General features: G+C 42.4%; 2 protein-coding genes and 1 long non-coding RNA gene across 17 annotated transcripts; 1 reads left to right on the top strand and 2 right to left on the bottom strand.

Annotated features, from left to right (window-relative positions):
- The first annotated feature begins 9025 nt into the window (after positions 1-9025).
- NR1D2 (nuclear receptor subfamily 1 group D member 2) lies at positions 9026-33603 on the top strand. Of its 2 annotated transcripts, XM_054191385.1 has the most exons (8): positions 9026-9281; positions 12490-12750; positions 14616-14704; positions 15659-15803; positions 17434-18050; positions 21671-21856; positions 25788-25998; positions 30496-33603. In XM_054191385.1, exons 1-8 carry the CDS (start codon positions 9266-9268, stop codon positions 30690-30692), a joined length of 1722 nt encoding a protein of 573 aa, XP_054047360.1. In that variant the 5' UTR covers positions 9026-9265; the 3' UTR covers positions 30693-33603. The 2 variants fall into 2 exon arrangements, with proteins under 2 accessions (XP_054047360.1, XP_054047358.1); XM_054191383.1 differs by lacking the exon at positions 9026-9281 and having other exon boundaries at positions 11888-12750.
- Positions 33604-70781: 37178 nt separating this feature from the next.
- Positions 70782-247961, bottom strand: THRB (thyroid hormone receptor beta). Of its 13 annotated transcripts, XM_054190827.1 has the most exons (11): positions 247889-247961; positions 243878-244003; positions 201858-201887; positions 183470-183578; positions 123150-123214; positions 92397-92497; positions 88345-88492; positions 86429-86634; positions 83065-83211; positions 78274-78532; positions 70782-76466 (listed from the first exon to the last, which is right to left on the bottom strand). In XM_054190827.1, the coding sequence occupies exons 5-11, from the start codon at positions 123154-123156 to the stop codon at positions 76225-76227; spliced, it is 1110 nt and encodes a 369-aa protein (XP_054046802.1). In that variant the 5' UTR covers positions 123157-123214; positions 183470-183578; positions 201858-201887; positions 243878-244003; positions 247889-247961; the 3' UTR covers positions 70782-76224. The 13 variants fall into 13 exon arrangements, with proteins under 13 accessions (XP_054046802.1, XP_054046805.1, XP_054046803.1 ...); XM_054190830.1 differs by lacking the exon at positions 183470-183578; XM_054190828.1 differs by lacking the exons at positions 243878-244003; positions 247889-247961 and adding an exon at positions 234758-234802.
- A 2615-nt stretch (positions 247962-250576) lies between these two features.
- On the bottom strand, positions 250577-287251 carry LOC128906185 (uncharacterized). 2 transcript variants are annotated; one of them, XR_008465090.1, is made up of 5 exons: positions 287086-287251; positions 284804-285005; positions 282353-282427; positions 256583-256737; positions 250577-251240 (listed from the first exon to the last, which is right to left on the bottom strand). It is a non-coding gene; the product is annotated as an uncharacterized LOC128906185 (long non-coding RNA). The 2 variants fall into 2 exon arrangements; XR_008465089.1 differs by lacking the exon at positions 250577-251240 and having other exon boundaries at positions 252981-256737.
- Positions 287252-288358: the final 1107 nt, after the last annotated feature.

Below are 288358 nucleotides of genomic sequence, written 5' to 3'. Positions count from 1 at the left end.
GCCTGCTCCTGGAAGCTCACCGAACCGGAGACTTTCCAGATGACTCAGAGCAGGACGGCTGTTCGCCCAGAACTGCTGTATCAAGGATTTAGCAGGATTATATAACAAGCAGTTGTCCTTCACCCCACTGGTAATGTGCCTTCTCCGCCAGATTTATGCTCACAATTGACCGGTTTTGAAGAACTGCAGTAAAACAAACTGGCAAGTGCCTGGAGGCATTTTTAGGATGCAGCTGAGCTCCTGCCCAGAAAATACCTATTATTTGTTTCTGGACATCGTGTTACAGTTCTTCAGGAAGAGACAATAAAATTTCACTGATAGCCTTATGATGCCACCCATTCCTTTGCAGTGGTTACATTTAAGCTGTGTTTAGCATCATAGAACCATAGAAAGGTTTAGGCTGGAAGGAACCTTAAAGATCATCTAGTTCCAACCCCCTTGCCATGGGCAGGGACACCTCCCACTAGACGTGGTTGCTCAAAGCCCCATCCAGCCTGGCCTTGAACACTTCCAGGGATGGGACATCCACAGCTTCTCTGGGCAACCTGTTCCAGTGCCTCACCACCCTCATAGTGAAAAATTTCTTCCTGATATCTAATCTAAATCTGCTCTCTTTCAGCTTGAAGTCATCGCCCCTCATCCTGTCGCTACATGCCCTTGTATGAAGTCCCTCTCCAGCTTTCTTGCAAGCCCCCATCAGGTACTATGATTCTATGGCGTATCTCGCTCTATTTAGTAAAAGCACTAAAAGTAGTGGTGGAGAATGTGCCTATTTCTTTACAGTTAAAATGGCTAAGGTGCAGAGAGTGAACTCTCTGCTTTATGGGAGTCGGAGCATAGCTGGCTTCTTTCGTGTGCTTGAATTTTGCTATATTTCTTTCAGTTCCCCTCCTGGAAAGTTTGTCCTGGATTGAACACCATTGAAAATTGTCAAGTGTTTGTAGCTGGCGGTTAAGAAGATTCTTTATATCCTCAAAATCAGTGTTTGCATTCTCCCAGTTCAGAAAAAAACAAAACAAAACACCAGAAGACAGAAATGCTCCTTTTTGTTAATGTCTGATGTGTTGTTTTGTATCACCTTTTGGAGAAGACAATTGATCATGGCAGGGAGTTCCAAGCGTATTTTCAGTCCTAGGAGCTGTGTTTGAGACCCTAGCTGGGCAACGCATGTATTCCCTGATGTTCATGTAACAATAGATGAAGTGACCGCGATGATTTTATTAAAACTGTAAGTGCCTCACCAGGAGGTTTTGTTGGTTCACCCATGATCACTAGAAGGAATGAGAGAATTTGCTTCTTTCCTTCTTGTTTGCAATGGTTTAGAGCAGAGCATTCTTACCCTGAGTTACTGTAGAGAGCCAGTTTTGCCATGCATGAAGCTGGTAGCTGAACCTGACTTAAACACGTGTCTGCCTTTATTCATGAGGCTGATCATATCCAGCTCCGTTTCCATCATGTCAAATATGAATGGTCCCTTAATAGGAATATCATTGTGTCAGGAGTAATCTGGGCAAGTCACTGAGGCATAACACAGACAGGCCCAGGATTCAGGACAGATGGAGAGGTCAGTATTTCCACCGCTTGTACAAGTGCCAAAACTACAAGTATAGATTAGTTTAGATCTGCAGCAACGTTGGTATCCAGAGATATCCCACAAACATATTTCTAAGACCCTACGAACATAATTTGGACCTTAACGCTGGCGTTACAGGGTTATAACCCTTTTGCTTTCAATAGAGTTATTCCACATTTATCTGGAATCCGAGTTATTTTAAGAAGCATTGTGTATTTGCAAAATAGTTTGAATACCTCAGGTTTGTTTCTGGTAAGCTTTCACTCTTGCTACCAGTGCCTTGCGTAGGATTTTATGAGAGAAACTACATTTGTTTTAACAGTTAAGTTTTTATAGCTGGAAGCAATTTTCTTTAGTGTAACATTTCAGAAGCCCTTTATGGCTAGCGATATTTCACTGAATGCCTGAAGATCGAGACCTACTGCATGACTTTATCATGTATAAAGCTTATTATCTGCCATAATTTGGTGCATAGCAGGCTTATTTATTTAAAAGGTCACACAATCATATTTCACCACTGGTAATGGCATTTTTATCCATTTAATGGGTTTATCCTAAAGCATATTTATTCCTAATGCATTTTATTCTGAACCAGTTAATAACTTTAACTCTTCAGGTTCTCAGCAGAATAGAGAAGCCAGCATTTTGGAACAAGAATTTGACTACTTGGACCTAGTACAGGAGGACACGAGGTCTGATACAGTGTTCCATGCATCGTCTCCTGATACAACCCAGCACCTTGAAGCATTAGGCCTTAAATCGCCTTTTGACCTCCAAGTTAGCCAGGGTGAGACAACGACTGGGGAAAAAACCACTGCGCTATATGGAGCTGCTGAAAGTCTGAAGCTGTCCTGGCCCTTAAACTGCCAGCTGTCCTTTGGGTTGTTACAGGTCATAATTCTTGGGGACAAAAATATGTTTTGGTTTCCTCCCCAGAGAAATTTTACTGATTTGAATATAGTTGCCTTTGTTTTGCCTGGATGTAAAAAGGCAGTCCTCTCTCTTGGGGCCAATGCACAGGGACCAATGGCACCTGTAATGAAAGGCTGTTTGTTTTCTACAATCTTGGGCTATTTAGGGCCCAGATGTGGGTGGCATTTACCTCTGTTCATGACTGGGCTTTGTTTTCTTTGGTTTTTTCCTTGTAAAATACGCCAGTAATTACATAAGCTTGTGCTGCTCCAGAGGAGAAAAGCAAGGGCGATATGCAAAACCTTGCAGGAGCTGTGGGTGGCACTTCTGACTTTGTGTCCCCTCCATACAACCTGCAGAGTTTTCCCAAGATGAGGAGAAGGCATCATTTGCGTCTCTGCTCTGCCCAGGACTCATCTCCAAGGATTAACATAGTTTACAAAGAGAAAAGGCACACTGGATTTATGTTTTGGTGGCCTGGAGGGTTCAGAAGGGGAATGGTGGAGCTGAGCTACGTGACTTCTGAAGCGGTTTTGATCCGGTGACAGCAGTGCCGCCACACTGGGGATGTCCTGGCCAGCATCTTGCCAGTGTCACGCAATGCCAACACGATCGCTGGCAGCCTGCAGCTTAGGCAACTTCCTAGTGACCATCAGTGCTTTGAAATAAGATGCTCTGCAGGACCCTGTGATACAAGAGGGTTTGGGAAAGGCAGAAGAAAAACCAGTCTTAGAAGGACATTTATTGCAAAAGACATCAGAGGGAGAAATGCAGTTGCCCCTGGAGAGGTTTGGGTGGTGGGGAGAAGGGACTGGCAACTCTTATGGCTCCTCTAAGTGAAAGGTGACAGTTGTCTGCTGACTGTGCGCCTTCCATACAGCCCCGTTGATGTTGTCCATGGGACAGTACAATGTGTCATTAGAAATCACCTGTAGTTAAGTCGCATAAGTCCCAGTATTTCAGTGAAAGTAAAGGGTAGCTCTTTGTGCATCCTTTGTACAATCCGTTCTGCTTCTCTCCCCCAAATCACGATTGGCCCAATCAAGCAATAAATATTCCCGTCTTTGTTTCATTAGCTGATGATTTTATTTCTGGATAAATAGACGATGTATTAGCAGGTGGAAAAAGCAATGGGTAATGGGTACAAGTTACTCCAGAGGCCATTCCAATTGGGCGCAAGAGGAAAATTTTTCACAAAGAGAACAATCAGGCATTGGAATAATCTCCCCAGGGAAGCAGAGGATTCCCCATTATTGGACATTTTGCTGCTGGGCCATCTTGTCTAAACTGTGCTTTTGCCAAGAAAGGTTGGACCAGATGATCCTTGAGGTCCCTTCCAACTGACATTCTATGATTCTATGGTTCAGATTAAGTAACTTATAGCACGAAAAGGAAAAGGTGAGTGGTGACATTACAGCCACATAATATAGGGTTAATTAATGCAAAATTAATGCTTTGTCTTTCTGGACTAAAGGTCCAAGTCCTCGCCTTCCATTAACATCTGCAGGGGCAACTAGCTGAGGCTAGTTGCAAGATGTCACTATTGCATGAGGTTATGTCCCATCGTTTTGACCAGCCTAGAAGGCCACGTGTATTATCAATTTATGTGAATAAAAAGCACACCTGCAATAACACTAGCTAAGAGAAAAAAGCAGAAATGTTACGTGCTTCAGGCCATAAACTGACTGCTAAAGAGCTGAATCAGGAAGAAAGTTACCCTATGGGCAAGTTAGTATGTAACTGTCTATTATGAGCTTTTATATCTTCCTCCGAGGCTCTGATACTTGGCACCGAGAGACAGGATGTGAGCGGGTGGGAACAATTTGTGAGCCAGTTCCTCTGTTTCGGTTATACTTAGCTCCCTGACTACACTGCTCCCGGTACCGAAGCTAGTTGCATTCGTGTCATGTAGGCATGCCCTTAATGGGTAGGCTTTAAATGATTCTATATTTAGCTTTTGCTTCTTCCTAAAGCGTTCTGCACACATTTCAGCCTATGAAGGGATGTGATGACAAGCTAAAGACCTCTGGGACCTCCTTATCCGGATTTCTCTTCAGCAGAGAGAAAAAAATGTGCAACAATCTGAAGAGTTAGATACACATGCGAAACAGAAATGGAGAATAAGTAGGGCAAGGGGTCAGAAAACGCTGTGTAGGGCTTGACCCAAGTCGTCTCTAATCGATAGAAAAATTTCCACTGGCTTCCAGAGGCTGAGATTAGTTAGGCGAGTTATTGCTATTTATATCATTTAATGTAGGAAAGAAGTCACGGTTATAGCTATCATTATAATGACTTTTAGAGGGAAATATTTAAGCTACTAACTGAAGATAGCAAGTAAATCTTTGCTTTAAAGGAGCTGGAAAGGCAAGGATGGCTTTGGTATCAGTTGCCTCGCCTACGAGAAGTGTACTTGTATGAACTAGTTCCACTTGCAGCTGTGGAGCACAAATTATTCAGGACAGACAGATTACCAGAGGTTTCAGAAGGGTCTCATCAAACAGACGGACCGGACAGAAAATAGTGGCAAAGTATTTTATATGGGGGAAAATAACTTTGTAAATGACTAGGGAAGAGAACTCGGACTCACTGTAGATCTGTGCAAATGTCAGCGTTGTTCTGAGCATCAGTCAAAAAGACAAATAAGAGGTTAGGAATTTTTTCCTGAGGTAATAAGGAACAAAGAAACAGAAAACATCAGGAGCTGTTGGGGCATGAAAAGATGCTGCTCCTTGGCACTCTTCGTGTAAACAATTTTTTACTATTTGCAAAATATATATTTGGGGAACAAATTAATATTACTGTAAATGTGCCAGGCACTGAAGAAATCCAACTCATCCAAAAGCAGACAAATGCCTGCTGATGGAAACTCCTACGTTCCTGGCTGGTGTGTGGATGTTTACTGGGATTAGGAGGGCCTCTCCACAGGGACAGAAATGCGCGGGCATTCTGTCCCGACCTGAGCAACCACCAGCATTTCAGGCCTGAGGAAAAGGAGTCATCAGCCTCCACATACCTCCGGTGAGGTGGCCAAAGTGCATCCTGTCCCACCATCCAGCTATCAACTGCACTTAACAGTTAAGTCAGCATTAGTTGCTGCAACACTGTTGTGCCGTCTCCCAGACAGAGATAGGAGAGTCCATAGCACAGGTGGGAGTCGCTCCGCAACCTCTGGAATTTAAACATGCAGTTTTAGCTGCTACACGAGTGTGGGGTGGGGGGCAAAAGGAAAAAATGTTTGTGTTCCTCCCCAGGGGTGGGAAGGGGGTTGTAGAAGCTTTCTGTCCCACCTTCTGTGCTTCTCTCCCTCCTCTGCCCTTCACGTGCCAATATCTCACTTCACTCTCCTGCCAGAACCACAAGACATCTGCAGAGAGCAGCACCCTTAGCAAATGGAGGCTGAAGGATTCAGAGGACTGACCAAACACAAGGACTCTCAATCTTCAGGTGGTCATCCTACTGCCCACCCGGCCTTCGGGTTGGAGAGGTGCCACACCACCGTGGATGCCAGCAGTAGACTGCCTCTCCATAATGCCAGGATTTGTTTTGCCCTTTGTGGAGGGGCGAACAACATGGAGGGAATCACGTCTCCTTGTGAGGATCAGGGAATATCCACGGAGCATCAGATCTTGAAGGGAAGTGGCACCTCAGCAAGTAATACTAGAGCTTTAGGGAACAAGCTAGGGTCAAAGAGAAGCCCCTCAAGAAGAGGCCCAGGCATCACGACTTGATCAGCACCCAGAGCCACAGGTGTTTGTTTATGTGAGGTTTGGAAGAGGTAGGTGGAAAGAGGGTCCAAGAAAAATTTGGCTCCCATATTGCAACCCATTGGCAGAGTGTTGTCTTCTCCCAGGTTACAGGGCAGAATAAAAACCTTGTTGCTCTCTAAAACAGTTTTCTCCTCCAAACACTGAAGCGCCTCTCATGGACTACTGTGGTAGTCCACACCTTTGGGCTGACCAGCAGACCTATATCATAGCAGTGGAGAGGGCCATTTATGAGACCTTCTCCATTAGGAACTCCAGGATGGGAGTTACACTGGTTGCACCATCCCGTGGCTATCCACAGCCAGCTCTACCTGCTGGACCTTCTCAGAAAAACACAGCTTTTGGCTTCCTCTGGTGTTGTGGACAAGGACAATGCCGGAGTGGAAGGCTGGGTGGTGGGCCTATTACTTGCTTTTGCCATACTCTGTCCCTAAGAGAACTGCTCAGCTCCTGCAACCCGTGTGTGTGTGGAGCCACCTCAGGGAAGGAACCAGAGAGGATGTATTATGGGAGCACAGGGAGCAGTCCAAGGTCATTAAGGAAGGGGCTGGTCTAAGATATGAGAGAGAAGCAAAATAAAGACATTCTTGAAGATGGGCGGGGGGTGGCTCCAGGACTGTAAAGTGCAGTGCCAGAGGCAAGAGCAGGCTGAAACTGCTATAATGATCCCCGGGAGTCTCAAAAGCAGATGATATTAGAGGCTGGAATCCCTTTGGGAGGGACAAAGTCCTATCCTGGTGGTAAATGGGAGAGATCAAGATTGGGAGCAATAGCGTGACAGCCTCTCCCTACAGTGTTCTACGAAGCTATGTATGTTGCCTTTCCCATTTGTCCCGCCAGGCAGGAGCAGCAGCATTTGTCCTTGCCCACAAAGGAAGTGGAGGAGCAGTCCTTCCCTTTACTGGCCACTCTCAGGAATGGAGTCCATGGACCCGAAAAACCTGGAGCCTCCCTTGAGCACCACAGACTGCTTGCAGGCCAGATGGGACCTTTGGTCTGAGTGCCAGTGCTTGCATACTCATCTCTGAGTGCTTCCACCACCACCTGCAAATTGAAGTCTCCTGCCTTATCCAACACCAAGAGTTCGAGTTCTGTAGTTTTTTCATTAGTCTCAGGGAACATCTAGGGTTGGTAACCCATTGGTTAGTAAATATTACACAAGCATCTGCTTTGCTAAAACCCAAAAATAACAAAAAAATTCCCAGAGACACAGAATGCATGGGCAGAGAAGACTTGTTCTGCTGTTTCTGGTGTTCAACTTGGTTTCCTAAGATATTTGATTTATACGCTATCTTCTCCTTTGAGTTTGTTGGCCAATTTCAGCCTTTGGGAGGTTTAACGTAGCAAGGTTGGGCTAATCTCAAGTACATCAAATTTGTTCCTGGTCTGTGAAGAGCAGCAGACAGGCAGAGGAGTGAGACAAAGACCCACCCAGGTGCCCTTACCATAGGAAGGGACATCATGTCCCATAGCTGGCTGTGCCCAGGACAGATAGCACAGCTTGATGGCCAGCCGAGCAGGCTGGGGCTGTGCGAGAGAGACAGAGGGTAACGTGGCAGGGCTTAGGAAACGTAGGTTGGAGTTGGTATGAGGAGGACACCTGTGAATATGAGGAGGAAATTGGGAATATGAGGACAAGAAGCCTTTGCTGTCAGAAATCAGGGCTGGGGGATGGAGGGCCCGGAGATGGCGGTGGGTTCTGTGTGTGGACCGAGAGGAAAGCTGGATGCCTCCCGGCCGCTGGGCCACAGGCGGAAAAAACGTGAAAACTCACCCGTTTACCTTATTCGAGAAGTGAGGAAGCTCGCCCAAACTGACCTGTTTACCTCATTTGAGAGGAAACTCACCCAAATTAGGAGGCGGCAAACTACATTTAGCTGCGTTTAACCTCCGCTTGTTAACCTCATTTAACCCCACCGCCTCCTGCTCAGCCTGGAAGTCAAAAATACACGGCAAAGTGCGCCACATCCATCTCCCTCCGCCTCCCGGGGGCCCGGGAAGGACAGAGCTTCATTTTGGGCTTTGCGTTCACTTAATGGCGACCCCCTCTCTGCCCCTCCCTCCATCCTCCTTAGTGTTGTAGTGGGGTTTTTTTTGGGAGGGGTCCCTTGTGGGAGGGTGCGGGTGGTCCATCCCCAGCGGGGACTTCCCTGGTTCACCGCCCAGGTGCGGTGTGTCCGCGGGGGTGCGTCCCTCCCCCCGGGGGGCGGTTGGGGGGAGCAGGCCGTGCCCGGACCCTTAATTGCATTTTTTTCGGCTGAAGGGGCGTGCACGCCAGGGGGTCTCTCCCCGGTTTTCCTTTCCCCCGCCCCGCACTGAGGCAAACCAGCGGCCGGCAGGGGACGGGAGCGCCGGCCAGCCAACGTGGTGGGGGAGAGGAGAGAGCTAATTAGCCGCGGCAATCAATCAGAGCAGTGGCATTTCCTGCCGGTGCCCGGCGGCGGAGCAGCCCGGCGGCGGATGCTGACACCGCCGCCCGTCACCCGGACCCGCGGGCCACTGCCAGCCGCGGTGGGCGAGCGAGCGCTGCGGAGGTGGCGAGTGGTGGAGAAGAGGCGGGGGGGGGGCGACGAACCCTCCGCACGCAACCCCCGTTCACGAGGAGGAGCCGCGCCACCGCGGCGAGCCCGGCCGCCGCCGCAGTGGCCCCGGCACGCGCCGGCCGCACGTGAGCCGCCGCTCGCCCGCCGCCCGGGCGGGCGCGGAAAGTGTGTCACTGGGTGAGGGGGGCGGCCGGGGGCGGGGCGGGGCGGACCGGCGGGGCGGGGCGGGGCGGGGCGGGCCGGCGGTGCCGCAACTCTGCGCGGCTCCCGATCGCTTTTGTTGTAAAGGGGAGGGCGCCGCGGCGGGCACTGGCAGCAGCCACCGCTCTTGACAGGCGACAGCGCGGCCACCTCTCCCTCCCGCATGTAGGGGGGGGGATTTCTGCGGCGGAGCTGGGGAAGACAGCGACCGAGCGGAACCGAGCCCAACCGCGCCGGGCCCGGCGCCGCCCCTGCCCCGACGGGAGGCCGCCATGGAAGTCAGCGCCGGTAAGGAGCGGAGCGGCCGCTGCGGGCCGGGGGTGGGGGGGGGGCTCCGCGGGGTGGTCCCGGCGGGCCGGGCGGGTGCGGGGACGCAGGCGGGGAGCGGCCGGGATCGCCGCGGGGCGGGGGAGCGCGGCGGGCGGCGGCGCTGTCCGTCCCTGTCCCCGCTGGTGGCCGGGAGGGCGGCGGGCTGCCTCACATGGACCCGCCGGCCGAGCCATGTGCGCCCTGTGTTTACGTTCCGCGCGGCGTGCCCGCTCATTGGCCGTGCGGGGCGGTGACGCGCGGATTGCATAATAGTGCCGGGGCGGCGGCGCGGGGCGGCGGGCGGCGCGGACACGTGAGGCGGGCGGGCGGCCGCTGTTTTGGTGACCTACATTCGGGGCGGCGGCGGGGGCGCGCCGGGGACACGTGGGGCCGCGCCGCTGCGGCGCCGCCGGCTCCGCCCCCGCCGTTACCGGCCCCGCCCCCGCCGCGACAGGCCCCGTGGGGAAGCCGGGGAGGGGGGGGAAATGGTGCGGAGCCGGCGGTGGCGGTGGGGAGGGGGGGGCCGCACGTGGACCGGCCCGGTGCGCGGGGGCGGCGTTGTGTAACGGGGAGGGGGCGGCCGGGGGCAGGGCCCGGCCGGGCCTCTGCGTCCCCGCGGCGGAGGGAGGGAGGGCGGGCGGGGTGACCCCGCTTTGCTTCTTTTGTCACTGGGGGTGGTTGGTGGCGGTGGCGGCCGGGGGAGCCCCTGCTGCGGCAGCATCCCCGGGGCCGGGTGGAACGGTCCCTAACGTCGTTACAACTTCACCATTCTCTGCGTCAATGAAATACCTGCACGTTACCGTGATCCACACCCCCACCCCCCCCCCAACTAAATCCCCGCCAGGCCGGACCCTTGCAGCTCCGCCCCAGCGCGGCTCCGCGGGGACAGAAGGACGCGTTTGACCCCCCACGCCACCCCCACCCGGCCCCGAGCACAGCCCCCCGCATCGGTTCGTGGGCCCCGGGCTCCCTTCTCGGCGCGGTCCCTTTCGGCGGGGCGCGGGTGCGCCCCTGGGCCAGTGGTCTCTGTTTCCAGTTATCACCCTGTACCGTCTATGAGGTTCAACTTTTAACTGCAGATGAAACAAAAATAGGCTTCGTGAGGAAATGCGACTTCTAAAATTACAAAAATACTAGAAACCTTGACCGTGGCATAGGCAGGCCCACCAGGCTCTCCAGGGTATGGGAGCAGCCCAGCTGTCTGGGTCTCCTTCAGAAGACGAGAGGTGAACCCCCGCCCAGACATGCTCTTTCCATGCCCCCCGATGACATTGGTGTTACCCTTGAAGGAGGAGAGCATCTCCCTTCACCAGGCAGGGTTTCAAACACAGTGGGGCAAGGTGGAGTTCCCTGCCGGGGCTGTGTCTGTGTCCTGCTCTGCCCCTCGCAGATAAGGATGGCGCCTGCTGAGGAACTCGGTGCCTCCCTTGGACTGGGTGGACTTGTGAGCTTTGACCTGGCACCTGGCAGAGGCACATGCAAGCGCCCAGGGGACAGCAGGACCTTTGTCACATAGGTGGTGTCCTACCACAGGCACAGGTGTTTGGCACTGTCTTTTTTTGCTCATGTCCTTGTGGGACCCCTGCGTCCATCGCAATCCTCCTTTCTCCAAAAACCTGATCCTGGACCGTGTGCTGCGTGGAGGATTTCTTTAAAATAAATAAATAAATAAATCCCTGTGGGAATGACGGCAGTGGTGGGGCTTAGGGTCACAGGTGTCCAGGAATGTGAGCAGCAGCCTGTGTGTAGCGCGCATGTCACACGGCCGCTTGGTCTGACTTCTGCTCGGTGGTGGCTCTGCCAGGGGCTTCTCGGGGCTCAGGGTCCCTCAGGGTGCTGGCGGTGGTTTCCTTGGTGGGGGGGGAAAATAAATAAATTAAATGTTAAAGAGGAAATGGGCCAGTAAAGCTGGCACAGAAATGCTGAGAGGACCGTTATAGCTGATAAAAGTCATGGAGGTTTGTAAGTCAGAATTTCTGCCTGCAAGCAGGGATATTCCCAGGGTTGTATAATACCACCGCCTCTGTCTGTGAGGAGGTGATGGCTGATGTAAGGGGCTGCAGCCCCCGCCTGCCATGCCGACCCGGTCGATGGAGGACTCTACAGACACCCCATGCTTTTTTTTCCTCCAAAGGAAGCCGGCGCGTGGCTGTTTTAAAGTTTTCTTAATTCTTTGGTGTGTGGAGTTCCTTGCTGCAACGTCCTGAGTCATCTGTGAAGGGACTCTGCAGAGCAATACGGGCATAAAACAGAAGATGCTGAGTGTGATTTATTTAAGCAGTTGCGTGGCTCCCACTGTTGAAATTTTTGTCAAGTGTTTTTTATACTGACTTTTGAAATGCCGAGTCTTGGAGACAAACTCGAGTGAAGCGAGAACAATGTCTCTTGCTTACGAGCAAGAAAAAGGAGCCTGCGAGAAGCCAGGGCTGCTCCCAGGGCTGCCCGAGGACAAAAAGCTGTTTCATCTGAGGGAGTCTCAAGTGTGTCAGGTTGCAAGATGCGGCAGGGCAGAGGCTGTTTGCAAACTGCAGCCTGGCAGTCGGGAGTTCAGCTGCTGCTAGAAACGCTGCAAAAAAAAAAAAAAAAAAAAGGCATTCGGTTTGGGTTCACCAGGCTGCAGCACTGCTCGTTCCCCTTGCCCCCGTTCCTTCTGCATCACCAGTACCTCCCAGCCCTTTTTTTTTTTTTTCTGTGCCTCTGGCACGCAGCCTGCACCAAGTCTTTCACCCTGCCCTATTTCTGTCCCTAACCTGTCTGGTTTGCATTCTGCCTCCGCAGCGCTGCGAGATCTCACCTTTGCTGTGTCTCCAGACCAGCTCCGCTCAGAGGGCGGATGGGGAAACCCTCCCTGGGCTACCCCGTGCCCTCTCCCCATCCCGCCAGCCACCATGGCTCGTTCCTTCACCTCTTGGCTCTGCCGTTTCATCCCGACCTGTGTTGAAGGAGGCTGGATGAGATGGGAGAAGGGGACGGGGCAGATTGGGAGGTCAGCTGTTGGGAATGGATGGAGAGAAGGGAGGGAGGGCAAGGCGTGCTCCCAGGAACACGTGATGGCTGGGTCTGGCGGTGCTGGGTCATGGCGTGGCTCACATGGCAGCGGTGCATGTCTGCTTGTTATGTCACTACATCCCGCCTTTTTTTTTCTTTTCTTTTTTTTTTTTTTTCTTTTTTTTCTTTCTTGCCTCAGGGGGTGTGATAGCTTACATCAGCTCTTCAAGCTCGGCATCTAGCCCAGCCTCATGTCACAGCGAGAGCTCAGACAGCGGTTTCCAGTCGTCCTCTTCGCCTGTACCGTCTTCTCCAAACAGTTCCTCCTCGGAAGGCGGCTGCAATGGCCGGAGCAGCGAGGGCTCGGATGGGGCACTCAAGAGCGATCGGCTCGAGGAGACTATTAAAACAAACCAGTCGAGTGTTGCTGGTTTGACAAAAGGCCATAATGGAGTCACAAGTATGTTTGGTGCTGGTTCCTGAAACCACCTTTTTTTTTTTTTTCCCCCGTGTGTATTACAACCAGGTTTTCCATGTGCCTTCCTTTGAAGGCACATAGCAAAGCCTCCATTTTTATCTTTTTCCATGGTATGTGTGGTAATACGTACGCTATTGCCATACAAATGCTAATAGATGGATGTCCTGTTGCTGCTAACTTCAGACAGTCCATAAATACAGTCCAGCTTTACTTCAGATTTTTCGCTAGTGAAAACTGATCTTAATAAAAATCAAGCATTTGGTTAGAAAGATGCAATGAAGTAAAGTTAATAGTAATCAGAAACTGCCTTCAGGAGTATTTATGGAGCTGTCTTGAAAATCTAGTTTCTCTGTTTTTTCATGCTCCCTCCCCTGCCCCTTCGCCTTCCATCCCCCCAACATGTCTTTGAGGAACAATAAATTGACGAAACTTTATATTATATTTACATAGCTGTAGCTGGGACCTTTACCTTTTTCATTCCAAGTCTTAATTTGTGGATGTAAAAAACCAAAGTACTCATAAGCTGGAACGAGAGGATAGCCTTTTAAAATGCATTTGACAATCCAGCTCCAGCTATTTGTTTCACGCTTTTTTTTTTGGTAATCAGAGAAGATTGATGATGAAGAACTATATTTAAACAGTTTTGGAAGGGCATGAATCAAACTGAGTGCTGGAATGAGCGTTTCAACAAACACTCAGCTCGAATTTAGTCTTTCAAAGGCTGAATTCTTTTATTGGCAGAATTTATCAAATTTATTAATTTGAGTTGTTGTGAAGCTAGAATAAGTATCTAACAGTTCTACCTTAAAAGTTTTGTGGTTGGTTGTTGGTTTTTTGGGGTTTTTTGGTTTTTTTTTTTTTGAAGTGTCCCTACCCTAAGTTCTTAGTAAGAACCTTCCTCTTAAAAATTCGCTAGCAACTAGATTTTTGATATCAGGTCAGAGGTTCCTGAAGATGAAACCTCTTGTAAACTGTTTAGATGTATAGATAGATAGGTAACATTTTTAGCTCAGTACTAGCTCTATTTAAAAAAACAAAACCAAAAAACACCCCCCCCCCCCCCAAAAAAAAGAGAAATTTTGTGGTTTGGTTCTTCTTCAAAACCTTTAGGAAAAAAAGTTTTAGTTCCTCTTTATAAATGAAACCCAAATGTCAAAATAAATTGCTTTTCTGGTAGAATATGGTTCTTTGGGTGTATTTCCAGCTGTCTGTGTTGCTCACGGTTAAGGTAACTTTGTGGTTACTGAAGTCACTGGTAAAATTCCCATTGGCTTCAGTGAAACCAATGTTAGACCAGCACTTAGGACTTGCAAAAAATCTTTATTGACAAGCTGAAATAAAACAGGTGGGGAAAACCTTAGAAAAACCCCAAACCATGAGCATATTTACAGGGCTGAGAAGGTATTTTCAAGTTCAAGTGTGCAAGCATGCCAGTCTGGATATGCACTCAAATGAGTAGTCTTTACATGCGTAGATGTGGCTGAGTTACCAGTCCTTAATTGTTATCACATGGGTAGACTGTATGGCTTGTTTACAATATATAATAAAATAAAGTGTCCTTTAATATTTCTGTTTTTTAAGAAAATATATTTATTCTTAGTTAGGGAACCTGTATCCTGTATATGGGCTTTTACATGTCCTGATGGAAAAACAGATTGAGCCTGAGCTTTGGTGGCGTAGTTAATTTAATGGTCCTTTTAAAAGTGCGTAAATGTAAGCAGACTTTCTGTTTCTACAGTTGAGTACAATGCTACTGTGACTAAAAGTCCAGGGAATACATGCTGGAAACAGGTTCCTGCAATTGTCATTGGTTTTCTATATCCTTGACTTTTCTGTTCTGATTCTAGAATTTAATGGCATGGTTCTTCTTTGCAAAGTCTGTGGAGATGTTGCTTCAGGATTTCATTACGGTGTTCACGCCTGTGAGGGCTGCAAGGTGAGCTATGTTTCTGCTTACCAACCTGCTGGTGAAATGTTCTAGTTCTCCCCACAAGGGGAAAGGGGCGGTTCTGATGAAAAAACACCTGTATGCTTCTTTGTTAAACTTAAGTCTGAGAAATTTCAGACAGTGTATAAGTTGTAGGAAAAGGCAAACCACTTAGCAATACACAGCATTTTCCAGACTCTGCACTACTTTCTGTTCTCGCCCCTTGTCTGATCCTGCCTGACCTGGAGTGCACGGCAGAGAAGAAGAACTGGAGACGGAGGTGGTGAGGACCATGTCACGCAAGACATGTGAATGTTAATTGCATTAAGAGATAGTGGGTGTGAGTTGTCACCTGGGCCAGGACACAGAACAAAACAGCTTTGGAAAAGCAATTCTTTACCACAGGGAAAGCCAGAACTGGGTGCTTGTGTGTGCACGCATCAGTAGATCTGTATTTTCTGATACTGTAACGCTCCAAACTTTATGTTCTGTGATAGAGTTTATCAACTTAAGGGTTATGTGAGAGAACTACCTTTGAAGGTCATGTGGTGCAACAGGATGGTTTTGTTGCCAAACTATGGAGACTGAAGTCAAGAGATCTGATTTTGACTTCCATCTTTGCACTTGATGTCATAGGAGACTGAGGGGATATCTTGTAAATGGTCAGTACAGTGATAGAAGTAATAGTGGAGATATTTTGCTCTTAGGTGCTGACTCTGCAGGGAACAACTTAGCATCTTCTATAATTAGAAATCATAACTAGTTTGTGTTTTACACAGATCACACACGAAGGGGAAGTAAGTGATGAAGAGTAGCATGTTCTTTAAAATCACCTGGGGCTGGTGGCTCTGAAGCAGCTGATGAGACAGTGGGGTTTTCTGTGCTTGCGGAGAGGTGAATCTTGGCAGGAGGATTTGACATGTGCTGTAATAATAGTTGTGGGGGTTGTTTGTTTGTTTACAGGGTTTTTTCAGAAGAAGCATTCAGCAAAACATCCAGTATAAGAAGTGCTTGAAGAATAATAACTGCTCTATAATGAGAATGAATAGGAACAGATGCCAGCAGTGTCGCTTCAAAAAATGCCTGTCTGTTGGGATGTCGAGAGATGGTACGTTCCTCTACCGAGCAGTGATCCCCTGAGAGGGAATCTGCTGCCCACCTCAAAAGCCGATTGCTGAGGGTCTCAATGGCAGAGAAGGCAGCCAGCCCTACAGTCAGGGACAGGTTCCCGGTCTGAGAGCATGTAGGTCAGCTTGCCTTGTTGCTCCGCGACTCTCCTGAACTGGTAACGCAATACCGGCCGCAGTGCTGTCCTCCTGTCTCTGGAGGCTCATGCGGTGGGATGTGCTGCAGTGGCCTGTTAAAGGGGACGGTTGTAACCAGAGTCTTAGTTTTGTTTTAATGACTTAATATTTATAGCTGTATCCTGCCTGAATCTGAACAAGACTTTTCTCTTTTTCTTTTTTCTTTTTTTTTTTTGTTTTGTTTTGTTACTGTTGCTTTTTCAATGAAAAGGAATTCTGCCTGAGCTGATAACCTTAGAGTAATCATTATAGAGCCTAAAGACGTAGGTTTGGGTGCGTGGGATGAGCATATATCTGCTCCTTTTTTTTCTTTTTTCTTGGAGGGAGGGGGAAGGCAAGGAGGAAAGGGTAACGTTGAGCTGTATCTCTGACCACCTTGCTGGCTGTCCACTCCTTGTGACTTTTCTTTAAAGTGCAATGCTGAAAGTGTAGTTCCTGAGTCTGCTACAACTTACACACTGTCACAAACCAGAACTCTTCCTTCTGTTTCACTTTTTAATTTTCTCTGGGTGTCTCTTTCACAAGAGCTAGGAATCTTAGGCTGTTAATAATTTAGTGGGTGGAGTGTTAAAACTTATTCCAAATAATTGTTCTGAGTTCTTGTCGTGCATAGGAGTTATTTCATCCCCTAGGCGCTTGTTTGCGCGTAAGGTTGCACCTGCTTTAATGAAAGAGATTTAGTTACATTAATGATGGACTACTGCATGAACATAATTACATCAGTCGAAACTGGTTATAAGCCCTTGTAAGGCTGTGGTTGGACAGGATGGTAAAGGCAGTTGTAGATTCCCTAGGACAGGGTCAAAAGTGCTGCAGCCACAATGATGCCCATCCCCTTGCCAGCAGAAAATGTCCTTGTCATGGCAAAGTTATCGGGAAAATATACCAAGGTAAGCTTCATTCAGCGTTGATTCTCTTAACTGTTTTGGCAAGTTGTATAATTGGTCCATGAGGAGCTGTCTTGTAGGACTTCTATTCAAATGTGATATGAACTGTGTTTAAATTCAGCTAATTGTCATCTCACAAAGTTATACTGATTTAATTGATCCAATCTTAAAGCCTGGCACTTAATTAACTAGCACAACTGTGTGTATAGTCCATAGCCAGGTTTGTTAGCAAAAGGGGAAAAGGCTTTAGAGATTGTGTGCTTTAGAGCCGCCTTCTCTTTGTATGTAAACAACAGCATACATTTCATATCTCACGCCTGTCCAATGCCCAGGAAGCTCCTTGACTTCAGTGGTAATAGACCTGCTGTAGTATTGGTGAGAGCAGTTAAAGTCTTCCCTTAAAACACAAGATTTTTGGTTGGGTTGTGTATTCTGTGGGTGTGCATGCTAACGCTTCCAGGATTGACCTTTTTTTATTTTTTTTTTTTTTTTTTTTTGGTTTCCGCCCCCCTCCTTCCCACCACTTTTTGTTTCTCCACCTCGGTAGCTGTTCGATTTGGCCGCATTCCCAAACGTGAAAAACAGAGGATGCTGATTGAAATGCAGAGTGCCATGAAAACCATGATGAACAGTCAGTTCAGCGGTCACTTACCCAATGAAGCGTTAACAGAACATCAGGATCAAGCACCTCAAGAAGACCTTTTGTCCAAGCCCAAACAAGAGCGGGAAACCATCAAAAGCCCTTCTCCCCCTCCTAGCGTTGACATGGCTAAGGAAGAAGTGATTGGTATGGTCACTAGGGCCCACAAAGACACTTTCATGTACAACCAAGAACAGTCCCAGAACCCAGCAGAGATGATGCAGTCCCAGAGTGGGGAGAGAGTGTCAAAGAACACGGAGCAGTACGTCTTGAGCAGCGAGCACTGTGTTAGTGGGCTGGGTGGCCCTCAGTACCCTGAAGGCGAGCAGCACCTTGGTGGACAGTACAAAGGGAGAAGCGCAATGCATTACCCGAGCGGGCACGCCATGTGTTTCCCAAATAGCCACTGCATGAACTTCAGCAGTGGTTATACTCAGCGACTGTGTGATAGGATCCCAGAAGACGGCTTTTCTCCAAACAAGAATACCGCTTACTCGTGCAGCACTGGAGGAAGAATGCATCTGGTATTTTGATATCAATTGTTTGATTTGACTTAGTGAAAGGCTTAGTGATGGGTGTGATCCCGCTGTGACCCCACTCCTTAATCAGTGGAGCTGCACACAATTGGCACAACTGCTGAAACTTAAAATAGTGGCGTGAGTTTGACAGCGCAAATCGTGATGAAGGAGAATAATGGCTCAAGTTGTGCGGGGGATTTGAAATCATACAAGTGATGGGGTTTCTTGGCTTGGTTTTTAGCAAACTGAAAGTAGGCTAATGTCAAAGAGCATTGGTTGCAAGAAAACTCAGGGGTTTCTTAACTGGCTTGACTTGAAAATAGATACTAGGAGCTTATAAATTTGCTTCTTCACTCAGTTCTCTTGAAGACTTCACTTTAAAATAATCTGCACAATCAGATATGCTGTATTTTTCTTAAAGGTACTCAGAGCAAATTTCTGGGGTGAAACCTCAGGGCTAGGATTTTGAACCAGTGCACGCCTTGCTAATGGGTTATAAAATCTCTCTTGTTTTGTTTCTTTTTTTTTTTTGGTTTGTGTTTTTTTTTTTTTAAGGGGGAGTTGTTTTGTTTTGTTTTAATGGGGATAGGCTGATTCTGTTACAGGCAGTGTAAAATACAGGCTCAATGGGACCCAGAGGCTGCGCATCTTTCTCACCTAGAACATCCTCAGGTCTGAACAGAGGCAGGGGAAGATGCACGGCTCAACTGCTTGAGAGAAGTCCAGGGTCTTTTCCATTGTACTTACACAAGTGAAGCTCTTAACATGCTTCCGGGTACCTTAGATGGTACCTTAGATGACCCCTTTGCTGGAGTGTTTTCTCACTGAATTCTTAACAAGGATGCTTCCTGTTTTCTAGCATATGGGTTTTCAGTTGGTTTGGGTTTTTTTTTCTTTCCTTTTTTTTTTTTTCCCCTTTCCATAACAGGTCCCTCTCGTTTGCCTTGCACCTGCTGTTTTTCTGCCATTCAGGCAACCAGTTCTGTAAGCCCCTTAAAATAGATTGTCCTTCTCTTTATCACTGGAACCGCCTGGGATGAGAGAACATAACATCCTCGTTCTCATCCTGCGCTCCCCTTGAGAAGCGTGAGCCCCTGACCTTTCTCAAGTGCCCGAGCTGCTGGTGTTTTTCTTCCTCCTAGTTTGTAAAGATTCTTCACAGGTTCTTGAAGGCCCCTGAGAGTCTCCATGCAGCGAAGGCTGTTTGTTTTGATGCTGGACTTCCTTTTTTTCTAAAATTTTTTTTTCTTTGTTTGTTTTTTGTCATCTTTGGCTACGGTGTAAGTGGACCATACCATCCCTAGCAGGCTCTGACCTTAATTGCAGACTCCGGGCACTACACTGTGGCAAATAATAATCATTCCCAACCTTTCTTCCTTGCAGGGAAAGTATGTGGAGTCACTGCCACGGCATTCTTGGCGCTCCTGAGGAGCAGAGGTTAAACCTGTCAGTACGGGCAGGCAGGGAGTGGTGCTGCCTGCAGAGGCCCGGCCAGTCGGTGTGACCTCTGCGTGGCAGCTGCAGGGAGGTTTAACGCAGCTGATGATGAGGAAACAAAACCGAATCCAACAGGGCACTGCAGCCTTCCGCCAGCATCCCTGGCATGAATGAGGGTTTTTGCCGGAGAGCTCAATGAGAGTGGATCCGACCGAAATGAGTCAGTAGCAGTAAGGGAGTGTAGTTAGACTCTGAACCAGTACGGAGACAGATGTTCAGGGGTCTGTTTTTTTTACTCAATACTCCCACAACTAGCAAAGCAGAACAGGTCGTTCTTGAAGAGGTTCCTCTAAGAGTGACTGTGCAAGCTGACATCTGCTTCCATAGGAAGCCCGTCAGAGTTCAGGGAGCGTCTGGATGACGCTCTTAGTCATATGGTTTAGTTTTTAGGTAGTCTTGTGAGGAGCAGGGAGTTGGACTCGATGATCCTCATGGGCCACTTCCAACTTGAGATACTCTGTGACGCTTGGGCAGAGGTCTCTCAAGACAGCTTAGACATATTACACGGATGGGGGGAAAGTGGCAGTTTCCCCTTGGGACCAAGTGCCTGGGGGTTAGGGTAAACCGTCGTAGGAGGAGAAGTTAAGGGGCTTTTTGTGTCCAAATCAGAGCGGGGTGCTGAACCAGAGGTTCCTTGTCCTCAGAGTACTGAATTTTCAATAATACCCACATCAACTGTTGCAACATCATGGACAGAGCAGTGGTTAGTGTGTGCTGTGCTTCTGGTTGTGTGCCTAGGGCTTTCATTTTGACAAAATATTCTGTGATTTTCAGTTTATGGAAAAGGTCCTCCTCCACCCGACAAGCAGTCATTTGGGTTTGGGCGTTTCCTCAGGCACACAAATGATGTTGTGATTCACAACTGAACCAAGAAATCTGCAATTCCGTTCCTTGTCTTTTGGGGAGAAAGAAAAGGGATGAGTTTTCTGCATATTGACTACCCAGTTAGTAACTGATATTTGGAGGAAAAAAAAAAAAAACAACCAGAAATGTATATCTAACTATTTCCATTGTGTTTTCCCTAGCTGTTGCCAAACATGCACACATGTGTATACCTGTTGAATATATCCCTGTAATGGAACTTGGGACCTTCCACACAAAAAATTGCTAGGCGATTATCAGATTCCAGATGCCCTGCAAAAGCAGCGTAGCTCTAAGGAATTACTGATGTATTTGACTGTTTTCTCTTTGGTTTGCTAACATTATGGAGGATTATATACACTGTGTAGTATACTTGTGAGACATACTTAAAGGAATTGATGTTCTTGACGATGACAGGTGAACTGAATATTAAAAGGTTTAAACTTCATTAAAAGATGTAAATTTTAGAAAGCAGAACTGTAAGTATCTCAGAGCGTCTGATTGGGTTTTACAGAGGGGATTTATTGGCAGTCAGCCTTGACTGATACGTCTGATCTCATTGTAACAGATTCAGACTTTCCTACAAACAAATCACTGTGTTTGTATAAAAGAAGGAGCATTTTGTCATTTTGTGACTGAGCAAAATTGGAATACCAGTTCCTTGGTCCGCCTTCAGTGATACAAATAAAAGCAAGCATGTAGGAGAGGAAGGTTGTCCTGGTAATGAGGGTGTAAACCTGTGACTCAGGAAACCAAGGATCGGTTCCTTGCTCTGGTGTTGACACCTTTGTCACCTTGACTGAATCACTTGAGGTGTCTGCAAAACAGAGATACATGAGAATGATTGTAGTAGAGATTATGAGATTACAATCAATTGATTGTGAAATCATGATTAATTGTGATATTACAGGGATAATACAAGTAAGAGAAATCCACATGTCAGGCATGAGTGACATCAGGGAAGAATAGCATAACCTGGGTTCTCTCAAGTCTCTGGCTGCAAACAATGTTGGCGTTTCCAGGTCAGCAAATTTAGAAACAGAGTGCTAATGGACTGCCATGGGGTTTTTATTGTTTGTTTGTTTTAAAGGGAGGGGGAGAAATCCAGTTGCTTTGGGACTTGACTGAGGAATACTGATGTTTTTTTCTCGATTAGTTGTTATTGCAAAGTTTTTCTTGAAGAATGAACCTGCTTCTTTCAAGTATTTGTCAGTATTTGGAATTATATCTTTAAGAGTTGTTTTCTGCCTATGTTTTGTAAACACCAGGTCTGCCCAATGAGTAAGACTCCCCATGTGGACCCAAACAAGTCTGGCCATGAAGTCTGGGAAGAGTTTTCCCTGAGTTTTACCCCTGCAGTGAAGGAAGTGGTGGAGTTTGCCAAGCGCATCCCAGGTTTCCGAGATCTCTCCCAACATGACCAGGTTAATCTTCTGAAGGCTGGGACCTTTGAGGTGAGACCACTGTGTGTATATTGCGGACCTGACAAGCTATGCATCAGTCTGACTCCCTTAGGACCAAAACCAAATAGAACTGGGTTATATCAGGCAAAACTAGCTTGTTTGTGGATGCTAGCTCTGAGCTTTCCTTAAGCTGGTGGTGTCCATGGCGTCCAGTGCTTCTGTTTGGTCAAATCGTGGTGAGCTGTCCCTCTTCCAAGTAGCTCTAAAGTGCTCATCCTTTTTACCCTTTCCTCTTCTCTGGGCATTAATAAAAGACTGAGGAGGAGATTCTTGGTTTTGTATAGCAGCGGTTACTTCGATAGCTACGTTTGCTTAGCCTGGAGAGAAGCAGACTGCATCTGGAAGGGTGGATAGTTTAGAAAGCTATCCACTGACTTCCTGGTTTTGTAGAGGAATGTGTTTATTGCTCTGTATATCTCTCCTTCTGCCACTGTGCTCCCTGCCAAAGTCAGAGCATCCACGCTGACCAGTCACCACTAGCCTTTGGAGGCACCTGGGGTTTGCTGAAGCCTCATCTCCAACGCAGTAACACTGATAACTAGCTGTACTGCTGTGGCTCTGTAGATACTGTGTGCCAGCTGCAGCCTGACTTACTCTAGACTAATCCCACCAGGTTCTTGTGGTTAATCTCACCTACTTGCGAGCGTGACATGTGTGTGAATTAGTGCTGTTAAATTGGGAAGTATACCAGAGGGCTTGGTGCTGTTTTATAATTAGTGGCCGTCACCAGGGGACCTTTACTTAAGGTTTTAGTTGCTCTTCCAGATTCTTGTGTCTGTTGGAGACCATGCACGTTTTACAAGTGTTCAAATACGAAGTTTAAACAGAGAGGGCCAGAGGAGCTGAATTCCCAAGTATTCAATGTTACTGTCCTTTTCTTGGGGGGGACAGCGTTGGTGATGCTTTTGGTCTTGTTTACTTGCTTTATTCTTTCAAAGAGGGGTGCTGGATTTTGTATTTACCTCAACTGAAGACATGTCTCAAGTAATGTGTTGGGTTTTTCATCTGCGTTTATACAGCCTGGTTCTAAAATGTGCAATTGTTGGGTTGGAAGGTACAAGTTACACTGGAAGACTTGGTGCCTGGAGCGTGTCAGTTTCTTTGTTTCTTCCAGTTTGCTGTCATGTATTTTTTTGCTGTTATACTTATTTTTGATCTTTTAATATTCATCTACAACTCCTGGAGCTAAGGGCTGTGTTTTCACTTCTTCAGCTACAGTCTCTTACGTTGCTGTTCACATTACACAAAAATGTTGGTTCCTTCCTCTGCAAAGTGGTATACTGTCCAGTGCCCTCAAGGAGGGCAGAAAATCAGGCTTGAACTGTTCCTATAACATAAAGCCAAACCTTCATGTCTTGCAAGTAAAATATTTTGTCGTGGCCTTTCTTCACCTCAGGCTTTTCTCAAGCCTCATTCCTGTGCCTTTTTTGCCGGTTACAAGCACTGCTGATAAGAAGGTTTCTATATCCAGGGGAATTAATAACAATGCATGGCTGCATGCTTATCCCTATTCACTTATTTATAAGAAATATTAGTGATTTCTGTTAGAGAGCTGGTACCTGCAGTTAAAGGCCTACGTGGCATCTTAACAACAGAAAAAAAAAAAACCCCAACGTAAATAATGCTGCAGGCCAGTGGGGAAAAAAACAAAACCAATCAGGATTAATGAAACCACTGCAACTGAGGCACAAGGCAGTGCTTGAAAGCCTGGTGCATATGAAGTCATTTCTGTCTTCTGGGTAACTAAACTAGGATGTCCCAACTTCTACATGTTAATAGAAGAACCTGAGTAAAAGTACTGCCTCTGAGCCTGTTTTGGCTCCCCTGGGTACCAGTGTGTGGCTGTTTTGGCACTGTGCTTACCAGCAGCTCATGTTCAAGAAGTGCTTGTTTGTCTGGGGCTAAGATGCATGGAGACAATGTTGGTGCAGAAGCAACATAGCTATGTGTCTTCGCACACATGTAAACCAAAAAGCCCTCTTAGAACTGGCAGTACTGGGGATCTCAGTATATTGTGGTGGCATTTGTATGGCTTTGTATGGGAGCCAGCTCAGAAACAGCAGTGAGCCTAAAATAAGGAACTCAACTGGATTTGAGCTGGTCCTCCCCCACCTCACCAAGCCCCCACTCCAAATGTAGTTGGTGGTAGAGCTAAGAAGCCCCTTGGGTCCACTCGGGTAGTGACTCAGTTCCTCCACAGACTCATAAACTTGGTAATTTGGCTGCAGGTGGTGGGGAAGTGAGCAAGAACTTGCCTGTGTGGAGGTTTTAGTGTGCTTATGTTGCTATGGTCAGGTGATAGGGTTGATCAGGTGTATCCTCAGCATGCAGAAATAGGAGACTATCTTGAAGTGAAACAGGATTAATCAGTGATGTGCTATACCATAGTCTAAACTGTTCTTCCTTGGAATAGAATGGTGACATTGAAATCTATGGGCGAGATCTTCACCTTAGTATAAATCAACACAGCTTCACGGGCTTCAGTTTTGAATACCAGCATTAGTAGTGGTTGCTCACTACTTAAAGTTCATGTTTCTAAAGCCCAGTTCTGTAAGGGGAATATCATTTTGAACTGGAGAGTTGTCGAGTATCTGGTGGGTCCCTGCTAATGCACAAGTTCAGCTTTGTCTGTCTACCCTTTGTCTCCTTTTGTTGTATTCTGAGGGCTTCTGCGCCTAGGTTTCTGCACTCTGTAGTTAATGTCATCAAAGGACAGATAGCTTAGGTGACAAAGGTGAATAATACATAGCGCCCATGTGTCCATCAAGATTGCTGCATGTCGTTTGGCTGTTTAAATTTAGGAGCAGGTCATGTAATGTGCATGAATGGTGTTTGAATTCTCAAACATTTTCTTTTTTTTTTTTTTTTCTTTTTTTTCCCCTGACCCCTCCTTTTTTACGCTTGTCAAAGGCACTAGTCTTTGCTGGAAACCTGGTTCTCCTCTTATCTGTAGTAAACATTTAAATTAATGCAGTTATGTAGGGTAAGTGAGAAGAGACAACTGTCACACCAAGAGATTACAGCAAGTCTGAAGTTTTAACCAGTGCCAGTTCGTTCATTTTCTCCAAATAAGAAGGCTGTTGTGTGCAACTTAAACCTTGAAAATGTAAATAAGGTTGTTGAACATGAGCAAATGAAACTTTACGAGCCATTCCAGAGGGAAACATTTCACAATACGCCTGAGAAACCACAAGAGAAATTTCGGCCCAGAGGGGTAAGTTCAGCACATGTCAACTGCTCCAGCCCAGGTGCTTATACCAAAAGGGTATTCCCAGCTGCAGCTACAGACCAGGTGCCGTTTCAAGCCCTGCTTCCCCAGCCTTTTGAAGGCCCTACATGTGGCACCTTTCTACCAGAGCTCATTAACATTCCTGTGGGAGCAGGGATGGGGGCATGGTACTTTCCCAAAGAATGCCTAGTGGGCCAGACCGTCAGGTGGTGTGAATCGGCAGTGTTGCAATGGAGCTGCTCCACTTTACGCCAGGCGAGAATCTGGTTCAATACCTTTGTTTTTCTCCTCATAAGTGTGGCCAAGAAAACATTTCTTTTTGATGCTCTGTATGCCTTTGGCTGTTCAGTGGCTTAAGCAAGTTGTCCTACTGGCGTATTTGTGAATGGCATTGTCTTCGTGGCTCAGGCTGTCTGAGGCTTAAATTTTAATTTTTCTTCCTTTCATGAGCTATAGCCCCTCCCCTGCATCCAGTTGCTAATTTTTTCACTTGTTTGTTTCTCTGGGACTACTGGGCCAGAGCTTGCACTGTTTTTTACAGCGCAGTAGCATGCTGACAGTTTGGTATAGAATGCTTGTACAGTGGCTAACGAGACAGTTTGAATGATGTTAAAAGGTTTAATTGTTTCTTTGGCTTTTCTAGAAACCCACCTGTATTTATCTGGTTTTGTTGTTCTCTCTTTCTTTCACCAGGTTTTAATGGTACGGTTTGCATCTTTGTTTGACGCAAAGGAGCGTACTGTCACCTTCCTGAGTGGAAAGAAGTACAGCGTGGATGACTTGCATTCAATGGGAGCTGGTGATCTGCTCAACTCAATGTTTGAATTTAGTGAGAAACTAAATGCCCTGCAACTTAGTGATGAGGAAATGAGTTTGTTTACAGCGGTTGTCCTGGTATCTGCTGGTAAGGAGAGAAAGTTAACTTACACCTTTGCCAAATTTGAATATGGCTCTCTATTAAAAGACTTCTGTAAAATGTATACCCTATTATTTCACGTCTAAGTGCAATTTAGTGGATTTTAAGCTACTAGCAGCCTGTAATTTACTTTTTTACATATCTGCTCTTTCTAATATTGCCTTTTGGAAAAATGTGGCAATGGGCTTGTATTTTCCTGCTACTTTTTCTATAGAATGCAAAAATACATGTCATAGCTGCCCGGTGGCTGTTTAGAAGCTATTTGTCTGACTCATCTGAGTTTCACAGGACAGCATCAGGGAAATTACTCCTGACTTGCACAGCCTAAGTCTTGGGATAAGGTGGTATTTTTACTTCCGAGTATCATCATTGAAGTCTATTGCGTATCTTAAGTCTAAATCCAAGTTTGATCTCTGCCTATGTCAGCAGGAAAGCCCTATTCATCTGCATCGTGACTTCTTACTGCTAAAGGTCTGCCAATCCACTAACATCTTCACCAGCCTCATATCTTGTTTCAGTCCCTGGATATACAGAACGCCCTGGCCCAGATTCAAAGAAGGATTAAGCACCTACTTCTGTAGTATTATCTAAAGCCTCAAATTAGGCACATTAGCTCTGCATATAATGCCTGGAATACAAGATGCAGAATAGCTGCTTGCTGGGTAAGGAGCTCTCTAGGGGTACCTTGCAGGAATGCTAGTAGTGCCCACTTCTACAACAAGCCAGCATTTGGGGGCCACTCACCTCTTGAGCAAGTGCACCTCTTCCACTCATTCCAGGAGTGATTTAGACCCACATCTCTCGGATCAGAGAGGGGCACCCCAGGCATGGTGATGGAGGCACGTGAAGCCTCTGTAGACATGGTAGGACAGTTCAGTCTAATAGCTTTATGCATGGCTTAAGCAAAGTACAATAGCACAGGATGGGCCCTCTGCAGTTTGTAAGTGGTGGTAATGAGCAGAGGGTGGTACAGAATCCGGAAGCTTCAAAACCCAGAAGGAATGGCAGCATGAAGGAAGTGTGTCACTGTACTCTGTCAGTGAAAATGTTCAAGTAGCAGAGAGAAACCTGGGCTTTTGTTGCTTTTCCAGACTCTGCTTTACATATTTTTATCTTTCAAAAACTTGAATTGATGAGAACTGGAGACAACCTTTAAAATAAGGACTGAGAGCCAGGCCTCTTGCCTCCTTGTGCAATGTCGTAACTAGGCTACAGCCACTCTTCTTGCTTGCTCAGCTGCTGAGCCCTTATTGCAGTCTCTGTGCCACCTGTTTTGTATGTAAGAGGCCATAGCTCTTCTGTAAAATGTGCTTCTAGCACAGAGCCTCCCTCAGCCTTTTAAGCACTGCTCCATGCTGTTGCCAGCGCCCAGCAGGTCTTAGCTTAGGGATGGTATGTAACATGTACAGCACATCACGTCAGAGCCGTGCAACAGGACAAAAAGAGGAGCTGTTTGGTATTCAGGCTGCTTGCAGCTGCTGGGGACTCTTCATAGCTTTGGATGTTGTCGCGCCCTATCTTAGCTGACTTGTGATCTCATCTGCTGTCTGATCACAGCCTTCCTGGACATCTTCACAAAATGTTTCTAGGGTTTTATAAAGCAAAACTTCACTGGTCTTTTAACTTTTGGGCCCAAACTTGCATTTGTACCATGTTCCAGACGCAATAGTAACCTTGACAGCCACTGTGAGTCCAGCAATTTTCATATCAACTTGACTCTGTAGCTTGCAACTCAGTTGAAATGCTGCAGTCATTACTTGCCCAAGCCAGTGAGTAAGTGAGCAGGCTTCACGCTTGAGCAACTACCGAAGAAGAACAGACATGTCCTCAGCGGAGCTCCTGGGGAAGATGCTTGCAGTGCAGGGGCTTGCCAGCAGGAAGAGGTGCCTGTAGAACTGAAGGATTGCGGGTATCTGTTGCTTAAACAGGTGTTGAAGGACAGATCCCCTGCACCCCATCCCTCAAGGAGGAGTGTGACCCAGGGAGTTATTTCCCATAAGGTGGAGGCAGAGCTGAATTAGATAAGGGGGAAGAGTTGAGGAACAGCATGAGAGAGAATGACATGGAGATGCGGGCAAAGGCAAAAGGTGGCGTAACTGGTAGAAGAACTGAAGGTGGAAGAATAAGGCTGTTAAGACTACTTCATCTCAGAATGAAAGTCACTCAAGAGAAGATTGAAAGAAAGATAGTAGAGAGTAGTCAAGATTCACATCAGTTCCCAAAGCAGACAGGAGAGCGTGACTGTCAAATCCTGATTAAGTGATCCAGAATACAAAATACCATGCTGCACTAGTTAAAAATCTTTTTAAAAGAATTCCATTTGTTTAAAATCTTAAAAAAAAAAAAAAAAAAAATACCAGTGGAAAAAAAAGAAATGTTCATAAGTCTCTAAACAGTGCTCGTGGGGAGAAGACTTGTCAGAAGCATCTCCACATACCAGTGGCTGAACAGTCACTCTTACAGGAATGTTTAGAACATGCAGCAAGAAGCAGCAGGGATAGTAGCAAGGAATAAGTGTAACTGTGTACATCCTCTTGTTTTGGTGTCATATGGCAAAGAAAGAAAAAGCAGGGCCATACAGGGAGGATGTGGAAGTGTTTCTGGTGGTGCTGAGGAATTACCTTGGTAGCATTCCAAAACTGAAAGAACGCTTCACGTCTGGCTTCAGTTAGCTGTGTTCAGATGTGTTGAAGATGGAGGGGAGATAGCAAGACGGATCATGGGCACTGAAGAAGGAAGAAGCAAGGTGGAAGCAAAGCTGAAAGAATGTGGTTTGTGCAGGTCTAGAGACCAAATAGCCTCTTAACTGAGGGTGATGCCTTGTGGTAGAAGAATATAAAATACACACCCTCTATTATTCCCGCTTACTGAGATGGTACTAACAAAAACTTCTGCTGGCCACTGGGAGCAACTGGAAGTAGACGGAGAGGGAGAAGAAAGACTTGGACTAATTGGAGAGAGGAGGCTCCAGTAACTCCCCCGAGGCAGCCAGGAAAGAATGGCCTGCATTCCTCTGCCTTCAGAGGCAAGGCAGTACTGCTGTCACTCTACAGAGCTCTTGAGAAACCTCATCTGGCGTATTCCGTGCAAATGTCATCATCCCTGCTCAGGATAGAGCAAACCTAAAGGTTTTGCGAAGCAGCGGGTGAGTGGAATAAGACAGCTTAACAAATAAAGGCAGGGAGGCATGTCTTCGCATGTGCTCTCTCGGAGTGCGGCTATCCAACCTAATGAACAGTCTTCACGGAAGAGTGGGATATGTGCTAATAAACATCGTTTGATATTAATCAAAATTCCCAATTGTTAGAGTAGAAGGTTCTGGAGCAATCTTTCTAAGGGAACAAAACACATTAACTTCTTCAAGATGGATCCCTAAGTGGATTGTACAATAGTTTTTCCCACAGCGGTAGGGACCTGCACTGAATAGTCCAGGAGGGCTTCTAGGGTCCGACTGGATCGACACTGACAGCATAAGGAAGGGATTCCCACTCTGACTGTACGATCTGACTCAGTGCTGCTCCGGAAAGCTGTTGTCATTCTATGTCCCAGTTCTGCAAAGTGCTTAAGTACATGTACACATCAAAGCGCATTTCTGCTTGTGTCCGTCACCCGTGTATGTATGTGCCCTGCTGAATTTATGTTGCGTTTAAGAGAGGCTACAGGTTGGGGGAAAAAAACAGCTACTGTGCGTGGTTATTAGGTGAGATGTTTTGCTTAAAAATCCATGCTTTTCAGCTGCTTGCTTAGGTTCGACCTAAGGACAACGGGCACGTTCTTAAATACAGCTCTCTTGAAAGAGATGTTTTGGGTGTGGGGCGAGTGCAGTATGTGAAAGCATAATATTTTTTCTTGATGTTGAAATTCTTCTTTTCTTCCTCAGCTGGGAATTTTCGGGTGCGTCATGTTTCATTTTGTAAGTGCTTCAGAACGCACTCAGAAACGGTGCCCCAGTCATGTCAAGGCTTGTACTCCCTTTGCCCCTGGGGATCCCATTGTGCAGAAGAGTGTGGCTTGTCCTGAGTGGGATTCCCTCCTCAAACATGAGCCTCCAGTTTCAGCGTAGGGTTCTATGTCCAGCCTTGAAAAACGTTTGAAATGTTTACTTCCATGTGCCCTGTCTCTCTCCTTGCGTTGAAAGTTGTGATTCAGCAAAATATTTAAGCGTGTGTTTCAGTCGGCCCTTTTCTGGTAACGTGGGTAAGTGATTACAGAAAAGGTGATGGAATGCTGCCCATTCAGCACGAGCTTCATACTGTTGTACAAAGTTGATGCTAAATAGTATTTCAGAGACGTTTTTGTTTGAAACTTCTGGCGTAAGTGTTTATTTTTTCTTGTGTTTGATAATTTAGTAAGTGATTCTTGCAGTGGCTTTATTTTGCAAACTACATGTGTTCAGTCTCTCTTTCCCCCCCTCCTCCCCCCATCCTGTTTTTTTGTTTTTTTTTTTCTTTCTCTCTCTTCCCCTCCCCACCCCCTTCTCTTTAGATCGCTCTGGAATAGAAAATGTCAATTCTGTGGAGGCACTTCAGGAAACGCTAATCCGTGCATTAAGGACCTTAATCATGAAAAACCACCCCAATGAAGCCTCTATTTTCACAAAACTTCTTTTGAAATTACCTGACTTGCGTTCCTTAAACAACATGCACTCTGAAGAACTCTTGGCCTTTAAAGTTCACCCATAGGCCTTTAGGTCTCGTTTGTACTTGGACTTGCCTCGTGTTAAAACTGTTTTGTGCTAAAATATGTATTTATACAGTTGTACCACTTGTCGGAGAGAGTTCACGGACTGTGAACAATTGATAGCTGTCCCATAACCATGCAATAACGCTTCAGCAGGTGCTTTCAGCTAAGGGCGGCGCAGCATTCGGAGTCCCCCAAGACGTCCAGACCCAGCTGTGCCCCACTTCTGCAGAAGAGGTCGCAATGAGCCCGAGTAAATAGGGACTGTTCTTTCACTTAGAGAAAAAGAACCACCACTGCCCTCTCATGTAAACTGAATGCAAAATAGCTGTGTTATGTGCATATGGAGCATGGAATGGGGTGGGAACAATCCTGCGCTAATAGGAAGAGCTGATTTAATTGGTCTTTCACTTATCTAATAGATGTACGTCTGTGTCTCTTGATAACTCACTCATGGTTTCACTGTTGTTGTTCCATTAAACCCGATGGAATGATTTCAGCCCTCGTCAACTCTTCACTGAGCGTGTGTTCATGCCATGTGTATATAATATAAATAGTTAAGTAATGGGTGTTTATCGCTATATAAAGTACAGAGTTGTGTGTATATATGTGTATGTATATAAATAGTTCTATACATAAAGTATACATATAATTTCTTCACAATATTTTAAACTGTGAAGGAATTTAAACTTACAACAGAAGGTGATCTATGGAAAGAACCAAATAGATGCACTTTGCATATTGCTGAGCTAATTATCTGAGCATTTCTAATTTTTAGAAAACATCAAATTTGCATTAATATGCTGTGTTTGTTAATTTAAAAAAAAAAAAAAAACACACAACAGAGTGGTACCAAAGGGGCAGAGTCAGGTTCAACTTGTGGAAGGGGTTCGTAGAGAATCTCAAGTGGAGAGGGTTGGTTGTGGCACTGATGAGATTGATTGTCCGTTGCCACTGAGGTTCTTGCGTTCTGCTAAAGGTTAAAGAAGCACCAGATGCTCTTCAAAAACTTCAGCACAGCCAGAAAGAAACGATCAGATGAGTAACAGCATCTATCAGAGAAAAAAAAAAGGGGGGGTGGGGGAATGTATCCATGGTTGCGTTTGGGTGTATGTGTGTTCTGTGACCATTTATTTCTTGCAATACATCATTTTGCTGCTGCATTGCTAAATGCGTATTGAACACAGAATTGTGAGATTCCCCATGTTTTTTCACAATTTGGGCTTTGCAGTTCCCATGCCTGTTCTTCTGGAGCTCTCCATTGGTGCGTGTGCTTGTGCGTGTGTGTGTGTATGTGCAAAGAAGGTGCGCTGGATGGTCTGGATTTTTTTCTTAAAAAAAAACAAAAACAAAAAACCATCACAAAAAACTAAGAAACAAATGGGACTTTTTTTTTTCGTTGTTTATGCCAGTAGCAAATTACAAAGCAGATCCTCAAGGCTTAAAATTCTGCCGCTTTTCCTTCTAGGAAAAGTGGTTCTCTGTGGGTTTTCTCCATTTGTAGCAGGACCTGGCACCAGAAAAGAGAGATTAAAAAAAGTCAAAGCACTTGTGTTAATTAGTTATGTTTATATTTTGCTAATGTGGGAAGAAGATGCTCCATTACCCTTGTGTTTAGTCAGCTTCCCTCAGAGGTAGCCCTCCAGGGCTCTAGCGTTTGGTAACACTACGCTGCGGAGGGAGAGACCTCTCCGTTTTTGTTACTGCATTTAGATGCATGCGGTGGTTGAGGTCGGGAGGCAGGAAGCCACCGGACTGCAGAGCCTCCTCCTCCCTGTGCAGGAGCATCTCCGGGGCAGCAGCGGGTCCGTGGGAGCCCTCGTCCCTGCTGCGGAGCGGGAGCAGAGGCAGACCTCTGCCTGCCTCTGAGCAGCGGGAGGTGCCCCAGCAGAGGAGGGGAGGTTTGGGCTGGGGATTTCCCTTGGGAAAGCGGTAAAGAGTGCTGATCAGGGAGTAAAAGCTGGGGAAAATTTGGCTTTAGCCTTGTCTAAAGAGCAGAAGAGCCCACCCATTCCCCTCCTCTGCAGCTGCTACAGGGAGAGCCATCCTCTTGCCTGAAACTGCTTTAACCACTGGATAATGGCCCTTTAATACGTACAGTTTTGCTATCCAAATGTGGTATCGGGGCATATTGTCCTCATTTCTGTTAACAGTCTTCATCCTACCAGTATTACTTGTTTGAGAGCTTCACCGAATTACGCATTGAACCATTCAGACTTTAGAAAGGACACAGTCACATGTTTTGTATTATTTAGGAGCTGAAATGACTTCTTTGTAGACCCCATTTCACATGTGGAAAGTACAGTTAACCCTTGGTTGTTTTGGGAGGGAAGAAGGCTTCTTACAAAGATTGCCACCCTACAACTGTGTTTTGTTGTGTTTTGTTTGGTTTTTTTTTTTTCCTTCTTAAAACTGTATTATTAAGCCTTTAGGAATGTATAACCAGGACTGAGTAATTACTGCTTATTAAATTTTTAGTTAGATTGACTGTGTATACCTATAGATAGATATTCTAACGTGTGCAATTTCATTTGAAATAATCTTCCTGTACATAACGGAAAAACTTGTATAACAGAAAAAAAAAAGCCCCAAACGGATTGACTGAACAAAAAAGTTGATTAAAGTGCAGTTCAAAAGTGACCCACGTATTAAAAACCCTAGCTGGACTCTTAGAAGAAAATCTAAACTCATCGTGTTAGCTGTGTATTGTGAGCTCTTCTTTTACTGTGTCACTGGTTATACACTTGTTAAACGCTGAGATAATAGACTTCATGCCAGGCATTTGAGTACTGTAGATTGGGTCATTGCTGAAAGATTAATGTACTGTATGACTTAAATGAAATTTTTATTCTTGATTTTATTCTTGATTTTGTTCTTGTTTTAAAAGATTAAATATGGGCATTATGTCAGCAAGCTACACCGTGTTTCCGTGTTCTTTGTATTTTTCCATACGAAATCTGGAAGGGAGGACAACACGCCGAGATGAACAAAGCAGCAGTAATGGATGAGAACATCAGCTGCTGTAAGGCCGTGGCAGCTACAGGGTGGCTGGGAGCCCGTATCTGGGTCCACCCGTGATACTGGTCTGCCTTGCCAGATGGTTGGATGGGGTTTTCTGGTGCACTTCGCTTAGTGCAGTTAACAAACTTTTTGGGTAGCTTCATTAAAATAGATAGTAATTTTAAACACCTTCACTATGTCTCAAGAAGATAACCTTGCAACTGAAAAAACGTAGATGGTTTCATTTTTTGTGAAGAGTCTTTAAGCTGGGTTATAAGAAAGGTAGATGGAAAATAGCACACAAAGGGCAAAGATAAGTCTGGTTTTTTCCAACTTGATTTCCTAGTTTGAAGTGTTTACTGTTCTAGCAGATAAGCTTCTCCAGGAAATGTTGTATCTATTAGTGTTTAAAAAACCCCCAAGCCCCAAAATTAAAACAGAAACAAAACTATGACTGCCAGCACTGGAAAAAAATAACAGCACAAAAACTCTTTCTTTTTTCTTGGCATGTATTCTCTGGTGCCATGTTTGCATATGGCTTCCCTTGTTGCCGCCAAGTCTGCGCCCCTGCAAGCGGGACTGCGAGCCACAGTGGTCCCAGGGCCTGGGAGGTCCTTGGGAAGAGCTCTTCCCTGCTTTTGCTGGGATGCTCCAGATGGGGCATGAGTAATATTTCCCTGTTTTGCTGTGAGAGCCTTACCACAGCAAACGGGGAGATGGGGCAGGGGAAGCTTCCTGGTAAAAACACGATTCCTTTCCCCCTCTCCCACCCCCCCTCGTTTGTCAAGATGCTCTGGGGATGGGACACGAAGCGTTGGTGCTTGTTGGTGGGAAACTTGCTGGACTTGGGAGTTGACGGTGCCGATGCAAGCGCAAACACGCCTGCAGCAAGCCTGTCCCTGTCTCTGTCCTCCCTCCACGAGGAAATAGTGAATGTTGCAAGGAAAACGAAGGTATGAGTGTCACTGCGTGAAAGTACAAGCTGAGGAGGGTGCGGGCAGCCATCTGCCTCCCGCCCAGGCTCGAGACCCACGGGTGTGCATGGGGTGGGAGGCAGTCGGCATTCACCCCTGAACCGCAGAGTGCTTTGACTGCAGAAACACTTTGTACAAGGAAATAATTGGCACTTCCTTTTCTTTGATGAGTACAGTGAGCAGTTGCCAGAGCCTCCATCAGCGAATACCTTTTTTTTTTTTTTTTCTTTAAAAAGTTTTTTTTTTTTCAAGGTTGAAATTTGGAATCGGGAAGGAGAAACATCCAGGTGTGGGGAGAGGCCGGAGACACCCACCCCCGAGAGCCGACTGAACTGCCACGGGCAGGTTGGAAAAACCCATCGCGGAGGCTGTGCTCACTGGGCGGGAAAGTTGGTCAAGGACACGGCCGCGTTGCCAGTGAGAGAGCGCGGAGCTGAGCAGGTGCGCATGGAGGCTGCAAGGCTGCAGATTCCCAGTTATCGGGAACAAACAGGTCCATCCATGTCAGCAAAGCCCCCGAGTTGTACAAACACTGCACCAGGCCCCTTCACAGAGCAGTTTGTATCTGCTGCAAATGCACGCCTTAGCACTTCTGTTTGAAGGCAGAGCTTGCAATGGCAGAGGGCTGAACTCTGCCATCTCCTGTAGCCATAGAAGCAAACAGCCTGAATCCCCAAGGCAGGATGGATGGGTTATCCATCCCCTGCATTGCTCTTCAGAGGAGTCTTTGGCTGGAGGAGGACCTTCAGGGGGTTACTTGGAAAGCTACGTGCTTCAAACTGGGGGAAATGTCTTCTCAAAGGGCTCTTCTCTCTGCTTCAGTCCTTGTACCTCAGCTTGAGAAGATTGTGGTTCAAATTGTTTCATGGAACAGCATTGGGTGCTACTTACATGGTGGTAGAAAGGCAGAAGCAAATATGTCGTGTTAAAAGCCCACCTGGCCCAGAAGTTGCAGCTTGAAATGAAGCACATGTAGGGAGGCCTGCTGGGTTACCGCTGTACGACAGCTCTTCTCGTTCATGGTTGATGCTCCGGAGACCTCATGCCTGGAATTAGCCTCACGGCTAGATGATTGCCACCTTGATTTTCATTTACTTAACGCAGATAGTCAAAGCTGTGTGATTCATAAGCAGTGGTGATGGTGATGAGGCTGACACTAATGCCCCTTTTTATGCCACTTTGGCAGGTCCAATTGCCAACACACAGCTGAAGATTGCCTCTGACCTGGGATGACTTGGTTCCCATATAGTCCCAGAATATGGGAGGATCTTGAGCAGAACCTCAGGTACCCCTCAGTCCCCTTCCCTCTGCTCGTTTGGCTCAAATGCGGATGCAGAAGCCCCAGGAAGCAACCCAGATTTGCGCACAGTAGAGACATCCTGATAGCTGACTTCTTTGCTGCACAACACTTCAGGACAGAGAAAACACATGGATAAATGGCCAGCTAACATGTGCGCCTGGGTCCCCAGTGGCAGATGACACAAATTATTTAACAGTGCTGCATTTCCACAACGTCTAACCTCGTACCTCTTAGGGTGGTTTGCGGTACAGAGATCGGTCCATGCTGCACGGAGGACTTTTTTTTTTTTTTTCCTTTGGCCTTTTTATCCTTGCCCAATAGCAACCTCTCTGGCCTCCTCTCATGCTGCTTGATGGTGTGTGTGCGGCTTGGCAGCCCCGTTTCCTACTGTGGAGTGTGCGTTGGCCCTCCGCGTGCCCACGCACAGGCTTCCCCTTGTTGGTAGTTTGGCGCCAGGCCAGAGCGACCCCCCCTGACATCTGCAGGGGAGCATCTGCCCTGTTGGTCCCTTGATAAGAGTATAAGCAAAAAACGCGGGGTTAACGCACCAGAAAACAAAAGTGCTGGTTCTTACATTTCACCCGGGAAATTTAGTCGTAATTTACAGTCATTTGCTGCGTGCTGAGCGGAGGAGCTGTGCTAAAATAGCGACGTACCGGGGAACCCTCTTCTGTCACTCAGTGGCTGCTTTCTTTTTGCTTATCTGCGCACAGTAAATTCTGTGATAAACCTGGGCAGAAAAGTCCTGGTTTTCGTATAGGAGAGGTTCCTCCATGGCTTTCTAAGTCAAAGTGGGGATGTCACTTTTTAACTTCACTGTAAATAAAACTTTCTGGGTAGCTAACTCCACGTAAGCCCCGCCACGGGGTTGTTCTTGCACAGCAGCCTTGTGTGAACGTGGGTGGGCTGAATTAAAGTGCTGCTGCGAATAGCCAGGGGGATCGCCTGCCAGCGTTACCAGGAATTACCTGGCACCTGCAGCCAAAAATTCCTTGGCATAAATGAGCAGGCTGCGGGCTCAGCCTTTGCTCCTGTGCTGGAGGTGCGTCAGCCTCCTCCTGCTGCCCCACCGGTACCACAGCTCCTGGGCCACACTCAGACCGTACGTCTGGCCCTGAGAAGCCTCCTGATGTGCTGAAGCCAAGAAGAGAGAGTGTCACGTTCGCAGGGCTGTGTGAGAAGACAAACATGGGATGGGTGGGGATGATAAGGCTCAGTGACTACATCCACAGCTAGTAATTATTTTCAAATCACGAAGTTCCTTGTATTTGCTCCTTCCCACCCACCAGGTTTCTGCAGGTCTGCAACCAGGTCAGGTTCTTTAAAAATAGTTCTGGAGCTGAAGAGCAAAGTGCTCTCATGTTCTGATGTCCCTAGGTGTCTCTGGTGTGGCTGTCCAGTCATGGCTTGGCCTTCAAACACACTCGGCACAAGCCCCAGATGGCTGCTGCAGTAAGCATTTGCTTTGCCTCTTTACCCATTTTACCCCCAAAATGTCCAGAAACAGTGCTGTCGGAGTTATGACAGAGCTAAGTTTGCCTTAGTGCCGCAAGAGTTTCCTGGTTTAGTCCTAGTATTTCATTAGAAATAAAATAAAACTACAGGATCCCCAGAACCAGGGCACAGCTTTGCCCGACAGTTCACACGTCTGCAGCCATGCATACGTACCCTGGCGATCATGTAGTCACTGATAGCAGTGGCTGCCTCTTGGCCTACAGACTGGCGTAATTTAGGCTCAGTTGCTAGTTCAGCCCAGAGACCGAACCACAGGACTTCCCGCCTTACAAACCACCTGATGCCTACCAACCGCTGAGGTTTCCACGGAGGAGAGATCATCTTTAGCGTCGTCCTGCTGGGGTGCAGCTGTATTTCCGTGCCGGTGCGCTCCCAGCTCAGGACCTGTGCATTCGGGCATGCTCAGGCTTGGCAGTCTCACGGCTGGCTTGAGAACGGTGGGAAGGTGGCCTCAGGAGTGCGCATGGCCACCTGAGGATGCGGCGAGAGCCTCTCGGAGCCTGCGGTGCTGCCCTGGCTGGCCAGACTTGCTGTGGACAAACCCGAACGAGGGTGACCACACAGCCATGGGTTGCATTCCCGGTGTTGCTATGGCCTAAAATGATAAACTGGTCTAGTAAAAGCGAAGCCTCGACACGAACAGCTGGGTTTCAGTCTCCAATCTGTTCATCCCTTGCTATGTGCTCTTGGACACGTCAAGTACCTACCCTTGCTCTGCCCGAGCTGCCCTTGCTGCATGACACAGCTCTTGCCACGTGTGAATACCGTGGGCTTTCATTCCACGGCATTAGCTGACTGCTGGGAGAGCCCCCACAGGAACCTTTGTGTTTCCCAAAGTGCTGAAGAGCTGCCACGTATTAGGAAGGGACTTTCCTGCACTTAAAAACAGCTTATAAACAAGTGTCTGCCAGGGTGGGTTTTCTCTCCTCTGGAGAGTGTTAAAAGACTTAAGAGAGAGCAAGACTCCGGTGGCTCAACTCATTAATACACTAGGACTTTAATATAAAGTTTAAAAGGAATGCCTTGAAGGAAAATGGTGTTTCTCATATATGAATAAAGTCTAATAACAATAAGAACAACATTTTAAAAGGATTGCGTAATGTTGTTAACTTCACCTTAAACCTAGTGTTATGGTTATGAGTGAACCATATGGGTTCATACCTCCCTCGAGTGAGTCACGGACAGCGTGTTCCCTTCATGTTTCCTCTTGTTGCAGGTATGACCACAGCCTCCCCTGTGCTGAGAGTAGTTTTAATGCAAAGATGTGGCTCAGTGTTCTAGCTTTGAATGGCCAAAAATCTCCAACGCTAGCTAGCACTTTAGAAAGGGCTGTATACGTCAAACCACAGCTCAAGGTCTCGGTCGTTTTGTTGGTACAGGAACCAAACCACTTGTGAGGACCTTGCTGCAGAGAGTGGTGACAAGGTAAGCACTACTCAGCCCCAAAAAAGGCCGGTTAGGAGAGTCTCGTACGCCTCTGTCCCCTTCACCTCTCCACCCAGCAGCTATCCATCCTGCATCTCCCCTGGATGCTGCTGCCCCCGCAGCAGATAAACTGGGCTCTGGTGCCTGGCTGTGCCCCCCCTGCTTCTGCACAAAGGCCAATGACTTCCCCAAAACCCATCTTCATCGACCCCTTTAAATTGAGCTGCCAGGTGCTGCCCGCAGCAGCCAAAGCTGTGGTCCATGAGCCGCCCCACGCGTGCCACCCTGCTGGCGCTCCCTCCATGAGCAGGCGGACTGGCCAGCAGCCCGGAACGGTCTCTAACCACAGAGCAAGATTTGTCTGCGCCTGCCAAAGCCCAAAGTCTTGACCAAACAGAAACTAGGCTGCTCGGGGTAGAATCGGCTGTTGCAAAGGAAAAAAAAGTGCTTTCCCTCAGGAGTACCACCTCCCCACACACAGCGCGAGCGAGCAGGAGCAGAGCCCCTTCCCCAGCCCACCGCCGGGCTCCCTGCCCAGGGCAGCCCTTGCCTGGGAGCTTTTGGCTGGAAGGGTCAAAAAGGGAGTGTGACAGAGGGAAGTGCAAGCACCTCAGGCAGAGAGAGAAATGCAAAACCCAGCAGGTAAAGGGCATTCCCTCAACCTCAAATAGAATCATAGGATCGTTTTTGTTGGAAGAGACCTTTAAGATCATCACATCCACCCATTAACCTAGCACTGCCAAGTTACCACTAAACCATGTCCCTCGGCACCACATCTACCCGCCTTTTAAATACCTTCAGAGGCGGTGACTCACCCACTTCCCTGGGCAGCCTGTTCCAACGCTTGGCAAGCCTTTAAGTGTAAAAATTTTTCCTAATATCTAATCTAAACCTCCCCTGGTGCAACTTAAGGCCATTCCCTCTTGCCCTATCACTCGCTACTTGGGAGAAGAGACCGACCCCCACCTGGCTACAGCCTCCTTTCAGGTACTTGTAGGGAGTGATAAAGTCTCCCCTCAGCCTCCTTTTCTCCAGGCTAAACATCCCCAGTTCCCTCAGCCTCTCCTCATAAGACTTGTGCTCTAGACCCCTCACCAGCTTCATTGCCCTTCTCTGGACACACTCCACCACCTCAGTGTCCCTCCTGTAGTGAGGGGCCTGAAACTGGACGCAGTATCCGAGGTGTGGCCTCACCAGTGAAGAGTACAGGGGGACGATCACTTTCCTAGTCCCACTGGCCACACTATTTCCGATACAGGCCAGGGTGCTATCGGCCGCCTTGGCCACAGTTTTTCACAGCCTGAAAATGTATTCCAAAAGCCGCCATTTCCTTACACACCGTTTGCACCAGCATCCTTTTAGCTCGCCTCATCTGAGTGCCTGGACATTAACCTACAGCCAGACACTGAGCTGCAGAGCCCTGCCTGGTTTTCCTTCCTCCCCTGAGGAAGAGGAGCCGTGTCATTCCCCAGTATTTCTGGAAGGGGGCACTCTGGCACCACGATTGCAGCGCAGCAGGCTGCTGTCTGCGGCAGGGCTGCTCTCTGCTGCTGTTTGCTCCTCAGCCCAAAAGGGAAGCTGTTAGGAAAAAAATAAACAGTTTCTATCCAGCTTTGAGACAGAGCCACTAGAAGAGAAGGATAAACTGCAGCTCTAGGGACAAAGATAATGTAGCAGTGAATTTATTGAAATGTCAGGGCAAATGGGAATGACATAACCAAATAATCAAAAGGGGAAAAGAAAAGAAAGTAACCGAGATGATAAAAAATTAAAATGGCAAACACAGCACGACAAGGAGCAATTACCGCGGGCTGGAAGCAAAGAAAATGTGCAGCACAGAGATATACAGAGAGTAGTGGTAGAGCGCAGCTCGAAATGAAAACAATAAAACAAAAATATAATTAAGAACAATTCAAGCCACCCAGATGCATTCATAGTTCAGCTTGGATGCCAAATTCGGTTAATAACTGCTTCCAGCTGCTAGCGATGCACAGACATTTCTCACTGCAGCCTCTGCGGTGGAGCCAGGAGAGCATCAGCCCCGCAAACAGGCACCGCGGTGACGGCACAGGCCCTGGAAGAGTGCGAGGGAGCAGGAGGGAATTGAAAGAGGGAAAGAGCCCTAAATCACTGCTGAGCGTAATCAGGACTACAACATAGTCTACCGAACCCCTCTCGGGGCTGGGCATTTGGGGCAGGGGAGGGGATGCTGCAGCTTCAGAGCCCGCGTATCGGAGTAATTCTGTACCGTCTCTGCCTTCGTCCGCCATTCCTGCCCCACATCTCCCCTCCTGGACACAGTTTCTTCCAGGGAGAGAAAGATGAGGGCAAGAGCCTTAAGAGCAAGCAGTCCTTTACAGAATCAGCCTGCACACTGCCTGTCAGTCTGGGGCTTGATAATAATAATAATAACAGGTACCATTAATTTTCCTCCTGTTTTGGTTGTTGATTTTTTTTTTAGCTGTGTATTAGGATCCACCTTTTTCTGAGTTTCTTTTTTTTTTTTTCTTCCCCCCCCCCCCCCCCGCCAGAGTCTAACATGCTTCCAGCACCTGGGACTTGATGGAGACCATCAGCTGTGCGCATGCAGGCATGCACTGGCAGTGTTAGTAACTCCTAAGTTTCCCAGGGGATGATGTTTGTCCCGTAAGGCAAACCAGTCCTAATAGAATCATATACCCTTTCTCTCACTGCTGGGAGACAGGCCATGAAGAATGTCAGCAAGAAAAGGAGAATAAAGACAGAGAAGAAGCACTGGGGGGAGATGGATAACATTTTTTTTTTCCTTCTCCATCTCCTTCTTTAATTAACAGTGAGTCTAGTCTGTGATGCCTGTGTTTGTTAATCACAGCTCATTTGGTTGTGTAGGAAGATATAAACAGAGCTCCGTGTGTGACTGATCGGAGCTGCGGATCCAGCCCCCTGGATTATTTTCTCTGCTCCCATGCACAGCAGCTCTTAATGTGTTTATGCCAAGCCGCAGCTCCAGAGGGTGCTGCTGGAGTCTGCTGTGGTTGGGCTTTAGCTGAGAGAAAAGAGGAATTCAGCTGTGCTGTGCCTGGCCTCAAGTCCCTGCTACGCAGTGCCACATCCAGCAATACCTCTCATCCTTGCCAGATGAGGTAACGACGTTTGCATTGTGCCTTCTACAGCTTACTTTGTTCCGGCTCTACCCGCTTGCTGGTCAAAGAGCAGAGATCTCTGCTCTGATCTTCCAGCACCTCTGGTCATCTACCCACTCCTTTCCTGAGCAGCTCCGTACAGCCCCCTCCTCATTTGCCTGCCAAAAACCACCCAGTAGCCAGCTGGCAGGTGTGCAACCAGCTTCAGCCCCCCCCGGCCCCGGCTCCGGCCCCGATCCCATTACGTCCTGCCTGTTTGGCCACCTTCTTCAGTTTGTGTTGCCTGACTTGGGGCTGTTGGGATCTTTCTCCCTCCTACTCGCGCTTGCTTGCTTATTGCTGATTGGCTTCACTTCCCCCTCCTTAATGAACGCGTTCCCCTGCAGCATCTCCCATCCCACCACCCCGGCAAGAGTTAGCAACAGAGACAGCTCTTGTGTTTATACTGTGTCCAACTTGTGTCTGGGAAGCCCAAGAGCAATGGATAGTATTTTGTTAAAGACGAAGTGATCAAGGAGGGGAAAAGAATCAAGGGTTGACTTTTGACAAGATGAAGAAAAATGAGGTACCAAGAACTGAACAGTGTATGTGACTGACAGCTCCGTAATGCCATAGGCCCAGCTGTTTCAGGTACAGCTTTTAAGCTATTTAAGATCAGTTAACCATTGCAAGTATCTTGGTTTCTCTACCTATTGTCTTAAGACCAGACTTACTGTACTAGAGATGTCTGAGATCATCTGTTCAGGTGGGAGGGCAAGAATCCAGTTTTGCTCCATGTAACTCATGCCAAGACAGCATCTCTGAACGATGGCAAACTTTTAAAGAGAGTTTTAAGTGGTTCTTCAGGACCAGTCTTGCATTTAAAATTTTCAGGCTACATTGATCTGCTGCTGCCAGGGAGAGCCAGTTTACTTTCTTCCTTGTTTACATCTAATCCTGATTCAGCTTTGAGATGAATAGTATCAGTGGATAGGAAAGTCTGTCCTTCAGACACCCTGTGACTCCAATATTGCCCCCTGGTCTGCAGTTCAGAAATGGCTTCCATGGCAATACACCATGTGTCTGTCACAGAGCTGTGCTGGTGCTGCTGGATAACCACAGCCTTTTCCTTCAGCTGGGAAAGAAAGCTGAGAGGCTTTCAATCTAGACCTCTCTGAGATGCTGCCATGCTTTCTGCCCTCCTTCACTCCACATACAGGGAGCTGCTGCCATCTCCCCCTCTTTCTGGCTCTCTGTGGTACATCTCCTGTGGCTTTTGGCCACCCGAAGACTTTTGGTATGTGTATCACAAGATCAAGAGGATTGACCCCCAACCTTCCCAGCCTTGGACGTTCAGAGGGCTATTTCTAGCTGCATATAAAGATGATTCAAAAGCTCCAAGAGGGTTTGCAAAGACCCGAAAAGTTAATACTTAGCTAGTTTGATCTAAATTGCCATAATCACCCCACCCCCCCTGCAAGAGGTGGTTTATTCAGTAGCTGTGAGAATCATTCTTCTTCTTAGGAGAAGAGCTATGTGTCCCTGCTAAGCAAGTTGCATTGCTTCGCTGCTGGTGGTCAGTGAGCCAGATGATACAACATTTTCATCTTCTCTCAGCCGAAGACGGAGAAAGAACTGAATAAACTCTGGTGGTAAATTTTCTGTTTCTCTTTCACTGTCGGATCTATGCCCACAAGAAAATGTTTGACTGGTATGGGAGAGTTGGGAAGCAACCACTGAATGACCGATTATGATTTTGATGATTATGATGATTATGAATTTAATGAAACGCAAGGCAGCCTTCACTGAGAGCATTGCTAGTTGCTCCCTCCTCTGCTGAGGTGGGCAATCTACATGCTGCACTGGTGTCTACTTGTGACTGAAGAAGACTCATGTGTTCTTAAAACCTGGGCTGCTGGTGTGTGGCCAAGTGGACAGCATCCCACAGTGAGCAACGTGAGTTGCTATCTGAGGTTATGAAGAGGGGTATTTAAATTCATACTCATTGGATGATTGCAGATGAGTATGAGAAGTCACAAAAGGTTTTGAAATTACGGCTTCTCCAGCTGTGCTGTGGTGATTCACAGCATCATGCCCTAATTTTGTGCCTGACAGATTTTTACATCAACAGGAGGGGTTTCTTCTCCATCATGCTAAAGCTATTGTGGACTACCTCAGACATTTCAACGCTCTCAGTGATAGATGGCCAAGTCAAGGAGATGATGTTCAGCTATTTAGCAATATGTGTATGTGGCAATATAGTTGTACAAGGCTAAGAATTTCTGCCATGTACTTTTCATCACTGTAATAGAAAGAAATATCAAGTCAATTAAGTCTAATAGTGATTATGCATCTAATTTTTGTTCAGCCAAAACAATGTCAAGGACAAGTTTTTCAAGAGCTTTTGACTATAGGAAAGAAGTCCAAGCTCCTTTTTTTTTTTTTTTTGGCTGTTACTCTCATTAATTAACATGATTTGTGCTCCCATTGTGATAAGAAGCACTTCAGAAAGACGCCAAATATAAATATAAAAATTAACAGCACAGTGAGATCAAACCAGAAGATGCTGGCTGAGGGAGACAGCTAAGCTTTCCCACACCATCACTTTTTTGTATCCCTTTCTTTAGCTGGCCCTTCTCTAAGGAGATCATAAATCCCTCAGAGAAGAGTAAGCCTTACTGTTGAGGCTGCAGATGTGCATAAAGATTGCTGAATCATCCCCCTGGCCTTCTTACCTATCTGCAGAATATCTAGATCACTTTGAGGGCTGGGGTAAATGATGAAAAAAATACACCTGACTGTTTGGTTTTAAAGCTCTTCAAAGGTAAACCGTTCCTCTGAACTTTCTGAAACCGCAAAACTGTTCGGGAATAATATTTAGATAGAGTTCAAAAGCATCCAAATCCCTCTTCAGACTCCAAAGTCTACCACTTGGATGCCACACATCCCTCAAAACCACTACACAGCTGCATGGGCCCATAGATCACATGCCCTTTAGCATATCCTACAGCTAATAGTTTGAACCTCTGGAGGTGCAGTTCATCCATGAAGCCCTCTTTTTCTAAACCTTCTTGGCAGCCCTTGTAACACCAGGGTGCGGCATCCCTCAGTAATGTAAACAGCTCACATCATCCTTATCAAGAAAGAACGTAAATAACAAATTTATTATGAGGCCTAAAGTCTTAAAATAACTTGTTAACCTCTTTTTCCTCTTCACATTTTCTTCCCCATCCAGAAGATTATCTTGTCAGTCCAGCAGCCTTGGAACACAATTATGTATGTTTTATAGGACCTTATTAATTGCTGCTAAAGAATATATTCCATGCTTGCTAATAAGAATATATCATGGGCTGCAAAAAGTGTTGAGCACGTTGATAATAATTAACTGTGACTTTATGTAATCTTTAACTGAAGCACTTCTGCAATCTGGACAGTCATTCACTCTCTCCCTTTTTCTCTCCCTCCCACGTGGAAGCCTTTCTGTTGAATAAGCACTGAACTTCTCTTTTACAGGGCCTCTCCTTTACCTTGACACCTCTTGACAGGCACTCTTGAGATCTCAGTTCCTCCAGAAAACACCAAGAGTCAAAAGTTATTGATGGGAGGGGAGGGCAAAATCAACAGAGGTACACAAGGACAGAGCGAGCAAGTGAGAGTGCGTGACTGCAGGCTTCTTAAGAACCTGGCATAAAAAATACAATATTTTCTAGCTCCTGTGTGTTTCATTTCCCTTCTTCATTTATTCATGATGCCTGTGCTTCCCCCATCTTCCTGGCACTTGCAGGGCAGAATTAGTTTTGCTGTCCTTTGCAGGATACCAGTAGAGATCAGGGAACTGCTCCACACTGCCACACATTCAATTCCCATCCACACTCACCCTGTGTGCCTTCCTCCAACTCCACGTGTTATGCCTCACATCAAATACGAAGATGCCAGTCTCTTGAGGAGGCTAGTGTTTTCCTGAGCTAAAACCAGTGACAACAATTTATCCAAGCTCCTGAATGGCAGAATTAATGAACTCATTCTGAGACTGAACTGTAGATCTTACCCTGCCAGCACCGTCAGCCATCAATTACTATAGTAAGTACATCCTGAACCTGAAACTCCTACTATAAGCATTTCTTCCTCAGCATTAATACGTGGTCATTAATGCGACAGCCCAAGAAATCACAGGGAAAATATTGGTGGAATTCATGTTACTTGGCCTGTGAAAGAAAAACACCAAGTGTCGCAGAGGCAGGAGCAAACTTTCTGTTCCACATGGCTCATTCCTGGCAGTAAGACATGCCAGTAAGACTGGAGCATACTGAGATGGCAGGGCTGGACGGGTTCCAGACACTTCTGTCTGCTGCAGACTTGACAAAGTGGCTGAAGAAAAAGACCAGTGTCTGCCTGGAAACCAACAGCCTTTTTTACTTCGTTGCTCCTGTTCCCCTGTCAGAACAGCACATCTCACTTGCAGAATACCTGTCCTTGCCAGAAGGAAAGGTCTTGCCCTCTCTGAGATTCTATTCACTTTGTTCAATTAATTTTATTAACACCCTATAGACTCAGTCCTCAGGTCTTCAGAAGAAAATGGTTCATTATTGCAACTGTTTCACCATAAGAGCCACGCAAAACCTACTAATGCTTTGCGTGTATTGCTATTAATTACCCTGCCAGAAAGCCTAGGAAAACGTGATAAAATGAGCTGTATTTAATCCACCATCCAGAAGAATTCGTTTGAAGACGATTGGATACAACATTGTTAGCAAAATTCCCTGCAAAGGGTGACATTCAATGATGTCATGCATATGCAAGAGACCAGGGTGCCCTACACTGCTCTTAGAGGTGTAAATATGGCCCTAATTATTGTGCTATTTCTGTATCGTCAGTGCCCCAGGAAGGCAGGGATATTTTACTTCCATTTTGCAGACAGTTTAGCTAAAGATCCATGCCCAAGATCACAAAAAGAATCCCTGGCTAAGGTGGGAATGACCTTTGGACCTCCTGAATTCCAGTTCCCATCATCATCAACCCCTTTCTTATCTCAGTCTCCATTAATGCTGAACAGGATCTATACCCAAACAGCATCCGGAACCCAGGCCAGAATGCAAAGGGAGACAAGGGACAGGTGGGTAGGAGGGGGTGTGGGCTTCACCTCCTGGTGTGCCTCAAGAGCTGCAGGCAGAGAAGCTGGAGCTCTGGGAGCAGAATTCACTCGGGCCGATTGAGGCCCAGGAGCTAAACGAGAAACTCCTGAAGACACACCTATTCAAGAAACATCTCACTGAACTACGCTCTTAGAGTCCCATTTACAAACAATATATTGGAGACAGGAAGGTGCCGTCCTCCCCCTTCAGTGCTCATTTTGTGACAAACAGGTGAGCGAGACAATGAACAGGATCCACTCTCCAGACATGGAGTCTTGTAAGTAGAATGCATGATACGGTAATGAACATGTACCAAGCACATGATATGCTGTATGACCAAAGAGCTCAGCTGAAGTTCAAAATCTTTGTGGTGCTGGACTTTGAATTTTTTATAGCTCTCTGGTACTTTTTACTACTGGCTTGGGAAAAACTTCTCTATTTAATCTAGAAAAACTTGTGAAGTCAAAAGATTGCTGAGGGGAAGCAGAAGGGTGAATGTGAACAGGTTATTTCTGAATCCTGTTCATCATATAGTCTGGCAAGCCCCTTGTTCTGGGGTTTGCTGAAGTCACGAAGATCCAAAGTAAACCAAATAAAAACTATGCGAGCTCCTCGGTGCATTTCTGTGTCTGGAGTCCTCAAAGGGACAACTGCAGGCTTCATCCTACAGACCCTGGCTGGAGACGGTCATTGCTCTCCCCATTATAGCTTGGCTCAGTAACAAGAAACTTTCCAAGATGAGTCAGTAAAGCACACAGAGCATTTTGAAGCAGGGCAATCAACCTGTTATGAAGTACGTAATGAACATTTGTATCATGAATACTGATGTTAGTCTGATAGGGAGCTGTTGATACTATCAGGCCTGGAACAGATACCAACATGGTGATGCTGGGATGCTCAACTTGTCCATCTTGGGTGTTCTCAACTGAATGCACCCTGGACCTCCTGACTCTGGAAACAAGTTAGACATGCATGGTATGATCAGAACAACAGGTTTGGCTAATTGTCCTGCTCCAGGCTTTAGTGATAAAGGGCAGGTATTCATGGACAGCTGTGATTACATCATTTACATCTATTAGCTCTTTTCCCATCTTTCGATCCTCCTTTCTCCACCCTAGTCTCCTCCCAAATAAACAGCCACCCCTAATTACTTTTTCCCCGTCAATCCAAATTTGACTACGTCCATACCCAAATTCTGTACTACTGATAACGATACATAGATAAACTTGACCTTATATGACATTACTGGTACTCTTTACATAGGCACTGTAGGCCTTGCAAGATTCCACCCCCTAGAAGGTCCCCAACTCTCCCTTACAGTTATCTGTGAAGTCTGGTTATTCCTCACAGACATCACTTTTAACCATCTGTGAAGTCTGTCCATTCCTCATGGTGCTATATGTAACTTCCATTGGCTTCTCACGTTGGGAGCTGTCATGTCTGGCAATTGCTCACGTTGTGCCCAGCAGTTTCTCATGTCCCATTCGGTTAGCTCAAAGGCAGGTCAGGACACAGCCATCTGCCTGCAGCCTTAAAAAATACTACATGATTTTCAGGCAGCCCACGATATCCCCACCAGCTGTGTGGTGCAAGAACCATGGAATGTTATGAGAAAATCTGGACAGGATCGGACTAAGATCATCCTGGACCTTACAGAAGCTCGGACAGGAACCCAGGTGCATCAGGACTCACAGCTGGGCTGTATTTCTCAGCAGAGAGATTTTTGATGATAAATGGTACCCTGCATCAGTGTGGTGTTATGTCTGTCACAAAAGGTATTGTTTATGCTACGTAGGTGCACAACCAACATTCACAGCATAATGCACCAACCATTTCATGTGAGAAGAACATTTTGAGCAACAGAGGTGTAAACGCTCTGCCCCACAGCTGCCATGGTCTGATCAAGCACCCAGATCCCTGGTCACGAATCACAGCCTTGCGCCAAGGGCAAAGTCAGGCTTCACCGGCATCCGTACTTTTACTTCCTGTGGCTTTTTGTAAAAGCAGCAGACAAACTGTACTTGGCTGGTGAAAAACATAAATTTTTGCAAGTGTAGTACTTTTAAAGTGAGGATTCTGTGGAGAGCACTGGCATACACACAGAATAGCCTCCTCTCTTACAAAACCTTGGCACATAACCTCCCATCCAAATATGGGATCTACTACCCCTCGCTAAGAAAGCAAATGCCCAGGAGTCAGAGTACGCATGTGCGTAAGATGTAGGGATGAAGGCGAAATGGTCAGTGTGGAAAAGTGTCTCCCCTACAGGTAGGGGATCTGCATAATATCCACATTAAGCAGGAGGAAAGCGTTCCATCTGCAGCAGATACACCACAAAAAGGGATTCCTCCCTTCCCAGTGCTGACTGTTACAAATCTCAAGAGCTGAGAGGGGCTCACCAGTGGAAGTCAACATCCCCTAAGTCTCTTCTGAAGCCCAGAAAAAGGAAAAAAAAAAATCTTCTTTACTTCCTTAGTAAAATCATGGGAATTGCAAAAATAGTCCTGAAATAATTCCTGAGCTTGGCTTGCTGCACTAGTTGAGTATAAGTCCAGCACTGCAGTTGTTGGCTCATGAAAGCAATTCTGAAACCTGACTTATTGCCCAGCCTCTTGTCCTGTCCTAGACCCCTGTCTTGTCTTGACATCTCCTGGTTAAAATCCTTATTACCACCTTCTTTCCTTCCAAAAAAAGAAAAAATTGGGAAGATTGTTAGCTTTGTTCTGAAGCTGAAAACACTGTCATCATGCCCGGTTCAGGAAAAAAACACATGCGTGGGAATAATGGAGCGTGTAGGTGCGTTCAACAGTCTGAAGCCAAGGCTAGAGGCAAATCAGATCAGATCCGATCAGCACGGCTAGAAATGCGACAAGGTATAATTAACATTGGATGATTACTTAATTTCACTATTGATTCTTTTAATATAACTTTAAATAAAAGTGAAATGAAGAAGAACCCCACACCTCGCGCACCCCAGTGGTCTCCGTGTGCCCTTTCCACCCTGTGCTCAGCCCAGCAGCCAAGCCCCGGTGCCGGTGCCGGAGGGCACCTCTGAGGGCTCCAGGGTCAGCGGGCTGCGTGCCCACGGGCTGCTGGAAGCACGTGGCCATTTCGCCACGGCTATTCCCAGCCCGATGTGTTCCCTCGCCCCTGCTGCAGGGCACCCCGGGACTTGAAGTTGTCCTTGGCTCCCAGAATGAACAGTCGGCCCCAGAAGAGCTTCGATTCAAAGGGGAATCAGAAAAAGTCTGGGATGTTAGTTACTTCTAGCCAAACCACCGTCAGGTCATTAGCTGCCCACTGCGTCCCTCTGCTCTCTGCTTCATTGACTAACCCAGGCTTTGAAATGTCCCAAGCCTCACAGTACTTCCTGATGTCCCAGATCAAAGAGTACATTTGGCTCCCTGGGGAGCTCGGCAATGCATTTGCCCTGCACAGCCTCATGGCCAAAATGTGTTTGGTGAGGGGGATTTGGGTCACGGGGAGGAAATGCCCAGACTTATGGAAAAAACCACAGCCAGGCTTCAGATGGGACTACCAGAGTCATCCCGAGTGCAGAGAAGGACTTCACTCTTTGCACTGAAGTGATGGCGTCAGCCTCCCATGCCTCTGGATCTGACCATGGAGAGATGGCTGCCAAAGCACCTGATGGCTGGGGATCATCAGTTCCTTCCCACCGGCTTCAAATGTCACCACAGAGCAGTGACTTACACTTCCAGCACCAACTTTTCCGTTTGAGAGACAACCTGGTCATCATGGAGACAAGAAAATGATACTTGGCAGTTGTAGCAGGAGCCTCCAGCGCACCAGCAGCCACTGCTTTGCCTGACACCAGGCTCCTGCAGCTCAGCCAGAGCAGCTCTTGCCCTTGTGGTCAGCAGAGTCCGGCTGGGACAGGACTGTTTAACTCCACTGTACAAACCTGCCATGCACAACCCAAGTGCTGGCTGTAGACCTTTCCCCACACTTCTTGCCATCCATCTCAAGTGCTTTTTTGCTGGACACTGGTCTTGCAGGGCAACTCCTGGAAGCCCCTGAACATCCCCATGCTGTTTTCTTGAGAGACACAGATTTCAGCACTGCAAAGGAAGCCTGAAAACGCCACAGCCCATGCACTGGGGTCTGTGGTACCAGGATTATTTCTTCACACCGAGTAAACAAGTTGTTGTTATGCAGCAGATCGGTTCCTCGCTCCAGAGCTGGTCCTGGGGAGCCCGAGCAGCCCACAGCACTGCTCACTCAGCGCAGACCCACCAGAGGCTTGGGCAAGACTTCCTCCCTCGGGCGCCTCATCTGAAGCGCTCAAAGGCATTTAATTTAAGGGACAGCATGGATTTCATGCTTTCCCTTAGGCTCTTTACATGGAGCTTCTGCCTTTGAAGGCGGGCCCTATTCCCACAGGCAACAGTGGGAACAAACCCTTGAAGTGCCGGCACGGCGCTCCCCAGGGACACCAAGCCTGGTGTGGGGAAGGAGCTCCCACCGACGCCAGGCAGAGGGAGGTCAGGGAGCTCAACGTCCATCTGAAGGCTCCCAGCGCCTCAGGTGGAAGGGGAGCAGGGGCAGGGGCTGGCAGTCAGCTGGCAAATGCCTGTGGCAACCACCGTGAAGCAACAGCCTTAAATAGGTTTCCCACCTGGGAGAGGTCAAGAAGCAAATTTGGATCCAGGCTCTAGGTCTCGCTTTTCTTCCTGAGGGGAATGAAAGACTTGGAGTAGAAACGAAAACTGCAAAGGAATATGAGAACAGAGATAACATCTGCATGAGGAGACTTTCTCCAACAGGTAGTAGACCGTGAAATAAAACGTTTGGCAATCCAGGAAGTCTGTTTCTGCTTGAACTCTTTTGTATTGCTATTACCCAATCCTTCTGTAAATGTTTTAATTAAGAATGTATTTTTCATATTTAAATATCTCTCCCTCCGAGCCTGTATTTAAAGATAGTTTGATGCACTTACTTTTCAGCCTAATTTCACTAAGATAGCTTCCTTTCAATACTTTCCTCTTGAGAGGTGGTAAGGGCACAATTCAGATGCCTATTGGAGCTGCTGGGTCTTCACTTTCTGAGACAATTTTGTACATTCACAGTGCTGCAGTGATGAAGCACTTTTGAAAGCACCAGAAAGTATCTCAGAGGTTTTGCCTGTTCAAAAATGTAAAGTATGCTGTGTCATTATGCACTTAGGATGATTCAGGCAAATGTGGCTTTTAAAAGACAATGTCTGTGAAGGTGCCAGACAGGAACTCCTAGCTGTAGGTCATAGAGGCAACTTGCAAGTAAGATTAAATAAATATTTACACCAATCCTTTTAAGATCTCTAAATCTGTACTTTCAATTGCTTAATCCTGGATATATCTTGGAAAAATACTGGAATTGTATTTCCTACAGTGTGCTTTTCTAGACTTTCAAGTCCAATTGCCCCTCAGTTAGAAAACCGTCTTGTTGATTCAGGTGTCTCCGAGCGGTCCAAGTCACACGTACAAAGTACATCCTGAGTTCTTGTCTTTAAATAGTAATGCCCAGTGGATGTGCTTTTTGGTAACTTGCTATAAAATGGCCTCTCTTCTTCACTTGAAAAAAGCATCTTCCAGCTCTGACACTACTTTGTCCAGAAGAAAATCTGATATATGGCTTTATAATTGAAAACAAAAAAAAACCCACAACAATTTGGAGTTTTGTTCATATTTGGAACCTGTAAACAGTTAGACTGATAGGAATTTCTAGAAAGACTCATATGAACATGTAGGTAGTAACCAAGATAATCTTTGTTTAAGGCATCCTCCAGAAAGCAACTCGTAAATGGACTACTGATTGAGAATTCCTCTAAACTGCTTCAGTTTGGGAAATTTAGCTGCAGGCCACATCTGGTTTTCTAAATAGGTTTTCTAAATCTTTTACTTTGTAACAGCTGTTGATTACATAAATACTAATTGCACCACTGAACAATAGTTGTCTCTATTGAACTGCTCGGTAGATAATGAAAATAGACTGCAGATATCAGAAAGCCCATCTTCAAGTTCCTCTATTCTGCTAGGCATCTCCATTCAAAAGGTTTATCCTTTACTGACATTAATGTACTCTTTTTATGATAATAAGTGAAAATGACTTCACAATTACTTCAAAAGCAGTAATTATGTTTTAGAAACAATGCCTAATTTCTACTTAGATTTGTTTACCTTTGTCTGGAGCCATTTTCATTAAGGAAATGGCGCTGTCAGGCTGCGGGCAGACCTCTGAAATAAAATGAGAAGGCTCATTTCTGTTACTATCAGCTGCCATTTCACTTCCAAGTATTTCACCATCTCCAGCAGCATTTTGTGGAAGTTCTTCAAGGAAAAAAGGTAGAATTTAATGAATAACAACATTTTTAGGACAGCAAACAATTCCTAGTGCATTGGGCTCCTTCGCTTTTCCAATCAGAAAAATAAGTGTACTGTATAGAATTTTCAAATATAAATACAGGTTAAGAAAAGGTACTTACAAGAAAAGATACTTACCCAGAACATCGGTTTATGGAATCGTAGAACGGTTTATGTTGGAAGGGACCTTTAAAAATCATCTAATCCAACCCCTTGCCATGGGCAAGGACATCTTTCAAACTGGAAAAGCCTTTTATGGATTGAGAATGGGAACTGTGGTCACACTATGTATCCACTTATGCATATCAACTCCTTGGAAGATTCTGTATTTTTCATTTCTTCAGCTCAAAATTTCTGGATTTGTCTGCATAGCTTTTACAGTGGTGTAAGTCTTTTTATTTAATGTATTTAACTTATTCTTGATTTGCACTGAAAAAGCTGGGATTCACTTTCCTTCTATCAAATAAGTTGCTGTGGGAGCACGTTTCATTATCCAGTGTGAAGATCCCTTTTTGAGATATGAGATGATAACATAAAGAGTCACGACTCTTAGGCTTCAGATGAGAAATGATGAGCAAATTAGATAATAAGAGCCTCTGAGTTCATAATGTCACAGAAGCCAAACGAGCATTTTAGTTTCTCTTCACTTCGCCCACCCCCTTTCTGTCCCCCGATCATTCTTCTTAGCTCCTACAAACATCTACCGACCTCCTTCCAAACAAACCTCCAAAAGCCCCCCAAGGCTCCACAAGCTTGGGGGAAAAAAGGACCTTACTGGGTCTTAAGGAACGAGTACTCAACACAGTATTGGCTTTATGGTACTGTACAATTAGCTTCATTCTAACACCCTAGTGGTTCGGCATATCTCTCCGTACTATAGCACTAACGTCTTTACATGTCCCCTTGCAAACAGCTGCCTCTAAAATTATCTAGCTATTTAATTATTCAATTAGACTAAGCTTCCCAGTGTTTCCAGCCAAATAGCATCTGGTCTAACCAAATTAATACTTTTCCCTGTAAACTTTGCCTCATTTATGGCTAACATATTTTGCATTTGGCCAACTGGAAATTAGTGGTTTCTAACAGTGCTGATAAGGTCTTTTAGCCATTAGTCAGCCATTTGCTTGACACGAATACACTGACTAGAATTAAGTGAATGGTGTTTGATTGCTTTCCTTTTGGCTATCCAAAGGCAGTCCCAGTTACCCTTTTATTTTCCCGAAGTGTACTTACCAAGAAAAAATAATTTCTGATCACTTTTCTCTTACTTCTGGTATTAGTGGTACTGACAAATTGTTACCAAATTTTGCTCGTTTCTAGATTGCTTAAAACATTTGTATTTCTTTGTTACTGTATTAGCTAATCTTCAAGCTACCTCCTCTGTATTATTTGGTGCTTTGGTAATGAATCTTCCCAAGAAGTCAATAGTTCTAGCTCAAGTGACTCTGTTGTAAGTGGATTAGTGTTTTTCTCTATGAAGATGATGCTACATCACGCATGGATTAGATTATTGCAGGTAGGTGTATTCATATGGCAAAAGAGGTGTTACAGTGACCGGAGTCAGTGGAGGATTAAAAGATATAACCTCAGCTCAGGTTTGATCTCACTTTACTAAGTCAGGTGGCTAGAGTTACGTCGTATAGTTATGTTAAATTAAAGGAATGGGGGCTGTGATTCTGGGAGCGTTCCGGACACTTCTCATCAGAGCGTGAAACTGATGCTACATGCCATGTGCTTCTGGAGGTCCAAGTAAAGTGCTTTTAAGTCAGAAACTTGCTTTTCCCATCTAAGCAAGAAGTTGGATCTGAAATGTCCTATGCAATGTTAATTAGTTGTTTTGGTTGCTTCCCTGATGAAAGTCTTTGAATAAGTGGAATGATAACATTTCTATTGGATGTTTGTAAGATAAATTGATAATACAGTTCTTGGTAGAAAGTCATTTAAAAACTTCTACTAATTTCAGTAACAGGAGCGACTTCAATGGCTTTGTCAGGTCAAATGATTAGACTCACCTTATTTGGTTCTGTCAACTCATTTTTGCTGATGCCATTGATCACGTAGGGAATGACCAGGGAATGGCAGAAGGGCCACCATGCACGGGTGACTCATGGCAAGCTTTTGTTGATGCAGGCAGCAGTATATCCTCCAGAAATTCAGCTAAGGTACCCAGGCAACTAAGCTAAGCTAACTCAGGTAACCACAATGATGGTGGGAACCATCGGGGTAGCTCAGCTTGGCCAGGACTTTTTTTCTTTTTTTTTTTTTTTTTACTTTTTATGTTTCATCTTTAAATGATATACTTTAGCATATTCACAGCTGAAACAGCACATACACAATAACAGCAAACAAGCATGAGTTAATTTAATATGATACAACATATGTCTCATTAAGATAAAATGCATATGCTCTAAATCATCATAGCCACGTTAATTGTATCACTGTCTTCTTGATGTACAGATTTATTCTAAAATGCTTCCAGTTATTCACCAGTTTAGTGTAAATAAGTAAGTAGAAGATGAATTAACATTTTGGTCTATTTATGGGAGAATTCCAAAGAAGAAAAAGTACACGGGGGTTATTAGATAGCTCAGACACAGTCTCTTCTACTACAAACATAATTTATTATTAATACTTTAACATATACTGGTCTAAATTCAGATAAAATCTAGAATGCCAAAAGGGATATCCTAATCCCATGGCACCGTTACAAAAATACATATACCAATTTGTAACATTGATATTGTTAGTAATACAATAGTAATGTGTATAACGTTAGTGTATATATAGTGAGAAGAGAGGGAAACAGAAGTCAATAAAATGCATATTAGCACTTAACTTTTCTGAATTCCTCCACTGAGTGCGTATCTTTAAATCATCCATCGGTTCACTAGACCTCTCGCTTTCTCCATTACACAGCAGTAATAAAACACGCAGCCAGAAGCAAGCAAACACAAAATTCCCAGAACCTTCAACTCAAAGCATGCCCCACCCCCCGGCACACATATGCACATAAAGTTACACGCACACACTACACGGCGTGACTGAAGTAAGGCTTCAGTAACTAAATGGCCAAAAGGCTTGTATTATTTCTTCCCCCTACCCCTCGGTAATTGTTGAACAGGATATTAATTGTAAAAACTTTTTTCTTTATAGTTTTTTAAAAATACTTTTCTAAGTTATTTTAAATTTAAAAAAAATAATTAAAGATATGTGGCTGTCCGCTAATTATTCCCCATTTTACCTAGTGATTAAGTGGCTCAAAGTAGAACAGTGGTATAATGAGACAAAAATGTCTCTGATGGGTACAGTGGGTCTCGACGATAGTGATACCTGACGTGACAGAAAGCAACTCACCCGTAGGTAAAGCAAAATACCCTAGTGTAGAGCTGTTGTTGTAATACCTGTCGCAACCCGAGAGATGAATATTGACCATATAATGAACACACGCAGAAACCTGGATGCTGGTGGAGCAGAGTGTAACACAATGACGGACAGGAACATTAGCAATCTGTTTCCCTCTCTTCTCATTATATATACACATATGCACACTGGCGCTGTATGAGGAAAAAAACAGCTCTGCTGTTCTACCTTTTCTTTCAAAAGAATAGGAGAACAGGTATGAGAGCATCGTGCCTCAGGGCTGCGTGTCAGCAGGATTCTCCACTTCACTCGCATCTTCCAATGAATCATCTTTCAGATCTTTGCATGCTAAAGGCCACACAGAATGGTCATTTCTACACTTCCCTCAGGTTTCCATCACTTTTCTAGAGGTAAGTACCTCACCCAGCATCTGGAAGTCTGTGAAATTAGTCTGTGGGAAATTGCTTTTCTGCAATCCTTCTACCCAACAATAATTTGTTCCATAGGTATTAGAGTGAAATAATCTAAGGGGCACGGAACACTTGAGTTGAAAGCTCTTAGCATGGTTTTGGCTGGGATAAAGTTGGCTGTCTTATTAGCAGCTGGTTTAGTGCTGTGTTTTGGATTTGGGGTGAGAATGCTGTTGGTAAAACATTGACGTTTTCGGTTGTTGCTAGGCAGTCAAGGCCTTTTCTGCTCTTCATGCCGCCCCGCCAGCGAGTAGGCTGGGGGTGCACAAAAACTAGGGAGGAGACACAGCTGGGACAACTGACCCCAACTGATGAAAGGGATATTGAATGCCATGTGACATCATGCTCAGTGCATAAATCTGTGGGAAGAAGAAGGAAAGGGGATATTCGGAGTGATGGTGTTTGTCTTCCCAAGTAACCATTACACCTGATGGAGCCCTGCTTCCCTGGAGATGGCTGAGCGCCTGCCTGCCAATGCGAAGCAGTAAATTAATTCCTTGTTTTGCTTTCCTTATGCGCACGGCTTTTGCTTTACTTATTACAGTCTTTAACTCAACCCACGAATTCTCCTTATTTTTCCTGATTCTTTTCCCCATCCCGCTGAGCGGGGCGGTAGAAGTGAGCGAGCGGCTGCGTGGTCCTAGTTGCAGGCTGGGGTTAAACCACGACGGCTCTCCAATGAAATTCTGATTTTAGTGGCTTGTAGTGGTACCTAGTGCCAGATTCGTATTATCTGAGCTGCAGGCATTAGACGAGCAATCACAACAATTGTCACTTGGTGGAGCCAGAATACTCTGCAAATGGAATATGCCTTATGAGTGGCTTGTGAAAAAGGTCTCAAAGTCAGGATTTTTAAATAGCACATTGGAGAAAGCAAGTCAGGGGACTTAAATCTTTTGAGAAATCTGAATTTTTACAATTTCGCTTTTAGTTACTCTGGCATAGGAGAAGTAAAGGTCTTGCCAGCTGAGGGAACAGCTGTTACCTTTTGTTGGAATAGGACAGAAGTGCAGTAGAGGTGCATTTGGTAATTAATGTGCAAATGTGTGAGATGTAACCAAAAGCTCTCACTTTCTGGTTTTGCACAGTTCAAAGAAGTTCAGACTGGTGATGGTATGGTTTTTAAAAATAGCTGCCATTTTCTCCATCTCTCTCTTGAATTCTCTTAATACAAGTGAGAAAGGACCTAATGTATTTACAGTGTAAAACACAGACCATCCTAAGAGGAAAAAATGAGAGGGTGCCAAACTATAAACACCTTCTCTATACTGTGTTGAGATTAGCAACTCGTTCCCCACAGTATGTTTCTTTCCTTTCCTGTCTATATGTATGGGACGTTTTAATTAAAGAAGTGTTATTAGTAAAAGCTCCTAAGTCTGTGTTATATTTATTGTAATTGCTGTAACAGAGCTCAGGGAACTTGCATCACTCCCTGCCATCTTGATCTTCAATGATCAGGAGTTATTATTGAGAGTATATGTGCCATCTGGCATTTTATTTCTAGCACCATACAGCTAGACCACAGCTCTACTTTTGAGGACAGATCCTGACTGGCATCTAAACAGTCTTACCAGTTCTTTCCATATATTTTTTAGGCCTGTCACATTTGGAACAGACTATCAATTGGCTCCAGCCTACTATTTTTCTTCAAAGTATATTGTAAAGAAGGAGAAGAGAGCTCTTTTTTTGGTCAGTGACACCACATGCTGGAACAGGCTGGTTGTCTGCAGTCTCTCAACGGCTATATCTTAAAAGCAAGGCAGAGGATAGGAGAGAAGCCAGACCACTGGTAGACTGCAGTACTAAAGTGACTCTGCCCACCTGGAAGGACATCTCCTTCCACGACACACTGGATCAGATGACGGTTGTGATTTTCGTTTTCTTGAGATACTGGCAACCCTGGCACAGGGTTTGGCTGGAACAGGTTCTATCCTACCACACAGAAAGGTGAGAAAGAACAGGAACTGCTGATGTTACAGCCTTGAAGATTTAAAGTTTAAGTACGAAAGCATATTAAGGAGATTATTAAGTTCTACCTAAGATTTCCTAGATAGTTAATTTACTCAATTATTTCTGCATAAATCCCACTCTTTCAAGTTGGATGAGCACATCATCATAAAAGCAAATCATATGTGAGGAACAATTTAATTTACTACTATGGGTAGCAATGGGACTTTTATGAATAATTGAAACCCACAGTATTACCCCTCCCAAGGAAAGCTAATAGAAGAAGTGAAAGTTATACCTGCCTGTAAAGAACACACCACGCTTTATAGAAAAGCAGAATGAAGTTAGCGATAAAAATCAACACAGATCAAATGGGACTAAGTGAAATAAAAAAGACAGCATGGTCTTTCTTAATGCTAGAAGACAGAGTAGGGGTGGGATGAAAATGGATCATTGGTTTTGCATGCCATTTCTGATGGAAAGAGTCCCTGTGATGACACGGGCCAGGTAGGAATTAGTATTTTCAACTATCAAGTTGATGGTTTTCCTCTCTCTCATGAGTGGCTGGAGCTGAGGAGAGGGTTGGGGGATCTATGCCCAGCATGGGAAGAACAGCCCCACAATTGGATGGAGTCAGTGGTGTCAGGCCATGCAGAGTATTGAGCTCGGCATTCAGGTCAGGTGGGGTCACCAAAGCGCAGGAGAGCTCAGGAATGCTTGTCCCCGCCAGCCTTCAACTTTACTTTGAAAGTCTTCTAAAACCCAGGAAGGAGTGAAATGTGGCCACCGCTCCTTTCCCTAACCCTCCCGCAACTCCTGACCATACTAGTCGTCTTGAGCAAGTGGGCCAAGTGCAAACCTTGTTGGCCCCAGGAGGAGGATGAAGGTGTTCCTCTGAGTCAACTGTGCCTCCAGGCTGTGAAAAAACTGATCAGAAGCCTCTGCTCATGGAAACATGAGCCCTCACCCTGACCGGTGGCCAGCCTCCTGCTGAGCAGCAAGGTGGGCACTGACCTGGGGCTGAAGGAAGACCTCGCTGCTGACCACCACAAACACCATCCCTCAACTTAGCTCTGAGGGCTGTCCAGAGAGGAGGCAGCAAAGACTGAGGCTGTGACAGGTATTTGAGGCCTGTTCTCATTTCTGGAGGGTCTGCCTGGTACTTGGAAGAAAGTAAATGGACATTTTCTTGCCTTAATGGCATGGCTTCACCATCCCTTTTCAAACTTTAAAGGCCGCACAAAGTTTAGTATTCAATGGAGTTCCTCAGCCCATGAAATCTTAAGCACTTATCCCAGGGTTTTTTTGTAGTCCCAGAATTTTAGATTTCCCCCTCCCGAAGGGCAAAACATGCTTTTTAGCTGGACTGCCTCCTCTTTTTCTTTTTTTAAAATTGATCTCATGTCCTCTTTTCTGAACATTTCTCCTTATTGCTCTCAAGTCAATATTTATCATTTTCCAATCAGCGAATCCTCTCTAAACTGAACATTCAGGATTCCTGTGGCGTAGAAGTTTCCTGTTTTTCACTTTAAGCTCTCCAGTACTTTTTGCTACTGGTTTGGGCAAAGATCCTCTATTTAAACTACAATCTCCCTAGCAAAACTTGTGAAATCAAACGACTGTGGAGAGGAGGCAGAAGGATAAATTGAAGTAGGTAATTTCGAAATCCTGTTTATCGTATAGTCTGGCACGCTCCTTGTCCTGGGGTTTGCTGGAGTTTAGATTAGTTGGATTTTTTTTTTTTTCTTTCTGTGACTTTTGCAGTTTTGGCAAAAAATACTTTTGGGAAAGAAGGTAGTTGAAAGAAAAGCTTTGAGTTGCCCTCCCTCCTACAGTTATTTTATCAGGAATGTCAGAGGTGCTTTCTAGCAGCCCATGGTGTGGGTACTACGTGTCCCCATCCTCCTGCACAGGCTGGGGTCATGGGGGCTTAGAGCTCCTTTGAGAGTTTCTGTCGTTGTGCAGAGGCCAGATGATAAGGACCGAGAAAGGCAGGCCGGACAGGGAGGTAGTTAACAACAAGCTTCATAATATCCTCTGGTCATATTTCCAAAACCATTTTTTGCTTTGTTTCAGCTGAAGGTGTTTGTCTCCCAGTTTTCATGCCCATGCTACAGTCCCAGGATAAACCGCAACGTTTTATCTGAAGAAGAATGCCTGAGTTGCAGAATTAAGTTGCTGGAAAGAAGGATGTTTTTATAAAACATCTAATTTAGCTGGAAAACCAGCTTTCTCTCTAACCCAGTTTGAAACATGAGCTTCCAACCCGCCCGATGTGCAGTCACAGATGAAGTTCCAAAGGAAACAATTACCTGAGTTCCTCAGTGCTCTTCTCTGCCTGGACTCTTCACAAGGACAAGCTCAGCCTGTCTGTGGCGCCCAGCTACAAAAGCGAGAAACTGACATTTCTATCGTGAATATGATACAGTTTTCAGGCAGCCAAAATTCCTACCCATGCCCACACCATCTGCGTGCTGCAAGAACCATGGGCGGGTTCAAAAAAATCCATGCAGAATCAGACTAAAATCACCCCGGCCCTTATAGATGCTCTGCCAGCAATCTTGGTGCATCAAGACTTGTAGCCAGGCTGGGTTTCTCAGCAGAGATATTTTAGATGCTAAGTGGCTCCCTACATCTACTTATTGGTGCTCCTGTCACAAAAGCTACCACGTAACTGCCTAGGCGCGAAATCAACATTCCCAGCACGATGAACCGTCCTTTCCATGTGGGAAGACTCCCAACATTTTAAACAACTGAGGTGCAAACACTTTTTGCCCAGCTTTACAACCGGCAGGGTCTCACCTGGCACCCAGCATCCTGAGCGGGCATTATAGGCCACCAAATCAGGGCTCATAAAACCCACTTTATTCTGTTTCTGTTGGAGCTTTGTTTGTAACTGTGCATGGGGCTGGTGGGAACACGGCATTTCAAACCAGGGTTAGCTAGAAAGTTGGCTTTCCAACCAAATCAGACCCGGTTGCTTTGGGTTTCGCTCCCTTACGCAGGCACCGTGCAGAGGGGGTGGGTGGTGCGGAGTGCTGTGACTCAAAGCAGCAGCAGTCTCTGCTCAGGTGCACGTCGTGGCAGGGAAGACCTCATGAATCACCAGCAGGGACCACAAGCAGCCTCCAGTTGCTGCCGTTTCCTTTGTTTTTCCAGCATGTGTCATTTTCAGTCTTCTCTAGCTCTTTTTCTTAAAGGTGGTGTTGTATATGCTTGACTTTTCATGCTATTTGAGCATCTTTGTATGTAAAACTTCTGTTTATAAAACATTCTGAGATGTTTCTCCTCATTGCCTTTTTTTTTCGCCTCCAGGAATTATCATCTTTGAAATACCACAGTAGGGCCGGATTCATTTCTTCGCAACGCTCTGCGAGTATCCGACCGCCTCAGTGGCTCTACTGATGGCAATGGGACTCTCTGGGGAGGCCAGGATGAGGGGCTTGGAGGCAGGAGCCATGCAGCAAGGTGCAACACAAGCACCCCTGGGGCCTGTACCCGCCGTCCGGGTGAAGCAGACGTCACCACGCACAGGCATACAAGCATCACTTCTTCACCAACACTTGAGACAGCTCTCCTCCCAGTCCGCAGAGCTGTATAATTTGATATGCTTTGAGGTGAATGATGCCAACGTTGTAACACTGTTCTTCCCTGCTAGCACTTCAGAAACCCATTTTGTGGGTGCAAATAACCACTTCAACCAGGCTGAGATCTGTCTCTGTTCCTTAGGCTTTCGCTGGTTTCATTCAGTCAGCACGGCCAAGCAGAGGTGACCGCGGAAAAGACATGTTCTTGTTTTAATTTAGCTTAAACTGGTACCCAGTTCATGAATGTAAGCTGGCTCGAACCACAGGCAGAATCTCCACACAGCTGTTAGCACCCGTTCAACGAAGTTTAACCCATACACAAGATGCAACAGGTTCAACTTTGCCAAAGACAAGTTCTTGCTGTGATGGGTGAGCCCAGCTCCAGGGGTGGAGGTTCAACAAGGCTGGGCCTTTAAACCTTTCCTTGTCTTTGCTGCGCTTTGTAAAACCGGTGAAAAAGGCCAAAATTCTCTCATTGATCGTTAGGTAAACATATCACTTCTCAATGGTGTTAAGCCCACTTTAAGAAAAAAATTAAAATGACATTTTACTCAGAAAGATCGCCACTGACACAAACAATGGGGATGGCTGACTCATACGCAAGTAAGATATTTTTCTACAGCCACCTGATTTCTGAGCAGTTTTTAGGCCTGAACCCAACCCCATCATCATCAGTTAGGTGACCTCTTTAAACTAGACAAGCCTTAAGCTATCATTTATCTCTTTGTTTACGCGTTGCAGGCTGTAGTTTTCATCTGTTAGTTACCGTATTTGCACTTAAAAATCATTAAAATACTGATGCTGCAATGCAGAAGCAGAAGGATACATTTCTGGTTAGATAAGGCATTTTACGCACAGACATACACAGAGGAGGGAAATGGAGATTTTTTTTTTTTTTTCCAACCTCTTCTTTCAAGAAGGGGAATTAAGAAAACAGTTTCAAGTCTTGGGTCTTATTATTAATTGTCAGTTACTCTGCATTATACAAAAATTATTCCTGGCACCCTCCGTCCAGTGGGCCTGAAGTGACAGAGGAAAAAAAAAATGGGAAAATTCAATACAAACCACTCAGTACCCATTTCAGGGACGTGATGGAAGCTCAGAGGGAAGGCAACAAGCAGATTTCTTAATACAATTTCTAAAATTAGGGCCAGGCAAACTAAAGCTCAGAATATGCTCTTATGTTCAGTGCTAGACTACTTCAAACCTGGTCCAAGAATAATGCGGTCCTGAGCCATCCCACAGCTTGCAACAGCAGAGAAGAGCGAGGTTTTCATAACTGATCCTTTAACTCATGCAATAGGAAAAAATCTGCTCCCTTTCACAAAGAATATAAGTTTTTTGCAGTACTTCTAGAGCGATGGCAGTTTCCATTCTATGGAGACCGCTGGCATCCACCCAGAATAGTCCTCCTTCTTACAAGACCTTGGCACCTGGCACCTGGTCCAAGGGCAGGAGCTACTACTGCATGCTGGAAAAGAAAATGCCTGGGAGCCAGTGTGTGCCTATGTGTGACATGTGGGAGCGAAGGCCAAATAGTGCAGACAAGGATTCCCTCTTACCGCTCAGCCTCTCTGCTTAAAATACACATCGCACAGGAGAGCTTCATCTGCACCAGACGCAAATCGTCAACAGCTGAGAGGGACTCACTTGACTTTGCAGAAATCAAACATCTTGACTCGGAGGAAGTCAATCATCTCCTAGGTCTATTCTGAAGCCCAGAAAAAAGGGGGAAAAAATAATCTTATTCATTTCCTTGATGAAAATATTACTGGGATCGGCCTCCTTGAGCTGTGGAGGGATAAAAGTGCAGCATCGCAGCTCGTGAAAGTGATCCTAAAACCTGGCTTATTAGTCTAGCCTCTTGTCCTGTCCTAGACCCCTGTCTTGTCTTGACATCTCCTGGTTAAAATCCTTACTACCACCTTCTTTCCCACCATAAAAAAGAAATGGAGAGCGTGAGCTTTATTTTGAAGTTGAAACACTGTCATCATCCCCAGTTCAGGAAAAAACATGTGTGGGAAAAATAGCATGTAGGTGCGTTCAACTGTCTGAAGCCAAGGCTAGAGGCAAATCAGATCAGCACGGCTGGAAATGTGACAAGGTATAATTAACATTAGGTGATTAATTAATTTCATTTTTTAAACTTTAAATAAAAGTGAAATGAAGAAGAACCCCACGCCTCGCGCACACGAGTGGTCTCCGTGTGCCCTTTCCACCCTGTGCTCAGCCCAGCAGCCAAGCCCCGGTGCCGGAGGGCACCTCTGAGGGCTCCAGGCTCAGTGGGCTGCGTGCCCACGGGCTGCTGGAAGCACGTGGCCATTTCGCCACAGCTATTCCCAGCCCGATGTGTTCCCTCGCCCCTGCTGCAGGGCAGCCCAGGACTTGAAGTTGTCCTTGGCTCCCAGAATGAACAGTCGGCCCCAGAAGAGCTTCGATTCAAAGGGGAATCAGCACCTATGTTTCAGCATAGTGTTTTGGGGATGTAGACTGGAAGTGGATGAGCCCAGTTTGGGGTTTTAGCCTTGTGCTGAGTCTAAAGTTGTGGAAACACAAAATCTGCAGGGAGCTCAAACCCTTCTCCTCCTGGCCAGGACAGCTTCTCCCACAGACTCTCATTTCTCCCATGGGTCTTGGCAACAATATTATTCACAACTTGCAAGCTCTGGTGACAGGATACTTCTGAGGAGAACAGACAAGTGAATGCTGGGGTTTTATAACAACGAGATGCCCATTTTAGTACTACAGAGTCGTAACAAAGACTACTTTGCTCCTCAGCTTTGTACACAGGCTTCAGAGGCAGCAGATCTGTCCCTGTTGTCACCACCCGTTTCCTCCAGGCAGACCTTTGTGACCGTCTCTCCAGCTCTGAAGTTCTTGACTTGAGTAGAAGTCTGGTCTGGTGCCCCTCATCTGGTGCCAGCAGGACTTCCAGGGAAGGCTCATGCCTCTGGGGTACATTTCTTCTGCACACATGCAGCATTGAAATGCATGACTGATGTCAGGACCTGCCTTCAAAGGACACGTATGGGAGCTGAGGGCCTGTTTGTCCTGCCACAATGCAAAGGCTGGGGATATGAAAGGAGCAGGATTTACTGGGCAGAGAAAAGCATTCCCTCTGAGAGTTGAAGGCTGCCATGTCTCCTGCAAAGCATCAGATGGAGCCTGGTGCTGCCACACACATCAGCTTGGTGGGCTCTCCAGGGCTACCTGGTAGAGACTCTACCTAGGCGCCCCTTGTTGGATGCTCTCTCACCATGCTGAAAGACAGGCAGTGACCTGGCAGCGGCAGAGAAACCCTCCCCTCCTGACATGATTTAACTCCGGAAGAGAACAGTCTTTAGGCCCGAGATGGTCTCCACCTGATATATAAAGAAGCTGCTGACCGAATGGAAAAGCACCTTGTTCACCCTCCAGGCAGACACAAAGATGGGTTTCCCCTCTGAGGGAACCGGCTGTGCCAGAGCAGAGCGTGCTCAGCTGCTCCATCCCGCGGGGGAGCCTCAGGGATACACCCAGGAGTGTGGACACAGGGTGCAAAGATCTCGCTTTGGGAAGGAGGAGAAGCCAGTAGCTTTGGTGCGTGCTCCGGGACTCAGGAGCCCAAGCTCTCCTCCTTAGGCCACCACTTTTTTCCAGTACTAAGACCTAAGTCAGACCCGCTGAGGACAGCCTGAAGTGCTTAACCATGAGCTGTAGCTCTCAGCACCCTGGCAAAGCCCGTTGCTCATCCCCTTGTGCTCAGACTCTTCTGAAACATTTGGGGCATGGGCTACTCCTCCACCTCAGATATCTACCAAGAAGGCGCCTATAAATTTTATTTGCCATCCGTAGACACTCTCTTGGAGCTGGTGGCCCGTTCCCTCTTCCTGCTCCTCTGGCAACAGCAGCTTGGACACCTCTGTTTAGCCCCTCCTGCTGTAGGTTGGGATCTCCACCTTCGTGCCTGGCTGGGAGTAAGTCAGCCGGTCTCTGTCGGCTGCTGCTAGCCAAACCGCCGGCGGGCACAGCTACTGGGCAAGGTGCTGCACAACAGTTATTAGCTGCCCACTGTGTCCCTCTGCTCTCTGCTTGGTCAAACAGCTTGAGGTTGGCGTTTCCTTCCCACAGGAGGGCTTGCCCTGGCTTTTTTTGGACCTGCAGCAGCTGTGGCAGCTTCACTGGCACACCTCTTGGAGAGGCTCACCATCTATTACATGCCCAAAGTCTCCTGCTCCTCAAGGCACACACAGAGAAAATGGCCCAATTCTTACCCATCGGCACAGCACAGCCAAACGCAGGTTGTGTCCTGCTCTCTGGGGTCAAGCTGGAGAACCCCAGGCTACATCTGTACGGGCAAGAGCAAAAGAACAAAATACATTTCTTTCCCCGGGGAGCTCAGTGTCTTGGAGGCTCTCCACTGCCCACATCCATTGACTCTGACCAGCTTCACCAGGACGTGCTGTTTTCAAATCATGGGTTAGGTTTTTGCGTCATAGTTGACAAACACATGGTTCTGAAAGCAACCAACAGTACCTGTGGTCTCTTCTACACTTCACAGGAGGAGCAAGGAACAACTTCACCAAGACCACAGCCTGGCTCTCAGTCTTTGCCATTACCTATAGCTCTGACGTCAGGGGACACAAGGTTTGGCCTCTCAGACCCATTAATTATTTCCAGCTTTGTTTTTTAAATTTGACTACACGGGAACTCAACACAATTCACTCTTCATCAAGTAAGGGTCCCCGCTTGAAGGATGCTAGCCTGTAATTTAGCAGTGCGAAAGCAGGGGATGACATTTGACCCTTCAGCCTCTCTCCGTATCTTCCTTACAGCTTTGACACCACCGGTCCCCACGGCGCCCTGGCTACGCACGTCCTGGTGCAACACACGGCCAGAGCCATGCTCTTCGACAAAGCTGCAAAGCCCATCGCCTGCAGCTGTCACAGCTGGTCTCGTGCACCTTCGTAGACACTGACCCACGGTGCAAGGTTAGCTTACAGTGCCATTTCCGACGAAGACTAGTTCTGGAGAGAGAGAGAGAACAATAGCCTAAAGCCAGCATGCGTGTTTTCATCATGAGCAAACAAATCTAGGATTGTCTGGACCATGTGAAGTCCCTGTGCATGTTGAATTACTCACCCCTGGGCAGGCATTTCGTTATGATTTTTGGTTCTTCTAATAGTGCTGTTTCCTCTTTCTTTCATCAGTCTCCATTTTTTCAGTGCTTTATCCACTTGCCAGGAATTGTCTCATCCTCAGATATTGCTGTATTTGTGGTTCTTTCAGGTCTTTGACTTTATAACTTTTTATTTTCCTGGGCTCACACTCTTTAGAGTGGAGAATATGTCTTTGAGATTTCACTTTGGACGCTTTTTCAGCCCTAGCCAACACCTACTGCAACTTTATATACACATTCAGTTACGCCCAAGCTTTCATTTACATTTTAAACATTACATCAGCAGTGAAGCTTTCCGTTTCTACAGTTTTTCCAGCGAAGACAACATCTTACCTTTTTTTTTCTCTTACCTCTGAGCAGGGACATATCAAAGACCTCGCAGGTCCATGTAACACTTTTTCCCCCTTTAAATACTGATTTCCTTTGGATTTTGCAAAACTGCTTTTATTTCTTGCAACTAGAGCATTTCTGTTCAGAGGGACGCTGCTTACAGCTGCCCCCATACCCACTTGGACAGCAAATTCAAATTCCAATGGCATTTGCGGAATGACTCGCTGGTGGTTTTGCTATTGATTTGCTGATGTCCTTTTCTACTTTTTTACACTGAGTTTTCCAAACACAATCCACTATAGATTGTCTTGTTTTCCCTGTAGGCGGCCACACTGGTTCTGCACAGCAGGGCACTGAACTTGTACTACTTTTCCAAATCTGTACTTTTCCAAGGCATCACAAGGTCAGCCTGACCTAGGAGCCTTTTTTCTCCCTTCAGGACCTCTGACTCCAGGATCCCCTAAATCTCTCAGTATTCCTTGACCTCAGAAGTCTCAAAGTTCTCATAAATGATTCAAAAGAGCTCCCCCATTTTTTTTTTTTTTTAAATTCTTCTTGAAATCTGCTCCTTGGCCCTGGCAAATGGTGATCTGTTTTCCGGCACATTTTCTTTGTGCCTGCCAAAGCCGCTTCAGTCAGTACCTGCGGGGCCAGTGCTCCACCCAGACACAGGCGTGAGAGAGAATGAGAGACAGACGCTCTGTGATCCAATCTGGAAAGGAGTCTTCCTACCTGGTAAACTGTAAATGAGTATGCAATGCAATATGATTAGAGTGGAGGGACTTTTGCACTAACCCTTTGCTTATTTCAAAGGTGGTGTACCCACAGTCACTCTTAAGATGAACATGCTTCATTTTGAAACCATAGATGCTATTGGGAATACCACACAGCACACATGCCCATGGGTGTAAGAGACGTGGCTGTTTGATGTCAGACTCCTAAGTTCACACTGAGAAAATCCTTCAGAGGTGGCTCAGTTTTCAAGGGGAGAAAGCCTTGATCCCCTGCCACTAAGAGGAAGGACAGCCTGCAGCTATACGGTCAACAACAGGCTCCGGACGCACGAGGCAGCTCACAACATATGGAGACCACGCTCCTGCTGGCAGTGCCAGAGCTCAGGGGGCAGAACTCACCACCTTTTATGTCCTTCTCTGCAACGATAGAAATACACCGAACCAAACACGTCGCTGCCACAACACTGCTCCTCTCCACAGCCCTCACATTATTTTTTGAGAAACACAGATTTCACCACTACAGACAATGAATGAAGCCTGAAAACGCCACAGCCCATGCACTGGGGTCTGTGGTACCAGGATTATTTCTTCACACCGAGTAAACAAGTTGTTGTTATGCAGCAGATCGGTTCCTCGCTCCAGAGCTGGTCCTGGGGAGCCCGAGCAGCCCACAGCACTGCTCACTCAGCGCAGACCCACCAGAGGCTTGGGCAAGACTTCCTCCCTCGGGCGCCTCATCTGAAGCGCTCAAAGGGATTTAAGTTAAGGGACAGCATGGATTTCATGCTTTCCCTTAGGCTCTTTACATGGAGCTTCTGCCTTTGAAGGCGGGCCCTATTCCCACAGGCAACAGTGGGAACAAACCCTTGAAGTGCCGGCACGGCGCTCCCCAGGGACACCAAGCCTGGTGTGGGGAAGGAGCTCCCACCGACGCCAGGCAGAGGGAGGTCAGGGAGCTCAATGTCCATCTGAAGGCTCCCAGCGCCTCAGGTGGAAGGGGAGCAGGGGCAGGGGCTGGCAGTCAGCTGGTAAATGCCTGTGGCAACCACCGTGAAGCAACAGCCTTAAATAGGTTTCCCACCTGGGAGAGGTCAAGAAGCGAATTTGGATCCAGGCTCTAGGTCTCGCTTTTCTTCCTGAGGGGAATGAAAGACTTGGAGTATAAATGAAAACTGCAAAGGAACATGAGAACAGAGAGACCAGCTGAACAAGGAGACCTTCTCCAAAGGTAGGAGACTGAGGTATGGGAAGTGCGAAGAGAGGGGAAGCCTATTGCTCCTGTCACACCATCCCTGTCTAGACTGGGAACGGAGAAGGAAAGAAAGGGCGTTCCCATAAAAAATGTAATTGAGCGAGACATAAATCAAGAGCCAGTTCACTGGAGGGAATGAAGTTTGGCTGATGTGAACAGTGGGGAAGTGAAAACCTTTGGCTGGGTGCCCAAGGGAGGGGAGGAGAGGAGATAAGATATGAAGTGGGTGATGAAAGGGATTAGAAGGAGGGTAGAAATGTGAACAGGTTAGAGCTGATACAACATTGTGCTCGGGGTCCTACTTTTCCCATTCCAGCAGCTTGGAAGTGTGCGACAGAGCTGCCAAAAAGAGCCTGCGAGAAAAGAGAAGGAGACACCAGGACCATTTTTTCAGTTATAAGCTTTTTCTTTTTTAGAAGTCAAGCTTACACAGTTATCTATGCCCACTATATTCATAATTACATTTTAATATCTGCATACAAAAGCTATGTAAAAATTATTTTCTTCCCCAAATATACAAATTTTCTCTTTAGATAGTTTAAAACATTTGTGATCACAGATTTTTTTTTTTTTAATATATTTCAGGCTGAAAAAATATTACCAATCTAGCATAACTCTTAACACTGTTTGCAAAAAAATACATCATCCAAGGTACTTTGTTTTTTACTGTACGGTGTAATGTTTGCCTTACCCTCAGGGCACGAAACTGATATAAAAAAATAAGCCAAATAAGCAAAACCCACAAACCTCATAGACAAAGTAAGAAGTCCTCCCAACCAACTTCATAAAAACAAATAAACACCCCAAACACCACCCTTCTCTTAAAAAAAAAAATTATGAACGCCTAATTTGATGTATTTATGAGCAAACTAAAACTGAAGAGTGCTAAGGAAGTAGGAAAAGAGAAAAAGAAATTACAGTATGTCAGCTAGTTCATGCCCTGATACTATCTTTACCAACATTAAATGTGTAATTAAATAAAGTGTCTTTTAATGTTTTACATTGTGCTCAGTAATTTACATAAATTTAATCTACACCCGGGTGCTGATGTAGATTTACATTTGATTGTCTTGTGCATAAACAAGGTTAGCTTTTGAAGAAGGTAAACTGTGCAATGGACAGTCACAAACAACTTATTACCTGCACAATATTGCTTTTTGAAGGCGACATCAGTCAATGTGGATACACACAAATAATGCTTACTCTTTGCATTTGCTAACATCTATACGACACACTAAAACTTTGTGATAAGGCCAAACCTTTTTTTTTTTGTTTGTTTTTAATTTTAAAGCAAAAATATACCATAGTAAAAAAATGTGCTCACACCGCTTCGAGTCTTTTAAGTGGAAAATAAATCTCTATCACACTAGAATAAAATTCTCTCTATAAAATTTAAATATGGATCACTTCATTGCTGTATCAAAAGGAAACGTCTGGCAATCATTTCCAGATGATCACGATAACAAGACACATTAAGAGGTCCTGTCGCCTCTTCCTTTGTGAAAATGCTGAACACTTTCAATCGCTCTCACAGTGAGAGGAATACGTTCCTTGGTTGTGGATTTTGATTCTGTCAATGAAAAAGGTTTAGCCTTAGGAATGCTGGCTACATCTCAAAACCGTAAGACTGATTTTTATAATTTATGATTCATGCAGCAAAAAGTCAATATGACACATACAGGTTAGAGTTCCATAGCATAAAAATACATCACTAGCAACGACATGCTCCGCTTGTGATCAACAGCCCTGTCTTGGCAGATTTCTGATATAAATGGTCTCTCTGGACAGTTTTTTTCCTCTTCCTGATGCCTGCCTCTGAAGAAGCAAGCAGTCTGCTCAAGGATGATTTTGGACCTTGGAGGTCTAACTCTAACGTCTACATTTTGGCAGAATGTAAACAAAAATCATTATCACGCACTATATATGTCATTATAAATATCATAACTTAACTGAGATTACACATGAAATGAGTATCTAAATGCACGTGTTACTCAGGGCAAAACCATGGACGGTGACAATCGGGTTTGACAGGAAGAACCTTCTACGCAAGACCCACGCATAGACCACAAAGGAAACGTGAGAGTTACATGGCACCATCAGAAACGAGACTCTGGACTGCACTGGAAAGTGCACGTTCGTTATTTCACTCAAAAGGCCAGTTACCCCAAAGGGTGCTGACTGCAGCACTGATGTCTGCCACTCAGATGGTCAATCCAGTGGCTCAACCCCTTGAGACCACCAATATTTAAAAGCAAGTCTGTCTTTGTAGGACTGAGGTCAGTATCCACTGGTAAGAGTCTACAAGAGCACCCTCGTGTGTTCTGGTTTTGCTCTCGTGATCATATAAATCAGGAGTCGTACTGAGGGAGTCAATGAAATCACACAAAGTAAGACTGACAGGAGATCAGAGGCCATTAGATGTCAGTACATCAAATGTGTCAAACTAAGAGCTTGGTCTTAGTTTTCAATTGAGGAATACTACTAATCCCCCTCTGTTAATCAGTGCCAGATTCCAACTTACCTAAAAAGCTAGAAAAGTATGTTGACATATGTCCTTTCTGCTTAAAGCACTGCCAAACCTGTCAAAGTCGTTGCCTGATTTTAGGCACTTCAGTCCATCTGCAGTCACCTAAGGAAAGAGGCCTGATTTTTCTGAACCCTGATGAACCACAACTCCAAACGGCATCAGCATCTTGGGAAGCCAGACCATTAGCTCGGATGCCTAAATGCAGCTTACCTGCCCGAATTCAGACAACTATTTATGCAGGCTGTGTTTGAAAACTTTGTAACTTGCCAGGTAGACCTTGGGGACAAGTTGCTGTATGAGCAATGATTTTTACAGCAGCCAGTGTGCAAAGTGTTAATTCTCAGCACTGTCTCAAACTGCAGTTCTGTTCAGAGCACTTCAAGTTCTTTCATCTCTTGCTGCTTCCCCAAGTCAATCCAGTAACTAACTTTTTTCCTAACCTCTGATCTTTATTTATTTTTTTATTAATGTAGTCCTAACAATCCCAAGTGTTCAAAAGCCAGTTGTGAGGGCCTCAGTAGTTACAAGCTAAATCCCTGTTGGATAGTGACTTCCCATCTGAATAATTAACGTTTAGGCTACTGATTTTTTTGGTCGCCCAAAGGATAAGAATTGTTGACCTTAATGACAGACTGAACCTCTCAAGCAGCAGCACAACTCCAGGAACTGAAGCTCTGAAAAATACATGAAGCATCATGGACCTTGTAGTAGTGAGATCACCGGGAATATTACTAAGAGAAATGTCATGTTTTTTCTCCCGGGTCTCATCTGCAGCACAGTCAAAACTTGTACGCTAACTCAAGCTCACGTTTAGCAACCAGGTGAGATATGTGGACTGGCTTCAGGAGGAACGCCATCCTCAGATCTCTAGCAGAACAGAACTCCAAAAGACGCGCACATTTCTTTTCTCTTTGCAAGCCATTGTGGGTATAGATGCAAGTAACGGATTAGCTGTTTTTTTGCTTTCCATATATGCTATCAGTTCCCTACCAAGCCAGCGCCAAATCAGGTATTTAGCACTCTTCACTGCTCTGACTGACTGATTATGGATGCTGCTCATCTGAGATTCTGCATGAGTACACGCGAGTTCATCACATTGTCTGGCCTCTCGTTCCAAAAAGCTAGAAAGTTTCTAACTCCTTGTCCCCAGGACGCAGTGCTCTACAAGGATTTTGGATAGAGACTGATGTTGTTAAGACATATGCTTTGAAATGGAGCAAACACAGCCCACAACAGAGGTTCTTCAACTTCAGCAAACATTTAGGAACAAATTTCCAATGGTCTGTCTTCCTTTCTACCTGCAAAAAAACCATCCCTATACATCCCATTTTGTTTTATATTCTCACAAAATGATGGGTACAAACCCCTAAGTGATAACATCAGCGCTCACAACTGATCACAGGTGCATCAAGAACAGGGAGAACAAGATTCCACGTCCCTGAAAACATAGCCAATAGCACTCCAGATGTTTTATCGATGATGTAGGGAAAGAGAGGAGGAAAGAATTTAACCCCTGACACACACACATTGTGTTCCACCTACAAGGTAAGTTTTCCTGAGTATCATACTTTCATGAGGGGATAAACACATAACATATGGGTTTAGATATGGGCCATGAACTTTCCAAGTCAAAACATCCACCCTAACAATGCCCACTGACTTGCCAGGCAAATGTATCAATAAATAGCAGAGAAAGAAACTGGTACAAATGAATGCACAACACAAAAGAACGTGGGGTATGAGGAAGTGCGAAATACGTGAACTAAGACTCTGGTTCCCAGGAAGAACAGAAGGATGCTTTTGATGTATCATACAAATTCAGAGAATGGTTTAATATCAAGTTTAAAAAAAACCCAGGGACAACACCCCTGCATGGAGATGGATGACAGAGAGGAACCTCTTCCTATAATGCCCTCATCACCGGCCCCCAAACATTCCAGGATTGTGAGTACTGGCTTGCAGATTTCGGCAGCAGGACATCCTGTCATTGCTCCGTTCAGTTCCTGCTAGTGCAGTTAGTGGAAATAAATTAAAGGAATCAAGAGAGAATCTAGCCAAACGGAACACACGCAGACACCAAAGAGAGAGAACCTAGCCGATCAACACATATAAATGCACACACGCACAGGAGAGGGTGAGAGACGGAGAGAGGGAGAAGATAAAAATATGGGAAAATGTTTAAGACATCTGCTGAAGATTTGTAGTTATATATATATAAAATTATATATATACGTGCATATAAACTTTATATATATATATAAAACAAAAGATTACTGCCAAGCAACACTACTTGTATTACTGGGATAAAGCTGTACAGTCTTGAGTGTTGTTACTAACACAGCCGGTTTCTGTCCCATCTGAAGGTTACCCCGTATGTTTCGTTCTCCTTGTCCTCATTCTGTGATCATTCACATCCCTGAATGACTCCGAGGAAAGCCTGCTATTCTGACAGAGAGCCTTCTCCTTTAGAGTGACGAATTTTCCATGCACCTCATGAAAAGCAGACCTCTCCACTTGCAGGAAAAGCACCTCAGAGGATCAAATTCCCCTCCTGACCGCAACAGACCTTCCAGTGAAGTTACCTGGAGTTCAAATGTAGTAAGAACCGAAGGATCTTACTTTCTTATACACATGGAAAAAAAAGAGTCAGTCCCTTCTAACACTCTGCATTATTTTAAGTACTTGATTTATGGGGCACAGTTAAGCCGTGTCTGCTGGAACAATCCTCAGATAATGATGGGATCTTGATGATGATGAAGATCCTAGACCATAATGGTGATAGTTACAATAGAAACAACCGCGAAGACTAGAAATTTCATCTCATGAATTGCTCTCTTGTGCCCTGCAAAATGAGGTAATACTAGACAGAATTGCCAGGGTCAAATTAACAATAGCTGTTTTAACTTGGAGGCCAATTTATTTTCTGCCATTTCAATTTCTCTCCCATATCTTCCAAGCAATGATGTGTGTGAGCTGGTGACCACGCAAGTGCTGGTGAATGAGACTGGTCTGTTTGTATTTTCACTGTTAAGCTGTCAAAGCATTCACATCAAAGGACTGAAGAACAAATTGCAATAGTCACAAGTACCCGCATTAAAAGGATGTTTTCATCCATGTGTATACAACGGCCCCCCAGCAATCCCAAACAAAAACCCAAACAAAAACCCAACCCCGCCTCAAGAAACAAGAGAATGAAAGAAGAAGAAGAAGAAGAAGGAGTAGGAGAAGAAGAAGAAGAAGAAGAAGAAGAAGAAGAAGAAGAAGAAGAAGAAGAAGAAGAAACAGAGGTGAGAAGAGCCGGGCAATGGGATGAAATGACAGCCAGTAGTGCGACGGGGGATGCGGAGAACCGCTCCAGTCTCTCTAATCCTCAAACACTTCCAGGAACAACGGAGGGAAGAGTTCTGTGGGGCACTCCACCTTCATGTGCAGGAAGCGGCTGGCATGGCAGGCTCCGATCATTCGCAGGTCTGTCACTTTCATCAGCAGTTTTGGCCAAAAGTGTGAAACATGGTGTTTTCTGTAATTAATGTAGTGTTCGAATGCCAGGAGGAAACCCTCTTGACACTTTTCTATCCTCTCGACGCAAACAAGGCCTGGGCGATCTGTAGATACAAAGAAGCGGAATTATTGTTATTACTTATTTACTTTAATGAATTCCTGATCATAAATCAGGAAAAATAGGACAATTCTATTGTTAGGAAAGAAAGGATGGAGACCAAGGACATCTGTCTCTGCCACAAACAACTTCTTTGACTCTGGACGCCTCACTTATCAGTACTATCCGTGTTAAGATGAGGAGATTATCCTTCCTTTCTTCATCCTTTGCCTGCTTTGCCTATTTAGAGTATAGCTGTTTGGGAAGTGTTTCCTTACAGTGACTAAAGCAACAGATCCTTGATCTCAGCTAAGGCTTCTATCTATACCTTTCTGTAAAACAACTAATAAAGAACTAAAAAAAATTCCTTGTCAGATATCTAAATTATAGTTCTTTCCTATCTGTTTCTCTGCAGTCTGACCAATGCTTTGATCAAGATTTGATCCATAGGTGAGCTGCAAAGGAAACTGTTATGGAGCACCAAGGAACAGCAAAGGCCAAAAGTCTGGCCGATGGTCTGAATCGGCACCCAGATGGGCGCTGGGAAAGCTCCTTTCACAAGTCCCTCTTCAGGAGACACTTCTGGAAAAGCAGGTCCTCTGAACTGCCTTCTGAAACCCCTACTCGTGTATCACTGTGTAGGGAACTAAAAAGAAATCAAAATGTTTTGATTGGGAAGGTCAGGTGCTGTGATTGATGTGGAAACCTTTCTGTCTCAGACACAGTTAATGCTTGTAAATCACTGTCTATGTATTGTTATTCAGTGCCCAATCTTCAAAGTGGTCTTAAAACAAAACCTTGCCAAATCTGCCACTGCCCAAGGATGGAATTTCCTCTTTGGGCTGGCACAGTCAGTGGAAGCATATTTGAAAACATACTCGATCTAAGAAGGCATGAAACTCTGGAAATCCTATGAAATGGTCTGTGCGGCTTCTGTGTGACACCACCAAGAGATCAGCTGCAAATGGTCCCAGTGTGGGGAAACAGCACAGCTCTCAAATGCCCATTAGCAAGTGGTGGTGGTGTTAAGTAGGGAAACAAGAAGGCAGGTCAAGCTAAGCATATGAGACTGATGGAAATGTGTACGAACTTCCCACCCAGTGCTTGACAGTACCTAGGGGAAAAGGGAACTTATTTTAAGGACAGCTGGTTCTAAATTATCAGATTTTCATTCAAGGCAAATTGGCTCAGAGCCACATCTGGTTTTTTTCCTGATGATCATCCCTGCCTCCTTTCTGAGATCTAAAACGAGCAAGGTGTGTTACCAAAGCCACTTTCATGCCCATCTTTCTGTACACCCTGATTTTTTTTTCCTAGGGCTTACCAAACCAGTTCTAAGCTGCATTGGGATTTTGAGAGAGAATTTCTTCCACATTACTCTGGTCAGCACCACAAGGGGCCTAAAGGAAAGATGGGGAGGGACTCTTTATCAGGGAGTGGAGCGATAGGACAAGGGGTAACGGTTTTAAACTGAAAGAGGGGAGATTTGGATTAGATATTAGGAAGAAATTCTTTCCTGTGAGGGTGGTGAGGCACTGGAACAGGTTGCCCAGGGAAGCTGTGGATGCCCCATCCCTGGAAGTGTTCAAGGCCAGGCTGGATGGGGCTTTGAGCAGCCTGGTCTAGTGGGAGGTGTCCCTGACCACGGCAGGTGGGTTAGAACTACATGATCTTTAAGGTCGCTTCTAACCCAAACCATTCTATGATTCTATAATTCTATGATCTAACATACCCATTTCTTTTAAAAAGAGGCTTGTGACAAAAGGCTAAAGAGTTTCAAATTGGTTGGAGTCCCAACAGATTTCTGTTCTCACCTGATGACATGAGCAGAACAGCCTGAAGAAGGGCAACCTCGGTGTCATCCAGGTTAAATGAAGAAAGAGACATGCCCAGGTCAAAAATGGCATCAGACACTACGCCAAGACCCCCATTTTTCAGCTGGCCCCTTGTCACCGCCATCTCCCCATTTAGTGTTAAAGTCTCACTCTCGGGGTCATAGCGAACTGCTGCTCGGAGGGACATTATCTCCATACAGCAGCCTTTCAGAAGGATGATCTGGTCTTCACATGGCAGCTGCAGAAATTATAAACAGTAAAGAAAAAACATGTGCTTTTCAAACTGAGTTGGTCTTACAACTACATTAAATCCATGAGCATGAAGTTGCAGTTCACACCACAGGACACTACCCTCCAAACACACTGCTGACCGACTAGTTCCAGTGCACCGCAGAAACCTCCAAGACTCACATTCCTGTGTCCAGAAACTGACGGCAGGTTAACATCCACACACACTCTTAGGAAATCTAGTGATGACACAGCAGTAGCCAAGTGGTCCTGGGCAAAAGACTCAAAGCAAACCAAGCTGGTTCAGATGCTGAAATGAAGTGACCCAACTTGCAGAAGTGCTGCTCTCCATGGGATCACTCAGTTTGTGGGAGCATTATAAAGTTAAGTCCAATAAACCCTAAGAACGTAGCTTTCCATTTTGAATAACATTTCACAAAGTGTGGAAGGTGAAGCAGACCTGTCAGGTGCCAGGTTGGTGGTGACATATACTGTTAGCTTTGTCTCCCACCAGGGGTGGATCTAACTGAGATGGCTGAAGTGGTCACTGTTCTCAGCTGCTCACCCTTCTCTCTTCTACTCCCTCAGCTTACAATTTAGCAAACAGAATAAACTATAATTGGGGTTGGTACAGACCTCAGCCATCCCAGTTAAACTCACCGCCAGCCATGCTTATTTCCTACCTGACCAGAGGAAAAGAAAAACATTTGGGAAGGTCCATAGGAGTGAACTGCTTTTTAAATAAAAAGAATGAAATAAATTTTTGTAGCTAGAAGAGATACCCTTGATCAATAGGGCGTGTGCTCTTAATTCTCACTGCTCATTTAAACAACAGAGCATTTACTAAGCTATACTTAGCCTACGAAGGCTGATCTGCCTAGACTCCCTAGATTATGGCTGGACAGACAGAAAATCTATGGTACAGGTCCAGCTTTTATGCTGGTGCATAAGCCGTGATCTTCAGGGCATGTGGCTAGACCTGTCTTTTCTACAACGTTAAAAAAAGTTAAGCTGTCTGAATTGGTGAACGTAGGTTCTGTATTTATAGAGTGTCACCAGGATGCTGACACATGAGGAGAATGTGCTCTGTGAAGCACAGAAGCATGTCTTTATATTTTCATACGTAATTCAATGATAGCAAAAACCACCAAGACTATTTTGAGACTGTCACTAAATGAACAAAGTGGTCACGTATATGAAAAAGCAACTCATTACTACTTGGATTGAAAGAAAGCAAAAATCCAACAATTTCTGATTCATATAAAGTTATATTTACCTGATTTGCAATTCAAAATGAACACAGAAAACCTACCAACTACAGATTTACATGGCAACTGTGTACTCACAAAGTATACTGATTTGGTGTAAAATGATGTAGAGTGGATGCCAGCTACCTCATGCAAGTAGAAAGCAGTTGCCTGTTAGAGAAGAGTTTTAAGCACAAAGCCAGCCCCAGACAGAAAAATGATTTGAATCATGCAACTATTTTCCCAGCAATGCCAACTTCAGGTGTAAAGTATTTGATACAGAAGAAAAATGACTCATCCTGTTCAGGGCAAATCACTTTCTCTGCGGATCACACTCAGCTCAGCAGCAGCACGGGGAAGGCTGCACAGGCACAGTGGTAGTCTCGCTATCTAACAATGACGCCACTGTTGGGCTGCTGAGACTGAAGTAGGGAAAGACACAGAGTAAGAAATAAAAATAATTAAAAAAAAAAAAAAGAAAAAGATGTGTGGCAGCAACCACAAAGAAATATTGGAATAGGTAACTGCAGAGAAAAAAGGGACATGAAAGAAAGGAAGGGAGAAGGGAAAAGAGAAATGAAGAAAAAAAGACTAAGGAGAAGGAAGAATGGTGAATGAGAAACAGACAGGTAACAGTAGGGAAGATATTTCATGACGCTTCAGCTGTTTTATTAGTGAGCCATTAAACTCATGAGCATTTCTCTTCCTACTTGCACCTCCTTAAAACTTCCTTAAGGTAGTGGTGATCTGACTATGTCCATCCTTCATCTGCTTTCCTAATTCTGAAGGACACATAGGACACCTGTTTCACGGATGCCAGGCCACAGGTCTTATCTGCCAGTAGCAGCAGTTACCAAAGACAAGGGTCTTGAATGTCAGTCCTGCTCCTGACTATGCAGGTTTCAATACTAGATTCATCACCTGAGTGTTGCTACCAGAGCACCTTCCAGGACTGAGGTCAACAAATGTGACTGATTATGTGCCACGTGTTGTCCTTTCCTTCTCTCTCTGCAGGGAGAAAAAGCAAAAGGCGGGAACCTGAGGTGCTCACCTTGGTGGGAGACACTGGCAGCCATCACATGTGTAACGCAGCACCATGCAGCTGAGGTGAGCTGAGATACCTAGAAGGGTATTTACACAGCCTTACCCAAGAACCACTGATGCCTGTGACACCTAAACTCACATCAGACTCATTAAGTGTCCCTCAATCTTCATTTTCTAAGCAGAAGGGAATGCAAGAAGGAAACAACAGCAGAAATGCTGAGAAGGAAATGAGTTTTTCTTGTACTTCAATTACTCCAGGGCTAGATTCTTGCTTTGAGGCACAGGCCAATGGATGCACGTGAACTAAGCTGGGCACTCAAACTGCTCTGCTGTCTTGTGCATGTGTCCAAAGGAGAGAGAAAGAAGGAAAAGGGGCTGTGGATATGTGAGAGGCCCTGCCCCTCCTACATTGAGATTTACTGCGCTCTCAGCCTGAGAATCTGTGGAAATTAAAAACCAGGATAATGTTTAAATGCTCTGCAGGTCCGATGGGAGAAAGGAGGGCTTTTTCCCATAAACAAACACACAGCCCACACAGTGTTGCTTCTGAGAAAAGATATGGGTTAAAAAACATAAATGAAATAAAGTTAAGAAGACAGCGCCCTTCAAAAAGGGGAAGCATTTGTCATTTTCTTTATGCTACAGCAGGAGCTATATGACAGCTCGGAGGACAGTTGTCCTATACCTTTGCATTCAGGAGTTGTCCCTCACTCTGCCATCAGACCTTGCTGTATACAGGTGTCAGGTTTACACAGTGGCTCAGCTGAAAACAAAGCATGTCCTAGCTGAGCTGCATAACCTACAGAGGTCATGCCCAACGACGCCTTGAGTTCTTCATCCATGCTTCCTGCCCGGCTCTGACACAAGTGGGCCCATGGTAGCCAGGAGGGGTAGGAGATGTCAGATGGGCACTGCAGTCTGTGTGTGACTGGCAAAGCTTTCTAAATTAAAAAGGCTACCTTGGTATGTCACTGCGACTTCCCACCAACAAACGCCAAATCAGAGGAGACAGATTCTGTCAGACACTGAATGCTGCGGGGGCCTCTTGATCTATGGACACATTCCTTGTATTTTATAATCTTCATGCTTGACCACTATTTCATGCTTTCTTGGCTGATGGAGCCAATGCTGAGGTTAGCCAGGGAGAGCTATTTACACTATGCCAACTATTGGTATTTACTTCTTGTTCTGTAGGTGCCAGAGGACATAAATAGCTCTCCTTGACTGACCTTAAAGAAAAGCTGCCAGCCACACAAGAGTAAAATGCTATGGCTGCCTTAAACGTCCTTCCTCACTGGTGCTTAGTTATTAGGAGGAAACACTGCTCCCGAGTTAGGGAGCCTGATGAACTCGTTGATAATGGTCACTCCTATTTTGAATGTCATTCACTTGGCATTTCACCAGCAGAGTCAAGTGCTGCTCTGCAGCGTGGGCGAGCAGGCAGGCATCCTTCCATGGCTGGATGTGGGATATTTTCATACTAAAAATCCCACGGTTGTGGATCCGAAGGGACTCGCAAGACTTAAAATGAGTAAGATTATTAAGACTGAAACATTGTATCAGGCTGCCATTCTGATAACATTTTTTAAATTAGGAAAAAAATATCATGAGCCATTGCATCTGGTCCTGCAATAAAAATGACACCTCAGTGCAAATGAGATCAGCCTAGGGTCTCTGTATTCCTTATGTGCAACCAAGTCTATTTACTGTATATTTTACATGTGAGTATCGACCTGGAGTGATAGTCCATTACTTTTACAGACTCTTTTATGCACAACCTCCCCGTTAGGAAAAGCATGCCTCGGGAACATAATGAGGCAAGTGCCATTCCTGGAAAGGGATGCTTTCCTGAACTGGAAGAATTAGTTACTGCATAGACCCAACTCCACGATACTGCACCTGCCAAGGGGCCAGAAAGCACAGAGGGAACTGTGTGCTGGAAGATCTAATTAAATGTATCAAAGATGCTTCTAGACAGTCTCTTTTTGCCCATTTGCTTTGTTCAAGGCCACCTCTAAAGACATATTCGAGTCCCTAACGAACCATGAGGACTTCCAGATGAACAAAATCGGGATTTCAGTATTCACAGGAAAATGAAAACTCATAAAAATCCAGATGATTCTAGTCCCTTTGAGTCTCTTTAATTTTTCTGATTTTAAACATAGTGAATTTTTTAGTTCCATGCCAGGAGTGCTTTGAATAGTTTTTAACAACAGGCATATAAATGAGGACTGCAAGGAAGTTTTCTTACCTCACAAAACATAGGCAACTTTTTGGCAAAATCCACCACTCTTGTAATCGCTGGTGTGATGATTTTTGTAAACTGGCTGAAGGCTTCTAAATCCACTTTCCCACCTTCTGGGGCGTTAACTATTGGTGCCTGTCCAATGTCTTCTGGCTAAGGATATGAAGAAAGATATTTAAAGGAATAATCTATCTTAGAGCAAGTATTTTATACTCCAAAAAGTCCTGCTTGGCAAAGGAAGATATGCTAAAATAAAAAATAACGCTATTCACTTTGTAAGTAATGCCCATTACACCACAAAATGTGAATTTGCTTGCAAGGCATTTGTGAAAGAGGTGACTGCACAGAGAAATGGATGACTGGCACGTTGCTACCCATCCTGTGTGGGCAGCTGCATTTTTTTGCACATATAATTTCTTCCTTGTGCCCGTATCTGAATATTTTATGGGTGTAGCCTATGCATTTTTTTCTTAAAACTACAGGCACTTTCTTATTTCTTACAGGTGCTGAGAACTCTCAGGTTTCTCTAAAAGTGAAGGGAGTTGAGGTGACTTGTCACCCCTGAGAAGATGCTCAGAACGTTGCAGAATTGGGCTCTTTCACCTACTCAAAATTCTGAAATCTTCCCAAGAACAGATTGCCTGGTATCACAGAGCTCCAGGCAACTGCCAAGGCCTCTTTCCAAAACTAGGCTAAACCAACTGATGACTAAGAATGGGCTAACCCAGAGCTAGTCTGCACAAAATGACTAGAATTTGAACTTGTCTGGGTAAAATTTTGGATGAAAATCACCTTCTGCGTGACTTCAGCCCAACACTTCTCCAAGAGAGAAAAAAAATAATATTTTGAGTATTTCAAGAGGGATATACAATGAAGTAGACTCAAGCAGAATCTGCGAGCAGTGGTTTTTTTTATTCCAACTGCACTTCAACTTGTTCACCTGATTTTATGACAGCTCATCAATGTTACCATGTATTTTAAAATCAGGTCTATCAAAGCTGTTCTGTTTGCTGAGCATGGCTCTACAGTTATAGAAGACCTGCCAACCACCATGCAGAGGTTCCACTTTGTTAGAGAGACAAAAACTGGATAAAACCCAGAGAAGAAGGCCTTTAAGACTGATGGACTTAATGACATTTACACAAGGGCACTTAAAGAGGGATGGTGCTGAAAGTGCTGTCTATAATAAAAACTTGTGCTCACCCGTTTTTTAGAGCAACACATCATAAAAGATCCTTCCACAGCTCTGTCACAAATCTGAATCCAAATCTAACTTCTTTCAAGAAAAAGCTCAGCAATGCGTTAATAAAGCAAGCACCAATTGTAAAGGAACAATGAAGAGGACTGGGCTCAATTATCTGACGGTTCCTACTAAAACACTTAAGTAATCCCAGTTCTAGGATCCCTCCCTCCCTGAATCTTGGGAAACTAAACCACATTGTCTGTGTGCTCATGATAAACAACCTTCATCACTTCCAAGCAAGAAGACCAAATGCTTAAAACCACACATAACATTGTTAGGGAGAAAAAGAGAGAACATTATTTTCTTGGGAAAGCCAAAAGAAGTCAGGATCGCTAGCTAAAGCTAACGCGCTCCAGAAGGACATGCAACTGGAGAGCCCTTGCCACCTAACTCACCTCAATAGGAAAAGAGATCCAGACCTCAAAGGAGCTCCTGCTGTTGAAGAACCAGCCTCAGCTGCCTAAGGACTGACTCACAGCTCCTGGGGCGTGCAGTCAGCTCCTCTTGCTCTTCAACAGCTTCTGGCAGAGGCTTTCAAAGCCCTTCCACCTGGGGTTGGCAGGTCATCCTGGGCTTTCCCTTCTGCGCTCATGCAAGGTGTCAGTGTGCTCCCTATGCTTGCCTTGAAACCACTGGGCTTCAGCATGTGAGGACTGCAAAGAACCAGGAGGCCCTGCATCAAGGGCTGCACTGAGAGCAGCTTGGTCTGGCCTAGGAACCAGCTGTGGAAGTCAGAGCTGGTTTCTGAACCATCCGTTACAGCCGCCACCCCTGCCTCTGCCCCATCCCTCCCCTCTCCCAATAGCCCTGTCATTACACCACCTCATGTCCTGCCTCTGGGCACCCTTTGTTGGAGGGTCCCCCTCTGCTGTGACTGTCTCCAGAGCCTGAAGTCCCTCAATGACCACGTTTTATGCAGCCCAGTCCCTACCAGCTTTCTGCCTGTGTCCTCATTCCCAGTCTGAACCTCAAGCTCCCCGTACTTTATCCCAAATGAGGAGATACTGGAAGAACCGCACTCCTGCCCAAGTAACCAAACGCACTATTGCAGCTGCTTCTTGGTCTGCCAAAACCAGCGCCGCAAACCTTGCTGTGCAGCACCACTGGGAAGTGCTCTGCTGCTTCTTGCCAGTGATCACTGACTGTGGTTTCCCGACTGCACGCTACCACGAACATGCAGCCATTCACACAGAAAGTTAGACAGTGCCACTGGAATTAAGAAAACACTACAAAAGGGATCAGCTGGTTTGAATATATAATTTCTCTTAGCGATTTAACAGTGGGACGAGATTCCCATGGTGAATTAGGCAGCAGGAGCCTAGACTGGCAAAAAAATGAACATTCTCTATCTGATTTGGTATACACGAACTGTTACGACCCCTGTGTATTCCTGACATGCAGTCTATAAACCCTCTTTCTTGCCATATAAGCATTTTGTATTCTGTACTTATTTCCTTTAAAAATTTAGAAAAATCAAATAAATCATTTTCTAAGGCTGAGCATCATAAATCACCATTTATTTTCTGATCCTTGGCTATAGGCTGAAAACTTAAGTCATTTTGTAGTCTGCAATCCCAGTGCTATTATGTATGTATCATCCTGCTTTCACTGAAATTAACTTTTCTTTGCCAAATTTATTTTAATTAATGTATTCACTTTGGAACAAGGGAGCAAAAAACACGAGTTATTAATAAAAAGTATCTGCTTTCAGCTAAAACTTCACATTGTTTTAACACTTACAATATGTTGTATGCTAGTCCCTAATAAAGACAACTATCCTTAGATACAATATATAAAAAAAGATATGGTACGCATTATAGACTGCCACTACTGTTAATCAGGAGTGAAATGATTTTTCTACTTTTCCTGATCATAGCACATTAAAAGTATCCAGCTGGGTGAGCCTTAACTCAGCAACACGCTGTTTATCTTTTGAAATACATCGTCTGATCAAACACTGAGCTTCAGGCAAGAATAAGCAAGTAGCAATTTTAAAAATAATCCATTTTTCACTTATGTCAATACACTGGCAGATAGATCCTCTTTGGGGTTGCAATGTTGGGAAGGGACTTCAGAAGAAAAAAGGAACCTGGCTCCAAGAGCAGTGTAAAAGGCTACAGTCCTTACCAGAAATTTCCTTTTCTGCTTCCAGTGGCTTCCTTGTGCATTGGTGGCCACATGTGCTTCGGTAACAATTTTGATGAGCTCCCATTCCTCATCTGTTGGCTCTGGTTTGTGCCCAATTGTTTTCTGCAGCTCTTCCCGACGTCTCTTCTCTCGATTTTCTTCTATCAGCTTCCTCTTTGCCAACCGCTTGCTGTCATCCAACACCACTAGCAGGGGGAAAAGCATATAAAAATGACAGGAAGTTCTTTAAGGTTGACTAAACTTTGGTATTTTCTATGCCTGAGGTACTAATTCATTACAAACACCTTAACTAATCAGTAAAGAAGTACTTTGGTAGGACACACAGTTGACAGAGTTCTCTGATTTCTCTCTCCAAACTTCATTTTCTCAGAAGCCTGGATTGCAAAGAACGACTTATCCTTCTGGTAACATAATGGATACTACTGTTGCCTTCAGTGTTATAGTCCGTCAATAAAACATAAAAGCTTTGTAAGGACTCAGACAAAGCACTCCTCTAATGGACTTGGAGTAGTCCATGTTGGGAAAGACGCACTTTTGTTTTCTTTAAAGCAGTATTGGCACACTCACTGCTCTGAATTGTGTAGAATGTGTTCTTGTAAGCCAGCAGAAGGTAGCGTGGATTTAACAGAGTTGGAGTCCTTATTCACAGGAGGCTCAACTAGCTGTTGTAAGACACGCTTAGAAACAATTTCCCTTCGGCTCTTTCCATAAGCCCTACAAATGGTGCCGTTCTGTAGCATTCCCCAAGAGCTGACAGTTTATCCTGTTTGCCGTACAAACGTGAACAGGCTGGCCCGCTTTAGCGGAGGAGGACCGTTCTGATCCGCAGCTGGTGGCAGGCAGGTAGGTGCACCGAAAGCCCTGCTTGCACACTTCTGTTCACACATTTTCACCCAAAGATGTGAAAAAGCCTTCTTGAGCCTTCTCTGCCATGCTCAGCCACAGCGCCTTTGGCACGTACGTAGGTGCAGCCCACACAGTCCATACCAGCGTCACGGTATCGGCACCTGATGGTCAGAACCAGACCCAGAGAAACTTCTGGCTCTGCACAGCCGCTGCGGGGCTGACGCTCACCAGTGCCTGCCGCACCAGGCTAGGCTGGGGCAAACTGGTGACCCAGAGGCATCCAGCCCCTCTCCTGAAGGTCTACCTGGCTAAAATGAAATTGTGTCTTTTCATCTATTTCCCTCCAGACAGAAGATGTTGTTATACATTACATTACCAACGAAAAATACCAAGTTAGAGTATTTTTCTGTTGTTTATTGGGCCTGTTTTCCTGTCAGTTTTTCTGCAGAGGATTATGCTGGCAACAACCATTAACATTAACGCACAGGGGGATTTATGTGACTTCCTCCCATTTGCACTAATTGACGTTATCAGTGTAAATCCTTGTGCAACGGCAAGAAAAGAAGACCCCTAAGGGTTAATCTTACAGCCATATGTTCTAGTTCTTTAGAATGAGAGTCGAATTCTTTGCAGTAGATAACTTCTTCAGGGCTAAAAATAAAACAAACAACTGCAGGATGACTCATACAATGACATTCAATTTCACATCCTCCAGAATTTTCTAAACAAGATGTTTTTTTCTAAAGCAAACTGTCCATCCAGATGCATTTCTCCCTCCTCTCCTGCAAAGAGTGAACATTCTTACTGTTACTCAGCCTGGTAAAGCCGGGAGAAGGTGCAGTCTGGCAAAGGATAAACAAAAAATTACAGCCCTATGAAAGTGGTTTGATGTAATAAACATAATTCTCCGGTACAAGTTATTAAAAACAAGAAAGTTCTGGTAATTGTGCTCTACTTCAACAATCTTCACCAATCAACATACTTTAAGCAAACAAACACATTAAAAAAGAAAAAAGAGAAAAGAAAGAAAAACAGAAAAATATACTTACAATCTGTTGCCATGCCAACAAAGATACATTTTTTGAAGCGACATTCCTGGCACTGATTTCTTGTTACTTTGTCTATCACACATTTTCCTTCATATTTACAGGAATAGGTTGGATGGAGGTTTTTCTGAATGGTTCTTCTAAAAAAACCCTAAGTGCAATAAATCAATACATTGGAAAACATTAGCATTGTGCAATTTTTTAAAATTGGGAGCCACTTTGCTTGGTAAGAATGTACCTAAGTATGCAAGATAACATACCTCATGCCATGAAACTCACAAAGAGAAAAAGAACAAACTAGTTTTATAGTGTATGGCGTTTCTTTTCTGAGTTTCACAAAACATTTCCTCCCTAAAAACTGAAAGCATATAGACATCTGAGGGAAGTAAAGGCATAAGTAATGCTGTCTTGAGGGACGAATGCTGTCTACGTGTCTTCTTGAAGTCTTATGTTTCTGTGTGTTAAATTCCTTTTTTATTTGAACTAGAGAGTTTATTTTGAACTCGTTTCTAAATTGCATAATCATTTTGAGGGATATTAAGAGGCATATACATACTTTTAATTAAAGAGCAGCTTCTGCAAATAGTAAGAATGGTGGTGTGTATGAGTGACTAAAGAGTTAAGAACAAACAGTTCTGTTCCTTTCTTTCCATCAAAGACAAATAACAAACCAACAAAATCTGGGAAAGACTAAGAATTTTGCAAACACAATTTACACAATCTTTTGAGTTTTGCTCCAAGTAATGGATCCATAATTTTAAAATTATCTGTATTTCCGAGAAGAGGATTCAATTTGTATTTACCACAGACCTCTGTATTCAAAGCAAACATGACCAATAAAAATCCCTCTATATACAAATTCATTCTTTCTTTCTTTCTTTCTTTCTTTCTTTCTATCTATCTAATACAGATCAATATTGCAATTGCAACATGGATATGGGGTCAGATCCTAAGCTCATGTGAACCAACGTAGCTCCACTGAATTCACTGATTTATACAACACATAGACCCTGCCTTAGGTAAAAAACTAAGAATTTATCTCTGAACACTACAGACCTAATCCTGGTACGAATTCAACATGACTTTTCTCATTGACTTGCGCAAGAGCTGGATAAACTTCCCAAGACTGCAAGATATGGACAAGATAGGCCGTAAAGCAAGAAATTTAGACTTCCCTTTAATTTCAAGTTTCACCATTCTTTGCGACCGTCTACATTCAGCAATGCAGCTTGGGACCACCTCAACACAGAGAACACGCTGGGACCCTGGTGAATGGCTTTGATTTCAGTGAAAACAACTGCAAAATTCAAGTGAGATTTTACCTAATGAATACTCTCTTCAGCTGAGATGTTATCTAATGAATAGTCTCTTCACTTCACTAGACGAAATGTCTGGTTTTAATCATGTTAAATAACACCCGGTAAAATCTTATAGCAGTGTGTAATTTCTTTTAACACAGAATGTTGAATTAAGAAGTACTAATAAGTCTGTATTTCAGCTTGAGCTCCCAACTGCAGTGAAGACAATAAACAGCCTTGTCCTCATTAGGGTTTTATCTAACAAGATCCAGCTCGAGCTAAGAGTACAACTCTCTCTTCCTTGATAATGGAAAAACCTGAAATATCAGTTAAACTGAGTTGCATAAAGCATGCGTGTGAGTCTTTGCAAGACAGGAACCTGTTAAGTTGAGCCAAAATCCAAGAAAACAGAGGCAAGATGTTCTTATGTAAGGTTTGGATCAGGTCTCAAACTCTCATCTACCCAACAACTGGATTTGGATCCACTCTCAACCCTGTGACGAATTCCTAGAGACAGGACCTGCCCCTCTCCTCCCTGAACATCAAAGACAGCTCTGGACAACCAAGGACACGGGGTAATCTCTAGTTACAGCAAGAGACAGAAAAATCTCTGATGAATCTCAGGAAGAGGCACTGAACTTCTGTTTTCCAAACCTTGCATGGGTCTTAACGAAGCTCTAGCTTTACAATGGCAAGGCTCTTCACCACCTGTTGTTGGGACCAGCACTTTTCATCTTCCCATTTCTTCACATTTCTCAGAAACTTTTTGCAAAAATCCTCTTTGATCATCTCTGGATACAATGTGATAAGGAAGTTGCTCTCGATATTTGTCCAAACACTTCATCAATAAAAGAAAGCATATTTTATTGTAAGGCAACTACTCCTTTCCTAAATTCCTTTACTATGCACCTATATAGCAATAGTTGCAATGGCTACCGTCTCAAGAAATATTTCAGCGATGTCAGAACTCACTGACGGTTTATTTGTGTTTAAATTCCTTACAATTTACTCTTCAGAAATCATGTGCGAGAGGATGCTTTGTTCATGAAAGCACTTGCCAAAGCAAATTTTTGGCTGTCAGCCCTGATTAAAGTGATTTTGAGTGGAAGCAACTAGTTAATGTCAAATTCATTGAGAATTGATTACATATAACTTTGCTGATAAATCATACAACTTGAAATATCTATGCAGATCCTCCAAGGCATGGATTGAAATTGTCCACACAAAACAACCCCATCTTTTACAATGGATACATTTGCAAGAACAATAAACCAAAACAAAATGGTCTGTTTGTAAGCCAACTCTAAGTAGGAGAATTAAATTAATTACTTCTTGCAAATTGTTAGCTCAGTTCTTTGTGCACATAAGCATTATTTTAAATTGTACATCAGACAAAAGAACTGTATCTGAAGATAAAAGTAGATTTTGTATGCTGTATCTTTAAAATAGCTGGTAGGCATAAAAAGAAATACATCAGTTGGAGTAACAAAAACCTTAGTAGGAAAGCTGGTGAGAGATATAGCTGTTCAGCTGGGAGCAAAAAGATATTTCATAATGCCACAGTGACGCTTACTTCTCATTATATATGAATTAAGTCATAATAATACATTTTATGTATTGTTATTATCTGGTATATGGGACGCAAATGTGTAAGAATCTCTTGTTCAGATCCATTTTTTTTCAGATATAAATATTTTTTCATACATATTATGTGTGTATGTCTACAAAACCATTATGGATATTACCGCAAACCTGCTATACATGGGATATTTAGGTCTGTGTGCATTTCATAAATGTAACTCAGGGCAAAGATGTACAACTGATGGAGCTACTTCAACACAAGAGTTACTGTGATGTGGGGCTCTAAAGCTAGTCCAAACCTTAAATCTCAGATCCAAATATTCCAGACTTTGGGGATGAACAGAATACAGCTTTTGTGGCTTAGTCCCATGACACTAGTCCATGACGTGTGTGGTCCCACTTCTTTAGAAAAACATAATCATTTTTTATTTTCTGCAGCAAAGAATAGCTTTCTTAAAGGAACACAAGCTACTCAGGCAAATTTATGGCAGTGAAATCATGTAAGATGTGCCTGATTGTGTTACTCAATCTTTTTTTTTTATTTATTTACTTGCCCAAAGCAATCTCCTTTTTAATTTTGCATGTAGCTTTGGAGATGCGATTTAGGGCTGAAAGCACATTTCAATATGCTTAAGTTAAAGAAGTCACAATTTTTTTGAAACTGTTTTAACTGGGTGTCAATGCTTCCCAAAGTGATGGATGCTACTGTTGTATGAGCATGTGGAAGGGATTTTGATTTTTGCTTCTTCGTGGAGACGATGAGAGGCACTGGAACACTGTTAATCGCTACAGACTCTTCATGGCCATAGGCAGAATCTCAGCTGTTGCATAAACAGCTTCACTGGAGTTGCTGGGAGTATGCTGATATACCCTGTCTGAGAACATGGCCAAAGAAACATTAAAAAATGGAAATGTAAAAGCTAACAGTTAAAAAGCAACAACAAAAATCTAAATTTCTTGTTTTCTTTTCAGAAGCAAACACTGCAAAAATCAACTATATTCCTTATGCATATGAAGAGTGGTGGGATAGCCAGATACGGCTTATCGTCAGTACTGGATGTTCTTATTCGCTTCTAATCTGTCTTTGTTTTATTTGACAGCGCAGTTCAGGAAGTCTGTATAATGGAGGAGCTGGAGAGCTATTTCTGATTCCCACTTCCCCACTGTGCCATTTACCTTGCAACCTTCGCAAGTGATGCAGCGATAATGATATCCGGTGGCTTTGTCCCCACATACTACACATAGCTCATCCTTGTCTAAGTAACTGGGTATATACCCTGTAAAGAAAAAGAGGATGTGGCATGTAAACTCAATATAAAATGATAAGATACATTTGATATAAAAATACTATACTGAAATCCACTTGTCTATCTGAACTCACCAAATTTCCTGAATAAAAAGCCCATACTAACAATGTTACAGAACTATTTAAACATCATCTATAATATCTTCTACGTTTCACACTGTTTCAGCGCCTGCTGGTCAAGAGGGAGAAGCTGGAACACAATTGCTCTCTATTGAAATACTACCTCAGAAAAAATAAGTATATTTATTTTTACCTCGAAGGCTTTGATGTGAATAAAAAAATAACTGCGAGACATACAGTATATTCCTCTATTCTGTTTCACAAAAAACCCGATATACTTATACATTGAAGATGAGATCCCAGGTTGCAGGTGACTCAGGGACCTGGTCAAAAGAAGTATTTACTGAGAGATCGTTTGTTTCAAAACAGCTCTGCAGGTGTGGTAGGAGAAGTACCAGCAACAGATAGCCCAAGCTGTATTGATCATACCTCACCTGGGCGTGTTCTGCAGGAGTATTTAATATAGCCTGAATTTAGGGCAAAATACGTGGGCATTCAAATATGTGTGTGTGTACGTGCATGGGTTAGAATGACATTGTCTCTTCTGAAGTGGTTTACCAGACACCCAACAAGTGAAATAAAACATTACTGCTACGAAAAACATTGGCAATGCTTCGTTCTCTTCCCACAATGACATTTGTTTTGATAACATAAACATATTTCCAACGTAAGCAAAAAGCCAAAACAATTCTGATGGCAACCAAAAAGTAATTCGAAATTAAAGAGAACTTTGAAATAGGGTAAAATACAAACCTTTCAAAATACGTGTTCCCATGATTCATAATTAATGGAGGTATGGTACGTTACTTTTCCTTCTGAAAAATCCCTCTATAAAGATGTAACACAGAGATCTCAGATTCACTTTGAAGGGAGAGAGGAAAGTGCAGCTATTTGCGTAACCATGTAAGATTATTAAAGTGTAGTAAATATTTCACAGAATCCCAGAATAGCTGAGGTTGGAAGGCACTTCTGGAGGTCATCTGGTCCAACCTCCCTGCTCAAGCAAGGCCACCTAGAGCCAGCTGCCCAGGACTATGTCCAGACGGCTTTTGAATATCTCCAAGGATGGAGTCTCCACAGCCTTCCTGGGCAACCTGTGCTCGCTCATCCTTATAGTGAAAAGAAAAGATTATTTTACTGTCTCCAAAAGGAATTCCCTGCTTTTCTATTTGCACTCATTACCTCTTGTCTTGTCACCGGGCACCACTGAGAAGAGGGTGGCTCTGTCTTCTATGTAATGGGTAATCATGTATTCACACGCATCAATAAGACCCCGTTCGAGCCTTCTCTGCTCTAGGCTGAACAATCCCAGCTCTCTCAGTCTCTCCTCATAGAACTCCAGTCCCTTCATCATCTTTGTGGCCCTTTGCTGGATTCGTTCCAGTATGTCCATTCCTTCTTGTACTGAGGAGCCCAGAACCGGACCCAATGCTGCAGATATGTTTCACCAGAGCTGAGCAGAGGGGAACGATCACACTTCCCTCAACCTGCTGGTTATGATCTTCCTAATGCACATCAAGATGCTGTTGACCTTTCTTGACTCAAGGACACACTGCTGGCTCATGTTCAATTTGCTGCCCACCAAAACCCCCAAGTACTTCCATGCAAAGCGCTTTTCAGCTGGTCGGGACCCAGCCCGTACTGCTGCATTTGTTATTCCTCCCCCAGTGCAAGATTTGGCATTTCCCTTTGATGAACTTCAAGAGATTCCTCTCATCTCATTTCTCCAGCCTGCCTAGGTTGCTCTGAATGGCAGCACACCCATCTGGTGTACCAGCCACTCCTCCCAGTTTTGCATCATCTGCCAACTGCCTGAGTGCAATTTACGAGTGCAATGAGGGAGACTCCTTTGGGTGCGGCTGCCTGTAACATTATCCCTTGCCAGTGGCTTGCTGAACCCATCTGTAGCACCACATGTTAGAGTAGACTCCAAGCTTGCTGTCTTTGTGCAGCCCCCACACCTGTACGGCTCAGTAAAGCTTGGGGACTCAGCACACCACAGTGACATGGAAGGCTACCAGTAACAAGACTCAGGGCAGCAGAAGGCTACTGGAGGATGCTGGAGGGGTGGCTGTCATCTTCCCGTGACTAATGTGACAGAGGGCCAGCTCAGTAACAGACAGCTTAAATGAAAAGTGTCTACATAAGGCTACACTTGTCAGAGGTTCTCCAGAACGAACAGCCCAAATCAGAAAGAAAATACTTGAAATTGATTGAGCTTAAAATACTTTAACTTTCTGCGGGCTGGTGAGTGGACTAGGAAAAAGCAAAGAAGGAAGAAGGCATGAAGAATTTGTATGGTCTACCTCATATTTCTACTTTGAGCATAACTATGAGAACCTCAAATTACAGAGGAACACGCATCCCTCTTCTGTAATGCAAAGAAACAGGCGCACTTTGAAGCTGTGCCCAGGTACCTGCATCTCAGGTTTGCCAATACTCCTGCTGGCATCTGAAAGGGGAGTGGGGGAAGGAGCTGAGATCTTACTGGTGTAGCATACCAGTCTACAATATAGCAAAAGATCGGATTTACATTCAGGTTACATTTCTCCACGGTGAACAAGTTGTGCTTGGATAAAGACTGGTGGACACATGGAGCTAGTTCCGTGAGCTTGAGGGAAGAGAGACGGCAGGGTTTTGTCTCCAATTTACATCACTGACTCCTAACAGACATGATGCCAGTGGGGGATTAGCAGAGGCTATTATCTCCATCCTGCCCCCCTTTTGCTCACACCTGCCTCTGCACATGCAACACATACACAACACGGAGCTGATACAGGAGGCAGCAGAGTCAGCAAAGGGATGCAGAATTTTCCACTAAATTTCTCATAAAGACTAATGGCTTCTTGTTACCGCTTGTTACTGCTATTCATGAAACGCAGACTTAGCGTAGCATAGACTATGTCCTCTAAAATTCAGTCTCCCTGGTTTGCTTCCTCAAGAATTACTGCTGAATTAAATGCCCTGGTGTTTCATTAAGTATATAATCTGGTTAGCACTGCTCATGTAATGGCAGCTTTGTTCTATTGGAGGAGCAGGAGACCACTCGTCTAAACCGCTTCCTTAAATATATACAGTAGCTTGCGCATGTGACCATTGGTGTCCATCTCCTTCTTGGAGTTTCATGACTTCATCCAACTCAGGAAAAGCTTCCAATCTGGCAGAACAGATAAATCTCCTACAGGCACTCCTAGTCAGACATTAAAAATGGCATCCTTATATGCAACCACATTCACAATTTTGCTGCATGGTAAGTGTGAAGTGCCAGCTATTTAAGCTACTTAAATGTTAAATATTACGTTCATCACTTTTTCAGGATTGTTCCCATGTCACAAGGTAAGCACACACTTTGAACTCTTCTACTGATTCAACAAGAAACATGGAAAAAATGTCTTATCCCAAGAAATCACTGGCAATAAAAGTGTGCAATAAACAACTTTTTTCTTTCTATTACAAATCTGAGGGTGATATCCCCACTTTTGTGTATTTGCAACCCTCCTTCCAACAGTTAATGGGGTCATAAACTGCTAGAAAGTAAGAAAATTGGACCTTCAGTAGTATTTCAAAAAGATGTAATTCAGACAAACAGACATCAGGCCAAGAGGAACAAGGGGACTTACATTCAGTTCTTACAAACCATAATGCCCACTGTAACTTCTAGTAGTTGCAAATATCCAGTCTGACCTCTGTATAAATTCAACGCAATTTCATTTGTAAGATGTGCAGATAAGCAGCCTCAGTGCATTTTTGGTGCTACTTAGAGTTAGAAAAAATATCATCAGGAGGAAATTCAATGGTGTCTTTCTAAACTTGGTACCACCACGGAAGCTATGAATAGTGCAATGGAGATTCTTGGGGAAGATGTGGATGGCAGCAGAGTCATGCGTTGGATGGTTTGAGGAAGCAGCAGAGCAACAGAATTCTCTCACTCCTTGCAGCACTTGGGGGAAAAAAGAGGAGGGGCAGACTAATAGGGACTTGTCTCTCACATCAAGTACTTTGCCATCTTATGTGTTTAATAACCCTGAAGCAAAAATAAAAGCTCCTGTGCGGAAGAAGCAGATGCTGCCTGGACAGAGTAACGCAGGTGCTCTCTTACGGAAGAAGAATGTCTGATGACAAATTTCATGGGAACATCAGGTATGTTCCTATTTCTGGTGTTCTTACTTCATCCTTTAATTCTTGGTCAAAACCTACTAAGTAAATAGCTAAGAGGAAGAGTTCAAAAGCAACACCAATGTCACTGAACTGTACAACAATAACCAACATCTTTCCTTGGTCTTTCAAGGCTCTGTCTGCTGTACTCCAGCACCCTCATGGACTATCATTTGGTGCATCCCACATGGACCTCGAAGTTAACTATCTGTCAACTATGACTTCACATTGTTCATCCCAACGCCCACCTTGGATCTTTGCTTTGAGTGGATAACACCAATGAATGGCCTTGATCTGCTGTGTCTGGCGTTTCCCCTGAAGCAGGGGAAGCAGCCTGAAGTAACTCCTTTGCTCCTCAGACTCCCACCTGCCAGTTCACCTAATCTTACTGTCTTGGCAAGGCAAAATACTCAGCAGGGCCAGTTGCCCCTATCTAGAAGAATATGTCTTTTAGTCCATTATAACCAATCTTGACAGTGATTTACAATATCTTTTAAATGGCAACTGTAGCTCTGTAGAGGTATGGCAAGAAACAATTCCCTTCGACAGGAAAATGCGCAATGAGTCTGCCCCAGCAGCCGTAAGGACAGAACGAGATCTGCTAACCTATGCAGTCATCTGAGGTACTCTGTTTCATTAATACTGTATGACTACACTCTCGAATTACCATTTGCAGGAATGATACCTTAAAGCAGTATATGTGACCCTGCACAGCATAACAGATTGCAGTGACACAAACAAGACACTCCGTGGCTATTCTTGCCCCCCCCGGCAAAGAAAGTCTATTTAAATGAAAACAACAAAACAACCGCTGAAAAATGATACTGTTTTTTAACTCTCTACCTGGCACACATTAAAAAAAAACAAAACATGTTTTGAGAAAAGTAAAGAACCGATTTCAGTTTTGTTAAAGAGCTGTTGCACAGAGTTTACATCTCCAGGTCTCTGTCTGTGCAGATAATGTAATATTGGCTTAGGGATTAAACCACACCTTAAAAAATTTCTAGGACCCAAACCTATTTGACTACCAAACAGGGATATGAGTGACACCGATACAAACAATTTCTGTCTGTATACCAGATGTTCCTTATTAGCTTGTTCCTGGTCCACCATAGGCTTATAACTTGCAAGCAGGAAAAGCCATTTTTTTGCTATTGCACAGGGACACTTGTGTTTTAAGGCCATTATTCAGTATTTTGATTTTCACTGTACACTGGCAGAGTCATGTATTAAATACATTCCCTGAAATCTTTCTTTCACCCATCTGGTATGGTTTGCATGACCACAGACCACTCACTAAAATGAGGAGTTTAGGACCTACCAGTAAGCTCGTATTCACTTACTAGACACTGCAGTATGAAAATGAGAAAGATGAAATTAATTACTACCTTGAGAATCCCCAACTGTATTAGAGCTGAAAAGAAAATTCATACTGCTGTTCTACTGAAACTCTTTGCAGTTTATACAAAATTGCAAGAACCATCCAGGTATCATCCTTGATACACTTGTGTAGTAAAAGCTTAAAGAGTGTTTATCGGAGAAAGCATAGAGCCGAGTGAGAAAAAGCATACTCCATTCTTGTTTGTGCTATTATCAGTATTGATCTGAAAGGCTGGGCTGATACACTGATCCTTGTTTCCCGATTTCTTTAAATTACTCCCACTGAGCAAACCTGTTTATTTCTCCATCGAGCTTGGAAGCACCGAGAATGTTGCTAAACAGATTCACACATTTCTTCCTAGTTAACTGGCTCGCTTATCTGCAATTTTGATCTTTGTTGACATTCTGTGATTTATGGAATTACTAAAATTTGGCAAGAGACTCTGCAAAGATCGAACTTGGAACATTTTTTATAGTCTCTTTTCCCTCGATGACATTTCTACGTATGAACCCTGTTCTTTGGGCTGAGTCAGAAACCTCATCAACAGTAGCGCATTTTGCACAGATGTGCCAAAAACATTTTAGCCCAAACTGTGTTATTACTTAAAACTGCTGTGATCAGTACTGTACTTGCACCCATTAACAACTACAGGTACAAAATGCATTACTGTATGAGTGAGACCATGCAAATTTTTTTCCCCAAAATTACTGAAATGTTTTTAGAGACCGTAACTTAGTATTGCAAGTAGCTTATTTAGAAATCTAAGCCTCGCTGAACATCAGTTTTACTACCGATGCAAAAGCAAAGTATGACTTGGTTCACTTTCCCATCCTTCATTTGGCTGTGGGAAGGGTACAGTAAAGGAGCTGAAAACACTTTTGCCACTGACATTTTTAGTAAAAAAGAAACAGATATAATTCCAAATGCATAACGATTTGCTGAATAAGATGCAATTTTTCTTATCAGTGCTATCTCCTTAGATGGGTGGTCAAGAGCAAAATTAATCAATTTAAAGCCCAAAATAATTGTCAACATGCTCTCCTGCAAAGGCCAAGATGACAAATGCTCAGCGTTTTTGTAAATCGCTTATATGCACACATACTCCCTGCACTGATAAGAAGACATCTTGACATAAACTCCATGTTGTATTTTCTTAGCTATTCAGAAAGTACCCTAATGTTTCCACACGGCTGAGAACTCAGTTTGGACTAATTCAGTCGCATACTCCAGCAGCCGTACAGTACGTATTCTCAGCTGCATGCAAATTGCTTGAGAAAATATAAAGGGAAATAATAGTAATTATAATAACAACAACAACAATAACTTTCAAAGCCCCATTCTCCCAGCATACCAAGAGCCCTTAAAAAGACAGCATTAACCTCACTTTGCGTCTGGGAAGCAAGGTGAGATGCAGGGCTGAGGAGCCACCACTGCTACAGCCCAACTCAAGAATTCCCGATCGTAAACCCTTGGATTTGGGGGGCAGCCTCTGGTTACTTCTGGTCTGCCCCCACTGAGCCTGAAGTTAAAGTCTAACTTCATAGACACCTGTGGGCATCTGTCGTTAACTTTGTCCGTGAAATGCCTGTGTAAAGGGAAGTGAAAGCCAACTCTTATCCCAGTTTTAACTTTGCACACCTATTTCCCACGTTGTCCGAACGGCCAAAACCACTGCGCGCAGACCATACATGGGGATGCTGAGGTTTACAGACTCTGTACACCTTTCTTTTGCATCTTCCTGCCTGTGCTACCTCTACCCTGTCACTGGGTACTCCTCCTCTGTATGGACGGTGTGAGGAGATCCAGAGACATTTTTGCCTATCTGCTCAGCCTCTGTGTTAGGGTAGGGTGGCACGGGCTCCCCCGGAGCATCATCTGCCCAGCGTGAAGTACTGCGAGCTCTCACCGCGGCCGGCGGCACCGTAAGAGGGGAAAAATGTTCCAGTTTAAGCTCGCTGGGACAGAACTGGGAACTCACAATGACGAGCCCTGTTCTGCTCATCCGATTTCACAGCCTCATGTAGAAAACAAAGTGTATCTGGTTGCCTGTCTCCTGTGGTAGGATCAGGTCTAAAAGCACCTCCTTAATAAAACAGCAAGTTCTTGCACAAAGATTGTGCTGCTGCCTTTTAAGAGTGTAGACTACAGCACAACAGATAACAAACGGAGCAACAAGCAGACACAAAACTAAAACCACACCTCCCTCTCTTGATTTTCTGGAGTGCAATTTTTTCCTTTAAAATTCAAGACTTTCATCTGAATTTGTGACAGATAATCAGGAAATAATAGTTTTTAATGTACTGTAATAGCTGAAGCAGCTTAAGTGCTTTCTTGTATTTTAGAATAACTGGCCATACTTTCTAAATACTTTTTTTTTTCCTCTAGTGACACATTGTTGGGGTCTTTGGTTGTTGCTTTTTGAAGTTATTTTCTGAATTATTTTAAAGTGACATAATTTTTTCACCGTATAAAATGTTGATGTCTTTTTTTCTTCCCACAGGGAAAAGACTTCAACCATTTAATAACTAGCAGAAGTTTTGATACGAAAAGCCTCCATGTGCTACTGTAAATTACAATCTGATTTGGATAGCATATTACTGAGATTACTACAGATTTCAGGGGACTAACAGAAATACCAACTGCAACAATCAAGACTCCTTATGAACACCTGCTTAGGGACTTAATTTTGCTTTAATGGGTTATTACCAAAGCTTCTCTAACAAACTCGCTTGTCCCCCCCAAAATCAATTCTGGATCAATACAGACACACATGCCCTGTGTAGAGCCTTCTGTTCTTAGGACAGGATTAAAAGATTCGTTAGTTTTATGATAGCTTGGTTAAAAGATGGAAATTAAAAAAAAAAAAAAAAAAAAGAGAGAGAGAAGATGCACATGTCCCACACAGTTTCGATCTCTTGTGCTTAACAAACTCAGCATTTGCAAAGGTTTGACAGAAGGGAGGCAACTTTTTATTGATTATCACACTAATAAGGCTCTAAAGAATCCCAAAGCACGTTGCTCAGGCTCCGTGAATGATCAATTAAAAGCCTGCTTGAGAGCCGGCTTCCACCAAAATTCACTGCCATTTCTTAGTGAAACTGAGGCAGTAGAAAACAAGGGCAGACAAGCAGTTTTTAAAAACAACTCTGTATTTTTTCAACCAAACAAGTACCAAAACTTTAAACCAAGCAAATGACAGGTGTCTGAATACTGAAATAACTTACTTAAAGCTCTGATCAAGGTATATCTATTATTATTTATAACCTTTAACATTATGAAAAATGTATTCCTTCACTGAATTTGCAATAGCAAGTCTTTATTTTTTCTAAGTTACTCCAGAGCACTATTTTTCTTTAACCAAAAATAAGACATGGCAAAAGTCTATAAAGAGTTGTAAATTCATTAGTTAAAACGCAAAAGCAGATAAATAGCCTTAAAAGGCATTTAAAATGCTGCACAATACAAAACCATGCATTACTCACAACTGCATTTAGTCTACAATTTGATCATGTTCTTACAGCTTCCTAGAACAGGATTTTAAAAAGTATTTCCTTTATTAAGAAATATAAAGTATAAAATTAAGACATTTTTCTACCGAACATACAGATTTGTTGCACCAAGTGCTAATGAATATTGCCTGCAAAAAGGAAAATATTTTGGTTTTCCATGTAGTTAATAAGATTAAACAGTCTTTTTACTACGAAGCCACTTTAAAAGTAGTAAATTGTGTTTTCTCTATCTACCTAGTTACATCCGATTCATCTGGGGTTTGGCTAACTGCATACAGAAAATCTGGTCTTAATAGAAAAAGGACCTTATGTTCATACAACAGACTGCGCATTTTTATTTTTTAATAATGTGATTTTAAAGAAACACTGAGAACGTATACTCTGCATGCATCGGTTTGCTTGTCTGAGTTCAAAACAAGTAACACCGAAAACATTTCCAAGTGTTTGTTGGTATTTTGGGCTCTTTTTTGAATCTGCTTTGCTTACTTGAAAGTAAAAGAAGAAATTCTAAAAACAGGCAATGATTTAACCCCAAGGGAGCAGATACCGCGCTCTGATTATCTCTCACAAACGTATTGCTTAGATCAACTTTCTGGGTGCAGAAGAGTCCTTCTTGCATCGATATACCCTTGAATTTTCAGGGTTTTTTTGCTTTGCCTAATCAGAAACTACATGATTTTCACTTATAAGACAGTAACTCTATTAAACGTAATCGCTTTCCCGTACATATTTACAGTTCCATTTTCAAAATATTTTGCCCGAGTTGCTGAGTAAACAGAATTCACATTTACTGATAACGAGCACTCACACAAATTGTTTGTATGTAACCAGAAACACAGCTTTAAGATGCAGAACATAGAATGACGACATTTCAGAAGAGAAACTTTCTTATCTAGCTCACTGGTGAACAGCAAATGAACTTAATAGCCCCAGAAAGCAGAAAACAAGCACTATATTTGCAAATGTCTTTTATAGATTAAGAAAAAGTGCTTGGAAATCCTCATTGCTCACAGAAAAACCTTACAATCACCTAGCAACCTATGTTACTGCTGCTTTCAATTTTGAACAGGCAGCCTTCACATTCAAAGATGTATCTGAGCCAACTGATGCCACTGTAAGTTTAAAGCAAAACAAAAACAAAAACAGAGATAATTTTTTGCTGTTATTTAAATAAATTGCCCCTACCTTTCTTCTGAGAGTACGATGGCGACTGCACTTGAGAAAAAGTAGGTTTTTCTTCGGTGAAATATTCAGGTTGGTTGTACTGATTCAGGGCCATGTCCATGTCAGAGTACTCGCTTTTAAACACGTTTCCAGGGTAACTACAGGTATAAGGCTGATTCACCGCCCAGGCCTGTTCCATATATATGTTGTTACTGTGCAGGACCTGAGCATCACAACTGCTGTAACCCTGATTATCTTCGATATATGTGCAATAATCAGTGGACTGCATGTAGCAATTGCTACCAGCAGCTGGGTGCACTTCATATATTTCTTGCATACAGTAGTTCATTTTGTTACCCTATCTCAGCTTCTACTTTACGTACACACACACATGCATACACACGCAGGCATGCATACACATGGACCGGGAGAGGAGCAATGAATATACACCAACAAAGTCGACTGCAAAACAGCCCGTTTTACTTTGGAGTGGCACCTGATGTGCTAAAATCCTATTTATACTGGGACGGCTTGTGAACTCCCCTGCCAGTCAAACATATTGGGAAGCAGATTTATGACAGTCAAAGGTCTTAATCTGTGACTGTAAGTTAATTCCAAGGGAAGATGGCAGGCAGGTAGCAATGACCACCAGACAAAGAAGCGACGGCCCAACAATCCTCCTGTTCCCTCGTTTGTCTGGAATAATCGTTTTATAAACCATTTCCAGCCTTTTCCAATATGATTAGAAAATGATTACTAAGGCGAGGACACAGTTATGTCACTGTAGTTGTCAACTTAAGTGTGAAGCATTATAAAGACTGCTTAAGAACTCCCAGAGGGGATACGCTGAAAATCCTAAAATCAATAATCCTGTTTTTCAGCATTAAACCATAGAAAATCCAATAGTGCTGTGCTGATGACCCAAACAGTAGTCTAGTTTTACGAAATTTAGCAACTTAATCTGTCATCAGCTTTATTGATTTTGTGTTACAAAATTACATGCATGAATCTCCCCAGCCTTCCACACATACACAATCCTCCCCACTGCCTGCTAATGCATTTACGGGAAAGCAGCTTTTCTAAACTTCAGTGATTTGGGGAGGTAATTTCTATTGAGTTCAACAGGTGGGAAACTTCAAAATAATATAATCAGCAAAAAGAACACTGCTTAAATATTATCAATAAGCTAATTGCTTTGCTATTCTGCTTTATTATCTTTTATGTTTCGGTAATGAAGTACTTTTAGAAATGTATCTTTTTCGACAACAGACTGAGTAGCGTAAGGAGGGTTTTTTGCTCATTTTGGCTCACCTACGAGCTATGAATGTGTCAAAGCCACTACAACAAAAACTATATGATCTTACAATTGCTTAACACACCCCAAACCTCAAAACGGTTAATATACCTTGTTTAACCAGCCATTCTTTTTGATCTAGAAGTTGTTATTTTATTTTTTATTTCTATTAGCTGCTATTTGTTTTTTACTAGACATGTTTTTTCTTTACAGCACAGCTAAAATATGGAAAAACTTGTGAAGTCAGTAACAAGACGGTATCCCTCTTTAATGTCTGTTCTTATTATTAGGAAGCAGAATTATTACTGATTTGATAATGAGGTCTCAGTTTTCTTATTTCACTCATTTTAACCAATCTACGCGACTGCCAAAATTATCACGTAGGTTGGACCTTTTCATCTAGGATCTTAAGTAGACATCTAACAACCTTGACGAACATACACCTAAAGGGTCCTCAAAAGTTCAGTGAAATAAGTAAGAACTGGGCATGACATGTACGTATCTCTCCCTACCTGATATTGTTTAATGTTTCACTCTAAGAGCCGAGAAGGAAACATTCTCCCTTCCAACACACAACCATAACTAACCTATCTAAATAAGAACCGTTGCCAATTACTATCTAATGTGCAGGCTAACAGAAAAGTTAAAGCTCATGCTTGGATTTTTAATTTTTTTCCCTCTAACTAGAAAAGAAGCATCTTTACCACACATTTCTTACTAACCTGCTCAGAAAATAATAATGCATTTGGTAAGTCAAGATGAACTCTTATCAAGATCAATTCTACTGAAGTCAATGGAGTTGCTTCCAAAATTAACTTATTCTGATAAAACTCTGATAATTTAACATCTTACTTCATTAAGAGCACAAATAGCTACTGAAATCCCAGAAGTAAAACACAAATGAACCTTCATTCTCCATGCTGTTTTTACCAAAGGTCTAACTCAACAAATAGCATTGTGAAACACAATGTGAAAGAGCGCACAAAGAAAGTTAATTTTCATTTTAGGTCAGGATCATGATCTAGTTTTTACAAGCAGTGATTTTGGCTATGATAAAAAGCATGTCTTAGGTAAAATCCAATTTTTCAAGAATGGATAGATGTTCATCACTTCATAAAAACATGCCCACGTTTCCTAAGAAACTCTGCAATAGCAGTTTACACAGAAACCCCCAAACCATTCCCATTTATGTCATCGGTTGGTAATAGTGTAGTACATACAAATGCAGCACATACAACCTGCCAAGCTTACTTCTCCACATTCCCCAGAAAGAAAACATTCCACAAGTGCAATACGTGGGTTGTTCATTTACCACAAAATGATCTCCTGTACAGCTAACAGGAATTTATGTGAGGGCTTGCACAGAGGGGAGGTTGTACTTCACAGGTTAGCAGAGCAGAATACCTAGATACTTTTAGACTACCCAGAAAAGCTTTGGAGAACTAGGCTTTACATTCTTAGTGGGAATTTTTCCCCATGTGTATTTGTTTTGCTAGATGAGACAAAATTCTTACATATTTTCTTTTCTCCCCAATTTCATTTAGGTTTGTTACTGAAAAACTAAACAGAATTGAGACCGTGTGTAGACAGAGCCGTCCGAGCCAGGATGGCACCTGAGGATATGGTATCTCGACATGGCACAGCCTATGACTTACTTTCTCTTCCAATCCCTTGAACATTTTTTATTTTCTATTGCTATGTCAATAATGCTTAGAAATGTGTCATATGTACTATTGTCAGAATTACTGTCATACTGCAAGGAAGTTAAATTACATGAAACTGTGAAGAATGAGGAGAAAAACAGATGAGAGCCTTTTCCGGGGGGGGAGAAAAAAGAATTATAAACACTGCCAGGGAATGGGGGCTCCTTACCTGTTAATGTGCTAACATTAAAGAGGTTTATAGCACTGCAGATTGTTGTTCCCTTGGAAACAAATCAGTTCAAAAAACACCGCAAAGATTTAACACCCCTATTAAAAATGAAATATTCCTAAAATATTTTCATTTTAATCTCTCAGGGTCCACTCCTGCAGGTCCCTTTCATGTATCACTTTGAATTTAATGATCTGATAGAAGACAGTCAGATGGAGTCTTTATCAAAAGCCTGAAAGTGGAGTAGAAAATAATATTAACAACTTTTCTTTGTCTTGTATTCTGACTTGAATATTACAGTCTTCAAATCATGTCATGTTGAGCTTTCATTGGCTTCAGCAATGTAGTATCGCACTTGGAATTTTATTAGTTCACAAGGGTATGATTATGCGAACACATGGAAATTAATCACTAGCAGAATAAAACCTCTGGTGCGAGCAAAGAGGCCAGTGATAAAACAGAAACTTTGATACTGTGGCAGAAGAGGATCCAAAGTTTGAAGCCTTCACAGTCTGAGGTATCAGTTTATTGTATTAAAAAAGGTAGAAATTAACTTGCAGAACATGAGTCTTGAATGCCGCAAAGGTTTTGAAACGCTCACCCTGGTGTAAATTAGAAGTAAATGTAATGCAGTCAGTGATGTTACACTGGGTGGCACAAGTCAGGTCGAGAATGCCTCAAAGGAGATGTCTGCAGGAGAGACTGCCTTAGACTAGACCATGCCGCTCTTTATCAACTCCTGTTTTTAAAACTCTAAAACTTTCAATTATGAACAATCAAATGCCCTATTAAGCTGCACTTCTCTTGTGACTTAACCCAGTTACAAAAAACCACCAAAATGGACCCACAGAAATTTCAAGACAAGACAGTATTCCTGTGGATCATCCTCCCGACGGAACACCCCAACCAACCGAGACCCCCGGCACACAAAAAAAAGTGTGTCATTCAGCGCAATCCACTCCTGTTGTCTACCTCTATTACCTGGGGGAACGTGCAGATGCATTACCCACAAAAGTCATATTTTCCTGACTGTTCCCAAACTGTGCACCCCTGGTGTAGAGTCCTGGCTGTCTCAGTGTTGCAGGCAGGGCCCCTGTGCGCTGCTTCTAAAAAATTCGGGCACTGTCAGTATGTGGGAAGTATTGCAGAGCATTCAAAGTAGTCGGGGCAAACAGAAGGATCTTACGTTGGTTGTGTTCACACTTTATGCATACAGATGAATAAAAATCCAGCATTTGGTCAAAAAGGTTTGCACATTTGAACATGTAGTTGCAAGGATTAAACATACCTTTCTAAACTCTTAACAGTTATGTACGCCTGTTTTCCAGCTCCCGGTTTTATAACACTTACTTTTACCTGTTACAAAATAACTGTTACATGTCCTGTTTATAGATTTTCTTGTTGCCTCCATTCTCTCAGCCACCCCTGATGAAGGTTACGGGGGAAAAATACCCTAGAACACTGCTCTTCAAGAACACAAATCTGCATTTTCAGGACTCACACCACATAACATGGGGCACATCCCAGACAGTCCCTATCTTTTCATATCATAAAAAAATATACTGAAAACTATAAGAACCTTGAGCAGAAGTACTAACGTGGCTTTTGCAACACACATCATTTGTCAAATACAGCTATCTCCGTGCCCACATGAGTTACCACCTCTCTTTAATGTATACATTTGCACAACCTTATTCGTTCACGTTACATACTATGATCAGAGACTCAAAACGGGCCCTCAAAAATATGACTATGCAAACTTATTGTTTGAGGAATCCAAGTATCAGCCTATCACATCAGTTCTGACCCTCATGGGCCTTAGTGTTATAGATTAAACTACGAAAAAGCTCAAACATCAGAATCCAAAATAGCACCGAGCACTTACAAGAACAGAAAATTAACTCTATATAGGATTTATCTTATTTTGAAAACTCTACTTGTGAATAAAGTATGTAGAATTATGGAGTTCTAGTGCTGTAAAGTTGCAATAGCATTCCACAAAGTATGTCTCAGTGGAATAAAAGACATTAAAATTTGTCACTTTGTCTACACTATCTATATTATGGCAAGCGATACAGTTGAGGGAAAAGAGCTAAAGCTTTCTGGCACAGAATCATGTCTTTGGGTTTGCAACAGATGCAACAAGCTTCAAACTAGCTGCCCTTGGTTTAAACCTGAGGAAAATCTTACACAACAGCACACCTCTTTTCTCAACATGTATTAACTTAGTTCCTTCTCTAGAACTGCCTCTCTCACAAAACCCGCTGTACCTCGGTTGTGACATGCCACTAAATTTGTATGTGACTCATAAAATGCCAGTGTGATGTGCCTTTTATTGAAACACTTCAGGCTCATTAGTCTGTTTGGATAACAAAGAATGTCATAGCTTATATTTAAATGTTCAGATTCCCTACAAATCCAGTTCTCCCTGAAAATATTTGACACCTTGAATAAATTTGATTAAAAGAGAATGGCGCTTGCTCTTTCATGATCAAGACTCTTCCAGGGGTCGTGCTTGTTTTCTTGCACGAGTTCCTTGCACAATTGGTGACACGTGGGTAGCACACGGTCTTGCCAGAAAGCATTTGCTCCTTGGGAGGTTTTGCCAACAAACTGGCCAACAAAATTCTTGAATAGTGTTTGACAAGTTTTAAGATGGTCTCTCAGCAAATATTGCTAAGAGTGATTATAGACCTGTGACCCAGACAACCCAATTTGTTAAGTCTCCCCATATCTCGTAATTGGAAGACCCTGTTAGCAGACATCAGTTAATTACACAGCTAATCTCTTGAGAAAGTAACCACCAACACTTAAAACATGTACCTCTTCTGAGTCATCCCCTACCCCAACTCCACATGAAAACTTCAACGTAAAAAGTTCCATTTGTTCAAAAATAAAACTCAGCAGAAAGCCAGCTAATGTAGTTTGACACAACGTAATTAAGAGACTCTGGGGTGGGACTGTCTGGGTTTGGCAGCCTCCTGACAGCCCTTAGTAAGACGTTAAAGCGATCAACACCTGACATCTGTTAGCAAAGAGGCATTCTGAGGTAAAGAGCAACTAAATCTAAAGAAATCAGGTACTTAGACCAGTTTAACTTTTTCATGAGGTGATATCCTGCCTGACACTGTAATCTTTCTTCCTGGAGTGATGCAAGACTTAAGTAAAAGAAAACAACTTATAGTCCCTCCCTCTCAATATGCAGCAATTATTTTTTAGGCAAAGAACAATGAAGAACTATTTATCCCACTTTAAAAAGGAATAAAAATAACTTTCACACTAAATTTGTGCTAATACCTAAGCAACTGTGATTCTTAAAAGGAATTCCTTCAATGCTGCACTGATGTGAACAAAAAAGGCTACCTGAAAGAAACCAGTTAATTTTCCTGACTACTGAGGCAAAGAACATTCACAACAAGAAGTTCTATTTATTTCAGTTCTGTATGTGCACTTACTGAAGCTTTGGGGATGGTTAAGAAAGAAGAAAAGGCAAACAACAGTCACAGGTGAGAGATGAACATCCTGAAAGTAGTAAAAAAATGCTTTTGTTTGCCTTTGCATTTTTAATGTATCAAAGATATGCTTTATTTAAAAAGGCCAGGTTCAGAAAATATTTTTGATCAGCTAATCAAGACCATAGAGACAAATTTTTAAAGGGATAAAGGAATAGATACTATTTTATATTAGTTATCACACAGAAAACCCCAGTAAGTACTCATGGCATTTTCATCAGAGCTCTACACAAAGCTACTAAATTGAATAAAAAGGAATACTAAAAATCACAATTGGAAAATTTCCAACAATCACTGTTGGGAAAAAAAAATTAAAATAAAAAAAATGGTAACAAGAAAACACCCCCCACATAACAATGCTTTTACCAATGGCCAAACTCCTGACCACAAACACAGATACAACAACCTGGTTTTGTTTGTTTTTTTAAATACAGCATTTGCTGTGCTCTGCATAATAATGTCAGTTACCTTTAAACTTTTTTTCTTCTTTTTGGTATTCCTGGGCACTTGACAGTACTTGAAAGTTTGCTTTTGTATGGCCTGGCTGTAAAATAGTGCTAGTCCAAGTTGAAGCATGTCGACACTGCGAAAGCTGCTGTCCATTCCTCTGGAAATCATAATTTTTGGAGTGTCTTTTCCTACACAAACGGTTTTCCTCTATGCCCACTACATTCCATTTCTGATTTCTGTCAGGAAGGTGAATCAGTCTGTCCCATGACAGGAGGCCACGTCCTGGATGTTTGGCAAATACTGCAGGGCTACAAACTGTTGGCATCGCCAAAATCTTGCTCAGGTGTGGAGTTTTGGAAAGCAAGTGGTTCCCCGGCTCTCCTGATGCCGTGGTATTCCCGTGCATCTCCACTTGACCGCACTGATACGATACAGAGCCTTTCAGCCATGCCCATTCAGCCACCATAGTTCCCCTTCGGTAAATATAAAATTTTCCCGTCTGTGAAGCCTGAACAAGTAGGTAGATCTATGTGGACAGGCTAACACCAGCTGTAACTTTCACGACATCACAACTACAGCACAGGCCTCAGGGCAAGTTACCACCAATTTATTGCCTTGCTCATATGATCATTTGAGGTCTTGTAGGTCGAGGCTGGTCGAGAACAATTTTCAGATACTTAAAACACAAAACATCAAGGATTCAGCCTTGTTTGACTTTGCTCTTATCGTAGGCTGACCTGAGGGACACTCTGTTACCTAAGTGTGACATTCTTATGTGGGCATGCTTAGCAGTTCTGCTGTTGCTACCTACTGCCTTTCTCTAGCTGTGGTCACAGTGGAGTATCAGAGACACAAATTTTATCACAGGAGTTTGGACATTTGTGTCCAGTGTAGATAATGAACAACACTAAAGCTGCATGATTTGATCTAATTAGTCATAATAGTTAGGCAAATTTATTTATTTATTCTTTGATATAGAAGACACTGAGATATCACTAGTTGATAAATCTGTAAAACTAAATATAGCCCATATTCTATTTTTGGGTAGCAAAACTAAATGCTATAGAAATGACACATCAGAGATGATATTCCACATTTTAAAAATTGTTTTATTGTATATTATATGTATCAAAATTCATATACAAAATAGCTTTCTAACTTGCATATAGGAAATCGCAAATTCCAGAAATTCAGTGACTGATATCCGCTGTGGTCTTAATCATAGTAAGCTTCTGCTATCTTAATGGACCCAAGAGTTAATTTTACATACAGTTCACTCAGAAAAATCTTTCATATACGTATTAGTAAATAAGTGCATACCAAGTCAGTAATTTCCTAATAAAAATGTTTTTAAATAATTTTGGATTTCAGTTACCAGATCTATCATACTATTGCCGTTTCTGAAAATTTTGTCTTAAGACTTCTGTTAAGTGGAACATTGCTAATATAGCACATATTCATGAGACTTAACTATGGTTAGTATTAAATACTGGTATCCTCATAATACATGCAGCTTTCCTCAATACCTTATTTAATTTTAAATGTAAATGCATACTGTTTTTTTCTCCCGGCATTGTAAGATCACCTGATATTTGAAGTTAAAAGTCCATTCTTTCTACTCACTGTATCTCAGCTGGACATCAATAACATGAATTTGTCTAAGAAATTATCTGGCATCACATACTTCAATACATAAGGCAGGTGAGTTAACTACAGAATTTGCACTTACCTACTTCTGGCTTTACAGATCTCCTCTTAGTTCAGACTTGGTTTTCTTAGTAGAATTAAAAATTAACTCTAAATGCAGGTAATATGGCAAGAGAATATCACTTGTAGGAGGATAATCAGATTTAAAATAGAATAGTGAAAGTAACCCAGAAGATACTAGGCAATTTTAAAAAAATAAAAGAACAGAATATAAAACTTTTTTTTCATAATTTGAACGCTTTTCTGTCTTCTAGACTTCCTAATAAATTTAAGTTGAGAGGGACAGACTGGATTGTTCTGGTAAGACCCTCTGGGAGCTGCACGGAACTTCCCTGTAAGATCTGAACCGAACGTGTCTATTTCACTCTCCTTGGCACAGAGAGGAACCGTACACTATAACCCACCCTTCCACCAGGCGTTGTGTAACCTCAGACAACATACCCTTCAGTACAAGGCTACTCTCCTCTTCCTCGTCTTCCCTCACATTCTTGTTATCTCCCTGCATGGATAATATTGCATCTTTATACAAATGCGAGAGTCAGGCATGTGAGACAGATAGATAGATTAGGTAGATAGATAGATAGATAGACAGACAGACAGATAGATATAAGGAGTAAAATCTGGCATTTCTATTATTGAATCATAACTAGATATTTCTACGCTTTATGAATCTCTTGAGAAGACCACTGACCCCACATAATTCTCCACCTTGTTTAGAAAAGTCAGTTATAAGCTCAGTTACTCAGTTCTTGCTATTAGTCCTGGAAATGACATCAGTGATTCATAAGCAGGCTGTTCATTCTTCTTAGGCAAAAATTTCCACATCTTTTTCCCAACTTTAATCTTTGATATTAAAGGCCATCTTTGCTGCCTTTTAGCCTAAGAGGATTTGCTTTACTTCTAATTTTAATTAAAAAACACGCATTCGTTGCAATAGTAAAACTTCTGTTCTGCAAGGATTCAGAGAGGATGTCACACAAGGCTTACAGATTTTTTAGCAAGGAAGTCTAAAGGCCTCCTTAACTTAAAGGATAAAATGAAAACATATTTTCCAATTTCTGTGTTTGCAAAACATATTTAGGATTTTTAAATATGATTCTAGACACACTTAAACTATGAGAATAAACTGATGCCATTACAGCTTCCATCATCTGGAATTTTCCCAGGCAGAGTTTACAAAGGCTAACCCAACATCAAGCAGCTTTATCCTTTCTTTTCCTTTAGTTACCTCTGAAATTTGTCTCTCTATTTTGACTCCTATATGTTAGCTACAGTTTATTTAATTCTACAAGCTTCCATTTTATTTCACAAATTCTATTCAGTCACCAGGGACATTTTGAATTCAAATTTTGCCAAACAGGGATTAAGTTGTAAGGAACTACCACTGAGGAAGTCTCATGATTTGTCTCCCTTTCCTAGACTTCCTATACTGTGGTGCAGCAGACATATACGTCTGAAATTACCATTAAGGTTATAAAAAAGTTAAATTACAATTTCACTACAGGACTACGTTATTTACTCTATTACTTTTGTTTTAACATATCTTGCTTGAATTTGTCAAAAGCTTTTCTCTTTTCCTTTTTTTTTTTTTTTTTCATCAGAGAATGAAGTTTAAATCTCCTGCATCTGCTCTTGGTTTTGTCAAACCAAAACCCTTGATAAAGGATAATAATGTACTTTTGCCTGAGCTCCCTAATTGTAAGAGAAGCATCTCTCTCTCCCTCTAGCTACTGTTGAAATGGCTATAATCAAGGCAGAAAGGAGTACAGCCTACTGGGATGAATCACAACTAAAACTACAGGCCCCATTTCAGAGTAAAGAGGGACTAATAAGAAGGGCCTAGAGCTCTTCTTGTCAACATAAGTAAAAGAATCACCAAGTAATTTCAGAGATATAAAACCAGCATATCGTAGCAATAACTGGCATCTGAGCAGTCAACAGTTCAAAAGACTTCCTCAGGTTCCCATCAGAGTGTCTTTAAGGTGAGTTCGTTTTACAGAAGCAGCAAAGTTTTAGGAGATGAAGGGCCCATCAAGCCAAACTAAAAGGACAGATGAGGAGAATCCCTCAAAAATTGTTTATTGCAGGCCAAAACAAAGACTCCTAATGGGTGAATGTAAAGGTTGGGCTGCTCTCAGGTATGCAAGTGTTATCTGAATGGCAGTATATAACGGACTATAAAAAACAATAGAACAATAACTTTGTTTTCACCTCAAACAGATATATGCTTTTTTTCCTTTTCTCTATTAGTATCTGCCAACAGTGATAAAGGAAGAGATACAAAAAGCCTCTCCATGCTTTACTACATCTCAAGAGAAGGGAGTCATAACTTCCTTCTTCCAGAAAGACAGGAGGTGGCAGCCAGCCAGCCAATTTCTTGTTGGAATGAGCTAAGCACCTATCCTGAACTTTGACCCTGACAAAAACTCAGGGTGCACAGCATCGGACCAAAAAGCACACTGAAAAGACTGCTTGTTCCCTGCGCTCACCACAACCACCCTAGAGGCACCGCATTAAACCCTCCCTGCTGTGCCCTGAGAGATGCACCCATTTTTCCTAACTCGGGATCTGCCCTGTTACACCCAAGGCTGGCATTTGTATTACCGTTATTACCATTATTGCTTTATACCGCAGTAGCTGCAGTTGACAGCTAGATCCACTGGTGATGAAAGCTGCTGTGTGACCACGCAGGCAATCAGTCCCTGCTCCTCAGAGACTACATTGTTCACACTTTTTTAAGGAGTACAAACATTTATTTTTCACCCACAGCACCAGTCTATCAGTTTCAAAGCAAAAGGTAAATCAACAGTTCTGGGACGTCAGAAGATTGCTATTTTTACAGTCACAAAGACACTTCCTCTCACAACAAAAAGTTATTTTACATTCCAAAAACAGCTCACAGCCTGTAAGAATTTCAGCTTGTATCAGTAGGTGAATATATTAGCAGTCTCTGAATTGTCATTACCTTACTTGATTGCAAAACAAAAGATTGACTAAAGCGATTCTTCTATTAAGTTTTGCTCATTCTCATATTTAAAGTTTACTGAAAACAGAGCAGCAAGGGCAACAGCACTTTACTGTTTTTTTTTTTTTTTTTTTTAAACATTGAAGTATGCAAGCATCTAAGGACACTGAAGTGGGCTGGCTTCAGAGGGATCAACTAAGGCAAATGTAATCAGGATTAGAACTGAGGGGTGCAGAGTAGGTTGATCAAGCAGCCTAGCTTTGTATGGACCCAGTCCAATAACACTAGATGATTTTTACCTAATGACTTGAGGAAAAACAAAGCAAGCAAACTACAATTAAAGGACATTTCCCCAGCGAAATTAAAACTCGACCCATGTTTTGTACAAGCATTTTCAAGCACAGAAAGTAACTATAAGTAACAGCATGTAAAGCTTCCATGTGTGTTTGTGCTGTGAATGGTAAAAGCATTTGTGCCTGACAAGGCTAAGGTTTCATTTTTTCTCACTAATGTTGCAGTCAGTTCACAGCATTTCATTTTTTTTCCTTTATCTTCCTTCTGCTCTCCTTTTCTCCTCTCATCTTTCTCTTCCTTTCCTTTTCTCCCAAAAAACACCATAGCATTTTCTTCTTACATGGAAACACTTTAAAATGGAGTCTCCCAACTTCTAAACTAGGTTTGTGTGATCCTTGAATAAGCAGGACGGAGCACAGCTAATACAGACTAGCCAGATTCTTCTTTATAAATATGCAAACCGTGCTTTCATATAATGTGCTAAATAAAACCTTTGAGAACATATGATTCCTTTCCTAAAATGTAAAAACGACAGTGACTGTAACAAAAAAAGTATACAATGAAAGAAAGGGACTGTAATTAGCAGGTGGAACTAGTGATGTCTGCTGAAACCACTAGGTGGTTTCCAGTATTTCCAAAACATGTGTGCGTATGTGTATGCTTATGGAAGCAAACAGTGACAGGATTATTTAATCCAGGCCTGTTGTGCTGTTACTTGCTTTAACAGTGGCAATATTATAAAATATTTAAATATTATTTTTTAAGAATATGGCTTTCAATATAAATTAAATGTCAATATTTTCAAACAATCTTTTGGACAAAGATTACATGACCGTGAAAGATGACTGTGCAGATATTATAATGAACTGTGTAAAGAGTTTTTAATGTCTAAGAAAAGGTAACATTAAGAAACTTGTAATATACAGTGTAATCGCTTTATCCTTGTTCTTGCCGACAGGTACCTCAGTGAGCTCCTCAGTGTGAACCAGTGTAATCGCTTTTTAAAAACACGTTGAATTTCTATTTACTATTAAAGTAACACTACACATATACTTATCTCATCAAGAACCTGGGCTTGACATTATGCTCAAATTTCTAAACATAAGAAAAAAATTAATCAGAGGAAAAGAATATCCAGAAGAATGTGACAACTCCTCTGTAAGTTAATCAGAGGCAGGTTTTGACCACAGAGAAGCAAATGGTCCAGGGTTTTGGTATGTGAAGAGCTGTCTGAAACTCTCTCCTTAAGAGAAACTAACAGGAGTTGTGTAGCCTAATATGGAATCTTGTGTTATACAGATAATATAGATATAATATAGATAATATCTATACAGATAGAATAAAAATACTGAAAGGAATGACCAAAGCTATATGGGGAAAAGCAGTAAGATACCGGGATACACAACGGAACTAGAAAGGTGATATTAACCAATACAGTCAGATAGATGCTAAATGCATTTGACCCTCTCATAGTTCTGTACAACACATGGGGAGAGAGTTTTTCTGAGAACAAGGTATATCTGAGCACAGAAGCTCTGGTCAAACCACGGGGCTTGCCTGGTTACTGTTCTCCAACGGCAGCCATAAGTGGATACCCGGGAAAGAGTAAGAACAAAGCAAGCATATAATGAAAGCTTGCCAACAACAATCTCCCAATCCCCAGCTCCTGTCAGCCCAAGGGATTGCCTGAGCCCCTGTAGCCTATCTGAACTGTAGTAACACCCAAGGGATCTCTCTGAAGCACAGCCCAGCCTCCTTTTGTACACTCCTTGCATTCACAACACCCTTTGGCAGGGAGTTCCAGTATCTGTCTCTCCTTTATGTGCAGAACCACCTCCATCTTAAAACCAAGGTTAATTCGATGCTCAACAGGCAGCAATCCACCTCTCCAGGACCCATTTTGCAGACCACTCCTTGCGTGAATATAAGAATGTTAACGGATTTTTACTCTCTTCATATTATGCTAGGTAATTCTTTTAATGCCGGGAACCTACTACAATAAAAGTGAGAAGCCAAAACACCATTTCCGGATTATGGCTCAAAATACCATAAAATAGATCTTCAAAAATGTGTAAGTTACAGTGAAACAATTTGGGAAATCACTTCAAATCACTACCACTGTTTTGTAAAATCCTGATTCTGAGCACTGCTTTTGCCATGAGCTTTCAAATCAATTCACATGGTCTTTCCTCAATCCCACATTGGACCTTCAACCCCTTCCGACGAGGAATGGACAGTATATTTGGCCACTGTTTATTAATAGCACATCCTGGGGATATCTGCATATATCTTGAAATAACACCTCCTGTTCAAAGACCAAAGTTTGAGCAATGGCCAGGTAAAAAAAGACTACTAAAACTAGCAGGCTTGACAATTATGTAATTTGTGGAAGACAAAACCCAGCAACTAATAAAGTTTGCCCAAATAATGCAGTCAAAAGCTTCTTCAGAAAGACAGACAAACTGGGATGTGAAGAGAAAATGCTTCAAAACTTGAAATAATCTGAATCTTGGTACAGGTCTAAGTAGTTTTCAGACGTGCGATCATATATGTAACAAAGCAGATCTGAAAGTCTGGCCTTTATGTTTTGCAAGATTTAAACACTTCCTTAAACATCTTCTCTTATGATAAATGCTGTAGCAAATCTGATGCTTTTAAAGAACATCATCAGAAATGCATTTAGGGAATGTAAAAGGTATTTTGTTTATATGGAAATAACTGGAAAATACCTGATTGGATAGTAGCTTTCCTGTAGTTCATCAACAGCTTTCCATTTGTCACAAAAAAAATTACAGTCCTCTCTACATATAGAACTGTATATCAAGCACAAGTAGTGTAAGTTCATTGCTCTGATATACAGCCATCCGAAGAACTGAGCAGCAGCCTGTGGTCAGGCTTGTGAAGACCACAAAATGGCAGGCTGCAACTCCCATGGCAAGCACAGCAAAGTGTTGTGTTTTGTTTTATAGGCTAGTGGAGAAGACTTAGAAAAAACACAGGGACCTTTGGTGTCTTTTAAATGAACTATTTTAAAAGGTTATGAACAAGTATGTTTTATATTGATAACACTATGTACTCCTAACTGATGGCAGCAGTGAAACACAGCATTACACAGTGTAAGAATGATACTCAAAATTTCAAACGCAGCAGTCTGCTCCTATCAGAAGGATGACTGAACAAAAAGAAGTGCCTCTGGTTTAAAGTGACTACAGAAAGGGACTAAGTATACTGATGGATTATTGAAAAAAAAATAGAAAAGGAAAAAATATCATCACTAACATAATGAAACGCACTTAAGAAAATGGCTAGCAGATGTTGCAAAGCTAAAAAAAATACATGCTTGGTTTCTCTATTCTTTGTGAAATCTAAACAGATCCAAATTTTTTGAAAAATATGTGTGTCTTATGCGGAAAATATAGAAGGTATCCATGAGTTGTAAATACCAAACTTAAACACCTTTAGAAACACATAAGATCTTCATGTTTCTCCCAAAGAAAAACACTCTTTAGAAAGCCTTTTTTTTCCCCCCATGATGGGAAAGAAAAACCTCAACATATTATTAGATAATTGCATAAAAAAATGAAACATTACAAAATTTTACACAGACTACTTGCCTTTTGAGACTTTTGTATTTATATAGCTCTTTTTGAAAGCACTTTTAAAAACATTAAAGTTTAAAACAAAAAAGTTAAAATTAAACCAGAATGTCTGTAACCTAGAACTTAACAAGTGTGATATTTTTAACTGCATATTCAAAAATACACTTCTAAGTAATAAGAGCCATCATGGAGTGATTCATAGCTTCATGCAAAAACATCCCACAATATAAATCTTGTTAACCTTTTGAAAATCCCCAAAAGCTCATTACAAAGCTGCTGAATCCTGGCATAACAAAACCTTATATTAAAGTATTTACTGTCCTTCTAAAAAGTCCATTACTTAAAAGAAATAATACACTGGAGTTAGTCGGATTTTATCATGGTCTGGCGGACAAGAAGTGTCAGACAGTGATGTATGTCTAATTAAATCACATCCCAGGAAAATCATTATAGAAATTCAGGAGAAATAACTTCTCAACTCATGTTACACAATAAACTATTCTCCATCTGAATTAATGACAAGTTTACAGGTTAATGAGGATTACAGTGAAAAGACTCATGAAGAAAAGGTGGTACCTTTCCTATCCTATTCCTTTTCCCAGTTCTTGGAAACTACATGCAACACCCCTGGAGACACTGGTTTTCAAATGGATTTGTTGCACAAAAGCTGATTAATTTTCTTCTCCAAATGAGTGACCTGTTACAAGAAATGCTGCATATTAAATTCTACTTACTGAAAATATGCATTTATGACATTTAAATTATATTCCCTAATGTAAGCACTTAATTTTAGTGCAATTCCTATCTTGATCTAACTTTACAGTCATTACCACATAGAACAATGTGAATATTTGAGACAAGAAGCACAATATCGGAGTCGATTATGAAACTCCAAATAAAAGCAGAGTAAAATCCTGGCCTTACTAAAGTCAGTGAAAGAACTGCTGCAGACTTCACTGACACCGCTATTACATTCTTTATATTCTATCTTCATTTGACATGAAGGTGAAATTAATGAGATTTACTTTATTCTACAAATACTATTTTATGGTTTTTAGAACACATTCTTGAATTCTTTCTTCAGTTCTCACTCCTGTAAATGAAGTAAGACGAAGATCTGTCTGAGGCTTGTCCTGCATTTTGGGAAAAAATGTGCAGAAGGAAGCTTTCAGTGACAGATTATTGCCAATGAATAATGACTATATTGCCAGTCAATAGTGATGCTAAAGCCAGAAGATTCACAAGAGTATTTAAACAGCAAGAATTTTTTTATGATGAACTATGTTACATACGTGTTTATTTGAAAATACTATCTTCTCAATGAGAAAATATTACTTTCCAACTTGTTAATTTTTCTATTCTATTGTGCAAATATATGGCAGAAAGACTTAAAGCTATTGCTAAGATAGTACTAGTTTTAAAAATTCTTACATTTTTTCTCCCCAGGTATTACTGTGTGGACAATAATTGCTGGTGCCAACTGTAAAGCTGCTGTTGAACTATGGGAGGAGCATCGAATCAGTCATTTTCCACTTATTTCTATTTAAAAAAACCCCAAACATACTTTACTTACATTCCCTAAATGCATTTTTGATGCTGTTCTTTAAAAACATTAGATCTGCTGCAGCATTCATCATAAAAGACAACGAACATTTAAAAAAAAAATCAGTTCCAAAACAGGAAAACTAAACTTTCAGATTTGCTTTGTTACTCTTATCTTTGTGATCACTCATCTGAAAACTATTTATTTTAGGGATGTACCGAGCTTCAGTTTATGAGAACAGAATGTGTCTGTCTCAGACTTAATAGTCGACTGCAAGACGTATTATGTCCAGCTCTCCCCCTCCAGAAGCATCCCTTTATCTCATTGTTTGGTCATCATCTGAGTTATGTGTTCATAAAACTTGTCAGGCAAGTTTTGACACTTAGAGCTGGCATAGTTGCAAAAGTATACTGACAAGCAGAGTGTTTACAAAATCTGTAGGTCCAGCTTTTCACTTGTCAGCTTCTAATGTCATTATGTACCCAATATTAGGTGTTCATTAACTCCATCTGTACTGCTGAGTGAACTCTATTTTGACTGTATTCTAAGAAAAAGGAAGAGTAGTTTGGACTTTATTATCTCAACATTTGACTTTCAGTTTATCTTTTTGCATGCTTTCATTTTGCTTTTTATTTTTCATTTTATTCACTTTTACACAAGGGCTACTACGCTTCGGAAATCCTTCCATGTTACCCATAACTTTGAAGTTCCCCAAATAATTTTGGAAAACTAACTTTCTCTTTATTAAAAGCTATGTACCTATCTATCTATCTATCCACACACACACAATTACAGATGTGTGTCATAAAATAATCACACCAGTATGTGTTTTTAAAGCTGTCAAAATATTAAAAATATTTTTCCTATGGTAACTACAAAATGTAGTAAAGCTTAGCTTTACTGCCAAAGACCAAATTCTGCAATCTTCTGTCAGAAAGACTTCTCTAGATTGCACCAAGAACTGGGGGCTTTTGGGCAGTGCCTGCAAGAGGAAAATTCTTACTGCAGTAAAAATGGGCAGAGAAATTATCTGTCAAAAAATCAGAGTAATACAGTCTATTATTTTAGGCAACTGGCTTGGGTTTGGATTAGATTCTGCTCTCATATTCCAGTGACTTGGTAACAGAATCTAAGCTTTCATTTTCATTCATTAGGAAAGGAGCCTTGTCTGGCTCTGGATGGTGGTATTTATGCAGTTTTTATAGAGTTTGAAAGATTTTTATTTCATCCATGCTTCTTTTCACATTCACACTCATGTAGGGAATTTAATTCCTATAATGAGAAACAGAAAATATAAACTGCTCATAATGAAAAATGCTGGTCATCTACAGCTGTACCAACAGTCATCTGCAACGAACCTTATTTTTCACCTGGCGATTATTTTCTTTGCACATACTTGTTCTGCCCACTCCTTTCAAAAGAAATGCAGAAAATGTAGGTCCTTCCAATTAGGCTTTGTGTTTCACTGAGCTTAATAGAACTGCCCTGGCAGGGGGAAGTCCAGGGAAACCGGTCTGGTTAGAGTGCTAGTGGGAATTCTCCATCAAACTCCCCTTCATAGGAAGCTACACCCTGAAAAGATAAGGTGAGGATACAGGGGGTACACTGCATTTCCTTCCCCATCTCTTGCCATCACATAGCACAAGCTACCAATTGGTCCCTCCAAAACCACAGCAAAATCAAGCCCTGTAGTAAAAGGTCAAAACCCCATGTTTAACATGAGACAGGAGAGAGCACATCAGAGAGCTGGAAAGACTGAGTTACATGTCAATACTTTAAATTCTTCCAAAACAAGTACTTCTAAATGTAATTATCATGCCTAGAACGCCTACAGAAGAATGCAAGAACACTCTAGTGGGCCCTGCCAATGTAGCCTAAGGATAATAACTCCTTCCCGATCCTCATGTGGCAGTGATGCTAATCCAGAAGCTGACACAGCAACCAAGGGTCAGGTATTCCACTTTATCCCATGAGAAGCCTCGATGCCCTCTGCCTCCATCTTATATTCATCTATGCCTAAACTCCGCTTCAACAGACAGCAAAGAAACCACAGAAACAGAAGTCAAATGACACATCTTTGCATACTATCAAATAATACATCTTACTATGAAAGCATGCATTTAAATAATACTCTGTTTCTCCCCCCGAGAGTCCCTCATATCGAGGACCCTAAACTTAAAAGACCAGCTTTGCTGGTGAATGCAGCTGTTACCCTTTGCTAGTCAATACAAAAGGATGGGAGTCTTCCAGGGGAAAGGAAAGAATATTTGATCTGCCCAGCCAGTAAAAATAAACTGTCCCTTGAGCATACCAGGAATTCAGTCTTGTTTGTTATGATTTCCCCTATGTAGCACATGCTGAATTTTACAAACAGGCTTTTAAAAGGTCCCATTTATGGCATTTGGTTCTTGAAATATGCACTGAAAAACACTATCAGCAGAACGCTTTCCTTTAAGTAATTTGATGAATACTAAAACAAATTCTGGAAGTCTGGAACTCTCCAGCTTTCTGTATCATCTTCACATAATAAGCACATCTTTTTAGACACCCTGTTCTGGGATTAGAATATGTGGGGGTTTTGACACAGCTAATTTATGTATAGCCTTCAAATGCTCTGCAACTGGCAGGGATAAGATGGTTAAGCAGACTTAAAATGGTTAATGGCCATTTCAACTCTGGATCTTAAGCCCACCTGCAGACCTAGTCAATTATTACCTGAAGAGTACTCGGTAATCTATGTAAAATGAATTTGACTGTCTCACTTTGAACCACAGGGGATACGTCCACGTTACAAAATAACTTAGGCTAACGTACTCAGCAGAAACTGTCACTGTACTGGCAGTTTCAGCAGAAATGCGGAAGTTGGAATATGCATTTAGAACACAATACAACTTTGTTTCTGAAGGAAAACCAAGGAGGATGAGAGTTGGTGGAAAAACACTGGGGAAGATTACTATGTGTCCCACACCTCTATGTTCTGGGTAGAGGAAAGATTTCAATTCCCAGCACCCAACGCATTCAGAACTTGTTAAAGCAGTATTTTGCAGTGAACATTTAATAACAATCATTACAGCAAAGCAAGGAATATTACATAGATGGTCTTATGAAATATGATTACCTGACATACTGCTGGGAGTTATGGATATGTAATCATTCTCGTTCTTCTTCCGTCACCAATGTCACCTGCCAAAAAAAAGGAAAAAATCCCATGTGATATGTCCATAAATGCAAATCTGCAGAATTTCATTAACAGTTAAACAGGATGGAACATTTTGGATTTTGAATGCCATGATACATGTTTGATGACTTAACACATTAAATTCAATGCACCTTGCTTAACCACATGAGTCAATGAATGGAAGTCGGGTCCAAAACCTGGTGGACTGGAGGAGCTGTGGGTAACAGGGATTTGGAAGCAAGGTCAAAAAGCTGGTGGCTACTGATGCAGAAAAAAACACGCTTCTGCCCACTTCAGGGAACGCTTTCCCTTAATTTTTTGTAGAAGAGAAGTTCCTTTAGGTCTAATATGTAACTTTAGGAGCTAATTATTTTTTACTTTCCAGTTTCTAATGATACATGACCATTACTCTTAGGTTCAGTAAGAATAGAGGATTCAAAGGAATTAGAAATTCTCTGTCTAGAGTTACACTGATTCTTCTTCAATCATCTGAAACTCAGAAGTCCATAAATTTATACAAAGTTTTGAGATGTAAATAGTAATTTTACTCACTTTGTAGAAAACTGATTCATATGTACTTATTACTTAACTTTTGAACAATGGCCTCCTCTGTTTTATTAAGGAAATAACTGCAGCTGTGAGGAACTGGATTTGGCATCCTGAAGTTGTGGTTTTAATATTTAGATTACCTCTCCCACTCTTATGTCCACACATACACATCAACATATTAACTATACTCCTTTTCTGTTTGGTAGCAAAGACTGAAGCCCTGCAACCTAATTTTGTGTCAGGAGAAAAAGTCACAAATAGCAGTTATGGCATCATCCTCCAGCAGTATCTGTATTTATACTAGCTACAACAGTTTTCAAACAGAGGTATCACAGGCAGCATGCCCTTGTTCAGCCATCCCGACCCGAAACATGGTGCCGAGCTGGATGATCCCAGCTCGATCCCTAGTTTAAGCATCAACAATCCAATCCGAGTGGAGACAATCCTAAAGGCATTACTCCAGAATAGAGACAAGATCTCATTAGAATTTTTGAATAAGAAATCCCAGGCCTACAACTGACCCCACTAATGCCAGTGGAAAACTAGCCCAGGACCAGAGTCACACTCTCTCGATCATCAGGAAACAAATATCTTGTAATGTCAGCATGCAAGTGATATTTTATGAGGGAAGCAGAACCTCTCCCAGACTGTCCTGATCGACATTTTATGTTACGAAACTGCCCTTTGGTCTTTATTTTGTTAACAATCTTTTGCTTTCTGTTTCTCCCCATCCACCCAGCACCAGAGCCCAGCCTGTATTTCTCCACAGCCGCCGTCTCCTCACATGGGGAGCGTTCCCCTTCCTTGCCCTTGAAATAAACACCCTCCACCAACGCCAGGCTGAAAGGACATCAAGCGCATCTGCTCTATTTAGGCACAGACAACCACACCAGAATGAGAAAGAACTGCAGCAATCGCATGTACCGTGTAATTAATGTATCTGGGACGCAGCCTCGCAGTTTCACCTAAGCTCTTCGATCCCCCCCTCCGCTACGCCGGCGGGGGCCGAAAACCCTCCCGTCAACTCTGACACCTGAGGCTTCGCAGCCCCCGCTTCAAGGCCTCCACAAGATGGCGGCGGGACGCCCCCGCCGTGCCCTGCGGGCCCCGCACCGCCCCGGCCCCTCGCCCCAGGCGCCACTTCGCGTCCCGCTACTCGAGACCGGGGTAGAGACCGGCGCCTTCCCCGGTACCCGGGAAAGGCCGGCTGCCCGCCGGCGAGGCACAGGGAAGAGCCGCGGCCCCCCCGCCTTCCCCGAACGTTTTCCTCACGGACGCCCCCGCGCCCCCCCCGCCCGCGACGCGACGCGGCGCGGTGTGAGGGCGCCCCCTGGCGGCCGCCCGGCAGCAGCCCGGAGGGGAGCGGCGGAGCCCGAAGCGCCGGGTCCCCCCCGGACCCCACTGCGCTTGTGACGGCGCCGCAAAGTCAAACCTGCTAGAGGTTTTACAGCGGGAACGGGTAAAATATCCGCCGGCATGTATGTTACAATGTGTTTTTATCTCCTTGTCTCTTCTTCCAAGAAAATCACTCTCTCTGGGCTCTTCTCGGAAGAGACGCTGTCATAGAACCATAGAATGGTTCAGGTTGGAAGGAACCTTAAAGATAACTAGTTCCAGTCCCCTGCCACGGGCAGGGACACCTCCCACTAGACCAGGCTGCTCAAAGCCCCATCCAGCCTGGCCTTGGACACTTCCAGGGATGGGGCATCCACAGCTTCTCTAGGCAGCCTGTTCCAGTGCCTCTCCACCCTCACAGGAAAGAATTTCCTCCTAGTATCTAATATACATCTACCCTCTCCCAGCTTAAAACCCTTACCTCCCATCCTATCACTACACTCCCTGATAAACAGTCCCTCCCCATCTTTCCTGTAGCCCCCTTCAGGTACTGGTAGGCCAGTATAAGGTTTCCCCGGAGCCTTCTCTTCTCCAGGCTGAACAACCCCAACTCTCTCAGCCTGTCCTCACAGGAGAGGTGCTTCAGCCCTCTGACCATCTTTGTGGTCCTCCTCTGGACCTGCTCCAACAGGTCCATGTCCTTCTTATGCTAGGGGCTCCAGAGCTGGATGCAGTACGCCAGGTAGGGTCTCCCCAGCGTGCAGTAGAGGGCCAGAATCACCCCCCTCAACCTTTAAGTATCTCCTTAAACTCTTAAGGAAAAGCAAATACTCCACTTCATATTTGCCATGCACAAACACCACAACCAGAGGTGATGATACAAGAGCTTTCTTTTGCTACCGACGTCTTGTGGGCCTTCAAAAATCCTTCACAGTCTGTCAATCAAAAGATTAAAGAGGATACAAACTCCGATCAGGCCTCCAATTAAAATCAGACTCTGACCCATCCCACCATGTCATGGGACCCCGTGAACCTCAACAATAAGCCATTTCCCAGAATTTAATTGTGGTTTGGTGACTCAGTGACACACAAGTGCTCTTGAAGTAAACAATTGAGTGATTTAAATAAAAATTCTGCCCCTCCTGTAAATAATTAGTTACTAATCCCAAAATTATTGTTTTTGCGCCAATCTATTAAAAAGGAGGGGAGGGGAAAGGAGAAATACAAAGTTCTTCAATGAATTCTGTATAAAGAGAAAAATTCTAGCTATCCTGGGAGTTTTGCCATTTTCCCTGATGAGACCAGGACTTGGCATGAAGGCAGCTGCTACTTGTGTAAAAAAAATAATTATGAAATGACTGTAGGAAAAGATAGCCTTTTGTTTACAGCGTTACGCTAACATATCTGGCTTTGGCACAATCTTCCTGTGTCCCACAGTTTAAAATGGAGAGTGTGTGTGCATCCTCCTTTTTTCCTCGTACCCACCTAGAGAAAAAACGTTTCTCGGAGCAGGTCTTGGTGTTGCTGTGTCAATGTACAGCATCTCGCCCATCCGGCATCTCCACTAGGTTGATTTCGCAGCTGCCAAAACATACATCGTAAATGAGCCCATCTGTAATACCTGCTTTGCACCTGGTGGTGATTTTAATAATCTTTCCAAATGTATCAGAAATGTCTTCTAAAGAATGTTTTTATCCTGCACTCTATATGCCAGAAGTAATTTCCTGTTTTTCCTGCTAAGGAATGTGGCACATGGATGGAAATGTTGTGGAAGTACAGAACCATTTATCCATTCTGGCACCCAAAACCTTGACTGTCTTCTACACGCCCAACACTGTTGCTACTTTACATGGACAAGAAGAGTAAGCAGCTTTCTCTCCAAGGCATAGATGCAGAAGATGCTGGAATCTGATTCTTTTTCAGTGTCTACAACTAAAAAGTACGTGAACAGGCACAAATGGAAAGGAGGCGGATGAGTCACAGGCAAGGCTCCACCACATCAGGCCAATAATGTCTGGGAGCCTTCACCGACATTGCAGAATAAGTTTCTTTCTTGCCAAAAGCGACACAATTTTTATGGTTAAGCTTTGCTAACATCACAGGGAACAGGCTTCATTAGATTATCTTTTGTGTGTTGAGCGCTCCTTTGCCCACAAAGAGCTAGCTGGGGTCTCATGGCTCTGAGTCACAAGCCCTGAGCACGCAGCACTAACTTCAGAGGTTGCTATCTCTGCATCCCACATGATCTCCCCACTGGAGAGCCGAGGCTGCAGACTGGGCAGTGTGCTCTTTCTCCATCACTCAAGTTCAACACTACTCTTTCTTTTTTATTTTTTTTTTTTTCACAAGGTAGTCCTCAAATTCATACTGGATACCTCAAACAAAAGTAGCAAAATGCTCATTCTGTTCTGATACTGAGTTGTGTTTCAGGCCTACAGACCTGCATCAGGAAAAGAATATCCCTATTTTGCCCCAAATCAAAAAAGACATCTTTGCAATCTTCAACTGCTCAGGCCTGAAAAGGTTGTATTTGGCATGAATTCTCAGGCTTTGGTCTCCACTCTATAAACACTGTCAAGCCATATTGCCAATTACTGCACTTACTTTCTATTCCCATAATGGAAGGCGATTAACCAATTAACATTATTCAATGTGGTTAAGCGTTCTCCCACTCTCACCAAGTGCCTCCTCCTTCACACAACTGCATCAAATTACCCAATAGGTATAGAAAATGGTTGCACTGCTCAGGGGATGAGGATGTTTTCTGACCTTAGTTTTTTGGTTTGGGTTTATGCGGTGGCTACTGCTCTCCTCCAGGCTAGGGGCGTGGTAATTTTGTGGTTTGAATCCTGGTCCCTGTCTATATCGTGAGCTGCATGTTTCCTGGCGAGCCAGGCTTTTCTTCCCGCTCAGCAGTCAGTTGCCCCAAGCAGCGTGGGGGACCGGCACTGCTGCCTCATGTCCCTGCTCAAGGCAGGAATGGGTGGGGGAAAAAGGACTTTGTGCCTTTCAGAAGCACTGACAAGCCACCCGGCTCCTTGCTCTTCACTGGACTGTCCCTTGGCTGCCCTTTAAAAGTTTGAGGCAGGGCCATGGGGTGACCTGGCTCATCCCAACAAGTCCCTCCTGTAACCCTACCTGCAGCACCCAGTACCTCTGTCTCATCCCCAGTACCCTTATACAACACTCTTACACAACGCTCCCTGTTTCTGGCTCTCCGGGAGCTGGGGGCTGCCTCCAGGGAGAGAAGCCTTGTGCTGGGAGGAGGGGAGGACTGCTGGCAGGGCTGGGAGCAGGCGGGAGCCTGCCCAGGTCCTGGGATGCAGCAGGGAGCAGGCGAGGATGCGGAGCAGGGTAGCAGAACACATCAGTTCTGCAATAGTGCACAGGGGAAACCTCCAGCACAAGTCAGACAAAACGCCCCAGGGATGGCAGCCCCACACACTCTGCTCTAGCACATGTTATGGCACTTCTGTTTTTCTTGGGGGCTACCTTGGCTTGGAGGTGATGGATGTGTCACCTGAACATTTTGTTCTGGAACCTCCCTCTGCGAAAGTTGCTCTCACTTTTCACTTCATCTTGAGTGAAAAAACCAAAGCAGCAACTCCGCATCAGGAAAAATGACAAGGTAGCCTAAAAATGACAAGGCTGTATTAATGCCTAACTGAACTTTTAAATTTGTTTCAATATTTAATATTTCAATATTTAACAGCAAAATAAAATTAGTATTTTAGAGCAGAGTTACACAGAGGATTTTATACTAATACATTTTCAGTGAAAAATGGCTATGGCTTACAATGAACGATACCTATGTAATGAGCAAGCAGCATTCTCTCCCTTATAGAACATACAAAACAACTGCGCACCGTATGAGATACAAAAATCTGTCTAGTTTTCTAGATAGGTTTAATGAAAAGCCCCCATCAGAACTGGCTTGTAGGCACAAGCTCAGAAGTGGACTCTGACTCGTGCTTTTTACTGCTGGTCTAGCTTAACTCATAAGGACACAAAAATGTGCAATAAAGCATAAAATCAAAACTACAGTGCGCTATCTGTATAAACATTTGCTGTCTATCCTGAAACACTTGGTTGAAAGGCAAGGAGCTACTCAGCTTTCTAATACGGATGTCCAGTAGTTCTGTGTAATCCTGTTCTTTCCCTCTCACAGAGACTAGACTCTCAACGTGTGCTCTTCAGAATAGGGCACTGGGTTTATATTCTAGGCTCAGAATTTCCTATTTTAACTTGCTTCTTAAATACTTTAAAAATTGCTAAGCACTAACAAGTCAAGATTATGGATGCCCTGCATCAGTCAGGATCAGACCAAAATAAGTCATGTGCTCGGCTCTGTGCAGGCATCAGCAGCTATTTTACAGCTAGGAAATTATTATATTCAGACAATAAGCCTGATAAATTATAACAGTAAACTCACTGCATTACAGGTTATTGAAAGCACTTGTGTTTCAATAAGCAGAACTACAGGATGAACAGTGTTAATTTAGATGGACGAACTAATTCCTCCTGTAGTCCCTCACTGGTGAGACTTCTGTTCCGGCATACAGTTTGCAGGACAGGCTGAAAGACAAAGCTGTTGTGTTGAACACAGTATCTACGGAAAATAGACACAGCACCACAAAATGTAATATTGCAAGATAAAAACAAGATGAAAGTTGGTTTTGTGATTTCATCAGAACTTAATGTCTTACTGTATTTGGGTAAATGTATCCTTTTAGAAGCTAATGGAAAATATAATAATTGACTTCATCGTAACAAAAAAGAAAAGAGTTTTAGTATTTCTGTCTGTTTCCCAGTAGCCTGAACATGCTAGAAAGGCAGTCTCATAGGTATCATCGAAAGTACACAGGGGAAGACTGTAACATTAGCTTTAAACCACCGGGGCATCAGCAGTAATCTGAATACATCTCTCTCTGTACTTACATAAATGAATAACATTATCTCACTTAGAGAGTATCTCAAATCACTTATTATCACGGTGCGGAACTGTTAACTGGCGCTAAAATGTAAAGGCGCTAGGAAATCTGCTTACATTCAGCTTAAAACTCTGCCAGCGCAGTGGGCTGCAGCCTCCTCTTTGCTCTACTTCATCCCCTTTGCAGCAACGTCAGCTCTCTAGCGCTTCGCTTTGGCCTTCTACATGTGTACACAGGAGGGCACGAGAGGAGCACAGAACTGGAAGCAGCCCTGCTTAGCCACTATTTTGATACGCAGTGGTTTATTCCCTGCAGGGGACTTTCTTAACATGAAGCGTGACAGTGCAAGCTAGCCAGATTTGCCACAGAGGAGCTGATCTGTAACTGTGCGTTAAGAGATGTTTCTATCGTTAGAGGTTTGGGCCTTAATTCAGAAAGACTGCTACCTACTTGCATAAATATCCAGTTCAGCAAGGATCCTGGAGAGCCAAGGATGATAGAAAAGCAAAAGGGATAATAGAAAAGACCCCGTATTTAAGAGATTTTCCCCGTGTTTTTTGAAGGGCCTTTGAGACACTTCGTGGCTTATGTGTCCATTCTCCAGCTTCTGTGAGTTTCATTCAGACAACAGCTTTGACGTAAAACTTTTCTTGTTTGTCTGTTTTGTTCTGTCAACTCAGGAAACATTATCTCTCCCTGAAATTTCAACAAGGGACAGTTTATCTTTGACGCTAATTTCTCTTATTACTCACTGCGAAGCTTGTATTAGACGAAGGCTGTCTTGTATTACCCAGTAAATCTCTACAACTGACTAACATGAGATAATCCTGAAGATACTAAATTTCAACGACTTTTATTGAAACTGGTGATTTTCCACCCTCATGATGAAATGACTTAAGAAAAAGAATGTTTTCTAAATGTCAGGAGGGGAGGTAACTAGATGAATCTGTTAAGAAAAATGAATTTTGTCAATGCATCTTATATGCGCTGTGCCTAAAAAATCAGCGAAGCAGAAATGAGTATGTTCTAAACTACAAATGTCACTCTGAATAGGGGTAAGCATTACCCTAAAGATTGGTACTGGCATTTGTTTGGGCTATATTCAGGGATTCAGATATGAACAGCAAAATTAATGCAGCTTTAGGCTTTCTGTTTTTCTTAACCAGAGCTTGGGAGTCACCACTTAGTTTAAAAATTAAATTCTAAATACTGAATAATCATCGTCTAGATTGCACGCCTGGAGTTACAGTGTGTAAATATACAGAACTTTGCAGAATCCCTTGGAAAAGAAAAACAAGAGATGCTGTTACAGCTATGGATTCAGCCTCATCGGTTTTTGCATATTGTGTGACTTGATGAGTTTCCAAACCTGAATCTATTTGTCCTAAAAACTGATAGCTGAACTGCAAAACCACTGAATTCTGAAATGTTCAACACAAATTCCAGACCTGACATCTATGGCTTAAATTCAATGATAACTGAGGGAAATTTTTGAAGAGACTTATTTTCAACAAAATTAAGGTAACAGACCAGAACAAGAATTTGTTTTCTGGGCTGGAGCACCTCTGCTTTGAGGACAGGCTGAGAGAGTTGGCGTTGTTCAGCCTGGAGAGGAGAAGGCTCCAGGGAGACCTTATAGTGGCCTTCCAGTACCTGAAGGGGGCCTACAGGGGAGACGGGGAGGGACTCGGGGAGTGTAATAATTGGACAAGGGGTAACGGTTTCAAACTGAAAGAGGGGAGATTTAGACTAGGTATTATGAAGAAATTCTTTCCTGTGAGGGTGGTGAGGCACTGGAACAGGTTGCCCAGGGAAGCTGTGGATGCCCCATCCCTGGAAGTGTTCAAGGCCAGGCTGGATGAGGCTTTGAGCAGCCTGGTCTAGTGGGAGGTGTCCCTGACCAGGGCAGGGGGGTCCGAACTAGATGATCTTTAAGGTCCCTTCCAACCCTAATCATTCCATGATTCTATTCTATGATTCTGAAATCTAAATCCCTAGCCAGCAAAATCTACGGCAGGGGGATAAAGACTAGCTAAAAATCTGTGCAGATCCTTCCTACAAGTTGAACTGGTGGTCCTGGAGCATTCATTTGCCACTGCAGAAGCGGCTCAAGGGCAACGGGCATCAGACAGATGTTGACAGCGCGATATGCAGCAGAAGGGGACAGTGCATTTATGGACGTGTAGGTTCTGGCCTTGCGTCAAGCAGTAAGGCAGGTAATATCCCTGGAGGCACGATGAAGGCACACCAGAGACACACAAAAGCATGAATTAATAGAAAAGGAGTGACAGACAAGTAAAGTTAAACGATTAAGGGGCTGGACTGACATGTATCAGTTGAGAGCTGACTATGGCTTGGCAAAGTGACAGGGAAGTGAGCATGCGATAACCATGCTCAAAAGAGAGCATGGAAGAATGTGACTGTTATGGGAAATTTGGTTAAATTATGCTAATGGTTACCGGTGGATATGTAATTAGGTTAGAGGGCAGCTATATTTAAAAAGGAGAATTCCTGCCTGGTTTTAATTGATATTTTGAAATGGAGCAGCCCATATTGCTATTTCTGAGGTTTACCCAAAAGCTTGTTTTTCAAAAGAAAAAATTCAATGACTTCAGGAACAATTAAGCTCAAGTTGGAGAAAGCTTTCTGTACACATCCCCTCTGATATTTCAAAATACAAACCACATGTTTTATAGATACATAAATATATTTATAATTATTATAAATAAATAAAGAGTTTCAAGTTACCTGGCAATAAGCTAGTGGTCATAAAATATGACTGTATTAAAACGATCTAAACGCCCATTTGATTATGGTTTTGGGCAGACAGGAGTCATGGACAGAAGGAATAATACTTGTGAAAATGAAGCAGATGCTCTTATTTTGCTTATTTTAACAGAAAATTGCTTGCACCCTCTGTAATGGCTCTGCCTATATGACCAGCACTGCATGAAGTAAACTGGATTTCAGCTGAGGATTTTCACAGCTCAGAGGTTACCCTATTCAAAGCCCTATTCCTTTTTAACCTCATTTTTTGGAAAACTAACACATTATGGCATATTCCAAACTAAATAATTCACTGATTTATTCTTTAAGGCAGGCAGAGTTTCCTAAGAGGTGGGCTCTAACCTCTGTCACTCCTTATACCCTTTTTCCTGACCTCACTGTGGCCCCAGTGCGGACAGTGGAGACAACGACTACTTTTACTCCAAAAAGGCAACTATCCTAACCTTAAGTAGAAACGTTATAGATGCAAACCTACTTTTGGGTGCAGACTGGAAAGAAATCGCATAGCCCCACTGTTAACAATGGCCTTTCAGTATGTTCGATAAAGCAGTAATTTCCTTTTTTTTTTTTTTATAAACCTCTCCTCTTGTTTGCTGCCTCATTTACAGCTAACAATAATAGAATCAGGCCCAGAAATCAAAAGAAAAAGTTTAATCACTGATGATTTTGCTATCTCTCCCAAGCAAACAACAAAAGTCTACAACCTTTTAACCTTTTCCATCCTATTTGCTAATTACTTATTTTGTAATTAACCCATTATGCATCTGTCATTGTGTTTTAAATTAAATCACTTTAATTGCTAGTAAGTAGGGTTTATTTAGTTCCTGGTATGGCTGTATGGGGTCACGAGTGGGGAGCTGTTGAACCACTCTCGAGTTACAGGTGGCTCTCTGCAAAAACTGCTGAAGCTGCTGAAGACAAAGAAGAGTTAAGCTGCTTTCCTTAGGTGATTTAACGTCTAATGGAATATTTTTAACGGACGAAAGTTTACTGCAAACATGGGAGGCCATTTTTTCTTCCTTGTATACAGATCACATTGGGCATTTTTTTCTTTATTGAAGTAAGTTTTAATAAAGGAATAATTATGTCAATAGTTCTAGAAAACGCCTATCACTGCAATGCTTACTTTGCCGTACACTAAAATTCCATGAAATGCAACACAGCTTTATGAACAGCTGAACTTCAAACAAAGATAATGGAGAAAATCTAACATGTGGGACACCAGGAGTTTTAAGTGTGGGGCTAACAGTCAACACACTTTAGTATCTCCATATAAAACACCATAAAAAATGAGAATAGACATAAAAGATTTTATTCTCTGTAGCACAGCCCCCTTCTTCCCCTTGCGAGACCTGACTCGCTTCACTGACCCTGCAGAAAATACCCACATTTTTGCGGGGTTAGTTTTGGGCTGGGTTAGTGAGTTGAAGCAGCCCCGTGTGGTGGCTGGCGAGCCCCGCGGCCAGCACAGAGTTAAGAGTCAGGAGCCCACGGCTGCACAGAGGGCAGGGGAGGGAGATGGGGTTCACCCTCTCTCATAAAATGGCACCATGGAGGAACACTGCATGGGTTTATGCCTTCCGTAATAAACTAGGGTATTTATGGTTCTGTGCATTGAAATCACCTTTTAATTCTTAAAATAATTTCTGAAGGTTTCTAAAACACCTTTAAAGATTATAAATCTTGTACTGCGGGGGGAAAAAACCAACCCTAAAGACAACGCAATTCATTCTAACTTTTTTTTTTTTTTTGCATTTAGACCCTTATATGCTGAAGAATGGCACTAAAAAGTGCTTGCTTTATGTTCTAGAGAATAGCAATACCAATTGGTAGGGTCAGTCTTCCCTTTAGTGGTAAATGAAGCCAAGACTCTAGTACTGATGAGACATGAGAATAAATTTCCAGCAAGAACCCAAGTCCACATCTTCGCTAAGTTACCTAAACGTATGGGTGAAATAAACAATAAATAGAGACCAAACATATGAAAGCCAGCATATTTAGCAAGGTGAACTTCCCACATAGACTTTGTTCTGAGAATTCATTAACAATGCTAAAATCCAGGACTAGTCTAAATGTTAAATTTTTTTTTTCCTTGCTCCTATCAGAAAAAAGTGTATAAAATGACAGGGGTTTACGGAGAACACCTTAATAAGAACCTATGCAACCCTTCCAAAAGACAGTCTTTCTGTCCAGTGAGGAAGCCGTAATTAACCTTTTCAGCTTGTTATGCCATCTGTGCATTGCACCTTTGGGTATGGGCTACCAAGACATGGTGCAGGGCTAGAAGATCCTGGAGCAGCATTTTGTTGCTGCCAAATTCTACCACTGCATTCATCCTAACGCCTTCCTTGCCCATCTCAGTAACTCCACACCTCCTCCTGGGGAGCTCACCTTGCCAGCCCCATCTTTGTCCATCTTTGCACCGTACTTAATTAGAAGCATCCATCTCTGCATTTGCTTTGCCAGCACTTGGGACTGCAAGACAAGGCTTACAGGTGCAGAGGAAGAAGATGAGGGATTGCAGAACGATGCAAAGGAGAACAGAAGACAAAGTGGTGACTTAAATTTTTAATAAGGAGCCTACGGATGGCCTTCAGGGACAGCGTGGCCTGTTGAAGAGAAGCCATCAAAGGCTCAATAATGGATACATCTGTTGTATAGAGAGGAAAGATGCAAGCTTTTTTACATTTGCTTAGGAAAGAGGAAGGGGGCAAAGACACAGCAATGGAACTGAATTAAGACTCAGAAAGATATTCCTATCAGCTGTATTCTGAATATGCTTTAATATTGTACATCCCATGTTAATACAAACCATCTTTAGATGATGAGGCTCTGAGCAGGCATTCTAGAAGCTTAGACTCATAAAGAAAACCAAACTACTGGAAGAGCTTTGAGGGTAGCCTGTGCGTAGGAGGACAGAGGCAGAAATCCACACTGGAGACTACACACAAGAAGCCCAAGCCCCTGGGGAGAATGGTAGGGAAAGAACGAGCAGGGAAAATTCAATTGTAAAGCCTTGTTCTGCATTGCCTCCTTCGTTTGAGGTCTGAATTGGACTTCTGAAACTCTCTTGCTTTCCCTGGTTGGCCAGTTGTTGACTTGGTACCGTCAGATCTTTCCAGTTTCACCATTGCCTGCATTCAACTCCTAACAGAGGTAAAGCAGTGGGACCTAAGGCGTGTGCTTATCAAAGCAATAATGTTAGGTAAGTATGGAAGCAGCATCCTCCCAGTGTCCTAAGCAAAACCCCAGTATGAGCAGACACACTTTCCCCAGAGAGCACACCAAAAATTACATGGCGGAATCTTGTCCACTCCCTTTATTAAGTTCTTTAAACTCTCAATGCCGTACTACCCGAGTGCTTCATGATGGCTACGTGACCAAGGTAACACCAGGGTATCAATCTGAGTTTCTTTGCTCTCCTGAGTTACCAAGATTGGCCAGGCATTTCTTTTAAAACATAATTCTCTCCTGCTCCAATTTTCCAATTAATCTCTCTTTCTGTTCTAGTTTCTAATTTTGTTTGTATGAATGTGTAACAGGAAAACTGGATGCTGCGTTTCATTCCTGAGGATGTTAGATCTGGGGACTCCATCACCAAACCCCAAAGCCGCAGCCCTAATGAGTCAATCTTTGTCTTCTGCTCCCGTGTGTCTGCCATGTGAAGAACAGATCCTTGAGAAACGTAGCTGCGAGCAGGGACGATCACCATTCAAAGAAAACTTTGCTTTAAGACACCCAGCACAGACGACTTCAAAGGTTAACAGGAAGATACTGCATCTGACCCGATACGGAGCCCCAGGGGCAAGACAGCGATAAAATGGGGTGTGCCCCCAGCGCTGCGGCGTATTGCACAGATTCAAAGAATTTGAGAGTTTTCTGTTCTAAAGCTCTATGCAAATGCACTGCACAAGTAAGGGATGGAAGGCACAAATGTGAGGATTACCCAAGCCAAGTTACCCGATGAGCTCTCTCGGTTTATCTCAGGAAAAATTGCCCTGAAAATGCAGACAACAAAGAAGCCAAAGAGAGCCAAGGGCAAAGTCACAAGCAAAATGACTCCCAAACACAAGACAAGATGGAAATTGCTCCTTTTTCAGTGGATTTCATTCCTCCATTTAGCGTCATCTCTGTTTAACTAATATGCAGTTTGATTTTAGCCAGACACGCAGGGACAGCTTTTATGCCACTCCCATCAGGAGAAGCAGAATGGGATGTCATCTCTGCGCTGCTGATACTGAGGCTTCCCGTGATTTATCTCAGCAGCATCACATGGATATTGAAAAGGACAGTGGAAATACACGATCCCACAAGTAATATTCTGTGTACTTCCCACCAGGCTTATCTGAAAACATGCTAAAAAAGCATCTGAGACATCCTTTTCCTGTTGCCTTCCATAGCGTCTTGCGCAGTAAAACATTAAAAGTGTTAAAAGCGACACAGCGATCTAAATTAAGGATGTAGCCATCTTCCCATCCAGTGATGGGAAGGAGCTAATCTATCAGAGAAATTTTAGAATTAGTAAGTTTCGTAAGTATTAATATATGGATCTAATCTACATTCAGTGTTATCCAAATTACCTTGTGCTGAAAGAACAAGTTCTGTGTAATGAAGAGAAACAAACGAAGCTCACGGAAAAAACAATTATAGCTGGGAGTTGCAATGGGAATTGGAGTCGGCACTACCTCATGTTCCATGTTGAAAAATTATTCTTACGGTAACCCAGCTTCCTCATCCATAAAGTGGAGATGATAATGATAATACTCATCTCAGCTCCAACAGTATGCCAGTAAGATCTACAGATAAGCCATCAGAATAGCTATTATTAATATTATGTATGCTTGGCATGCATTTTTTACTTCAAAACAGGCTTACAGATTGCATTTCTGGTCTGTTCTCAGTGTTTTGGGGATGACTTTTTTAAGCTTCAGAAAAGTTATTCTCAATTTATTTATTACATTGGGGCATATTATTTGCCATTGACTTTAATTCTCTTTTACAGCTTATTAGTTTTATGGGATTTTGTTCTCTGTATGATGTGGGAACACAGTAGCACAATGATTCAACAAACACCAGTTTTACCAACCAGCCAGATTTAACAGGCTATTTCTTGTTGTATCCTATAAACACAGTGAGCAGCCAATCTGATATTTAATGATGCAAACCATAAGCAGAGGTAGTGTTTTGTGCCAAGATACAATATGTGGAGATTGCAAAAGCTCACGGTGAAATTTCTATCGAAAAAAAAACCAGCATGGAGGTTTCTGAGTTGTTCTTTTGTGGGAATCAAAACTGAGTGTCTTTACTGTGCAAAGCAGATAAATAGATTAATTGGAAAAACCCCGAAGATATTGACAGAATGAGAGAACATCTCATATTGTCTATGGAAACTATTCACAACGAACTGTGCTTTTTATGGGAAAACTTCATCAGAACAGGATTCCCAGATTATTTTCATGTTCTGCCATCCACTAACAAAGAGACTTTGGTCTGAACAACAAAGCAGTTTGATTATAAGGGAAGCACAAAATGTACTAGCTTCTAAAGAGGGCTTAGTTTTTAGTATCTGTGAAGTTGTTGGAGAATCTTACATAACAAGCTATTTATAATGACTTAAAATCAGAATTTTCTTTGAGGTATCCTAACCAAATTATAGAAAAAAAAAGATTTGTGAAACAGGATGAGGTATGTTTTAAAACCAGCTGCTTGTTTTTTTAAAAAACATCTTTGTAGATCTCTCAAAAGTGAGACTGGTATACTCTTAGGATTTTCTGAACAGGCACAAAAACTACAGCTTTATAGTCCAGGGTACAGTGGATTATAAAATGCTGTCCTTGCTCACAGTCAGACAATAAAATGAAACAAAAAAAAGAGCCTTAAAAATTCAGAATGAAAAAGCAGAGTTGCCAGTAATGACCTGACTCACAGTTCCCAAGTGCTTGAAGTTGACAGTACTGGATCATTGGAAATGCTTTAGTAACACAGACATCTCTTCTCTCCTGAACAAACTGACATCACTACAATCCATCAGTTTGCTGGAATTCACAACTACGCTGGGCTTTATTTCTGAGCTATTGTGGTCAACAGCAATAGCCAAAATATGTGTCTCTCTTTTAGTTCTCTTTTTTAAATCATACATCCTTTTACTACATTTTACATGTATTTCTTCCTTTTGGTTTTATTCAGCCTTACACGTTTTTTGTACAGTTATGGGCTACCATTCATGACAACCCCACGCAGCTGTAGAAATAAATATTCTGTTCGATCCTCCAGGACAGATTTAAGATGTCATTGTCAGCATTAGGATATCCATCTGTATTGGTCATTCTGCCAGCATTAAGATAGTAAGAGAAAAGATAAGGGTCTGCTGTAAGACCCACTGAAGCCGAGGGAGTTTTTTCTGTTGACGTCAGCTATTTTGTACCACGTTCCTCTAGCATGGATTAGGACACAAAGACGAGCTTCTCACGCCAAATTCTGTACTTAATTCTTCATGTGCGCTCATTTTTTTTGAGCAGGCTCAATAAAGTCTACTGGGACCGTCATTCCTGCAACCTTTATATAAGTTTTACCTTAGTTTATGCAGTCTGTCTGGGCGAGGCGCCAGGCCTTCATAGTTTACAAGGGAAAGTCTTTTTCTCTGCCTATCTGAGTTTATTCCTTCACTTCACCCTCTTATTTACTCTACTTCCTACACCAAGTTCAAAGAGATTGGTCCTTTGTTGGACATTTACCCTTTGGAAGCAATAACACCAGCAACGAGATGGCTTTTTCAAAATCTGGCCCAAAATATTGGCCCATGGGAATACATCATTTAGGGACATTACCTTTAGGGACAAAACAGTCTGCCTGCTGAGTGCTGGAGCCCAGCTCCCCTTTGACATCTTGCCATTCTGGCGATGCTCCAGCCACCGCTCTCCTGCTCCCACGGCAGTGCCCAAAGTCTGCTTTTTCTCCCATGCTTAAAGATTTCTGTAGGATCTGAGATGTTGATCCCAACCCACCTGTGGAGTCTGGGTGGGAATCCCTACCCCTGCCCTACCCCAAGCGGGCAGAGTGATGCTGCCAACGTTGCCAACAAAAGCTTTCACAGATGGGTGAAGAGGAGCTTGGTGAGAAACGGCCGAGTCTCACACACGAGGGAAGGGGAGGGCAGAGGACCTGCTGGGGAGTACAAGGCGAGGATTACCTAGGTAATGGTATATGAAATAACATGTTGGGATGGATGTGGAAAAAATAGGATCAAGGGGGGAAAAGCAAGGGTGGGTTGTTTATTTGGGAGGAGGATGGGGTGTAGAAAAAAGGCACAAGGGCAGCAAAAAGGAGAGTCAAGAAACGAGATTGCAGGAGATGCAAATAACATCAACCGAGGCTGCTTGTGGGTATCTGTCCAGCAGCACACCCTTGACCCCTGCAGCCTATTGTCCCAAATCATAGACTTATACAACAGCTAGAATTGGAAGGGACCTTAAAGATCATCTAGTTCCAAACCCCCTGCCATGGGCAGGGACGTCTACTAGGCCAGGTTGCTCAAAATCAGAACAAGCCTGTTGTTCTAAGCACACTGTGTGTGCCGACCTGCTGGCATGGTCAGGAGGACCAGGTGGGATGGGTGGAGGGGAACATCCGAGAGGATGGATCGAGCATCGGGTGTTGCCATGGTGGTGCCCATGCCAGGCCTGACAGCCTCAGCCTCTTCCTGACCTCCTCCTCCTCCTCATGTGGACACCAGCAGAAGGAAACCCTCTCCCACCAACGCGGCGTCATCTCCCCAAATGGTTTTAGCTGAACCAACAGAGGCAATGGCACTTGTTCGTCAGCATAGTTTCATGTGTACTAGGGGCTTTGCCAGGATAATTTCACTGGCTAGGAGTGGGTGATTATTTTTATATGCCCCTACACAACATATGTATGCTGGCAAAATCATCCGAAGTCACTTCACTGCTTGCCTAGTCCCAAAGAAGGAGTTAACACCTTCAAATTCAATGAGCGACAGAGTGGGTAACGAAACTGAATTTTTCTTCAGAAAAATGCTAAATAAATTGCTGTGTTTTTACATTGAAAGCATCATTTTTGTGACAATAGGGACTAGGTGAAAACAGAAGTCTCTTCCTTTCAAATTGTTTTTTCCACTGTCACTTTTCTAAAATAACCCTTAGATCTTTTTTCAGTTAGTTTCACGCAGAGTTTTCCTTGTAAATATTACCGCCTTTAGATAGCGCACAAATTATCCTTAAAAAGAGTATGTAGCGTATTATTCTCAGTGATACACCCCCACTCAGACTACTGATGCTGATGGGTGAAATAACTAAGGCTTAGTTTTCCAGCAGACAGATGTGCTGCCTTCGGGTGCTGGCTGCGCTTCTGAAGTTTGCTTCAAATATGAAGTGAGGTACCAGAGAGGAAAAAGAATTCGTCTACGAGAGTCAATATCCTCAAAAATAAAAAGGAGGAGTCCTACAACTCTCAACTGGAGACAGACAAGGAGAAGAAAAAGGGGCTTGTTCATTAAGGAGAAGACTTAATAAAATCCAGAGACCAGCTGGCAGAAAGAAATCTGACTGGCTCCACACCAAGACATCTACAATGGATATAAACCCAGAAACTTCACTAAGTATATTACCTCTTACTCCCTACAAGAGTTTTTTAACAAAAAAATGTTCCATTTTCTCAGAAACAGGGACTGAATCTCCACTGAATAGCACCTCCTGCGTTCATAGCACATTTACAGCTGAGCAAGGCACCGTTAAATGCTACAAATGAAAGGAGCTGCACAAAGCATTGTAACACTGAAGAATCCATGCACTCCTAGGAAGAATCTAGGATTTGGGATGTTAGCCCTTGCCAGCATTTTTCTTGTTTGGTTTAGCAGCCCACTAGAATATTTAACAGCACCATACATTCTTTTTTAAAGCTCTTTCATGAAGAGGGATACTTTACACATAGTGTATTTTTTTACAGGAATAGGATTTTAAGCTGCTGAAGAAAAAACTCTATTTGTTGGGATCTGTGCAGCACTGAGATAGCCAATAGTTTGGAAATAGATCAATGTACATGCGATGTCAAAAATCACATTTACAAGCTAAATAACATAAAATAACCTGCATGCTTTTTCTGTTTCTTTGTTTTGTTACTGCACTGTGGGGTGTGGGCAAACTTGTGACATGCAGGTAAAATTATTTTTGTTTCTTATTAGAAAATATTGAATTCCCAACAGATTTTTAAATTAATGAAATCAGATGGAAAGAACTTGGACTGATTTCATTTTAAAAAAAGCAAGATGAATATATGGGCAAATGCCCCTTGATAATTCTTAGCAGCAGTAATCACACTGCTCCAGGTTTTTGATGTAAAACTCAGAATTTATTTGGGACCCAGATATAACATTTGGTAGCTGTACAGAAGAATGATCACAAGTGAAGCTCCTCTTTACATTGACCACCATTCCCTGTTTCAGAAGGGTTGGATAAAGATGAGATTCCCAACTGAAATACTTGGACTTCACAAATGCAAAAAAAACCCCAACAGTCTGATCCTGAATCATAGCCTGATCCTGTTCCCATTTAACTCAAGAGAACTTCTACCCACTGCTTATATTCTTTCACGGAAGAGCAGAGACAGCTCAAGGCAGCAGGCAAGGTGGGCAGCAGCCTGGAGCAGAAAGCTGCCTACACCGCCCAGGAGAAGATGGAGCATGGTGCTCATTTGCAATTCCACAGCCCTCACCAGCACATCGTCTCCCAACTCCAATGCACTGGCCGAGACCAAGGGCTTCAGCTGAAATTTTACCAGACTATGAGTACACACCGTTTATAAGTCTCAGCTGCTCTGGAACTGGAGAGCTGATTCCTGAAATATTCTTCTGTCTTACAAAATTTGTATTACCATGTAATTCAGCTCCCGAAGAAATACACGTTTCTATGTATTCACCAAATAAACCCTCACTTGATGCTGGGGAATATTTGTTTCTCTCAGTATTCTCTCACAGCTGATGGGATATTTTGTTTTGTTTTGTTCTGTTTTTTAAAATCCATGTAAAACAACTCCAGGCTGATTTCAGTTCTGCGCTGCACAGATTTATCTCAGAAGAGACTGACATTTTTTCTTTCTGTGGTTTCAGGGAATATTTAAATATTTTATATATAAGGAAGAACAGCTTCAGCAGGGATACTGAGACCGCCACCGTGACCAATGCTACCTACCTAGCAAAGAGGCGCAGAGCCAGAAATCAAATCAGAGAAGATGAGAGACAGGAATAGGAAAGCCTCAGTGCTGCAAACCTGATCTGTTGTGCATAGGGCATTTCCTCCTGCTTTTGGGAGGCAGGGACGGATCTAATGTGCCTGGCTCCAGAAGTGAGCGCTGCCAGCCCAAATTCACTAGCTTAGGGGTGGGATTTAGCTTCCACCGCCCTCCAAGGCATCTCTCACTATGGGCAGCTGGAGAGGGTTCATACATAAGTTCCATAAGGAACCCCAAGAAGTAAGCCTGAAATGACCTTCAGACTCTGAGAAATAGGTGACACAAAGCAAAACCTTCATGCATTTTCCTTCAAAGGACTCCCCTACTGTTCTTAGCATTTTGATGTCCAAACAAATTCATTAGTCCCTCCAGTGTGCAGGTGCTCGGCTCCTTGAAGGAACGTAAGATAAAGCCCATATTCTGTTTGTTAGGCTTCTTTCATTCCCCCTTCATATAGACTCCTAAAGTTTCATCTTTCTGGTCTTCCTTAAGAGTGAGGAAATATAAAGAAATCAGTGGGTGTTTTTAAGCACTTTAGTTGCCAAAGTATGACTTGAATGGTTATAATATGTGATTCAACTCAAATGAATCTCTCTGTGTCCTCACCATTTAAAGATTACCCAAAAGATTACCCTTCCTTAGAGCTGTTTGTATCGTCAAATCAGAAACTTCAAATGAAAATCTGGTATTTGCAAATTCTTAGTCAGAAACCATAGCAAGTGTCATTAGCTTTCCAAAGAAGAGCATGTAGAAAACAATTTCACCAATAAGGAGGAAAACTTAGCGGGAATCCATTGATCAGAAGACATCAGAATTATCATTATTCAATTCAGGGTTTTTATGCGATAATAACTTCTTGTTAAAAAATGAGGGGGGCTGTTAAAGACGTCACAAAAGTACTGTCAGGGACTTTAACTAAGAAAAAATATCCTTGGATGTTGCCAAGAGAACTGTTTTCCTGAACGGGAATACTTTCCCAAAATAAGGTCAATAGCAGATTCTCCCTTTAGGGCTTCAGTCTTTCAGCAATGGTCAGTCCACAACCACTTGCATGAATTCTGGATTTGCAAATATAAACCTTAGATTTTTTGCCTATTTCTGTAGCTGGTTGCAAAGGATTTTCATTTCAGTATAACGCTACGTTACCTGTGCTAACACTCTCACTCCTTCTCTATATTCCTATTACAAGTCAGTCTGCTGGTAAGGAAATGTGGGTTCGTTAATCTTGCCAATACTCTGCACTGTGTCATGCACTGCTCATTAGGAACCACGGGCAGCCAGGCTGTCTCAGCTCATCAGTTATAAAAGTTACAGGAGCCTTTCCCATCTCGCTGGTAGTAAAGACATGAAGTCTGCCACTCTCACAATCCTCTTCAGCAGAAGAAAAGCAGCAAGTGCTAATTAAAGAAGGTGCCACGGTAGGCTGTACAGCAACCGGCATTCAGAATGAACCTTGGAGTGTGAAGGACGGAAAGCTTGCTTCCTCTTTCCAAGAAACACAGCAGAAAGTTAAATGCCGAATAACCTCTCTGATATAGAACAATCTGCATGTATTTTCCCAATTTGTGTATAGCAACGGCAATGAAGCATCCTTAAGCCTCGCGTTAAGAACTTAATTGCAGCTTTCAACGGGCTTGTAGCATTTCAACAACTCCGAAGTTCATTTTCCCAATGCAGGCATCAGCTCCCATCCAGCGGTGGATTTACTTTGTCCGTATGGACACACCAGCAGGGCGGGTGCTGCTGTAATTCATGAGCAGGGCTTGCGCTAAGTGCAGGGCGAAGTAGCGAAGGACAGAAAAGACTGAAAGGGTTTTCACCTTACAGGATTTTATATAAATTCTGGCATAGGACAGGTCACCTGTTGGGACTACTACAGCGTGTCTTGCGTGAGACAGAGCATACACCTCACCACATGAGACCAAGGAAGATTTGCGAGTTGGTCTATGTCTCTTGTAAATCCAGGCCCATTTATGTGAGCTTCAAACACCACACCTACCCTAAGCAGCCTCTTCTATTGCTCATCTCTTACTTTAATTAGAGTGGTTTTCCCAATACAGAGTCCTCTTCCTGTAAATTCAGCTCACAGTGTCCTGCTATATCCACAAGCAATGCTGTCTTTCCCTCTTCTTCACAGCTCATTTTTATGCATTTAATGAGAAGTATTACCATGGTGTTCCCAATCATCTTTTTGCAAAACTGAACAGCTGTGCTTCGCTAAACCTTTACTTAGAACTCAAGCTTCCTAAGCCTTTAATATTTCTTGATACTCTTGCCTAGACTCTTTCCGGTTGCTCGTTATCTCTCCTACAATGCAAAACTGGAGCGGGTCCTCCACCTGGGATCTCAGCAGGACAACGCAGTTACGTACGTATTTTTCAGTCATTACTTTGGGGAACTTACACATTAACTATTCCAGATTACTTCCTCTGGAGTAAGTCTGCTTTCAGTTTAAATTAAAGTATGTAAAGATCATGTTAGAAGAGAAATAAAAGCATCCATTTATGTAGCTCACTTGGAGTAGCTACTCCGTCTCAGGTTTTTTAGCTGACATTTTTCCAAATTAATGTTGTCAGCGTGTGCACACATGCAAATGTATGCGCATTCCCTCGTTTCAGACCAAACGTCCAGATCTGTCCTGCATGAGATCGTTAAACTTTCAACAGTTCTGCACTTCACTGACAGCTACCAAAGACAGAGGGAGAATGTCACCATTTCTGAAAATAAGACTTCGCTTTGCAAGACCACCTTTTTCAGCTATCCGGAGTCTATCTAGAACTACTTTTATTATTATAAAGGACATTTTTATTCTTGTAATGGATTAAATGTCATTATTGTTCACCTAAGAATATATTTAAATGAAGTCTTAAATGTTATTTTACGGGATTAATCAACAAATCACAGCACCAATTTTCATTCACAGTGCAAAAAAGGTCAGCATGCAAATGCAATATGCTAAAAATGGACCTGCTCTGAGTAATGCCCAATGAAGTTAATGAAACTACATTCTGAAGACAAAGTTCGGCTTTTTGTTTTACCTCTGATATTTCGAATCTGTTCTACAAACTAATGCTTGATTCAAAATGTCAGGGAGAAAAATGAGAAATTAAGTAATGCAGAAATAACATTTTCTTTCATTATGCACGATCTATTTATACAGGGGCAATCTTTGCATTACTTTTTCCATGAAAAAACACACTGATTATCAATCAAAGTTTATTCTGCTTTTCTTCAAGTTCAATGTTTTTCTATTTAAATTGGAGTATATATGTAAATTGTAAACTTACTTATTACTTCTGTACATATATTAAATGAACATTAGAACAATATTAGCATAACCTATCTTTTTTTTTTTTTATCAGGGAAGCAATAATAATCTTTTAAGCTATCTGAATGCAACTACATAATTCTGAAGAGCAGTCTGGTCAGTATGATCTCAAGCCTTTTGTAGGTGACAAAGAATTTTGCAATTTTTTTTTTTTGTTAGGAATCGGGAACTTTTAAGATCATAAAAAACCATGAGCGAAATGATTCAAAGACCTTTGAATCATGAACACAATTAGATTTTCTTCTATTAAATATCTGAAACCTTCAGATGGATGGGGAGGGGAAAGTGGAAATCATTAAGTGCAGTATGCGTACCACACAATGTGCGAGTTTGTAACTATGAGAACAACTGAAATATATACAAAATATGCAAGTTATTGTACCTGCGAAGTAGCTATGGCAAACTGGTTAATTTTATGTATTTATGGACATGATACTGGTGCTTAATACCTACAGGCACAAGTTTTGCTAGGTAAAATTGCTCAGGAATAAATACAGGATTTGACAGGTATAACAGTTGTACGCACATACATCTGAATCCGCCCATTCAGAAAGTCCTTTGGGACTAACACATCCTGGAATAAAACACAACGGAAGACAGGCACACTACAGCAAAGTACGCATAACTTTCTCCAGATGAACTATCCTTTTTTATTCAGAGTCTATCTTCATTTGTCCTTCAGTATTACAGGGTTTCTCGATCATGTCTATGTGCAGAAAATATTGTGCTGTTTCATGAGCTCTAACACTACAGACATGAAAATCTCACCGATGGGAACAAAGATTGCATCACTTGGATGCAGTCCTATGTAGAGTGAAACATGGAGAATATGGCTTTTTTCTCTGTGCCTTTCCCAAAAATTCCCAATGTTTTGGTTTTGACATCTGATGGGCATTCAGCTGTTATCTTCATAAAAGCATCTATTAAACACTTTTTTCCTAAGTGATCACAAGTCCAGTATGACTGCAGTTGTTCTCCTTCTAAAATAACATTTACTGCCACTGAATTCCCTCTGCCAGTCTTTTTACTTGGTCACTCTCAGTACTGTCAGATCCTTCTACAACTCTTCCCAGTTGACTCCAGCACTGTCAGCAGGCTTTATTACTTCAATATTTCCCTCCTTTTCCATATGTTGAACCACCCAGACGCTTGGACTGAAGCCTACCGGACTTCATTGGTGACTTCCCTCCATTGTAAAACTTGACCATTTACTCCCCGTTGCTTCCTAACTTTTAACCTGCTATTAATTCACAACAGGAGTTTCCCTTTCATTGCACGGCAGCTTTAATTTATAAGCCTTCAGGAAAGAACCCTATTGAAAACTTTTGGAAATCCAAGCAGATTATAACCAGATCACTTTTTTTCCCCAAATCATTGCCTCCCTTGGACAACCGGGTAGACTTGTGAATTTTGACCTCTCCCTAATCAAGCATGCTGTTTAGCCTGCACAATGAACAAACAATCCTAAATTATAATTGACTCCCTCTTCCCATTCAGTCCACACTGCCGCTCTGAGCTGTAGCTGTGGTTTGACAGCACTCATCATCCCAACCAGCTCTTTACGCACGTGTGACAGAGTCTGGCTGTCAGAATTATGGAAAAAAATTTTTTTACAAGACTGTTATTTCCCATATCCGTTTTCTCTTTCCTTCTTTCTCCAATGCAATAAAAACGAGTGGAAGTGTGGGAGAGGGGAGAAAGTTCTCGAAAGGGTGGAGGTAGTTTTCTTAAGAGTTCATTGCAAAGGAAACCAGCAAGCCTAATACCAACCGAGTAGCCCAAAATGAAGGCTTACAAGCTCACAGGTGACTTCAAAGCTTCACGGGACAGAGGAGAAGGACATTTCCAATGCAATTTCCTAAGGAAATGAGGTTTATCAGAGTGGCTGTGCACTACTCCACCACCACCTTCCCTCCCACCTTCTGCCTGCCAGGCGGCTTCAACCCAGCTCGACAAGGACATGGAAATCCAAAAACCCTGCAGGTTCTGGCAATTACCACTGGCAAGGCAGGAGCTGGGCGTTGGGAAGAGAGGCCAGCAGCACCTCCCTCAAGCGGGAAGATGGGAGTCAGGCTCCCAGAGGAGGAGGAGGAGGAGGAGGAGGAGGAGGAGGAGGAAGGCCCCGCGGCAGCACCCAGCTGGGGTTACCCACAGCGCAGGTAGGAGGGAACGGGGCGTAGTGCACCATTTGCTGGTTTTGTGCACGGTTTCTCTCCACATCTGACACAAATCCTTCCTGCTGATGTTGTATTTGTTGCTGATGTCTCATTAGCCAAAGTTTAAACAAAAAACAGTTTGGGCAACTGCGGTCATGCACCCTGGACCTCTCAGAGCAGCTGGAACATAGGTTCAGCTGGGGATTCCAGGACATCCAGGCACAGCCGAGGGGTGCAGGGCCACTGGCTGCCCGTGGTCAGGGAGCGTGTCCCACCCGCTGGCTTAGTCAATGCCAGGCATCTTGCTACGGAGCAGACTGCCAGGACGAAAACAGGGTCATCAGGCAACTGTCCCCTGGGTCCAGCCCAGGCTTACCTAACCCAAAAGGTTTTGAATTGAACTTTCCGTTCAGAAAATTGTAATTTTCCATTTAAAATTTCATTGTGCCACTGTGTTAACAGAGCTCTAATGTATCTCACTGCGTGCTCCTGCACAGCAATAAAGCGGTTTTGTCACACTGTACCCAACACTGGAGCCGTAGGTATAGGCTGATGATTTAATATTGCACTTCTACTGTCACGTCCAAAGAATTTTGGCTGGCTGGTAAAGTGGATAGCAGACAAAGGCCAAAGTACAGTTATTCACACCCATTTTTATGGTTTGGTTTTTCTCATGTTATGACATGAGATGTGAGGAACACAACACAAAGGTTTCTATCTGCTGGAACAGAGAAATGCAAGATTCCTGATACAGAAGAAAAATCCATGGTGATATTCCCCTAAGGATGACAGAGCTTATCTTTTTGAGATACTTACAGCTATTTGAATATATTCATAGATACAGATAAATATATCTATGGCACATAGAGAAAACCAGAGAAAGTTTATTCTAGATAACAACTAAAACATACTGAAAATGGTTCACTTGTAACATACTATATGCAACTAGGATGTCCTTTTATAAGCGACTATATTGTTAAAGATTCATGTTCATCCAAAGAAATTAAATACAAATCAGCCAGTGCTTACAAGAAGGGGTATTTTACCTTGTTTTTATGGTTAGAATTTTACAAAACAATTCTTATGGATCATTCCTGGTAAAAATACTTGAAAACAGGGATATATGAGCCACTGCCACTGTTCCTAAAGATGTTTTCCAAGCAAGATCCAGGTTCCAGTTCCCTGGATTCTAATGCTGGCAGCCAACACTTTTCCTGTAACAGTCTGAACAAGATCCCAAATCTGAAAAAATAACAAGCTCTAAGAATATTCAGATCTAGAAATGCATGTTCTACGAGAACTTTTCCTCTAAAGTAACGTTCTTCGATGGTATATACATTTTTCAAGAAAGTGAAGGCAAGGTCTGAGCAAATCACAGCGCAAAACTGGAAGCGGGGGGGAGGAAAGAGCTTCCACAAATTAAACTATTATACACTACAGAATTTTGCATAGACCCACAAATAGGTAGGTCAGAAAACAAAGACACATGAAAGAGTTGAAAAGCAAAACAATGTAGGTTTTAAGAGCCAAGATTAATCGTCTCCCTTTCCTTTGAAAAAAAGCATTCCAAAAAAGCATCACCAAAATGCAAGTAAGACGCCACAATAAAAAGATGTATTATGTACCAACAAATACTTAGGGTTTGAAGAGACATCACAAAAACTGCATCACAGCCTTGAAATAGATATTTAATCCCACAGACAATCCTTAGTTTAACTGGGTACAAAGAAAAGTGGCTTACATGTCAATTACTCTACATCGAGCTCACAAAAATAGGCATTTGCCTTAATTTTTTTTTTTTTTTCCCCTGCTGGTAGCAAATCCAGAAGAAATAGGGGTTTGCCCTTTTTGTACATGAAGGCATATCTTCGGTACGTTAACCTGAAAGGATTTTTCATCCCGTATCTTTGAGCTCCACACATACATATCAGAAAGGTAAATATCATAGATAAAAACGAACCTGGTACAGAAACAGGCTTTCTGCCATGACATATCACAAGCAGAGAGTTAACTTTTCACTTTCCAAATGACAAAATATTAAATACTGAAACATTCTTTGAAATGTTAACATTTAATTCTTTAATAGCATCTTCAGAGGCTTCACAACTCTCACCTAATTTGAGGATAATAGGTTACAGCAACTTTTATTGCTGCACTGGACATAATTCTTTTTTTGTGTGCTTTAATGTTATGCCAAAATTGCCTCAGTGCGTATGAATAAGTTTAGTGGGGGGGTGTTGGGTTGGTTTGGTTTTGTTTTTTTTTTTAAGAATGTGCATACATTTAAATGAATGCTTTTGCTTTCTGCTTTGGTTTTCAACGAGCAGCATTTCTGACCACGCAGCATCTCGCTATTGTTCCTGCCCGTACCCACCACATCTGCTCCACAGAACTTCCCAATTTTATTTTTTTTCTTTTCCGTAAATCACATTGTATTTTGTATGCAAGCCTTACACAGAACTGAAAAAAACTTAATGAAATGTCCTCGACAGCCCATCACAGAGCCCTGCTCAGCATGTGAGAAGGTGTCAGTGATCTGACCCGGGCCGGGCTCCGCGTTTGCCTCTCCCCGCCTTGCTCTGGCAGAGGAGAGCCCACCAGAAAACTGCTGGCTCCTCTCTTTCCAAAAAGCTCTCTAAACGCCACATCTTGAAAAGCATGAAGAGGAAACATACATTTAGAAATCGATCCGCTGGCTGCAGCAGAGCCTGCAAAGCAGCAACGGAGAAAAAGGAAAGAGAGGACTCACCAAGATACATCCTGACGTAGGGAGAACAGTTTTGGTAGCAACCCTCAACAGTCTGGAAGTTAATACTCTGCTTCTCTCCTCTTTTCCTTTCTCAGTCCCCCCCACTCCTAATTTCCCCATTTAAGGGAGAAAATAACAAGGCAGAAGACGCCAAGAGACTTTCATGACATAAACAATAAGGCCTTCCTGTGCCAACATTTCCTTTAAAAACACTTGCCAATAAAGCTCCTGGAGGCCAGCAAGAGAAAGAAATGCCGCAACAGCCGTGACATGAACTTGGCATATTTTCTGACTCACTCACTTCCCTTGAGACAATCCCTCCAAGAGAATGCTGAAGGATAATGGGAAAAGAGAATTTCTTCCAGTGAGAAGGACTTCAGCTGCCCGTGCTATACAAGAAAACTGCCAATTAACTTTATTTCTGTTTACCTACAGACTCGCTCACGCAGCCACCTCCGCTGGCATGTTTCCTGACTCACACACTCATGTTTGCACATTCATCTTGTAGTCCTGATGTCTGAAAAAGGCAAGGAGGCTTTTTTAAAAAAGAAATAAAATACTCAGAATCCCCGACTCCGGATGATTTCTGAACAGCAGAGAGAATGATCAATAATCGATAAAGGGTAGCCAAACACTTGGCTGCTTCACATATTAAATGCAGATTTCCTTTTTCCTTATCCCTGCTATTTATACTTCTTTTGGAATTTTTTAGTGCCAGACAGGCTAGTCTACACAACATTAAGGATACTCATATATCTTGTGTTATCTGTAATTAAAGATTGTCAAGATTATTTTGTCTTGTCAATCCATCTCATTTTGAGCAACACCATGTTTTGAAAACTAAATGGCATGTTAGGAACCAGAAATTGAAATCTCTTTGGAAATCAGCGTCTTTACACGCACCAACACGTGTTCACTCACTCACTCACTCACTCACTCCTGGGGTACGGCCGGCCCCTGCCTGAAGACCCTTGTGGGCAGGAACATGGAGGGGGTTCAGCTGTCTCCTCTCATCCGTGCCTTCATCTTCACCTCCAGCACAGGGGCACCCTCCCAGGAGGCTGGAGCCCAGCTCCCGAGGCAGGGGACAGACTGGAGACAGGCCAGTGCCATCCTGATGGCAGGGCCAACGTGGCTGCTCCTCCACCGTGTGGTCACAGCGGCTCCTGCCCATCTGAGGGCAAGGGCAAGCAGGCCAAAGGGAGATCTCACCAGGCTTTGCTCCAGGGCTGCCACCCTGCTGCACCCCCTTCTAACGCCAGCCCAGGTAGCAAACCCCCACCTTATCCGAAGACAGACCAAGTAGAAATTTTTGTCGCTTTTGGGGAGGGGGGAGCTGTTTGATTACCAGTCTCGGTCTTGCGATGCGGAGACACCGCCTCTTCATTCCACACGTACCCAGCTGAGGGGACCGCGTAAAGATCCGTCCATCCCTCGTGGCGACACTTGCACCCCGTCACTGAGCGAGCTCATGCTCTCTCTCCCTTTCTGAGAAGGCAGTGAGCGCTGCCAAGTGCTTCTCACTCGGCTAAGGGTTGTTATTGTTGCTGGGGTTTCTCTGGGTTTGCATTCAACTTCTGAGATTAGCATCAGGGTATCGCATATCAAAATAACCACTAGTGACGATTTGCTGGCCTCCTCAGAAGTGAGGGTTCACCATACCTACAGCTGCATAACTTTACCGTAATGTAGTCTGGTATCATACGCCCCTGGTTTCTACTTTCTAATACCTTGCTTTAGCTGCTTTAGCACTTGGGCTTATGTGACACTCAGCAAGTCTCCTGCCTCTCCTCTAAGAGCCTGCCTACCCCCGAAGACCCTCAGCAATCATATCTAAGCCAGTGCCACCGGAGTGCACCATTTTGTCTTGGTTTTTTGTGGATTTTTTTTTTTTGGCATTCCCAGAGAGTATGTCTCTGCTGGCAAAATACTGTAGTACGCTGTTAACGTATATAATCTTACATCAGGAGTTATCTACTAGCTCACCTTTAGTCCATCGTGACTGCTGGGCACCTTGTCAAGTCACACATACACCCCCCCTCACCCCCCACCCCGTGCAAGCTTCTTTTTTTTCTTAACCGTCTTTTCCTGCCCACTCGCAAAGCTAACGCTGGCTTGTTTTTAGGTTTGTTTTCGTCAAAACCTGAGAAAAGATGTGGTTTTTTGTAACACCACCAGGGCAAGCTATCTGTGGTTGGCTGGCAAACTCTGAAATTCAGGGCTGGGGCAGAAATATTTAGGAGTCAAAAAAAGCTGACTTGCTCAAGAAAATTAAAGCCCTTCTGACAATCTTCCAGAGAGCCCCTGAGGAAAAGGGAGGGAACCAGAGAGACTCAAGGAAAATGGATGGGAGCCCAGCGTGGAGATTCACGCCAGAACGGTTCCTGGCCAAGAAGGAAGGTTGGCAAGTAGACAAATACAGGCTTTCATAGGCAGCATTGTAAACAAGACATTAAAAATATTAATCCATTTAGATTTCAAGCACCAAGATGAGATTTACTTAAGAAGCAGAATTATGCTGGTAATGGCTCCTCAAACATTTCAGCTGAATGTCAAAACTTTTGCTCAACTGTATCAAGTGAAAATACAAGGAGCTGTTGACACTACAATATTCAACATTCAGTCATATTGCAGGCCTGGAAAAACACAGAGGAAGGCAAAGGAATGCTTGAGCCTTGGGCAGAAACTCAAGCCCTCGCAAGGAAACTGCATTCACAAATTATTTTTACCTTCATTTCTACACCAAAATAATAAATTGAAGAGGCGAAATGGTTTCTTAAAACCAAGCTTCCTTTCAGAAGTCTTTTCAAATAAAACGTAAATTACCTCTACCAAAATACTTTGTTTTCAAGTAGAAACAGTCATCTAGAACAGAACGTCTTTTCGTGTGAAAGAAAGTTTAAGTAAACTTTGAACACCTAGGACTTTTCAAAAAGTTTCTTCTATCCTACAGGAACCAGCATGTCTCTCCTCTTCCTCTTAGAAAACACACACTTATTCTAAATGATTGAATATTTTATTTTTTAAAAATGCATTAGAAAAGTCATCTCTCCCCAAAGCAAACAGGCATTAAGGACAATCCTGAATACATGCTGGCCACTGAAGTACAGAAACACAGAAGAAACACATGGGGGGGTTTTTTTTAGTGAAGATGGTAAGTGTCAGGTCACCTCAAGCCTGCCATGGCCAGGACACTCACAGGTCTTCTACATGCTGGTGAGTAGGGTTCACAAGCTGGTTTACTGAGGGGCAAGCGTGTCAGGGGAGGCCCACAGGGAAAACCAAGTGCCTTCAGCAATGAGAAAAATATGGTCTGCAGTCACTATACAAGATTCAGGAACTGAGAGAGTTCAGAAGATTCCTCTATTGGGTTAAAGGAAAGACTTATATTTTTGAATCAACCAGGTTGTCCCTCACAGAAGCCCACATGCACAGCCTGGGCTTTTTCCCCCCCTCTCATCTCAGTAGCACTGACAATCATTGTAAAATGCCACGCGCAGAGGGATTGTGATATCTCCATTCAAAGCACTAGAAGCATTCTAAAGAAAAGGCTAACGTTCTCCATTATCCTTAGCCACTTAAAAAAAAGCATTAACTTAGTAAAAAGGATAGAACAGCATCCCATCTCTTGCAGCCTAGGATATACTATACACTCCTCGGAATCATATTTCTTATCAGCTTCCTTAAAAAAAGAACAAAAATGAAAAAGATAAAAAAAAACCACTGAGCTCTTTTCTTTGTTTCTATCTGCAACCATTCATAAACTTATATTAAGCTTTCCACAGTATCTGAAATGGAATATCTGAGCAAAGGAATACCTCAAAACACAGACTTAGAGTAGAAATAACTTCATTCTGCTTAGGACTTAAAAAATAAGATTCAAGTTTAAAGGATGTGAAATTTTATAACAGTTTAAACATTTGAATGCAAAAGCAAGTAGCAACACATGAATTACAGAAATCCTGTAGCACTCCTGATCTTATGAATCATACTATGAAATTCGCTTTCTGCACTCACAATGTAACCAGAATGAAATGCTGGCATCTCAGATATTTTGAAATGATACACAAGCAGCACATTTAATAGCATTAATTTCAATAAGTTAGCATTCTATCTCAAGACGCATCCGTTTCAAAATGTTCTAGCTGAAGGTATTTTTATGAAAGCTATTTGCCCATTACATACCACAACCAGTGCAACTTCACAATCCAGAGAGGCATTTTCATCACACGAAAGGAGAAGCCATTAGCGAAAACGCTGCTTGGCAAACAGTAGCTCACACACTGAAGCTGCAATGTTATCCTGGCTTTCCTACATATTAAGCATAGGACTATGTTCAAAATAAACATGTGGCCATAATTAAATAATAATTATGACTAACATTTGTGTAACACCATTCATCCACATAGTTTAAAGCATTAGGTAAATCTGTAAACAATGGCTCTAATCCTGCACCCTTTACTCACATAATACCATGCAGTTCAAACGGACTATGTAGATCTTGTCTACACACAGACTTAATTGTTCTCAATTAACTCCATGTGTCAGCACTCATTCCAGTGTGTCTTGTTTCTGTTTCGGAGAGAATTAGCTTAATTCTCTCACTGCTTACTACAGGTGAATGTACTGTTTCTACACTCTCACTGATTTAACATCAATTTTACGGACACTTTCCTACATGGATCCCACAGGGCTTTTCAAATCCCAATGCAGCCTCACTCCTCCTACACGCTTCCAATAAGACAAATATTCTTTTACAGCTGAGGAAGCTCACTTGTTGTTGGTATGCTTAAGGGACTGACCATCACATCTGACTTGCATCTGTAAACCTAAGACATGTAATTTCTATTCTCATACCTTAATCACACAAATAGCCTTCTTCATCCATCACGCTCCAAAGTAAAACCACAGGAAATGGTAAGAAGAGGGGAAAATTCTGCAGTTTCTAAAAATAAAATATATTTGGAAGCAGACATGCTCGAACCACTTTTATGCATCTGTGGTACAAACGACGTCTGTTACAGAGAACGAAAGTTGCTAAATGAGGTAAAAAAAAATATCAAGAAGAATTTGTAGACCTTCCTGACATTTTGGTGTCAGTCTGCTTTGACAGTCAAGCAACCAGAGGCTGGGAATACCTGAGTCAGATTTCATTTTGGCTCTGCTATGGACAGTTACTTAACTTCTTTACTTCGGCTGCAGTATCTGTAAGTCAAGCCAAATCACCCCTTCCTCTTACAGAGCTTTTGAAATTAATGAAAATCCCCATGGCGCTTTGAAGACAAATACTGTTTACTAGTGCTAGCTATTATTTAGCTTTTAGGATTTTTCACCTTCTATCTTCAATTTTGCATGGAAGAAAGTCACTGTAACATCGCACTCACACAGCAATTTAGTATATTTTCCTTCCAATTTTAATTTTCCTTTGCAAGAGGTATGCTTAATTTTAGCTCTTATATGTATTCCATGCAACTTTGGCATACATCAGAAAGCTTTTTTTAGCACCAGACAAAAGCACTGTAAAATATCATCCACTGCTGAATTGTCAGCAAAACTCACACCAGTGCGGCAAGGTGGGGTTTTCCCCTTTAAATCTAATGGGTTCAGGCATTTCTCTGACGTGTTCATTCAGAAAAGAATTAAAATAATTGCCTCCCCTAAGCACAGTTGGGTCGAACCTGAAAAGAATCTAGTGTCACAACAGCAATCCCTACTATAGAAGAAATCCTGCAAAAATCACTGCAACTGCTTACACACTGTGGAATGGTTTCTCCAGAATTCAGGAGAAGCAGCTGCCCGGCTGCTATCTAGTAAGGACACAGCTCTCCTTGTTCACTGATAATACCTGTGGCTACGTACTCTTAAACCCGTATACAGATAGTGTTTGCGGACCCTATTTGAGTGAAAATGTGGATGTTGCTGGTTCAATCCACAACATGTCGACAGCTTAGTTTTAATATGCAATGAAAAGGACGTGTTATATGAGGATGCATTGCCTTCGCATGCGAGGGTGAGGATGGAGAGGTTTGCTTCATCTCATCAGTTTTACAGGCAGCATCTGTCAGCAGCACGAATGGGCAGCGGGTAGAGGAGCTCTCTTGTCCTGTCCAGCCCAAAAATCAGCAGAGGTGCTATGCTGTCTCCTGGCAGGACACCCAGAGCAGCGCTCCTGCTCAACAGCACCTCTTCATTTATTTTTGCGGTGCCTAGGACGGGAGTGCAGCTGTAAAAGCCAAGCAGTCTCTCTCCCTTCCCATGGACCAGGTCTTGACAGCGCTGCCGAGACCATGGCTAAACATTGAGCCAAGGCAGCGAAACCAACAGCAACTCCATTCAAAACCAGGCTGCAGCCTCCTCTGCTCCTTATCTGTGCCCTTGTTTTGGGGTCAGGCCAGAAACAGCCCATAACCCTGCTGGCAAGAGCACCTCTGGCACCGCTCCACATCAGCACACAGCCCAGACAGGGAAGGCATCCTGGGGGGTGAATGGGTGTCGCACTGCCGGGCACCACAGAGCTGCCTATAAATACAGAAACTCTCAGCACTACCTCTTAGCCAATCTATAATCCTGGAGAATTTGTTCACAGCAAGCTGTAAGTCACGCCACACGGGATACAATTCACTGATGCACCCCTTAGCACAGCACTGGAACAATTCCTGCAAGGCTTTGATAGCGTCTTCTTGGGGCACCGAATTTCAGCCAGGAGGGCTGAGAAACTACCTGAAGTGAAAATGAACAGCACATTAAATGAAAGCACACAGGACAAACAGGCTTGGTCATTTGGATTTCTAGAGCTGCTTATGAGTAAAAAGCAATTATCAGATTTGACACAATGGCAGGCTGGTCCGTGCTTTCAATTCGCCAGCAGTGGTAACTGGCATTTGCTTAGAAAGCTTTTATGTTTAATGCTAGAAATACAGAATCAAATCTGCCTGAGATACAAGGTATGTTAGTCAAAATAGCCAAAAGTTTTAGCTGACGTTATGGTAGGTTATAAACTGCAATAGCTCAGGATTGTTCCCGATAGGAAAAGCAGCAGCTCCAGAGGATAATAGCTACTTCAGGCATCTTAGCTAAATGCTCCTGAGTCAGAGTTGGCTCTAAGTGCATCTATAGAAGACACGAAAAAATGTTCAGGGGCAGAAAAAAGTCAAAACTTTTTTCTGAATCTAATTAGGACAAACAAAAGTACAAACTTCAGTTTTTCTTTCATTTTAAAACAGTCATTTCTTATTGCTATAACTGCATCTCGCTATTACTCCCATAATTTATTTATCACACGATTCACTTATAAACAGGCCCTGGTACTATCCGAGTATCATACCACTTATTTTAAAATTTCATATGCTGCTATTTTGGGGCTCTTGCATCCCTGAAGATGTAGTACTCCAAATCTCTGTGAGCACAACGGATTCTGCACATCCCCACGGTACATCTTGCTGACATGGAAGTAAATCCAGTGCACTGCAAATACGCAACTAATATCAAAACACTTCTCCAGACCTGACCAAAGTGCTGGTTGCATTTAACACTGAATAATGAACAGGTAGAAGCCACTCTTTTAAGAGACATGACAGTTTTTGAGAGTAAAACGTGGGATTCTGATGAGATCCTTATGTTGGCCTAATTTCATTGGCTTTCATAGATTTTCTCTAGGCTGAAATTGTGCTGTGATAGAGACAAAGACTAGGTAAGAGTTCAGTTCAGTTGTCCACACATGACCTCAGTATCCTGCCTGGCCTCCACCAGCTGCTCAAGACCCCATATAAGTCTGAATAGGTGAAGTGTAGCATCAGCCAAGCTAGATGCCTACCGTTAGTCATCACTCCATAAACTGATGGCTGTTTCTAAAACATCTGAAACCTGGACAATTGTTTCCCTTCAGTTTCTGGTGGGCTGGGTGTTTGGACCCTTGAGGATCCTGGACATATCCCTCCTCCAGGATCTGGAGCACCACAAACAAGATAACTACAGTGATTTCTACACATCTCACACCTGAGCAGAGCATATTCCATATTTTTCTCAAAGGAAGCTTTGAGATCCCCCGTCTCCTGGGCTGCACACATGCAGCAATCAAGAAAAAATCCACCAGCGTCCTCAGGCAATTTCCACCTCATTAGAATGTAGCAGGGGCCACTGGCCATACAGAAGTGACAATTCTTTGCTATTTGTCTTTGAAATGCTGCATATTGTGACACCTCAAACCTTCAAATGGAAAACTTTTATGAGGGATATCAGCCTCTTTCTCATTGGATGAGTATACTTCATTTTGAAACTAATAATAAACTTTCCTTCCATTGAGATTTCTTTTTAAGAAAACAAGCAAGTAGCCTAAAAAGGAAACCTGAAAATAAGGCTAAATTTTAAAATAAAATATAAAATGTGATGTTCCTACCTTATACCTGCATCACCTTCTAATAAATGTAATGCAGCTGTGGAAGGGCATTTTCAGAAGGGAGGAAAGTCCTAGGAAACAAAATGCTTTTAGTAGCATGCTGAATGGTTTCATTGAGTATTTTTAGCCTGGCCTCTTGAGATGCACTGCAAACATTTACAAGACTCTAAAACAGAGCCAGGGTTATGTCACTATCTTTGGTACAAATAATTTGTTAGGAACTATTTTGTCCTGGCACAGGGATATATCAAGAGAGGATGCGTGAACTGGCTTGTTTTCTTTTGGATTAATGTTGTTTGTCAACTGAAGGCTGTCTTTATGAGGCAAGCGCGAGGTGCCAAGAAGTACATTTCACCATGCCAAAATAAAAGGGAGGAGTTCAGAAGCAGTCTTTTATTACCTAATTAGTTTTATCAAATGACACAGATCAACTAACAGGAGATAACTAATAAGAAAAAGGGGTCTAATGAAAAAGTAAGTTACCGGCTGGATGCTCTCCAGAAAACAATTATCTCTTTAGGTAAACAAGTACTACTGTTGGGAGGTCAGACACAAAGCGCAAGGAATGGAGGTCTTCTCAGGATACAAGCCCTCAGCGGAGTTGAAAAGGAAGAAAAAAAGTAGTGGGATAAACTACACTGAGAAGAAGGGATGACTTGTTATTAAAGGAGCTAGTATCTTTAGATAAAATTATTCCTATCTGGCCTATAGATATCCCACCAGTTGGGTTTTTTTGGAAACACAAATCAAGTACAGCTTGCCAGATTAGTATCTCTATTCAAAATGAAAATTAAGACTACAATAAGAACAGCCACATTCACCTGCTCAAGAACAAATTACCAGAATAACTTTTTTACAGCTAGCGGGATAAATGGCAGCTTACAGATCTTATTTTATCTTGATTGCCCTCCTAAGACTGGAAAGGATGATCACAAAAAGAAATACAGAATTTTAGATAATATTCTGCTTCATCCAGAATAACCAAATGTAGTTATCTGGAAGGTACTTAGGTTTTCTTTTTGTTATTTTCCCAATTGCATGACCTAAACTAGTCAGACAACTCAGACTCCTGTGGCTCACATCCAGATTACATCAATTTTTAATTCCTAATTTCAACAATACTTTAATGCTTCCCATTATTATTTGCTTATCTAGTATATACGTAAAACACACGAAACTTGTCTGATTATTTTAGCTAGTAAAATGACGCCAGAGAGACGTAACAGCACAAAGACATTTAAGAAGCCTTCACAGAGAAAAAAACAAAACCAAAAATGAGGTTTTGATTGCCTAAAGACTTGTTCCCTCCAGCAGCTTGAAGAAAAGCAACACTGATTTTTAAAAACATTCTTTGAGAATTGTAACTGATGCAACAGAAGAGTTTTATTATGCTATTCTTTCCCTCCATCCTCCCCTCTCCTCCATCATCAGTTAATTTGAAAACAGATGGGGCAAAGAATTGATGGGAAAATGCTCCATCTCTTGGGGTGGACAGTTCTACCTTTACTGCAGAGCTGTGGGGACCACAGCAGAGTTTCGTATTTATTTACAATAAAATGTAGCAAGGAATGCCAGATGCAGAACCTAAAAATCAGTCACTCCAAAGGGAAATACCAACCACTGCTATCCCAGAGCTATGTTAAGAATGACATGAGATGTTTATAAGGCCTTGGCACATCCTGAGCAGGGCTGCGTAACGCTGCTGGGAAATAGCAAGCCGTTTGGTTCCTGTTAGCACGCCTTTCCCTGCACGGAAAGGCTGAGCTAGGGACGAAGTCCTAGTTCAGATAAGGCATCTCGACAACGCTGCATCCAGCTGAGAGCACCTGCAGGGATAGAGGCTTCAGCCTAGACCTAAATCACTGATCCAGACTGTCATGACGCCTTCCATGGGAGCGACAACGTTCCCAGCAGCCTGCACATGGAACAGGTTATCACCACTCCTCTGCGTCTGAGTGGACTTAGAAGTCTGATGCTGGTTTTTGGGGTCTTGATAATAAAATAGTCCAGGAAAAATAAAAGAAAAAGAAAGAGAGAGCACAGTATGGGAATGCAAATGAGTGAGCTCACACACGCACAAATAGAAAGCAGGTTTAGTTGCGGAATGAAATAACCAGAGGATGAACTTATTCCATCTGCCATCCACCCTTAAAGCCCTGCCACGGAAAAGACTGTAAGATTCATGGTCTTCACAAGACTCCAACTGACTCCGCAAAGAGCAGGGATTCTCTGCCAAAACCAGTCCTCCAGAGAGTCAGTCCTTGGCTGGCAAACCTCAACCACTGCGATATCCAGATCCACGCAGGGATGAGGTCACTGGCCACGATCAGCACATCAGCACGTGTGGTGCAGATCTCAACACACACGAGAACCAGCTTCTCCCCTAACCTATGATCCTTCACTCCCACAAAAGAGCACAGTACCACTGTGCTCTCCCTTCTTCTCTCCCTGCCCCGGCATGGGCTTCTCCTTCTTTTTTCTTCCATCATTTCCTCTTACGCTAGGACTGACTGCAAGGCACGGTGCCATCATACTGGGGCAAAATGATCCTGGGCTCTTCCCACCTTGAAAAGACTAGTGGAGGAGGAAAAACTTGGCTAAATCAGGATCGTGTGCCAGGACAGCGCGCAAAACCAGAAAAGTAACCATGACCATCTGAAGATTCAGTGAACCCCCTTCCCTCTCCCAAAAGCACCTGTCCAAACAACAAACTGCCACTTTAGCTGCACATCTTTTCTCTGACAAAGGGTTTCTAGCAGGCTTTGATCATATATGCCATGCACAGATACCGCATTTTCAAATGCTTTGCTTACTTTTTTTCATCTAATCCTTTCCCTCCTGTGACCCCTAAGCAGCACGTGTCTACTGCGTCTACCAAAGAACTACGTAGTAGAGGTTCCTGCGCTCAAAGTCCCAAATCAAACTGTTCAATGCTGGGCAATGATTTTCCGGGTTTAGTTAGGCCACCCAGATTTATACACTTCTACCTATAATATTGTGAGAAGAATCTTCCCATAAGTGGGTATACAACCCAGGGTGCAGTCGAAGCGATCTCCTGAGATTATCATTCCTCCACGCCTACGGCATTCCTGCAGACAGCTCCTCTGAAAATTATAAACATTAAGGGGGTGTTCTCTGCATGCCACCTTCCTTCTCCCCATTTCCTCAGGAAGTTTCAGCCTTCCTGACCCGGCATCCCCGACACCAGACTTGTCCCGGTGGCACAACGTGAACCCATCAGCACAAACAAGCTGAAGGGAAGGCGTTCATGCTTACTGCTGCTTTTGCCATAGCACCCTGGCATTTTCAGTCTGGTCCTAGGAGTACTAAGGCTAGATGCAACGCATCGCCAGCCCGTGGCTACAGTAAATACTGAGACCTCTCCACAAAGATTGTGTTGGTTTGGGAAGCATACCTGAATATAGGAAAAAAAATTATTATAAGGAAGATGGGCAAGAGTGGCCATCCAAACAGAAGAAGCCTCACTTGATGAGATCCCTGACCTTACCTAGGAATGCAGGCAACATACGCAGGAGGGAAGTTATCTGTGCTCAAGATGCCGTTAACACCCAGATTCATATGCTGTTTTCCACATGGAAAAGCTGTGGGTAAGGTCAGAAGGCAATAAATCATGTTTTGTTTTGGATCAGCTTATTGTTTAGGGGACACACACAAACACAAAAATATCAAAGCCTTTTTGAAATTAACAGTGAGTGATTATGTGAGGCAAACGTAATGAAAACACAACAGAGTCTCTTAGCTAGGGGTAGAGAATATTCAGCCAAAGCCTTCCTCTGACTCCCACCGAGAACAACGCAATATGGAAATAACCAAAATTATGTATTAGAAGAATGAAGACTGAAGGCTTTCCGCTAACTTATTGTTTTCCTGAATCATTAATTGCAAGACAGTTTTCTATGTCACAATAGAATTTCAATTACTGACCTTTTATATGATAAATTTACTGTACATTTTTGAGGATGGACAAAAATTTTATAATTATTCAAATATGTCTAGTATTAATAGTTATAAAGGACGCTGAGCATTTGATCCTCCGTTTGCTGTTATAAAACTCAAACTAGGCAAATAGATGATCAGCAATTAACAGGTTTAACAATACATGCAATTAGCTGCAGTCATATTAAGATAGAGTGATTTTTATGCACATTAACTGGATTATTTAATTAAGTGATATGCCTTTTAGCAGAATGCACTGGATCAGAGTGTGTGCAAGTTGCATGCGTGCACGTTGAAAAGAAAGTGTTCTTGCAAATTCAGTGCTGTGACACAGCCTGTTACTAAGGATTATCCAATACTTCCCATAAGATTTGATTTTCACTTGCTTATAATTTTGCCAGACTAATTGTTTGGGCTGAAACTTTCCATGTTGGATGTGTGCCTCAGGCTATTTTTTTCTTACATCAGCCAAAATTGTTCAATGATTTCCAAGATAAAAGCCAGGAAAAAAGACATTGTTTTACAATGAGAAAATATTATCTGGTAGCTCCTCCTTCAAGAATTCAAATATGCTTCTTGTTTTAAACAGGCAGAAGGTGCTTTTTAGTCAGGGAAGTGGTTTTTGCCAGGCCAGTTAAAACCAGTTTAAATCTGATGACACTTCAAACCTCCGCAAACTTGGTGAGAGGTGCTGGATAGGGTTAACTGGGTACCACTGACAAAGCATCATCACCACAGGAGGAGAGGAAGGTGAGATGCCTTCCCTGCCATCGTTGCTGCCTGTGCCATAGCCTGGGATGGACATCAGGACGGGCCAAGAGCAGGACCAGGCTGACCCACCATCCCGGGGAAAAACCTGGTGAAAAGCGGAGGAGAAAGAACGTACGCGTGGCCCAGATGGACCACTTCTGCAGAAAACAGTTGAGTAGGATCCACTGAAGAACGGGTTAAAAAGAAGAGGATTTAATTAGCTGATTGAAGTGACTTGGATAATGAGTTTACGATGAAAACAAACAGCCAGCCAGACTCACGGGTGGGGTACAGTGCTTGCCTTTGCGAAGTCTGTGTGTTGTGTGTGTACAGCACTGAACTCAAAAGTAAAATACGCTTAAAAGGATATCATCACATGATAACTCAGAAAGGGACAACGCAAAGCTAACGTTCTCAGATATAACATCCTGCTCCTAAATATTTAGGCACCTCCATGCAGGTATCCTGTTATTTAGACTCTAAGCATTCTCATAACTGCAGTCAGAAATAAACTTCTCTTTATCAGAAGAAGATCCCTCTTTTTAAACGATATATAAACTTACCCCCCTGTTTCCACGATTAGAAACCTATCTATAAAAAATGAGAAAGAAGATTTGAAGTACCTCAAACAGCAATCAGGCGGATAGCTCGAACTGAGTTTTTTACGGAAATTTATGCCTTTGAAAATCTTCCCTGTTTCCTTACAAATCCACCTATAGACAACTTCACAGTCAGCAGTCGTGGGGAGAGGATGCTGGAGCTACCAATCACGACTGAGGACAAAACATTAAACAAAAACCCTTTGGAAAGGCAAACAGTGTGTTTACTCTGCGGCTGCTGTGTAGCCCAGCTCACACCTCCTTAGCCACCGGCTACCCAGACGTAGTAGCAGCACAGAGCCGCCGCAGGCAAAATCCCCGTGTCCCTGCCTTCAGAACAGCCACCGCTCAGACTCAGCTCCAGCGTCTTTGTCCCACCACGGCTGGGAGATGCCGGTACAGCCAAGGTCACCCTGCCAGACGGCAGGGGCAAAGGCAGGGAGGTCCTGGACTGCTGTCCTCTGCAGGCAGGCAAGCGGGACGAGTGCTCTGCCTCAGCACGGGAGAATTTCTGAAGGTTTCCACCCACATCTGCAGTGATTTTTGAGCAATGGCCAGAAAGGAACCGCAATCATCGGTTAATCATTTACCCCTTCTTGCGCTGGTTGCTTAACACAGAGCAGGCATGGCTCACGCAACTACAGCACGGTCCGGAGTCGAAATGGAATGAAATAAGGCAAAAAACTTTCTGTGACTGGAGGTTCAAGCTTGTACCCAGAAATTATACTTGGAAATATACATAGAAATGTATTAATTTAAATTACCGCTTAGAATCTTTTTTTTCCCCAATTTTCATCTCACTTTCTACGTTGTTCACCTGTTCTCCTTTCAGCAGTGAATTCCACTTTCCACAACCAGCTGGTTATACGATGAATTAGTCTAAAGGGCAGAAGATGAAAAGGAATGCTGGCTGTTCACTTGGACCTTGCTTTTCTTCCTACGCTGTACAATACCATTTATTCCCACAGATATAAACTTCAATACCCATTATGACAACGCTATTTTCATTGATTATGTGCTTATTAATGCCAACTTTCCTTCAGCGAAGAAAATCACCTTCTCCCAGGAGAGAGATGATTTGCAATTTCATAATAATTGCGGTGCCTCTTAAGTAGTTCTAATTTTAACAGGACAAAGTACATCTTGTTTTACAAGGACGACAGAACCATTACACAGTGCTACAACCTTTTCAGAATGCAAGCATTTCTTTAGACGTAGAAAAAACCAGATCTAATTCTCTGTGAATTATTATTGTTCGTATTATTTAAAAACAGAAACATATTGGGACTTCGCATACCATGCATTTAAGAAGACAAAGCCATAAAACCAAGAGATTCAGAGAAGTTAGGACCTTGAATAATTTTCTTCCATCATTTTAACTCTTAGATAACATTTGAAGAATTTTGGTGATGAAGAGGAACACAACTGAAACTTCACAAGAGATGTATTTGTCAAAGACAGATCGTCTACTCCCCAGTCCCATTTCCCCATTGCATAAAACTATCCCAATAAGTGCTCGCTGATGTGGCATATGCTCCCAATAATGTGGCAGAAGAGTGGCCTCGGCGGATACATAACTTCTCCTCCCCCTCAATTCCGGATGCATTCAGTCTTACTTCTTGTCACGGTCATCTATTTCTTCCCTACAAAAATTAACTCTAGAGCTAGCAGGGGAATCAAATAAAATATACTTATAAAATAACTTGTGCTGCAACTCATTGATTTATATTTGATGTAATTGCTAAATAGTCTACGAGAGACTTGCTAGATCTGGCCCGAAAGTTACCATCAACAAATTATGACAAAATGTGTGTTGATGCACTTAAAGTGAAAAGAATTGCCTCAGAAAAGCAACACAAAGCACCAAGTGAATTGGAAACGGACTGTGAAAGGCAGAGGGCATGCACTGTAGCTCTTTCATGCTCTGGTTGGTTTTTGCGGGCTTGATTTATGTATAATTAACCATTTTTTCTCCCTGCAAATAATTTCATTCGAAGCTGTGCTATCATTTTTACCCCCCCATCCTCCTGCCACAGCCACATAAAGCAGTCCAGCTTAAAATGGTGACAACTGAAACACGTTGCCACAGCAAGAGTCCAAACTCTCTACGTTAGCATGAGATCCCACTCTCTTGTCTCCCTCCTGCCCCTCCTATCATCACAAGAATGAAAGAAATTAATAAACTGTAACCCTCAGTCTAATAGAGCCTTGGCCAAAATTCAAGCTCGATAATTAATTACATTCTGCCTCTCCAAATTCCCACACTAGGCTGACTACGAGAAATAACTCTTCCCCTCCTAGACAACAAGTTTTTATATGGCTAATGGACACAGCATTCCGCCTCTGAGGGAGCTGGGAGGTTAACTGGAGAGAAATAAGAGATATTTATAATACTTAGATAAGAAGACAGCAGCAGATGAAAAGAGAAGAGTATTGTAATAAGTCTGAAGTGTATGTCAACCCAAAAGCTAAATCATTGTTCTCTAATTACACTTTCCATCAGGGAATAAAAGCACAAATGATCATACAGGACAGGCAGCTGTCAGGATTTGGTGTCTGAGGGACTATAACACAGACTGAATGATGTGGGATAGGAGAGCATTTGAGCCAGTTCAGATATGCTTATGAAAAGCTGATAAATCAGTAAGGTAAAACACATTTAAATATAGCACTAGACCTCGATAAAACACAGAAGGCATCCAAACCATTTCAGTCTGAAGAATATGGGGCATTAACACTATACTATGTTCTCAGACACCCATAAAACAAATCAGTGCCTCATGCCACTATTCAGTAAATTACCAATATATCAAGAGAAGGAAGACTATGATGATACCTGTGCTACACACATAACATAAACCACTCATCGTGCTGGGATTATAATTGGAATTTTCTTTTGAGGCTGACAGATGAACACTATAACCTTAAGCAGCACTCTCACAAGATTTTATTTATTGCATATTTCATGTGTATTTGTAAAGGACTTAATTAGCTTCTTTCCCTTCTGGTACCAAAGCGTATGCATCATCACTGAAAAAAAATCACAAGGCAAGGGTCTTGCTAGTATTGCATGTATTTCACGGTGACAAAAAAATGGTGCAATTCTTTCTGAATACTGGAGATATCATCAATAAAACCCGGTTTGTTCCTTCCTTAATCTGGTCTGTGTCATATTTGCTGTCTGTGTCACTGTTTTACAGATGCCATGTACCTGTAGCCTGTACCTGTCAAGATTACAAGACATCATTAATATATGGTGACAAACTATTTTTACACTGATCAGATTGCTGTGGAGAATATATGCATTGGATGTTGCCAAAAGCATAGGATTGTTCTCCATGATGGTAACTTTGGATCCTGTTTCTGTTTAATTTTGGTTTCTAAAAACCCTTCCAATTCTAAATCAGAAGCGGGGTAATTTCAATCCAGCCTCACTTGAAAGCTGGTGTTGGAAAAATTAATTCAGTTCTGGTCCAGTTCTTCATTCACTTCACTCATTTTCAATCTGTAAGGTGTAAAGTCTCCACATTTTCATTCAAATTAGGTCCAAGATACTACATGCATAACATCCACTACGTACTGCGCCCATGTCCTGATGCACCCTGTAAATCTTGAGATGTACAGCGAGAAGTTCAGGCACCTACAGCTTGGTCACCTAACCCCATCTCAACACAACACTGACTGGGCAGAGACTCAGGAAAACAGCTCAGGTAGATTAATTAGTATCATCAGCTTTTGCACAAGAAATCAGTCTTCTTCAGCAGTGGAAATGCTGGGTCATTATACATTGGCCAAGAAAGGCAATAAAAACTCACAGTTTTCTGAGCATAGAAATGGTAAGCAGAATGCTTTGACTAATGCTTCCTTTATTCTACATGAAGTTTAATATTAATTCTGCAAGAAAAAAAAAAGTTAAAATCGTTTTATATCTTGGTACTTCTTCAGATGTCACAAAAAAACCCAAGAACATATACACAAAATTCTACATTATTTGATTTACACATATTTTATATACAAAAGTGTAAATTATCCTGTGCATGCAAACATACATAAAAACTATGACAAATAACTGCCTGTCTAAATATACTACTTTCTGCTACGTGTGAAAGGATCAGACAACGATTACTATGCCAGTGTTTGCTTTAAACTGGAACCTGTTCTCAGAACTACCACCCACGTATGTCCAAAGCCCTGGTAACCCTCCAGCCCCCTGTGCAAGAACCCAGTTCACATGAACTCTCTTCCTCCTGATCAGATCTGTAACTCATTGCTATATAAACACTCTCTATTCATTTCAATTTCTTAGCTATTCACATCAGTGCCAGATATGGTGACACCATAACACATAATGACTTCAAAATGTGAACTCAAACTTTTCATGTCTCCAGTAAACAAGTAGCAGGAGATAATTCCCATCTTTTGTTGAGCTGTAATATAATTCCACTGACTGGTGCAATTATTTTCAATTTATACATATGACAACCAAGGGAAATGCAGTATCACGGAATGGGTATTTTACTTTTATTTTCACCCAAGTGCTAGACATCCCAATGCTTTCTTCTTTGTGGTAGGTGCTTGTTTATTGTACATCATCATTTGATTTAGAATGGATTATCACACAACTCTCTTATAAGCATGGTCATCAATATCGTGGTTTTCCTGCTTTCATCCTTATTACTCTCATCGGGGAAAGATTTGCAGTACACAATAAAAGAGCCCCAATACCATTGCAACGCCAAAACGCATGAAAAACATCACAAATCACAACACTGTAAATCATGCTTCCTTCCTCCTCTTGGTCACAAAATGTAATTACAGCTGAACCTAAGCATAGTGCACTGCTTGTTCTCACAGTATTTTGCATGCATGTCGAGCCTTTTATCTGCAGCTCCTAATGCTCTTTAGAAGTTTGAATTAGATCTGCAGACTCCCCAAAACACACAGCTAAGAGAACTAGATTCTATGATTAACTGACTATCAGTGCATCAGGACACATGAAAGAAGTGCTTTACTTGAAACCGTATTCCCAGTTTGAAGAGGATTCATCTGTCTGCTTTTTCAGACTATGCACTGAACAACCCCCTCACTCTCAACCGGCAGCTCAGACAGACTCCAAGGGGAATTTATGCTCCTAAACTCAGGATGATCAAAACAGTCTCAAAATAAAGTGAAAAAGCTGTTAATTCACCTAAGCTACCCTTAGCTTTAGCTGGGTATCCTGAGCAGGAGGAAGGGAGACAACAGGGGCAATGTGTGCGCGCTCTGTCCAAAGGCACTTGGAAAGGTCTGCTCAGACAGGTCAGACACATTCTCAGGGCTCATGTCCAAGGACAAACCATCCTACAGAGGGGAAAAGAGCCTGCTGCAATCCCGTTTTTCAGCGCACATCCAGGCCTCTTCAGGATGTTGGACTTTTCCTAATTTAGCGTTTAAAGGAAGGAGGGACTGGATTATCCTTTAATGTGCTATGCAGGCCACACCTCTTAAATCATCAACTCATATATAGATCCTCAATATACAGATACAACATAGATGTGCTATATAGATACAGTTATACTGTATAGATACTCATCTACAGATCCTGACTAACTGACCTTCAGCTTCAGCATGCATTCTCCTTAAGGAAAACCCCAAAGCAACAGAGAATCACGGGCTTTCTGCGGTGGTTCTCTCTGCATCTTGGAAATTTTTGGTCACGGCTGCTAGTTCTTCCCAGAGTTGGAGGCAACCCTTGAGTGCCTCAGGCACTTAAGGAACAGAGTCCAAACTACAGCATACCCTTTGGGTCTTAGAAGAACTTCTGCTAAGTGGAAAATGCAATATAACGGTCTCCTTGTAAAGCCCTGTTTTTTTTAAACTCAGTAACAGTAATCATGGAGGTTATAGCACTTGAGCTTCGTTTTCTTTCAGCTCTTCATGAGCTTCACAAAATGCTGAAGACCTTTCTCTGGAGGTCATCTGATTCCAAATGAGTACAGGGATAATTAGCTCAATCCTACAGAGCATTAATCTGAAATAAAGGCCTAAGACTTTAAAAATTTGGAAGAAAAATGTGTAAAAAAAATCCCCAAAACTCACAATGCTAATGACTGAGCTCATTGCAGTAAAATGGCCAGTCCGATTCTCTAAGATTTCCAGAACACCTGAGACATTGCTGAATTTTAATAACTTAACTAGCAACAGTCTGATGTAAGCGATACAGGTAGGATTAAAAAGCTTTCTTGATTTCAAAGAACAGACTGGAACATCATCTGGAAAAGTGACTCTTTGGTAATGCAACCCTACTGACAATTTTACTTTACTACATATATTTTTCATGTGTATGATTTAGCTCTCCATTTCCTCCTTAATTTTATACCTTTTGTCAGGGACTGTTGCTGGTGAACCTGACTGGCTGATACCACTGTAAGAAGATGAGAATCAGTTTTGCAGATTTTAACTGAAAGAGGACTAGTGATAAAATAAAATACATAAACATCTGCATTAAGAACATCTTGAACCAGAATTTAAAAATGGCTCACACAATGGAGCCGTTACATTACAGAATTACTGTACATTACACACATTAGAGAAATGCTGCTTATATTTTGTTTTATTGACATGGTAAATTACCAGCCTTGTTCACTGTAACACATACTTTTAAACTATCTGCTCAGATTTATCAGCATAACTAGATTTATTACACACATGTAGACACCTGCTTAAAACACACCAACTGTGCCAGAACGACCGTGCTGGAATCCTCTGGCTCTCGGCCAAGAGGAAATGCATTGCACGCTTCCCTGAACTGTCCTAAGAAGTCTTCGATTTTGTAATGAGGAGATCACCAGCCAGAGTAGAAGAGATTTTACGAGTGGCTAATCTCCATGCCAAAAAAATAAAGAAAAAATACTAAGTTTTGGTCATTTGGCCATTATTACATAAGATGAAGACCAAGACTAACGCTTCTTTTCTTGTGAGAAGTGGCTGACATCTTTGCTGTCAATCTGGTCCCCTTTTACATAAACATTTAAGTCTTATTTATAACAGAGGAAAAAGTCAAAGGCAAAAGGATGAAAATGGAGAAAACCCCAAATTCTCAGGTGGATTTAAATAACACCGGGCTTTCCACATTCTACCACCTGTTTCCAGGTACAACCCCAACATTAGGGGGTATCTCCCCTTCTAGAGCCACTGCTGGAGGCCAAGTGGGACACCCCACCCTCTGCGACATCTCAGGTATCACTGGGCATCAGCGTGTTGGCAGCTGAAACAAGAAGTTAGTTACATTCCCAAACACGAGACTGCAATCAATCAAAGGAATGCTTCATGATTCAGGTTTGGTGTTGAAAAGCCTTCTCCGTTAGGAACCTCGTGGGAGTAGTTAATGACAGTTACCTCTGGGGGATTCCACACACACCGTACCACTAGATGAAAGGATGCTTCCAAAAGGTTTCTGTGACTCTGCCTACCAAGATATCTGCCTTGATCAATGCACAATTTGGTGCTGTTGGCCAGTATCCTTCCAAGTACAGTAGTTTAATAAAATAAATCAAGACTAAAAGTTCAAAAAACTGGGTTCAATTTGCTTTTACTTGTTGTTCTGAAACCTTGTGAGGCAAGGTTTTGATTCCGGCCATCTCTACAGTGTACAAAAGATAATCCACCATATGTCAAGCTCTTCTTCAGCTTCGATGGTCAGCTACTCCACCTCTACAGTGAAGCTATCGCACTAAGCCAAAAATTCCTTATGAAATCTTCAGTGATTAAGAAGGGTGTGTACATGCAGAAGACTTAATAATGTTGTCTCCTGGCCAAACTAGTTGGAACAGCCTGTCTTCACATTTGCAACTGTTTAAATATTTCACCAGTATTGCACAGAAGTACACGGTACCATCCCTTGTTCAAAGTCAGAATTGTTCAGATAGAGGAAAAATAGCCTTATTATGCTATAGTGCAATGGCCTTTACCACATGCGTTCCAAATTCTTCTTGCAATGGCAAACAATGATGCTAGGTATCCAGAAATTGTGTCACCAATATTGTTATATTGAAGACTGAGCAAATGGACGTCTCTGTAGAAGTTCATGAGCATGGAAATACATTTCCATTCCTACTAAGCAAGAAGATGTTTTGTTTATTTAGTGTTAAGTGGAACAATGGACCAATTCAGTCTCAGGGCAAGACTGATTTCCAGAGGTCTTGAGAACAAACACTTCAGTAAACAAGTATTTTGATGTCTCTGTGTATGGGAGGAATATCCCCAAACACAGGAGAAGACAGGAAGGAAGTGAAGACACCCTTGAGGTATAGTTCTTGTGGGACGTTGACAAAAAATGAGAGGAATGCAAAAGATGCTTTTGGGTAAAGCATTGCTAAAAGCGTGCGCATAAGGAAGCTCTTTTAGAAGTATATTTAAAAAGTTGTAGTGGTAGTGCTTTTTTTTTTTTTAATTCCACCACATTAAAAAAATGCATTTGTGAAGATCTTAAGGAACAAATTTTGATAAACTGACCACTATAAAGAATAAGATGATTGTTACATGTTGACCACTGAATGGTCCACAGATAGCAGTGACGCATCTCTAGTAAAGATATGCTTCAACCTTAGGCAAATAATTCCAGATTTTCTTTTTTTACAGCGCTCACAGAGGAAATCATTGCCACGCTGATTTAGATAAATATTTCAAAGTTCAGTGAAGACCTTTCCTTAGATTTTAGACTTCATTTTGCCTTTTGCTTTTAGGGCTAATTTATCTCATTCTCCTCCTTACACTTCCCTAGTAAGGCTGTGTATTAAGGATCATGTCCTTTTCTATACGTTAATTAAAAAAAAAAAAAAAAGCACGCTGTGATTGTAAAAGAGAAAACCTGAGCAAGCTCCCTTGCAATACATAGGTTTTTGTGAAGAGCTACAATAAGAGAATAAAATAGTAGCATTATTAATAAACTTAGCAATGAATAATCACAGGTCTCAGAAGTATCATTATCTGGTAGTGCTTGAGCTAACAACTAGGATAACAAACCACCTCATTTTTGAATGGCACTGTCAAACAATTTTAAGAGAATATTTTCATGTGACTGCTTGCTTTTAAGAGTTTTGTGGAAACTGGAAAGGGGAAACTGTTTTCTTTTCAAAATTTTTGCTCAGTTGTGAACACACAGTAATTGTGTTAGTGCTCCTGCTGAAAAGAGTTTAAAATCTGGTATTTGCTGTAAAACTGCAAATGCAAATCTGTGAACTTCTCAAAACATAAGAAGAAATAAGACAACCCAAATTTGGTACTTAGTATCTCCACTTACTTAGTAACTCCAAAGAGATCTTTTCCTATCTCTACAATTACAGCTTACACATATAACTATAGTCACAATATAATTATTGCTCATTTTGCACTTTTACAAATGGGGCACAATGTCAGAAGTCAGTACCCCGGACTCCCAATGTATTTTTTGACCTTCATAATGCTTACAACCAACATAAGATTCTTCGGGCTTCCTCAAGCATAGCATAGTGAAAAATAAATTAATACCTATTAAACTTGGTAACAAGTTCTGATCACAAAAACAAAGGTTTGACGCACTTTCATAGAAATAATTTCTCCTGAAATATATCAGAATTTTTTTTTTTTGGTAAATAAAACTATCATATCAAGGAGTTCACTGAGAACAGGATCCTGTAGCTTAAATTTTTTTGCCTTTCATTAAAAAATAATCCTTTGCACTAAATAACAAGGTAACACTATATTAAACTGCATGTCGTGGTTTAGAGTCGTGCACAATCTTGACAACTAGGAATGGTGAATCCACTCTCCAAAATACTGGAAAAAACAGCAAGAAGCGCCGCATTTGCAACAACATCTAAGAAACTTCATGTAGTTGTAGCAAGGTCAAATACACTCACTCTCCAAATCTAGATGAAAGTCCGCAATTTAAACAGCCCTGATCCAGATGTATGGAAAAGGTGATCAGTAAACACTGGCCTTTTAACTGTTTAGGACAAATTTAAGTCATGTTCCCATTTAATCTCATTTGTAAATAAGTAAGTCTCAAAAAATTGATCTCTGTTTCAGTGAAAGCTTTTTTGCCGGCTGCAAATGACATGGCTAAAATCTGAATACTTTCAGAGATCACCAAAACCTTTAGCAAAAAATTCAATTTTTATATTCAATTACCTGGCAGGTATCTCAAGAGCAACAATAGTCTACATCTTGCTGTAGGACGCAGAAAATGTAGACCCGTATAACAATATACAAAATCATATGTGTATAGTTATTACTATATGTATATAAAAGGGGCTTTCAGATCACTGTAAGTTTTTATTAAAATAATGAAATTGCTTGTAGAAGTGCAGACAGATAAAACATAATGTAATGTTACGTTGCTGATGTATAATTTGAATGCTGCACAATCAAAAGAAATCTGTCATAACGCCCCACACAATACAGAATAGTCAAATGCTTTATTCTTCCTGTCAAACAATTAACTGCTGCTTTTTTATCGCTGAAAGTGAGTGTATAAATATTAGGTGAACTTGCAACAAAATGACCTGGAATTCAAATTTACACCGGGGCTGAAAATTCATAGCTAACATAGATAACCTAAACAATCCTCTCCTGTAGAACACATCAAGTAAATAATTGGGGGGAAAAAATTAAAAATCACATGCCCAAGCACAGGACAGAGTCCCTGCAATGCTCGCACTGTATTTATTTTAAGCCGTGTTCATCTTGCATGAAGTAGTGCAGTTTCAAATGAAAACATCAGGAAATCTCTGAGCTCCAAGGATAAAATCTGGCATCAAAGAACGAAAAACAAAGGGACTGTTTTAGTTTCAGATGTGCTTTTCAGGAACTGAGCTTGCTCTGTGTTTTCGTTACAAGCTGCTGACACCCTCCATGGGAAACACGGTTATTTTAGACCTTTACTGCAGCAAACGGTGCCGGTGATTCCCTCTGAAGTGCTGGCCCAACGCTGGGATGGCCTCTCCCTTTTCCCGAAGGGAAGCAGAAATACTGCGTACAGCCATCATCACTGACTCATCATCATCTTTCCAGCGGTGCAGAGGTTGCCTCCTCTCCACGCAGCCACCAGTCCTGCCTGCAAACTTTGTGGGATGCCACGAGAGGAGGAAGACTCTGGTACCACCTGCTTCCCACTTTTCCTCGCCAGGGATGAGCGCCCCGGCCGCTTTGCACGCCGGGCAGAGGGAGATCACACAGGGATGCTCCCCTCGGGAGAAAGGTCTGGAGGTCAAATCTTAGCCAGAAGCTAATAGAAAACACTCCCTAAGCCTAAAGCACTCTGGTCACGGTTCCACCACAAAGTGTAATCACCTTGCGGTGGGAGATAATCACCTTGTAATGCAGGGACTTGACAGCAGTTATTTTATGGAAACAAGCATAATTTTATAAAAAACCCTAAGGTTACACTAAAACACTGAAGAAATGCTGGGTTTTTCTTCCTTTCCTTAAACAAAATTGTGTGTACGTAAAGGATCATCACCATAAAAAGAGAACAGCTCTTACATGGTCATGAGTAACGAAATGCTTTTGGCAGTATTTACTCAGTTCTAATCAGCAGATAGAGTTAAAAAAAAAAGAAACCTAATAAAAAAAAAAAAGACAACACACCAAAAAACCAAATAAAAATCCAACCTCAGGAACAATAGGAAGCAGTATCATCTCAATGAAAGTCATGATTAAAGCTTTTAACCCAACTATGAGTCTTCCCAATTATTTCCAGCACTGAGTAACATCCTGAATTTAGCAGCACTGACCTTCACTTTCAGTTCCCTGCTGCAATGCTGTTTTCTAGCAGAGAAGCAATCTGCAAATCGGAAGTCTAACACATATGCAATGCAGACTTCAAACAAAGGACCATTGTCACAACGAGGAGCCTACCACGAATAATCTCGTTACTGCAGTCATGAATGATCTGACTCACGAAGCATCTGAAGCAATGTTTCAGGCTACAATCGCTCGCTTGGACACAAAGCACACCTGGCTATCTCACCCAGCAAACAGATGCTTAGTAATGCTACGTGGTTTTATAAAGAGAAACGCTTGAGACAGTACAGCCAGTGCTGCAGAGGTAAGACGAAATTAGTTCTTCTATCATTATGTGTTTATTTTTCCCTTCTGTGGAAAAGGGGGAGACATTCCCACTCCTCCCTAGCATACTGTGCTTTTCACATTAGGATAAAACACTTCAAAAAATTCGGGATACAACTTTACGCGGTACTCAATGCTCAACTAGCGCTGACCCGTGCCCTGAGGAACCCAGGCCGGGTGGCCAGCATGGAGGAGTCGCCCGCACCTGCCCCAGCACACGAGTACCCACCAGCGCATCAGCATCACGGGCACCGCGACACCTGCCTTCCTGAGCAAGGCACCGGGATGCAGTGACACAGGCAGTGAGAGCCAAGAGCCCTCGCGGTCCCTCAAAACGATCCTGCTTAAAATAAATGCTATCGACCCGGCGCTGCAGAGGTACAACGGTGGGTGAGCCCCACTGGGGTAACGCCAGTTTGGGTGGTTCTACAGGTTATAGAGGGAGAAGGTGTCTGGCATTGTCAAGCCACTAAGGATTAATACTAGAAAACAAACATCCAGTTACAGAAAATATTCGCAGAAGTGGGGGGAAGAAAAGTGCAAGGGAGTCCAACGGCACCCTTCATAAACAAGAAACTCAATTTAACTGCAGAACTCAGCAGCACCGTAACTACCAAACCTTCGCCAGCCTCGCTGGGCAGGCAGCAGTCCAGAAAGTGATAAAATGATGATTTAAAAAAAAATATAATAAGTATCTGAAACTTAAGAGAACACAGAAGTCTTTCTTAATAAGGTAAACGAAGTTTCTTTAGGAACATATTCCCAAGCTGAACACACATCCTAACTTGAAATAGAGGGAGTGTTTTGCAAAAGCATTATGTAGATGTGAAGCTGCTTTTATGTAACTCAACTTATCAGAGGAACACGTTGCATCATGTTTGTAAAATATTACAGAGATAAAAGTATAATCATTGAAGTATTTGCATATTTTGTAGTACAAAGAAATAATGTATGCTAACAGACTATTTGTTGTCATATTAGCTTCAAACAAATAAGGAAATAAGGGTTGATTTATTACTGTGTGTCTCGGGCTGCAGGATGGTAAAATTCCACTGGCTGCAGTTTAAATAGAAGTCTAGTAAAAGTAATGGAAAAAATCCTATCAATTTCATAATTCAGAACATAAAGTGGTACGACATAAGGTGCTTAACTTTATTAAAATAACTTGAAAATTTACCTTATTCATTTACACTTTTCAAAAGACTGACTTCTAAACTGCAGTTTCTTAAATCTGCACTTTAAAGAAGTGCTGACATGTTGAGGGTGGCGCACCGCGTCCTTCATAAATAACAAACCGATGGAAGTCGTTTTAACTGCAAAACTCAGCGGTGGCGCCCCTGCCTCAGGACGCCGGTCACCAGCCGCCCGCCCCTGCTCCTGCAGCCACCCACGTCTCCTCGTACTTTGCAGTTTGCTTTTTGACCCCGCCATTCCCACCAGGACACTCTCCAGAAAGCTGACAGTTCTAATTGTTTCTCCCAGCTTCCATCTTTAATAAACTGCAGATCGGTTGGTCGATCCTCCCGTGGCGATGCTGGCCTGGGTCAGCTAAAAGAGTTCTCTCCCCTCCCTTGTGCCTCGCCTGCAGCAAGCAAAGAGGGGAAAAACAGGAGGAGGAAGGGGAAAATAAACTTCAGCGTGCGCTTACACACGTATCTTTACACATACGTGCAGACATGTGCATATGAAGATGCATTCACGTGTATATAGTATACCTAAAATCAGGTTTACAAATATGGGAGATATATATATAATTAGAACTGAAAGGTGGAGTCCTGAATCCACAGAGTCATCAGCTGCTTTGGTTAATGACTCCAAGTTTTGCTCCCCGTTCACATGAGGCAATTTTGGAGCAAAGCAGCATACACTGAAGCTCACTGGCAAACCAAATCCAACAGCTGTGGTTTGACTCAGTATGTTGGTCGCATCCAAAAAAGCCTCATGAAAATTCTCTCTGTATAACCCGATGCCCACGAAGGGCATCAGGAAGGGGTGCTCACACCACTGCAGGGCTGGGTTTAGTGCTAGGCAGCAAATAAAATGATACATAAAAAAAGCGTCATATACCCTTGACCGCATCCAGCAGTAGGATCCCGTTTAGAGAACTACAGAGATTTAATAAATCAGTTTTAAAACAGTTTCAGCTTTTTCAGAGATGGCAGGTAGATTAGTACAGTGTTTATTTCACGTAGTATAGCTAAGGCCATACAACTCCATGTGTAGATATCCCTCAGAGTAAGAATGTCCTGTTCTAGTTAAAATCAATCTACTGTAAACTGAGATCAAGTTAAACCAAAAGAAGGCATTCTCAATGCAGTACGAGACTGTCAGCATATTCCATCATAATTCCACAGGTATTTTGGAATGGCACGGACCAACCACAGATTAAAAAAAAAAAAAAAAGAACCATCCCCAACTTCCCAACTATGTATTTGTATCTATTTTTTCACTCCCTCCCCATAATAAAGTATTCTCCCATAAATGCTGTGGAATTGTAGCATCTTGGATTTCATCTTACAAATAATAGGGATGTTTCTGTGTAGTAGTAATCCTTGTGGATGTATTAGCAGGTTATAATTCCATTTATGTGTAACTTGAAAATAAAAATTTTACAGTGTTGTAGAAGTTTTGGACTAATGTTTCTTTATGTCGTGCTACTAAGAAAAAATTCTACAGTAGAGGCATAACCCTCAAAAACAAAATTGCTGACAAAGTCTTAAATACCAAAAAAGCAGCAAAAAGTCCTCAATCTAAATTTCTTAAAATTTTTTTTAAAAAATCAAGTTATGATGAGATTTTCTAACCCAGGTCATTAGCTTTGTTAACATTTCCAGCATATTATGGGTATTAAGCAGAACACATTTTTATTGGAGTGTAAAAGTTTGGGACTTTCCTCATATGACCTTCCTGGCACAGTGCCAAGGCTCAGCTCTGGCTGACATTTAATCTGAACATAATCCCTGAAATCTCTGTGCCATTGCTGGGTTGCATGGGAATGATTCCCCGACAACACACACGGAATTGTGCTGTAATTTTTACTTTCAGATCATGGCTGTTCCCTTATCGTTCCAGCTGTTGCAAATTATTTGTTTGAATAAGTATAAATAATCTATACCTTTTATTTGTTATAGAACCATATAGTACCGAAAAAAGAAAACAAGTCCGACACTTCTTATTTCAGTTGTTTTTCTACTGATGGCTACCATATTTTTAAGGAAGCACACTCCAGAAAACAAATAAAATTCAGCAGCTGATGAAAACCCTGGGTAATGAACTGCAGTGGCTCAAACAGCCCCATCAACTCTAAATGGGAGCAAGACCACACTGCAGCAGAGGGACGAGGGTTCCAGCTGAGGGTACTTGCACTTTTCTGGGGCCTTCTGAATGAGCGATTGCCTTTACAAGATGAAGCATACACTTACAGAGTTTTTTCACATTCACAGATGCCTCTGATCTCTCAAGCCAACTGCCTTTGTGTCATGAACACTGTGAAAAATCACAGCGTCCGAGATTTCCACATCTGTGATTTTTGGCACTTGTGCAAGGGTAGAGACTGAATAACTGATGTCTGAACAACACTAATGAAACTGAGGCAACACAGCCATTTGCTCGGCAGGGAAACGTTGCCGTGATTTTGGGGGTTTCTCTGCAAGATGAGTGTGGGTCTCTCGCTGTTTTCTGTGTGCTCAGGATTTCAGAAGTATTTTTCCCCTCCACTCAGGAAGGAGCTAGGTAGGCAAAGCAGCACTGACTTTAATCTTGCCTAATGCAGATCCTAAAAGCCGTAAATCATGCAGCAGTATGAGCTCCAGTATGGGATGAAGAGACCTACCCATTGACCTGCATACTTAGTTCAGCAACAGTTTAAGTGTCATTATAGTTCATGGGAGCTACCACCAGTCTACCTGTATTTGCTGTGGTCCGATTTCTGCCTAAAGCAGAGAATGGCTCTTATTGAGACTTATTTCCTAACTGATCCCAACATTTTCCCCTTCCTATGTAAAGTAAGTAAATAAACAAACAAGAAAGATTAATTATTCTCTGTGACTGATGAACTCAATTTAAGAAAGTGTAAAAGGATGACAGATAAAGTAATTCTAAATTTTCTGAATTCTTAATGTGCAGCAGAAAGCTTGCTTTGTTCAGCAGACTCTTCTCCCTGTGCATTAACCCCTTCCCACAAAGACACTTCCTACACAGAGCTGACCAAGCTACCAAGGACCATAATTCCATGGGAAAACAGAAAGTGCTCTGAAGCATTCATAAAGGCTTAATTTATTACCTCTAAGGTACTTCTAAAGCTTATCTCTTCATACATGTAAACACATATCCTATTTCAAAGGTATTCCTTTAGGTTGGGGTGCAGAAGACCTTTCAGTTCTCCTCCTCCTGTTCTTTACAAAAGCTAAACTCCGAGGAAAAATAGGAGCTACCGCTCCAGTCCTCTGTTTCCTACAACAGAGTGGCTTGATCCAACCAACAGCCACTTAAGTCAAAGGAGAGCTGTTAGTGTTTGGTTTTAGGCCATATAAGAGCGAGAAACTGAGAAACATGTTTTTACCTGGCCTTCAGCCAGGTACGGTGCCACCACTAATGAGTGGCTGCTATAACGAGACCTTTTGAAAGAGTCATTTGTGAGATACGAATCAATGAACACAATGCAAACCCCATCCCCATCTCAAAGAGAGGAAAAAAAAAAATCATTCCAGCTTTATCATAAATATTTTTAGGTGTTCTGGTGCCAGCCTACTGCCAAAGGAATTCACCGATAGGGAAGGGCAAGGTCTGTTTGCAATGCAGTCCTCCCCAGGGAGATGCATTTCACGGCTCCCAGCCAAAGCCTCCAAAACACCTCCAGGGTAGCAGTTGGGCTGGAGCTGCCCCATCACGCCCTTCCACTGCAGCCGGATTTGCCTATTTTTGCAGCTGGCACCACCAAAGGCTACAGAAACTTGTAGTCAGCACAATCTCTTCCAGATTGACTTTTCAGCCTCTTCAGCTAATAAATACTGAGAGCAGCGCATAGCGTGGCAACAACGGTAAACACAGCTTACACAGGAGGCTCTGCACCTCTCTCTGCCTTTTCTTTTTCGTAACAATTTCTGTGCGACTGTTACCATCTAGCCTCAAAAGAAAACTGCCCACCAAGCCAGCATGTAAAAACATCATTCCACCTAGCACTGACACAACAAAATCCTATTTGCTCAGTGTTTCTAATCCCCACGATAACAGCGCAGTACACAGGGTGTCATGAAGAAGGGAAGGTACACTGGTTAGTCAGATGACTCCAGGTTGTTTCTTCCTTTGCTGCTTCAAGAATCATCAAGAACTGTCTCAGGGGCTTAAGTCTTGGTGCTAAATACATGATCACTGTGCAGCCAATCCTATTGTTTTCAAGACAAAAAAAACACAAGTCTGTGCAGCCTACAGCTACTAGTGATGTACGTCCTACTAGTACACCACATACTACCTAAATGAAAAAATACTTTCAATGGTGAGTGAGTGAGACTATGGTTTTAATAACGTCTTCATTCGCAACTAAAAATTCAGACAACAGAAAACTATGTCAGAGCAATCAAGGATTATAAAGAATACTGCATATATAGGTATATCTTATACAATTTTTGAAAGAACACATTCAGCCAAAGCATCAGCAGTGCTCAGGAATTCAATGATCCTTTCCAACAGAGAAATGCAGAGGGCTTTACAAAGTAGAAATCCCACAGAGGCAAGTAAACACTGCCTATTTGCACGTAAAGTGTTACAAATGAAGCCTGAAGATTGAACTGTAGGTGTGAAGTTCAAAAAAAAAAAAATAAATCCATGCGTGCATGCAAATGTGTGACCTGTACGTGCAATTACTGTGTCCCTGTGTGATAAGTAAATATATACATACCACAACAGCAATTATTTACCCAACTTGCTGTTGTGGGCCTGTGACAACACTGGCTGGTGAGCTGCTGTTGTACCTCTGCTGGCAAATGAGCTGCACGATGGAAGACCGCTCTCTAGACAGCTCGCTGAAGCTCACAGGGTTTCTTTTCATTGTGTTGCTAGCTCGACGTGAAACTTGAGTTGTGCCCCCAGCCTGACTCTTATTCAAAGAGAAAAAATCCTAGTGCTGTGGAAGTGGGGCTGTAAGCCCCACACGGATGGCCCATGGAGAGGAAGAGGAGGTGGCTTGATATTTTTGCGGGTAACAGCGCTAGCAATGCAGTTAGGAAGCAAAAGCTTGTATTTCAGCATCCTCATCTAAGGATGCTCATCTCAGCTAAGCCCGAGAGAGGCCGGTCTAGTGTATAAAATACACCAGGATCCAGAGGCTCGGAGGGAAATGGCACATCCAGCTCAAATCCGCATCTCTACACTCTTCTCCCCTGCAAAACACGGGTTACCTTTTCAATAACGCCTGCCGAGAACAGTCCCTCTCCCACGCCATCCTGCCACAGGTGTCATCTGGGAGTGTGCTAGTTGGCACGGGCCAAAACCATGTCACGGAACGTGCTAGAAATTAAACAATACGGACAATCATAAGATACAAATCCTGGCCCCGATTAATTTACCAACGCAGACAAAGCAATGGTGAAGCAAAGTGGAAGTGGAGTCTTTCAAGCCCATCGCCACAGTTGAAATAGAAGCATTGGAAACCGGGCGGTACAGCAGGACTGAGGACTAAGACTCCAGAGTTTAGTCCCGTAGCCACAACGCGATCATGTTAGCACCACAAGAAAGCAGGAAGCACAAATAACTTCTAAACACAAAATCAACTATTTCTCTGAAAATAAAGAGGCTAGAAGATGAGTGCTACAATAGATATCAGGGCGCTGGCAAAGGCGAAGTGTGAAATGGATGCTTTCCAGCATTCAGTTTAGGAAGACAAACATTGTTTCACAAATTCACTGTGGCCCTGCTTATTTTCCAAGCTCCTCAACTCATGCCAAAGGGCTTGGACTTTCTGAACATCCTGTTCTGCTTCCTCCACCGCTAGTCTGAGTCCTCAGTGCTAAATGTCTTTATTTCAGAGCCCCATTTTCTATCATTTTATTCCAAACTCCTCACTCTGTAGGCTTTGTATTTTACCTCTGGGTACGAGTGAAGACAAGCAGATTAATGAGAAGTCTGAACAGCACATTAAGTTACGCCTATTTTAAGAGCCTTCTACAGTAAGCATCCCAAGGCACTGTATAAAAATAAAACTACACAAATTGCATTTAAAACTAACAAAAAGCTCGCAGACGCTGGCATGCCTTGAAGCCTAAATATAAAGATCGATGATTAAATGATTCCACGATTCCCCGAAGTCTCAGAGCTGGATGAACACAGACCATTTTACCTGTCATTGCCTGGATGCATTAGCAATCTGCTCAGATGTAAAGCCGAGGCACCTCCACGACAGCCTACTGGCAGGGAAAATATTCCCCCCTGATGAGGGCAGGAAAACAGCTTCAGTCTACGAGCAGCCGCTGGCCATTTCAGGGACTTCCTAACCCACTAAAGGCAATGCCTCCTGCACTTCTCAAAGGCAGCTGCAGAACACATTCCTGCTCCTTTCTCTGCCTCTCCACAGCTGCAAGAGGATCAAGCTACAAGCGGTCTCGTGGGGGTGACTACAGTAGCAAAGGTTCGGGCAGAGACAGGAACGTCACCTCTCATCCCAAAGACTTTTTGCTCCCAGATCCACTGCTCTTGGGACTCCACCAACACCGCAAGAAAGAGAAGCAAAGACCTTGGCATGGCTGAGGTTCACACTGGGCACGGCTCATCCACCCGTACAGACGTACCTCCTGGCTGCTGGGGTAAGGTGAGGCGGGAGAAGGCATTTCTCTTGGTACGAGAGGGAACCGCTGCTGCCACTGAAGTGCCAGTGAACCTGTTGGCTGCCGGTGGTGTGGACACAAACCGGTCCACTTGCTTCCTACTTCTCTGCCATAAGACTTGCCATCTTGCTTCCTTCCTCTTCCTTCTCATGGCAGCGCTTCAGGCTGAGACCAAAGCATGCAGTCAGAGATACAAGGAACCAACAGTGGCTCAAATAACTGCATTTGTACACCATCCAGTCACAGTGTCCAAGCAGCCACGGGGCACAGCGGATGCTCCCGTGGCAACCTTAGACCCCAATGACACCTCCAAAGCACCCCAGTAAGGAATCTGGGTGACCCTGCACTTGGTCTCATGCTCATCAGGAGCTGCTGCTGGCTCAGTCCCTATGTCCTGAGACCGTGCAGCAGAGCTACGAGCAGCAGGCACAGTCCTGCTGTGCTCCAAGATCCCAATGTCCTTCATACCTCCCTCTTCTAGGAATGCTCCAGCGTGGATCCTCACTCCCAGCTACTGGGCTGAACCCCACTGCTGTCTGGTAAACATCACTCGTGTGTGAAGCTCCCACATAACTCCTTCATCTTGCCCTGCCATTTTGAGGCAGAAATGGCTAAAGCAATGTATAGATAACCAGCTGGTCCTTGCTGAGACTTATTCGCCTTTTTTGAAATAATTTAGGAGAAAACAAGCAAGTGATGCATTTGCGGCCTCTTCAAGCAAGTAGTGTTGGAAGATCAGCATTGGCCTGCAAACCCTTCCGAATAGCAGTGTGGCTCGTGCTATATTCAACCCTACTTTAAATTTATTTATTTATTTATTAACACACACAAAAGAGGAAAAAGATGTAACAACACAACTGATAAGTGGAAAGTAGGCTGTGGTTGCAACAGCGAAGACAAGCTAAGGCTCAAGGGTCATCAAAACTTTAACCTGTTCACATTACTTGATGTGCAGCTGAGGTGATCACTAGCATACGCACATTCTAGAATTTGTGGGACTAAAAAAACAGTTTTTAAAAAATGTTGTGGCTGCCAATGTAGTACATTAGTGAAGAGTATTGACTCCTGTAAATTAGCTAAAACCAGAGCTACAAACTCTGGGGGACATGGAATAACACCAGTGTAAGAAGAACTGGATGTCCCAAACAATGCTGGAATAACTTTTTGAAACCGACTCAAAAATATGTACGTGAAATCAACCAAACAGACAAAGCTGGGGTGAAATGTGTTTCACTTTATGCTGATGCTTCAGTAAAGAAGGCCTGGACAGAGAAGACTTCAAGCTCACACTGCTCAAGTAAGGAACACTCTCCTCACCACGTGGCTGAGAAATCCCTTGGATTCCAGAGTGGCCTTCTAATCTCCAACAGGAAAGCAGGGAAACTATTTTAAGTAAGCATCACTAAAAATAAAATGAGAGATGCAACGAAAGGAAAAAAGAAAGTGGTCAGTGATAAATACAGTATAGAGATCTTGCTATTTATACTTTTAAGGCTATTTATATTTGAAAACGTTCCCTTTGAGACGCTGACAGGCAGGCTTCCACATTCATTGGTCTGGTATTCATTCAACTACACAGTATTTATAGAAACATGTAAAGGCCAACAGAAATAAAAAAGACATTAAAACTAATTTATGTCACAATCTGGGGTTATTATTATCACCTCACATTCAAGTCCAGCCACGTATAAACAAAATATTTCCCAACATCACACTGATACACGTTTTGAATGCTCTCCATGAAATTCTGCTCAAGCAACGCAGCACACCACGAAAAATCTAATGCAACAGTTTGACACAGTCTGACACAACTTACATTGCCTGGAGATAAGCTCTTTCAGCTAAACTTCTGTGTGTGCCTGATCTCCCAGAGAGCTGAACACTTGATCTCATTCAGGACACCAGCGCGGCACCTGTGATGGCAGGGCCATGAAGAACTTCCACAACATCAACTCACGACAGAGCAAATCTAAATAAAGGGCAGAACTGAAGAGGAAAGGATCCCTGAGTGGGATAACTGATGAAAGACTGGCAACATGCTGGAGGAGAACCGCTGAAATACCCTTCACCATCCTTTCAAAAAATGTTGCATTTGGCTCTTCAGAGGCTAAGGCTTTTGAAAGGAAAGCGCAACTCCTCTTGTACATCTCTGAAGTTCCTCAGAAAACACCGACTGCACGCCTGGTTAAGAACAGATCACATTCATGAACCCATTTAGAAAACGCGGGTTAAGATGCATGCTGCTTCTTTGGTAACCTGGATGATCTAACGTAGTTTCAGAGTCAATTGACTGCTTTCTGCTAAAATTGAAATCCGTTATTAGCTTTGTTCATGTGTCAACACTGTTTGGCTTAATTAGCTAGCCTTCCTCTCTAGCAGTCCCTTCCCTGATGTATTTATTAAGAACTATCTTATCATGCCCCAGGTTTTACTTTGCTAGCCTATTCTGGTAAAATATAGGCTCTCAGAAATGCTTTTCTTTCTTGTCCTGTTCTAGTTCAAATTGTTCTTGAATTCAAACCCCAGAATTACATACAGTGCAACACATGACACTTCATTTTGTACATTTTTCTTCAATGAGCTTAAAATTTCCATGCCTCCATCGCCTTCACATTACCCCTATTCCATTCTAGGTCCATATTTATCTTTCCAAGGTCTGCATGACTTATCCATTTAGGTCTGGAGATTTGCCTTGTTTTGACATAAGTTTCAAGTACTTTTTAAAATGTTTTCTCTACTTTTAAATGTCTAGGCTTTTTAGTCCAGACAACTTAACTAGCTACCAACCTCAATACCTTGTTTCCTTAATTTCACAGCCTACTCTTCTGTGAGAAAGTGCCTTATTTATGGATCTACTTTTCCTTATGCTTGTATAAATTTTAATGGAAACAAATGCATGCTTCATTCAACCTTATTTTGTATAACCAACTATTCTATAATGTCCTCATGTTATATCAAAACAAAATCTGAGAGAGCACATCAACATCTCTGTTCAGTAATCTTTTTTAAGAAGAAATGATATTCACTGCCTGTCACAGCTTGCACCCAAGACAGTCGGTGTCCTAAGTTTCCTAGGGATTGCATCTACTGAGCCATTTACAGCTGTATTTCTACATGAAAAATAAACAAGCTAGAGACTGTTGAGGCCAACTGGCACAGAGAGGTGCCATGCTATTAAACTCTCTCACCCTCCAAAACTGGGTGGCTGCTTCCAAACTGCCTACTGGGAATAATCCCAAGATAACTTTCATACTTTACCTGGGAACAGTTCAGGTGAGTTCCTGTAATATAAACCAAGGGACAGTTAACAGTAGAGACAATCGATTTCCAGGGCCTGGGAATGCTTCCTAGCACCATTCAATTTACTAGCACAGACATGCCCATTGCATGAAGACCTCTTGATGCCTGCATGAGCCAGAGTTCTTCATGACTCTTTGCAGATCTTCATTAGTCATTCTCTCACCTTCCTTCTCAGAGATCAAAATAATTCTACTAATACCACACCAGCCACAGCTTTTAGAGCTTTTAGAAGACTCTTCTCTGGCTTGAAATATTAATCTTTGTTTTGTTCCAACAGGGATGCTGAGATCTTTGTCTCAAGTTACTTTGTCAGGACCGTTTTCAGCTTTACGGTCGTACAGTGTTTCTTTGCTCCTGGAAAATAAAACACAGCTCTTTCCCCTAGCTAAGCTCTGCTGATGGATGTGTCTTTCCACCTAAAGAAAAGGAGTCTTGAGACACACACATCTGAGTCTTCCTCATATCACTAGCTATCCCAGATCTTCATGGTTTTTTTTTTTCCTTCTTCCCCTGTTGCTGCCCAACTATCTTCTAATTTCTCTCCCCAGTTCTTTAATGGCATCCTTGTTCCTCCCCAGCCTCAAGTCTCTAGTTATCTCCACCTTACCCTCCTTTTTTTTGGTGCCACTCTTGTTCTTTGGTGTCATCTGTTTATCCATTTTCTCCTGAGTTCTCCATCATAACAAATCAGTCTTTCACTTGATTTCTCCAGTACCAATTAGTGCCAGCCTCTACACTGTGATTATAGCCACATGGATCTGTGGTCAGCTTCCTCAAAGACCTCTCCCTTCCAACTACTATTTTTATGTACAGCTCTGCATTCAGATCACCTCAGCTGCTGCTTCTCTTCCCTCATCTCTTTAGCTCCCTGCCTCTAGCTGCATCAAAACTACCTCAATATTCTCTCCTGACTTCTGTCAGGTGACATTTCTATGTAAAAATAGATCCTACCAAGTAACAGTATAGAAAGTAAACCTCCTTCTGTTCCTGCATTCAGTCTCAGTGTCTTCTCTGCTATCCTTCATTCAGTGCTGCATCACTGCACATCCTTCCTTGCCTCTGCCTTCAAGGAAAAAAAAAGCAGCCCAGACAAAACCCATCCAGATTCTAAATTTTCATTAAATGCTCTCTTCCTCTGGACACTGACTTTTTAAATTTTTGGCCACATCCGAAAGGCAGTTATCTGCCCGCTCTATACTAAGCTCTCTTAGGTGAAAGGTTTCAGTTGTGACCAAAGGCAGAAAACCTCCTTCATATCCTTCAGCTACAAGAAATTTAATCCACTGAGAACTGCAAATAAGTCCTGCGACCACCAGAGAAAGGAAAAGAAGAAAGAGTAATTACAATGTAGGGTAGGGACTCTTGTATGTGAACCTTTACTACAACTTAAAGAAAAATGGATGCCTACCTAAATAACAGAAAATGAAAGACGTAGTGGGAGGAATTTCACGTCAGACATCAATAAGCCCAGTTTGAGTAATCTTCCTTTTCTGATAAGAGGATAGGTACTAAGAGATAACTCCTCATGCTTGTGAAATAGGAGGAGGAAAAAAAAAAAGTTTACATGAACCTCAGATACAGAACGTAATTACTGGAGTAACTGGAAAATTACTGCAGAATTGGAAATGGTTGCAGAAGCATGTGGTGAAAAGAAAATACAGTTCAAGGATCTAACAAGGATATCTTTTTGCAAATCAAAGTACAGACTCCAACCCTTGATTATTCCCATCAAAGTGTGAAACCATATTAAGGAGATAGATCATAAAATCTAAACTGCACTTCATTGGTTTTTTCCCTTGAAACAACACAGATTTTATAAGACAAATAATAAGGACAGATCTTCAAAGGACATGCAGATGTATAGGAACAGAGTACAAAGCACAGTGTCACCTGAACTTTTTAACTATATAACAAAAATAGCACTCTGTTTTGAGAATTGGGAGTCTATCAGGTTCACGTTCAGTGCAAGGCTTTCCTGCATATCCACGCGTGCAAGAAAGGACAAGCAATGAACTGCAGGAAAGCCTTGTGCCCTTAATGCTTTGGTTTATCTCCAGAACTTAAAATCCAGCAATGCTGCTAAATAAATAAGGCACACTGAGACACAAACAAAAAGAGTATGCCGACTGCTTTCATGTAAACAAGCATCCAGACATCAAATGTAATTGTCAATAACTGGGAGGATTTTCAAAGATGCAAATGGACTGTAAATGCCAAGTTCAAAAGACACTCAAGGTTGGTCTAAGTGATCTAATTGCTTCTGTAAATCTACAGTTCCTGAAAGCTACGAAGTCTCCTTCACTGTTGTTAAAAGATCTTGGAACGTGCATCCTCTATAAACACTATACTAATTATAATTAATTACATTAATTTTCTCTCATAATTTCCGCAGTGATTTTCCTAAAATGAAGCAGGCCAAGAATACATCCAAACAGGTATTTCCTCTGTTAGGTCACCGAAGCTTGCTGTCGTACCTCGCCTACTGCCCTGGCCAGACCTTGGCCTAAAACTGATTTAGGACATCAGTGACAGTGAGTCTGAGGGGTTTTTTTTCCTTTGAATCATCATAAAACCACCATGAAGTCTGAAACTGCTGATGTTTCTCACCAGAAAATGTCCCCACATCTCTAACAGTGTACCACCACCGGTCAGGCTGGCGGTACAGGGTGTCTCACGCTTCACCTGACGGCACCAGCCTCACCTGAACTAGTTGCAGAAAAACCTATTAACACCTTTCTGGCAGATCACATTTATCTGGGGCCTCTGTTACAAAGTGCAATGCAGAGACTGATCCACAGACCCTGGCAAAAAGGAAAAAACAAAAAAAAGAATCTTTTAGCTGGCATTAAATTAGGGTCATTTTTTCCCTTAACGATGCAGACAAAGGTGCGGTCCGAGTCCCTGCCTCTGACCAGTGTCTGCCATTAATATTTTCCACAAAGATATATTAGAGTAAAACAAAAAAGAAGATGTATCAGAGTAAAAGCCTACAACATACTTTATATAAAATTTATGGAGATAAAATGTGCAAGCCTTTCACAGTTACTTCTAGAACTTTAGAAATCTTCCTCTGAATTCTCAGTGTTGCTTTGACTTGCTTTTTAGACTAATTCTTTGCCAGAGGTGCTGTATAATTGTTTATGTCTCATCTAACCTGAAGTGGAAGTTGAAATTCAACAAATAAATATGCAAATTTCTGCTAGTGATTTATACTTGCAAAATACCATCCAAACGCTTACTGCCATCCTATTTAAAAAGTTCCCAGTAGACACATTTCTAGCAACGGATTAAATGCCAATAGGATCAGATTTCCTGAGAGGCAATCGTGAAGGGCTAGGAAACCCGCGTAAAGAAATTTCTGAACAAGATTCCAAAGATAAATCCTTTTGTTATGAAAAATATTCGCAGAAGTATGCTTAACAGGGAAATGTGACTGACTGGTTCAGCATTCATCTACTTGCCACACATTTACATCAAGGAAAAGCATTTTTCCCACCAGTGGGAGAGTTTCATTACATGGGATACAGGGAAAAGAAAAAAAAAAGAAATAATCCATTGTGAAAGGGCTTTCACCGTTCTAGTCAAAGCGGATGTCTTAAGAGTATGTCAGCTGGACAAACCAAAAATACAAAAATAAAAGATGATTAAAGATAGTGTATCTTCACCTAGCAATTGGTAACTATGTGTTCCAGCCAGAGAAAACACTGGGAAAGCTACTGGAGGAGTTTTCCTTTGGCTCAGGGAGCAGATGAGCAAGAGTTCTCCTAAGGCATTGCTTACAAAGCCAAAAGCTGTTAAATTCAGCGGTGGCTAAAGCAAGTTATAACACAGTCTGCTCCAGCCCTATGTGGACGCAGCCAAGCTGCGGTATAATAACGTTCAGGGGAAAAAAGAGAGAGAGAGGAGAGAAAACATACCTTATGGTTTCACCCATGGTCTGAACCAGACTCACGGAGCTGTCTCAAGCAAGTCAGAATACAGAGGTAGAAAAGGCTTTCTGCTCAGAGAGTGCTCACCTCCAGCAGAGCAGGTTTTATAGGGGAATTTTCTAGTGTTTATTCGATCAAGTTTGCAATTCCCAAAGAACACAGACACTTTCTTTGGAAAATGATGCCACTTGCCCTCCTTGAGGAAGACTCTTCCAGTCCGATGAAACGCATCTCTCCTACAGACATGCATTCTTTCTCAGCTCATCAAGTTTTTCCTATACGCCACTTTACCATCCCAAGCATTTTGATCAAACCGTTCTTACAGCGCTGCTTTCTCCATGCCCCTCGCCTACACGAAACCTCTCACTTCATCTGTCCTCGCACATTTCTTCGTGTCCATGGTTCATTTTCCCTTCTCTTCTCAGAATTTCAGCGAAACCACATAAAATGATGCGTAAAGACTAGAGGGAAGTTTAAAAAGCCGCTGAAGTGAAAAACAGGCTGGAATTGTGAATTAAGGACTGTTTTCTGGTCAGCTGTGCAGCTACAGCTCATTGCAGAAGCATGAGCGTAAAATCATTCTGCAGCTTCAAATAACTCCTATTTGTGTAATTTCCACTTAATTTAAGAATTAGCTGGAGCAAATTGTACTGGCATTCTAAGGAAGGCAGAAAAAGTTCAGAGGTTCTAAAAGGTTTTGATACAATGGGTGTGATACTATGCCAGTCAGAACCAGTATTTGGGATCCCGCAAGAACAAGGAATCACTGCAGGTTCTGTTTTAATTTTATTTTGAGGAAGCAAGGAATAATAAAATTTAAAGAGAATTATGAGTGGTAATACATTTTACCGCATATTTAACTGCTGTCTCTTCCTACCTTGTGAAAGCTTTACCTTTAGACAACGTTTGGAAACACGGAACATCGAATCTACCCGCGCAGAACAGGAACCCACCAGGGTCAGCCTGCCGTTTTCCCACTGAGGACAGGTTGCTGAAAGAAGCGAGCACTCCCTGTCATTTTCACTTACCGTTTGCTGCCAGCCATGCTGGAGCTCTTCCCACAATCTCAGTGCTTTCCTTATCAGTTCATTTTCAGAAATGCAGTTTTGGCCAGAGAGAAACACTACTTCCTACGTCACAAGAAATTCAGAGCTGGTGAACATCTGCATTGTGGCTACTTATCGGGAGATCTTGATGGGTTAGTACTGGCATTGTATTTTAAAGTGGCTCTACACTGACTTTTTTACTATCCTGTATGTCTTTACATTTCACAAACCCGCTCTGTAAACCATGAAAAGTAAGGCGCTCTGAATCAGCCCCAACCAGGGAGTGATACTAATGGTGTGTATGGTCAGCAGCTTAATATAAAGGAAGTCAGAAATGCCAAAACTTGTCGTAACTGCTCAATGGGATTCTCTCTAAGTACTAGACATCTACGCTAACTAAAGGACACATTTTAACATGACATCCTCACGGTCAGCAAAAATTCAGTACTTCTTTTCCGTGTTGACAGCCAAATGTGGCAGAGAACATTTTCCTTAGTTTCTGGGTGACCTTTACGGAAACCTGCTGCCTTTACGTGAGGTGCACGTGCACTTCAGGTCTAAGTTCAGAACGTACAATTCCCCTCCCTGAAATTTTATTATTTTACCTTTACCTCTGTGGTGTTGATTTTTGTTTTTGTTTTTTTCCTGTGGTTATTAAATCAAAGAAAGCATGATTGGTTTTTAAATTAATTTGCGAAAGGACAATGAAAGATGTTGATGGCTAGAAAGATGCAAACAGGTTTCTAAGAGATCAAAAGAAAGAGAGCATTAATGAGCAGATGTGTCCTGAAAGTTTTCTTAAATGCAAGCACGATGACTGTCTCAAGACTGATTCATTACAAATACAGGTCTGCCTGTCATGGTACTGGGGAAGAGCTCTTACTGACTCTTGAGTAGGAAGGGAAAGCAGCAGAAGGAGCCTCAGTCAGCAGTTCACACTTGAAGGTAAAATACAGCAGACTCCATTTAGTCCTTTCCTTGCTCCCTCTGCAAACAAAATCATACCAAGTGGAAACACAGGAGGAGCAAGAAACCGGAGTCCTCGTCTCCCATCCTCCCGTTTGATGAGAATCACGAGAGCTGTGGCGGTGGTAGGAAGCCATCTCTGACCCCCCCGACCACACCCCAACTTCAGCGGTACCCAAAGCCCACAGAGAGCTCATGCCCTCCAAGGGCCACGCTCTGCCGCTGTTCTTCACAGAGCAGCTCAGATAAGAAATATTCCCTGCGCACAATATCCTTTCGTACTACACAAGTGAAACCCCTGGATAAAGAGCCCGGTATATAACACAAGATCAAGGAATTAGAAACTAACCAGTAAGTGCGACTCTGCAGAGTCCCCTTCAGTCACCAGTTGGGCTGGCGTGCTTGAGGCAGCTTTGCGACTGAAAAGCAACGCATTTGAGGCTGTGTTTCTTCTCTTTCTTTCAATGTAATTTTGATGGACACAGTTCACCATACAACTCAAATCAATCAAACAGGCATGCCAGCTTGCAGTTCGGTTTATGGTCTTCTTTTGGGGTTCTTTTCCTTTTTTTGCAGGAGGGGGGCTTTTCAACTTAGAGATAAACTTTTCTACGTCAGGAATAAAATTAGCCATCAATCCTGGCTGGCTGCACCTAACATCCATTTTTGAAAAAAAATACATTAGGATATACATGGATTTTACGTTGAACTTCCTGCTAGACTGCATCTGCGCTTACTTGAGTAAAAAGTCAGAACTTCTACATCTCATGCTGCCTGAGGGAACCAAAAATATTAGCGCTGATTAAATATTTATTCTGTAGCAACATGAAATCTATCATGCTACAGAAAATTATTTTGAATGATACCTCTTCAACAAGGCTGTGACTTAGAGCTTTTCCTCTTACTAAGTCACACATTCAATAAAAATACAGCTGGGCCAAGAAAACTCTGTTTTGTTTTGGCAAAGCATCAGACGGCATCTTCTGGTTTGCCAACACAGGCAGAATCTTGTCTAACTGTGGGATGCTCTTGGATTTACTACCTATTAGCAAAACTATTAAGAAGCACTGAAAGGTTCCAGCCCCTTTTACGTATTCTCAGTTGAATCTCATTAGTTTGCATGCTCTCAGTTTGCACACAAAAATAAAGCAGTCTTTTCCTACCTCTCAGGGAAAAATTAATAGGAGAGTGTTAAGTCTCATGTTACTAGGACTTCATTACTTTTACAAGCTATGCTAAATAATTAAACTGCACTTGTCAAATAAGCGATTAGAGAACGTTTTGTGCTGCAGCATATGTTTTTACTGTCTGTTTACCTCAATTGACAAAATTAAATCTTTCACAGTGTCTCCTGCGCAACAGTGCAAACAACTGAGACCCTAAACTGGGAGAGGGGGAGAGCTGGGGGACTCAAAGGACAAGTATATATAGAATGTGATTAAAGAAAGAGCACTGGATTAAAGCCACAGATGAGAAAATCGAAACAACAGAAGCAAAGCTTGCTCTGAGGATGCTGCTGAATGAGAATGACCTAGAAGCAAATCTAGCTAACACCATTTAGATCTGTAGCAACTTCTAGACAGGCTTTCTATGGAGTCTCAGACCCTTCAAGTGGGCGAAAAGGCAGAGAATGGTTACATGTTGCTTAGAGAAACTAGGGCTAATGATAGTCAGCCAACATTGACTTTCCCAACCTTTAATTTACTTTCTTACGCGTATTCCCACAGTAATATATGGAGGGGAGGGGAGGCTTTGGCTACTGCTAATAGCAGGGTACAGTAATTTGAAATATTCTGTAGTTAACAGGATCCCTCAGAGCTGAAATAGAGGGGCTATGTGAGAATTGGCAAAGGTAGAAAAATGAGACTAGCAACCTCTCCCTCCACCACATCCAGAAGGCAAGGCCATTTCCGTAATGCCAAGAGGTGAAAAGAATTTCTGACGCAGTGCACATTGTCCCACCTGCCTCCTTTCTGCACAGGTATGTCCTTTGGAGCCCACACCATTCAGTGGGACGACCCACACAGCCAAATGAAGCAGACGTAGCCAAATGAACATCTGCCTCCCCCGCTGACGGGAATTGATCCATTTGGCCAACCTGGCAATTTTTCAGCAGCAGTCTTCTAAAGGTTACTCAAAACAAAACACTGTCCGGCTGCAAATCCCTTCTGGTAACAGCCAGACATATGCTGTACCAGCCTTCTGCTACCGGAGTCACATCCATCCTCCCGGGGCTGCAGCAAACAGCAGGACCTGCTGCCCTCAACATCACCGTCATGTTCCAGTTGGACTCGGTCAATGAGCGCATACACACAATCTGCTGTTTTTCAAATGTGCTAGTCACCGAAAGCCACATTTCCGTTAAGTGAGAGAGAACATTCCCGATGCTCCCGTTCTCTCACGGCAGCAGAATTTCCCTGAATCGACACTTTTTGCGAGGTTATGTAACAGCGAGTACAGCATGCTTAACTCTGATCTGAGCAGACACTGCCGGCACAGTGTAAGCACCAGGGTACTTCTTTACAACGAACTGTGCCCCAACCCAGCATGGGAATTTAAAAAATAAATTTAAAAAAAAAAAAAAAGATATATTTATTTCTTGGAAGAGAAAAGCAAGCTACCCAGGCAAGATCATGGATTCTTGTATAGGGGTTATGAAGTAAACAAAGTGCAGGAAACAAGATTCAATAGCTTTTAAATGCAGTAAAGCTGAGCTTTGAAAGCAAGCGCAGTTCTTCAATATAAATAACAACTTCAGGACTGGTAGTGCATTGGAAAGGAGCCAAAGGAACTCCCCAGACCTCAACACAACTCCTCCCTTTTGTCATCTGGAGTGCTTTTACAGAGTTGCCTGAACTGAAAGAAATGCCACGGAAGCTCTAGCGATAACCAAAATCAATTTTGCAGCTTTGTGTGCCACTGTCCAGTAGAGGCATTTCTTCTGTGGTACAGAAGACTATTTTCCTTTACATCAAATGACTTAGCCACGAGCTTTGACACAGAAGAAAAGAGCAGCAGTTTGATGGCTCAAATACATTCACTAATGGAGACAGCAATTTTTCTTCCGTGGCACAGCCTCCTGCACTCATTTTCAGAGCTGAAGTACCCATTAAGAGTGACTCAGTGGTAGCAAAAACACGCGAAAAAAGGACATCCTGAAGTTTGTTTTCAAATAATCTCCACAGGCAGTATTATGGCTATGAGGAATTTGTGAAAACCATAGGTATGTAATATATTTTCAAGAGAGATGCGTAAGAAACTTCACAGTAAAAAATCACAACTGTTATTGCACAGCCACCAGCCAAACATGTTTGACTCCTGAATAACCAAAGTCTCCTTTTTACCTCACTGCAGCCACGAATCCCTTACCTACTAGCAAGGGTAATTAACCGGTTTTTTTATCCTTTTCCAATCTCTTGCCCGCCCTCACCTTTCTCTTTTTCTTGGATGTCCATGAAAGCAGGTGTAGCCTCCATGTGCAGGGACACAGACTTCTTAACTGAGCCACCTTCAAACACGAGGGTATTTCTCTTCTCTATTTTTGTTTTCCTATTGTTTTAGTCTAATAATTTTCCCAATTCAGGTTTAGACTGCCACGTGTACACCATAGGTACGGGTTAGTCCAGGGAGGGAGAGCAGTAGGGATGGTCAGAGTACGGGAACAACAAGGCAGGTACCAAGTGCCCACCACCTGACAGCAGGTCGGGTATCAGGTATTCTGGAACACAAAATCCTTTGATAAGCCTGGGCTCACCCTGGAATTACCCTGGGTAGCTCTAGTTTCTTAAAGTTTTACAGAAGAGCTTTTTCACAGATCTTTCAACAGAGACAGAATTACATGAAAACTCTCCTGGATAATTTTTTTTCGCATGCATACAGCCAGCACAACTCTTAGCTATTGCTCCTGTCCATACTGCTGTGGAGTTACATTGTACATTCCTGCTACGTAAATGCAGTAGGATGACATAATTCTGAGCTCAAGGTGATAGATTTTTCCATGCGCAAGATTTTGCACAGTAACTCCTGATTAGTTTTGGACGTTGAAATTAATGAGCTTATCAAACTAACAAAAAAGGAGCCAGGGCCATTCTTGTTGAACACAGTGTTTCATGCTTCTTCTAATAAAAAAAATTACTTTTTTGATCAACCATTTTTATGTATTTTCTATGAAAAGGATCTGCTGCCTCTGACCCGGTGAAACAAGGATGCACTTCCCTGCCTCTGAGAACAGAAAGGCGAGTATCCTCCACACTCTCTCAGTACCCCATGTAGGCCCCAGAGAAAACATACAAGTTATTTCTTTTTCAGTTTTGGGCAAAGCAGATTATTTTATATGAGGAATTCTGCATAATCTGCTAAAAATTTAACCAGCTCTTTCTACTCTTAGGGATATTAAGATTTCAGATACCGTATTTGGCTATAGAAAATTGCATGTTAAAGATGATGGCACTGTGCTCACAGAATAACTGTAGGAAATGCTGAATTCATTCAGATTTTAGTTACATCCCAGAAGGGATTCAATAAACATGACAGATAAATTATTACTTTTCAGTGCTCTCATAGAATCGGCTAAGTTAGAAGGGAACTTTAAGATCATTGAGTCCAGCCATTAAGCTACCACTGCCAAATCCACCACTAAACCATGTCCCTCAGCACCACACCTACACATCTTTTAAATACTCCCAGGGATGGTGACTCACCCACTTCCCTGGGCAGCCTGTTCCAATGGTTGATAACCCCTTCTGCGAAGAAATTTTTCCTAATACCCATCCTAAACCTCCCCTGGCGCAACTTGAGGCCATTTCCTCTTGTCCTATCACTCTCAATACAAAATGCAACCTACTAAGTCAGTCAGGTGAAATATTAGAGGATTATGCAGCAAGATGTGTCTATGGGCTGCTCAGACAAGAGCAGAAGTTGTCTCAGCACCAGTATTTACGACCGGGGCAGGCAAACCCTGCGCAGGCAGCGGCGCCGTACCCACCACCGCCTTTCTTCAAGGATCTCCTCAAAGACTTTTCAACCTTTCACCACTGAAACAAGAGTGACCTGCTCCAGCTCTGATCTTGGAAATCCTGCGGCTGCCTGTACCACATAAGAGCCTTTGTTGGTGGAGATGTGGATTTAAAAGGCCTGAAGGAACTCTTAGGATAATCTGGTCTGACTTCCTGCCTGGCACAGGCCGTAATACCTCACGCAGCAATTTCTTTACAAAGCACAAGAACTTGTAACTCTACTAGACGATATTTCAGAAGGAGATCTAATCTTGATTTAATTACTCCAAGTGATCTACCACATTCCTTTCTGAGCGTTTCCAATGGTTAATTACACCTACGGTATCGTATTTCCAACCTGAACTCCTCTTGCTTATCTTGCTGTGTTTTTGTCTGTTGGAGCCCTATCCTATCTCCCTACACAGGTATTTTTAGATACCAACCACATCACACCTCAAAATTCTCTTACCTGAGATAAACAGTTTGCCGGCTTGGCAAATCAAAACAGGGATTCCTGAATCCAACGCACAGCAGCTGCGGCGGTACTATAGATAGCTTTTGACTACAGAGACTAAAAGAGAAAAGTCAATTCAAGTGCGAGGGGAAGGCGCCGAGCACCTTCTTTAACAAGCTTTCGCAGCAATCACCCATTTGTAAGACCTGGAAATTTGGGATAAATAGCACTGCAATCTGTAGAGATTCATTTTTAACTTAACTAATAAATCTAGCTCAAACCAGATTGGTAGTTACTAAACACTACAGTTAACTCATAAAGAAATAGATGGCTGATGGCAGGTGGTTTTCTACTACTTGTATGTCAAAATCACATAAAAATCCTGCTAACAGAATGACCCAGTACTTCTGCAGGCACTGCCAAGGCGGAAATCCAGGAGTGAGCAATATGTACCCGAAAATACTTCCAGTTGTGACTCTGGGAAACAAAATGAGTAAATTTCCACTACTGCTGTCATGCTATATTACTTAGGCATATTACTTACACGTTTATATTACTGCAGCATTCAGAGGCTCCGCATAAGGCTCTCTTGTGTTAGGTGATCAACTACAAACAGAGCAAGCTTAATTCATTTTTGCAGCATTTGCCCAGCTCGTGTATGGCTGAATCCTGCTAAGGAGACAGAAGGAGGACTTGTGTCCTCCCTGGATCACAGGCGCTGATGAGATCAGTGTACAAAGACCGCTCAGAACTAGAATTTCTTCTGGCATTCACTAAATCTCTGTACTACCCATGTGATTCTCAACGCATTATAAAGTTCCTTAGCTGGCTGACTATTCCAGAAGGGCTTTCAGTCATTCGCACTGATTTGGTGTGGAACAGCAGCATCTTGCTGTCTCCGAGATATATTATATATGCGCACACCTTTGTAACTGCAAATACACGCACATACTCTCCACATACTAATACAGAGCAAGAATATGCAGAGCTAGATTGTCTATTTACAACATGACTCTAAAATTTTCCACAACAAAACAACGTGATATGACACCTCATTACTTTTTCACAGCACTTCTGTTTTTTTCCATTAATATTTCACATTTCTACTCACTTGTGGTTTCAAACAGTTTACATTTTGCATAGCTTAACTAGTATTTTTTTTTTAGCCTCCATCTTCCAAGGATGCCCCTCTGCAAATCAGGAACACATTTTATGTAGGTGTATCAACTTTTACTGGTTTAAGATGTTAGTAGGTTGAAAAAAAACAGTCCTTTTAATCACACTTCCATTTGGAAGGTGTTTGACTTGAAATAAGTGCATGGAATCCAGCTAACAACGCTGCAAGCTTTTACTTTAATCACCGACAAAAACCAAAACAGGCAAATACGAGAGGAAAGAAAAACAGTGACCAAAAACACCTCCCTTCCTCGGTATCCTGTGAATCGCTAGTGAAATTGAAACTATTACCTATGACTGAAAAGTAATTATGCATTTCTGTAATGCTGCAAACAGGTTTATACTGCAGCTGCCTGTCAGAAAAACTTGCTCCCATAGACCATTTATGTTATTTGACATAACTGCTTCCTTTTCTACATTTTCTAGGTAACACAGCACGTGAATGTCAGTATCCTCACTAGCAATAAAAGAAATAAAAAGACAAAAACCCCTTTTTTAATACCCCTTGCTGTTGGTAATATATAGAAAGACGTTCTTCTGCTTTTGCTTATCTAGCAGACACACAGAGAATCCATTTCCAGAATGCAGCAGCCTCAGTCGTGTTACATAGAAAAGGAAATATCCGCTCCTAGGAAAGTGCACTCCCCCTCTACAGACACACTTATTTAACTATGTAAATCATAAAGTCCCACCACCACATCTCAAAAACCAATAATTTACTACAACGCTACTTATTTTATCAGCATATACTCTAATATTTCCTTTTCAAACTGCAAAAAAGTTCTCCTTATAAGTGAAGATGTTAATTGTCTGAGTAGTGAAAACCATAGTCTGCTGAAAAATAATTACCTATAAATTCCTTAAAAGCAAGAAAATTTCCAAGTCTATGCAGGTATCTTATTTTGATTTAAAGAACAAATAGTGTCTTAGTAACAATAAAAAATAGTCAAATGTTGTTACACTCATTCTGCAATACTCTCCTTTCACACTGACCCACACCATTTCTAGGACCTACTCTGAAATACTGAGCATATTTGTTAAAAAATACCTCCAATTAACTTGAATGTCTTACTAAAGTGGAATTTAAAAAAAATATCTTACCTTATTAGAGCTTCATTTTCTGTTCTTTCACTGAAAAGAGTAAAGAAATCTGTATTAAAGATCCATTTGGCAAAAATTCTTTCAAAGTTATTATTTTAGTTTCACTTCAATTAACACCAAAACTATAGGGTTCTTTTTACATAACTGAAATAACTTTCCATTATTTTGGAGAGTTAATCATTCTCAACACTCTGGGATGGAAGCCTTTATTTATTTACTATCTTAACTAGCTGTTGTTTCTGAACACACATTTCAAATGCTTTGGAAATATCAATACAACTAATTGATCTAGTCAATTCATCACTTAAACGGCAGGCTGATTAGGCACACTTTATAGGTTTATTTTCACTGCAGGCAGTATTTTACGACCAGTATTTGTATTGCTATTACTTTTATTTGACACTTGAAATTTTCTATTATAAGATGAACCTGCGTTGCAGTATGCCTATTCAAAGACTGTCCTAGCCAGGAAGGTTTTTTTTTTTAAAAGCAGCTATTTTCTGCTCCATCCCAAAACAGGTGGAGTCAGCGGCGGTTGTAGAAGAATGATAGCGTAGAGCCATTTCATTAAACACCTGCTTCAACTCACCCTAAATGTCACATTTCCCAATAGCTTACCAACATACATCACATAATCTGAAAAAAAAACAAGTAAGCTTTAAGACTATTCTGAAAAAGCTCTGGCATGGCTCAGAACAATCAATGAATTTTGAGGCCTGCAAAAATATCAATTAACTTCTCATTTCTTTGTGACTTTCGTTCAGTCCTCTGCAACCAAGGAGAACTATTTGCAGGCATCAGCATTATAATTGGGAATTAGCTTCTGGTAACTCTGAAGTAAATGAGAAATTTTTGCCACTAATATATGCAAGAACAGAATCACACTTTATCTTATTACATTCTGTAAATTAGCATAACACACAGCATGAAATAGAAAACAAAAAGCCAAGTCTAATAAAATCTGACAATTATTATTGGTATTTGTTGAAAAGCAGAGAAAATCATGCTGAGTCACAGCCAATGCATCTCAACCTCTAGCACTTTCTGTACACTTCATTAGCCATCAGTCAGTACGGTTAGAAATTTACAGATGAAGGGAAAACAAGGAGAGACCTTGTTCATCATTGTCAAGGTCGAATTCAAAGCCTGGCCTCAGAGCACGCGATCAATGGGGCGGCTGAAGAGATGAATTCTCTGCTCTCCAATGAAAATACTGTCTTTTGGGGGACAGAGGGGCTAATAACAGAGTCTTCTAGGAATGGCTGGGAATCTGTCAATCTGAGGGAAGCAAAGCTTAATTGAATAGTAGAAGTGCCTCCTCCCTTAATTTAGACCATATTCACCTGGTAATTAATGAGAGACCTATAAAATGAGCCTGTTTCGGAAACAGAATGGGTAAACTTAAAAAGAGACATTCCTGAGGTGCTGAAATACATTAGATTAATCATCCATTTTGAGAAAAGGCATGAAATCTTGTTTTTATGAATCAGCTCATCAGAGCTGACATTTGCAATGTCTGATTTCCCACAGGGGAATATCTATACATGTATACCTTTAAAGGAAGAGGAATAACTGTAAGGTCATTTCAGTACATAGTGAAATATATAAAAACCTCATAGGCTTAATTTTCTAGAGCTCTTTCTGATAATCGGCTATTAAAACACGCATGAACAACAGATTACTTCACATTTACCCGTCTGGCTTTAGGTCCGGATCACCCACCAGCGGTAACTTAAGAAAGGTTTTGCACGCGTTGCGGGCATCAAGGGACAGAAGCAGTAGGTATTGTATCTCTGGATGCTACGCAGGGTTTCAATAGGATTGAGGGGGATTTATTAGAGCACGAGCCAAATCCTTCTTACTTTTCTCATGCAAAACACCCATTGAAGCTAGCCAGAGTGCAACTGAGGACACAGTATGTCTCTGATTCTTTATTACTCACCTGTCCCAATACTACAGCGGGCCACAGCACAAAGTTTATGGGACCAGAATGGTTCTTTGCAGGCCCGGAAGGGAACATCTGACAGGACAGACTGTTTTAACCACAAAGCAGGTACAGAGGCAAATCTGAAGAAGACTAAAAGTCATCCTGGACTTGTGACAAGATCCACAGCTTTTGAAGCAAAGTATTTCTATGTTAGAAACACTCACAGCACAGGCTGCTTTGAAGCATATTTAACTCATCCTACGTTCTTTTAAAAGAAGGAAAGCTGACTTTGGCAGGGTTTATGACTCCCAGGAAAAAAACAATAATCCTAGCATGCTTAAAGAAACAGTTTGCATAAGTTTCCCTGATCTGATCTAGCTGTTGATAACAGGACAAGCTGTAATGAGGGTCATGAGCACCTCCCATCATACATTCTCACGGGCCCTGCTGCCTGCCTAGCTTGATGGTCTCAGTAGACGTTTGTCCCAGAGGATCACATCCTAGAGGAAGAAGGACCCGTTATTGTTCTCCATCAGGTAGCAGGAAGCTTCTCTCTGTCTTCAGATGATCTGGCTTCTATCCAAGTGGAGATAACCCCACCCCAGCACGCCCGAAACCACAGTGGGTAAGTGAGGCTCCAAGTGTTCAACACTCCCTGCAGAAGACACGTCAGGCTTCCTGCCTTATCTGCCCCTGTCACCTTGGCAAAGAGTTTCACGTGGGCTCTTTGCTTTCACATAAAAATACGACGTTTCCTGTTAACTGCTTGCACTGCTTTCATGCTAAATGACCTCCTTGCTTAAATGGAGGGGAAGATCTCTACAGACACACAAAAAAAAAGAAGACATTTTCATTGCAATATTCGGATGTGTCATATTTCTAAGCATATGCCTCTTTACAGTAAAAACAGTACTTGTTGCCAGTCACCAAATGTGTTAAATTTGAATGCGCTCCGGAGAGATTCTAGCAGACTGCCTCAAAAGCACATCCATACAATTCAGTTAAACTAAGCAGACAACTGTCCACACTCAGAGACAAAAGGCTCTGTAATTTCAGCAAGGTATTTACCATTATCCTTTCAATTCAGATACAAAAAAACCATAAATCTTTTTGCAAGCTCCATCTTTTCCAGAATAACTCCTCTTGAATCTCTTTTGTAAATACTAACGCACAAAAAAACTACTGACAGAGATTTTTTTAACAATGTACCTTGCTATCAATGCTGTTCACAAGTCTTCTTAAAGAAGACTCGCCACCGACTTCAGGCGAACCACAGAAAACTAATACTGCCAAATTGATTAGACAGCAGAATAGATGTAGATGAAAATTTCCCCCTTTACCACACTTAGAACATTCTTGACTGCATGGAGCTGTACGCATAAAAGCGTTCCTTTTAGTCTCAGTCATTGTTATTTCATCTTTCCTGTTGCATGCTTTTTATCAGAATTTGCAAAGCTGAAGATAAAGCAACGTATCTTGCCATAACCAAAATGTGGGTTTGATCCCTATAATGAATACACCCAATTAGGTAAAACAAGTTCTTTCCAAATGATTCAGCACTTATCCAGAACACAGTAGGAGAAAAGGCATCCAGATGCACTTCACAAAACTTAGATATAAACGACATATCCTGCCTAAGTCTTTGAACAGATATCATGTTAGGGAACAGATGTCATATGAGAGACTCTTCTTCTTCTACATATATTATTATCCAACAAAATCCTATTAACGCTCTTAAAAATTACTTTTAGGCTCCTGAAATCCTTCACAGACCTCTTCAATTAGAAAGAAACAACGAGGGGAAAATTCTTCAAAGTTACGAAAAGATTAAAATCTTTTCAGTCTTCTAGACAGGTTCACCATCATCCCAGAATTTGCTTCAGTTTACTTTTGTAGTCCCCACAGGATGCTCTGATGGTCAGAGGTCCACAAGGAGACTGACTGAGCAAAACAACTGCAATTTCCTTTTTCACAAAAGATCACTGAGAGACAACCAAGCCTGGAAAGGCCACCGAGTTCTCACTCCATCTCACTCCATCAGAGCCAAGAAAGGACAAAGGGGTGGAGGACCAACAGTCCTGACCAGGAGATAAATTCATTCCTAATGCCACTCCAGTAAGTTTGGCTTTTCAGTTTTTCAGCTGTTTAGCAGCTAAGAATTAAAATGCTTGTCTGTAAAAAAACCAAAAACAAAACCAAAAAAACCCAAACAACTCAGAAAAAAAAACCAACAGGGAAAATCTCAGTGACCTCCCTCAGCAAAGTTCTTGCTCAAGATGCAAGGAACTCTGCTGGCACAGAAACATAATTTAATTCTTCCTGCCCCACCAGTCTTGACTCAAGGCCATTTGATTTCACAGTTCCAGCACTTGCAGTAGTTAGCAAGTTGTGCCATGCACTTTGTAGAGCAAAAAGCCATGACTGCAGCGTGCCAGAGTCTAATCTGTGACAGGCATTTTCATTTCTGAAACTCTACGCAGCATGCCTTGGATTGTTTGGTGCTTCCTTAGGGAGACTCGGTCTCTGTGGGCGCGGGGAGGCTGTGGATATGCCTGTGAGCACAGTCTGAACGCTGGGACCTACAGATGCATCCTGAGAATGTTTACTACCAGTACAATGCTAATCGTAATTATCATGTGGGTATACGCTCACTGCAGGATAAAAAGTTAGCAGAAAGCCTGTGTTTAGATTGGACAGCAAAGACAAGATCCTAGCTGGAAGGCAGGAAACACATAAAATATATCCATATAAGGCATATGTAGAGATTAAAAAGTAACCATCATTGCCAAAAAACTGCATATAACCCCACCCACAGCCATAGATGCCCACACATAACCGCCAACTGCAAGAGGAACTTGTGGTCTGTGCGCTGCTGCCCCACCAGCGTGACCAGCCACAGAGCCACTGCCTCATGTCTGTCCTTCTCCCCAAGGAAGAGCTGAATGTGCAGGCACGTTCCTCTTTCTTCACCCGCCATTTACGATTGCTTTTGATGACTGGTTGTCATAGAAATCATAAAGTTCAATGATTTTTTTGGATGACAGTCCTCCACCTTGGTCTAAGAAGTCTTAAATTTCAGCCAGGTAGCTTGATCCAACTGTTCTGAGGTGGAATAATGAGGAAACAATAATCACCATTACTACTGTTGTATGGTTCCTGAGACCATCCTAAAGAGCTAAAAACTCACAGGTGCTTTACTGAAAATGCTACGAGTGCACTATGCAGAAGCTATTATCCTCTCCGGTAAATGGTGAGTTCACAGACAGTAATGTCTACAGTCCTGTTTTGCCAGCATTTCCATTCCAATCCTCCGTTTTAATGATGAATTAACAAGATTAAAATATACTTTGGCTAGTAGACCTTCAAGTTGCTATTTCATTTACATTATAAATGTTAATGCCACAATTTTCCTTGACTTAAAAAAGGACAATGGTAAATTAATTCACTTTTAAAATAAAAACTGTGCCAAAAATAATTTTTTCAAGTCCTCAAACTTATTTATCCACTCTTTTTTAAAAAAATCTACTATTTGTGCCATTAAAAGGAAAAGCGAAAGTATTATTGCAATGTAGGGATTCATAGAATTCAAGAGAACTAAGCAGATCTCAGGAAAGGACTGCACTCCTGTTTTATTGTGCATAACACAATATATACCCTAACCCTCATTATTTTCTCCCTCTGAAAGGTATCTAAGGATGCCATCTCTGTAGGGCCTGGACCAGTGCCACCGAAAGCGCAACGATGCACATTGCAGCCAACGAGAAACCTTCCATTCACCTTGGGCTTGAAAACCTTGCCTAGCATCAAAAACCCAATTACAAAAGGCATCAGGATGTTGAAAACAAGCCTTCATACTTATTTTTGAACTATCAATGCTCATCACTTTTCTGCGTGTTGCCCGAAACTTCACAAAAAAATAGCAATAGTCAAATCTGAGGGGAACCTTCAAGCTTTAAATGCAATGTATGAAGATGGTGAAGTGGAAAGTTTTGGGGACTTAGGGGTATTCATCCCACATGTGTTTCACCACATACTGCAGTTACTGCTGGAAGTCACCACTTCTGAGATCGGTGGTGCAAACAGCACCCCGGTGTTTCGTCCTCTGCTCCTTCAGCTGGCTGAAGAGGAACCCAGAGGGCAGACAAGCCAAGACAGCCGGAACAAGGTGAGATACTTCATCCTTAGATTCAGACTGTTTTACACCAGATGCCTGATTTTAATCATTATCCATATGTCTGAGTAAGCACAAACTACATCAGAGATAAGAGTTGGACCTTCAAACCTTGTATCAGAAAGCACGTATTCTTCTGCACATAATCGCCCCATTGCCCCTAGTTTGTCTTCTATGGGATGGCAGAATTAAAAAGGCTAGGATCTTCAAGGATGAATGTATAGTAAATATTGCTGCACAATATGCCCAGCCAGTGAATTCATTATTGAGTCCTGGAATAAAACGCGACAGACTTTGTTATGTTATCTTTTCCAGGGTGCCAGTCCCAATCCAACACATCCCAGAGCTTAAAGCCTGGCTGCCTCCAACTCGTGATACTTCCCCCAATACTTAGAAAAAGTTGGTAGTGCCATGTTCTGCTTGGGATGGTGGATGACAACCATCATACCTGCACACTGGATTGCAGCTCTCATGGTAATTCTATCCGAAATTAAAGCAAGAAAGTTCTATGAAAGAAGAGGTTTAACACATGCACCTAATGGGGAAAAAATTATGGTGAACCAGTCTCTAGTACATTAACTGTGATTTGTGATCAAAAACTTTGATTTTAAGATTATTGTTACGTTTCCTTCTTCTTTTTTTTTCTCTTCCTGTATAGCACGTGCCCTCAAATATATCCCAGTAAATCGTCCCAATACAGTTCAGAACTGTGGCGCAGACTGCAGGTTTTGAGCAAGGAGTTATGTCCTTAAGCTTTGCATACATTTTGAAAGCTATGAAAAAGACCCGAAGAACAAATAAAATGGAAATCTGCCATTTGAAAGTCAGTGAAAGCAGGCTTAGAGAGGAGAGTGATTTCGTCTTATTTATGGTACAGTAAAGGTTTTTAAGGAGCATTGTGCAACAACACTGTATAATCATCAGGCCAGCAATTCCGCTGCAAAGTGTTTTTCAAGTGGCAGGTTTGGTTGCCGATATAAGAAATAGACAATGAAACAGAAACAGGTATTTCTAAGAAGGGCCTTGGAAAATGTCTCCCTCTGCCCAGTATATACAGCAAATATAAATCTTCACTGTAACACAATTACATTTAAGTAGTCTCTGCAGCTGCCTAACTTCTCTTCATCATTTGTGGAGAGGTGGTGCTTAACGCTGCTAGTGACAACGACATCATTTGCTAGTGATAACCAACTATGACTAAATTCAAAATATTGTTGAATCAAGATTTTGTGGCTAAGCTAACAGGATAGAAGCCTTAAGAAATTATATTTGCTTTATTTTCTGGAGAAGCCTTAAGAAATTATATTTGCTTTATTTTCTGGAGCTAAGGTCAAGCATGCCAAAGCTCCAGGTTTTTTTGAAAGGTGGAATTGGGCTAAACTCCGATTAAGAGACAAACTGACAGATTTAGACATTTGTTTAGTAACTTTGTAGTAATATACCAAAGCCAATCTGTTGCAACTGCCTTTTATGTTTATTTCTACCAAAGGAAATCAGAAAAAAAAAAAATCTATCAAAGTACTCAAATTCAAAACTGCCATCATGCACACTGAAGACTTCTGAATGCACAACTAGCAGGGAACGTGAAACTGGTATTTTCCCCATTTTGGATGGTCCACAAAAAAGGCTTCATTTACATTTCCGTATTTTTAGAAAGACAGTATTCACTTGTTTTTTCCCCCAGTATATCACAGATAATACTCAGCTGCCGGGTTTATGAGGTATTTGCAGTTGTAACTCAACAGACAAATCCTTTGTTACAAACAGAGAACAAATAATGGGGATTTACAAAGCTGTAATTATACTGAGAGGGTTTATGCATAAGGATATATTAAAAGAAATACTATACGCCAAACAATTTTTTTTTAAGAAATCCTCTGGGCATTATCACCACTTACACTAAGGACCCTTTTAACACTACCATAAAAGGGATTTAAAACGTATGTCATCCCTAAAGGATGCCTGCAGTCTCTGCCAAGCTCTCCTACACAGGCTGAAGTTGGTAGCACGTACCGGTTCTACGGTTAGCAAATGATGATAAACGAGCAGAGCAAACTTTGAGCCCAAAAGCAATAAAGCACACTAAAGGTAGATGAGGTCCTCCAGCAACCAGCCAAAGCACATCAGCTGCTGCAAGTCTTGGCAGCGGAAGGGCAGCAGAGACCACAAACTGGTGCCCGCGGTCCCCACCAGCTGCCGCGCGGTTGCACGACGAGCAGGAGCAGGAGAACAACTGACCAATGAGCCCACTGGGGCTACAGGTCAGGCTCACTGCCGACACCAAGTGCCATCAGCACGGGAACAACAACGCATTAGTTGAGTAGCATGCTGCCAGGGACAAAGACCACGTTCTTGCCTTTGTGCTGGTCTACATGGACAAGAAAGGCACCTGGACACACAGGAGTGGAATGCCCCAACCTGTGGTGGATGCAGACAGTATTTTGGACCTCCTGTTTCACCAGCAGCCTCCTGAGGACAGGCACTCCCTGTGCACCAGAGACCTGTGGGGGACTGCACGGCATTGCCCAGGGGACCCATAGCGGTTACAGCTGTGTCAGAGGATGCTCTGAAGCAAACTGCCAGCCAGCTTGCCCCAAGACTAGAGAAACGCAAAAGCAAAGATGGCTTCAAGCATCCCACTGTCTGAATTAAAGAGGATGTTAGGTTTCACTTCAATATATTACATCAGCAGAACATAGCTGAGAAGTTATTTTCCAGTATGGTGCACATTCTTTATTTAGTTATCGATGGCTACCATGATTTCTGTTCTTGTTAAGTCAGAAGATTTCTACACCTCCTCACAATAAAACATTGAGCTAGGAATCACAAACAAAGTCAAAACATTTTGTATAAAGTTATCCTGAGATCCTTTTGACCCTACTGGCTTATTTTTAACCTAAAATGGAAGAATCTGACTGTTATTCAAGAAACTATAGTAAATAAAACTGGAATTACTTTCCCAAACTACTTCTCTAAGATCAGTGATTCATTATCATAGTTTAAATTTTGTAAATAATTAATTATTGGTGTCATGTGGAGTTATGCATTGGATTTTTAAGGTTACCCTTCAACACACGGGAACAGCTGTTAGTGCTATATACGACAAAAAATGCATTAGTTTATTATTAATTGCTTTGATGCAGGCAGGCATTATGATTAATTAGATGGTCAAGAGAAATTCAGATCCAATGCAACAAGACACCAATACCCCGAGTAATATGCCTCCCATGTAGAACCTTTTTTCTTAATATATTAATTATGATGTTTTGACCTCTGGCACAGATCCCTGAACCAGCCAGGGCTGCAGGAAAGCAGCGCAACAGGAATGCATGGGGAGAAACACAGTGGTAAGAGGCACGTGGAGCAAACCCAGGGTGCAGGGGGAGCTGAGTGGTCCCGATCTGACAGGAGGGAGGAACAGGTAGCATCACCTCCACCAGCCTTCCATGTCAGCGTGGCGAAAGGAGATGCTCAAAGCCCGTTGGTAGAGGAGAGGGACAGAGAAGCAATTTGGGGAGAATGCGGGGGACAGGCAGAGGTTCACAGTCTTACAGCCCGATCACTCTGAGGCATGATTCCATGTCCATAGGCAATATTAGACACAAAATATCCTACCTTCCCTTCTCTCTAATTCATTCAGAAAAGGCCTTCATACTTGTTTTCCTTCCTGGTTATAAGGAAGGAATTCTTCTCTGCACCTGGGGAGGAATAACCCCATGCACCAGGACAGGTTGGGGGCTGACCTGCCGGAGAGCAGCTCAGCTGAAAGAGACCTGGGAGTCCTGGTGGACAACAGGATGACCATGAGCCAGCAATGTGCCCTTGTGGCCAAGAAGGCCAATGGCATCCTGGGGTGCATCCTGAGTGTGGCCAGCAGGTCAAGGGAGGTCATCCTCCCACTCTACTCTGCCCTGGTGAGGCCACATCTGGAGTACTGTGCCCAGTTCTGGGCTCCCCGGTTCAAGAAGGACAGGGAACTGCTGGAGAGGGTGCAGCAAAGGGTTACAAAGATGATGAGGGGACTGGAACACCTCTCTTATGAAGAAAGACTGAGGGATTTGGGTCTCTTCATCTGGAAAAAAGACGGCTGAGGGGGGACCTTATCAACATTTATAAATACTTAAAGGGTGGGTGTCAGGAGGATGGGGCCAGGCTCTTTTCAGTAGTGCCCGGGGACAGGACAAGAGGTAGTGGGCACAAACTTAAGCATAGGAAGTTCCACCTAAACACGAGAAGGAACTTCTTTACTTTGCAGGTGGCAGAGCACTGGAACAGGCTGCCCAGACAGGTGGTGGAGTCTCTTTCTCTGGAGACAGTCAAAACCCGCCTGGACGCGTTCCTGTGCCACTTGCTGTAGGTGACCCTGCTCTGGCAGGGGGGTTGGACTACATGATCTCCAGACGTCCCTTCCAACCCTATGACTCTATGATTCTATGAAATGCATCAGAAGCACAATATGACAAAGCAACTGAATGCTGCAGCTAAGTTACAATGGACTAGAAATCTGCATTTTTCATTTTACAAAAGAAGACGTTTCATTCCATATAATATTTCAATATTGTTGGTTGTTTTTTTTATTTCAGGCTCAATCCATGGCTTTCGTATTTGGGATTGGTCATATGGACTATGTAATGGAAAAGCTCTATGACTTATCTGAATCATTATTTTATTTTGTTCTCCCATGGTTCCAATTGTTCATCGTTAATGAGATCCAGCCATAACATCTCATTGTGCAAAAGGCATACTCTGTTTTAATCAAAATCTTGGGTAATGTTTTGGATGGCATCTTTAACAACTTGGACAGAATATTCTGTGGTTTCCTCACCAACAAAGAATCAAAATTATTAACTATGAACACATCTTCCACCGAATGCTGACAGTTCTTATCATGTTATTTTGATGAACATCTGCCCGTTTCATGGAACCATTTTAGATTTCATTGGATTTTTTACCTGGCTTCTTCACTCAAAACAATAATGAACTATAAACCTGTCCCATAGGATGCATCCATGGCAAACTCCTAAATAATTTTTTAATTTCTCCTTTTATGCTATGGTGAAAGTGATGCTGTAAACATAAAAGACGGCTGTTATTGATAGTCTCATCTATTTGAAATCAGACCTGTTAATTTATGGTGTTCAAATGATTTTCCCCATTGTTATAGCAGTGAAGAGACAAAGTCCAGTGTTTGGGAATGAAACACACCAACAAGATCATGCTTACAGTCTTCATAGCTGTATTTTGGTGACAAGGTACTGATTGAGGTGATCCTCACAGGTATTTACTGATGACAAAAATCTGAAAAATGTCTCCTTGGCAGGAATAAACACAGCACTCTGCTTTTCCCTATTGACGTACAAATTGTCATTCAATGGCACTTTTGATCTCGGTGCTGCTGTTTTGAGAACCCTTCCTAGGTTTTACACTTGGCTCTGTTAAGATTTACCCTTTTCTTTTATGTCAGGCCACTCAGCATCTTCTTTCCTGCCGCTTCCCCCTGCTACAGCCCCGAGGAATCACAGACTGACAAACTGATGGCTGCTGTTCCCTAATCACCTGTTGGTGGCAGCTCCATCACCAGCTAAAAGCAAAAAAAAGGAGAAACAGCCACTGAAATCATTCAGTGCTGTAAGGATTGCAAAGAGAAAATTATAGAGACTCCTATTTTCCAGCTAGAATTGTCCAGAATTTAGGAAACCAAGATCATAATGGCTTATAACCATGCAACTACACCCTCTGCCTGACTGTAGCATAAAAATTAGCAAAATCTAAGATACTGTCTAGCCATTAGTTACTCCTGCTTGCCTTCCCTTTGCAACAATACAGGCAATAATGCAATCGTTTTATAATAAATGACATTATATCCTAAATTATATCATCACATTACACTGTATTATGTAATTAGAGATAGATGTAAAAATTTGTTTGCTTTTCATCTTGTAACTTTTTCAAATTATGAAAAGGTTTCAATCACAGCCTGAATAGAAATCTAATAATCTATATTTGCACATACGAGTGCTGATTTTGGATGCCTGGGCATTTCGCTGACGAACTGAAGTGTCTTTTATGGAACCTTGTTTCCAGTAAGAACTGAATACCATCTTTCAGATGTTTTAGGTTATGCACTCTAAAATGGCCTTATGCCAAATCACGAGTCACTTTTGAAAAATTGAGACCCTGTATCTAGTATCAAAAACCAGAAAAAAATAAATTCCCTAACTATTATCAGAGTGGCACCATAATCTGGAGAGAATGAAAAGCCCACTTTGGCTGGTTTCTTTCCTAAAACAAAACAAAACACAACACCACAGCAAAAATTTTCAACTGAGAAGTTTAAAAAACAAAACCACACAAAAATAGGGCTCTCTCTTAAATGGGGAGAAAAATCCTACTATAGATTTCTCACAAATTAAACATCATCTGCCTGTATTCTAGAAGAAAAATTGAAACAGGGGTAACAAAAGCTTGCCTACTTTTTTAACGTGGTCGCATGTATGCAACATCAGCCCATTTCAAGCACTGTGCCTCTAGGATTTTAAACCAAACATATCATATTCCTACCATGGAATATAAATGCTAAGGGTCAAAATCCAAAAAAATTTACCCAGCAAAACTCTCATAAGCAGCAGTCTGCCCGCCCAAGGCTTGAAGAAACGACATTTCAAAACTCTTCAGTTCTGCTTTGCCCTGAGTTTACGTGTGATTGCTCCTGTTGCACAGCACAAAATCCTGCGTTCACGTGAAAAGCTACTGAAAAGCAGAAAGCGGTGGGACAGCAGCCCGCTTCCTCGTTGCACAACTTTTATATGCGTAATTCCTAGCCAGTTTGGTAAAGTGACTGACAGACATAGACTTTGGGGAGGAAAAAAAAATAAAATAAATTCAACGTAGCTGAAATTGTGTTGGTTTAACGCTACAGCACAGAAGACAGCAGCTCTATACGTCAGCAGGAAAAAAAACAAATCGCTTTTAATAGACAAGCCTTTAGTGCCACTAATACAATCTGCAGTGACATTTTCCCCTGTTATGCAAGCCGAAAGCTAAACTTTTGCTTTCGTACACTATATTGCCTATCTCCAACACAGCGCCTTATCAGCCTTCTCTCCATTTTTAAGATATTTTAGAAGCAAAAGAATGGGGACTTATCAGATTCTTGAGATTCTAAAACTCCTGTTTTCTTCCGTTCTGTGTTTATGTTGCCACGCAGATATCAATTCAGACAGGCTTCAGTAGGAAATGTTATTTGTTCAGTTAGCATGGCTCATATTCTATGTCTAACAATCTCTCTGAGAAGTTTAACTCTCCACAGAAAATAATTCAAAAGGTTAAGAAAAAAATTCCACACAAAAAAGCCGGGATTTCAAAAACCAAGGGCAGTCAATCCATTCTATCAGTGAGATTCCCTAACACCTCTTTTTCTAAATTTCAGGAAGAAAAGGGAAAAATCAAGGAAATGGGTAGTTCGAGACATCACCAGTTTTATAACCCAGGCATCATACAGAATGTAAGAATATCTACCTTTGCGGCAGCAATTATCCTTGAAAAGGTTTTCAAAATGGCATGCAGCAGCAGACTTGGAGAGATCAGGAACTGCTCGCAGAAAGAGTGAAACAGATAATGACAGACCTGCCCTGGTAAAACATCAGTTTGTAACTCCAAAATACCTAAATTCATAGTTAATTCTTTCCCAATCGTCCTGTCCATCTCCTGTTATCCACCTCAGTGCTGCCGCTGGGTAAAGCTGATCTCTTAATCCTAACCCTTTCAAGACAGTCAGCTCCGATAGACAGGCTTGTTTTTAATGTATTTTGATAGACAAATAAAGCTCTCTAAGTGCCAACAAGTCTGCATATTTAGGATTCAGTCCTCAAAGAAGCGAGTGATTACAATCTAGTGATTTTGCAAGACAAGTTCATAAGGGCTATAAATACAGCACATAGCATCAAAAGACCTCATCAGCCAGACATCTGAGTACCAGAAGGAGATGCAAAGCATAAAAGAAATCAAAAACAACCTACCAAATTGATTAGGCAACACTGGAAGAATGAGTCTTACAGGAGACACTTTATTGTGTATATATGCCAAACATGTTTATGATTTCTCTTAAAAGACCTATCTTGCATTATCCTGACAGTAACAGATAGTTCGTGTCATGCCTGCCTTCCCACACTGTGTATCCCACAATGAACAGCGCTGCCTGCGCTAGACAGAATGTCGCTTCCAGGGACATACCGCCTCCTGAAAGGGTATTAGAACTGTCCTATGCGGATGCTTTCAAAGCTGGACCATGAGCAGAAATCTCCTGACTTTCCCAATCTGAGGAATTGGGAGCATACCGCATACAAGCAAAGCCGGGCTACCTGCCCATGCAAGAGTCACGCCAACCGCTTGACCAGCTCTGCAGAGTGGGATGCAGCCTGGAAGTCTCCTTCTCCCCAAGAAGAAGAAGAAGAAGAAGAACTGCCTATCTGCTGAACCATGCCGCTGATGCTGCCACATGTATCTGATGGAAAGCTGGCTCTGCGTGAAGCGTTCCGGCAGGAGCACAGGGGTGGATGTGACACAGCAGTGGCCACCGCGCTAACTCACTGCGCAGCCCGGCATGGGCTTTCCTAGGATGTACCGATGCCTGGCTGCCCCCCAGACAAAACCCTCGGAGACAGAGCAGAGCACACGAGCGCGCCTGTCAGCTCCCCAGCCACAGGATCGGGAGGCAGTTTCGAAAAGCATTTACACAAGGAGGACAGAAATCCATGAAACTGCTAACACACTCGTTCAGAAACCTCAGGATGCTCATGCAGGGGGCAGTGACTGGAATTTCAAATATAAAATATACCATCTACCCTTATACCAGAAAATGTTCTCTGTCTTCCATCGAGATGGCGCACAGGGGGGGAGAAGACGGCCCACGCCCACCGGCTGGAGAAGACTGAGAAACCAGCAACAACTGACACTCGGCCCTTTTTCAGAAAACAGATGCTGAACTAGACAAGCAACGGGAAGCAAAACAACCTTAAGCTGTCTCAGCTCAAAGGGAATTTGTTCCTCTTTACAGCCCAAAAAAGCACGGGGGGGCTGTATTTCCCTTTCATTTTCTTTGGGTTTTCTTTCTTCTTTTATTTCAGACAGGTCTCAAGCTGGTAAGGCTGAGAGCAATCTCGTGTTTACCTGGCAGACCCCCAGCTGTGGGTAAGGTCCTCACATCACAGTCGCGCTACTAATGTTTTTCTCTCTAATTATTTTTGCCCAGTTTTCTATTCTCTGGGTCAGAAAGCAAGGAAGAGCTTCAAATACTTAACGGGGATGCCTCCTCCGAAAAAGAATTATCCAGAAAAACTGCTATTCAGGATTGATGAAGCCTCAGGTCTTTTCTACTGAGGCATTTTGAGCCCTATAGGCAGAGGAGAATTTTCCATTTATCGGTCAGCAGAAAGGGAAGGGCTTTCCATCAGGTGGTTTTGAAATTCTTGGTCAAAGGTTAACTCGGCTTTTAGCTACAAAGTACAGAAAATCTTGGAGGCTGAAAGAATACAGGGGTAAGGGCTGCCCTGAAAGCGAAACTTCGGAGGGATGTTACCAAGCTGAAAGCTGTGGATGAAGGCAGGTAAAGCTGCCTCTTATACTACACCTTTCCTCGCGAAGCCACCTTGGCTTCACGGACAGATCCTGAGAAGCAGAAAGGCAAAGTCCGTTTCGGGAAGTTTAAAATATAATCAGATTTTCTGGCTGGCAGCCCCGCAGAAGGAAAGGCAGTTTCACTAATTAAGATCTGAACTGCTGCTTCAACTTCAGTTTTTCATGATGTTACTAGATATTTAAAAAATATGGGACTCGTTCATTGCAGGGTGCAGCACCCGCAGGGCAGTGAGTAATGGCTTTACTCTTGCTTCAGTACTGGCAGCGGCATGTTGGACTGGAAAATGAACCTCTATTTCCTATCTATTTTTATAATCAGTTTATCTATCATCTGCTTAATTCTTACCCCCATAGACACGACAGAAACATAACATTTAAGTCTCAGTACTATGCTGAAATACGTTCACGCCGCTGCCATTGACTCAGGCAGCTAACCGGTGACACCGACTCGTCACCGAGGACAGCACTGGGCCCCAAACAGTACGCCTGCAGTCTGTATGAAAAATCCATAAGCTAAATCTTTTCACTTCTTTTATAAATAGGAGACAAAACGAGAGAGTCAACACTTAGTCAGCCAGGGAATGATTCAAAATCTAAACCTACACTATCGTTTTAAGGGAAGGTAACTGGTAATAGAGACAGAGCGTATCTCCTTCTCATAACAGAAAAAGGACAGGATTAAGTTATTCTATTTTATGCCATTTTTTTGCTTTCATTAATTGAAAAAGCATAAAATCCCAACCAAACATAGCAGCAAGATATCAGATACAAAATAGAAATCTGTAGTACTACATGCCTGAGTGTATTTTGCTGCAGCCCTGAAGTCATGCGTGTTCCTGAGTGCTGGTTTATTTGCAAGCTTTCCTGTTTCTCTGAACACAAACATTACTTTTGGTATTTTGTAACTAGCTCTATATTATGAGGTGATATTAGCTGGGGGGGTGACAGCTGGCAGGAGCTTTTGAATCGAAGGGTCTCTCTCTCCAACTGATACACACGAGGCTCTGTATTAGCTCTCACAAGATGCACTGTTTACTGAAGATGATTACCCATGAGTAAATAATGAGTCATGATAACCTTAAAAAAGCAAACACACAGAGTTAAAGAATAATTTCTAACATGGGTAAACAGACCGCGCTGAAAATTGAATGACTTACGTGCATTTTTTTCCTAATAAAGTGTTAAAAATTAGAAAAGCTATAGAAAATAGCCATGATTAGATAAAAATGTGTTAGAAGATCTCAGAAAGGCTATGTCTTTTCTTACGTCTTTAAAGCACCATTTAAAGACATACAAATGGGTAAACACAATCTTAAATATATGCAGGAACAAATGGAAGAGGGATTTTTATTTGGATGACACAACACAAACACGCCGTGGCAATTTTGTCATTCTTGACGGGTTACTGTACGACACTCCCAAACAATGCGGCCCATTGAAACGCTCCGTACTGGCAATCGGGCAGGAAAGGAGCACTGTAAATCTAACACTGGAATTATAACAGGCAGGTAAACTGCTCCTATTTTTCCTACACATTTTCAGACGACTTCCCAACACACTGAGAATTTACTGTGGAGGAATTCATCTCCAGACAATCACTGACTGTGGTAAAATACTCTCCCCTTCATTATTGCTACTTCCGTGTGTATCTTATCTCTAATGCTACGCTTCCAAGTTCACCGTTAGGCTCCCGAAGTTCCTCCGGGGAGTAGGAAGGGAGAATGAAGGTTATGAAAAACACGCTTATACCACGTCCATTCAAAGCGCCATCTGTCTGTAAGGACTTTGCCTATAACAGTTTGCTGCCAGCCACTCTGCGCAAACACCTGCGAAGCTCACGAGTGGTTTTAAAAGAAAAATTAAATGGAAGATAGTGATCCTTGTGGCATCTCAGCAGCTGTGAGTGGTGGCTCCAGAGTGACAGTAAGAGTCCAAGAGCATAAACATGCTGTACTGTAACCGCGCCTTCTCACATAACCTTCTGAAATGTTTACTTGTAAGGACTAAAGCAGAACAGCCTAGACCCTAAAAATTAAATAAAATATTTAAGGACAATAAAGAATGATGCGAAGAGAGGAAAACCCATGCACCTAATCTGCCTTCTTTGTGAACACCTCTCCATTAGAAAAAGATCCAGATTGAAAGTTGAAATGGATGCCGTCCAAATGTTAGGATGAACGCTCTTTACTTGGCATGCTACATTCTGAAATTAAGGAAGCCAGGATATATTTGAAAATTTCATGAGGATGAAATAGTCACGTTAGATTTCTCTGGGTAGCTGGGAAGAGCACTGCAGTTTTACCACGACACCTCCGTTCAAGGCTGGGTACGGCCACCACATTTTGGGGAGTGCTGCCCAGCTGGGCTACCAAGCAACTAGGGGAACACAGACCACACCTGGTAGTTCTGACATGAGGACAGGGGTGCTTTCCCCCCTTTCTTCCCTGTGTACTTCTCCTAGCATATTGGTCTTGAAATGTAACCTCTCGTGCTTTGACCAATCTACAACCTCCATATAGTTATTCACAGTTCAGGGTTTTTTTTGATATTGTGTGATTTTAAAACACAAGGTTCTAAAACATTGTCGTAACATTTTAAATAGCATTTTTTTAGAGAAGAACCAGACAGCTAGTGAAATGGCCAACCACAGAATGGATCACACAACCCGTCCTACAAGTTTCTTAAATTACAGACACTTACGCTTCTGAATCAGGGTCACATGTGCACATAACCTGCAATTCTACGAGGTACTCCTCATTTTTTGGCTGACTGATGATTCTTCAGATCACTGAAAAGGCACTGAGTAGCTTCAGCTGCCAATGACTGTAATAGAAAAGATGGCACTTCTTCCCCAACAATCCTCAAAACTTACAACGCTACCATAAAGAAAAGGAAAGGGAAGAAAAGACGAGTGCAATCAGAGCACTTCAACTAGAATAAAGACCCCTTTAGGGCACTTTATCTGCCAGTCTGAAGCTTAAAGGGAAAATGAAATAAAATCTAAAATGTCACATGCCCTTACAAGTTTATATACGCCTATATTAGGCAAATGCAACAGAATCCTGGTTTTGCTGTATTTTGCTTTATAGAGAATAGAACTAGAATATAGACTAGAATTTATATATAATAGAATTTATACAGAATAGAATAGAATATTATATTATTGTGAGTGTTTAATTAAGAAAAAATACTACACTAAAAATAGGAAATACTTCAATGTGAGTATTTTCCTTTTTTCTTTTCATCACATAAACTGCCCACATTCTCAATGTTGTTATACTATAGTTAAATTAGGTCAAAGGCATCATTTAGTGTTCAAAACCAGAACACGTCACAACTACCAAAAATAATCATACAAGAGGGGACTTCAGTAGCTACCTACCCTTCACCCCACCAAAGTTGTTCACTCCACATTATACAGCTGCTGGTGCTTTACACAACTTAGATTCCTACCCATCACTTTCAAGGGGATAACACCATCATACACAGACAGAAGTCTTAGGTCCATCCCTTCCAATCAGAGAGCCTTTTGTTAAAATTAAAAGCCACTTTCACTCTTTACGGTCACTCTTTACAAACACTTTCAGACAATTCAGACACGCGTCGCCAATATACGTACGCAGACACCCTGCAGTCTTTGCTAATGCACTTTGCCTTTCGCTCCCTCTATTATTTTTCCAACACCTCCCTGAACTCTCTTCTGTTTAATCTCTTCTGGTGTAGAAAAAATAACAAATAAAGAGGGGCACACAAAAGTGAACACAGTGTCCCAGGACTGGCCATAGGAAACTGGTACAAAGCTGGGAAGAGCTGGGATGGCCAGAGAGTGACGCCACGACCTCTGCTTACAGCCATAAATTGTACCAGCAAAGCGACAGTGTTCTGCATGACCCTGTATTGCTTATTTTTTTCCTCTCTTCTTTTTTTATTATTACTGTGCCTGTCTTTGCTTTACCGATTCTAGTTACTTCCTCCAATTCGATAACGGTCTAACCAAACACGTATTTCTCCTACACGTCCAAGCAGAAGACCCAATTTTACTGTCAACACAGCCAGATCAAAGCAGCTAACCTGTCATGGAAACATCAAGGCCAACACCCTAATAATGTCCCAATTTCTTATATTAACCAAAGTGGTAAAATTATTCTTCACTAACAATGAGTAATTCAGCAGAAACATAACTTGAATGTTAGTGTTGACAGAAAATGAAAAGTATTGACTCAAAAATATAATGTGTTTACTAGCAGAAATTCAGCTACGAATCTACAAAATGTTCAAAAGATACAAAAATATGTGCTACGCTGCACATCCAGAGATAACAGAAGAGTACAGTATCTTAATTTGTTAGGTTTTGTTATATTAGAAAACATTAGCTTGGATTAAAAAGGGAACAGCATTAATTACTTTAAATATTAATATCACTGGCTAACTGACATGTAAAGGACTCTTATACTGAGGTTTCACAAACTTTCACCAAGTTTTTCATGAAGATAACAGTAGACAACATATACAACAAAATTCATCAATAAGACTCCGCCTTACGTCAGAAGAAAACCAAGCGGTACAGCAAAAGTCTGAAGAAAACCAAACAAGAACACGGTACAAATTTAATCCCTAAATCAAGACATTAGGCTTGACATATACAGATGCAGATGGATGGGTATACTGATTCCAAATTTAGTACTGGAGATAAAATTATTTCTATCTGAAGAATACACTGTAAGCACATCATTTTGCTCACAAAACTGCTGACCTTTGGAAAATATTAAGCTTGTATCACCTACCTTTATTCCTGCCTTTCTCATTTCTCAGGCAGTAATAACCACGGAAGTCAATCTCAGCTGTACTTAATACTAAGTTTCATTTCGGAGTCCCGACTCCTGATTTCAAATATTGCAGGAAGATGTATATTTATTAAAAATATATAATGTTCACTGAATTTCAAAAGTCATTGTTAGGATCATAACTTTTCTTTTCTGACATACCACTTCTGGGCACTACTTAAGGTCATAATCTGCCTTTGATACTCACCAAGACTTTTTCACACAGAAATGAGACGGTAATTCCAGCCCTTTGATATTATTAAAAAGGTAGCTCGTTCACTACTAGATACATTATTGAAGAAACCATATCCTAAGTAAATTAACAGTAAAGTATCACAAAGACTGCTGGCATCTGCTGGCTATATCCTTGTAGCTCAGACTTGCTGTTCTGATACGGTATATTAAAGACATTATTTCTTCTGACTCAATTAAAAAACATCCATCCAAAAATACAAAAAGCACACAACAAACACGAATCCACGAAGATTACCCTTAATAAAGATAAGCTCAGCAAAAGTAAGCGTTTAAACTCTAACTTCTGATCTTCCCATCTGCTTTCCCCACTTAGCCCTGCTCTCCAGATGGGAAAACAGGTGAGGCCTTGAATTACTCATATGTCACTCTGTAGTTTTGCCCACACCCTTCTTCCTCTTACACCATCACCTGAGCGTTGTGAAATCTGGATCTCCTAACAGAGATTGCAGCTCTTAACCTTCACACAGCGATAGGTAAAGCTTAGTCCTATTCTGTCCCATGCCTTGCAACATCTGCCAAGGTGAATCTCTCAAATTCTTCCTGAGTACTGCTCCTTCTGGGTTTAAATACTTGTTCTCTTACAGAAGAAAAAATGATATTGAGGTTTTCACAATCCTAATTTGCAAGTTGTTTTGAGCTCTTTTAGATTAGATTACTTTCCAAAGCAAACACAGTAATACTATACTACTACTCTCCTTTCCCAAACACAGACTGGCTTGCAACTGTGCAGGGCACGCAAATGCATTTGCTTCTTTCAGCTGCCCATGTCCACAAATGGCTTTCACTGACTTCAGGAGGTCTTTGCAAAAGTACGGGATGTTCCACTCCTCCAAAGCTATTTAAAGGAGCAAGACCTAAATAAATATTGCCAAGATTAGGCATGATCTGTGAGAAAACCCTTAGTAACAGAACATTAAAAAAAAAATTCAGACTGTAGATTTGATCTTGTAGATTTGGACTTATGAGCGGTAAAGCTCTGCCTTTAAACATCTTTCTTGCACCATCAATTAATTAATTCAGCTGCAGACTCATGAACATCAAAATGGACTACGGCTGTATCTACACAGACATGTTTTGAAGGGACTGAGCTCAAGTTGTAACTTGGCTCGGAGTTGAACATCACAAAGGGAAGTCCAAGCTTTTTGTCTTATTGCACGTTATGCTTGCCCAGACAGCGAGCAATATCCTGTCAGCAATCCACTTCCCCTTTGCCTTCCATCTCCAAGGTAAATTGCTGATGAGCCTTCCTGCTAGTCCTCCTAAGTTGAGGAGGAAATAAAATATGTAAAAAATAGTGAGAAACAGAAAGCTTTTGGGAAAAAAGGCAGCCTGCAGTGGTGTTGCAAAACACGGGTTAAACTGATGTGAACTTATGTTAGGGGCATGAATTTTCAGCTGCCACTTGTGGATGAGCCCGAGCTACGAGCAAAGGTGAGGGGATGTCTGGCACATGCCCTGGCTGCCAGCCACCGTCCACACCGTCCCCACAGGGCTGCCTCATTGAGTAGGCGTAGTAGTAATGGGAGAGGGAAGATTGTCTGCTTGAGTTCAGGTTTTGTGGCTGCAGTTCCAGCACTTTTTTGCTTTCAGAACCTGGGTTTCTCACTGGAGAGACATATAACCCAAGCAAGACATGTCTGGAAAAGCTCTGGGAGCCAAACTGGGCAGCAAAGGTCAAGGGGAGCGGGGAGGGCAAGGGTTCATGAAGTACTTTGCTTATGTAGAGTTGGCTTTTTACACTTCCATTGCTATGAGCAAAGTATGATCAGAAAATGACTTCTTAACAGCAGCCAAGTCCTGGCTTTTTATGCGCATATGACTCTTTCTATGGGATCAAAGGCAATGATCCTGAGCGTTGGCCCCTTACGTTCAAAGGCGAGAGCACGAATTCTGGTTCTAAGTTTTAAGTAAGCTCACAACTTCGATGTGTGCATGGAAAATGCATTTAGGGCACTTTTTAAAGTTACAGAGCGGCTTAAGTTTTTTGTGTAGACAGAACCAGTAAGATTTCCTCTCTGTTACTTTGGTATGAATTCATAATATTTTTATCGACTTGCCTGAACCGCTAGGCAAGCCTAGCAGACCAGCTTATTTTTAAAGTACACTCTATACTTCCAATTAAATAAATCAACCTTAGATTATTTTTTACTGCACTCATCTCTAACCAAGTGAACTGCTGTTCCCCATATCAGACTGCCCATCTCGAGATAAATTTTTTCATAAAGTTTCAGTCACAGAATGGCTGAGGCTGGAAGACACCTCTAGAGAATGTCTGATCCGCCCCCCTGCTCAGGCGGGGTCACCTGGAGCAGGTTGCCCAGGACGATGACCACCTGGGTTTTTAATATCTGCAAGGATGGAGACACCACAACCTCTCTGGGCAACCTGTGCTGATGTTCAACCAGTCGAAATGGTCTTGCTACCTCTGCAGAAGTAGCCAAAGAAAATGTTGGGGGTTTTTCCCTTTATGCAAGATTTTAGACTCCTTTTCTTTCAACTACTTGAGTTCTCCTATTCCTTGGAACAGAACCTGTAATTCGGCAAGCAAGGCCCTTATAATGAGAATTAACCCAGCCGTCCCTGTGGAAATCTAGTCAGAAAGGGAAAATGGGGGAGAGGGGCTTGCCAGAGTTTATTTGTGCTCCACAAAAATTTTTATAGCATTTGGAAAAAAAACTTGTTACATTCAGATTCTTGAATCTACCTGCTATCAGGTATTTCAGAAGATCTGAAGACACCTGAAAACAGAAGGAAGTACACTATATATACACGTTTCTCCATATACATAGCTCCAAGCCAGGTAACAGGCACTGTAAAGAAGCCAGTGCAGAGCCCAAAGGCCAGAGGTATTGTCCTGGCTGTGGAAACAAGTGTGGCCAAGTCTGCCCTCTCCCCCAGGAGAGCCCAGTGAGCCTACAGAAGTTCACCCCCTTGCCAGCTAGCTGGCCATGGTGTCTGCCCCATGCCCCTGGTCTGCAGTTCGGCAAACTGGGATGGACTGGGGCAATGGAGAGGCCAAGGGAGAGCAGCTGCCTGGCACACCAACCCCTGGTCTGGGGCAGTTTGAGGAAAGCCTGCTTGTCCCTCTTCCTCCAGTAATCAGACCAGAACCGTGACCTGGACGGGCTGGCAAGGCTCTGTCCACTCCATGTCCTCTGGTTTGGAGCCATGAAAGCTCCTCACCAACAGATGCCAAGAAAAGCACTCTCAAAGCCTGGCTGCTAGGCACTAACCCCTTCTGTCTCTCATGAAGAAGGCAAAGTAAGGGCTTGATAACAAAGGATTTACTATTAGACAGGTGGGGGGAAACGCTGAAACACTCCACAACCACAGCTGGCAGGTTCAATCATAACTAACCTTGACCGTAAATGGTGAACACCGACAGCACTCAGGGCTGTGCTGCAAAAGGAAGGCTGAAGGCAAACAGCTGTAGGTCCACGGAAGAAATGGGCAATCTGCCCTAAAGAGAAAGTAAGGCAGAGAAGGAGATAGAAGCAGCAGAGGAAAGGAAGCACCTTAGCCTGGCACTCTCCCTTCCAAGCATCCTACACCAAAGCAAGACATCTTAATCCACATCACTGGAGGTAGGATGGGGAGACCAGAAGGGCTAGCTCAGGAAACAGCTCTACAGAGAGAATTAGGGAATCCAGCACTTCCCTGCCCCAGGCCACACCAGTCCCGCCCACACCTAACCTCCTAGCAGAGAAAGCACTTCTACGTTCACAAAACTGAAGTGTTTTGATACGAGGCCTCTTGAAGAGATCACAGTAGAAGATCTTTCTGCCTCAAAAAACACACTCCCACCACCCACCGACTGGACAAGCATGGCCAGAATGGCTCCACACACATTCCCTGCATCCTACCAGGAGAGTGACAGCAGGTGGGATTCATCTTCCCTGGGCAAAGGATGAAAGCAAAAGGGCTTCCCAGGAAGCCTGACTATCGGAACAGTCCCTGGGTTCTCCCACAGTTCAATGGAAATGAAGACAGCTGTCATCAAGACAGTATCTTGTGCAGCAACCTACTGGGCAACAAAGAAGGCTTCGTACATTTTGGAGGTTATCACCACTTCTGCCAAAGTCTCACAGCACGTGCCAATGGTCACATACATGGGCAACGCAACTGCCAAGTTGGGGGGCAAGGGAGGGAGATGCCAAAAGGCAGTGGGATGGGGGACAAAAAAACACCAACACAACAACAAAGAACCCAACACTCGGTAATGCAGAAAGATGAGAGACAAAAACACAGGGTCCAGTCAACACCACAGCAAGCAGGGACTCTTGTTGTTGACTTATCCCTTTTGGTGACAAGAAGACCCTGTCAGAGGGAACCAAGGACAGTCCAACCCACTCTGCCAAAGCAGGAGCATGGCGGCTGCCTTCAACATCTGCCAGATGCAGCAACCAGGGCAAGTGACACAACATACTATGGGGAAATGAGGCTGAGGATGGCATCTCCATGCACAGGACTCTTCAAGGAAAAAAGATGTCTTTAGCATCCCCGTCTTATTTCCGCCAAAGGAGAAAAGTGTAAAGTATTGGAGGAAGGGGACTTTGGGGTGGGGTAAATAAATAAATAAATAAAGAGCGAGCTCAACCGTTTACAACAGTTGAATGCTAAATCAGATTATCAGGGTAGACACCTTCACGGTGCAGAGCTAAGTGATTTTCAACTCAAAATTCACAATAACCAGTGACAAATTACTAATACATGTGTACAATTTACAGGGAAGGATCACATGTTCCCCATATTCTACGTAACCAACCGCGCTCCCTGTGATCTGATGTTCAGAAGTTTCATGGTTTCAAATGAAGAGGAACTGTAGTTTTCAAACTATTACTACATAATGCAAAGAACCTCAAGTGAAGCAGTACCATCCCTGGACTCTAAACCTTAGTTTATTTGCATATACTCAAAGTTACATGAATTAAGGCTGCATAATCAACCTTAATTCTGGTATTTCTTTTCCTTAGTGCTTGACATTATAACTTTAATAATCATCAACTTATGCAGTTAAACAGTTGATCCAAGTTCTCTGGCTCAACTAAGCTGTTTTATTCTGGTCACACAGAGCACTTCAATAAACCAAATCACTTCAGTAAGTCCTATCAGTGAAATGGGCACAACATACACTACATGCAGTTCAGTGCTGCATAGAAAGTATTCTGTGTTCCAGATATAATTTTCTCTATATTTGTAGAAATAAAATTCTACTTTAATGATTAATGGAACTAATTATTTTGCTTTAAAAATGAAATTTGTCATAAATATTTTATAGGCTAATACTCTTCTAGCGCATATGTGCATGGGCATGTATATTCTGGATTTAAACGGATACAACTCTGTACGGATTCTTTCCCTGTTTATCTAACTGGATAATGTGTTTCACCTTATCTTTTTTAGAGGAATAAATGCAATATGGAAAGAAGACACCTAAGTTAAAAAAAGGCGGCTCCAGGTAAACCCTTCCATTTCCTAAAGCCATTAATAAAGTTATTCTAAGACTTGTATAGAAATGCTACAGCTCATGCTTACACTTTGAAGCACCTTGCACGCAAACATACCACATTTTTTTAAAAAGTTGTTTGAAATATTAAAAAAAAAAGGAGCCAGGGATAAGTTAATGAGCCATGGAAATAAAATTATTTTAATGTAAAGCTAGAAGACATGGTACGAAGCGACATGAAGGCAATCCTACCTGTCCAAAGTTGCAAGGAGGTAGACAAATGGACCAGGAATGATAAGACTGTGCTAAAGGCCAGAGGAAAAAACAATGCTAAAGAAAAAATATCTTCAATTTATTAGTGCTAATTCATTCTGTAGGTAGGGAACCAAGAAGGAGTAGCAGCAGCACTCCATACCTGCTGAGGTACAGCTTGGCTGGAGCACGTGGCAAGTCGCTGGCACAGCGGAGTCGAGGGAAGTACCACAAAGTCATGGGTGGGAGGTGTGGAGTTAACAGCATACTAAGGGAGGCCAAAGTACAAGACCAAGGCAGTGGAAGAAAGACATGAAGGTCTGCAAACTCATGATGCGTGAGAAAGGAAAAGGCCCAGAGTTCAAGAACATTGCAGAGATGTAGATAATGAGAGCAAACATGACACATGGCTCAAGGAAGCCAACTTGCAAAGGTGATGAAAGCAGCTGTTCTTACCCACTTAAGTGTATTTTTCTTGTGAATATTTTTTAAATGGTTCATCCACATGCGTGTCACTACGATATCAGTTACTGAGCAATTGTCCAATGATCCAACCACTTACGTAGTTGAAAAGTACTTCTGATCTTCTTCAAAGAGCTCCTCTATTTTCCTACACGGCAGCTGTTCCAAAGCACATCCTACAGCCAAGCAACGTTGCTGCTGTACCTGTGGCTTACAGTCCATTCCCACCAACTCAAACAATGTAATCCAGAACACATTCAAACATCAGTCTTAAATAGGCAAAAATATTTAGCAGGTGAGCAGAATTAACAAACTTCTATCCAAGACAGAAAAGAACGCATTGCATATGCATACATACAACTGATTTCATTCTACATGTACCAACTTCACTCCTTCCTCGTCCAGCAATGAGAAGACTTACATTTTTGACTTTAAAATCACTTGAAGAGACATTGATTATCTTGCCCTGTTTTCTACCTTCCTATTAAGCAGGTGGACAGTCAGCCCTTTTATTTCTTCCAATGGAAAACAGAACCCTAATTTATTGGGTTAGGGTCACCAGAGGACACAGAACAGTTTTGTAATCTAGAATGATCACATTGCCTTCATGAGTATAATCTAATTATAACATAAGAGTATTTACCATTTTAGCTCATCAGGAAAAATTATTACAATTCTGTACATTTAAAACACTTAAGGATATACAGTGATTTATTTTCTAAACAGCAGTTTATTCCTTTATTCTTTGACTAATTTACTGGTTCAAGTTTCACAGGATATTCAATTCCTAGTAAGCTACAATAGGTCAGAGGAAAATGAAAATTTTTATGACCAAAATAATTCAGAATTGAACACACAACTTAATTTTCTTATTTTAAAAAGCCATTTTATTTGCTTACAGTTTCATCCTGTCTAGTTGCAGGCTGTTACATGGACTTTGGCAGTGTGACCATAAACTGAAAAGGTTACGAACAGAACCCACGTTTTTCAACTGCTCTTTTTACTTTCAGCGTCCCCCGACCACAACCATGTTTAAAGCAAAGTAATGGTGGTGAGTAATGGTAACGATCTCATTCACGTGTTGTGAATTAAATGAGAGAAACAACTTCTGCAAGATTCAGTTACTTTATTCAAAATGCCCTCTTGGACCACATACAACCAATGAAATGACAGAGAATTGAAGAAATACAGTTCTTTAATCTTTACACAGAAATTAAGTTTATTTATAGTCTGCTCTTGATTTTCATAACAAAGGTTCTTGTAATACACGCGTTACTTGTTTAGTCATCCCTGTAAAATATGTAAAATCCTAGCTCATCCCTGAGAAGACGAGAGTTTTTCTCTGTCGCACAACAAGAAGTTCAAGAACTGTCAGAAGCAGTACTGGCACACTACTGGCCACAACAATTATTCTACTAATTTCTTTGATGGGACAAATTAACCCAAGCAGACCCCCGCACTAACGCACCTATAGTGCATTTGCCAGTATAGACCTCCTCAACCACTCAGAAGCCTGACGTCAGTTAAGCAGATACAAGAAGGAGAATCCCTTCATGACTTAGCAGAATTCCGCTCTACTAAACCTGAGGAGATACTGAACGGCATGTGTTTATTTATTTGTTTGTTTGTTTATTTGAACAGGGCCGTGCAGGAGAGACTCCAGGACTGTATATGTAACCACTTCCAACGTTTCGAAAGGAGGGAACAAAGACAAACTGTGGAAATACGAAAATCTTTCCTGATCAAGACCCTGTCTGACAGAAAATTCATAAATTTAGATCCTGGTGATACCCTCTAGAAACCAACAGATGGATGAGTTGCCTCGATCCAGGTGGGCAGGTGGACAGTGCCCCAGTGGTATCTCCTCCCTTCCTCCAGATGCCAGATTCTCACGTGCTTTGGAAATCCAGCATGCAAAAGGACAAGAGAGAAGAAATACGCAGCTCTGCATCCTGCAGTACGGCTCTGCCTTCTGCCATGACAGCCATCTCCCATTAAAGAGCAAATTAGTTTGGCGGGAAGAATTTGCACTTCCCAAGTCCTAGAAGGAAATCCAAGACACGAAGGCTCCCAGAAATTGTGTCACCTTCCTTCTCATGCCTTCCCTCATCACAGGCTATTTACCTGAGCTTCTTTCATATGCATGCCTCTTTTGCCTTCTTCAACTTTTAGTAATAAGCAAACCCCAAATCAGTAAACCAGAATACGATGGAGGAGAGATAATGAGCTCTAGAATTTCCTTTTACAAGGAGCCAAAATTCCTGGTCTCACCCTTCCGGTAGCAAATGAGATTCTTGCTGGAGGATGTCCTGCCTCAAATCAGGTGCCTTTTTTGAGGTTTCGTCTCTTGATTCCCATCCAAATAGAATCAAATTTCAAGACAGGCTACACTACACAATAAACTCTGACAAACTTTCATGATTTGAGTTTAGTAATGCTTCTCCTCCCTACTTTTCTTTTGGCTGGGTTTTTACATATAGCCAAGAGGAAAAATCCTGCTCATCATCAACAACAGGGAAGCCAGGAGAGGATATATGCCTACCACAGGTATGTGTTTTCTACGAGCTTCTCTATGGAATACCAGTATCTGTTATCACTAACAACTTTCTCCCCTTCACCTTTGAAAAAAAAAAGAAAAAAAAAGCAGTAAACAACCATATACTTATCCTGGTTTGAGATAAAACATAACCAATTTTCTGATTTGTAATTTTACTTTTTAGCTGGGCCTCTTCTAACTGACTAAAGTCTGAAATTAACCGCATATTGGTCAGAAACTGTTCACTCTCAGAGTGATAAGACCTGGTTATACCAAGGAATGGTACGCACAGAGGCTCTTGCTGATACTTTTTGCTATAACAACCAAGGTCAGCTAACTTCGCTGTTTGCCCCGTTAGAGAGTCGGAAGCGGAGAAGCGTAGAGGGGTCCCACCCGCAGGGAGGAGCGGACGGGACAGGTGACCCAAAACTGACCAACAGGGTATTCCATCCCAATGCATCACGCTCAGTATAAAAGCTGAGGGATCAAAGGGGCAAGGGGGCTCTGGCTCGTTTTTTCTTCAATGGCCGACGTCTGAGGAGGACCCTGTCTGTTCGTCTGCCTTTGATCCCGATCTGAGCATTCCTGACTCTAGTTCTGGAATTCGGCTCCTGTCCGTCGCTGACTCCAGTCTGGGACTTTCCCTGTGTCTGCTGGTGACACGATCGTCATCCTGGGAGCTGGGTACGGTTTTGTATATATTGTATACTTTTTTCTTTAATTTTTATTATTCTATAATTATTTACTATGTTCTTATTTATTATTATTTTCATTAAAGTAGTTTAGTTCTTTTTCTAAACTCATAAATCTCCTTATCTCTTCCTCTCCTCTCTGAGGAGAGGCGGGGGGAAGGGCCATCTGTCGTTCTGATTGGCCAATCCGGCCAAAACCACGACACTACTGAACAAGGGAATTACAATACGCACATCAGAGAAAGCATGTTTTACAACTTCAGATGTCCCACTACCCTAAACGCATTGAAAAATACCTGAAGAAACCTGTCTGCAGGGTAAGCAGCCCTCAGCGAAAGCAGGTCCACTTTTTCCAAACCCACCCCCCCCCCCCCAATTTGGGAGGGGAATTAGGAAAAAGCATACAAGTTGTCCTCTCATAACAGGAGATGATCAGATAATAAAATTAATGCTGTAGCATATAAAAGAGTGAACAAAAGCACCACCGCCACTTTCTACTCAGCAAACGAAGGTTCCCACACAGGAGAAGGAGACAGCACAATAAATTTGACTTTACATAATGACTTGGATATGCAAAGAATTTCAAAAGCACTGAACAATCTGGAGTAGCCATGATGTGCTCAACACTAGCTCATGCAAGACCGGATCCAAAACCACTAAAAATCAATGGGATATTTTCCATCGACTCCAACAGACTTTGGTTTGAGCCCTTTCAGCTCCGAACATCAGAGTCTGCACAGTTAAAAGCCATTGCAAACCACAGCTAAATCCTCCCTCTTCCAACACAGAGCCATAAGACATTTAAACTTCCTCGGGACCATCCGGCAGCAGTGCCGTCAGTTTCACAACTGGTACGTCAGGACTGGATTATTCCATCATTAGCAAGTAACAATGGAGCACACCAGCTCATCCAAAGGTCACCAATTCAAATAAACTGAAGGAAGGCTGAGACTAATTTAAGGGTCCCGGGACTAATATGAAGGATGATTCTGAGCCAGTTAGTAGAAATGAGAAAAAAAAATAAAAATGTCTTGTGAGGAAGAAAGTAGGCATATCCAGTTTCACAAAACTTTTGTTGTTATTGCGCCTTAGACAGCTGTTCTATGAGAAAATGAAGGGCTATACCTTCCACTGACTTAGTCCAGCTTCTTCACTTAAAAAAAAGGCTATACAATTAAACTTATATTATTTAAAGTCCAAAGTAAGGGAGAGAACTCAAGCCTCCCACTGTAAGGCAATACTGCTAACTAATGCAACTGCACTGATTACGATTAAAGTCTCCCGAAAATTACCTTCTTACTACAGAAATTTCTTATAAAGAGCAAACCCTTTGCTCTGGCTTTTTTTTTTCCCCCTCAGATGTTTATTCAGAAGTTGGAGCTGGGAAAACAGGAACCAGAAAATCTAGTAAATTGTCTCAACACCCAAGTAGTACTGAACTGCAAAAGGAAAACAAATCGTTTTATAAAAAGATATACACAGTCTATCAATTATGCAAACATATATTTACGACAGACTAAGTTTTGTAAATAAAAGCTAAATATATTGCTATAACTAGCAGATGGCTCGGTCTGAATTTTGCGTTAAGTTAAAATAATAAAAGTGTATACTGTAGGGGGAAAAAAAAAAAAAAGTCGTCTCTCATTCGCCCTCCTGAGTCAGAGCTGGCATTTATTACAGCTTTTTCAACCTGTGTTTCTGCTTCCACCGCCTGGATCGCAGGAGTGCAAACAAGGTTTCTGGGGACCACGGACCTATGGGGCTCCTGCCGCTCACCGGAACAGGTGCCACCGTCCCCGCCGGCAAACGGCTCCGTAAGGATGACAATTCTCCCTTTTCCCTTTTTACTCCTACGGCTGCCTGATCGACCCACCCACGGCAGCTCCCAAGCCTTCCCCTGCTATATTTAGTTAACAATTAACACGTTTGGCTTTTTAACTTGACGGATTGCTGCTGCTGTTGTTGTTGTTGCTTGCTGCTGTTCCCTTCGGATAAAGTCAAATAAAACTTCAATGGATAAACTCTTTTAACGGGGAAAACACCACCTAGGCTGCAAAACGTCAATAAATAAGGAAACGCCGGCAGACACGCACGCCCCCGGCTCCCCCCCACCTCCGCCTCCACCGGGGATGAACACCGCCGGGTTCCGCCGCTCCGCTCCCTGCCCTCCCCGACGGGCCGGGCGACCGCTCGCCCCCCGGGTGCCGCGGCCGGGCCGGCGCCCCGACGACTCCCTGGCCCCGGCAGCGTTTGCTCGCCGCTGCCGCCGTTCTCGGCTAAATATAGCGAGCGGCGGCGGGAGGAACGGGACCGGGGAACGGCCACCACGGGGGGCAGCGCGGCGTGCCCCGGTGCCGGGGGAGGTGGTGGTGGGGGGTGTCAACCTGCGGCGCCGGCACCCCCTTGTCCGCCCCACCCGCCTGCGGACGGGGCGCGCTGTGCCGTCCCCCCCCCCCCCCCCGGCCACACGCACCTCGGCACCCCGAGTGACTTACCGGCGGAGCGGAGCGGCCCGCCTTGCCCCGCTCCCCTCGCCCGCCCGCCCTCCGCTGCCTCTCGCCGCGTCCCTCCCGCCAGCCGCCGTCTGGCTGCGGACGTGACCTGGATTCCCCCCGCCCGCGCCGCCGCCTCCCGCGGGGCCGCGCACTCGCCGCGCCGCGCTGCGCCTCCCGCCGCTCCCCGCCCGCCGCCGCCGCTCACCTCCGGCCGCCCGGCCTCGCCTCCCCGCCGCCCCGAGCGACGCCCGGCGCAGCGCGGCGCAGCCTTACGCAACGCGCCCCGCGGCCGCGGAGCCGGGTGGCCGGGAGGCGGGAGCGGGGCGGAGGGAAGCCGCGGCGGAGCCGCAGCCGAAAACCGCCCCCGGTGGCCACTTGTAGCGCCGCTGGGGCTGCAAGCCGCAGGCGAGCGGGATCCCCACACACACACACGGCTGCATCGCGGCGGGCCCCAGGGAGCCGCCGAGGAATCCCTTCTCCTCCAGGGATGCGGTGGGATGCGGTGGGATGCGGTGGGACCCGCGGCGCCTAACATGCGGCCGTGGATCGCCCTTTGGGCGATCCACGGCCGCATGTTAGGCGCCGCGGGCAGATGCTTGGCCAAAGGAGGACCATGATCCTTCCGACACCCATTCCGCCAGGAAAACGAAGGCCGGCTACAAAACTGGGGGGAAAATTTGAGGGTGGGAAACGGGATCGCGGCGCCCTCAGCCCAAGCGGTGCTGCTGGCCGAGAGCAAAGGCGGGTAGTTTTGGGGAGGCCATGCGGTTCCCTGGCCTTCAGTCGTGAGGGATGTGCTGGGAGAAGGATGTGCTGGGAAAAGGATGGCAGCGCATCCCTACCACCCATCTCTAATTCATGAGGCAGGGAAAGCCAGGAAGGAGAAGCACCCAGAGCCTCGTTAACGGCTATCAGCTTGAGCGAGTAAGATGGCGTCTTGAAGTAACAGGCGTGAAAGCAATAGCTACTTGAAAGAATTAAGATCGGTTTGTTTTTCCTGAAGGAATTACAGGAATATTAAACCCTTCTTGCAGTTATAAATCATTTAATGCAAATCATTTAATCCAAACAGAATTTTTACAGGCTCATGAGGCTCACTCATTTTGCCAAGAGTGAGTCATGTACAAATAAAATGAAACCAACAAAGAAAAGAGCTCTCATACCATGTGTATGTGGGTGATCCTTTGAAAAACTTGTAATTATTTTTTTTAACTCTACCACAGCCGGGAAGACAGGTTTGTGAAGCAAGGGCGAACCTCGATAACTGAGCTGTAGCCCATCGACGTGTAGTTTTTCCTTCACCCAGAAGGAACACAACAGGTCCCTTGTCAGGCCGACAACAGCAATGGTGTGACTAATGTATCGGCAACCCCTCAAAGCCCGTGGTTTCAAACCAAGTCGTGTACTGATACACTGAGGAAGCAAAAGACTTTAAAAAAAAAAATGAAAATAATGTTAAGTGATTAATACTTAGTAGAAGAATGCAGTAGGCAGTTAATCCCGCACTTATGGGTTAGTTAAGGACATGAATTAAACTTCATTCTTCACTCCCCATGTCATAACTATGTGCTGCTAAACACAGAGCACAGCATGCGCCAGTGGGGTGGTGATGCACTGCTCTGAAATGACTGAAATGCGGGGACACAAAGTCATGTGACGGTGAGAACGGGAGCCTTAAAATGTGTCATCATCCTCCTTGTATGAAACCGATCCCTCGCGCCATTCACTGATGGCAACGGCAAATATTTGCAGCCACTAGAGAGGTATGGCTTTGTAGCATGTCCTGATGCCGTCTCCCCGCAACAGACAAAGCATCATTCAGAGGAGATATGTCAGAGCATCCCAAAGTGCTCCTCTAGCCACCTGCTTTGCATTTTAACATGAGGACAGACGCTTCCAGGTCCTCACACGAACACACTGTCCCTTCCACCTGCTTGGCCAGAAGATGGAACTGGGGATGTTTAGCCTGGAGAAAAGGAGGCTGAGGGGAGACCTTATCGCTCCCTTACAAGTACCTGAAAGGAGGCTGTAGAGAGGTGGGGGTCGGTCTCTTCTCCCAAGTAACAAGCAATAGGACACGAGGGAATGGCCTCAAGTTACACCAGGGGAGGTTTAGACTGGATATTAGGAAAAATCTCTTCACAGAAAGGGTTATCAAACATTGGAACAGGCTGCCCAGGGAAGTGGTAGAATTGCCATCCCTGGAGGCATTTAAGATGGGTAGATGTGGTGCTGAGAGACATGGTTTAGTGGTGGTTTTGGCAGTGTGAGGTTCATGGTTGGACTCGATGATCTTAAAGGTCCCTTCCAACCTAGACGATTCTATGATTCTATTACGGACTGTGAGTTCCCCGTGAGCAGAAGGACAGAAGCAGGGATGGAATGGGAGGGAGCTCAACAGCACGTCGGTAACAAGTAAAGGACTTAGACCTAGGGCAATACTGCTGCCCAGGTCCAGGGCGTGGTGTGGACACCAGTGGAGCAGAGGCCCCCAGATTTAGGCAATCCAGGAGCCAAAGCCCTCTGTGATTTTTTCACTATCAACGGCCCCTGCCAGTGCCTGAAATGCCAGTCAGAAAGAAAGGTCCTCTTGTTTCCTTCGGGAATTTGAGGGAATCTCTGCTTGCCTTGTTGCTACCAGGGATGTGCTATGCCTACCGTGCATTCACATAAACGCTTTTCCTAGGCAGAGACCATGAGACAGGGGTTCAGTCCAACTGCAGGGCGTGTAGAAGAGCCTGTGAAACCCTGCAGTATCTGCACTGCCCAACCTGGAGCGGGCATTTAAGAGGGAAGAAGGGAGGGAGGAGTGAAGGGAGGAAGGACATAGCTTCTACAGCCAGGAAAGTAACGACAGCATTTTCCTCCTCCCTGAGAACAGAAGATCAGGTCGTCTACAGGCATAAGCTCCCACTGCATCAGTTACCCACGGGCCCTGACTTTGTTCACAAATGTAGGAGTTGGAAACATCCTTTAATTAAAAAGCAACCTAACACTGCCCTCATCCAGTGACCGAGCGCTGGAGCAAGAGTGCATAGGATGTAATCCAGCTCTGAGATGAGCTGGAAGAGAATCTCTCCACCTTTCAGGGCATACAGCTCTTGTCTATGAAACTGTATTTTTTCTTTTGCATTTTAACACATACAGACATAACTTGGTACCTCATTGGATTTCAGTGTTTTTATCCCTTATTGCTCTCAATTTACTCCTCAGTATTTTTTGTCCGGCTTTCATACTTCTGGTATGGGGAGGTAGGGGAGAACTTTAGTTCAGCTGGGCTTTCTAATTGTAACGGACATCTTGCATTCTGCCATCAACTGGCAGATTTCCTTTGTTACTGCTTCTTTTGATTTGTTTTTCCCTATGGATCTTTGATTTTAGAATGGTTGCTTGGCAAATCAGTTGAGATACAAATGACTTTGCGTTTTTCTCAGAAGTATTGCACACCTTATCTGTTCTTTTTTGAGGAGGGGTGTTACTAATTTGTTTATACACAAGCAGGCAGACAGCACAGGCAGACAGCTAAGGAAGCAGCGGAGTCACTTGACCACCTAGCACACCTGATCTAGTGGACAGAGGAGTTCCTAATCACTTTCCAAAGGAAGGTCTTATGAAACACGCAGGTTTTCTTATTAATTGTAATTTCTCAGGCCTTTTATTTCCCCAGTCCTGTGAAATAGCATGTGCAAGGGAAATAGCAGCGCATGGGAAAAGGGCAACTGAAGACAAAAACAGTTACGGTAAAGCAGCACAAAGTGTCAATAGTTTAAGATCACTCTGGAGTCTTCTGATTAAATGAGAACCTCACCTTTTGGCACACAAGGAGAATCCAAACCATTTTGTTTTAAAAACCTTCCAAGGAATGTGGAAATCGGGAAGCAGACATGTCCCTTTTCATTTTTTAGACTACCAGTAGTGAGCCAGCACAGCAGGAAAGCATCCTGTGTGGGTCCCTCTTTAAACCACGGGTAACCAGTGCTTATACACACAACAAAACTACCAAGCAGTAGGTAAATACAATGCCTTTAGATTAATTTCCATTTGTTATTAATGATAGCTGAGGCCAATCATCTCTAAATGCCATGAAAGACTTCAAGACATTTTGCTGTTAACTGAAGGTATTTGGCCAACATCCTCTAGTCTTTGTCTGGGGCAAACATCCATTTCCTGTGAAAAATTGATACTAAACCACTAATACGATATACTGTTCAACTTTAGTTCTCTTCCTCTTCGATTTCCATTTTACCATACAGTGTAATGTATGTTTGTTTCAAGATTTCTGGGGAACATAAAAATAACCTAACATAATAATACTTAGTTTTTGCACAGAGATCCAATTTCATCCTGCCATCAGAATTCAAGGGGAACCACAGCGGATGTGTGAGAACAGAAGAGAAATGAATGAAAATCGAGACAACCAGGGAAGAAAAATAAATAACAAGAAGGAAAGCAAAAGAGAGAGAAACAAACCTAGAGGCACAACCTAACCTCCAATGCACAGTTCATATCCATTTTTTGATCTTCCATGCAAAAACACAGCAGGGAATTTTTTTCAAGTCATGCGGGGATGCACGTGGCATAGGACATTAGTAATCAGTCCACAAAACCAAACGAACAAGGGCAAAAAAATCTGAACTGAAAGAAAACCAGCAAGATTAGGTTATCACCAAAAATTATTGTTAAGATCTGTGTTTCTAAATTGCAACAAGAAAGTATCGGAGAAAACAGTCTTAGCCCTCCTACACTGAAGCAGGCTTCTAGACCAAGTAGGAATTCGTGCATATTCTCCTTCTTATTGCAAAAGCCGTTTTACTAAAAAAGGCTATTTGGACTGTCATCAAAGGATGATGTGGAGGTTCGAGAAAGTTCAAAACGAATCAGGCAATTTATAGTCGATAAGTCTTATCGATGGCTAGTAAACATGATGATGCAATCCAGTGAAATCTCTGGCTCAGGAAATTCCCATAACCTCCGACTGACAGAAGTTAGAAAATCCTACACTTGTCCTGTTTCTTCCAGCCTTTCTGCAAGCATCCTCCACCCGTCACAGTCAGTCAAAGACAACCAGGCTAGATGGGCTACTGGAGTAAATAAAACCAGTAGTTCAGACTCTTCTTATGCTCTGAAGAGAAGATCTAGGCCATTCTTGCCATATTATGCTGTCACGTCATCATGGGATGCAAAGTTTTTATGATCCAAATCATGGCTCCAAATCTCATAAAAATTAGAGCGGGCCTCGTTTGAATTCCACAAAAATACACAGCAGAAGAAACTCCACAGTAATAAATTAATATTAATGGCAGAACTAGATGGCAAATTACAGGCTTCATTAGCTCACAGCGGTAGTTTTTCCTTCCTACTAAATGGGATGGGCAAAGGGCGAAATGGGCACACCAGTAAGGACAGCCCAGTAAGGCACACCAGTAAGGCAAGAATATATAGCATTTAACTGACCTGCAGAAAAGTCTCTAGTTTGAGAGGGTGGGACAGCACCAAAGGCTTTGCACACAGTTCCCTTTCGGTGGTGGATAAGGTCTCTTTCAAGAAGAATCAAAGCAAGAGTGAATGCAGCTCTGACAGGAGGTAGAGTGGGAAGATGGCTAGAAGTCCTATTGAAATCAGATCCCTTGTCCCAAACCGCTGCGGTTTCAGTTAAAAGATTAGGGCTTGGAAAGGCTCCTGCAGTTGGAATAATTATAACTGGGTTACTCTGAGGGAAAGCTAAAACCCACTGGGGAGAGGCTTGATTTTGGAGGCCTGACAGAAGCAAGAGCATTGCAAGTTCTCTCATTCCTAATCTAAGACCATATGGAGCTCAACTACCAGGTGGGTGGGTGCATTAATTGAGGGAACGTGCAGCTCATCGTTTTCTAAATCAACTTGTTCTTCATAAGTGAGCATTACTATGGAAAAGATAGCAAGAAACATAGAGATACCGGGAAACAACCTCCACCTCTAAGTAAAAATAACAAAAACAATTACCTGGGATTCCACCTTTCTACTAAGCTCGGAACAGAATGTAGAAGCCTGGTATCTCTCCTCTGGAGAAGATGAGGACATCTACTCATTTCAGTAAGTGAAAACATGTAAAAGAATGCACTATCATCTTTCCATTCACTCTCCATCTCTTACTTTAGCAGTATTTTGCTAAGCTTTATTTTAGCAGGCCTAAAACATGGAGTGAATGACATCACTTTACCATCTTCATGCTGAATCCAGTCATAGTTGGATTTCTGGAGTAATTCAGAGACACGCACAGGGATTTCATTGAAGTATTTTGGTTCTGAAGTTCTCTTCAAAGGTATGGAAGAGAAACATTACCGTGGTGCTAGCTGAAATGCTATAATTGTATAGCACTATAATTCTATTATTTTGAATGGCTGTTGCCATTTTTTGCTCCAAGGGTAGCTCGTTGTAATAAGTAGCACTGGTACAGTTCCAGCAGTCGTATTTCAGTAAATGCCAATTTAAACACAATTTGCCTGACATACAAGAGGAAAGCGTCTTCTGAGTGCGATTATGGGCTTCATGTTGTGATACGTATGCTAACAGTGTCTGAAAAAAGAAGCAATTCCTTCCCCTAGAAAACCTGATCTGCCAGGAATCCCAGAAGATGCTTTGGAGGCCGGCTTGAAAAATCTCTCTCTAGGACCTGACAAGTTTAGTCAAAACTCTGGCTTTTCAGGTGACCTTCCCCAGTATAAACTGGGTAAAAGTGCTGCAGCAGAGTGGTAGTGTTACTTAGTGGGCGTAAATCTTTGCAGAGGGAAGTACTTCAGTAAAAGCTATTTCTTGACTTCTAAAGAATAAGTATAGCAAGTCATAGCATAGCACTCGGCGGTGCTATACCTTTTTATAGTTACCTGGTCAGCCAAAAGCCAGTAACATGAAAATTAAAAAGCTAAGTACAACCTGAATGCAATGACAAGTATTATGGGAACACCTACAGATCCTACCTGGTGCACTCCGACCCAGGGCTACGAACTCCTGGAACAAATTAGAAACTGGCGCTACCCTAATAGCTGGGTATCTCATTTCTTTAGGATACATCCGAATGAGCAAAACATGAACAAACAAGCAATGGATGAGAGAGAGAGATAACTAGCTAATTCCAACATGCAGGAACCTCCTGCTTGTTAAATTATCCGCTCTAGTCAGCCCTCTGACTATAGAAAAAACTATCTGCCAAATCTATATTCATGTACCAGGGCAACAAACAAATTAGAAATGCACAGAGACAGGCTGAACAACTTGGGTTGTTTTTAAATTATCTTCGTAAAAAGAAGAACTCTGGGAGGAGCTGGGGATGATTAGAAACGGATGATGGCATGGACTGCCTGCTTTTCCTCCCTCCAGACATATCACTTCATTTCTTCCCATTCACTAGGTCTTCAGACACACCAAGAGCAGTTACTTGTTCTTTCTAAAGACTTTTTAGAAAGCCAGCACTTACACTTTTAGCACCGTGAAGAGGAAATAAACCTTTGAAGAAATCTTACCTGTTGAAACCACTTTTTAATGGTCTAATGATTTTTTTTAAACAACAACTTGAATTTTGCCCAATATGTCATTACAAAACAGAATGAAAGTGCTTCTCCACCCTGACTACAGAATTCCCGATACAACACGATAATCATCTGAAGGGATGAGATTCTCTAGAAAAAATGTGTATTTACTGTTCATTACAGTGCCATGTTTCATCATTCAACATTGAAAATGCCATTAATAAAATAGCATTCATTGGTTTTATAACAATTCCAGTTCAAAATCCTCTTTTTGGAATTCTAATTGATCCTCCAAATGAGCTTTATTAATCATTGACGGAAAACTGGCAAAATCCTACCCCGTACTTTGGCAACCTTTCAAAATGTCCAATTAGGTCAAATCAAGAAAGCCCTAGAAACCAATTACAGCAGCACTTCTAAGCCAAAAAAAACCTTATTGTACTCTGAAACAACTGCAACATTATAGGGAAAAAAACCAAACCAAAACCCTCAATCAACGATCTGGTTATGCACCTGAAGTACCGCCTCCATAGAAACGTGCCCAATAGCCACTCCTTGAACCACATCAATTAATGGTATTTGCTCACAGATTTTCTTTATCACTGTCATAAATGTCACCAAGCAGTTCACCATAAGGAACAGCGCCAGCCAGCTCCTTAATCTGTCAAGCGAACGCTCACTCCCCTTCAGCATTTTTCTATACATCTCATCTACAGTGCTCTAATTTCGCGTGTACACAAAGTCTTCACCTTTTTATGAGTTTCATGTGTTCTGTATCTCACCTGCATGTTTGTACATTAACAAATATGTTGACAAAGCGATAAAAATAATCTTGGCGGCAAGAACAATAGCGACCTTTATCTAACTTCTCAAGAATGTGATCTTTGCTTCTGCAGTACTACTGCACGTACAGCCATAGGTGCCGGTGGGCTCTTTGAGGTGCGCGTTGCTGCCAATCCTAATCCCACCACCCACAGTTAAGAATTAATTAGGACTTGAAGATGCCAGAGGGAGGCAAAACAAACAAAAATAGCATTTTAATTAACTGTAAACAATAATTAAAATTCTGCATTATGTTTAGCATCTGCACATTTCCAGACTTTACTGCAGTGGCTCTGAATCTAATGAGATCATCCGACGAAATGCCAGAGGACTGGACAGATCTCAGATCGTAAGTACATCTCCTATGGTATCTCAGAACAGTAAATAATTCATGCATCCTTATTGTGAGGACCAGTAATAAAAAAAACAAACAAAAAAACCCCCAAAAAATAACACTGACAATGAACCAAAATCCACATACTCTGGCCAGACTAAGGGAGAACAAAATGTGCACACATATAATAAGTAGGTTTTGAGTTTCCTATTCCAGATGTACACTTGTTCTGCAATTTCAGGACACAATGGTCCCCACTTTACTATACTTAGTTATTTAGTTGGTTATTTTATTATTTATTAATTTACTTATTTACAATTCCCTTTTACTTTTTTTATTAACCTCTTTTTAATTAACCTGCCATTATACTAACAAAAGCCATGTGGCGTTATACAAAATTCTTTTGTCAAAGTCACAAGTTCTATCCAACATTTTCCACTCTGATGCCCTTTTAATTACAATGTTGAGACACAAAACCCTCTGAGTGTCTTCCTATCTGTTTTGGTTACTCAGTTTTCTCTGCCATTTGATCTTCAGCTGGCTAGTTTACAAATTGGATCTCAATAGTTCATCTCAACCCAAAGTTTTACATTCCCTCCACTCACATGCTGGAAACAGTCACCTGTCATTCAGAAGTCAAACCTCTTCACAAAAGTCTCCTTACCTTCACCAGGAGGACAGGTAAACTTCATGAAGTTCTACTCTACGATGAGCTTGATCAAGGGTAACCACCAGGACCTAGCCATACAGAAGAAAGCCAAGGGTTTCTCTTGCGCCCGTCTCTAGACACCTGAAGGAAAACAACTGTCTGAAGTAACCATGTGGCTTTCGTATTCTGTCATTTTCCAAAAACGGCTAGAAAATGGCTAGAAATTTTCCAAAAATGGCCTCTTAACATTCATTAGCTACAGCTAAAACTTTAAGTCACAAAAGAAAGATAACCAAATTCGTGATACCATTTATATAATGCACTCAATATTACAGCCCCTGATATCTCATTTGAATTACGTGGCAGACAATTGCAATGTTTTAGCTAATAAGTTGAAAGCTCCTTCTCTTCCCCCCCTTATTTGTTTACTAATCCATTAATATAAAAAATCAGGAAATGTTTGGAAGATCCTGCACATCTCTAGCCCTCTTTCAGCTTGAGTTTCGTAGGTTCCTCAGTGTTCATAGGTTTCATGTATTCTCCCTTACATTTTACTAAACTATTAGGTACAGAAGATTAACTGATTGGGAATGATATTATTAACGTTTTCACTTCCATAGCACATTTTTTGAAATGCAAATTGAAGAATTGCAACGGAAGTATTAAGAACTTCATAAAACAGTAAAAATAGAGTAGTATGTATTCAGGAAGCCAAGGTCAGACCTAAGTGTAAGGTCTATGTCAGGATGTATCCTAATGTAAGGATATCTTTTGTTAGAATGACTGCCACGATTTATGACTGGTTGCAAGTGTGGCTGAATTGCTTTGTTGACCTGGAAAGGTCAGGAAGTTTACTCCATACATCTTGTTTTTCCTCTCATTTTATTTATGTCACGCCTTTTCTTTAACCGTCTGTACTCTCGGAATTGCACCACTTCGCTACTTGTGTCTTTCTACAACAGCTTTCCTTGCATTTTCCTTTTTGTGTAATTTTTTTTTTGTGTGTGATGGTGGCAAACACCCCATTAGAAGTGCTACATTTCCTTTGGGTCTATGAAGAAACTAGTAATTGCCTTCTTTTCCTTACATGAAATGCTGTTTTGCCATGGCCTAGAAGGCCCAGCTTGGTAGGAGATGGCTATAAACTGCTGCCTTGTCTGAGGGACATCCTGTAACACACCATTCCTCATAGTCACGTACGTGCTGCTGTGCAAGAGCTGCTGAACCTCAGCCCTTCACACAGTTGCTCCTCTGGTTAGTAATACTTTCCAGGAAATTGCCTCACAATCTTTAGTCTTTCTTTTAGATGCATATAAAATCTGTATTTCCTATAAGTACCCTTGGTTTGCAGTGCCCTGTACAGGAGTTTCAGTTTTTCCTCCTTAACTTTTTTGGCCTTCCCTCTGACATCCCCCAGTTGGGGCAGATTCACCGTTCTGTATCGGCTGTTTTCCTGCTTAGCCCTTTTCCCTTTCCTGGAAAAGCAGCGCTTAGCACATTCAAGAATTTTCTCAGGTTTCTCCAGTGCATCTTCATTTGTCCAGAAAACCAAACAATAAGATCTCAGGGTTTGGGGTTCTAGTTTTATCTGCCGTCCACATAGCAAAACTAGCCCACAGTTCCCTCAGCCTGAAGTTTTGCATCCTCCCTCCCAGATGAAAGTCTCCAGGAAGAATCTGTTGCAGTTCAGCTCTGTTTCCCACTCTCTTTTCCTAATCCTTTTCTACAACTCCTCCACAAGCTACCTCTCTTTTTATGCCTTATGCCAGTCGATCTCCAGATCTCAACAATTCATGTGATGAAAATAAATGTACCATTCCTCTCAGCTGCTTTCTGAGTAATACTAACCTGTGTCTTTTTTTGTTTGACTCTCTTAAGCTGCTCAGCTAACTCCAATATTACTATCTGAAAAATGTTTATTTTACCTGGAGCATTTTGACTTCTTTTTAATAAGAGGTTTCCATCATTATCAAAGACATTTATTTACATTTCACTTTTTTCCCCAGCCTTTTTTCTCAAAACTTTGCGATGTCATTTTTTTCCATGAGAACAAAGCATTGTTTTATTAGCAGGTTCCCTTTCTTTCTTTCTGCTAGGCCTCATTTTTTAAGAGATTTCCTTTTTAAATCTGAGACAATATGTCTTTCTTCATTTCCCTAATAAATCCTGATACCATTTCCCAAGCCTTTTTTAGTAACAATGCCTTCTCATTTACCCTGTTCAAGTTTTATCTCAACTGCTCTGTATAAGTTTATATTAGAAGCTGTGTATTTTCATTTTATGTTTATTGATTCAATGAAAAAGACCAAGACCTTAAACTTTCACAGTCCAACATCCTGTTGTGCTTTGAATTTTTAACCAAGTCTTACTCCTTTTGGAAATCTTGCTTGTATAGATAGACTTTATTAACTTTTTTTAATGCTGCACAGTATCTTTTTGCTTTCCTTTGCAACTGGTTTAATGCCTCAGTCTCCTGCAGTATTTTCTTTCAAGTATAGTTTCTGGGAAAAAGATCTTTAATATGGGAAAGAGCTGTGATTTGACTATCCTATAGATATGTTCTGCAGTACTTGCTTTTCATCAAGCCTTTTTCTGCTTTTCACTGCCTCCTGATTGCTCCAGGGCACAACTGACCCACGCTGCACAACCGAGCCGAGCGTCCTTCTGTGACGACAGTGGTCACCTCACAACATATGGCAATATTTGCACCCGGGAAAGCCCCAGTTTCCTCACCAGAACACGGCTTTTCTGGTCATATGGTTTCAGCCCAAGTTACAGTGACATTTCTTTTTTTGCCCAGAGGTGCTTTCCTAGTCTAATAATAAATTAATCTCAGTTCTTTATCACAGCCTTAGTAAGCAAGAGCTGATCCCGCCTTCCTTGCAGCTGATGGTATTTTGCCGCTGTTTTGGTGAGAGGAAGCTCTGCCCCTAATGGAGGAAGATTGTGCTGTGACAGAGATGCAAGACAGAGAGCCAGGACGTGCAGCCTCTTCTTCTCAGCTCTGCCACCTGTTGCTGTGGGACTTAGAAGTTACTCCATATTCCTTTTCCACATAACGTGTATTCTGCGTTAGTTTGTTTACATCTCTCCCGCAGAAGCATCCCACAGAACACTATGGTTTTTTTCCATGAGGTATTGAGTTCACTCGACCAGGTGGCCAGTAGCGCCTGCTTTTTTTAAAAAAAATGTTGGTTAATTGTCCCTCATAGTCACAAGTACGATTAACAAACAGTGTTACTACATTCACAGAGAGGTCCTTACAGCTTTTGCCTCGATTTGTCAGCGGGTCACAGAGTACGGTCTGGAATGATAACCCCACACGGATGTTCCCGTCTGTGACCTGATGTCCCCAGCGTCTCTCTGCCGTCTCCCGTGGTACCCTCCCAGCTGAGCCCAGCCCAGGGCCAGCAGCGCGAAGCCCCTGGGGAGCTGCTCGGCCCCCCTGCACCCTCCCTGCAGCTCCCAGGGGCGGCGGTGGGGGGGGGGGGGGGGAAAGGGATGGACCCTGCAGAAGCAGCCAACACGACGTGGCCCTTCCTGAAGCCGATTTTTCTCCCGTGTGACGGGTAAACACATCTGGTAAACCGAAGGGCCGGGGACACTGAACAGCCGAGGCCGCCCGGGCAGCTCCAGCCCCGTCCTCGCACCCGCGGTGGCCGCAGGCAGCGGCGGGGCCAGCGGGGGAAGGGGAAGGAGCCGCGTTCCCCGGGAGGCGGCGGCGGCACACCGGGGCCTCCCCGCCCCGCCGGCAGGCCGGGCCCCGGGCTGCGGGGGCGGACGGCGGCTCCGCTCCCGCCCGGCCGCCTCCATCCCCCGGCGGTGCGCGGCCGCCACAGCCGAGCGCCGGCCCTCCCGCCCCCCCCCCCGCCGCCTCGGGCTTCCCGCCCCACCCGGCCCCGCCGGCCCGGGGCGGGGGCTCACCTCAGCCCCGCCGCCGCGGCCGGGGACCGGGAAACGGGGTCCGGCGGGGAGAGGGTGCCGGGCGGCGGCCGGGGGAGCGGGGAGGGACGCGGGGAGTCTCACCTGCCACAGGCGAGCGCCGAGCGGGAGACGCCGCGGCGGCTGCGGCGCTTCCTGCGGCGGGAGGCGGGCGCTGTCCCCGGCTGACCCCGCGGGGAAGCGGGGCGGGGGGGGGGGGGGCGGCGGCGGCGGGACGCGGGGCCGGGCCGGGCCGGGCGGCCGCCTCTCCGCTGGGGAGGGAGGCGGCCGCGAGCGGGGAGCGGCGGGGCCGAGCGGCGGCGGCCGCTGACCGCCCGGGAGCTGTCATGGCAGCGCGGCCTGGCGCGGCGCGGCGCCGGGGACAGACGGGGACACGTCGCCCGAGGAGGGCATCCCCGTCGGGGGAAGCAGCCCCGGGGGAAGGGCGGCGCCGAGGGTGGGTGCCGAGGCCGGGGAAGGCGTTTCGGCGGATGCCGGGCTCGGAGCGGCGCTGGGCGCAGGCGGCTGCGCAAGGGCTGCGCGGTTGCGCAAGGTGAGCCGGCTGCGGCGGGGCTGCGCCGCCGCGCAGGCGGTTTTTTGCAAACAGCGAGCGGGCGCTGAACACCGTGTTTCTTCCAGGTTGCAAAGAAGTTTGTTTGCTGGGTGGTTTGGTTTGGTTTGGTTTTTTTTCTTTTTTTTTTCTCTTCTCCGTGTTCAGCGGCGGCCAGGTGTGGAGGCTAGGCTACGGGGCAGCCAAATCGAAACCCTTGCAGGGGAGGTTTAGAGTGGGTATTTGGAAAAATTTCTTCACCGAAAGGGTTGTCAGGCTTTGGAACAGGCTGCCCAGGGAAGTGGGTGAGTCGTCATCCCTGGAGGTATTTAAAAGACGTGTAGACGTGGTGCTGAGGGACATGGTTTAGCGGTAACTTGGCAGTGATGGTTTAACGGTTGGACTTGATGATCTTAAACATCTCTTCCGACCAAAACGATTTTATGATTCTATGCCCGTTTGGTTTACAGGTTTTAATTGGCTTACTTCTTTCTGTTTTCAACTTCTTTACTGGTAATTTTTACATGTAATAATAAGGAATAAAAGGAAAGAAAAAGACAAGGACAAAGCATAGTTCAGCTCTCGCAGTGCTGCCAGCATTAGAAATGTATAAAGAAGATAAGCACCTACATGACTTCTACTAGGGAATGCAATTAATTTGACTAGACAGCCTCATAATATCACGGCTGAGACAAAAGTGCAGTTCAAAGGCCGTAAAAGGATTAAAGCTCCATCCCAGTTAGCATTTAAAGTTCTTGAACACTGTTCCTCTATGATGTGATTCTGCTCTGAAGATGGGATACCATGCGCTTACCGTGTCTCAATGCTTTCTGCATCATGGCTCAGTTTACATGTAAAAGATGTTGCCACTGGATTACAATCCTGCAAAGCCAACTGAGATCTTCTCTTCAACTAATAGAATAATTACTTAAGTACAGTACACTGAAATAGATTGAAAGTTTAACTTCTCCTATATGCAGCATAATACCTTCAAGTCTTCACTAAAATTACACCAAAAAAAGTATAACTCTTCATAATCCAGCTAAAACATGCTTCGTATTTTAAATTCAAATTAATTTAGTTATGTAGCCTGACAAATGACAGCAAAACTCAACAAACATGAATTGGCCTGAACAGGAAATAGTTCAGGCAGGAAAACAAGCTTCTCTATTCAGATCATCTAATGCTTTGGTCCCAACTTCTGGTAGCACATTGCAGAAGGTCTCCCCAAATCATGCTTGTGGAGTTATAAAATTAGGAACTCACTGTGGTAAACAGTTACAATGTTACAAACAGTTTCAATGTATTCTAGAAACACTAGGGAGGACCATTCTTGCTCTAGAAAAAAAAAAAGTAGATGCTTTTAAAAAGCTATGGGTAATGAACTGAATTACGTTCATTCATTTTTATACAAATTACAGTTTTGCAGCTAGCACAAATACATAAGATGTGATCGAACCACCTTTGTCCTTTAAGTCCAGTTGTTCTGTATAGAAGGAGAAGGTCTGTGGACTAGGACTATAATAAGCCAGCAAAAGAGCTGACGAGGCTGCAGTCTTACATGACAAAAGATGAGGAGAGTGATGATGATAAAATCAGTGACAAAGGAGCAAGGTGAAGGCAAGTAAGGACATAAACTTCAGCTTAATATAGCAGGGCAAGGGAAGCCAGTTGAATGCTCAATAGCAGTGACGTAGCCAGGAGCACAAGGAAGGGTGGTGACCATCAGGAAAGAAGAGTGTCTTCAAGACCTCTCTTGAGACACATTTGAAGGGTTTTGTTTTCTGTAGAATCTCCATAGTTCCATCCAGCAGAAAAAGAATATATCTGATCTATACAGGATTTTACAATTTATGCTTTTTTTTGTTGTTGTTGGTTGGTTGGTGTTTTTTTTCATTATGTGCTAAAGCGCTAGGTAGGAAGACACAATTGGCCAGAACTGGGCAGAACTGGGAAGTATGTTAGAGTAGACAAGGCCCAGTGTAATGAAAAACGATGTCTGGAGGAGGGTCTGCTATTCATGTTTCCTTATAGACTGTAACATTATTTTCTATAATGATGATTTTTTTGAAGGGAGAATGACCAGAATCATGTTTCTGTATTCTCTTACAAAAAAGATGTATCTCCTCCCAGAGACTTTGCCTTTAAAATCTCGGGCGGAGTGAATCTACTCAAAAACTCCCAGCCACACAGCGCAACCACCTGAAGCAGCTGCTTGAAGCAGGCAGTCATTATTTGTGTGAACGCAGCATTTTTACTCATTATTTTCGTGAACGCAGCATTTTTTACTCTCCCGTACAGAGGGCGCGCTGTAGTGCCTATTTCGCTGCGTTGTCCAAGCGCGAAGAAACTCAGGGGTGCCCTCAATTATTTTCACGACGTGAATTGCATAGAAGCCCACCCCTGAAAGAGGGACACTCATGCCCTGAAGAGGTAGCTGTCGCTGAGCGTGGAAGCGGCCGCCCAGAGGCAGCGGGGCCGGGCGGGAGCTGTCCTTGGTCGGGGACCGCGGGAGGAACCGCCGCCATCCGCCGGGGGCGGCGGGGGGAAAGGGGGATGTCTCTTCCAACTGCTGGGTTTGTCGTCTTCATGGTAGGCAGTCCCATAAGCGGTACCCGTCACCCGGAAGGTGTCCCTTTGGTTCTCCTCTTTGGCGTATCCTTCTGCTTCTGAATATACTTCTACCCAGTAGATTCTTCGTTTTTATTACCAGCACATATCCCAGATACAGCTATCTCCTTTTCTTTTTAATGTTGATATCTGACATAAGGTACTGTTAAATTTTGTAAAATTCGTTAGAAATTCACTTATTTAATATTTTTCTAAGTTTGAGTTTTTCTGAGTGTTTTATCAGGCTTCTTAGATGACTGTCTATACTTTTGGTAGATTTCCAGCTTGCACATCCATCTGTTAAGTTGAAAATAACATGAATTGAATATTCAGTTTGTTCTTTAAGTTATAGATTTTCAAGGACTGAATCTTATTTAAGTAGATACATGCAGTTGCTGCCTTGCCAATTTGTGACATTATTTCCTTCTAGATACCCCCACTGGCTTGCATATTACTGCCAAGGTATTGAGACTGACTCATCTCTTGCACTCCTTTGCCTTCTAAGGCAATGCTTGAATTTTAGGTTTCTTGTTGGAATAATTCTTTGCATATTATTATATTATTTTTAACCCTGTGTTTACTATCATCCTCAGTAGTCTTTTAGTTCACCTTTTCAGACAGTCTTACCTGTCTGAGTGGACATTAAAGACCTAAGTCGCTAGCAAAATAAAAATTCAGCATACTGCTGTTGAGCCATTTAATGTCTAATAGTCTGGCTGTCTAAACCTTTCTGATAGTGAATCAGCAGTAACTCCAAAACATTTAATCTTTTTTGTTGATGGGCCTTCATATTAAAAACTTTGCCATCTCCTTGTTCAATGCAACCTTGTTCAATATTCAGTCATCAAGTGGAATATTTTACCTCATTTCATTCATGCTTTATCTATGCATGCTGCACCTGGATATAAAGCTGTGTTGATATTAATTACTTTCCTTGACACAACACATTGCTTCAAGATACAACAAAATAAATCAGGAGGGAGACTATCAAATGCTTCTGTGAAATATGTGTGGTTTATATTAGTCTTTTTTTGTTATTCAGTCTTCCTTTGACAATTGTTTTTAGACTATGCTGATACACACTCTGAGAAGTTAGATTAGCAACAGATTAGTCGAAAAATTATGCGTGACAGAAATAGAGCAAGGGTAATGCCCTCTCTACACTTACAAAAAAATAAGCTAAAGTTTTTATGGAGAAAGGTTCATTCTAGCTTGCTAGGTCATGTCCAGACACAGACCAGTGTCCAGCCAGTGGCTTGCTGACCAGTCACTGCTGTGGCCACCACACAATGTATACTGGAACTGGGTTTAAACTAGTTATCTTTAAATCAGCAATGACTGTAGAGTAATGATCCTTTGAGGTGAATATCTAGTAAAACTTCATCTGGACCAAAGCTTCTGCCATGAGCTTTGCCTCAGACAGCTCACCGTATGAAAAGATTTATCCACCAAGAATAAAGGGACAGACAAATTTTGTGCAGATCACTCCATGGACTCTCCTAGGATTGGTACTCTAAGAAGACAGGTTTAAGACATGAAAAAAATCAGAAAGAGAAAAGCCCTCGACCGTGCAGCGGTTCCCACTTAGCGATGCAAACACGGGATGCTTGGACAGCTCCTGGCCTCTCCCGGCTCCCGGGATCTGCTTCCACATGGCTCTTCCCTTCTGCCAGCCGCACAGCTCTGCTGTGGCTATTCCTTCTGTCTCCAGTCCGCTAACTCTCCCTCTCACCTTTCTAGTTAACGGTCTCTCATCATGTGATCCCTAGAAGAAATCTGAAGGAGTGGCACAAGGAGAGTAACTAAGGCCCTAAGTGATCTTCTGTTCATGTCCCTATAGGAAAGCACGGTTCTTCATGTTTCAAAATATGGATTTCAGACACTAAAGAAATGTGGGTTTGTGATACTCCTAGTAGGAACATACAAAGCAATTTAATTACTTTTTTCTGATCCAAAGTGCACTGAAAATTTCCATTGTTATCATTCTGTTAGGGGGCCTCATTAGTTTAAAATCAATATTAGACATGCAGTGGTTGAAATGGCAATTTTATTCAAGGTTTCTTCCATAGTAATAGGCTGTCATACATGTTCTGAGTGCCCATATGTCAGACTTCCATATACTGTCTCATTTTAAGCAAAGTATATATATATGTACACATTTTTCTTCTCATAACTCCCTGCAGTAACACTGAGGAGGAAAGCCTTACAGCTGAAACTATTTCTAAGTTCCACAGTTTTGCTAGTGGGTAAGGAATCCACTTCGCTTAAGAGAAGGCATCATTTGCTCGTTCACACAGGGACCTGGTAGGGAACAGACTCCTTTGTAATGGGAAGAGAGAGGGAAACCCAGAAAGAAAAGAAAATCCTTGTGTTTGGTTCTATTTTCTGCCCATGTTAAATGACCCGTGTAATGAGTAAAGAATTGTTTAGATTGAGTAGTAGACAAGCTGGTTAGGTCAATAACTACCCTACTGCTAGCTGCAGCCTGAATTAGCCATGAAAAAAATCAGTGCTGTCATTTCACAACTTTTTTAAACCAACACAGCTACACAAATACTTCCTAGAACAGGTAGATCCCTTTGCTACATGATGAGTAACATCAAGACCTTAAAGATGCAGAGAGGCCCAGTGTTTTTTTAAGAGCCCAAATGCCTCCTGGGTTGGCCAATGGAACACTAATGGCTAGTGTACAGTAGTACTTCAAAATGATTTTATTAAAAAAAATAATAATTGAGGCTTCTCAAGATGTACTTCTGACTAACCACTTTTACATGAATGTATTTTATTTTCCTGCCTCTTCTAGTTACTGCCCTGATTTGCTGTGAGTTTTTAAATTACCTTGAAAATTCCACAGGGCTACAACTGGGTTTGCATCACATGGAACCCAGAAGTGATACACCTAGAACTGGAAAAGAGCATTTTCACAAAGAGTGTAAAAAAATGGAAAAAAATGTGAGAAATGTGACTACTCAAATTTTTTAAACTATGATAGAGAATGGATGGGTGTCCTGAATTTTGATTGAAGTCACAGTCCACTAACCCCTGTGTTTTGAAGGATGGGTTGTAAGCAGGCATCAAGGGACACAGTGACACTACTCTTAACTCAGTGGGAATGACGTCTCGTTAGGGAAGACGCCCGGGTGATCTCAGTGTGCAAGAGATAACCTGGAGAAGAGAAGGCTTTGCTACACCACACTGCCTCTCTTCACAATCTTCTGGTTCAGGTCATCTCTCACAGAGTGACATTTCTTAACAAATCTTACCTCTTTTTCTTACTATTTTTACAGGCTACATGGACAATTAGTAAATGTTTCCATGGCAATTCATTGACAGTTTCTCATAAATGAAGATAGATTTTAGCATTCGTAGACAAAGACTTCTTTCTTCCTTTCTGTTTTTAAAGTATTTTTAAGGCTAACCAAGTAGGATCATGTAGGAGTATGTTCTGTTACAGTAACAATACCACTGTGAGGATATTTGGGGAGGTCCAAGTTAAAAGTAGCCTATTAATATCTTAAACATCCATGTTAAAAACACGTTCAGATGAGATCAGTGTGTATGCAAATCACTGGGGTTTCTGCTGTGGAGAGGGAAATGTCTTATGTTCTTCTTTCCTCAACCAAAGCTGCAATCAGAATAAAGCCAAGGAAGGGCTTTATTCTGCCCTTGTAGAGCACCCGCTTGTCACTGTACCCCGATGCTTGCTGGGACTGAATAAAACTTATGACAAGGTAACCTAATAAGGGGGCAAAACTGCAACAGCAAATTGTCTTAGGGTCAGGGAGACTGTGAAACTACAAATGTAATTGGCTTAGTTGTTCCAGAAAAACATTAACTGTTCATATTTTGGGATAGGAAGGCTGACACCGGACTAACAAGAAAAACTAGCACCTCACAGGCAGTATCTTCTTGTCTGAGCCAAGATCAGAGCTGTACTGGGAAAGATGTCTGGGATACAAAAGAAAAACCAACACCAGACCTCCAAAATAGGGTTAAATTTTGGAGCTTCAAAGAGGATTAACAGTGTGAACGTTGGCACAGTTGTGGATGCATTCAACTAGTTTAAGAGCCATGGGTCAGTCATTTCATTTATTTCATTTCAGACAGCGAACATGCAGTGAGACACTGCGCAGATACACTTAGTTCTCACTTTTGAAGTGCACTTGGACTTGGACAGTCCACAGGAAATGTCCTGAAAGTGAGAACTGCAGAAACAAACAAACAAACAAAGGAAAAGCACGTCAAGTTGTTTAACAGGGGTCAGAAAGAAAAAGCCTGCTCATCCCTCTTCCACAGGAAAGCCACTTGATAAGAGCATCCCTTTGTGAAGAGGAGAAAAGGAGGAACTGCTGACACTTATTGCAGAGTGAAATTCTGGCTCCTAATCTATGGCTATGCCCCCAGTAGTATTTTCCCCTGTGAGCGACTGAATGGAGCAAATAGCAGGGTGGAAGGAGGGGGGCAGGTGTAAGTCATCCCAAACTCAGAATTTAAACTGAAGTTTCAATCCTATTCATAAATTATTTGACTGTTTATGTCTAAAAGTATAAGGCTAGTTTACCAACTTACCTTTCTAACCATCTCATTAACTTAGCTTTCTTTTTTCATTTCTTATATATAAAATGCAACTTTTTGCAACTACCTTATAATATAAATAGCCCTCTTTGACCCTCTTGCCAATATTCAATATACAATCTGAAGGAAAGCATAAATTCTTTCTGAACTAATAGTGTGGTATGTTTTCCAGATCTACCACATTTTTTAAAATTCAGCAGGCTCTGCAAACATCCACAAGAGTTACTCTGCCCCCCGTGTCATGGGTGTGCTATACTTTTATATCAGATCCGTTCATGCTGGCTCCACAGGCACCAGTGTTCGCTGCTCAGGGAAGCTGAAGCACAGCAGTATAAGGTACCTCACAAGCAGCTACGTGACAGAGACCGGTGTTCCTAAAAACACTACTTTTGTTTATTCTTAAAAGTAACTTAAACACAGATGAACCATGCCACGCTTTTTAAAAATAGGATATTTTTTTTTCTCCTCTGTTACAGAATGACTTTTTATTAAGGTTGCAAAGCTGGTGAAACCACTTCTTATAGGAACTGTGGCAGTGCATAGACTTCTGTGTAATCAGGAGCGCCCACCTGAAGCCTTACAACAAAAACTTAAAGAGTCTTAGATTCGGTTGCACAGGCTGTTTGGGTTCCCAGACCAGTTTGTTTCCTTGCTCAGAGCTGACTCTTAGAACTAAGTGCTTATATACATGTGTATATATTTAGATTCCTTTAAAAAGGCATGTAAAACTCCCTAAAATAAACTAAATATATATATACACATATATATTTGTATTTTTCATGAAAAGCAAATATGTTCCATCTTCCTCCCAAAGCAGTTTACATAGTTCACAGGTGGACTTCTATATTGAGAGGGCGTTACTACTTCAACCTTCTAGAAATAGAAATGAATGGATGTTCTAGGAAAATTCCTGTGGAGCAGAATGTTAGGCCTCTGCGAGCACGTTGAAATGAAACTGCGTATCTACCACCCAGCTTCCTCCCATGCGTGTACTGGAAAATTTCCCTTGAAAGTTGGGTCTGCAAAACTGCGTCACCGCTAGCCCAGCTTACAGTAGGAGGTACCTGTGGTTCTCTTCGGGTGATGTCAAATGGCAGCACAGTCACGGGCAGTGGCATGAGATCGAGCACCAGGGGACTGAAGTAGTATTACTAGGACTGCCATCGTCTTCCTCTGTGTCCTTACACAGGCTTTTAATTCCCTTTTTTTCTTGTTTTCCCTGAGAAAGAAAGGGAAACTGTTTAAAAGCAACACACAAAACCCAATAAATACAACCGATTTAATGAATTGAGGTGCAACTTCAGCGTGGTGCTGAAATCTAATACGCAGACGAGTCCGTGGATTTAAAGAGCAACGGAATGCGCTGCATTACCTGCACAGCAAGGACCACTGAAACAATTTGAATTTTCTGAAGTTCAAATCTGGTTATAACAAGCTCATGGTGGTGGGGAACTGAGGTAAATTCAGTTCTGGTATCTAGTATCTCACTACACAGTGATTTAACAAAGCCTTGTAAACAGTCTTATAACCACTTTAAAACAAAATACACATGAATAGTCGTAGAACATCTGAACAGGGGGGAAACCCAAGAAATTACATAATAATTTCAACATGCAATTCTCAAATTAGATCTGCATGATGTGCTACTGTGTTTTTTTCACAGCAATAAACAAAGGTTAGTACTGACAGCTGAGGCTTTTCCTCAGTACTCAAAATAGTATTACAATACACTGTTGCTGCGTTTCCAAATGATTGAGGGTATTACCGATAAGGCTGCTATAGAGAAAAGAGAAAAAGACTGAAGGAATAATATTATTTCTACACTACGCCATTCTGGAGGCAGCTTTTATAGTTGGGACCAAGGATACAAACAACTAGGTAGTTTCCACCATCCAATTCCTTCAAGTGATGTTTATTCTACATAAATAATACTTCAGTGTGTGTGTGTGTTTTCTTCTCAAGTGTGGGCTAAACAGAGGCGTCGTGAAAAAAATAGCTACCACATTGACTGCAACAGGCTTGAATTTCACCCAAGTGATCTGAGCTGTGTGAGGCTCTGTTTGTGAAAGCACTGCCGAAATGCCATTTTCCCCCCTTAATGTTACAAGCAGAAATGTAGATAGCGGGTTAAATTTCAGCCCCCCTGAAGTTAGCAGCGAGCCTCCTGCTAACTTCACTTACATGTACGAAACACAAACATATGGCTGAATTAGGAACAGAGGAAAATAAGGAGGAAGAGAGGAAATGCTGTCACTGGCTGAAAGCAGGGTGGGTGGACAGTACCCAGCCTTGTCCATGCAGGTTTCCACTGTCATTTGTAATGCAATGGCATTATCCGCACACCTGCCCGTAGCTTTGACGGCTACGAGAAGAGCAGCCTCTTTTTCTTCTGCAGGCTTGTAAAACACGTCTTGCACATAAATATGCTACATGTCTGGTTAGAGAACTGGATGGATAGTTTTTCAATATTGCTATTTTTAGACTATATAAGATATAGGGCTGCTGGGGAGGTTTGTTATTTTAAACAAATTGTAGATTACTTCTTTCTCTTACATGCATAAAGCTGTGTCATGAGTGAAAAATAAATGCATGGTTGAGAGATCTCTTGAACTCCTGCATGGTGGTTAATTTTTCAACACTTCTTTTAATGGCTTTGAGAGTGTAATACAGCAGAATTCACTAACAGTCAGCTCTCACCGTCAGTTCTTCGTCACACTGTTGGAGAAAATCCCATCTGTCTTCCAATGTTTTAATTTTTAGCTATGTTTTTTCCCCATCTCTCTCTGTTCAGCTTTTGAATGAATTGCAAATTTGGGATCTGATTTTTGAAGCAGTCTACAAAAGCATTGCTTTTTTAACCATGTTTGCATAACTCTCCATCTGACTAACCTGCTAAGTTCCTTGTCCCAACAGACATACAGAAATGACCCATTTTCAGTGGTGTGCTGACTGTATACTTAAAGACTGCATAAGTTTGCCTGACAGGCCACAAACAATCCCTGAACTGCCTCTTGATAACCCTTGATTTTTTTATTGTGCTGGAATGAAGCTTTTTTTCTCCTCCCCCAGAGCAACGGAAAGAAAAAAAAATATAATTGAAATAGATTGGAAGGCTTGATGTCTTAGGATTTAAAATCCAAAACCAGCTCAGTTACATTTGGCGAATCATTCTTGGTTTATGATGGGCTATGGAAGACAATAAAGTTCTCATACGGTTCCCAGTGGCCGGCTATTCATATCCCAGACCCACCAGTGTATCTGAATTGCTAGCATGCTTTTTGGCAATCAGAGAAGAAAGACTGCAGGCTGAATGGGTGCCAAGATGGATGTGTAATGTGGGCCAATTCTCCAGGAAAAGTCAGATCCAACCTTGCTGAGTGGACCAGATATTCAATAGCACAGTTTGAGGAGCAGCAAGGGGGTAAGGGAGAGACGCCTGTGCCTTAGGCACAGCCTCCTGTTGCTTTCGGAGGCAGAGCAGCTTCCCATAGGATCCTGCAGAAGTTTGGCCACTATTGCTGCAGCTTTGGTCCATATGTGTTCATATTGATTTGGTCCCATGAGGGGGGCGTTTGGGTTTATTTTTTACTCCTGTTAGCTCTTCATAGCTAAGCAGACCAGAGGAAGTGAAATGGATTCTGTTATTTCTCTTGTACAATGTCAGGATCCATTGTGTGTATGCAGAGCTGCTGAAGACAATCTGATTGCCAAGTATTTCTGGTGGCAGAATTGGCCTGCTGGTGACAATACAGTGGAAAAAACAAGAGAAAGAGTCCAAAATGACATTCAGCTTCTAAGCAAGTTGATAGAGCCAAGTATTGGCAAGTTAAAACATTAGGACTGAGAAAGGAGATAGATTTCCTTTCCACTTGTAAATTTGATATGTTTTGTCTGGAACAAATCAGAACAATATAAAAATATAACTTGGTTATGAAATTTTTCTAGCATCATTTTTTAGAAAATAGATTTGTAATTTAAGGTACTATGTAATGCCTGGGACAGGCTCCATCTGAAGCACCAGGAGCTTCTCCTGGTTTTTATGGGAAAGAGTTGAGGATGCTGATTACACCTACTTCACCACCACCAAAAGCTCAGGAGTACAAACTCATATTGATCTGGTTACCTTTTGAAGCTTTATTTCTTAATCTCATTATGCAGGCTTGTGAGAACATGGTGGGAGAAGAGCTAGGTGGGGAGGAAGCTTTTAGCTGTGTAGTAAATACAAATAAGAAGATAACCTTAAGCCTCTCAATGGGTCATGCTGAGTGGGAGGGAAACTGCACCATCCCTCACTAACAGAGCAGTCTGTGGTTGTGCTTCTGAATGGAAGTTTTGTGTCCAAAGGAAAACTGACTTTGAGAGCAACTAGCCAGACCCAAACAAATTATTTTAGTAAACTGAGTTTTTTTGTCCTTTGTATTCTGAGGGAAATGCATCCACAGTGACTGTTTTTCATAAACCTGTTTCTCAATTAAAAAAAAGTGTGATCCCACAAATGTTATGATTTCATCATCTTCCCTGCTAGAATACTCTTCCGGACACTGGATCCTTCAGTCTGCCAGCAGCTCAGTGAGTTGGACAAACTACTGGACAATGACCCAAAGGAGAAATTTAACTGAGTTAATAAAGACAGTGACTGAGAAGATCTGGCAATAATTTATCTGGCAAGAATGAATTAATGGAAATACAAGCTACATCGTCAAGGTCTCCTGACACTATTTTTCCAATAAGAAGATACCAGAATTATATCAGATGGAAGACAAACAAAATACAAGTTAAAACTTCAGAACTTTAAATTTCTTCGAAATGAATTATTTCCTTCACTGATTATGTCTCTTGGGTTTAATGAATGTAACAATGAAGGAGGAGGGTCCCTCTTGTTAATGGATCTTAAAACATAACACCCTCAGAAGCAGACAATGTAACAGTAGTTATTACAATAGCGAGCATCAGAGAACATCTGTAGTATGTAGAAAATTTACTAGTCAGAGTAAGCTCAATAGAAAAACCATAAAACCAAAATCCAAGTCACTTTCTGTTGTGTAATGGGAATATAATTAAAGAGGTGAAATCCCATAGATGTGCTATACGTCCTTCTTCAAATCTGTTGCACTTCCAATACTGGACGTCTAGGAAAAAATACTTAAGTTACCTGTTAAATGTGTGAGGGGTGCTTTTTATTGTTTCACTTCTTCCTTTGTGCGGGTTTGTGAGGTTTCTTTCTTTTGCTTTAAAAGATTTGGAATGTTTGGGGTCGGGTCGGGATTTTTTCTACAGGAACAGACTGATGGCTCTACACCATGGCCATACCTGCACTGATTTCAGCAGCGGGCGGCTAAAGCTGGGTGCGCTTCCCGACCCAGCTCCACAGTGCAGCTTGCCACCTGTGGGACGCTGGTAGCCAGGGCTACTAAATTCTGTTCCTGCTTGTAGGAGACAACATAGGAAAGAGATGAAAGATTCCCTGGTAGCTTGATGTCATCACTACAGCAGTGACACAGTGCCATCGCATCAAGACTGTGGGTAGTTATCTGCTTATCCTCGGAACACAGTGCTCTGCAGTCTATAGAGGTAGAGTATGGACATACAGCTTCCAGCAGAGATAGGCTTAAAAGCCTCATTGTCTCCAGAGAGATATTTCTAAAATAAGGTGCCGCTTCAACTCAGCAAAAGTATCAGAATATGGACTTTTGCCACTTCCCTCAATAATCCAGGGCAGGTTTGGCCAGCCTATTCTATATGGCATATACTGTAAGAAATGAGATCTCTCACATGCTTAAATTACAATGTGGCTGTTGAATTAGACACTAGATACCACCAAAGGGCTGAACACTTTCAGTACTCCCCAATTATTTGCAGGAGCAGGCCTCGAAATTGGATTACAGTTAGGCTGTGTTCCCATTTCCATCTGAAGCTTTGCTGTACAAGGGATTCTTGCAATGGGCTTTATCTCCTAAAAAATAGTACAAATAGGATTTGTCTCTGTCTTCTTCAGAGCTAGTACTGAATTTGCAAATGAAGAGAAATCCAATGGTAATTACTGAGAATTTTTTAAATTTGGTTACACTGTTTATATTTGCCCAGTAAAATATTTCTTTATGTTTTACACATAAAAGGAAAAGCCATGAATGAATTCAACAATCAAAGGAACTGCAGGAAAATATTCCAATACATGCTTTTTTCCTTTGTAAATTTTACAAAACGAATCCGTCTTAAGCTTCACTGTATCAAATGCTTTAAAATCTTTTTTTACATTGTTTTATCCTTCCTGCTTCTGAAGCAAGAAATCTTTGTGACACTCTGCAGTGAGTCTGTGTCTAGGGACACAAAGAATGACTTGGAAATCATGCAAAAATGGACCTCCTTCCGCAAGAGATGGGTCAGTATTAATTATAAATTGTGATTGTCATATAATGGCTTAGCATGGGCTATGGTGGTTATTATCTGTGTCATGCTACATTTCTGTTATTCCTACAGTCTGCGTACAGGATACATTGCAAAAATCATGTGCCCAAATTCATTAAACAGTAAACTTTTATTCTGATATATTATCTTTCTGCATTATACATTTACAGCTATGTATATTTAAATCCTAACAACATCTGATTCCCCAGAAGCATGATTCATTTGACAGATCTAATAACTACGAAGTGTAAGATTTCACCAGACCTTGTAATTTTGTTTGTGGGACTTGGCAGGGAAGTTTCATGCAGTGAATTTGGAATGTATCAGTTATTCCACTTTAATACTTAAGTCCTAATATGACGGAGGAGAAATAAAAAGTTGTAAGGAAGAAGTGCAAATCAAGGCATTGACCAAGCAAAACCATGGTGGGTTTGTCAGAGAGACCGAGGGGATTATAGCGTTCTTGGTACTGCCACACACAATAATCCATCTTGGATTGCTCACAGAGGGACCAGCCTTTGCAGCCTCCCCATCTGCTGGATTGCTGCAGCCTTAACCAAATTGTCAAAGGTAGCAGCTTGGGACTCTTCGCACCCATCCTACTGCCCTAAGGGACAACCCATGGGCACTGAGGTATTCACATGAGGGGCTGAGGAATATCGCTTATTGCTTTTCCCTAATAGAAAAGCAAAAGATGTCAGGGGTTTGTTTGATTGGGGGGTTTTCACCCCCTTTATTAAAAAGAGCCAGTTGATCCTATACTAACATCCCTATTCATGGGAGCTTTGCCTAAATAAAGTTTAAATATTGGAAAATTCTTCAGTCTTACAGAAGGACAGAAAAACACATACTTTGCTAAGGAAAAAAAAGTAAAACAAACTTTTCTCAGTATCATGATGAGCTCATCTCTGTCCAAGGGGAATTAAAAGTTATTCTGTTGATTTAAACAGAAGCAGGATGAGTTTCTTTTAATCAGGGCCTGATTCATAGCCTAGGAAAAAAACAACTAGATAATCTTACGGATATTTTAAGATTTCTGCTGATCTATGTACCTATGCATACAGGGAGATGTCTCACTGTAGAAGGAACTGCATTACCTAAATTAAAAACAGATGGGTCATTTATAAATGCAAAAGTAAATATAAGGCAATCAAATTATTACATAAGCAAATCCTGCAAGGAATACTGGAGCACCAAAAAACATATTCAAACAACTTGACTTGGCAACAGCATGAGAATTTAAAGAAACTGAAGAAAGGAGATAGATAGATGCAATTCTCACACAGCACTATGCCTGAACCCCAGAATTCAGGTTCTCCAGTCACCCAAATCAGAGGTGGCACTCAGGGGCACAGCAGCACCTTTCCTTTTGGTGAACCCTCATTCTGTTTCCACAGAAACCTGGGCACTGTGGTCAGGGATCATGTGGCTGCACGTTGGCAACGCTTTTGCTGAAAATAGGTCATGGATTCATATACCCAGCCCCAGGAGACCAAAAACTTTCCACCAGTACGCACATAGTCAAAGAGGAGCAGATCCTAAAATTCTTTTTTGGGTCAAAAGTGGCTTCACTGTGAATAGTCCTCCGTGGATGTCAATGACTGATCCAGCTATCCACACAATGGGAAAAGTAAAATGCCATTCTAGCAATAGAAACAGACAAGTTTGGACTTGGTTGCACTTGATGATTTTAAGAGTCTTTTCCAACCTAAATGATTCTGTCATGCTATGATTCTATTCTAAGTGGTTTTCCCAATAACATAGTCTTAGATTGCTTTGTAAAAACCGGCATTGGCATGAAGTTTTTGAGATATTTGATTTAAAATGTTCCTATGGAGGCAAACACAAGGTTTCCGAACCTTTGAAAAATACCAGGTTGATCCAAGGATTATAAACACATAGACACATTAATTAGTAGATGTTTCAATCACATAGGTAGTAACCTATCATTTCAATATTACGAACTCTTCTTGCAAAGCTGAGTAATATGATATTTAAAATGCTTACTACATAAGTAGTCAAGGGGTTTACTATTTTTATTTAATTATGGGTAATATCTAGTCCCCATTGGAGTTCATAGAAGTTACTCCATGGAACCATCTTAAATGATGTGTTCAACAGCATGTACAGCTATGTGTTTAATGCTGAGGATGAAGAGTAGCTGCTGAGAAATTTTGAAAGCTGGCAGTGGTTCAGTGCTCCACAAAGCCTGGCCTCTTCTGCTCAGCAAGGGAGGGAGTTCTCTCTGGGCTATTTCTTCACATGTGATGTGGTGGAAAGAACCGCCCTTTTTGAGTCTACCTCAGACTCCTTCCAGTATAATTCTCCTTCAAGTGTACGAAACAACCTAAATGATTCTAAATGATTCTATGAAACAAAGCCTCTTTTTATTCCAACTGGCCAAATTGTTCACTGCAACCAAGGAAAATTATGAAATTCTGAATTATAATGAGAAAACTTGAGAAAGGACTAAGTGAGGTGTAATGGTATTAGAAGGATCTTCTCAAGAATTGGCATAATGTGGATATATTTTACAGGCTGGAATGGGGACTGTTACAATCCAGTAGGTTTAGTGTAGGAGGACAGTGTCATTATGGATTGTTTAAATCAACAACTTCAGAAGTTGTTATAGCCTTAGTCATTCTGAAAAGGACACTTATTTTTCATTGTTGAAGGTTCAATCCTATCAGGTGCCAAGAATTTCCTATTTAATGCACCCAGCAATATTGTTTCTGGCTCCCATCTTCATAAATTTTAATTTAAAAATGGGAAAAGGAATAAATGTAGCTTGCAGTAATACACTGTTCAAATATATGAAATTCCACTAGAAGAGCAGTAAAGAAAGCAATCTTTCTATACCCCTTCACAATCCTTCAGAAATACCATGCATTTATTCAATTATGGCATATCACATAACAAAACCTGGAGTTGTAACTACTGGGTGGTAAATCTTAATACATCTTTATTGGGCTACATTCACAGATGGTAAATTAAAAGCTCAATGCAGCAAATCTTACTCATACAAGTAATTCTTATTTTTGCATGCCTTCTCACCAATTTCAAACCCTTATTTATATAAATCTTTCCGTTGCCCTCAGTAGTACTAACTGTGAGAGTAAGATTTTCCAGCATCAGTCTTTAAATTATTTGTGGGTATTTTTCATGAACAGATGTCATAAATTCTACTGGGTAAATTAGCAGTAATAGATTGCTTAAAGGATATGTATTAAATGATTGCTCATTGGGACCAGAATTATTCCTTATTATTTTTCTTCTTTGGGGGGAGGGGTGGGGGGAGGGTAGGGGGAGGTAAAGCCTATGGACTACTCCATGTTCCTGTTCTAAAGAGCTTAAAATTTATGTGTAGGAGAAAAAAACCAGAACATATGTCTAGAATAAACAAGATTATATTTAGTTACCAGAGACAAGATAGAATAGACAAAGAAACAATAAGACTATCTCAATCAAGACAATAAATCCAATGAAAACGCTAGTACTGGGATTTATCTCACCTCACTTTAGCTGTACAAAAGTAATACATTTGGTCTTAGACCTAGGCTGTTGCCATAGCCCACAGAGAGAGACAGATACATGAAATGGGCCATTCATCCAACATATTTTAGGACATGATGAATCACCGCTTTCTGCATGTGATCGTGCCCATTGACTGCAGAAGGCACCTAGGTAACTAGTGTATGTTTAGTGCTTAAATGGCTTTTAGATGGCTAAATTAGGTAAGAGAACCCAACCCAGATGCCTTGCAAAAGTCAAGGCATATATAAGGGTGGAGATGAGTTTTAAGGAAGGATTTACGCACAATAAATTCAGTTAGATCATCAGCACAAGAAACAAGTCATTAAAAGTGTTTGTGAATGTTGTATCTTGGGTCAATAGATCAGAGATTAAATATATAAAGCATATTTTCACATGCTATCTGCTTCCCCATCTATTCTTGCTGTTTCAAACATACATTTTGCCTTTCGAAACTGTTTTCCTTCCCCTTGTTGCTGTGTACACGGGAAGAGAAACTGGGCTGTGTAATAAGACAGTCAAACAGGCGTGAAGGTGCTGCCAAATGCTTACAGCAGAAAGCTGAAAAACAATAATTTTCTTTTCAGGTACAGTTTTATAGATGACAATGCACAACAACAATAGGAGAATAACTTTCAAAAATATTTCTTGTGGAAGTGAAAATCAGATAGTGGAAAAATGGTGAAAGGTAGAAAATACCAGAACTATGCTAGATAAACATTATCTCTGACAGGCAACAATTTTCAGAAATGGCTGTTGATTTCACAGGTCTGCACACAGCTAACAAAATAATCACTGGATGTCTGTGAAATTTCTGATCAAAAATAATTCTTGCATGAGGTCTTCGAGTCCTTGTAATCGTAAGTTTTATGGAAGAAAAATCTAGATAAACACAGGAAAGGTACGTGAAACCTGTATTATATTTAGAAGAAGGGAAAATAATAGCCTAAGTTATATGTTGTTTTGTCAGCTGAGATTTATTTGTATTTCCATTACTTTGTTTAGTATTTCTGTAGTTTACTTGGTGCAGTTACAAAATCTCTAGAAAAGGTAATTCAAAAAAAGAAATTAAAGATTTTATGTAGTTTAAAGGAAATTGTCATTCATAACTATTGTTACAATTTGTATTATATAAACAATGATTTAATAATAAAATAATGTTTTATGAAAATATTATATAAATATTTCTCCCATTTACAACAACTGAAATCCATAATGCTATGATAATCAGCAAGGAGCCAGTCTTGGAGACTATGGACTCAGCAAGAGAGCAGATAAATCAAAGTAAAGAGGACTGCCAAACTTGTACGTGACATTGAAATGATCCTGGATACCCTTCAGGTCTTAAATCTATTTTTGTGTTTGCAGAAGCATCTTGATATTAGAATGGTTCCAATAAATCTCCCTCTCGATGTCAACCCGTTAATATTACTAAACAATAATAAACCTTATGTCAATCCATAAAATGCTACAGACACAAGCCTTGTAATTTTTTCCACTTTGACTTTTCCCCCAGTGCTGATAAAAACATCTATCACATGAGCACTAGAGCCTGGATCGCTGGTAACAAATTTTCAGACAAAAGTTGGCGAGGAAAAAAACTTTGGTAGTCGATGCATTCTTGATCTAGTGACGCACTCAATTTGTTTTCTAGACATGACTTCAAATTAGACATAACAACCGAATCTAATAGTCAGGGCATTTGTTTATTCTGTGAAAATGTATGGACTGTTATTACAGTCAAGTTTGCCTAAGTTAGTAGTGAAGTACTTAACCATTAAGTGCTGCTGCAGTTTCAGAACAGTGCTGGCACAGCTTAGAAAAATTTACTATAATGATCCTTGAAAACCAGCCCATTTTCTTGCAGTTTAACTCCAGTCCATGTACTTGTGGCAAGGATGAGGAATCTGGACTCCTTCTTCATACTAGCAGTGTCACAAAACTAATGAAGATCTCAGACTTAAGACAAAGGACGCCTTGGTCAGTTACGTATAATATCACCTACAAAAGAAAACGGGAACAAGGCAAAGTCTATCCTTTATCCCCACAGATCCATCAATCCAGGGAAAACATATTCTTTTTTTTTTTTGTTCAGATAAAAAATACTTGGAAAGAACTAATTTCATAAGCAGCACTCTGATTTTAGCTCTCCCTCTAGTAGCCTTGGACACAGCCACTTCAAGGGACATGCTGGAAAATGCCCCGGTCCAAGCCCAGCTCTGCTAATGGCTGTGATTTGGTGAACATCTGTCCTGCCAATTGGGGAGTTCAGCTGAGATACTCAAGGTGGCTTTACACAAACTAGATCAGATGTTAGATATAGTCTGGGATAATACAGAGCTAGTCAGCAGAGGCTAATTTCATGTGGCAGTGGCTCTCACTGTGTGGGACTGGACCCTTGTCAGCGAGGCCCCTGTCCTGCCTGCCTTGTTGTCACCCTCAACACAGCCTGTTCTTACCATGTCCTGACATCAGCAGCCTTCTCTGTCTCCATTTGCTCTTCAGCTAGCAGGCAAAAATCTTTTGCTGGGGTAGGTGGGAATCTACATAATGGTCACAAGGAGAGGAGCCTCAACTGCGACAGGAGAAGGTTGAGATGGCCCACTGCACGGGACAGGGCACAAGCTGTCTGCATGAGACAGGAGAAAGAAGCAGGACATAGGGAGAAAGAGGAAGAAAGCCTGGAGAGAGAGGAGAAAGGCAACATGGTTCCTCAAACACCACCAGAAGATGAGTGTAGATGAGTGGACACAGCAGAAGAGCAATTCCTTCCTACTCTTAGGGTCATCCACTTAGGGTAATCAGCACATGAGCTACAACCTATTGCCCGAATATTCATACTGAAAAATCCAGAGAAAAGACAACAGACAGGGTCCTGTGCACACTGGAACTTCCGTGTGTGTTTTCACTGTTTGTTGGCAAGCAGATAAATTCTGCAATGGCTTTTAAAAGTGCATGGTTTGGACTCCTGTTGTGTTTGTTAATAACTTGTTTTGATTGTGCTATATATTGTTATTTTTATACACATGATAAAGAGTGAAGAATAACAAAATTGTATGCAAAGTTGTTAACATTATCAAAATATTGTAATTACATAAAAGCAACAGGAAATAAAATGATACAGACACTGCAACAATACACATTATCGTTTCCTCCCCCTGATGATGACAATACATTTCCTCAAGATCGTCCTTCTGCATGACGCAAGGGTATGAGCATGGAAGACATGCCTTATTTCCTTTTGCTTATCTGGATTCAGCTTCGGAACTGAGTGATATATTTTCTAGGTGCTGCCCAGAAGTATGTTCACTGAGGCAGCAGTTCCCATCCGTGTCCCAAATCTCTCAGTTACAGTTAGCATTTCAGCAAGATTGCTAACCTCCTCTTTCTCCTCTTCCCTTTCATCCCGGACCTTTGGTAGGAAGTGTCTTACAGATGTCTACTACCAAAGCACTGGCAACTGATGGTTCAATGGCAGGTGGGCTAGCCATGAACCTGCTGTCTGGAAGAAAAGCTGCTCCTTTCTGGGTTTTACTCAGCTGTGGGTTCCTTGGTAACCCTGAAGAATGGGGATGAAATGCAACAGAACTCCATGAACTCCCCCTGTGTGACTTACAATTCAGGAAGAGTAGAAAAGTCTCTCAGTCTAGCTGATTGGCATCCAAGGTGCAGGTAAGCCCACAGAGATTTTCTTCTTGCCTATCTAGCCTCACTAGGAGATAGCCTCCATATCACGGAACCGATCTCTAGAGTTTTATACCCATGGCATGTTAGATATTTTTTTTAAAGGGACTTCTTGAGGTTCCTATAGAGACCTGCACACATAGATTGAGTGGCTCTTCAGGGGCAGACCCTTGTACCCTATGTGCTTGCCGCATCACCAAGTGTCAAAGTAATACCACAACTGTAGCAGCAGCCAATGCAATAATGCCAAAACTTGGGCTCCATTCACACTGTACAGTTTACGTTACCATCCAAGAAAAACAAAAGAAAATAATTTCCTTTTTAGGAGGTTCATGGCTTGCTAACTCATGCATAAGTAATTATAAAGCCATATTTATTGCAATTCATGAGAAGAAATTAAATGCAAGTCTTAACATACGCCAAACATATTAGTTCCTGCCTACGTATAGATAATGAATAAAACTGAGTTAGCTTTATTCAGTTCCTTTTCAGCTGACTCCTAGAGGGTCCCTAAGCTATTTTCTATGCACTAAATCATCCTTGTCCTGAACAGGAATACAGGACTGAGTCATTTAGTCTAGTTCTCTGTTATCACAGGCAACTCCGTTTTGCAAACCCTCTTATGGCAAATCAATCTTCATTCTTCAAAACAGTTTGAAGTTTTTGCTCCTTGTCCTCCTAGGAAAAAAACTTCGTATATATGATAGCAAAGTTTTGATTTCCCTGCTGAAGCAAAGTTCTACTTTTTTTGTGCGTGGGCTTGTTGCCACAATATCTGATTGCTCTGGAATGCTGTGGGTTAGGTACAAGTGTTCAGAGAAAACATGAGGAAAAACCATATGTACTCATTAGTGAAAAAGATCATCATGACAGATTGCTCTCCATATGTGGAATTTCTGTATGGTAATCTTGCTATTTACATGACACATGAAAAATGTATCATTTTCTAATGAAAAAATTCATTTTATATAATATCTTATTAATCATAAAGACATGAAAAAGGTTATTTCATTTATATCCATTTCATTAGGAATGACCTGCCATAAATTTAACCTGTTATATTTATTGCTTTAGCATTAATGTATTTATTGATATCATTGTAAAACATAGACAGCACAATACTGGTTGGAACCAACAGAAATTAAACAGGCCAGAAAAATTAGCCTATAGTTGATGTCACAAAGCTCAGACAATTCTCTATACCTCAGAAGTTTACCTCCAGCAGTTTTCTGATCTACTGGATGTGAGAAAAGGGAAGTATTTATTAGTAAGTCAAAGAAGTCAATTAAATCTTGCAATGCAAATGCCAGAATTTACTTATACTTAATTAAGCCTTACTGAATAATTTTAATTAAATTAATTATTTTCAAAATATTAGTAATATTGAAATATTAGTCAACTAATTCCCTCAGTTTTCTTCCTTGATGTTTGAATATTTTTAGACATTAAATATTTATAAAGAAAAATGTCATTTATGAGAATAAAAAAATAAGAAGATAGAGAAGAAAAGTATGCAGTCTGGTAAGCAGATGACTCTTTCTTTATCTCAGCTTTTTTTTAGTCCTGTTTAAGTACTCATTTGTCCAGAAAAAACTGTTAAATGGAAATCTCTTAAAATAGGCATTTTCTTAATTTCTTAAAATGGAATCATATTCCTGTAATCTTTCCTTAGGCAGAACCTTAACCGGCTTGAAGACATACACAATCTGTTCCAAAACTCACGTAATCAGTGGAAACGTTTCCACTTACTTCAGTGAATTTTGGAAAAAGCAATATCACAAAAAGTAGTCATGTTTTTGGACAGTAAGTACATGACATTTTTGTAACTGTGTCTGAACTATTTTAAACTGCAGCACAGACTACTGCACGTGATATTCAGAGATATAAACTACCTTTTGGGGAGGAAACTATGCCTGAGATGATAGACTTAGAAAGCAAGATTTTTTTCAGATACTTTGGATGAAAACAGGCAAATAAACGGAGTTTTTGTTGCTTTGCAGAACTGCTATGTAGAACTGCTTATCTCATGGTAGTGATTTTTCTTCATGGGCATTGAAATACACCATAGTGACATGGAGAAATACATCTGTTTCCACATTGAAACTGTTAGTAATGATTAATCATGAACTATTTTGGGAAAAAAACACAGAATATAATGGGCATATTACAGTTTTTTTCCATAATGACAAAATCATAAATATAACTGGCCTATATATTTGATTATCAATGCATGTCTTTTAAAGATAAACCTAGCTGTCTCTAAATTGACAAGAATTTTGAGAAGTTTCATCCTTATTAATTTTCTTTTCTTTCTTTGTATTTAGATAAATACGTAAAAAAGCAAATGTACAAAAAAGGTGATTTCATTTAACTTTCATTAAAGTTCTTAGATGAACACCTGAAGAGAAATCAAGGATAATTTTACCCCATTACTTTCTCTAAAACAGTGTGCCTCCAATACAAGAATTTATTGTTCTGGATGAATGCATATATCTGCTGGAATAAATCATTTTCTGATATTACAGAATAAGATTTTATGATGCCATTAATTATGTACTTCAGCCAGAGGCGTTTTTGCATGAGTTGTAGAGAGGTCTGTGACAACAGTAAAGAACAGTATTTTTCATACGCAGATATTATTTTTAAGGAAGGTGTTACAATTCCAAATTTTATATGTAACACTCCAAAAGGACTTGACATGTACTTTTACTTTTAGCCTCCATTTTTATGGAAAACTCCCTGCCAAAAACAAGAGTTCACTGCATGAAACAAAGCCAAATGAACTGTCTGGTAATGGCTACATCCCATTTGTCACTATTCCATTGAGGTACCTTAACTGGTATTTACTGATTTAGAAACAGGGCTGGCTCTCAGGAAAAATATCTTTCTTGAGTACAGCTATGGTAACGACTATAGCAGCAGAAAACAGAAGTGATGTCATAGTTTACTTGCAGAAGTATTACAATACTTCAACAAATCTTGTGAATTTGAAGACTCAGGTCTTGATTTTAATTTTTTTTTTTAATTTCTCATCTGTTAATACTTTAAGGCTATGGAGAGCCTCTGTCTTTCATGCTTAGATACCTGACTTTACCAGGCAGCAGCCTGGCCCACATTGGCCTTGTGGAGCTATTGGTATCTTGCTGGATGCTATTGATATCTTACCATTTACTAGCAACAAAATACCAAGTAAACATATTCAAAAGGCTTTTTGATCTTATTAGTTATGAAATAATCTTGAAGTTCTTTATGCAGCTTCACTACAATTTATTGGGGCTCTATTTGACTAAGGACTGATCCTGCATTGATTGATCTGATGAAGAAATAAATAGGTTGGGTTGTCAGATAGAAATTCCTCTGTATTGCCATAAGAAATGCACTTATTTCAGGAGGGCAACACTGAAACCATCTTCAGAAAGGCTTTTTGGCACAGAAACCAGAGCAAACAATTAAGGAAAAAAAAAAAACAAAACAAAAAAAACACAAATGCAGAAATAAAATAACTCTCATGGAAGTTTAATTTTTTTCCATACACACCAACGAAAGAAAAAGAAGTAAGGGTCAGAGAGCCCATGAAGCCATCCAGAGTGTCCACTACTGCTACTATTTTAAGGAGGAAATGGATGCTGGGATGAGAGGTGACCAAAACAGTAGTTCTGCCTGGAAGGGTCACCATTACTAATCACTGCATTTCAGATTGCTCTGCAATGCAGGCAGGCTGTGTGATATTAGCCTGGGAAAGCAGGCAGGCAGGAAGGGTAGGAGTATTTCACACAAGTTGGCTGCTTTGGCGTGTCTTTTATCTTGGCCGTGATCAGCTCTTAAGTGCCTGATATGTATGCGTGGTTTCTTAAACATCCTATTTTGTAGCTAGTACTAATTCAGTCTCAGTAATGTTTTGTTTGGCTGTGATTCACTTTGAACAAAGCCTTTCAGGAAACCCCTCCAAGCAGCTGTTGTGTTCTAAGGCCTTCTGCTAACAGACTCAAAATCCGAGACAAAGTCCTTTTATTTAATTACTGAAAAATAATTATGAAAAGCCAGTATCTGACAAAGCTGGATATAATGTGGGCTTGAGATGAGAACACTACTCAATGTGTCTGATGATGTTCAACAGTAAAATTTTTACTGAGAAGTGAATTCCTTGGGTAATTCCAAAGCTATAAAATACACAGATTCCTTTCTGTCTGTCATCTTTTTTACTTGGTATCACTGAAGTCAGGGGAAAAACTTCCACTGACTTTACTTGGCTCTACACGTTACAACAAAGACCCATGCAATGTTTAGAGTTTCTCACATATTTCTGTGCATTCGGATGATCCAGGGCTCAAAGTTTCCATTCCGACTCTGAGTTATTGGGTTTTGTCTATTTAGTCCAGATCCCTAAGAGTACCGTGACTTTCTGAAGGAACCCATTATTTTAAAGATGTTTGTTGTCCACTAATAAATGCGTATACTAATCTAACCAAATGTACATACTGATGAATATGTGTCAGGACATAACACAGGAAGTACAGTGGGTGTCGCTTAGTGATAAGATGCAGTATAGACAATATTTCTCACACAGACCACCAGACAGAGGAAAGAGTCTGTGTAACTTTGTCAATCTTATATGAACTAGAGAAAACACATGGGTTTAGATTTGCATTAAGTACATTCACAAAAGATCCATTTTAAAAGCTTACAAGGTATGCATTACAAAAAGCAAGACGTTGGCATATAGGCATTCAAAATGTCCCTTGAACGCTAAAAAGGTCTTTTTCCAAGGAACAGCATCTTGCAGCCTGTACAGTTACCACAGTAACTTCTTAATTTTGCTCAGAGAGTCTCAGCAGAGTATCACCAGGGAAAAAATAAAATTGACTTTTACCTTGTCGGGGATTTTTTCATGAAAAAGAGACTTTTCAGAGCCTAGCCAGATTTCTCAAAATTCAGTGGAATCATTTTTGGAAAACCAGCAGATTTTTCCATTGCTTGCAGACAAGGGACAAACAAGAAATGGTATTTTCTTCTTAATATCAACTACTCTGTATATTTGTAACAACAAAGACTTTATATTCTTATGAAAACATGAGATGTTGAACAAAACCTATGCACTGACAGCAATCATATCAATTGCCGTCAATTACACTTATGATCTAGTTAATTTACCATTTTAGTGAGACCATTATGGAGAACTAGATTAGATTAGATTAGTCTCCAGATTAGACTGAAAGAACTTTTCACTATTGGCTTGAATTTGAAATTTCCCCCATATCCTTCTCCATCATTTCTGAATTTTTGGCTGCCTTGTTTTATTGAAGGAATAGGGCTAGTATTTGAGGGCAAAAGTAATAGCTGCCTGCCTGGAAAAATTCAGACAAGGACCAGATCTTCATCTGGTGTTAATGAATCTAGAGGTTTCAGTTTCATAGAAAAGAAGTTATGTTAACCAGATGAGGATTTGGCTCATGGAATTTTGCACATTAAGTTGTCATCCATTTTTTGAAACTTTCCCAAATGTTTCTGTCGATTCACGAGATCTCCACAATGGCTTCTTCTAATATACTTGAATTTGTGTACTCCTTTTGCTTTGCTTAAGAGAAGGATCTGTAATATGCTAGGGACGTTACTGCTAGCTCTAGTAGTATTATGAACTCAAGAATCCTGAAAATTTTTTTTCTGACTCTGATGAAGGTTCCCTCATCAAAGCCAGAGCTGCTATGGACTTACAATGTGTTTTGACTGTAGCAGTTCCCAGCAGCTCATGCAGCCAAAGCATATGTAGAGCACAGTAGCGCTCCAGCCTGAACCGTTTGCCCCATGTTCCTAAGCCAGGGGGTAGAAGAGGTGCCACAAACCCATTAAGCTGCTCTGCTCCCTCTATGGATCTCTCTGAAAGCAGGCAAAGTCCCCATTACCAGTCATATGAATTATGCTTCTGAAGCAACACGAAGACTATGGAGCACAGAAGATCCGGCTCACAAAGGCTACAGTCATGACAAATGGTAAATGTCAGGAAAGAATCATGACTCTAACCGTCAAATCACTAGATAGTTATGAAACAACTTCTTCTTAGTGTCTTTATCTTTGACTTACAAGCTCAAGATCAAAGTTTCCAAGCTGGTGGCACAGGACTGGATGACAGTGATGAATTTAAGAAATTTATCACTATGAGATTATATGCAGTTTATCACAATGCTTATTCAGATCGTTTAAAAAATAGATGGAGTCTTAAAATAATTGTAGAAATCAAAATCAGTATGTGTATCATCTTCCTACTGCAAAATTCTAAAAAGCAGATGTACTCAGAGTTTACAAATTCCTTATTGATTTTCTGTATTATATACTCTTGATAACTTTATTAAATATCTTTAGAACCATATTTTATGTGTTCCTGGAGGAATATGCTGTGTCTGCATAGCTTCTATGCAAAGCACAGGACTAGGTAAACTTTTTAAGCACTGACATTATTAATGCTATGAACAATTTGCAATCCATGCCAAAGCATAATGTCTCTTAGAGGAAGGTGGAGAATATTCTGGATTTCTACATGCCAAGATACAGATACTTAATTTTAAACTCTCACAAACAATGGTCAGAGAACAAAAATATACTGGCAGTTATTTTTTGGCAGGTAAGTACTGAAGAATTAAAAGAAAGAAAGCAAAATGCAAATGTCTGGAGACTGCAGGGAAAAAAAAGCTTTCCATCTTCCTACTGAAAAATAGAATAGCCACAGACAGGAACTGTCTGAGAGGAAGTAGGCATTTTCCTTTAAATGGCAAAAGAAAATAAGCTTGTTGAATAAAACAAACTGGCAAAATGTTGCATTCATGCCTTCCACTGGAGGCTTGTGTCAAACACAGCAAAGCCCCTTCCCAGGAACCATTTGTGTGAGTAAATCCAGACTTCCACAGCAGAGACTGAAAAATCTGGTGGTCTACTGCTTCGTACCATCAACAGCAGCAGAGGTGGCCCAGTAGCTCCTATGTGAGCGTGGCGATCTGGACCACAGCTGGCTCCTGGGGGTGTTCCTCTGCCATCTGCTCCTGTGAGGGAGGACAGGGCTCTACACTCCTCCCGGTTGGCGGTGACCATGCAGCCTCACAGGCAGCACTTCCCACCTGTGGGGCCACTAAACTCGTAACAGATACCTAATGATCGTCCACATACCTACTACCCATAGCCTGGGCAGCTTAATAAAATAAAGAAAACAAATAGTGTAACAAAAAAGCTGTGAGCAAACAAAATGCCTTTCCATTCTCCTCAACAGCATTATTTTAACCATGGGTTTTTTTGGCATCTCTCACCTACAGTTCTTATGAATGTCCTGCATAAACAAGTCAGAGATTGCATGGCAAAATCACATGCTCCTCACCTGCCCTGAGCTTTGAGTTACTTCCCTTTTCATTGACTTCTATTTATATTCCCTTGGACGCAGCCTTTGAGATACCAATGCAGATTATTCTCTCTGGACAGCATCTTGAGCACATTAGTGTTATTGCTCTTTATTGCTCCAAAACCACCAGTGGGTGCACCAACCATCTATGTCATCATCTAATTGCTGTTGCCTGCCTTTCCTATCTAATTGCTATTGCCTGCTTTTCCTAGGGCTGAGTCCTTGCACTGCATGAAGGCAGCTCCCTCTCTTCCTCTTAGGCCAACTGCTGGGTGGCTCCCCCTTCATTTTTTATCAGTCAGGGCTGTTAATACACTCGAAAAGTTACACAAAGCAACGCTTATGTGTATATTTTCTTCAGAATGCTTTCTGGATTAGCTTTCAGCAGCAAACATGGCACTAAGACAAATTACAGACTTGGTCAGAAGGGCCAGTTCAAGCCCAAAGGCTCCAGTCACTCTCCAGTCACTGCTTATCCAGAGACCAAAGGCCCAGCCCCAGCACACCCGTGGTGGTTGAGCACCTACAGTAAAATGGGATGACTTCGGGCCTTCTTGCTCAGTCTACACGCATCTATGACAGCAACTTCTTCCTCTCCAGCCTTTACCAGTGTTTCTCTTGGACGATAAGGATCTCAAAACATGTTACAAAGGTTTTTATGTCAGGAATACTATTTTAGAGAGAAAACTGAACGAAAAGGTGAACTAAGAAAGCATGCCAAGGGCCTCTCTTCCACTCCCACATCCCACACCAGGGTCCTACACTCTTTGCTTCACCCAACAAGCACATAGGGCCCCAGAGGAGGTGACTGGCCCCTCTCCCACAGGGGCTGTCCAGAGTGGGGAACATGCACGTTACCGTCCGTGTGGGGCTTTCCTCCTCCCTTGGGGGAAACGCACCTTCTCCCTAACCTTTGCTTGGTCTTGTGCAGAGATGCCACACAAATGGCACGGCAGCCTGTCTGCCTAAAACGGCTGTATCTTCCAGGAGGGCACCTCTGCAGAGGGCAAGGGAAGGATAAAGGCGGTTTGGCTCTGACAGGCGAAGTGCTGGCTCAGTTCTGGCGACAGCAAATGTTACAGTCTCTGTCTTATTCTGACCACTAAATATTGTTGCTTTTGGCCAAGTGCTTAGAGCAGCCAGAATCTCTAACCAAATCTCTTATTTCTTCCCAAAGTTTCCATCAGACTGGTTTACGCGTCTTTTGCTCATTTTAAAGGGTGGGGTAAATCCCTCACTGCAGTCAGCAATCCCCATAGCACAGATTAGTGCCATTTGCATGCCGTGTTGCCAACAGCAAGCCCTGAGAGTCATGAATGAGAGCCCAAACATCACGAGACTGCCTAAAAAATTTTAAAACAACAATAAAATTTAAAATAACATTTTAAAATAACAAAGGGACGTTCTTTTCATTACACTTCAGATGCTGGAAATTTAGGTTCCTTTTTTTCTATTCTTTTTCCACTGTCTTGCAGACTGGAAATATTTTTGTAGAAATGAAAGCTGAGATTTACACACTTCTGAGTGCCAGTACATTACAGTTTCTATCAAATTTCATGATAAAGCCCTGGGAGCTGGTAATATCATGCAAACTCCACTTAAGTAGTTACTTTGAATCTGCAAATAAAGTCAAGGAAATGAACTCAAGAGAGCATTTCTTACTGTTTTTAAATAATTTAAATGTTTAATATACATAATGGACCACATTTTAAGTGATGCAAGGACTGACATGATTGCTACAGCACCTGGAAGTGAAAACATTGTCTATTTGATCCTGAATCTCTTGCATGTCTGTGCTTACAAGAGACCAATAGATATCCAAACCTTCTTTTCATGTACAAACTAAATTGTATGTATGTCCATAAAAATGCAGTAGCAAAGCATGAGACTGTTTTAGAAAAGGAGATTGGTTTCCTCAGTGTTGTAAAGGCAGGAACTGGACATTTTGCACTTCCTAACCAATGTATTCACATTTGTCAACAATATTACGAACAGAAAAGCTTTAGTTTTCTACGTAATTCTATAACTGAAAACTGCTGTTCATATTAGAAACAGTACTTTTAGGGCCTAAAATTGATTGTGTATTTTTTTCTTCTCTTTATTTCACACCTTCTAAAAACACAGATTTCCCATCACAACTTCAAATTTGCAATACCCCTCCATTCTTTTCCACTTTGTCCTGGAAAAACCCCAGAAAATCTGGTTACCACCTTCTTCACTTTGAACAATCTGGTTTAGGGTTGTTTTGAATCAAACAAGCTTCCATGAAGTGCCACTAGTTTCTATTAAATAGCCATTAGCAGCGCTGAATCTTCATGCCTGTTCTACTGGAAGACTCGTTAGTTTTAAGAATTTCCTCTGAATTTCAAGTTTCCAGTTCTAAATGGTTCCATTGTGGTTCTCATTTGGATCTTTGTCACCCTCTAGTGTCACGACAATGGAAGCCAGAAGCAAAAAAAGGCAAGTTACAGTGTAAAGAGTATCTAAAAGGTATCTGCACAGACCTAGGATTATAGCTACAGAAATAAAAAGGATACAGACAATAGATACAGAGAGTGCAGTCATGCAATTGCACGATACATAACAAAGAATCAAGAGTCAGCTGCAGCTGTGGATTAGGAGGCTATAATCGTCTGTCCCTACCGAGGCCGCAGGGACATAGCTGCAAGCTTTGTGCAGCTGTGTCACAACATGGGGGTGCTGCTGCCAAGTGCGAGCGGCCGTGACACTTCACAAACTGCCTGTCAAATCTCTCCTTGCCTGGACTTAGCAGTGTGCCATAATGACAGTTTTGAAAAGCAAATGCTTTTGTGTTTGAAAGGCAGTGGTATCATATCCGGCAGACTCCTGCTGGTGGTGTCCAACACAAGATCTCCCAGATGCCACAGAATCCAACTTTTTTCCATGTCCAAACACATTCCAGCATAGGATAATGCCGTTCAGTCTAGTTTAGGTGAAAGCGAATAAAACGTGAGTCCTACCCTTCCCTCATTGTCTCCCACAATTACAAGAATGAAACAACCTTCCTGATGTGCCTCAGCACATCTGTGTCCTTCCCTCCGTTCCTTCCCTTCATGTCTGACCTCATCAAAATCACCTGAACTCTCAGTCTCTGATACCAACACTATCTTTTTTCAGATCCTTAAACTCCATCTCTCTCCCCCACCATGCTCACTAGATACGTGTTCTTTGTGGGGTTTTTTTTCTACGCTGTTCTTTTTCACTATTCCTCCTGCCTCCTTTTATGTTGCAGTGGGATTACTTATACACCTTTTTTTTCCAGAATGCATCCTCTAATTCTGCCCTCAGAGAGGACTCCCAGGAAGCACATCTGGAGCCTGCACTTCTGAAACGCTATCAGAAGAGGAGCTAAGCCTTGCTTGGTGGGCAAGTAAGGAGGGGACATGCTCAGGTGGGCCTGGCAGCCAAGAAGAGGACAAGGGAGTGCAGCAGGTGGGGGACTAGCAGCGACTGGATGGGCAGAGCAGGAGGAGCAGCAGGCTGGGGTGGGATCTCCTGGGGGGGAGACTTAGGAAGGGACAGGGTAAAGGCTATATGGAGAAGGAGGCAAAAGTGTCAGGTGTCACCAGAAGCACGATAGCTCTGCTGTACTGCTGTGTTTGGAGATGTTCCAGCATCCTGTCCACACCACTACTTCTTCCTCCCTGAAAACCTTTCTCAAAGTGCATGACAGACTGCCCCAGAAAAAGGGGCAGACTCTGCCTTCATTGCAGCTAGATTCATTTGATTTTGAGAGTCCACATGGCAATGAATGTATTTCAATGTGTATTTTGTAAAGCTCCATTAAATTGAGAATAATTATTAATTACAAAGAATAATAATACTGGTTTCTGCAGGGTGATTGTTCACCTTGCAAAACTACCCAGAACTGACCTTGCCTAGTAGTATCTTGTCGTGGTTTGGGTCCTCAAACCAGAACACGTCTGCCATAGGCTGAGAAAGTTGGGGTTGTTCAGCCTGGAGAAGAGAAGGCTCCGGGGAGATCTTATAGCAGCCTTCCAGTACCTGAAGGGGGCCTACAGGGGAGATGGGGAGGGACTCTTTATCAGGGAGTGTAACGATAGGACGGGGGGTAACAGTTTTAAACTGAAAGAGGGGAGATTTGGATTAGACATTAGGAAGAAATTCTTTCCCGTGAGGGTGGAGAGGCACTGGAACAGGTTGCCCAGGGAAGCTGTGGATGCCCCATCCCTGGAAGTGTTCAAGGCCAGGCTGGATGGGGCTTTGAGCAGCCTGGTCTAGTGGGAGGTGTCCCTGCCCATGGCAGGGGGGTCGGAACTAGATGATCTTTAAGGTCACTTCTAACCCAAACCATTCTATGATTCTATGATTCTATAAATGAAGTCAGACCCGAGAGGCACTAGCAGAGGTCCGTAGGGACCTCCACACAGTGCGTGCCTGCTCAGGACTTTGTCTGGCTTCCCGAGTTCTACCCCATCCTTTTTGTACAAAAAGATGAATTCTTCAGTTAAAATATCTGAGCAGAACAAGGTGAGTCAAAGGTTCACATCCAGGGAGTTAATCATCCCAATATTTTCAACCTGATCCTGGGTTGGGTTTTTGTTGTTGTTGGGCTTTTTTAAATGTCTTTAAATGGCATTCAGATTTCCCACTTGTCATTGAGTATTTGCCACATTTCATCGTAGCAATGTTCTACTGCTCAATGCTATAGTTTGTCTAGCACTTTGTGATCCTCCAGATGAAAGAAAAAATTGAAAAAATTTACACCATTTAAAATAAGCACCTGGGAAAACCTGTAAAATACAGATTATCTCATACAGACTAATTTACCGCATAAAACTATGTTTCCGTGATCTGGCAAATGGTTGATTAAATAGATTTCATGTTAAAATATGGTTTGCTATATTGAATGATTATGCATAAGTACATTTTGGGATTGTGATTTCTAGGAACACAAGCACCAGTTAGTTAATCCACATCTGGTATGCAGTGCATAATGCTGCATGTTTTACTCGGAGTCATGCCAAAGTTTTAAACGATCAACAGAAACAGTGTCTGCAAACTGAATATACAAGAACATAAATTGTAATGACAAAGGACAGGACTTTTAAGAGACCAAACACAGAATCCAAATAAAATTGATGTATTGAGACTCAGTACTCCAGAGGCGGAGTACCTGATTCACAAGGTTTTGACAGATTTGGGGGCTGCTTTGTAGAAGGCGATTGATACTTTGCAGGATTAGGCCCACAGAGAAAGAAGTGTCAATGATTTTAAAGTCACAGCTGAAGCTCCTGCATTTAGCAAATCTGACGAAACCTTGGTACATGAATGGGTTAGAAATTCCCACAGTCTTACACAAATTCCTCTGTTGTTTACACAGCACTAATTTTAAAATGGTAAACTGATATTTAAAACACAAGGATCAACAGCAAGATTTTTTTGGCCTTAAGCATTCAAGAAAAATATCACCCTATGATGTGTTTCAGGAACATAAAACCTAATTATGACAGAAAAAGTATGAGTTTACTATGTGTGAATTGCAGTAAGAGGTGGTGCTGATAGTATCACCTATGACTAAGTTTGCCTGACACTTTCTATGATAATACCCTATATTCTGTTGCTACAACTTAGCAGTACTTTAACTGTTTGCTATTTTACCATTGAAATTTCACACATTTGAATTTTATACAGTCATATGTGTTTGCTGCAGACCAAATCACCTTTCCTTCCCTCTCTCCCCCAATTTCTCCTTCATTCCCTCACTCCCTTCCTCCCTTCCTGTCTCCTCCAAAGTCATGGCCAAATTAGATGGGTTTGTGAAAAGTCTACGTGTCAGTGAAAAGCTTACCGAGCTTGACCACGGTCCAAGTCTTTGAAAATTCTCTTCATCGGTGCTCAGGAGAGACTCACTGGCACTTTGCACCTGAAATTTCAAAGAGTGCAACAATACTCTCAGCCAGGAATGACAGAGCTTTTCCTACCTACAGTTGCAGCTTTGGGATTTTACAGATCAGAACCAAGAGCTTGTTCTTCCTGGGGTTTTATCCTCTTTTTTTTTTTTTTCCTTTTTGTTATAGGTAGAGGATGAAGCTGCCTGATAGAAATACAGAGTACAAATGGGTGTGAAGCTGATACATGAGGAAACTGTTGAGAAAACCTGGTATAAAAACAAACTGGAAGCTTGTGGAAAGAAGGAAAAACTGGGTCAAGAATTTACAATGCGGAGACAGTAGGATTTAGGGGTCAGGGAGGAGAGAGGGAAGAAGGAATGATTAAACAAGGGACTTAGTGGGGACATGAGGACTGGAGCCGGACATAATAATGGGATGTGCCATGAAAATCGTGGAACAAATTATAAATCTCTGGAAAACAATTATTTGCAAGTGCATAGCAGTACTTGTTAGTCACTTCCTAAATTTTCAGAATGTACCAGTACTCATCACATTGTCCCAAATTCCTCTGCATCTCTTGAGTCAGGCATAAGCTAGGTCACGTCTTCAACACTGGAATTCAAGTAACCATGGACAAGTTTAAACTTTTTATTTCTGTTTTACCCTCGAATTTACCCTTTGGCCAAAGGAAAAGTACACTGGGCCAGGCTCCAGGAACTGTTAGTTCTAGCTTCATATGTGACTAATGTATGACTTTTTACACTTCACTGTCTTTGTTACTGAGTCCTTTCCTCAGCAGCTCAGCCATGGTACAGCTAACGCTGTTTTGTATACTTATCATGTGCAAATACACCCTGCAGAGATGTGTCAGGGGATTTATGTTACTGCAGCACATAATTACCACTCAATAAAAGTAATATGACAATGTATCTTATTGGAACCAAGTTCTCAACAAATTACTTTTAAAACTCTTTTTTTTGTCTGTATACATAATGCTTTTAACCTAGAAACAATGACTCAGCAAAACCTCTAGTTTGCAAGCGAATAACGTTTTGAACTGTATTTGTAGTCCCCATGTTTGGTTAAAGCACGTGGAGGTGGAAAGGCCACACGGCAAGATCCTAAATAGATAACAACCTAAGTGAGAAGACATTTAGTACCTGGCAAGACTCAGTCCTCAGCGTGTAATTTGGACAACGCTGGAAATCAAGGCATCCTGGTTCCCATCCCTCTGCTGTAATAACTAATTTCATCACACTGCCCTCTCCATCGTTTTATGATGCATCCCCCTAAGACTGTTGGCTAAACTAATTTCTGGTTTATGCAAGCAGAGTTGCCAGCTTCAGTTGGCTTTCTACCACCTTTGCACCACAGCCAAGTATTTCCCTCCATCACCAAGCACCACACACAATACTGCATGCGGCAGACATGGCTGTGCTTCTTGGTTTCCCAGCTTTCTCCCCACTGGGCACAGAATTAGTGTGGTTAAAATCTAACATGCTTTAATATCCCACTAGCATTGCCTGAATCCTTTTTTTTTTTTTTTTTGAGTACCAGACTAAGTTTAGAAAAGGACAAGTAAATTCATTTATACTGGTTAAATTAAAAATAGTGGCTATGCTGTGACAATAGCAGCAGGGGAAATCCCAGTTGGTCTTTCGGAATATTTCAGGCTTCCCGCTTCACTGCCTCGGCTGCAGTGTCCCCCTTTACATAACCCAGCAAGCAGCACTGACACACTTCTCTGAGCAGGCACATTGCCAGAAATATTTGGTCTATTGAATACCCATGGTACACAGACTAAAGACTTTTGTGACCCTCCTCCACATGAACTTCAGCTTTAAATGGCAAAGAAGTGTTTGCACTCTTCTCCCTTGAGAAACAGATTTACTTTTATGAGGCCATCAATATTAATGTTCATGCGGCATTCCGAAAAGCTATGTCCCCCTTCCTCTTACACTGCCAAACATGAACAATGAAGCAACTTTGTAATCAATGTCTTATTTAAACTGTTTCTTGTTTCTTCCTCCTCCTTCCCCGCTTCTCTTTTCCTATTTCTTTGAGGGCTATCTCTTTTTTTTTTTTTTTTTGTTTGGCTGCTGAACCCTATCTTTACTTTTCTTTCTAATGTTTTCCTTGTTTATGTGGCCTTCTTCGCTTTGGGCTTGCATCAATTTCCTCTGTAGCATGCAAACACATAGTTACACAAACGTCCCCATAATGCTGAAATTGTCACATACATTCCAGATGTCAAAACCAAAATGTTTTGGGTTTTGAGAAGAAAGGCAGGGGAGGAGCAGAACAGACCGAAGCGTATGCACTCAAGAACTGGAGATTTGGGAAGGTGCACATTCCCTGTAAAGCCTCCTAGAACCACAACAATTAATGAGTGCAACGCAGTCACTCACCAGAGCAGAGTCCCTGTTAAACGGGATGGTCCTTCTCTTCTGAACTATAGATGCTCCCCAGATGAAGACGTGTTTTCCTGAGAAGAGTTCCTCAACTTTATCCAAGCACAGTCTCCATTTCACTGGAGACTGATTGATCCACAGGAAATTCTACCTTTTTTTCTGTCTTCAGTTTTAACTGGAATTGTTTTTCAGGCAATCCCTATTTCAAGGAAGTAAGCAAGCAGAGAAAGCTGTGCACTTTCACACAACACTTTTTAAGGAACCTACAAAATTCAGAAACTATGCTATGTATTCTTGAGTGCTCATCTAGTGCTCATCTAATGACTTTCATGTAAATATAGATACCGAACTCAACTTGCTGGGGCTGCTTCACATCGTCTGGGAAGTAAGTGTAGTTGACAGCCAACTTGTGTCAGCAAGCTGGGGAAGGGCCTTGGTCCAAGCTATACTATGAAGGCATGTCTACGTAGTCAGGTGGAGACAGTTGTGGAACAGCTTAGCTCATTTTCTAAGGTGCAAAATGGAAGACACATTCAATCCAAAAGCTGTTTGGACACGCTAATGTGGAACTGTGCCCAAGCTAATAAGTTCTGCTCAGAGGCAGGTTATTCTTTTACATAAGTTGGCTGGTCCCTTATTTGGTGAGGTATATATGGTACAGCTTGAAATAACACAGTTCAGCCTTTAATATGAACGTTGGTTGTTAGACAAAGTCTGCTCAAAACGCCAGACTTTCTTTTTCTTTTTCATGTTCATCCTTCTGAAGAATTCAGGAAAGTCATCAACTAGTATGGGATATATTATGCTTGCATAGCAGAAGTAAAGCTGAAGTTAAGAGGCTAAACCTCTTAATGGTTTGTTTCTCTTTCGTATTCACAATGTCTTTCACTCTGCAGGAACAAGTGAAAGGAGACAGAACTACTACCATTCCATTAGTCAAAAAATGCCTCTTTTTCCCTTGTAACTATCTAATGTATACATTAATTTTATGTTATAGTGGTAATGTATGCCACAATGCATTTGAGGTTTACCATTTTTTAAGTTAAATATTACAGCTAAATATTTTTTTCCAATAGAAAGGCTCATTAGAGTTATCAAATGTATTATTATAAGATTTTAACCCTAATTAAGATGCTTGGCGTCAGGATATCATGACCTTATAAATGTCTTTTCAGGGAATTTGATGATAATGCACTTCTATTTCCTATTCTACACAGACTCCAATTTAACAGATCCACATGTAACAATATTTATTGCTTTACTATATCATTAACAAAACCAGATGATCTCTTTGTGTCAGAGGTAAGCCATTTCATATACCTTCCTATTCTTATTTCTGTTATCATAACTAAGCTCTTAATTAGCTATGAGTCTCAGCAATAACTTTCTAATCCTTTACCTGCAATTGCTAAAAATCTATAAAAATATAAGTAACCCCCAGGACTTACTTTATGAGTGCATTCCTGAACTTATGCATCTAAAATGGTTTCTGGACTGCACAGAGCTTCACAATCTCCTGCACTAATTGTGCACACATTCATCTTAATTAGTCTTTCAGGCTGTATCTCATAGTGTCTAGCACTTTGTTTTCCATGGAAGATGTTTACTCTGTTAAAGAGTATATGCTATACATTAGGAAAAGACTGATGCTTAGGTTGTAGAAGTTGTTTTCACTGCAGAGTTAAACTGTAATCTACATTGCATTAACTCCTCTCGTGCTGTCTTGAACAAAAGCATCTGCATAAAAAATGCACAGAAACATCTCTTTAACTCAAGTTAACTCTGTAGCAAAGACAAGACTGTGGTACTGAAAAGACTTTAATACTCCCTGTCTCTACTGTTTATCTTTCAGAAACAGTAGACAATCACATTTGTTTATACTTCACTGAGGTACAGTTTAGCTGTTTGTTTAATGTCCTTTTGTCTCTGTGGGCTTTCTCCAATTTCCGTAGAGCAGGAGTTGCTTCTGAGACAGCGCCTACTGTTCCACAGCAAATAAAAATAAAAAACTACTCCCTTCTCTTGATTTTGAACCTACCATCAGCAAATGGCATTGCAGGCAACCCAGTTCTTACACTGTGAGAGTGTTGCGGTTTGGTCTGGGCTGGCCACTAAAATGAACGACAGATGCCCTCTTTAACTTGTCTCCCAAGGGAGAGAAGAACAAGATAGAGAGAGAGACTCATGGATTGAAACAAAAACTAAAACCACTGTAATTAAATATTAATAATAAAAAGAAAGGATAATAATATAAAAAAAGAAAATAATTAAATACATACAATATATACAAAACCATATCACGCTCCCAGGATGACGATAATGTCACCGGCAGGCACTGGGAAAGTCCCAGACTGAACTCAGCGATGGATGGGAGCTGAACTCAGGAACTGGATTCAGGAATGCACAGACCGGGATCAAAGGCAGATGAACAGAGTCCTCCTCGGATGCCAGCCACTGAAGAAAGAGACTGACCCCTTTGATCCCTCAGCTTTTATACTGACACATGGGATGGAACACCCTGTTGGTCAATTTTGTTTCCCCTGTCCTGTCTGCTCCTCCCCACATGTGTGACCCCTCTACGCTTTTCTGCTTCCATCCCTCCAACTTGGTACATAACAAAGTTAGCTGACCTTGGTTGTTATAGCAATAAGTATAAGCAGAAGCCTCTCTGCACACCATTCCTTGGTATTCACTATAAACATCAGACCTTATCTGCTAGAAGTGGACACTGTCTGAAAAACATACTATTAATTTCAGAGAGTTAGTTAGTTAGTTAGAAGAGGCTTAGCTGAGAAGTAAAATTACCGAACAGAGAATTGGTTCTGTTTTACCTCAAACCAGGACAAAGAGAAAGGGAAGAACCCCTCCATATTAATTTTTTCCAAGCCACTAATGACTTTATAACTTCTGTCACATCATATCCCAAACAGTTATTTCTTATTCCAGTTAAAGTATCCCTAATCTATTAAGTTTCATGTTTTATGGAAGCCATTCCTTACTTTTGGTCACACATATTGCCATCATTACTGTCTTTCCACTTCTACAGTATTTTTTATAAGCACAACCAGAACAATGCACAGTTTTCAAAACATGGGTCAAATTTATAAATCTGGATCTGCAAATTGCATCATGATTATAATTGCATCATGGTTTCTGTTTTATTGGCCATTTCATTCTCCTAATACTTGGGGGTTTTGTTTGTTTGCCATTGCTGAGTATTAATCTGACATTTGCATACACTATTTCTCCAAGAACTCAGATACCTCCTGTAGCTGTTATAACTTACTTAGAGATGAATTTGTGTAATTCTAATGAGGCTTTTTTGTCCCCATGGGTACTACTCTGTATTTAACATTTAATCTCTTCTACCATTGGCTGCCAAATTGCTCTGTATTGAAAGAACTTCTGCATCCCATTGCAATTGGCTCTTGGTTTGTATCACCTATGTATCATTGATCTTATGACCTCACCATTTACTTCTTTTCCAAAACATTCAAAATGTAAAGTAGCACAGGAGTGAGCATAAAACCTTGAAAAACACCTATGAGTAAA

The sequence above is a fragment of the Rissa tridactyla genome, chromosome 2, assembly GCF_028500815.1.
Source record: "Rissa tridactyla isolate bRisTri1 chromosome 2, bRisTri1.patW.cur.20221130, whole genome shotgun sequence".
Lineage (NCBI taxonomy): Eukaryota > Metazoa > Chordata > Aves > Charadriiformes > Laridae > Rissa > Rissa tridactyla.
The sequence above is the reverse complement of the archived record's forward strand: the minus strand, read 5'-3'. Positions and strand labels throughout refer to the sequence as shown.

Coding starts and splice junctions, on each gene's coding strand:
- THRB (XM_054190838.1), bottom strand. CDS start 110,389: ATGGTGGCTGAATGGGCATGGCTGAAAGGCTCTGTATCGTATCAGTGC. Junction 78,533..83,064: donor AGTTGCCTATGTTTTGTGAG/GTAAGAAAACTT, acceptor TAATTTCTGCAG/CTGCCATGTGAAGACCAGAT. Junction 76,467..78,273: donor TGTTCTGCTCATGTCATCAG/GTGAGAACAGAA, acceptor TTGTATCTACAG/ATCGCCCAGGCCTTGTTTGC.
- NR1D2 (XM_054191383.1), top strand. CDS start 12,393: ATGGCAGCGGTGCATGTCTGCTTGTTATGTCACTACATCCCGCCTTTT. Junction 15,804..17,433: donor TGTTGGGATGTCGAGAGATG/GTACGTTCCTCT, acceptor CCACCTCGGTAG/CTGTTCGATTTGGCCGCATT. Junction 18,051..21,670: donor CTGGAGGAAGAATGCATCTG/GTATTTTGATAT, acceptor TGTAAACACCAG/GTCTGCCCAATGAGTAAGAC.